Here is a 285,451-nt window from a genome sequence, read left to right as displayed (position 1 = left end):
AGGAGAACAGAATCTACCAAAGAAGAGGATGCTCTTGGACTTGTTGTGTCTGATGAAGAAGTAGAAAGGGTGGTCAACCCTAAATTCCAGAACATGGCTAACACGTACACTTGATAATTCTACAATGACAGCAGTAGCAGCAGCTGCCTCAGTGCCCTTCTCATCAACTGCAAGAAAAGACTTGTGAAAAACTTTGGAGATCATCACTTTATCCTTCTCGGTCATTCCACTGAAATCAGCATTGCTGCTGAAGGCACTGCGCATTCCCATCCTGATCAGATTACCACTGAGGTCATATCTCTCTTCCAGTTTGAATTTAGGTAGGTGCAGATCCACAAGAGTCTCAGTCATCTTCTTGGAATCAGTCCATTCAGACAGCTTCTCATACGTCAGTTCTCTTTCCAGCTATCGTTCAAGAAAGAGAAGGAATTTGGTGTTTTCAGGGAAAAGCAATTAATTGACTATAAATTAATCAATTTCATGGCAGTGTAATGAATTTAACATTTTAAATAGCAAATTTGACATTTAGCTGAAAGCACGAAATAGAAATTGGTTTTACTGATGATCAGAGACAAGGTGCACAACAAGTATTTGAGTCTTAATGCTGCAAAGTTTTGAACAGCGCCCTTTCCAAATTCATTGCAGAAGAGAAATGGGTATTCAAAAGCTGGCACCTCCCCCCCCCATGGTAGTTCCTTCCTCTCTTTTAGTTCAGTCCTGATGTGAACAAAATTGCTGTGTGACACATGATTTGGTCCAGTTCTATAAAAGCAGGTGTTAATATCATTGCATATATTTCCTTGACACCTTTGAAACCAAATGCTTCTGGCAAAGTCCTTCACTGCTACTCTGTGTCCTGGGCACTATGCCACCAGGGTTCAGCTCATATCAAATGGAGGGAAGCAATGAATGGTATAGATTTCAAGAATTTAACAATCTTGGAATTATAGTAACTACAGCAGCAGATCATATTATTGTAGCAAACACAGTCTCACCAAAATCCTAGTTTTTCATAGAGCAGACAAATGGTGAGAGGGGAGACAGGGGAAAAGAGTGAGAACAATATGGAAATAAACTTCCAGGCCATGGAGAAAAGGTGTCATCTCAGGAAGAACCTGTGACTTCTTGTGTGATGGTGTCTCTCTTGAACGTGCAAGTAAGGCAGATTTAACCTTTACAGATCATGTAAAATTGGGTGTCTGTCAAGGGGGCTGTTGAAGAGCTGAGCATCTGATTATGCACAGTGTTGCCTGTCTTCAGTTCCTACCTAACTAAGGATGCTCAGCGTGGAAGAACTTTTTTGGCATTAGAGAAGTATTAAAGAAAATTAATTCAGCTAGTGGAGGAAGTCAAACAGCATGATGGCATGTCCTCAGAAAGGGAGATATTATTGTCAGCCTGCCCTTCTTTTTTTTAATGACTGAGCAGTAATACAGAATGGTTTTAGCATGCTTGCTTACCTGCTCAAGACCCGTAGTGTTGTCTTTGATGTCATCAGGAAGGAGGATGAACATACTGAGTTCACGTTTCACATATGGCAACTCAATCATTTTGAAGTTCATTGTTTCCATGATGAGAACTGGAAATGTTTTTCTCATGTACATCATCTTTACAGGCTTGGTCTTGTTCTGGAAAGTATTTATAGGTCAGAAATCATTCCTTGAATGGAAGGGTGAAGATGTCTCAGTGCAGTGCAGGGAGAGGAAATTTTATAAGAAGCTTCTAAAACAGTTATTTACCATCCATTTTCCAAAGCTTTTAGTGACTGGACAACTTTGCTTATCTTGGTGTCTGTCCCAAAGCTTTTGTTGGGGGCTGAACTGAGACATTTTTCTCTTCTCCCCAAAACATGCCCAAGGAGGAAGAAGGAAGAGAGTTAGAAATATCTGCAAGGATTAGAGGTATGGAGCAGGCATGGGATTTGGCCTTACAACACTGCAGAAAAACAGCTGTGGTTTAAGAGGATGAGTGTTGTGCAGCTTATCAGTGGTCTCCTCTCTCTGGCGATAAAAAGTTTAACCAGCTGATTGCTTGACAAAAGATAACACTAGTGTCAGAGCAAAAGGACTCATGATGAGAGGAGTTTCTGGGAAGCAGTCCCATTGTCAGGAGTATGTAACTTCTATTAACATCTATATCCCTTCATTCAAGGAAGCAGACCATATGTATGTGCTAATCAGATGGTAGAAGGTATACTTTGTGGAAGTTGAGTTCTTGTCTTTGACTGTGAATTCATGAACATCTCTTCAAGATCCAGGCCATTAACATTGCTTCTAGCCTCACATACCAGTTCAGGGCACCCTGTTGCAGCTGTGTTTGAGCAGGAATGATCGTGCCCAGCCTGGCTGCACAACACAGAGGCCTGGGATTGTACTCATCCATGACACGCCATGTAGTTCCCATCCATGAAGCCTGGACTCTCAAAATCGTGTTTTTACAATTTAGTCAATTTTGGCACTGTTTAACAGAAAGGTTTTAAATTACTGTAGTGATTTTGGAAACAGCAGCTGTTACCTGGAGCTCACTAACAATTACCGGAGTACATCCTAATATTTCAGTGATCTGAGAACTGACAGATTTTGCTGTAAACAGTCTAGTTACCATAGGGCTACCTAAATGAGTTATGAAATGGAAAGATTTCAGCAAAAGCTGTTAAGACCTGGTTGTTTACAGTAAGAGGAGGAGGAACTTACCTTGCTCAGTCGGAAGGATTGCAGCTCTGTATCTTCTGCCTTAAATTTCACTTCCCATTCTGCCTTGAAGTAAATGGCATTTACAAGGATCAGCCTGGTGGAGTTTGTCACATCTTGTGGACCCAGCAAATTCTTGATTTTGCCTGTTGAAAACACATTCAAGCATAGCACAGTGAGGACATTTTGATCAGTTTTTCTCTCAGTTCAGCTTCTTAGTAAAAAGTCCATACCTCAGTGCCCTGCTCCATAAAATGCTCCCCTGACATAAATTAATGCATTTCTTTACAATCTCCAAAGCTGTTTGCTGACCTGTCCTCCTGACCTGGCTAACTGACAGGTATTTATTCCTTCTTCTAAAAATGTCTGTTTCATGGCAAGCCCCTAGAAGCAGAAAGCCTCACTGTCTGGTTACACCAGATAGAAGGAGGAGCCCCTCTGCTCAGTACTGGGTGGCAAAGCAAGGCAGGCATCCCCCCTGCCCTGGAGCAGAGGTGTCTCACCCCTGCCAGTGGTGCCAGCGTGCACCAGGGCACAGTTGTGCCTGAGGACCAGCTGCTGCAGAGCACACAGCTCTAGGAGTCAATGGGAATCTCCTCAGGAAGCTCACTGAGGTCCAGATCAGGTGTATGAAGCTGCTTGAGTGTGCTGTTCTTTCTCTGTCCTCCCACCACATCTCTGCTCACTGCCCACATCCACATTGGAAGGCATGACCTGGCTGCTGCAGCAGCACCTGGGGAAGCAAGGGCACCTGCCCAAAGGAGACTGACTGTGGGAGAGCAAAGACGTTGGGGTTGAGCCCAGCTTACCCTCAGTTTGTTTTTCAATCCAAGTGTTGATTTCCTTTCCTGACTGTTCTGGTGCTGTCTTAAAGTTAACCTTCTGTGGCTCTGCTTTGTAGTAGTTCTTACTGAGCTGTATGTATGTCTGAAAAATAACAAAAAAAAAAAGAGCAAAAAACTTAAGTACTAGAGAAATATACTACTTTTTAGTCCCAAAAGGAAGTTGTTAGCTCTTATACTTGATAGATTCTTCAGCCTAGAGGACTGCAGGATCTTGCTTGTTACTTTCTGCTGGACTGTGGGTTAGAAATAACTAAAGAACAGAAATTTCACACCTTTTGTTCCAAGATTTATCTGGAGAAGTGAGGAAGGCTGCATGCATCCTATAGATGTGCTTATTTTAATTTCTCATTTAAAATTGTATCCATTGGGAGTTCCAATATTAAAGGCACATTGCATGTAAAGGAATCCCTTCAATACAGTCAAAGGCAATGCATCCTTAAATTCTGTGAGCAGACTGACTGCTATTTTCCAGTTAAGGTTATCACTGGAGTCCAGAGCTCCTATTTGCACTATTCAAGGTCAACATCCAACCTGTTGTATTAATGGCAAGTAATTAAAAAGAGAAATATTTTTGCACCTTTTCTTACTCTTCTCTGAGATTTAACTTACAGGCAATAATAGGAAGGTTTTTTCTATGTAAATGCGGTTGGCACTTTTCAGGGAGTAAGTGCTTCTGGGTTTGTTGATGGCAGTCAGGAGCTTCTTGAAGCCAGAATGGATGTCTGCATCTTGCTTGTTTTCAGGATCCTTGGAAAAAGAAACCAAACATTAAGCAACTTCATTTTTGCATGAAGCTTTCAAAACATGCTAAGCAATGTACATAGAAGAGGGATTTGGGTTCCTCTTCCTTACTTTTTATTTTCCCTAGTTTAACATCACTGAAATTTGCAGGGTTCTGTTCATGGCTGGATTAACTGAATTGCCATATAACAAACCTTCCAGACTATCCAGTGACTCATCTTTTCATGCTTTTGAGAGTCTGAGTGAGTGAAAGAAACTGAACTTCAACCTGTTGCAAAGTATGGTTGGGGTTTGTACTTTAAAGAGGGATGCAGAGAATAAATACTGGACTCCTAAAGCTGTATCTGGACATTTTGATTCTGGAGGTTCTTTAAAATGGAATTTCAGTTCTAATAGATACCAATTTTCTTCTCTTTGGTCTCCCCCGAGAAGGTCTGGCCGCAGAAGAAGAAGCTTCAGATCCTGCTCCCAGGGTGAAATGAAGGACCTGCAAGCAGAGTTTCCAAGATAAGAAATAGGACCTTGTGAGGCTAAAGTCAAATGGGGATCAAATGGTTGTCATGTTTCATTCCTTGTGATAACTCACTGTGCTATCTTCTGCTTAGGTGACTAATCAAAGAGATGCTGAAGCTGTAGTGACAATAAATCCCGTGGAATAACAATGAGTAGTGCTGTCCCCCTCCCAGACCACCAATACAGTGCTCCTGTCTGCATGCTGCAAGGCAGAAATCCCTTCCACAGCTGTTTCTCCCAACAATAGGAGTGTGTTTGTGCAAATCCAAAGGGTTGTCCCCATGATAATAGTGCAAAAGCAACCTACCTCTGCCATCTCAGTTGCTGTAGTTCCTTTTGCTCCCAGGTATGTCAGAGCCAGAGCAGCTGATATGCTCCAAGGGGAGAAGAAGATGTTTTTTCCCTTGTTGGTCTCATTCAGCTTGTTGAAAAGATCAACAGTAAACTTGCCAACTGATGTGGATACCACTTCCATTTTTACAGCCTGCAAAGAGGCAACAGACAGAATTGTACTGTTTGAATGTTTAAATTTCTGTACACAATACGCATTAGTGAGAAATGTTGCCTGTGCAAGACAATCCATTTAAAACACTAAAACTAATAGCGTAGTTGTATGTTTATCTTCCACACAGATACTGTTTGCCATCTGTTAAGAGCACCAATTTCTTTCAGGTTTTTTTCATATTTCATGCAGCTGCAGTTTTCTTTGTGATTCTCTCTGCCTCTGATTTTCAAAGATGTGCTGATTTGTTACCTCTGTATTTTTTTTTCCTTTTTGTCCTTAACTAATGATTTATCAAAGCAACGTTCCCAGGGGAATTTATATACATTTTTAGTACATAGGTTCACAATATGTTTAAGTTTCCCACTACTACATTTTGGATCTGTATAGAATTAACAGTTGATACTGCAAAAGGATTTAGGCATAGTTTTTAGGCTCATTTGTGTTTCCTGGCCAGCGATATATTCTGAGTAGTTTCATGAACAGCAAAGCTGTTGTTTCCATTTAGACTTATGCAGTTTATTCATTGTATGTACCTACCACCCCTTCTGTATGTTCCACCCATTTTATTTCCCCCAGAAACTGCCAGATGTCTTGAGGTTATGAGTGTCCAGGCTTTAAGATAGCTACCCAGTAACACCTGCCTCATGTAATTTACCACTCAAGAGACCAGAAATACTTATGTTATCGTTGTTGTTGGTATCAATATTTGTATCTATGGAATGGAGCAACAAAAATTGTGGGCCAGTCTCTGAAGTCTGCAGGTATTTATCGAATGTTTGGTTTCCAAACAATCACATTCTTTCTGGCACTCAGTATGCCCTCAGGACCCAGTCTGTACCACAGAGTGATTTTCTTTCCTTTGAGAACACAACCAAGAGAGCATCAAGATGGGAATTTCTGTTTTCAGCAATGAATACTCCTCTGAGTCTCTGGCCTGATAATGTGCAGTGCTGTGCCTTCACCTCAAGTAGAGAATTCTTTTATGAAAATGAAGATTTTACTTGTAATGTAGTTTACTCGCTGCCCTAATTAAACTTTCCTGCTTGTGAATAATTCTGCCCCAAATCAGCAGTTTTCCTTAGGCTTACAGAATTGTTTTCTCTAATAGTTGAAATATAGAAAAACACAAGGCAAGAATAATGCATTGTAACACAGGTATATTATCATTTATCCATACAGTCACACATGGCACAGATTGCTTTTTAAAAACATCATTAAATTTACTTAAATTGATTTAAGTATTTACCTTCAATCCCGTGAAAGAGAAGACTTAGATCTTGTCCTCAATCAGGTTCTGCATTTCTATGTTAAGCAATTTTTAAATTAAGGAGCATAGTACTGCTTGTCCCTCCCTTTCCTTTTTTTCTACTTCCAGGTTGCTTCCACCTACCCAAAGTTCCTTTCTCCCACATCCCCAAAAGATCTTATGCAATTTTGGCCTTTCTGTTGGCCTGGTCACTTTTCAGGTTTAGACATTTCAAAAGGACTTGAACTAAAATCTCAAGTCTGTTGTTGCACCACAGTAGCCTACTGACAGGATAGCAAAGCAAACTGCTGATTCCAAAGGTTTTCTGGTGTTGTGGAGATAACTGCTCTGTTGTTTAAAATAAGTGACTTTTTAAAAGGTTACACAATACTTGGTTTTGTCTTCTGGATTTAAGCAGACATTGAGGGTCTGATTCTCCTCTCTGTGTCTCCTGGGTTTCAAATGCAGTACCTCAGCATAAAGCACCAAGCTTAGTGATTAAATTGGACACTAGGAGTCCAGCTCCAGACTGAAGATCATTAGCAACACAGACAGAGGCAAAGCTGTGAAGGTGGGCAAGAGATGGACACCCCAGTGGTTGTGTTGGTGAAGAAATCTCATTGCAGTCATAGCTGGGAATCATTTGAGACAAACACTGCAAAACCCTGAGTAACTGCTCAGTAAGGAGGAGGGCAAGAATTGAAACAACTCTACTGGGAGGGCTTAAGCAAAGACAGAGAGAAGCAAGAGAGGTAAACATGGCACAAGAGCTGTCACTTTGAAGTCCCAGAAGAGAGACAGTGATGGAAGAAGAACGTGATGGCAACAACTCTAAGACCCTAGAGGGCAGGGGAAAGTACATGAAAGGAAGGAAATTGTACTGTGTGCTAAGCATTTTACTGCAAGCCTGATTACATGAATACAGTTGGTCAAGAATTCTAAAAAATGTTAAAAATCAGTGTTGTGCAAGGCAGTGGAGAAATGCCAGAAACAAGTGTTAATTTTAGTATGGTGAGTCCTCCAGAAATCTGGATAGGTGAAAAGTCAGCTGAATGGTTAGGTGGTGAGAAAGTCCAAGTCAGGAGACTCCCAAGTGACAAAGATATATACTGTGAGCAAGGTAGTTGCCTTTGCTAGTCAAGATGCAAGGATGCCATGCAGGATGGGAAAGCGAGATGGCAAGGCAAAGTTGCTTTTGGCAAGAGAGAGAAAAAAATCACAGATATTAATTGAAAGGGGAATCCAGAGATCAACCTCTTCCTTGGAGCAGGGCCATGAGTAGATAAGGTTAGCCATAGCCTTCATCCAAGGATGAAGATTCCAGAACATTTCTAGCGCTGCTATTCACCCTGGGGAAAGGTTGTTCCCTAATGTGCAACTCACTTTACATGTGCTGTGGCCACTGCCACTCAGTAATGATATGGCACTGCCAAAAGACATCAACGTGTAACTTTTGCAACCATGCTTAAAAGGAGACAGAAAAGTGACCCACACTTGCCATGACTTTACAGGCCTGACTGAGTCTGTGTTGTCATGGTTTTGGTTCTCCTTGGCCTTCCAGGTGTGGCTTTTCTGTCTTTATTCCCAAGGTATATCAGGAAGTGCTTAAGAGGCTTATCCATGGGGACATGCTGCTCTTCCATGAGGAGAAGGAGGGCATGGCAGAATTGGATCTGAATGCACAGGGATCTAGTGTCATTTTTCATGACTGAGACAGGCAGAAGGCATTTCTCTTGGGGCTCTCTAGGAATAGTGTAAAGGACGTACTTCATAACACTTTTCCTATGTTCCTTCCCATTTGGGAAGCAGGGCCAGAAGGACCCTGGGAGCAGCTGACCACTTGATAGTAAAGAGAAAGGACTCAGGGACAGTCTGTAGTCACTTCTCTGCCCGGAAAAGGGAGTCCTGCTGTTTCAAGAAGATGTGTTTGTAGTAAGATGCTGGTGGTGGTGTGTAAGTCCATTAAGAAACCTGGTCCTTTGCTCTCTGTTGTGAATTCAGATAGTCAGGAGCATTCTCTGCAAATATGCATGACTGATCAGGACACTCTCTTAGGAGAAAGAGCAGTGACATGAGTAAATATGACCTGGGAGATTCACATTTGTCTTCCAGAAAGTACTTATGGCCATTAGTGTTACTTAGTATTAGACTTGATTCTCCCATTTGCTCTTGCCTCATACCAGTGAATAAGTGGCAAAGTAAAATGAGAGCAAAGCAGTACAGTGCTAGCCTGGAAATAGTGTTGGAAGGGTGAAAGTTTACCAAGGAGAAAGTTGTGAGGCACATGTGTTTTATTTTCCTAGTTCTATAGTGTTGTTAAATATTTTCCAACTGCTGTGGGACAGAGATTAGAAAGTACACGTGTTAGACCCTTTTCAAGCAAAAAAAGAAGCACCAGTATCAGGAACAAAGGCAATTTTGCCTTATTGGTTTATTTCATAGACAGTTCTGCCAGGCTGCAAAGTTGCTAAAAAACTGACAAGAATGTGGGTGAGTAGCCTGCCTTGGGGATCAGCATGAGCTGAAACCAATGGAGATGCAGAAGCATTCTGCAAGAAGATTTTCCTGCGGTTTTTTCTACTTAGGTTTCAAAACTTTAAAATTACTGGTTGAACTCAACTCAGTCTGTACTGAATTGTGGAAGTTCTGGTTCAGAAAGTGCTGAAAAGACAAAGTAATGTTCTTCATTGCACTTAAGTTCTTCTTTGCAACTTAATGTTCATCTTTGCTAAGTATGGTACTTAGCGTGTAAAGCTAGCATTTTGGGCTTCTTTGGCCAGGAAAATGAGCCAGAGGCATAAATTTGAGGTTATTTTTCATAAATACTCTCTTCTAACATTGAGAGATTTGTCAACAGTACAGGAAAATTAAGAAGTGCACAGGTTATTGAGATGTTCCTTGTGGTGTGTATTTAGTTCATTTTTGTTGTTGCAATAACCTGTTTAGTAATCGAGTTTCTAGGGGGAAGAAAACCTTCCCAAGAAGAGGATAGTCTTGGTCTTGTTGTGCCTGATAAAGAAGAGGAAAGGGTGATCTGCCAAAAAGATAACAGTAGCACCAAGACTTCGTGAGGCCAGTGTTGCTGAACTGGCAGCTGCTGCCTCTGTGCCTTCTTCATTGACTTCCAGGTAACACTTGTGAAAAACTTGGGACAAAAACAGATCACCAGTCTTGGACATTGCTGTGAAATCAGCTTGACCTTTTGTGAAGGCATCTTGTATCCCCATCCTGCTCAAAGTAGATTTGAGGTCATATTTCTCTTCTAACGTGAACCTGGGCAGATAAACTTCCGTGTTAATTTCCTCCATTAGTTCTGGGTTGGTCCATGCAGCCAAGTTTTCAAAGGTCAATTCTCTTTCTAGCTGCAGTTAGTAAAAGAGAATTAGAAAATTAAGGAATGTTCAAAAACCTGTGCCCTATTTCTTCTCTTTTCTTAAATGCAGAACTTTTCAAGACATTGTAAGAGCACAAGAAGAACAGCAAGGGAACAGCAGTTTGGAAAACTTTTTAACTAAAGGAGAATGTTTTTCTGTAGTATATTAATGCAGTATTTGAACTGTTCTCAGTAATTGTCAGATAATATAGCAGAGCTACAATAGTCTGGTTGAATTTTTGTTTCCAGTGCTGTCTTCTCCACATTTTAGAATTTACAGTAAAGAGCTTCCCTCCCTGCCTCCCTCCCCCCCAACACCTTAGCAATGAAAATTTCTGCCAGAGGCAGAATCAGGCTTTTTACAGAAGGTGGCAGTATCCATACGTATTAGTTCTGGATATCCTGGAACATACCAGAGGCTGCCAAATTTTTGGTGGTTTTTTTTTTTTTGTGAATGAAATCATATCTGTCTGAATTTATGTGGACGATGGATCTCAGCAGGGCTAGTTTTGTGTCCTCATTTTTTGTTCGGCTGGAAAAGGGGCAATCTTATGGGGTCTGGGTTACCTGTTTCCAGGACTGATCAATTTTAGCAACCACAAACATGCTGGCTTCCAAGACTGAGAAATCTAGTCTGAGTTTCAAGAGCTTCAAGCTCACAGTACGAGATCAGATTTGGGATTTGCTTTACCTTGAGCCTGATCAGTACCCTCCTTGCTAGCCTTGCAGTCTGGTCTTTTACCATGCACATTCATAACGTAAATAAATAATGACACTCTTACTTTTTCACATTATTTATGTTCTCAGATTTTTTACCTTTTGTAAGCCGGAGATGTCACTCGGTAGCAGGATAAACATGCTGAGGTCATTATTGACGTATGGAAGCTCAAGAACATCAGCCTGAACTGATTCTATGTAGTTCAAGTTAAATTTATCCCTCAGGTACATCATGGGCACTGGTTTAGTTGTATGCTGCAACAAATCAAATGGAATATTTTACATTTGTACTCTGAACAAAAAGTAAAAAGACCAAGTTAAAGTGGCACAGTGGATGTTTATTATATTTACTCTACAAGCTGTCCAGTGTGTCTGAGACATCCTTTATGGTTAAGACACAGAACACAGGATCTTCAGAGTAACCCTGCAAAGCACTGGAAAAGCACTGGAAAGGCACTGGGAGGCGTGGCATGCTCTCTGAGCTGTCTCAGATGACACCAATTGTAGGAAACTGCATGCCACTATGATTTGTTGCATGGTTAAAAGTGAAAATGTAAAGAACTAAGCCATACTGTTTTGTTCACCTCTTTTGTTTTCCCTGCCTTTGGAGAATGGAAGCTTTTTTGAAGTCAGCTTCTGACAATTTACTTGTGCCTCAGGGCCTGGTATGTGTGTGCAGTTTAAGTGCTAAAGATGTGGTGAAATAAATATACTGAATATACTGAATGCTTTAAATGAAGTAACTATCCCACCACATGGATTTAAAGGGTGAGAGAATTTCTCCCTCCCCCTCCTCTTCTCCCATCTTTTTCAGGTTTTTCCACCTGCAGTATATTGCATTACCATGTTTATTCTGAAAGGCCTTTGCCTGGTAGCTTCAGCTTCAAACTTGGTTGCCCAGTTTCCTTTGAAGTAGAGTGCATTTATCAGGACTAGCCTGGTGAGTGAATCCACAGATCCAGAAGGCAGCAGATTTTGGATTTTACCTAGAGAAAACATAGGGACATTCACACATCTGCACATTTTCTCTGTTTCAATCTAAGTGCTGGTACAGTTTCTGGGGATATAAACCAGGGAAATTGTAAATGCTGACAGCAGCCATCTGGCTTGAGATTATTTGCAAATATGTAATTACTGAGGTAATTTTGTTTTACAAAGAAGAATCAACCATATTCCTCACACACCAAGATGGAGGACACTAATTTTAGTAAGAGCTTGTCAGTAGATGAGTAATATAGGAACAGTCTGATTTACCTTTCTGAGGTGAATTGTTTACCTGCCATGGGCCCCTTGGGCACAGAGAAGCCAAAATTACTCCTTTTTGATGTGGAGAGTGGAGGCTGGAACTTACCTTCAGTCTGTTGTTCAACACTGGAATTGATCTCTCTCCTAATTGCATCTGCTGCTCCCACAAAGTCAACTGATTGTGGCTCTGCATTGTAATATCTCTTGGCCAACAATAAGTATTCCTGCAGTGCAATAAAGACATCTGATTTAGGTTTGCTGCCTGCCAACATGAGTACTACTACAGCCAGAGATAAAAATTACATGGACACTAGCACAGTGTTTTCTCAAAGGAACAAAGTATTTTTTTGGTGGAAACACTCAATTTAAACATACTCATCTAACTGCATCTACAAATCACTCTGAGATTAGATACACATCCCAAAAAACTAAAATTTTAGTGTCCAAAGTCTTAGGAAAAATATCACAGAAAATATTAATGTTAAGGATAATAACATACGTTGCAAATCTAGTGAAAATATTTAGAAGTATATGGCTTATGTTGCCATAGGTAGATCATGAAGATTAAATGACACTGCATAATCTGAGTAAAAGTCTTACCTTATTGAAAGGAAATGTTTTTTCTCCATATAACTGATTGACACTTTTAAGTAGGTAGTTTTTAGTGGGTTGGTTGATTTCAAAGCTGAGTGCTTTAAATCCAGTATGGATGTTATCTGATTTGCCAATCTCTGTCTTGGAAAAAGAGAATTAAAAAGGACATTATTCATCTGTTGTGTAAAAACCCTGTTTTTTTCCTTCATGCAGATCCAAGTAAAGTATTTGTCTTCAGGTGGTCTGTTACCTATAGTACAAAAGAAGAGGTGCTCTAAACTGGACAGCTATTAAAAGAATCATTTTTAAGTATTAGAAGTTGCAGATGTGGCATAGACACTGTGGGTCTCTTGGAATGCAAGTGTTCAGAGCCTGAACTATATAAAATATTTAAGGGTTTATAAGTGGATATTGTGACATTTTGGATATCCAGAAAAGAAGTGTCAGAGAGTAATTCTTAAGCAATGCATGAGATATGGCTCTATCACTCCCTTAATTTATGAAAATAGGGTTACAATGAAGATTTGCCCCTGCATTTCTTAATCTCTCTCCTAATATTTTGTGGTTTGTTGGTTTTGGTTTTTTTTAAATGTTTCAGTAATTGTAGTAAATTCTCTATATTGAAGTGACAGGATTAAATGAATGTGAGTTCAGAGTCTCCACTGAGTTCAAGGAAGAAGCTGCGACTTAGTAAATTAAAAATCTGCACCTGTGCTGTATTTGTCTCATTATTATATCAGAATCAGAGGCACGAACAGACCCTTAATTCTCCACAGTGTTAGAACCCATAGCACTACCCACAGTGCTACCCACAGCACTCTGTAATTCTTACAATTAGGGCAAGTGTTGCTCATGAGAAACAATCCCTCTCCTGTTCATGCACTGCAAATGAGATGTTGGTATAACCCCTAAAATAAATCTTCCCACCATGGAATTTGGCTGTGGGATTCAGATCCATTCATCAAAACTAGTGACAGTCAGGGTTTTGTGGGCAGACTGCAGGGAAACATCTCACCTCCCTAAAGAGTAAGGATGACGGGAAAGAGCAGGGAGAATAGTTTGATATCACCATCTTTGAATTTTCGACTAGAAAAAAGCCTTTACTGACTCAGAGGGATTTCATTTGCTCTTCTGCATCATTCTGCTGTGTTAAATTACATACCAGTTGGGACCAGATGCCTGCCAGTATGGCAAAGACTTATCTCAAGAATAAAATTATTCCCATTTCTTTTAGCTTTATTGCAGGTAACTGGTCTACTTTAGAAGATCTCAACATGTAAATTTATATTGTTAACTTCTCAATTGAAAGACTAATTTCTGAAACATATCAAGAATAGGTAGCCTGTAAAAGTTAATGTTCTGATTTTCTTCATCTTGTTGCTGCAATCAAATGTTTGGAATAACATCTCTTTTCTTGGGATTAGCTCTCTGAGGTAAGAACTGCTAGCTTTTGAATAGTAATCATTTGAGGAAGAAATCTGTCCTCAGAGCTAAGGGAAAAAGATCAAAAGATCTATTGATCATCAAATGTTAAATTTTGCAAATTTGGGGTTAGATTATGCAATTCTATGTAAAAGGGGGAAGCATGTAATAAGTGTTGCATTAGGTGAAGGTATCAATGCTGCACCAATTAATTTTGTATACTAAGTCTGAGGAAGGCAGACATAAGCAAATGCAAATGTGGAAGGAAAGTAAAAGCAGGAGAAGATGTGGCCATGCCCATAGCTTGATCACCAGCTTGGGTAAGATACCTTCTGGAAACATGCACGTCGATTTGATAGACTCTCTTCTGTTCTGGAGTAGACATGCATTCTTATGGTTGTGGTGACATTTTTGGCTCCTTCAGCTTTATTAAAGTGAAGTACCTGTAGTGGAAAAAAAAATAATAAATGCAATAGAAAATTTGCTGTTTCAGTAAAATTTTTCAGTGACATCAGGAGGACTGGTAATGAGGACAGTCAAGCTCAGATTTTTTTCTTGTGTCCCATTCTTACTGAATACAAAATCTTTGTCTAGGTCTCCATGCCCATGTGTACAAAATAGCTTGTGCAAACTAAGCTGAGGGCTGCAGGGTGAAACTCTTATGTACCTGGCCTTTCTTGAGGAATCTGCCTGCTTTGAGCTCTGCCCTGGAACGACTAGTTAACACGTGGAAAGAGCTAATTATACCCCCAGATGGAGTCTACTAAAGGAGAAGTCTTAATGAAGCTCTGCTATGTGTCAAAAAGCCTGAAAATTGTGTGGGCAGTTCCATGCCTTAAATCCCGTTCTCTGGACTTGTTCACCTTACCCAGGCTACAAAGGGGTGAGAACAATCTTGGAACAGTTTTCACAAGAGCTGTGCCTTTTGTTTTGTTTTGTTTTCCCTTCATCCTAACAGATCACTCCTTTTTTACCCTGCCAGGTCACTCTTGTCTTGTGTATTAGGAGTTAGATTGCTTCCTTAGCAGGTGGGACAACTTCTGCCTTATCAGATGAAAACTCACAAGCCACCCCTCCTACAACAGGAGCTATGTACCTAAATTAAGTGTTTGGTAACCATGCATTGTGACTGTTCTCACTGCCCCCTGATGACACTACAAACTTTGAACAAGTGTGACTTGGCAATTTCAGTAAGTAATTTTGCCTGTAAAATACATAACCCAAAGAAAGAGTTGTAGTCTCATCATGGTCTTTCTCTAATCTTGTAGATGTGGATTTATGTTTAGCAAAGAGTAAAACTTGAAATAACTATAGGGGAGAGCCCTCAAAACTCTACACATTATATGGCTTTCCTCTGTTTCATCACAGCAAATTTTGGCATGGAGGACATTACTCAAAGAGTTCAGCTCTTTCAGACTTTTAGAACCCAGACTCACCTTTGCCATCTGATCTGCAGTATTGCCTTTGGCTCCCAAATAAACAGTAGCCAGGGCAGATGAAATACTCCAAGGAGAGAACAAAATATTCTTGTCACCATCTTCCTGACACTGCTGTTTGAAAAAGTCAAGAGCAAAGCTTGTGTTTGCTTTATTCAGGGTATCCATTGTCCTGAAGCTGCACAGAAAGATAGAAAAGATGCTGTTAATGAACCACCAAATATGATTGCTATTTATTTAGAAGTTTCTCTTCACTGTTTGAGCTTTTTTTGTGATTAAACGGCTTTCTAAAATTGACTATATAGAGAATGAGGAGCATTAACTATTATAGAGTTACATGAAGTTAAATGTGTCCTATTTTACTGATGGCAACAGCTATCATTTTTAGGGATGAACCAGCCTCTACCTGTGTTTCATGTATTGTTCACCAGGAAATTTATTGCACTGCCCTTTACAGTATCTTGGAGTGGCAGTTGATAGCATTACTCAGCAAAGCCTGGGCTAGAGACCACCAGCAAACTGTCTCTTATGACAAATGTTATGCTTCAATTTATTCAAGAGCCTTTTGACACTAATCTCTGTAGTGAACAAATACTCTGGTAACAGGAGGAGTCAAACTATTCATTTAGGTCAAGACAAAACACTCCTTCCTATAGCTGAGCAGGCACTGTCCCAACTATTGCATACTAAGTATCTTGAATTGCCTTTCTGACTTTTAAAAATGTCCTGAAACCCTGTCTTGTAGCACTAGCCCAGATCTGAGCTTCCTAGTTCTTCTGCAATGCAAGCTTTCTATATTCTGCAGACCACAAAGGCTGCTATTTGTCATTTGCCTTGCAGGTTTAGCTGAGGGTTCTAGTCAGGGACTAAGAGCTATTTTGGTTGGTATAGGATGGCCTTAGAATAAAATATAGTTTGTGACCCCAGTAGCTTGCAAACCAGGAGCTAAACTGATCATTCTAAACACTAAAGAGTACAAGAAAAAATTACCTGACTTAGGCAAAGACAATGGTTCTTAGTGTGCTGTGATATATATGCTAGTCAGTGAGCTCTAGAAATTATAGAACTCTGAACAATAAGTTGCTCTTCCTGTATATTTTTAAGACTTTCATCTTCTATGCTATGCCTGTGTAATCTTAGTTAATTATTTTCCCAAGCATTAATTATTTCCAGTTCAGATACCTGCTTGCTTTTTTCCTATGCATTTGTCAACAAAGCAACATCAGCCAAGAATAAGTGAAATAAATAGTATCTAGAAATCATTACAGTACCTTGTTTTGTGCAGGGAGAAACACTGCTGCTGTGGGTGTCTCCAAGGTTTCTGCAGTTCACATGAAGGGTAGGATGAATTTATAGTGTGCCTGGCCAGTTCTGCAGAGGTTCTTATGACTCATGACTCTGCAATGTAATATGCCCTATAGGCCACATCCCTGTGGAAGAACTGAATCACCTCAGAGTAGGATGTGAAGTGCTGGTAAGAATGATACCATACAAGAATTTTACAAAAGTGACTGCCTGAGTATTTCTATAAACACTTTTGTGGCAACAGGCTAGTAACAACTTGAACCCACACTACTTTGAACAATCTTTCCTTTATGGTTTGGAAAGTATAAAAAAAGGCAGTCACTGACCTATTTCTATGGTTTGTCTTACAGAATTTATCTCTGAGAAACAGACAGACAGAAAAAAAAGAAAGTGTCTTCTTATGTGTTTTTCTATTGTCTGCTTCCTTCTGAGAAAGTATTTGTCATTCTTGGTGGGTTTCTGTTTTGGAAAGATGGGTTTTGTTAATCTTGAAAGATTCTAAGACTGTACAGCCAGGGAAACTGTAAATGTGAGATAGGGAAGGTTAAGAGACAGGCACCAGCCCTTGCTCATATTAGCAGTGGGCAACATCCTTGAACTTAGTGTGGGTCTTAGACATTTCTATTTCCCCACCCAGTCTGGAAGCTGTTTGACCCATGTAGCACATCAGAGATCTATTCCTTGTTTTCCATTGCAGAGATGAATATTCTGTCAAATCCTCTTTTTCTTCTTTCCTGGGCTACTAAAATACCTCCTTGCAATCATACTGTCCCTTCTGTAGTCTTTCCAGTATCTGTCTGTCCCCACACTGACTCCTAACTGAAACACCCTTTAAAATCCACTTTGCCCTTTTTTTTTTTTTCTCTCTGCATTGTTAATACCTCCACCTTGAAAACCTGAGCAGGATTCCCAAGCTCTGTTTCCTCAGCATAAATTGCCTTTGGAGAGATTTCTTCTGACCTGCTGTCCTGTCTGTGAGCATACATTTAACATGGATTAACATTTATGTTGTAGGACAGAGGTTTGCAAGAAGGATCTTATAATGAGGAATGAACCATGGAAATACCTGCAAAGTTTGGTGCAGGGCATAGGAGGGTACAGCTGCAAAGGATCCCTTGACAATAGTGAAACTTCTGTGTCAATGTAACTTGGGAATTGAAAGCTTTGCTAAAGTTGCTTTTCTACCTGTGAGGAGCCACATTACTTCAATTGGATGGTGTTCTCCTGCCCCTCAGGTATTTTGAAATGCTATCTATGCAAAAGGGGCATGTGTGATTTGTAATTAGATGGATCTGTTATGTTTTTCAGAGAGCAGTGTAGTGTAAGAGAGGTATTCACTGCAGAACTAATTGTTCCCATAGCGCCTGGGAAAGTTGTAATCTGTTTACATTGGCTTTAAATGGTTTCCAAAGCATAAATGATTTGAGTAATCTTTGCAAATTTAGCCCTGTTGTTGAAGAGTGATAGATACTGTGAAAAGACTTCATCCCTTAGAGCAATTGGTGTGGATTTTCTGGTTATAAAGCAGGGGTGAACCTAATTTGCTAACTAGTGCTACTGCTTGCTCCCTTACAAGAAGTGACTGAGGTGTTCTGTTTACACAGGAATGCTGGGTTAGGCTGAATGAGAGGTCTGTGCTTTTGCAAAAGCTTTTACAGCTACCTTTTTAGAACACCTCTTGAATGGCATGGCTGGTAGTTAGGAAATAAAAATAAGAAAAACATACTGAGTAACTAAAATTATGCTCATCTCAGAGAACAAAATCTGCTTTATCAATGTGATGGGTTGATAATATTTTCTAATACCCTTTTAAATTAGCATCACTGGAGCATGGTGCTGCTGCTGACTCAGTAGCAGTGGTAATCCCACTCCTTACTAAGTCAACACAGCAGCACACTAGGAGACTTATATTTGTGTTAATAGTGTCCTTCCTGTGGGAAGTAAGCCTGTGGTCCCTTTCACTGCAGTCATTCATGTTTCCATTTTGTCAGGGCAAATATTGGCAGGATACCAGTGCCCTGGCCAGATATATAAAGGCATTTTGTTGTCCTCCAGTTTCAGTGTAACTTTGCACACGTCATTTTGACTACACAGTGTGTTGCTCTGTTCTTTAGTGCCTGGGTTCAGGAGTAGGTGATATGTTTGATGTCTGAACAGAACATTGTAAAGTGCCCTATAAGAGTTTTGAGAAAAAGACTTGCTGTCACAGAAAAGTGGTAGTACTTCTGCTCTCACACAGTATTTTTAGGATACAACTTTCCATGGCTGGTTCTCATGCCCATTGGTAGCTTATTTTTACTATCAGCTCTGTACAGCTCTTGGAAATCTGATTTAATTCACAACTAACATGATCTATATTTCAGGTAGATCAAAAGAAAAAGTAGTGTTTGAACAAAAGCTCTTCAGTTTCCCTGACATCCTGAAGTATTTTTGACAAGTACAGGCACTGTTTATTTACTTGGCAGGGAAGAATTTCTGATTCACCCAGCAGAGCACTCCGTTCAAGTTTTTGACGCAGCCAGAGCTGGCCAGTAGATTTTAAACATAAAAGGATTTTAAATACCCCCAAATCTTTAAAAGGACTTTAGGAGATACAAGAAGAATGTGAGAAGAAGAGTTTTGAAATCTGATATATTTTAATCCTTTTGTAGGTGTGATGTATTTTTTTTGTTTTAAATTTCTGTGTGATTTAAATTAGAAAATGGTAAGAAGGATAGGGGCACAGAAAATGAGAAAATAAGACTCTACTCTGCTTTTGTGTGGCCTCACCTTGGATACTGTGTGCAGTTTTGGGCACCACAGTATGAAAAAGACATTAAGTAATTAGAGAATGTCCGAAGGAGGGCCATGAGAATGATGAGGGGCCTAGAGAGGAAGCCATATGAGGAGCAGCTGAGGTCACTTGTTCTGTTCAGCCTGAAGAAGAGCAGACTCAGGGGAGACCTCATTGTGGTCTCAGCATCCTCACGAAGGGAAGTGGAGGTGCAAGTACTGATCTCTTCACCCTCATGACCAGTAACAGGATTTGAGGAAACAGCATGAAGCTGAGTCAGGGTAGTTTTAGGTTGGATATCAGGAAAAGGTTCTTCACTCAGAGAGTGGTTGGGCACTGAAACAGGATCCCCAGTGGAGTGAGCACTGCACCAAACCTGTCTGAGTTCAAAGGGCATTTGGACAACACTTGCAGGACACATTGTGTGCCTCTTGGGGTGTCCTGTGTAGGGCCAGTAGTTGGACTCAATGATCCTCATGGATCTCTTCTACTTCAGCATATGATTCTATGAATAGAAACATAACATTTTCTGTACTAAGGAGGGCTCTTTTCTGAGTGATAACTGTCATAGTGTAACTGAGAGCATGGCATGAGCTATACCTAACACTGTTGACAATAAAAAACTATATGTATCACCTAGACTGATTATAACAGATTTTGGGCTGTGCTGTAAAGGAATTTTGTGTAAGATGATATGTCTTTATCAACCTGAAATCTCAAATAGTTTTTAAGTTAAAGAGATACTCATTCTTTGACTATCCTTTTTCCCTTTAAAACTTTGGTCAATAATACACGTGTCTTTATTTTGAAACAGAGTAGATAGTGATCTGTTGTGCACCTCCTACAAGTAAATTTGCAAGCCTTCCCTTGCCAAGTAATCCTTGCTGACATAATCTAACACTATGTAAAACCTTATGAGTTCCCAAAGGGTGTGGTGAGGTTCCTGTATAAATATTATTGAGGCATTTTGTTCCACACCTGCAGAGGCAAAGGTGTGGTAAAGTTTGACAGTCCCAGCAGAATTCCTTGTACTTTAATATTACTTCTACATGCTTTAGCTTAGGCACTCTAATTAATGAAGGCAGTGTTTGTCCTGAGAAAATCTGCTCTGGTAAGAAGTGCAACACTTCTGATAAGGGACTGATCTCTATATCTGAAAAGGATCAGTTTATCTGTGAATGAATACGCATGCTGTTTCCACATGTGCAAGGGTGCAGTTTTTCTTTGAATGACTCAGGTGGTGAGCATTTTAAAAGTATCGTAGGTCACAGATGACATAAAAAATACGAAGAGTGGCCTGAATTTCTCAGCCATGATACACAGTTCTGTATTATGAGTAATGATATATGTGTGGCTTGTATCACTTTGGCTGAAACTTGTCATTTTTCCAAAGAAGTCTCTCAAAGGGTGGATCTGTAGGTCAGCTGCACAACTACTGAATCAGAAAGCTGATCCCATCTTCCCTTTCCAGTGCTATAGTGAAGGATGTGCCACATTATGGCATGAAGAATGTGAATATCAAGTCAGTGTATCTTCAACACACATTTCTAAACAAGTGCCCATCCTAAACAGGAGCCTTGTGCTGAGGTGGCAGAGCAGAATACAGAGGCAAGACTGTCTTTTAAGAAACTTTTTAGACATTTGCTCTGTTTTTCATACAGTTTGTTTGCAAATATTCTTGCTTGGTGGAATGACCAGGAGTTTCCCAAGGCAGTTGATGTTTTCAGGAGTTTCATCAGGATGATATTCCCAATACTCACTTGAGGAAGTATACAGAAAATCTTTGGTATTCACTGATCTGCTTGGCACTTGCTGCCCTTTCATAGTTTCATGCTTTTCAAGCTAACCATGGAACTGATCTGAACTACCTGGTTAAGTGCACATACAGCAGCAGTAATGTTTTGTCCTGGAAGACGGAAACCCCAAAAATGAGGGCTTGGAGTGGAATTTCGCCTTTGGATTGAAAAGGACCTTGGCTAGGCTGTAGTGTCATAAGCATCCCTTGAACATGTCTCATCAATGCCTTTGCCATTGCATCTTTCCATCTCTCACATTCCCTGCCTGTTGCACAAAGGATCTAAATCTCTTGAGACATGACATCCTTTGCGTGGTTCAAGTTAGCAAGCTTTTCACAACCAAGGAGATATTAATGACATGATACACAGCAAGTAATACAATATGATCTCATGTTCATTTCTGCTCTCAGGTAAAATAAGATGTAAGGTTTTCATTTTGTTCCTCAAACTTTTGTAAAAGTGGCAAAAGTGTGAACTTGCGGGGTATTGCACTGAGGACCTTCTTTTAAACTATTCTGATGACCATCTGCTCTTTATCAAAACATTTCCAAACTCTTTTGATTCAGCTGTAAGGAGATCTTCATGGCTCTATTATCTTTTGTACTGATATCTGTGGCTGATTTTGCTCTTTGAAAGCCAAAAGCAGAACTCTCTCTGTGTAGCTTAAAACTAGTGCAATAGCCCCTTTCAGCTGCTTTAGACTTTTATTCTTCTTGGTGCATCTCACTTCCTTTTCTTGACCTTTGGTTTTATCTTTCTTAATATCCTCTATCTTTTTTAATATCCCTTGCTTCTGTGGTTGCTTATTCATTGTCTGGGAACATAGACAGACCAACACATAGGTCAAGACCAATTTGAAATTCAGTGGAACAGAGGCAACATCAGGCTAAGGAAAGTTACCAGAAGACATGTAAGGAAAGGAGAGTAAAGGCTCTCTGTGGCTGCAGATGCACCTGAGATGCAGCTTGGCCTCTGTAGCTGACACAGCATAATCTCATAGCAGATGGTCCCTCCAGGCAACAGGAGGGGTAAACTGTCCTCCCACTTTGTTCCTCTCCCTGACATTTCTCTTCTTAGAATCAAGCCTTGACTCCAGCCCTGCCCTCTTCCCTCACTGCCCACAGAAGTAGAGATTGCTGAAGGGCAAGGAGGAAAAAGGAGGGCATGGTACGGGTGGGGACAGTCAGCACCTTGGGCAAAGATAGTTCATGAACAGCACCCAAGGGAAATGAGGCAGAATGAAATAGAAAAGAGGGAAGAGGCAAGAGGAACTGCTGCTGCACACAGCCCTATGAAGTTCAATGATTCCTCTTCTGCTCCCTTTGATCTGTAATTCCGTTCCGTACAAAAAACACATCTGGCACCTCACTCCCACTTTTATTGGCTTCTTATCAGAGCCACTAGAATGGAAATTTACCTGTGTGACTAAGAAGTCAGCCTTCCTCATAAGGATTTTTTCACCTCTAGGAATCTTTTCTTGTTCTCTGAAGGTGCCACTATAGAAATTCACTGTTTGCCTTCTGTGCGGTGCTATTGATAGCATTTAGAAAAGGTAGGAAAGTGATGAATGAGTTAAAGAAATAAGAGCACAAAATTAGTTTGGAATTCTTTTTGGTCTGGAGTAGAATGCAATTTGAGACTGTTTGTTCCTTTCACAAGACAGTTGGACCATATGGTATTAAATTATTTTTATTGTGATGTTCCACACTGTAGCAATGAGGAAATAGAGGCCAGGTGCAAACAATATCCCAGTGATACTCCCATATAATAAAATGTAGATAAATTATGCTTCTGGACTAAAAATGTGTAGCATGAAGCTATTATCTCACTTTTGTTCCTAAGCATTGTTAACCATCCTAGGAATTTCCTGTTCACATGGTTGACTAAACACTCTTTGGGATTTTCAGAGGTATTCTGGATATATTGGATCCAAGAGGTTTAAAAGTAAGGGAAAACAGTGAGAGCTTTGTGGGCTGGATATGGGAGAATCAAAATGAAGGAACTGATGGGGGCTCATTCACACGTGTGGCCAAGTCTCATTTGGTGAGAGAAACTAAGCTGGCTAGATAGTCTACACTACTTCTACATTAATAATATTTGGATTTATGCTTAAAGTGAAATTAGTCCTAGCATTGTGGATTCTCCAAATTTAAAGATATGCAACATTTGGCTGGGAGGAGCCCTGATGTGTTTCTGAAGTTAAGGCCAGATGACTGTCAGCTTCCTATTCCAATACAAGTTACTCTCTAACTCTGTGAACTTCAGGAGATCAATTTTTGCAAATAACTGACTTTGTTCAACCAAGCAACATTACTTGCATTTTTATGTATTAGAACAGTCAGTACTGGAATAAACAGTAAGGCCTCAGGGTCAAATTCTATCATCTCTATGGAATTACCTTCCCATTGTAAGACCACACGAAAGTGAGCAAGTGTGGTCTTGTATCGGCACAATTTACTAATCCTTTGAACTAATTTTGTCTCTTTGAATGCTTGAAATTACAAATATATGTGGGGTGTGGTGGTAGAGCAATAAAAGCCTCTAATGACAGATCCTAAAGCTGTGAGTATAAGACTTCTTCCATACTTGTCCTGAAAGACAGTCTGTGGACAAACAAGAACATAATCCAGCTGTCCTTCATGACACAGCAGAAAGTTAAAGTACTTCTTTGTGTCTTCTATTTGTGAAGAAATATGCTTTAATTGATAAAAACTAAAATAACCTGTAGATGTTGCAGTTTTAGAATAAATCTTCTGAAATTTATGTGTCCGTAGAAATTTAGGTGCGCTATTTTCATTACCAGATCAACAGAAACTCTAAGACCATAGTAAACACACTGTTAGCTCTCTTGCAATAAATTGCCCCATTTGTTATCTCTTGATCAGCAATCAGTTAAGATAAAAGAAAGTGAAGGAATGTATTTGACCTATCTACATACCAGTGAAGGTGGTGTCATGTTACCTTTGTTCTTTTGCAAGATCATGTTTGCTACCAGCAAGTCGTGTCCCTTAGGTCCTACCAAAGAATGTTTTATTTTGGAGGATGGAGCAAGGGAAGCCAAAACAAGTGGAACAAGCAAATATTGTGTGGGGGAACTGAAAAAAACATTCCACCACGGTCCTCCCAGCACTATGGTGTTGTGCTATGCATACAGAAATTGGGAAAGAGCAAAATCTTCTTGCAGTAACTGCATCCCCCAAAAAATCTGGTTTCACTTTCCTGGTGCTTCTTTGTGACAATTCCTCACAGTTCTGTTTTCTTTCTTGCTTCAGTGACAAAGAGATGAATAATTAATTCCAGAGAAAAACTATAACTCACCATAGACACCCCATCTCCTAGCATGATTATTCTCTTTAGCTTCTGAATAAAAGCCCATAAAGCTTTGTAAACACACCATAAAGATAAGTAAAAAACTTTCCCATTTCCCATTCCCATTGTTCTCTGAGGCAATGCTGTGTCACAGTTGCATGTAGATTCTGCACATATCCAGCTGCCTTCCAGACTCCTTATCAACTGTTGTTTCAGAGAAACTGGATGAATCATGTTTTGTGCAGAAATTGTTGTATCTGACTAGTTTGAGTTGCGTTCAGGAGGGAGTATGGGTCACACAGGGCCCTTCCTGAGAAAATTGGTCTCAATATTCTATCTTAGCCCAGAGTTATGAGAGACATATTCCTCACCTCTGAAATCAATGAACCAATGCAGACAGAAAAATCACAGAAATATAGATTATTTCAAGCTGTAAGGGACCCATAAGGATCCTTGAGTCCAACTCCCTACTCCTCACAGATCTATAAATAAGCTATATGACTAAGAGCATTGTCCTGATGTTCCTTGAATTCTAACAGGCATGGCACCGTGACCACATCCCTGGAAAAGCCTGTTCCAGTGACCAACCCTCTGGATGAAGAAACTTTTCCTAATGTCCAGTCCTGAGATAACCTAATTCTATTTTCTCATGCCCTTGCTGGTCACTAGACAGAGGAGAGCAGCAACTCCCCCACCCCTGCCCTCATTGAGGAAGCTGTGGGCTGAGATGAGGTCACCCTTAGCCTTCCCAAGCTGAAAAAGCCAAGTGACCTCAGACACTCCTTGTGAGTTTTGCCCTCAAGAGCTTTCACCATTTTGGTCCCCCTCCTCTGCACACACTCTTAGAGTATAATATTCTTATATTGCAGCTCCCAAATTCCCCCAGCACTGGAGGTGAGGCTGCCCCAGCTCAGAGCAGAGCAGGACAATCCCCTCCCTTGCCCAGCTGTGATACTGTGTCTGATCCCCCCAGGACAGTGTTGGCCCTCCTGGCTGCCAGGGCACTGCTGTCTCCTATACAACTTGCCATCCACACAAAGCCTCAGATTTGTACACATAACCAGGACTACTTTGTCCTGGGTGCATTTAAAATACTCCAAATGAAAAACATTTGCTTAAATAAGTTTTTATTATGATTAAAGGAACAAATGTGTACATTCACAAGACCCATTATGTACGGGGATAGGATACATGGAGAAAATTTGAATAGCAACCTGCCATGCTTGGTCATGATGATTGATCCAAAAATGCTTAAGAAGAAGTATGAATTATAAGATTCCTATGATGCATCTTTAGAAAGTGAGGAAGAGCCTTGCAGTATCAGGGGTAAAAATAAAAATCAATTGCTTTGTCAGAGTAGGTATGGTTGGTAGTAGTTTAGAGTTTAATCTAGGAGATTTTGAGTGACTTACTCCAGAGTATGGAGACAAAAATTTGTCCATAGAGAAATTGGCTCAGTTAGAAGGCTGCATTTTTTCCTGAAACAGGTGATGTGTTTTTTCACACTATTATTGTTAAATTACACCAAGAACATCTCTGCTAGTGCTCATGCTTTATTTGGGTCAAATTTTCTTCCCCTTAATTCTTCATCTATGAGGAAATAATAATAACACTCAGCAGAAAGGAAAGGTAAAGGGCCTCTGTTTTCCTGGCAAAATTTCTCTGCCTTAACTTCTTTTATTACTTTCTTTTTTTTTTTTTCCCCTTTTCTTTTTTTTTTTTTTTTTTCTTTTTTTTTTTTTTTTTTAAATTTAAATAAAGCCTTCTGGTTTTAGAAAATATGGATAAAATAGAAAGTTTGTGTTTCTTTTTACCCTTGATACTGCAGCACTTTGGGTCTTGCTGTGAGGGACAGAAGTTGTTTCAGCTTTCCTCTCTTTACGGGAAAAAGCATCTGCCAAAGAACAAGATGCTGTCACTTGGGTTGTGCTTGATCAAGAAGAGGAAAGGGTGGTCAGCCCTAATCTCTTCAGAGACACTTGTGTCATCCACCCCAGCTTCTGATGAGCCTGCTGCCTTACTGCCCGCTTCATAGATCTCCACAAATGCCTCATGGAATGCTGCAGACACCTTCAGGCTCTCTGCTGAGGAGATGCCAGAGAGATTGGCTGATGAGCTGAACAGGTCGGTGATACCCAAGGATTTTAAGACAGATGTGAGGTTATATTTCTCCTCAATCTTCATGCGGGGGAGATAAACTTTAATTTTCCTCTCTTCCATCTTACGAGAACTGGTCCACTCCTTGAGATTTTCAGAGGTGATTGCAGTCTCAAGCTGCCAGGAAACAAACAAATTAGATCTCTGGGAAGAGAGCACAACTTCTTTTGTAGGAATGCAGTACCATTTGTGTTTTTTTTCTCTTAAACTGACTGCTCTTGTTACAGTGTATTTTCTGGGTATAGATGGATTAATGTGTCTAGAAGAGGAAAGCAAACCATGACTCCCTCTTCTCTGTCCTGCTTCCTATTTCATTAATAGGCTCACTGCCAATTAATAGTCTTAATTAGATGGCTAGTCAGCAAATTTCATAAAGTTCTTGCCTATTTATCTTCTTTTCTTCAGAAATATATTCCAAAATTCATTCTGCCCTTGTAAGTTGTAAGCTCTATGTACATTTAAGACCTCCAAGTAAGGAAGTGTTAATGGTTTTACTAATACCTAATAAGTATCTAGAGGCATTTGAACACAGCTAAATTTCTTCAGTAATAAATGAGCTATCAGTTATTACTGAAGAAATTTAGCTGTGTTCAAATGACTCTTTATTTTTATAATTTAAGTTCTTTGAGTTAGTGCGCAGTCATTTCAATGAACTTGAAATTATTGCATAACTTTTCCAATTCAAACTGCATTCCTGCTAATGACTATATTCTGTTCATATCAACAGTAATATGGATGTATGTTTTACTTCCTGAAATTACTTTAACTATTGCAGTACTCATATTTCAATTTTTGGATGGTTTAATTTTTGGAGGTAGGAAGGAAGCATGTTGAAGGCTGTCAAACCATTCAATAATTCCAAATACTAAAGCTGACATGAACTTCCCAGTAAATTCCTCAGTATGCAGAAATTGAGATATAAAAGCTTTGGAGCTCCAGCTGCTGGAGTAATAGCTGCTTATCTGAGAAGAATCTGTTCTACAATGACAAAAATTTAACCCACTAAAGCAGCTGCTTAGCAATCCATCCTCAGCCCAAACTTTTGCAGGACCACTGAGACAACTACATGCCTCTATGCAACAAGCCCAGGTTGCCAATACTCAGATCTGGGCTGGGGAATTGCTTGAAGAGGACTTCATTGTGAAGAGCTTTTCAGAACCTAAATTTCACCATGTTTGTAGTCTTCTGAAACCCAGCTGCTAGGGCCATACCTGCTCCAGGCCAGAGATGTCATCAGGCAACAGCACCCACAGGCTCAGCCGCCCACTGGCGTATGGAAGCTCCAGGATCCTACATTTCTCAGAAGGGATCTCTGCCACTTTAAATGTACCAATCTGAGACATCATCTGCACAGGTTTGCTTTCTTGCTGCAAAATCAAAGAAAAGAATATAGTTTTCACTAAGACTATTCCTAGAGTATAGAAATGCCTTGTCAGAGGTGATAATTGCTCTTTTCAGGAATATTGTACAATAACTGGTCTACTCCCTTCATAAATTCTAGAAGATGACACCTTTAAAGTGATGTATGGCCACATACCTCAGTAATTCTGAAAGGAACTGTCTGGGTGTCTTCTTCCCTGAATGCTTTCTCCCACAGTCCTTTGAAGTAGATGGCGCTGACCAGGACCATGTCAGTTTGTGAACTGATAGAGCTTGGTCGAAGGATATTTTTGATCGTCCCTTCAAGAATGCATAGGAAGAGAGAACAAGTATAATACATCTCTGTATAACATATCTTACATGGCAATTACAACATTAAATGGAGGGTAAAGAATTTGTGGAAAGGAGGGTGTAGGGCAGGGATATTATTTTGGTTTTGTAGCAGTTTTCTTGTAGTTCCAAGGTTGATTTGCTTACTGCTGTTGGCAATGGCTGTTGTTTCTCTCCCTATAAAGAATTATAGTAAGAGTTATGAGATCCAGAGTTTTACTTGGTACAAAATTAGTATATTTTGTGACAACAGGAAGAGCCATTGGAACCTTTTACCCCAGGATGGGCTCCCAACCAAACACTTAATATGTTTTGCTTCAAACAAAAGTTGAAATATTGGTGTCAAACAATTTGTCAATGTGTACGAAGCTATTTTAGTGCCATTTCTTTTATCAGGACTGGAAATATTACATGTCCACAAAGCTTCTACAGATAGAGAGACTCTTTTAACAGGGGTGTGTCTGAGGAACAAAAAAAGTTGTTAGATGGTAGTTCTGTGTCTGGGAACTGATCTATTTTCAAGGAGAAGGAGCAGAGGGAGAGGTTTTGGTTTTTCATCACCTGACTTAAATGTTCTCACATGTTGTTCAAACATGGTGGTAGAAAGGAAAATACCTCTGCTGATAGTTGGCTTCCTCTTACCATTTGTCTGACTTTCAACCCAGGAATTTATGAGTTCTCTGGATTTTTCTGCAGCACTTTGAAAGCTGATAGATTCCAAACCTCCCTTGTACAGTTCCTTTACACATTGTATGTATTCCTGCAAAAAAAAGAGTATGCCATTTTCAGATCTGAATGTCAGAGAATTTTACAGATGTAAAAGGCAAGAATACATTAACAGATATGAGCAATCTGCTTATTAAGGCTAATCAGTAAACTGTGAGCTAGTTCATAAGCTTCTTAAGATCTGACATGCATTGTTTCAAGCAAGAGTATATGCCCACATTTTTAAAAAATATTTTCCAGAACTGAATTTAATCTAAAACTGACATTAATTTCAGTTAAATAGGATGGGTCTTTGCCCACTTTTAAATTTTTTTTGTCATGGTATTCTCCTTAAATTTCAAATTAAATGTTCCGTTTAATGGAAAACCTTGGAATATTTTTGAGAACCTGAAGTTATTTTTCAGGTTTGTTTCGTAAGTTGAGAGAAGGAGTTATCTCTTGCCAACAAAAATTGCCTTTATTAATTATACTTTGACTTGATTGGATCTTTATTGTACTTTGCACAAATATCTTTCTGGCTAGTCACATTTTTTCTCAAGACTTTCAAGGGTTGGGATTGTGATACAGAGAATCTTTCTGTATGGAAGAAAATTTCTTTAACAGAGCCTAGACTTCTGACAGCACTTTTTATATTACAGAAAGTTACAGCTATGACATTCAGATCTATCTTAGAGCAACTCACTGGCAGAATTGGGTATTTCTCTTCAGCATAAAGTCTTCTGGCAATGCTGATTGAATAATTGTCACTTGGTTTGGTGATTTGGGTGAAGATGTCCTTAAGTGAAGCGTGGATGCTCACAGATGTGCCGCACTGATTGACATGAATACAAATAAAAATACAGATGATGTTATCCTAGTTTTAATGATGAGTAGGTATTACATACTATCTGAAAGGAGAAGAGTAGTTCAGGTGCTTCTGCTTATAAAACTGTTCATCCTATGCTGATGTAGTAATTTTGTAATATATACAGCTTGGTTCTGGTTTTCTACTGTAATTTTCTTATAGCATTCTTGGAGGGGCTTTTGATTACCTGCTACAGTAATCTAGCTCCAGCAGATCAGTTCCCAACCAATCCTGTTTAACAACTAGCACCCAGCTGCTTTGCCTAATCATACAAATATCTATAATTTCCCCCTATTGGCCCAAGGTTATGGTGATGGGTTTCATTTTATGCTAGGTCTGAATTCTCTGTTACCCGCCTTCTGCATTCATTCCTATGAATTAAGTGTTACCCCAAATGAGGGATGAGGAGCACTAGCTGCACATTGGGGCAGGGTTGGAACTGCTATGAGACTGCTTTATCTGATAGATTTTGTTCCCAGGAGAAACTGACATAGAGAAGGGATTGAATTGTTTCTCTACCTGAGTTTCAGCACTCTCTCCAAATCCTGGGATTTTATCAAAGTGGATAGCCTGTAATTAAGAACAACAGAAGTTGAAATAACTGGTATGACAAGAAAAAGGTTATGCAACTGAGATTAACACATAATGTTTGAAGCAAACCTACTGACTATGAATGACTCAAAAAGTGCAAACTATCTGTACCATCTCTGAATAGCCATGCCTACTGTTGCCTGCTTAGATGATCCTTTATTCTATTGAACATCTAGGATTCAGCTCCAATAATACCAACCTTCTTATGAGTAACAAGCCAGCCACTCTCTATGAAGATATTGAGAGCTGTAGGAAACACATGAAATACTTTGCAATCTGGGGATATGTTTTGGCCCTTTCCCTATAGATTTTGTCCTCTTTTCCATATTCCAAAAAAAATGGGTCACTGGAATGTATTTTTGTCTTTGAGAATTCTGTTGCTAAACTATGGTGAAATTTAAATCCAGTCTCAAGATTTCGGGCTGATGCATTTGTTTAGCACTGCAGGAGTTTCAGGTGGCCACTGCTTTTGGTAACTCTGAATCTACCTTTTGGTAACTCTGGATCCACATTTTTTAGCCTCTGAGGGGCTAAATTAAGGGCTGTGGCTCTGTTGACCAGCAGGAGGGTTTAAATCCTAAAGGTAGTCTCACCTTTTCTATCTGAGCCTTGGTGTTATCTTTTGCACCTATATAGACCATGGAGAGGGTTGAAATGATGAGCAGAGGGGAGTAGCAGACATTCTCCTGGACACCCTGGCTTCTCAGCTCCCTGAATATGTCACAGCAAACTTCTGTGCTCACTGGACCAATGGAGCCCATTGTGCAACAGTATTGCCTAGAGCAAAGAGCAGAAGTACAATAACAATGTAATGATGGGAACAGCATACACACACTGCACATGCACTCTAATAGGAGTTTTCAAGCTATAAAATATCAGCAAATAATTTGGAAATCATTCCATGTTAATGTGTCTATTGCTATACTCAATTCTCATGCATGTTAGAAACTTTTCACAAATCTGTTTCCTTCTGCATTTCTATACATTTACCTTTTTGTAAGCTCTGGAATCTGTGATTTCTGTTTACCTTTTCAAAGCAGTCAAACAATAATTGCCTGTATTTATTTTCATTCAAAGAAGATTATAATTCCTTAGTACTTTGTAGTAGCTTGATGAAAACAAGAAAATATTGTCTCTTTCTTATACTTGCAAAGCTGGAAATTGAAGCACAAATTAAATTTCCATTTGGTCTAGGTCTAGACAGATATAGGTAAAAGCAGAGGCTATTTTTATTTTCTAAAAATAAGTAGGTGTAGTAAAGTATCTATTTGTTGCACAGTACTTACTGTCAGTAGATCTTCAAAGGCCTGTAGCTTACCCTTGTTTAAGTAATGGAAGCATGGACAATAGAATTAAATTCTAATATATAAGGCAATATAATTTCTCTAAGATCACATAATCTAGAAGCAAGACAGATGCACAAAATTCATGTTTCATTGTATTGTGCTTTCAGATATAGCTTGCTTTGCTTAAATATGCTATGTTTTCTCAGAATATAACCTATCTGAGAAATTAAATTGTTGTTTTTTTCAAAATCCAGCCTCTTAAGTAGGAGCTAAATACTAGGATCTTAAGTTTCTCTTTGTAGTGTTAAACTCTACCAAAGTGTTTTGTGACTGGCCTGGATATACACATGCAGACACACACATATTTCTGACACTTTCTGTATGCATGTTCCCGTTTATAAGTTATTTAAAAATTGTACATCTGTCCACCCACGTACCTTTTTATTTTGTCTTGTGTCCACCAACTGTATTTTTCAGGAATGCAACTCTTAAAGAAATTTCACACTAAAATAAACTTAGCAAATTCAATGAATGCCACAGTTCTGCTCTCCATGGACTCTTTTGAACCAGAGGTCAAACAAGCAAACTCATTACTTGTCTGTCAAAATCAATCTTAAAAGATACTGAATAGGAAGATAAGATGCTGTGGAAAAAATCATGGTTTGAGCACAAAATAATATTTTAAGCACAGAGAGCAACTTTAAAAATCTCCCCAAAACCACAAATATTCAGATTTTACACATAATAAAATAGTGTAGAATGCATATACACTGGTGAGATTTGTAGAGAATATAATATAAATACTGAAATATATTGCGCACAAGAAAATAATTTATCTCTTTTTAAGTTTAGTCAGAAACAAGAAATAAGGCAGTGAGAAGGTAAATTTTTCTAGAGAAATGCTTACCTTCAAGTTTCAGCACCAAAGACAATACAGCTTTCCAGCTGTATGTGGGTATACTGGCTGAGCCCTTGGGAATTTATACAGTCTCAGTTGTGACCCACCCATTGCTGTCCTTCAGAAGTTTGACTTTTGACACCATAAAAATAAATTAATGGTATTAGGTCAGTTTTTTGTTTCAATAGGTTTGGGTTTGATTGAAGGGAGGACAAATATTAGTATTTTATTCTGTATAACAGTGCTTTCCATCAGTACATCAGGACCATTAGGCTGGAGAAAAGGCTGGGAAATGAAGCCTAATTTGCAATGAGATACTGCGATGGCAGTAAAAACAAAAAATATGAAAATCTTACTGATGTCACACATAATTAGCAGTTATTAGTCAATATGTCAATAATTAGCCAGTTTGCTATTATGGTTATAGTAATAAACCATAACTCTCTTTCAATTAGTCCTTTCTGAATGTACAAAATGCAGCCATGCTAGATGGAAGAGAAGGAAGGACAGGACTTAGTCTTTTATTCTTCTAAAAAAATTGGAGAAATAAAGTAGGGTGCATGTGATGAAACCAATTGAGATGAAAGTGAAAAACAGGAACATCTTTGAGAGGCTGGAATATTTATAAAAGATCTTTCTATGAATGTGGTTTTAGAGCAAGGTATTTTTTTCTCAGGGGTTAGCAACAAAACATAACTCTAGACAAAGTAAAAAATAGTCAGTTCCAAACGTATTTGTGTATGCATTTGCCTAGTATCACTCAGATCTTCCATGAGTAACTTAATGGCCTGACAGATGATGGAGGAACTGTGAAATCCAGCTAGAGGAGCATTCATGGTCTGTGGGGCAATCATAATGTACAATAGCAAATACATTTCAGTTATGAAAGCATTTCACTTATACAGAGTATTGTTCTGTATTGAAATATTAGAATGGACAAACAGTTAAGAAACCATTCTGACCTCTGCAAAGCACTGTGTGATTTCTAAAAGCGAGGGAGAAATGGGGGAAGGCAGAAGGGGGATCCCAAAGTCTGTATGATATAATTCTTTAGAACATATGGGACATATTGTGATCTCTATTAAAAAGAGTAGCTCTACTGCTGTCAGAAGTTTAGGCAGTGCAGTGTTCATTGCCTCAGTCTGCTTTGTCTTGTGAAAACAAATGTGCCATATAAATCTACTTGTTGTCTGTCAGCATGTAGCTCAGGAGGTCAGGTGAGGTGGTAACGTGGACATCAGGAGAAGCAGAACTGCTTTCTGGTGCCAGATAGCCAGAAGAGAATCTGGCATATGATTACGTGTGCCTGGACTCCAAGTCACAGGGCATGTATCACACGTTGCTTTCCTTTTAAGCTTTGTGCCCACAAAATAATGATTATCAGTCATTCTTCTAAGATGATGATGAAACAGCTGAAGTGAACATGCCAAAGTGGGCAAGTGCCAGCTATGCTGAGTTAGGAGGAGCTGTGGACTCCCTCGAGGGTCTTAGAGATGAGATCTGGAAAGACCAGAGAGCTCAGCAATCACCAAATGTATGAAATTTGACAAGAGCAAGTGCAAGATTCTCCATCTGTGATGGGGTGATCCCCATTGCAAGTACAGATTGGGGAATGAGAGGTTAAAAACAGCCCTGCATAAATAGATCAATGGAAAGTTGTGTCCTGGTAGCCAAAATGACCTACCACCTACTGTGGTGCATCAGGTTCAGCACCACCAGCTGGCTGAGGGAGATGATTGACCCTGCAAAGGCAGGGGGCATCTCTAATGTCCCTTGAAACCCAAACTATTCTATGATTCTATGATTTTCCCATCTACTCTGCACTGAAGTGGCCTCACCTCGGGTCCTGTGTGCAGCTTTGGGCATCGCAGTGTAAGAAGGACATCACACTGTAAGAGTGTGTACAGAGGAGAGTGACAAAGATGGTGAAAGGCCTCAAGGACATGAAGAGAAGGCTGAGAGGTGACCTCATCTCAGCCTACAACTTCCTCAGTGGGTGCAGTGTATGGGGAGGTATTGCTCTCCTCTCCCTGGTGACCTGTGATGTGCCACAAAGAAGTGGAATGAAGCTGCTTCAAGGGGAGCTCAGATTGGACACTGGGAAGAGGTTCTTCGTTCAGAGGGTGGTCAGTCACACTCTAAAACAGACCCCCCAGGGAAGTGGTTGCAGAACCCACTGTGTCAGAGTTTAGTAAGTGTCTGGACAATGCTCTTAGTCATATTATTTATTTGTAGGTAGTCTTTCAAGAATCAGAGCTGAACTCAATGATCCTCATAGTTCCCTTCCAACTTGAGATATTCTATTATTCTTCGAACCTATGTGTCTTCACTTAATAAGCTGTTTTCTCACATTGTTTATAGTGCATCTCAGATTTATGCACTATTTTCACTCTTTATCCATTTTTTATTCAGGGCCACTTTGTGTCCACAAGGGTTTAGTTCTACTTCCATCACACTGGTCTTCCATTGCTGCTTGTAAGATTTGGTCAGTGTGTTTAACTCAGTAAAATCTGCCTTTCAAATGTCCTTCAAGGCTCTGCTAAACAACCATGATTCCCGTTCCCTTAGTCTGGTTGATCATACATGAATTACAGAGGTGTCCAGACATATTACAAGTCCAGCTCATCACGTATGGCCTGAATTTTAGGACCTACAAACATATTCAGGAAGCAGCTGCACTTTTGCTAGTGATCTTTTCTTTTTTTTTTTTTTTTTTTCACACCATCACACTGCAAGAATAGAATAAAAATTACCCCAGTGGTTTTTTATATCTGATGAGTTTGACTCTTGTGTAGTGTCCTAGTTCCAGATCTTCAGAACAGCTTTGTATGCATTTGGTGCAGAGTTTTGTTCCATGAGTTACACAAAAATCATGTTTTCTCTCCAAGAGTTGGAGTTTCTGGTTCTGAACACAGCCACAATAAGCAAATACAGGAGGATAATAAGTTCTTCTGTGATAATGTTTGATAAGGACAGACTGGGAGTTAATTCAAGGCCAGTTTTAAGCAAGAGAATATACCCATGAGCAGATGAAGAACTGGATCAGAGCAGACCATCAGCATAGCATCAACACTAAAAGGTCTTGTACAGCCTGCTTGACATGAGGTCTAGAGTAATCAAACCTTCCTGCACTTGGAAGACTACTTGGGACAAGTGACAATGGATTGCCCTGCCCAGCACAGCTGTGCAAAGCTGTACAAACAGTTCAGTCACACATTCTTTCTTTGACAATGCTTGTCCCAAGAAAGAGGTCAGCTAAGGCTCTGATTGCCCTTTCCTCTGCCAGGCATTTCATTGTGGAGCTGTTCCTAAACCAACAGACTCTTGGGTACCTGAGCTTTGGACATCTGACAGTGTAAAAGGTACTTCTTATCCAAGAGGATATGAAGTCCTGGTCAGCTCACAGAGCAAAGCCTATCATCCAATCACGAAAACCTACTCAGAACTTGGGATTGTGTTCTGTCCTTGTTCCTGCTCTTTTGCTAATAGAAAGGAGCATATTAATTGTTTTGTGTTTGTCTTCATTCCACATTGTGACTCTAGAAGTTGGACTTCAGTCAACGACAGAAGCAATCAGTCACAGAGAGATTTACTGACTGCAGCTGATTAACTTGTTACCATTGCAGACCTAGGTGCTGCACCTGTCGATGATGGTTTCTCTCTTCATTGTTCTGTGGTTCTGTTTTTTCCCCAGTACAAAACAGATGAAGTATCTGGTCCTGTTCCTTCAGACAGGTGCCCATAGCCCACCTGGCACCTTTCTGCTACAGCTCTATGCCATTGGAGATGTGCTCTGTTGTCTGCAGTGCTCTCTTGATCTCTGCCAGACTGTGATGGGGCATTAGTCATTGCTCTTCATTATCATTACGATATCCCATATGACATCTTACATCCCTTTATTCATTTAAACTGACACAGGCTTAGACTTCATTGTACAGATGATGGTTTCGTACTGCTCCTCCTGACATGTTGATTTGACCTTCATGGCATAATTTTCAATTATTACATCCCACAGGCCAGCAATGGGTTGGATGAGAGTCTTTGACTCAGAACTCGAAAAACATTCTCACTGCGATTGAATGAGTTTTAGCCTCACATACATGTAAAACCTTTGCCTTACTTCCATACATGCCACATATATCTTTCTGTGAAAGCAACGTGTCTCTGATGATAAAGGTGCCCTCATCTTGTCCAAGCTCAAATGCAAAAAGCAAGTGTACAAGAGTTGAAAGCAAGGAGATTCTACCAAGCAGGAGTATAGAAGCTTTCACCACACATGCAGGGATGGAATCTGAAAAATAAAAATTGTGCTGGAGGGAAAACTGGCAAGGGATATGAAGGACAGTAAGAAAAGTTTCTTTAGGTACAACAGCAGAATGAAGACTAAAGAAAAGTCAGGATGACTGGAGAAAGTTCCTGATAATTTGAAGAAGTGATTAATTTTCAGGAAGGAAAAGGAGGAGAACTGAGGAGACTACAGGTCTCTGCAGTCACTGAAAAGGTGCAGTGCACTGCTGCAGGGCACTAAGGGTTAGTACTCATGATCTGCATCAAGACACACACAGTCTCTAAGATACTGCTAAAAATACCATTTATTGTGGCTAACATTGAAAGGAAAAAGAGGATCATATAGATAATTTTTGTTGTCATTCACTCCAACTATGTGAAAGGAGATGAGGGTTGGCCTCTTCTCTCAGGTAACTAGCAGTAGGACAAGAGGACATACTCTTAAGCTTCAGCAGGGGAGATTTAGATTGGACATTAGGAAGAAATTCTTCACAGAAAAGCTGACTGGGCATTGGAATGGGCTGCCCAGGGAGGTGGTGGAGCCACTGTTCCTGGAGGTGTTTAAGAAAAGACTCAGTGCCATGGTCTAGTAGACATGGTGGTCTTAGGTCATAGGTTGGACTTGATAATCTCAAAGGTCTTTTCCAGCCTAGTTGATTCTGTGATTCTGTGATATTCCCTTAGCTGCAAGGAACCCCAAGCTGTGTAGCATTGGAAAGATCACCAGTCAAGGAATGGCATGCAGTGAAAGTCCAATCCACAGAGATAGGTATTCACTGACACTTTGGTCTTTAGAGCTCATGCAGGAATTTTGAAAGAAGAAAACTATTAACTTCTTCTGAGAAACAAAAGAATGTTCACATGAAAGCTTGCTACTTCACTTTATGATAAATGCATGGATGCAGGGGATGCAGTCACTCATGCCAGGTGGGAGCTACCTACAGATTCCTCCCTTCTGACTCGCACGCAGAGTTCATGCTGCAGCCCAGGGCGATGTGCAGGCCAGCACAGGATGGGGACCCAACCTCCACTGGCAAGCCCAGGCCCGTGCCCTCTCCTGTCAAGTACTATTGGATCACTAATGCCCTGGTTTACAATTGTACTCAAGCTCAAATCCCTGCAGAAGGCTTCCAAGCAAAGCCTCCTGGGAACATTTTGAGACACATGAAGGAATAAAAGATGGTGGCAAAAACCAACACAGATTTACCAAGGACAAATCTCTCCTGACAAACATCATTGGCATCTAGGATGATACAGCTTGTTGTATAAACAAAGGGAGACCAGATGGTATTGTACACCTGACTTTAGTAAGGGTTTCAGGATGCTATCTCACAATATACTTGCAGTCACACTGGAGAGCTGAGTAAACAAGCAATATTTCGAGTGGAAAGTTATCTGTACTGAGAGAAGCAGCAAGAGCAGGGCTGCTCCATGAGGACAGTGAGCTGGGCTGAATCAGCCCCCAGGGAGGGCAGTGCCCCTACCAGTGGGTACCACACCACAATATCTGACCACAGGGAAGCAGAGCCAAATGTCAGTAACAGGGTCCATCAACATCCATGGACACAGCAAGAGGAGAGCCACGGCCAGAGCCTAGAGTTAGGGAACATTGAGAGCTGGTTGCTGCCTGTGGAATGGGAGCCTCACTGAACAGGGCACCTGAGCAAGGGAAACAGAACAGACCCTGAAAAGGTAACAGGTCCAACCAAGCCTTCAGAGTATGAGGCAATATAAGTGACAAGGCATGTCCAAAACCAAACTGAGAAGTCTCTCCACGAGTGAGGGCTGCAATCAGATCCAGTGACCACCAGGCACGTCAGTAGTGACAGAATAGGCTCAGGTTCAAGCCAGGAAATGAGTGCATAAGTTGGTCTCAAGAGGGCCCATGGCCAGGCAGGGCAGGACTGAGGTGAACAGGAGAACAGCCCCTGGGCTTTGGGTGGGTGGGAGGGGTCCCATGGAAGATCAAGGCCACTAAGGGTTTCTAGTGCCTTCAGGGCTTGGACCAGCAGCCTCCCCTCTGAGGCCAGCATGCCCTTGCTCCTTGGGAGACCTGTGCTTGGGAGGGACTCAGTGCCTGTGGGGTGTTAGGGGGATGTTTCAGGGGACACAGAGCTGGGACAGGAGCATTAGATAGGAAATGAACATGGCACAAGAGGCTGGGAACTGAGTGAGATGGTCAGGCCACCACAACAGGCCCCGGAGGCTGGTCAGGAACAAGCCAGGAAGGATGGTCTGGCTGGGTGGAAGGGGGTTCACTCAGGAGCCTGGCTCTGAGTAATGAATGAGTGCTTCAGGGAGATCAGGAGCTCTGTGGCCGGAGACCCAGGCTCCCAGCAGGGCCTCGGAGAGGACTGAGCTCACTATCAGGGATCAGCAAGGGCCAGCTATTCCCAAAGAGGAACAAACCAGGGGGCAGGGGGGATGCCACAGCTGGAGCTCACCATCCAGGGCTCAGCAGCTGAGCAGAGCAGGCCTGGAGCTCTGGGCAGTCCAGATCTCAGGCAATGTCATGGCTATGAGGCAGGTGCAAAGACATTGACCACGAAGCCAATTCACACAGCAGAGGTAGGCCCAGGTCCAGTGATCACAAGGCAGGGCCAAGGTCACCGTAGGAATCCTTGGCCAGGAATGGGCACAGCTGTGTTTGGACTGGAGACTGACACATCACTGATGTAATACAGACGGGAACTGAAAGTCCAGCACATAGCTTACAGCTCTGGGGTCACAGGTGTGGGAGGCTCCAGGTATGGCTGAGCAGGACTATTACAAATTCATTAGGGCACTCAGAGCTCTGTCATTTGCCTATGAGCAAAAGAGATGGGCATGAAGACAAGGCTGCAAGGTTATTGGGGTCTGTCAGGAGGCAGAACTGGAGACAGGAATCTGCAGTGTACTTCAGTGCTATGTCTAGGCTGGAACAGGCTTCTGTTGTGGGCAACAGCTTTGACTTGGAGAGTTTCACTTAATATCTTGCTGATTAACATTAAATTTTTGTTGTTTATTTGGGAGCTGACAAAATCAATGTAACAAACTCTGACACAAACAGACCCTTTATCCTGCTTCCCTACATTTCATTTCAATACAAAGTCTCCTCCTCTTAAGCTTACTAGTTTCAGCTTTCTTGTTACACTCAGTGCTCACCAGTCCCTTTGGTGAAGCAGCAGGCAATGGAAGAGGTTATGACTGGTGCATAACTGTTCATGTCTGCCAGATGTTGCTGCTCACTTTTATCCTGTGCTCTAGTCTGCTTCAGGAGCTGCAGTTCCACAGGGATGTCCTTGCTTTAGCATCAGTGACCATAGGCTGCAGTCCCTCTGGAAAGTCACTGCCCTGGTATGAGCTGCCTGTGGCTCCAATGCCCCAGAAGTGACTCCCAAAGTGTTCCTTCAGCTGTGCTCTTAATAACATCCCCATGTCTTCTCTCTTTTGTTTCTCCAAACACATCTCTCACGTGTCTCTCTCCACTCTTTCTAAATTACACTTGAGCAGAGGTCCTGTATGCTCCTCTGACTGGACATTTGGCATACAATGAATTCTTTCATTGTAGGGTCTGCTGCAACTGGCCAGGGACAGTTTGTGTCCTTCTCTCACAAATGGTGCCAGTGCCCAATACAGGCTCCATGTGCAGAGAGTATTGGGGAAACCTCCTGCTGAAGCTGTTTGTGCTCTCAGAGTCCTAACACTGGCTGTTGTCAGTCCTGGAACTTAAATAGCTGGTAGTGTTTTCTATATATTTATTACTTCTCAATTGATTTCTGTTCCATGGTTTTGTCCAGTTATCCTTTAAAATCATGTGAAATTTTATTATCTTCCACATTCTTTGACTATTAATTCCATCATTCAACTGGGTTTTTTTCAGCTATGTGCTAGGTTTTTTTTTTAACTGCTTCCTACCAACCTCTTTTAATGTCATTAAGTTCCTATGTCAGAAGATGTACCAACCGAGTAGCCAGCCTCTGTCACTGCCTCCACAAAACTCAGGACTTCAGAAACCTCTGCTCTTGAGATCATCCCTCTCCTAAGAGTTTGACTGTGTGGGCTCAGGGACATGGCAAGCAGCTTCCAAGCCTTGAATCAGGACACTGTTCATGGCAGGGCTGTGAGATGCCTCCATGGGGGTCTACACCTCCTCTCACTAGGGAGAGGAATTTAAGTGGAGTGTCTTGACTGGCCCTTGCTAGTTTTCATGCCTTTGCCTGGCCATGAAACTCAGCAAGACGAACACTGAAAGTGTTCATTTTGGACACTAGTAAGAAAATTATAAAAGTCTTTTTATTGGAAATGACATGAGAGGGGGAAAAGGAGAGAGCATAGACAATTTCATGTCCCTTCCAGTGGATGGATTCTGAAGCAGTGCAGCATTGGATGGATCTTTATTCAGGGAACAGCACACTGTGCATGTCCCATGCATGCAGAGGCTTACTAGTGGTGTGATCTTTACATTTTTATAGTTATGTTCTATTTATAATTTCTACTGATGAATGAAAGTATGCAGAAAAATGCTGCTTCACTTCAAAATAAAGACAAGGATACACTGGCAGCATCATCACAGGGTGCCAGTTTGGGACCATCTGTGAGGTTCTCCATTATGATTAGCAGATGAAGTTTAGCCCACAGTCACATCATATGTTCAGCACTGTATAGTCCTAGACACCAAGCAGTACATGCAGCATAACAGTCCAAAACTGCACATGCTGATCATCCTGATCTGATCCATTTTTATGTGGTCACTAACTCCTCAATGTACAATTGTGTTCTGGTTAGAAGCACTACAGACCCTGATTTGTGGATTTAACCTGCAAGCTTAATATTTGACCTACCTCATCACCACAGGTTTGTTTGGCAATCACTGGACTGTAACAGTAGGGTAGGGAACTGCAGCATTTAATATCTTATGGGAAGACCCCTGCCTTTCTGGTCCTTTTGTCACCTCCTGCTCTGGATCCCCTTTCCTTGCCAAGCAGGCCCATCCTTGCTGCTTTTTTGACAGCCCTCTCTTTGCTGTCTCTTTTCCTTATTGGTAAATCTTAGCTCACTAGCCACAAGAAACAGAAAGCCCTGCTCTGTGCCAAAGCCTTTCTAGCAGACTTCTAGAAAGCTTTCAGTTTGATTCAGCATGCTGTGCTTTCTCAAATACCATTTGGGAGCCCGGGACAGCTCTGCCCTGGAGTCCAGGGGGGATTCTGCACTTCCTCTAGTGACTATGCTTACAGCATAATGCCTGCTAAATCTTGTGCCATCAGCCATAGATTTGGTTTGCTTAGGAGATGGTAGGCCTCTCTCACAATTCCTATATACAGAGGGATGTGGAATGGTCTCAGAAATTGATAGTCCTCAAAGGGCAGGGAAGATATGCCATCTCAAACCCTTCCCTAAATGGCATGAGAAGGAAAGACACGCTTAGTACACACAGCATTTCAAATGCTATCCTATTTGTGTATCTGGTTTTGATCCATAGCCCCCTGGTAAATCTAGGTAAATCCAGAACAACATGACACACAGTGAAAATTAAGTGTAGTGAATGGACAGATGGCAGTTTATTAACATACCAGATTCAGTGATGCTGTCAGGGAGCAGCAAGGACTGCAGGACAATACCCAGACTTTGTAGGAGCTGAGATTCTTGTTATTAAACTCTTGCCAGGCCTCAGAACCAGGAAACAGCAGGCTTTCCTCATGGCTGCTCTTCCCTCATAGTTTTGTAACATCCTCCACACTGGTCTTTTCAGAGCTGCTTCCCATGGGAGCTGCAGCAGCCCCACTGCCCATGGCAGTGCCTTTGCAGCAGGCCCTGCAGCCCAGACCAGCAATGCACAGGTGCAGTACTGGGCACAGCCATTGATACAGGGGTGTGGATCTTATTCAGCCTCACTGAATCTGCACTTTAACCTCTTGTTTTAGCCTCTTTGGAGGATGGCTTCTCTTCCATAAATGAAACAGCTCTGTCCATTCTACAGTGTTTGAACATGATATTTTTTCCATGACACAAACATCTTGAAATGCCTGTGATATTTCATGAAATAATATTTCTGTCTTTTTGTTAAAAAATTACTGGGGTTCAAGCCCAGTGTCACTGGTTTACCTTTTCAGTATATTGATCATAATCATCTGCTTGCACAAAAATTAAGAACAGAATTGTAACCTACGTTAAGCTCCCAGACCTAGTTTTCAACAGATGTCTCTCAAAAGAATTGAGACATCAATTTGTATCACTAGTGACACCTAATGGCCCAGTGTAAAATGAGTCAAATAGTTCTGTTTCACAGTGAGGACATTAGATGGACCTCTCTTATGTGTTTTAGGAAACCATTTACCATTTCATTAATTTTCATTTCATTCCATTGATTTTCTCAATTTCTTTTTTATAAAATTATCATCAAGCAAAGGAACAATTAAATAAAATAATAGTTATTTTTATATCAATGTTATATAATACAATAAACATTGATTTTATTTTCATTGTACCCAGAAGTGCAGCGCGACAAATGTGCTTGTTTCAGTTTAATAACAGATCTGTAACCCTCTGCTTCTTAGAAATTATTTTATAAATCCTGCCTTTTTCTTTTTTGTTTTAGTTGTAGCAAAACTCTCTTTACTGCCTTAGATTTTAAGGGAAGGAGAACATGATAAGCATAGTAAACTTTGAAATTGCATAAATAAGAATACATTTTTACTTGAATACTTCTGTTAACCGTATCTAATCTCTTGATAGCTGTCTTGGGAAGACCAGTATTTGCAGTTCTTCCATAGGCTTCATAGCAGCCAAGATATATTTTCCTGTAGACAGCATCATAATTTCAAGATTTTTTGATACTTACTTTTAAAATGTTGAGACAGCTCCCTTTTTAAGTACTGTGGTTTGCAGTTCTGCACTTGTATGCCAGCAGAAGGAAGATTGCTTAAGCCAGTGATTAACACTAATAAGTCTTTCAACTGGATAAACTGCAATCTAAAGAACCTTCCCCCTAAAGACTCTGAAATAGAAAATAATATCTGTAGGGGATTATGTTATCAAAAGGTAGTAACAAAGATTTCCTAGCACGGTTCTTGTGGGTGTTAGACAGCTGAAGCCATCCACCTTTCAAGAAGAATACTTTTCTTTTGAAGAAGTTTTTGAAGTTGCATCTCTTAAGCATCACCTCAATGTATTTATTGAGGGCAACTAGAGGAAATCTTTTAAAATTATCTGGAAATACGATAGCAGAATAAAAAACCTGAGTTGTTTGATATATCATGTGGAGATGAGTGTAAGGTAAAAATAGGAACTGTAGGGCTCACTTTGCTTAAACTCAGAATTTTAGAAAAATAATGTTAAGCTTTTTAATGACTTCATATATGGGTGCATTCTGGTTTTGAAAATAGTATCTAAATCCTAGCGTAAAGGCATTCTGCCAATAAGCATGACCCACTATATCATATATTTTGATTGTGTGGTGCAGTAATGCAGAACAGGTAGAGACATATTTAGTTTGCAATGCTTTTATTAGAATAAATAGAATGACCAACAATTGACATTCACAAAATCAATGACATGTCACGGGAATGAAGATGGGAAATTGTATCAGTCAGGAAGGTGTTGTGTTTGGAGATGATGATTGAAGAAGACATGGTAAACTTTCTGTATGCCCCCTCAGAACAAGAGACCTTAGCCTTACAATATGTGGAGCACAAGGAAGCACAAATGCATTACTCAAAGAAGAATTATTTGCTGAAATAATTAATTTTGTCTGCAAGTTGTCGATTCAAGGATGGTTGCCCAACGAGTTCAACAGAAAGAAACAGGATTATTTTAAAAGCTGTGTTTATTTCAGAGAACATCTATAGAAAGACAGACTTTCAATATCAGTGTCGGAATTTTTCACAGGAATCAAAACACTGGTCCTGAATCTTAAGTTATTCAATCATGATGGAAAATACTTCTGAGCTACCTCTTGAAGTTCTCATTTATTGCTGGATATAAGTCCTAAGTACAACTTAAGCAGAAATACCTACAACCCAAAGATCTGAAAAGTCACACACTTCTTCTGGAATTTCTTCCTAGATATTGAAGGCTTTCCACTTAGAGATAGTGAAGGGATGAGATTATACTACAATACTAGAGTAAAGGGGATCTGTTTCTTAGGGGTAGGCAAGCATTATTTCCAGCCCTTTTTCTCCTTAGGGAGAACGATATCTACCAAAGATGAGGATCATGTCACTTGGATTGTGTTTAACCAAGAAAAGGAATGGGTGGTTAGCCCTGAACTCTTCATACTCAGAGGAATGTTGGATGTCTCCAGTCACAACCTCTGTGCCACCTGCCTCAGTGCCCTCTTCAGTGACTTCCATGTATGCCTCGTGGATGGCCTCAGATATCCTCAGGCCCTCTGCTGAGGAGATGCCAGAGAGGTTGGCCCTGGGGCTGAACAGGTCAGTCATACCCAGGGATGTCAAGACAGATGTGAGGTTGTATTTCTCCTCAATCTTCATGCGTGGGAGGTACACTCTCACCCTCTTCTTTTCCATCACCTTGGGACTGGTCCACTCCAAGAGTTTTTCATAGCTGATTTTGTTCTCAAGCTGCAAAGAGAGGCAGGGAATGAAATGTCTGAGACAGAAGTTCAATGGCCTTAAGAGCTGTGCTTTTACCACCTGTTACTGGCTCTTCCTATTTACTTTATGCACACAATAGAACTGATACTTGTTCTTAAATGCACTTGTTTATCTTGTATGCTTCCTCCTGACTATGGAGCCTATATCATCTGTCTGTCATGAGGAAGTTTCTCAAAACTTTTTCATCTGAAAATTTCTTCATTAGATTCTCTCCTTTTTTTTTTTGTAAAAATAGTTTTTTGAAAACATCAAATCAAATTGGCCCTAAAACTGTTCCTCGTGGAGGATATTTTATTGATGCCTTTCTGCAACTTTATTCCTTTCTAATGTTACTTTTCTCATTTTCCTTTTAATCATCTCTTGGAATGCTTTCTTCATCACTTTTATACTTTATCTCCCCTAGATAAACTTTTCTTCTTTAGCAAACATTTGAAATCACTCACAGTGAGAAAAATCCTGCTACCTTGCCTGCTTCTGATACCTAATGGAGATGATTGGTTCATATAGCAACATCCTCATCTGCAGGGCTGCAGTGGCACTACATTGCTTTGCCTTCATTTTAAAAAACTGAGCTCAGGACTCTCCTAAGAGGCTCTGCCTCAGCACCTGGGCAGATTTGGTACTCTCCTGCCTGCCTAGGATGTCTGTGGAGTGGGCAGCAGGAATGTCAATGGACAGCAAAAGGTCTGACAGCAGCCAAGCCCCACTGAAGTCATAACTCTTCTGTTTGCCCTGCCAGGACCGTACCTGTGCCAGGCCAGAGATGTCATCAGGCAGCAGCACCAACAGGCTCAGCTCTCCACTGGCATATGGAAGCTCCAGAATCTTAAGTTTGTCTTCAGCCACTCTTGCCACTTTGAAGGTGTTGTTCTGACGCATCATTTGCACGGGTCTGCTCTCTTGCTGCAAAAACAAAAATGTGAAAATGTGATGCAGAAGCAATTTTTTCTTTGGTCACACAAATGTGCAAGGCCTCTGAAAGGACAAAACTCAATGTTCAATCATGCTGCCTTTGGAGAAGAGCTGTGTCTCCATTTTCCACTCTTGCCTCCTTTTGTGTCCTGGAAACCTGATCAGACACAGATCTTGCAAACACTAATTGGCCTTAGGTGCAGGCACTGATGATGAGGGACTCAGGCTGGGTATCACTCAACCTGTGATAGGTATTTGTAACACCCAGATTGCTGGCTGTGTGAGCCAACAGCTGCCCTGGCCAGAAGGGTGTCCATGCCCTCTTACCTCAGTCACATTGAAAGGCTCTTCCCGAGTGTATTCTTCTTTAAATGCAGTTTTCCAAATCCCTTTGAAGTAAATGACATTCACAAAGACCAGTGCAGTATTGAGATCAACAGAGTCTGACACAAGGAAGTCTTGGATCCGTCCTTTAAGAAAGAGACAGGGCAGAGAGGGGTAAGATACAGCTCCTCTGGTGTGCTCAAATCTCTGTGATTTTGGGGTGAGGGTGGGGGTTCCTGCTTTGTGGAGTTTAATTTTCAAAGCAATGAGCTTGCTTGACCCACCTTTTCTTGAGATTATGAGGGAAGACAAGGATATAGCTTATGGTAGGTGGGGGGAAATAACTGCTGCCCATTTTTCAGTCCTTACCATTTGTCTCTTTCTCCACCCAGGAATTGATGAGCTGTCTTGCTTCCTCTGCAGCTGTTTTGAAGTCAACTTCTTCCAGCTCTGCTCTATAGAATTTCTTTGCACACTTTATGTATTCCTATAAGCAAAGGGTTACAGTTGTCAGATTGATGAGAACTTGGAATTATATGGATGTGTAAAGCAAGATTGTGAAATAAAGCACAGTGGTTTAAGGAACAGTGAATGTTTATTTGAACATGTCAGATCTTGGACAATCAGTCACATCTATCTTCTGTAACTGAATCTTAAAGCTGTACAAGAAAGACTACTTCACATATATAGGTCTGACACTTTTTGATGAGACAGGGCTCTAAGTTAAAATTTTGATATGTTTCCTTTGTTCTACTAAAACAGTTTCAGTTTAACCAGCATTTCTAAGTAAATATTTGTCTCCTTTGTGTTACTCTTTATTTTGAATATTGTGTTTTCACATTCTTAGATTTCAAAAGCAAAGCCTCTTTTCACTAGGAAAACTGAAAATTTTAGTTTTCATTATTTCAAGGAATAAAGTTTATTTAATTTCCCTTAAAAGGTACATTTTTCATTAAAAGTAATTTTTCTAGTAAATTAACAGCAATCTTGATTACTTCCTGTGACTTGTCACATCAACATATTTTGTGCCATTATACCTTTTGTCTTCATCTAGCAGGCACAGGAAGGTCCAAACTCATTCTGTACCAGTTCCCCTTATGGCTCACAAGCACCTCTTCATCAACAGAGAGTGGGCTGCTGTTAGTGGTGCATCTCTAGGGCAGAGTCACAGGGGACTTGAAGAAAATCTCATGGAAGTCACTTCACAATATAACTCACCTCAAGAATAGGGTATGTTTTTTCAATATAGAGTCTGTCACCAATCCTGAGTGAGTAAGTAGCATTTTGCCTGCTGATGTCTGAGAGAAGATCCTTGAATGATTTGTGGATGTATTCAGGAGTGCCACACTGAGGTGATGACATGAAAAAAGAAGATAGATTGCATAAGGAAATAATATCCTAAAGTATTGTCCCTTTTAGTTAAGAGTGATGCTGCAGGGCAGTCTTCCCCCACAGGCTGTCACTTTTGGGACAGCTGGTGCTGTGCTGGTGCTGCATTGAACTGGGAAGTCCACCCTTGTCAAGACAAGTCCCCTGAAATGTGCTTTTTAAAAGATGCAGTTGTGTTCCTGCCACTGAGGCTTCTGGGCTCTTCTCTGCTCATCATCTTCCTGCCCAGCTGCAATCAAGCTCATCCCCCAGCAGGACCTGCCTGGGAAGACACTCTGGTGCCCAAAGCTTTCTCCCCCCCCACTCCCATTACTTGTTCTGGTGCAAGACAAGCAACCTGCTGTCTTTCTATGTTTGTTAAAAAACAGGTGAATCATGCCCTCCTTCCCTCCTCCACAGATCCCCTTGGTTTGAGGCCATCACCATAGTTTTTTGTCAGGGTCTGAAACTACCAGGAGGAGAGCAGAAAAGTTCTACTTTTGTTCTGAGTAGAAAATAAGACAGAAAAGAAGATTAAGTTATTTCTCTACCTGGGAATCAGAAATTTCTCCATCTCCTGTAACATTGTCAAAGTGAAGAACCTGCAAGAGAAAATACCAGTGGTAGAAATGAGAAGCATGACCAAAAATAATGTGAATTCAAGATTTGCACATGTTGTTTGTGTATAAAACCTGTTGTCTCAGAAAAAAGAGATACTGAGGAAATAGACTACCTAATAATTTACAGGTGAGCTTGCAACTAATCTACATCCTCTGTGATCTTCCTGGAAACTGTAAATATTACTCTTTGTTTAGATTATATTTTTTTCTAGTGAATGTCTAGAAATTAATTGAGTTACATATTATGTACTGCTAAAAATACTCTGTCTTCCTGTCTTTCTGGGATTTTCTTTTATATATATTAAAAAAGAAAATCTGATTACATTATTTGGAACTTGTCAGAATTTAAAAATCATAAAATTACCTGACTGGTAATCTATTTTGCATCACCCCTCAGATGTTTTTTTTATGTTAGGTTCACTGCCTGTTCTATTGAAAACATACACCTTTTTTATTAGTATTTTCTATATATAACTCTTGATTCAGTTCTCCATTTTGTGACTTTGGCTTAGTTCTTGTGCAGTGAAACAGGTGAGAACCTCGTCAGTGGATAATATTTTTCATTGAAGTTACTTAGAAGGAGCAAGTAGCACAAGCATGGGTAACTTACCTTCTCCATCTGGGATTGAGTCTTACCCCTTGCTCCCATATAGACCAGGGCCAGGGTTGAAAGCATGCTCAGGGAGGAAAAGAGCACGTTGTCATTGCTGCGGTGAAATTTCACCTCTTTGAATACATCAAAGCAAAATTCTGCATTTGCTGCACTGATGGAGCCCATTGTGAAATCCCTGTTGTCTGAAGGAAACAGAATCTGACTTACTGTGGTGAAACAGGCAAATTGTAATGCAAAAATTCAGTACACGTGAACCCCAAACTTAGTGCACAGGGTTTTTTCAGCAAACAGAATCCAGTGGTGTGGATTTAAAAGGCAGACATGCTTTTGGATTCATGAGCAACCAGCTGCTGGACATCTGCCAGCTGTGCATAGGCTGGTGAAAGAAGAGAACACAGACTAGAAAATACAGTACTTTGAAGTCTAATGCAACAGTATAGTGTTTATGTCACTTATAACTTAAGGTCTCGAGGCACTTCAAGCAATTTCTTTCCCTGCGCAGCTGCTAGAGAACAAAATCCAGGGTACTCTGCCATATGTCACAGTCCCTATGGAATCAACCTCTTCATGGGACAGTCATCTCTTAATACAAGATAATTTGAACAACAATGCATGTAACTTTTCCCCTGATAGAATGGATGCTCATTCTCTCTCTAAATTCAACTGATTGTATAGATGATATAAGGTAGAATTTTTTATTATTTACCTATTCTTCTTACTATATTTTAGGCTTTAAGCTCCATTTATGTTCTTGGTGAAGAAACAGATTCATGAAGCAAATGCTTGGGTGGATTTTTGTTGTCATTTATCTTTGAAAATGTAACTATTAAAGATAACACAGAGCTGTAGAATGATGGGATCATTTGAACATTCTGCATTCCTTGATTTCATTCAGAGGATATCTTACATAACCCCTGGAATTTAAACAAATTCAATTTTGTCTTTTAATACTAAATGGAAAGTTGAAGTGATAGAGGAAGAAGGAAGAAAATCTGTTGTAACATATCACCAGATTTTCCATGTGGAAGAGTTAGTAAACAAAACTATAATTCATAAATGCAAATACTTTGACTTTATGCATGGCAGACTGTGAAACAGCAAAATAATACAGAAGATACATCTGCAGGTAGGTAAGGTTTCTGAGAAGGCATGCTGTGATAATTAGTTTCTTCTGCTAATACTGAAGGCCACAAACATGAGGTTACATCAATACAATTATAAGTATTTTTTAAAAATGATTTTTATCTTGCAGATTAGAGCTTAAACAATAATTGAAAGAAATGCTTACCTGATCAGATTCACCAGGGAAAGGTATAGCACAGCTTCTCAGCTGTACTTGGGGCAGACTTGACGAAGCCCTTGGTATATATTTTGTGCTATTTTGTGACACACCCCCTACTGCTTGTTCTGTGTTTACCCAATAAAATGATGGATAGAGCCCCATGTCAGACATGCACTTTTACTTGGAAGAAGTCCATTTTCGAAACAAAAAAAAAAAAAAAAAAAAAAAAAAAAAAGAAGCCTGAATGAAAGGATTATAACTTAAAATTTCCAAAAAAGAAAATTTATTCACCATAGCACATGAAACCTTACAGAAAATACAGGGGAACATTAAAATGGCTGAAGAAAAAATAATGATAAAAGCTTTTAATTTGAACTTGAATAGTAAGTGTGATTTGGTTATGGCAACAAGTAGTGTAACATAACTTGTGAAAATAGAACAAAAAAGAATGGTGAAGAATTCAGTCTTGCAGAATGTCTGTAAGGAATTTTGTCTTATTTTCCTTAATATTCCTCTTTCTTGGATAGTGATGGTCCAGATCCATCTCAAAGTCACAAATTTTGGTAAGATCAGCATATGCAGGGATGAGTTTATTGCAACTTTTCTCCAATTGCTGGCTGGACTACCAGTATCACCAGTCTTTCTTCCCACCAGAATCCATAACTCTTCCTGAGGAATGGAGAAAATTTGTCACCAAGGAATGTAAGAAAGAGCATATCCTTTCAATGTTGATTGCCAAATTTAACAAAATTGAAGTAGATTTTTCTGCAAGAAGTTATACGTATTTGCCTGGTGTCCCTTCCTGCATTGTAAAAGACCACTGACATAGTGTTTCACAGAACACACTTTTTCATTGCAGAGTGATCTAGCTCAAGGAGCTCAGACATAGTCAGTGTCAGTGCAGCACATCAGTGGAACAAAACCCTCAGTGAGAGTATTTTGGGAATATAAATTAATCTCAAAAGCAATTTCAGTGCATCTATACAGGGAAAAATTACAGAAAAAATGGGTTGAGGAAAGAGAAGTTGAGAAAATAAGAAAGACGAGATTTCTGTAACTTTTTAAGTTCAGGCATCAGGATATTTAGATCCAAGTCAGATGCTACCAGAAAAAGATTTGAAGCCGCTATAATTTTGAAGGGTAGTTAGTTTAAGGTGTGCTGTTCTTTTCCACAGGTCACAGCACCAGATACTGAGTTCAAAATGTGCTGTTTGTACATACAGAGACCATTCTTACAAGACCATTCTTACTTTCTTCCACAAGCAACTTCATGGCACCTCAGCTGAATAAACCAGCTGAAGAAATATTCATGGTCTGCAAGACAGTCATAATATACAATAGCAAGCAGAAAGCAGTTGCATAATTCCTTTGAAATAAAAGAATGGACAGACAATAAAAGAAACTGCTTTGACCTCTTAAATGCTACATAATTTTAAAACAGAAATCCAAAGTCAATACACAAAATGGCTCTGAAATTGTCTAGAACAAATTATGCCTCAGGAGAGTAGAGGTGGACTTTTTAACCCTTTTAGTTATCTGTGCAAGGGGAAGGCCTTGGAATCATCCCTACCTTTCTCTCTAGTACAGTTCTTCATAGTCCCATTCACCTGAAGTTGCTCATGCAATAGGAGCCATGAAGGGCTCGGTCTGGACTGGTGCATTTACATCACACTGGTACTTTACATGGTACAGTATGTGATCCAGGCCAGACTACTACAACCCTTGTTATGGAGGAAAGGGTTTTTGAGGAAAGATCTTTTGACCTTGACCTGCTTGGGTGGCTCATCACTGCAGATCTACTGTAAAGAGAATGAGATATTCTCTCACAGGAGCAGTGTTTTAACGGGTCACCACTGTTGTGAGTTCCATTTAGCTGGAAAGGGTCCTACCTTGCTGGAGGGCAACAGGTCAAATGAGTGCATGTGCCTGTGTAGGGTGAACCTTTAACCACACAGCTGGGAGTGCTCCCCAGACTGCAAGCTGTTCCTGCAGCTGCTACTCCTTCTGCCTTTCCATCTTGAGACTGCCTTGTTTCTGTTCAAGCTACACTCATGGCCATGGTCCATTGCAATACACTTGACAGCTCAGAAGGCAAAGGATTAACCAGTATGTTTGTCCCTGTCACTTCTAATATTTGAATATGCCTAGAGTCTTTTTCCTTGACAATCAAATAGTCTAATGGTGAGCTTCAACTCACTGTATGTGAGCCACCTTGGCACTTGTGCACCATCTACCTGAATCACATTTGTATCATCATAGACAGCCTAAAACTTGGTAGCTACAAAGATGTCCCATGAGTTGGCGCAGATGTTTTGTAACAGCCAACTCATAGCATTTGTGTTGTTACCAAATATTTCTGAGTTGAATATATTCATTAATGAAAAACATTTCTTGGTCTATAGTAGAGAAGAGGCAATTCGCTGCTTGAGAAGCATGTTAATGCACAACCCATGTTACTGATTTTGTTAGCATTTCTGTTTTTTATTGGTCAAATGAATGATTAATGTAAAGCAAGTTGCAGAGGCAACTAAATCGTTCCACAAGTAGAAATCTTGATTATGATCAGCTATCAGCACAGAATTGTAAGAATATGAGTAGTGCTTAGTTAACTGGGCAACTTTAGATCTGTCATGGAATCCAGTGAGGTCAAGCAAACCTTCCTGCAGTTGGAATTCTTCCTTGGAGAAAAGATAATGTATTGCTCTGTCCAGCACAGCTGTGTAATGCAGCACAAACACAAAAGGATGTATTTATCCACATATCCTTGTTTGACAATGCTTGTCCCAAGAAAGAGGTCAGCTAAGGCTCGGTTGCCCTTTCCTCTGCCAGGCATTTCATTGTGGTGCTGTCCCTAAACCAACAGACTCTTGGACATTTGGACCTTTACAAAAGGATATGAAGTCCAGGTCAGCTCACAGACCAAATCTTCTCATCCAATCACAACATCCCACGCAGAGCTCAAGATTTAGTTCGCATCCATGCTGCTGTTCTTTTGTCAGTGGGAAGGAGCATTTTGTTTGTTTCATGTTTGTCTTGCTCAGAGTGAGTGCCAGTGATTGTTCAGTTAGGTGCCACTGCAGATCTTGGTGCTGTAGCTAATCAATGATTGTTTCTCTCCCAGTTGTCCTGTAGGACAACTTCCCCCAGTCTGAAGAAGCTTTAGGTGTCTGGTCAAGCTTCTTCAGACAGGAGCTCTTAGCTCACCTGGTATCTTTCACTGGCAGCCCTGTGCCATCCTGAAGTGTTGGGCACCTTTGCTTGCAGAGCTGCCTTGGTCACTCACAGGCTGTGTCAGGGCTATGCCTACCTCAGTGCTGGCTGACTGAATTTCTCCAGTGAAGGCATCTTCAGAGGGATGCCATAAAGGATTTAGTCACAAGTCACCTTTACTGCACCTGCTTAGCAGTGCACACAACATCCAGGGTATGCATCTGGACAGGTTCTGGACCAGCACACACAGCTGTCCCTTTATCAGTCAGTACAGCACATGTGAAGTCCCTTATTCATCCCTCAAGTCATGGGATCAGCCAGCAGCCAGGGTGATGCTCTTTATGGACTTACTCACTGGCTCCTAAGGAGGCAGCAGGTGACAGGGGCCTTACACCTGGCATACACACAGGGCAGGAAAGATGGGTGCTTAGTTACAGCATCCCTCCCACAGAGAAACCTGTTTGTGGCAGCCTGTCACCATGTCAGTTATGTTATCTCCCATCACTCACTGGAAGTCTACCCAGCGTGTTCTTTACTCCCAGGAAAAATAGCATTTTTCTTTTGCACAAAATAGGATAAACCAATCTCTTGATTTGTTTCAACACAGACATCCTCCCACAAAGCCTTCCTCTCCTCTGAATAGCAGCCTACTGAGATTCTTGACAATATTCTTGGCATGTCTCCTACAGAAAAAGACTGCTGCAGAAAAGGAGAAATGTCACCACACAAGGGTCCATGCCATCTTGTGGACTTTGCAAAAAAGAACTGGGAAGCCTGGCAGACATCAAGTTGAACGTGAGTCAGTAATGTGTCCTTGTGGCAAAGAAAGTCAACAACAAGGGGATGCCTTAGAAAAAGCACTTCCAGCTGGTAAAGGGAGCCTTTCCTGCCCCTCTACTCAGCAGTGGTGGGACCACAGATGGAATGCTCTCTCTGACTCTGGGCTTTCCATTACAAAAGAGATGGGGATGTACTGTAGCAGGACCAGAGAATATGATTAAGTGATTAAAGTGTCTATCATGAGAGGAGAGGCTCAGAGACATGGCACTTATTACCCTGGAGAGGAGAAAGTGCAGGGGGATCTTAACCATGTGCATAGCCTTCTTGATGGGAGGGTAAAAAGATGGAGCTAGACTTTCTCCTGTGAACAGGCAAGAGAGAAGCACACAACCTGAAATAGCAGAAATTACATTTAAACATGAGAAAATAATTTTTTTTTTTATAGGGAGGTAAATCCAGGTTGCCCAAAGAGGCTGCGGAGTCTCCATCCTTGGAAATATTCAAAACCCAGAAGGACATGATCCCAAGCAACCTGCTGTAGCTGACCCTGATTGAAAGGGGGAGCTTGGAATAGAAAAACAGCAGAGGTCACTTGCAGTCTCAGCTGTTCTCTGCTTGCATATTATATATATCTAGAGGAAGATGGAGAAAGCAGGGTTATTGCACATTAATGTGCAAAGAAAGTACAGTGATGTGGATGAGGCACTTGAATGGGAGTGTATGGCAGGTTTCATAGACAAGTGTTATTTCCATGCTCTAGGGAGAGAAATGTTGCCTCATAGTGGCAGAACCTTGGATGTCTTTGTGCTTTCTGGAGGGATGCAATTTGTACCACTAGATGCAGAAGGTTTCAGATTTCCTCTTGTTACCTGCTAAACCTTATTTTTGGTACTGCACAGCAGTCTGTAAGAGAAAAAGGGTCTCAGTTCTTCAGAAAACCTTTGGAAGGCTGTGACAAAAATGCCAGAAGAACAAGGATGTTTTCAAGGTGTATTTATTTTTACCTTTTTGCATGAAAAACTTTTGGAGCGTTTTAATACTGTTAAAAGCAAATATTAAAGCAAGTTGCAGGTTTAGTACAATATTTCTGAATTTGCAGTTTTTACTGTCTTCTCTCTTTTCTTTTTGGAAAGGGGAAGCTTTGCAATTGCCTCTAAGTCTCATGATCCCTTTGCTTTTTTCCCATTCCTTCATTTTGACCATTACTATTGTTCAGGAAATAGCATTGGTCACTGAGGCATACCTCTGTACTTTAAGCACTTTCCAGTTTAATAACCATAGGAAGGAAAGTTTTCAAATGCAACCCTTTTGAAGTCTTCTTATTGTTTAAGTGTACAGGCTTCTAAATTTAACAGACGGGATCAAGTGCTTCTGGCTACAGGAGATGCAGAAAGTGATTAAACTGCTTATGGCAAGCCTTGAGAGGTTGAAATTCTGCACCTTTTGGAACAGTTTAGACCACTGGTTTAATTCCTAAAGAAAAATAATTTAAATTTGCTTGGTGAAATAGCTGTCTTTATCACTGAAAAGCAACTGAGTCGGTATTGCAAACATCCTGATGTTATTCAAATAATGTGGGTGTCAGGCAGGTAGCACCACCTTCTTTCCTTTCCTGATTTTATCATGCCACACTATATGTTAATGTGGAAATAGAATCATAGACTCATAGGATGTACTGTGTTGGAAGGGACCCACCAGGATCATGAAGTCCAGCTTCTGGCCCTGCATATAACAACCCAAAGAATCACAGTATGTACCCAAAATCGTTGTCCAAACATTTATTGAACTCTGTCAGGCTGGTGCTATGACCATTTCCCTAGGGAGCTTGTTCCAGTGCCCAAATACCCTCTAGGTGAAAAACCTTTTCTTAGTATCTAATCTAAGCCTACCCTGACACAAATTCCTGATACTCCTGACACTCCCTCAGGGCCTGTTATGAGTCACCAGAGAGGAGACAAGTTTCTGGTCCTCTGCTTCCCCACCTGAGGAAGCTATAACTGCAATGAGGTCTCCCCTCGATCTCTTCTTCTCCAGGCTGAACAAACCAAGATCTCTGCTGCTCCTTCTATTGCCTCTCCTTAAGGCTCTTTACCATCCTCATGGCCCTCCTTTGGATGCTCCTCAATAGTTTATTGTCTTTTTTATATTGTGGCTCCCAAAACAGCCCCCACCACTGGAGGTGAGGCTGCCTCAGTGCAGAGCAGAGAAGGACAATCCCTTCCCTTGCCCAGCTGTGATGCTGTGCCTGGTGCACACCAGGACAGGGTTGGCCCTCCTGGCTGACTCAGGTTCAACTTGCCATGGACCAGGACCCCCAGGTCCCTTTCTGTGGGACTTCTCTCCAGCAGCTTATTGCCCAGTCTGTCTGTACATTCAGGGTTTCACTGTCCCTTGTTATTGGAATAGCTGGTATTAACAACAGAGTACCTCCTCTCAAAACTCAGTGGGGAAATGCTTGCCTAAGAGTTGTCCATCTACTTATTCTTTCTTATGCCCTTTGAGTTATATGATTTTTCAAATTATTTCATCATCTCAAATGGCAGAGTTGCTAGAATAGTTTTCTTTGAAATATTTATCCGACTTACAGTGATTCTTTAATATCCATTAGAATTGTATTGAAAAATACAGAAGAATAAGTAAATATTTCACTGGGCTATTTCTTGGTAATCAGTACTACAGAGAGGAATCAAACTTTAGATGTGTGCATTCATTTATTTTATAAATGGGTAGGAAACTTCATATCTACATACTTTATTCATTCTAAAAACTGGAGGATGTTGTACTAAATCCCATTTTGCTCACAACAATTACCAATGTAAGGTAATTTAAAGGGTTTTATTTTGAGGGTTAATCATCCAAAAAATTAAGAAAATTCACATAATTTCATGACAAGCATTTGTGACTTTCTTTTATTGTGTTAATAAAGAAAAAATCAATTATGTTCATCAAAATCAGTAATATATGATTAGAATGAAAACAGGCCACAGTATTGTGATAATAGATCCATATTTGGAGATGCTAGTGGACACACAGGAAAAAAAAAGAGAAAATTTGAATTCTCATGTATTTCTTGAAAACAAGAGATGTAGTCTTGAACTACCATAGGAACAAAGAAACCCAGTTACAATCATGGAACAATAATATTCTTGGTTTTGAACAACAGAGCACTCTCCAGCACTCTCTTACTAAGCAAGATCAAAAGAGACAGGAATTGTTTTAAAAGCTGTGTTTTTTCACAAAACTCCCACAGAGAAATCAGATTCTTTAATATCACTTACAGGATTTTGCACAAAAATCAAAATGTTCTCAAACTTGAAGTGACTTCCAATGTTTTAAGCAATAATTCAGGCAATTATTTTGCTTGGCAAAAGAGTCCTGGATCACCCAGATCATCCAGATATCCAGATGTTTCAGGCTTTGAATCTATATTCTGTGTCAAGACATAACTGCACCTAGATAAAGTTAGATCTCCTTGACATTCTGAAGCGGAAGGGAAATTCTCCATGGCTTTGGAGAACCTCTGAAAGAACTTCAGTATTGCATGAGGTACTCATGGTGAGAGGACAGCTGTGGTCATAGTGGTTATGTGCACCAAGTAAAAATAAAAAAAAATATTACAAAGGCACCAATTAATACCCTGAATAGCAGAATCTTGTCCACAAGCATCTTCTCCAGATTGGGAATCTCAAAACCAGTGTTTTGGAAACTGCATGGGTTTGTTAGCAGAATACCAGGGAATGGGATGAGCATAGCCCATGGCTTTCCATGTAAAGGAATACCAAAGACTTGGAGCCTTGTCTGCAACAACTTCTTCAAGTGAAAATCATTTGACCCTTTCCTGGCCTATGAGGGCCTCTATTTTCTGTGGGCTTTGTCATTGCTTGGTTCAATCAATACTGGAACCAGTCTGAGAAGGGAAAGGAGTAAACACACTTGCTGTTTCCTCACCTGCAGGTGCCTTTGAACTGGAAGCTTCAGGAAAGGGAACGACTTAGAGTAGCCCTTCCACTTGCAGAAAATATAGAAGAGATGAAATTATACTACAATACTAGAGTAAAGGGGTTCTGTTTCTTAGGGGTAAGCAAGCATTATTTCCAGCCCTTTTCCTCCTTAGGGAGAACAATATCTACCAAAGAAGAGGATCAGGTTGCTTGGATTGTGTTTGATCAAGAAAAGGAATGGATGGTCAGCCCTGAACTCTTCATACTCAGAGGAATGTTGGATCTCTTCTGTGTCTTCTGCTGACCCAGCCTCCTCAGTGCCCTCTTCAGTGACTTCCATGTATGCCTCGTGGATGGCCTCAGATATCCTCAGGCCCTCTGCTGAGGAGATGCCAGAGAGGTTGGCCCTGGGGCTGAACAGGTCAGTCATACCCAGGGATGTCAAGACAGATGTGAGGTTGTATTTCTCCTCAATCTTCATGCGTGGGAGGTACACTCTCACCCTCTTCTTTTCCATCACCTTGGAACTGGTCCACTCTGCAAGTTTTTCAAAGCTGATTTTGCTCTCAAGCTGCAAAGAGAGGCACAGAATGAAATGCCTGGGATGGAAATCCAACTTCTTCCTACCATTCATTTCTGTCAAGGTTATCATAAAAGTTAAACCTCAACCAGAATGGTTCCTGAAGCTCATCCTATTGGCATCCTTCTGGTATTTTATTAATTGCTTCTCCAGTACTACCTGAGTCACTCTCCGTTTATTCAGTTCTTTATCAATTTGACCCATCCTCTTTTGTCCAAGTAATCTTGTGTCTCATGAGCCACAACCCAACAGTTTCACAGCCTAGCAAATTTCAAGCCTAGCAGCTTGTGAAAGATTGCAAAAACAAGGCCATGAAAATTTACCTACAGTTGGTAGCACCTAAAAATGCAAACTCTTCTACATCTGAAATAACTCTAGTTTATAATTAAAAAATATTACTGAAGAATGAGTAATTGTTCATATATTTTAGACTGCATTGATTTTTTTCCTTTCTTGAGTATAGACAGGTAATTTTATACCACTGCCCATATCTACATCTTCTTCTGCAGGCTGCAAAAACACTGCTTTACCTTCATTGTATAAAACTGAGCTCAGGACTCTCCTAAGAGGCTCTGCCTCAGCACCTGGGCAGATTTGGTACTCTCCTGCCTGCCTAGGATGTCTGTGGAGTGGGCAGCAGGGATGTCAATGGGCAGCAAAAGGCCTGACAGCAGCCAAGCCCCACTGAAGTCATAACTCTTCTGTTTGCCCTGCCAGGACCATACCTGTGCCAGGCCAGAGATGTCATCAGGCAGCAGCACCAACAGGCTCAGCTCTCCACTGGCATATGGAAGCTCCAGAATCTTAAGTTTGTCTTCAGCCACTCTTGCCACTTTGAAGGTGTTGTTCTGATACATCATTTGCACGGGTCTGCTCTCTTGCTGCAAAAACAAAAATTTGAGATGATATGATGTGGGAGCAATTTTTTCTGTGGTCAGACAAATTTTCTAGCCCTTTGAAAGGACAGAACTCAATGTTCAATCATGCTGCCTTTGGAGAAGAGCTGTGTCTCCATTTTTGTCTCATCTGCTGGATTGCTGTGTCAGACACAGCAGTTGTAATCTGACAGTGAGGCACCCAGGTAAATCACCCAGCCATTGAAAACAGAACTGTAAACACAAAAAATACACGTGTCCAGAAACTGTGTCTGTGGCCCCCACCTCTGTCACATTGAAGGGCACTTTTTGAGTGTATTCTTCTTTAAATGCAGTCTTCCATTTTCCTTTGAAGTAAATGGCATTCACAAGGAGCAGGACAGTCTGAGGATTAACAGAGCTTGGTTCAAGGAAATCCCGGATGTGTCCTTTAAGAAAGAAGTAGGGCACAGAGTGATAAGTTACCCAGCAGTTGTCTTGCATTTGAGAAGTCAATCAATATACTGCTCTTTCACTTGACTTTTCCTTCTCCAAAAGTCTGCACATTTTAGGTTCATCAGGATGATTTATTAATACATTGAAAGACTGGCATCTGGCCAGACGTTTCTGCAAGGACACAGGTAGGTTCAAGAGTGTTATAGATTCCCAGGAACATTTCTAACCAGCCCTTGGAAAAAAAGAAATACTTATATAGAGAAGAAGGGGAGAGGGAAGAACCAACACAGATTTTCTCTTTCTCATTATGTTTCTTTCTCACAATTCACTCTAGGTTTTTTCTCCCACCTCAACACAATAAATACACACAGGATTCTGAATCATTTATTTCTACCATCAGCTTAGTGTGCATTACTTTCTCCCCTAAAAGTCCACTTCTCACCTATCCAGCACATCCTTGTAAAAATATGCCAATATTCTAGAGAAGCTGGGACTAACCTTGCATGAGTTAATCTCTCCAAATACAAAAAGTGTGCATATAAAATGTGCATATTAAGTGTGCATATCATGGCATCTCTTCCTTTGCCAGTATTTAAAACTCTGTCACTGTCACACAGGTGCAATAGAGTCATCCCTTTCCACACGAAATACCCACTAGTGTGGACAGAAGGAGGAAATTTCTCCTCTAATGTCTAGTCTTTTCAGAAATCTCTAGAATACAGTTGTCAGAGAGAAGTATCTTTCATAACATTTTCTGACTTACCATTTGTCTGATTTTTCACCCAGGAATTAATGCGCTGTCTGGCTTGGTTTGATGCTGTTTTGAAGTTGACTGTTTCTAGACCAGATCTGTACAGTTTCTTCACACATTTTAAGTAGATCTGTAAAGACACCAATTAACTGTAGCCAGTGAACTAGGAAATTTTTTAAAACAATATGAAAGTGGAATAAAATATGGCTAATAGGATTTTTATAGTGATGTCAAGGTTAAGGTATTATCGTTGATTACTTCCTGGAAGAATTTGCTAAAACTGAACCAGAAAAATTATTTTTCTTAATGACAATTTCAGATATGACATCTTTACTATGTGCCCAGTTAAAAGCATGTATTAAAAACGTTTAAGAACTTCTGGAAGAAAGCCTGATCCAAAGCCTGTGTTTTCAGGTTTACTTTACAGTGTTTTATTATCTTTAAGTCCACTTCCTTTTTTAAAAGCATTTTCTCTTATTTTTAAAGATAAGAAGTTCCTTTGATTTAGAATATTTGTATCTTTTGTTTTGAAAATATGAAAGAAAGATTTTGACTCTTTCAACATTTGGTTTCGAGGTGAGTTTTCAAATGAAGAAATATGCCAAAGTCAAAATGTTTTATAACCCAAACAACCAATTAAAATGAAATTATTTGGGGGAGCAACTGGGGAGTGCGAATTACATTACTGATAATTTTGTTTATTACTCCATTCATTTTTTTAATAGGGCCATATTTTGGCCTCAATTTGCTTTTCATTTAGATTGTTGCCAGGGCCATTTCAAAGGGAAAATCCATGTAAATCCACACCAGTAGGGAATATTGAATTAACTGGTCATCTACTCTGGCCAATCCTCCTAGATTGCAGAATTTTACAGGGTTTAACAAGAGATCACTTACCGGTAGGATGTGACTTGTCTTTTCAGCATAGAGTCTGTTGGCAATGTGCAGTGAATAATTGGCTTCTGGTGCAGTAATATCAGAGAGAATTTCTTTAAACAGTAGGTGGATATTCACAGACTTGCCACACTGAGTTGTTGATGAGAAGACAAAAAGGTATAGCTGTTAGATTATTTTATGAGAAAGAGGATTATTTATAAGGCACAAATAATGTGGGAAAACACACAGTATTGGGACATTTGCAAATGAACACATAATAGAGTCTAAGAGTTCCATGGGAGGGATGTTCAGTATGAGCAGCTAATGATGTATAATTCATTCACAGCCTATGATGCCACTCATTCTAGTGGTTAATTGTTGAAATTGGTGACTTGTCATAGGTACAAAGCCTCTAATTCCCAGGTGCTGCTTGCATTTTCATGGTATACTTTTGCAGAAACTACAGATGGAAGACGAGAGTTAGACGGCAAGGGAGTGGGGAAGTGTATTGTAATACAGCAAAAAAATGGATCTCTTGTCTCAAGTCCCAAGAATGATGACACAGGCTAAATGCATGTAAGAAAACTACAGACTGGTAAAAAGTAGGTGGGGCGTTACTTTTTGAGAATAATTTTGTTGAACAGTTCATTTCCAAGTGCTTAATGAGTCCCTAAATGATCTAACTTTAGATACTACCCTTATTTTTAAAAAAAAAAAGTGTCATCTTTTTTTAAGTCTCACCTTGTGTTTTGGATCCCAAGTGAATTGGGACAGACCAGGCTCCATGGCTTTTGTTATCTTTACAGAGGCAGCAGAATAACATGGACAGAAGCATACAGGTGGTGTCAAGGTACTGGACCCCTCATGGTTCTCTTGGGGCCGCAGTGGGAATTGGAGGCTGGAAAGGTCCCTGTAGCTTTGTAAGAGTGTGGTTACTTTCCATCCTTTGAGGATTCTGGGCTCATCTTCCTGTCCCACTTTGGAGTCTCAGCCCCAAGTCTGCCTGCTGTACCCTGGCTTCAGGTACTGAGACCTTTTCAAGTGCTGTACCCCAGCAGCACTTGCAGGTGTGGAGTTCATTTACACCAAAGTGTGTCCTGGTGCCCAAAGCACCCTATCCTGTCCTGTCACCTGCAATATGTGCAGCCTTTCTTCTTTTTCTGGTGGTGTTTTGGGGGTTTTTTGTTTGCTTGTTTTTGTTGGTGGTCATTTGCTTGGCATTTGTTTTGTTGCTGTTGTTCTTTGGGCTTTGGTCATTTTTTATATTTTTGTTAACTTACATCTCTTAAATTAAGAGTTTTAGCAAAGGTTTGCCAAGGTGTTGAAACTACTAAAAGCATAATCAGAACAGTCTATTCTCAGGAAAAGGATGTGAAAGAGAAATCAATATACCTTAGGTTTCTGTACCTTGGTCTGGATACTTCCAAGTCCTGCAATTTTGTCAAAATGAAGAGCCTGTAATTGAATGTAGAAATTAGGTATATGAAGTCCACTGACAGTCATTATGTTTGTGCTAAAACTGTAGGTTTTCACTAACCAAGTTTGATTAGCACATAGATAAAATGAGAAATTTCATGTGAGCCTTGAACCAGGCACCACACTGAAAATTTGTGATTGTGATCTTCAGCTTAGACCCCTTCTTTTCCGGTTAATGGCATTGTCCATAAATCAGTTACAGCCTTACATTGTATTTAAAGCTATGACTCTTGTTTTCTGAACTTTTAATCTTTTGTGTATTTCAAGTTGTCTTTTCCATCTGGAAACAATCAGGTCTCTGAGATAATATAAGCTGAAGCAAGAGACCTGCCCTAACCATCCTCCAAAACTGTTCTTTCTTGATGAAAACCAAAGGCTGTTTTTGCCCTTCGTGGGGAAATGCAGTAAGTGAAAAGTGGCTCCAGAATTTGGAAAGTCATTCTTTTTCTAGGAGGTTTGGAAGATACAAATGGATAATCTGCTGCCTCTTTGAATGGGATCAAAGAGAGTTTGTACTCATTTATGTAACTTACCTTCTCCATTTGATACTCAGTGTTATTTCTTGCTCCCAGATAGACCATGGCCAAGGCTGCAATCATGCTCAGGGGGCAGTAAAAGATGTTGTCATTGGAATGGTGAATTTTCACCTCTTTGAATACATCAAAACAAAATTCTGCATTTGCTGCACTGATGGAGCCCATTGTGAAATCAATGTTACCTAAAGCAAACAGAAATATGACTTTTGGTCATGATTTGTTGTGATTGTTTTAAAAGTACTGCCAATAGGCCAGAAACTGCCACTTCATTGATGATTTTGTGATGCTGAGCCAGTAAATTATATGAAGCCTACCAATTCTGTGATCATTAGAAATATTTTAACTCCTGATCCATTTACATATGTGTGTTTGTTTTCTTTCAAAAAGATACTATCAGCAAGAGAGAACCTTGTACTTGCCTTTTAGGGAATAGAAAGTTTCATCCACCCTTTTGTAGGACAAGTATAACATTGAATTAATGTTATATGACCATACAGAAGGCTCTGAATGATGTTTGAGGCAATGCAAACTTAATATTTCATTTCTTCTGTGGCTGCTTTCAGTCTTTAAATCAAACGTAGTCAACTCACTATACTCTTTGTGTACTTCTTACTGTTGCTTAGTACAACCAGCCACAAATTTGGAGGTTGCTTTTCTGTTGTTTATAGCAATAATAAGAGTAAGTTGTTCTGTATGACAGCTGCTTAAATGTTGACATATTAATTTAGGGTTTTCCTGTGGTCCTATTTCAGACATTTAATCTCTGCTGATGCTTTTTAGCACAATCATGCATATATATAAATAAATTATAAATTTTTAAAATTATTTATTTATTTATTTATGGGCTTTGTCAGGGAGTGAGATTGAGAAAAGAGAAATGCCGTTATTCCAAATTATTTAAACTATAAAAGGATAGTTTTAATGTGACAACAGGTTTTAAATAAAAAGGAGCTATTTTTACTCAATGCTGTGGTTCACAAGCCACATATTTTGCACACCTAAAATTATTTGACAATCAAACAGTATAAGATATATTGAGAAGGCAAGGCAAAATTACTATATATGCTGTCTTTTTACATACCTATCTTATACTTACCTTAAGGTTCTTAAACATAGTATATTTTTGTTTTCCATCTCAAAGAATACAAATTAGAAATTACATTTTCTTGGAGAAATACTTACCTACAAACTTCAAAGAGGCATGTAATAATCCAGCTTGCCAGCTGAAGCCAAACAGCTCCCTGAGCTGTTGGTGATATATATTGCATGATTTGAGACACTCCCACTGTTGCCTTCAAGGAGTCATCTTTTCAGTCACTGCCTTTTGTCACGACCTCTTGATTCATTGCACCTTGAAACGTTGAGCAGACCAATGTTAAGCTGATATTCTATCTGCAGCAAGTCAACCTTTATTTATTGAAGCAAAATCTGATTTTAAAATGAATTATTTAAGCTTTTGCTGTAACCATCTCTTCTCCTCAACAGTGAGGCGCTATCAGTGATTAAATCACTCCAACAGAGTGTTCCCACCAACCATGAAGGGAAAGGTGGATGCTGGGGTAACTGCTTAAGGTCTGGTAGATATACAGCAACCAACTCACTTCAGCATCTGTGCAGTAGAACAGAAGGAAGTTCCTTAAGAGTGGTGACCATCTGACCTTGCCAAAATAATGTCATTCCAAGCAAAGCCAGCTGCAGGGTGGTCATTCTATTGAGAGGGGCTTGAAATGGTTTTTTTTCCATGTTAGGACAAACTCAAAAGGTTCTGCTTAGTTTTCAAGACTGAAAGGTGTTTTGGTTTGACAAAATGCAGAGATATATTCCTGGACTGCAGAGGCTGGTGTGGTATATGGCTTGTACTTGTTAAAAGCACAGCCACATCCATGTCTCTGCCTAGGTGAGAGTACAGTATTTTACCTGAGGCCAAACTACAAGGGTCTACAGCACAGGTGTGCAGGAGGAGGGGAGAGGGGCTCTGAGGAGAAAGCACATTTTTATAAAACCTCATTTTGATGAAAACATTTAGAGCAACAATGTTGAGATGACTGAGAGGCCTGAAGATGGGCATGGAAGAGGAAGAGACTTGAGGAATGGTCAGGAATTCCATATTTCCTGAGCTGCAAGCCTGACCCCAGAGTATTCAGGTATTCAGAAATTTATTTAAGCTAGTCAGTGGTGTTTGAGGAATGACTAAGAGTCAGCTTTTAATTTTCATTCTGTGCAGGTCATGGCAAAAAGGCCCATGGTACTTGTACAGGCCATTCCCATAGATCTTCCATACCTTGTAACTATGGCAGGTGAATAAACTAGAGAATCTGTCTGCAGGAACATTCATGGTCTGTTAGGCAACTATAATGCACAATATAAAATATAATTCACTTGTAAAAAGCTATTACTCTTTATTAAATAATAGACTTGATGAGCAGTAAAGAAACAAATCTGGCATCTGCAAAGGCCATAGTGGTGGATAATAGAAATCCAAATTTGTACCTATTAAGTCATAGAGCATACAGCAATAAGAGCACCCTCTGTGAAAAGGAAGAGTAGCTACTTTACCCTTAACAGTGCTGTTTGCCTTGCTGAAATGCAGGGATGTCTGAGCAGAGCCTGGCAAATTGGAGTGGCTTTTAGTTTCCCAATTCAGAATGAGGATATTATAGCAGCAATGAGGTGGGGAAAATCTGAAGATAAGGAGCTTTCCTCTCACCTTGTTCCATGCTCCCTATTCTTTGAGCTGGAATGTTGTAGCTTTTTCTTTATCCATACTTATCAAACCATTACTGCCTGAGGGCACAGGTTTTATGTGCAAAGAGCTGTCATTTATATGACTTTTCTTATTCTGTCATTTTCACATTAGAGTTCCAGCTACTGCTCAGCAATTCCTCAAGCACATCTTTGGGGCTTCCATGAAGAGTTTTCCTAGGCAGCCACAGTCCTTTGTATGCTATGGTTCAATTTGATTGTGTGGACCCTTGTGGAAATCGTCCAGGAAGGACAGAAGCAACCCTGCTAAAAAAGGTAATTTCTTTGCATAATACCCAAGATTTTCTCAAAAAAACATTCTGTTACACCAAATCTTCTGGAAAAGGGCATGCAGATGTTTTGTTTTTTTCTCCCATGCACTGTATTTGCCTTCTTTGTACACTCTACATTTCATATGTCTACATGTGCAACCCGCTCACCACAACAGTTTCTATGCATGGGTACAGTGATTGAGCATCTGAAACTGCTCAGTTTCCACATTATGTAAGCTACCCTAACAAAAAACTACTTTGCCAAGATAAGCAAGATGGTTTAGAACATCCAAAGTAGAGAAGCTCATGGAAGAAAGAAAGTAAGTTTGGTTCTGACAGTAATCATAGATGGGGCAGTACAACTTCTCCAGAGACTAATCTGTAGCTGCAAACCCTTGGGTTAATTTGGGGGGTTTTTAATACATCAATTCTTAGTGCAAAAGTGATTGCAGAATCAGCCTTGGAATAGCTGCAAATTTTGATCAGCATGGGCAGTCACCAACAGACATCTGGTCTTTTGAAACTTTGCCTCCTTAGCGACCTGGGAAAAACAGACCCTTCCCCTGGAATTCAAAAGCTACAAGTGTAGTACTGCAAATAAGCAAGACAAACAAGTTAAAATCTGTTTCATATCCATGTTTGTCCCAAAAAAGAGGTGAGCAGGGATTCTGCTGCTGTTTGTGCCTAGACCAGTACATGGTGTTTGCCCCTCTTCCCTGATGCTGGCATAAACAAGGAGATCAAGGAGCTGGGAAAGCAACTCTTTCCAACATTTCTCTGTTCTTATTTTCACATTTAATTTCTTCTCAGGTTGCTCAGGAACTACTGGGCAGTGTTTGAGAGTAATGTTTGTTTGTTCTTTAGATGGCCTGTTCATCTGCATCACACAGACTGGGCACTTTACTGTGCCTGTGTGCCTTTCTTACTGGGATCATAAGGAACCAGGACTTCTTACTATAAAACCTTACTTCTTACTATAAAATCTTCTACCAGTTATATTTTGAGGGAAATAAACATTAATCTTCTTTGTAAGTGGCAGGGGGGAGGTGGTGACTCAAAGCTGCCCTCTTTGGCTTTTATCAGTGATAATCCAAAAATTTCATTTGCCCTTCTTACTTATCCATTGCGAAGGTTTTGAAGATATAATAAAAGTTGTGTTATACATATGTACTAAGAAACTGTTTAAAAGAAAGCACAGTTTCAGAGAAAACTGAGGAGAACTGCAACCATAGGAGAGAATGGAATTCAGTGTAAATGTGAATATGTAAAGAGTTACTCAGTAATCAGGCTGTGGAGAGACACAGATCTTTCTGTTGTGGGACAAATGTGTGTTAGCTTTCCATGGATCCTCATACAAATGCTATTTGACATGGTTTGCTTTGTTTTTTGCCAGTCTACACTTTTGTAGGCTGTCATGTGTGCTTGTGTAGTTCAACACTTGGCATTGAGCCTGTCCCTGGGGGGAGGCAGTGGAATGCTCTTCAGGGATGTGTGCTCCAGACACCACTTGGAGTTTCCAACTTTTCTCTGCTCTGCAAGCTCTATTGCTTGGCATCGAACTTTTACAAACTACAGTTTCCCACAGGAGAAGCATTTGCTGCCAGAGTGGAGGGCTTACCTTCTGTTTTTAAGTAAGCATCCCTGATTTTGTGAGAGCACTGCCCTCCAGAGTAGGAGCTGCTGCCACTACAACTAGCAGCAGGAGGCTACTTTCCAGCTTTTGATGTTTTTCACCACATTGTTTGATGTAGATTTAAATGGCAATAAGGAAAAAAGATTGCATAAGAAGATAGGGCTTTTTTGTTATAATTTATGCTGTATTTTTTGCTGGCTCTGAATTATCTAGATATCCCTGAAGTAAGATTTATTTTTTTTTTAAATTATAATATGAAATCACTTTTGCTGTAGTAAAGTAAGTGACATCCTTGTTTCAGCCACACCTTCTCCTTTGTTCATATACAGAATTCCCGTTGTGAGGCTTGTGCTTTTTGGGATAATATGTTAAAGCACTTGCCTTTATCACATTGGTTCTTTTTCTTTTACAGTTTATCTGAAAATATATAAGCCTGATTGTTCAAGCTAATAAATTCTAATACTGTTCATTTTACTCCTTTTTTCTTTTAACCTAAGAAATTTGGAGACAAACCAGATATACACAAAATTCCGATGGCAGTTGTTGAAAAACGTGCAGCTCTTTTTGGCATACTTTATTTATCAAAGAGCTAACAGCCTGTGTTTTGTGTTCTCTTACCAGCTAATTGGTATGAAAACTGTGTCTCTACAGGTAATTTTACTATTTCAGGCTGTATTTCATACTGCAATTGCAGCCATATGAGGCATCTCCAGACTATAATGGGTCTGCTTTATTTAGAAGTTCAATTTGTGTTGAGTACTGTAATTTACTGCGATTTTTCCTGGATATCATAGCATTTGGAAGAGCCCTTTGAATCATGTTCTACAATGGCAACAGTATGCTCACAGTGTTTACCTCCTTCCCATCAGTGAGTAACATGGAAAGGGGAAGTGATTCATCAAAGAGTAGAATATTTTTCCCATAAAAGCAAGTATTCTTCATGTGTCTGTGTGTTTTGGATGTTACCTACTGCCAGACTAGGCAGGCTGCTCCCTTCTTGTGACCCTATGCTATTCCTTCCCACCATCTACTCCACAACATCCAGGAGGTGGTTTAGAGAGCTAGATCATAAGGAAGAAAATTAGCTTCACCAAAAAATTTTCCTTTTGATTTTCTTACCAGAGAACTGCTCATCCCCAAGTCAGGCAACTAATAGTGGTCATGTAAAAGAGGGAGAAGGTTCAGAGTTTATGTACCCTAATGTTGAATTGTTCAGTGCCTAAACTCAGCATGGTGAATATTTAAAAGTGGGAGTTAGACTTCAGTGTCATTTACATTTTTGGAAAGGGTTACCATTATCCTTACTTACTGTATTAGACTATTCCTCTGTTCACTTAATTCTACAGACTACTACATTTAATATTTAGCTTGCAGTGGGTTTATAATGATAAATAGTAATAATAAAAAAACAATAAACACAGACTACCAATCTAAAAACCACAACTATAGATTTTTTTTTTTTTATGTTAATGATGAATTAAATAGCTGGAAAAAGAAACTCATGCTACCTGAGGCCCAAACAGAACTGGCTCTTAGAAGCAAGAATTGCTGATCACTACTCAAAGTTTAATGTGGGAATTATGCGTCTCATTCCCAGACATCACAGAGCAGGCCTTGTCAGAAAATTATTCCATTATTCTGAAACCCTGTTTTTCTTACACGGAAGATGGAGAACTTGCTCACACATACAGGGTTTTTCACAGAAAAGAGCAATAAGCAATGGGTCTGCCCTTCTTGAGAACAAGCAAAATTACACCAGAAAATCTTCTGTCTTCTCTGCTTTCTGAAAATAAACTCTGAGAGCTCCAGTTTGAAACACAGTCCCCCAAGCAATGCTTAATAGGATGCCCCAGGAGAATGTTTTTCTGCCCCCTGTAAAGTGGTATTTTCCTTCAGACCTTAGGTAGGTAAGGCTAAAAGAGATCAAGTACCCGAGGTTGTGCTTTTGATGCAGATCCCTATCCTCCTGTCTACTTCGTGTTACAGAATGTATCACTTATCTTCAGGGCACTAAAGTCATGGGTTTATTGGATCCATAACACATTAGGAAAGGCTCAAAGTAAAATTTTCTTTGCAGATGTCCCTAGAGGACTACAGCTTTTTAGCAAATACCTCATAGTGTATTTTAAGGTAGGTGTCAATTTCATGAGGCCTCCTAGAAGAAAAATATGCCTAAGATTCATGGGGTTTAGGGTTTTATCTTTTATTTGGGTCTTCTCAGACAGTCTTTTTATTTACAGCAAACTAGACTTTAGGATAAAATCTAGAGAAATGTATTTTGTTTTTTCTTTTATCCTTATTGTTTGCCAGTTGGGATGTTAGTGAGGAGAAAGATCTAATTTCCAATATAACCTCCACTTAAGGAGAGGAATATCTTCCAAAGAAGAGAATGGTGTTGGTTTGGTTGTGTCTGATGAAGAAGAGGAATGGATGGTCAGCTTTGAACTCATAAGTTACTGGGCAACACAGAGGCATTGCAAGGAGCCCCATGGAACTACCTGCTTCAGTGCCCTCTTCATTGACTTCCACGATTGTCTTCTGGATTGCCTTGGACACAACCAAGCCATCTTTCATAGAGATTCCTGACAAATCAGCTTTTCCCCAGGCAAAAACATTCATTACTCCCATCTCCTGGAGAGTGTTGTTGAGAACATAACTTTCCTCCATCTTGAACTGGGGCAGGTACAGCTTCACTCTCAGTGGTTGCATCATAGCCAAGCTGGTCCATTCTGTGAGTTTTTCGTAGGTGAGGGCACATTCAAGCTGTAAGGTGGTATTGGAAGTAATGATTGGCACCATCATGAATGTAAGGAAAGGAAGTTCAGTTTTTCCCACTTGTCTTCTGACCACACTGGAGCAATGCTAAAGTATTGCTCTGTTATGTATGTTACTAGAGAGAAAATGAAGTATTACCTGTTCTAGGCCAGTAAAGTCCTCACAGTCATCTTCAGGAAGAAGAATGAACATGCTCAGTTCATTATCATAGTATTGGAGCTCTATGACTTTTGTTTTCAGTTCCTCTATGATGGCCATGTTAAAATATCCTTCTTGAAACATCATCTGCACTTTTCTTCTCTCATTCTGGAACACATGAAACATATTAAATGGAAAACACAGAAATTATCACCCTGATTTTAATTGTTTCAGCACTGAGGTTATAGCTGAGCTCAAAAACATTATTTAAACTGGTCATGGGTTTAATGTACTTGTAGCATTGATATGTTCCTCCCAACTGTAGTCCCAATGAAGTTATCCATTTATGAAGCATAAAAACTGCATTTCCCTTTCTAATGGTGTCAAATTACTTTACCCACAACTTCCTCATTACATCTTTCTTTTTTCTGGTGTGTCAGATGAGGAAACGTAAACATCTTATGCAACCATAAATTAAATTCTTCATGAATAATGTATACATTCCCCTGAGACAATTTGTCTTTAGTACATTTTTTCCCATAAGCACTTGCTGTTCTGTTCATAAATAGCAGCAGAGAAACAGAATCCTCAGTTTCAATCTCAAGAGCAGACTATTTTTGAAACAGCACTCTTGGTTGCAAAATCCCCAACAAAATTAGTGCATGTGCTCAGTGGATTTGGTCCAACAAGGATCTCAGCTGCTCAAGAACCACTTCAGATGTGCATTGGTACAAATATTTTCATATTTGATTAGGGTAACAGAGAGAAATACAGCCTTCTATTGTTCTCACTTAAGACCACTGTTTTGTCTTGGGACAACAGAGAGGAGAAAAGCCCCCGTCTGTTATCACAGAAGACAGACATCTGACCTCCATCACCCAGCTGCTTCAGTTCCATACTGTACCTTGTTCAGGTGGAAATACATTTCCTTAGTGTCTTCTTTCTTAAATTCTACTGCCCACTTTCCTTTAAAATATATAGCATTGACCAGGACAAGTACAGTGGAGGGATCAATAAAACCAGCAGCAAATAGGTCTTTGATTTTACCTTTAGAAATAATGAATTAAGAAGAATTATTACTTTGTTCTGGCAATCAGCTGACTTTGACTATTAATAGTTATTTCTTTTAAATTGACAAGTGGTATAATGCTGTCAGACAAATGACAAATATTTATGTACAGGTTTAGAACCAAGGAACTCAAGGCATTTTTGTTCCCCTTACTACATTTATTTCCTATTGAAAAAGTTAGTGCAGGTGTTTAATATATAAAAATCTTGCTATCTTTGGAAAAAATGTAGATAGTGATTTGGTTCAATTGCAAACCAAAAGGCCTGCACTTTTTTTTTTCTTTACCTTTTGTCTCATTTTCAACCCAGAAGTTAATTTTTTCTCTGACTTCTTCTTCAGTGTATTTAAAGTTTACTGGTTCCAGTTCTGCTCGATAGAATTTCTTCATGGAATCCAAGTATTGCTGGAAAGTACAAATTTCAAAAGTTTATTGCAACGTGATGAGTTTTATAAGATAGATAATTTCATGGCTTCAGGATAGTTCCATGTAGTAGATCAGCAAGAAAGAAATTAGTAAAAAGTTCATATGTGCCTTTGAGCTTTATGATGGAAAACATTCCGCTGAACTCCCCATTCCTAGGAGCTGTTACAAGGGAGACCACAGTCACTTACCTGGAAGAATGGATAAGAAATTTCTCCAAAGAGCCTGTTGGCAATGGTGAGACAACAGCCTGGTCCAGGTTCACTGACTTCAGCCAACAGAGCCTGGAACTGGGAATGGACTCCTTCATCTTCTTCACACTTCAAACAGGAAAACAGATGTTTCGTGGTAGGCTTGAGCTTTCCTATGCAAATTGGACCCAAGGGTGAATTGCAGCCTCTCTCTGCATGAGAAGCCCTACTCCACCCAGCTGATACAGGCACTGGAATAAATGCACCAGGACACCACCTGCTATTCCCCCTGTGCACACGTGCAGAATGACAAGACAGTTCCCCTTCAGGCTGGCACCAGTTCACCACCAAACCACACCATATCATACAGAGATGTCTCTGTGCACACTAAGCAAAAGGCTGCTGCCTTAGAGACTGGGAGAGGCAAGCTCCAAGGTGCCTTTGGCATGCTCTGTAGTCAGGTCTTTGCAGGTGGCATTTGAAGAACTTACCACATTTTAGGCAGTACTGTTTTGGTTAGAAACCCATAATGAGAAGACTCAGCTGTTGAAATGTGTGATCTCACAAGGCCCCTTAAATAGCTAATAAAGGAACAGTAATGAGCAGGTCAGCAAATCTAGATGGAGAGGTTGATCAGTCCTGCTGTGCTTTCTGATTAAGAGATTGCCTTCAAAGAAAAAGACAAACTGACAAACTGGCTCTTCTCGTTTCAGCCCAGGGGTGCAATTGTGTCTTACCTTCTCAGAAGGGTATCTGTTTTCCTGTCTCGTACTGCTCAAAACTTCTCTGAAATGAAAGACCTGCAATGTAAATGTAGGGTGAATGCAGCTGAGTAAAGGTACTTCAAAGCTGAAGCAGTGTTGCAAGCCTGTCCCAAAACACAGCCAGACACAGTCCCTGCAGAAAGGCCCCTTTGTTCTTTACCATTAAATCCTCGCAAGTGAACAAGTACAAGAGAGTCCACGAAACCATTGAAATCTTTCTATAGCAGAGAGAGAAAGGAGGCTTTGGGTGCCCAGAGAAGGCAAAAAAATACATTAAAGGTAAGGAACTCTTCTGAGCTCTGAGAGGGCAGAAGCCAGCAAAACACTTTCTTTAGCACTGATGTATTCATTGAACAATCAATTCAATCATAACACTTAGTCTGAAGCAGTTTGGTATTAGGAAGAACATAATGTATTTTTAAAAGGGCTTTCTGTGCCCTGTGGATGTTTAGGAACTGTATCAGATGGTACAATCAGCCTCTTGGCCCATATCTTGCCACTGTCCCATTTTCAGAGCAAAGACCTACCTTCTCAATCTGCTCGAGTGTACTGCCCCTGGCCCCAAGGACAACCATTCCAAAGGCAGCTGACAGACTTAGTGGGGAGAAGAAGATGTTTTCATTTCTTTTTCTTTTGTTTAGTTCTCTGAAAAAGTCAAGGCAGAACCTGGCGTTGGCTGCACTGAGAGAGCACATTGTGGCACTGCAATCACCTGAAACAAAGGTAAAAATAATTTATGCTTCTCATCCTTACACCTGGTGTGTTAAATGCCTTGGAAATTCCCTGTTCATTACTTTTTGGATTTCACAGTGAATCTGAAAACCAGCACCCTGAATAGCAGAAGAAACACATTTGCAGAAACAGTATTCTCAGTTGAGCTGCTTTTCCAGCTCGCACAATAGCGATGGCTTTGCCACTTAGCCCTAACTTTGTCCTAACCAAACTTCCAGCTTAATTTATATCCTGATCTTTTTGCCTTGAGTCCTCCAGGCATAGAACTTATTAATTGTACCCTTGATCATATCTTACTCTTTGTTTCTCTCTAAAAACTTTGTGTGTATTACTCAGCTCTAACTCATATACTGTGTCTTTCTAAGGCTGGTTGCTTAACAAACATTTGGCAGAATATAGAACTACAGATAGGCTCACTTAGTAAGATTTTGAACAGAAACACTTTGTGCATTAGTAGAAAATTCCAGACATATTTTTTATCTGAAGTTTAAACTCTTTTTCCTGCACCTTAAACTCTTTTTCCCAAATACCCTTCTGCTACAACCACAATTATTAGAAACAGATCACCTTGAACATTCTGCAAAACTCTTCATATCTTAGACCTAGAGCAGAGTTATTTTCTCATGAAAGACTTTTCCCAGTGTCTGCATCCAGCAAAGTGTTGTAGAAGCATCTGATCATAAGTTCAGTATTTTTGAATTTCCACCATTCTAATTCACATTTGGTTTTGTTCTTACTGAGTCGGAATAATTTCCTCCACACATGTAGTAAACATATTTCCCCTATTACACAAGAAGAATTCAATTGTCCATATAAAGGTTTGGAATACAGCACTTTATAGAAAGACTATGCTCTTATAAATTACCAGTTTGGTTCATACAGAAGTGGCAAATGGTTTTAATCTTCTTTAGAAGCACACTTGGAAAGTAGAAGTTTAGAAGTATGATTGTACAAGTTAAGCACAGATTCATTACACAGCCCATACATTTTAATGTAATCCAAAACTTTGCACAGCAGCTGGGAAATATTGTCATTTCCTCAAAATATGACACATGTAATATATATGTGCAAAGGAGGTATGTATATTACTAATGGAGATATTGATTCTTAGATCCTAGTTCTGTCATTTAGAATTAAAGATCATGGAGATATTTACCTTCTCCTCAGGACTGGCAGTGTCAGCTTGACAGTCGAGCTTCTTGATGGAGCTTCTGGAGCAATGGGATATAAAACCATTGCCACTCCCAGTGGCAGCGTAAATTTCACTCACGATGAATCACATTCCTGTCTGTTGCAACCAGTTAGCATAATTAGGGGACCTGCTGTGGAATCTTGAATTTTTCCATATCCCTAGGAGTTCAGAAAAAAGTCACAATTTTAAATGCATACTAAGATATAAAAAAAACAATCTTAGTTTTAAAAAAAGGAAAACAAACTCCTAGAAACAAAGGCAATTTCAGAGAGGTTTTTCATGTGTAAAGAAATAAATTCAAATAATTTTGTTGTGTTTTGACGTTAGAAGTGGGACCAATTATACTGCTATAACCAGCCCACTGATTTAGTCCTGGGCTAAACTATAGCCTAAGTTTAGCCCAGAACTTCTTATTACTCCTCATTTTTGTCAGTGTCTCTGAGGACACCTGATCGTTGTCTTATATGGCTTTAGCAAGGCATAGGCAGAAGGGGCAGAGCAGACTTATCAGAAGTAGTATATCTCTGGTGTTATTTTCCTGAGAAATGATCCTTCTTCACATTCAGGTTGGTGTGGTGTGTGGGTGGGCAAGTATTCACATGAGAGTATGCAAGCACTAACAACACTGTTTTGTAACAAGTACTTAGTTATCACTACTAGGATATATTTACACATCTACCCAACCGGATAATAGGCTTCTCTGGTATTTAGGAAACTCTGAAGGCAGTTTCCTATCAGTCATAAGGTAGTCATGGGTTTAATTCTCTTTCAGTTTGAATTTTCCCATAGCTGTTTCTTGGGAGGAAATAGAAATTAAAAGTGCATTGTTCATTCAAGCCCTAAGAACAAGAGAGTCAGACCTGCATAGATTTTCCCTGAAGCAACAAAAGCCATGGAGTCTGGTTTAACTTGCTTAACACAGGGACAAGAAAATTTCCCAAAGAAGCATCTGGCTTGCTTTCCTGGCTTGTGGCTGGCCTCCACACTGTCACCTAAAAACCTACCTGCTGAGCCTGTTCCTCGTGCTGAGGAAACCTCCCTGTCTGACCATCCAGGAGCCACTCCAGCAGTTACATTTGCACCAACCAAGCCAGGATCAAGGCCACTTCACAGCTGCATCCCCCACACCCACAGTCCAGATTTCCTTACCATCACAGAGCTTCAGACATCTCAATCCTTAAAATCATTTAATCATGGTGCAATAACAAAATATCAGCTCGAGCTGGTGCTTCCAAGGAGGGACCCCAAAGAAAGGACACCTTGGGCTTTTATACCCTCACAACCTAAGCATGGGAAAGGCTCCTGCTGTGTCTCTGAGTGTCCTGGCCAGGCCACAGCTTGCTGGGCCCTTTGTTCTGCACTGGGTGGGCACTTCACAGCGCCTTGCCTGGGGCTCCCACCCAGAGCTCAGCCTGCAGCTGCACCTCGAGCTACCTGCACTGAATGGATTCCCCAACACTCACTTTGTCACTGACAGCGAACTGCAGACCAGAGCTGGGCAGATGCTGTTCCCTTTCTTCTGGTTTCTTGCATTCTTATTTTGGGTACTAGGCATAGCACAGTTGGAGGAAAAATGTCTTGGAATATAAGAGGGAGGAAGTATACAGCTAGGAACTACAAGATGTAACAGTTTTAAGTCAGGGTAGCATCCAGGTGTCTCCCAGTATAGAAAGTATTTGTCTTTCAGGAATACTGGCAATTTTTAATCCATATTAACATATGGTGAATGGAAAATTGCAATGCTGAAGCACAATAATTCATGGCCTTTGGGCACAGGGGTATGTGCTAAAAGCCACAAGTACCTTAAAATGCATTCTTCTGTGTAGGAATCTGTTAAAGCAAAGTTCAAGTTATCTATTATGCTAGTGTTTCACTCTCTATTAGCATAATACTCTCTTAGCCCCTGCTTAGTTTTCTAATTATTTTGGAGCTCTTGTCTTAACTGTTTTAAGTGAAGAGGTTTCTCCAGGTTTCTTCATCATTGTTTGTTATTTCTCTGGTTTTGTAGGTTCTTAATTCATTTTGAGTTAATCTATGGCTCCATTTTTCCATTTGGTGGATATTTTTTTCACATGAATCATTTTCTGTCAGTGGTCAAATACAGACAATGGAGCTGGACAGGCATTCATTCCCAGAAAGGAACATTTTCTGCTGTTCTTCTAGTCTCCTGCTTTGTTATTTTGTTCTTTTCTAGGTTAATTTAGTGTAGGTTAGAATGTGGCTTAGACAGAGATAGTTTTTCAATGGGTATGTTTGGGAAATCCAGGAGGTTTTGTTCAAGCAGATTGAAGGGTCTCCTGGATTGTAGGTTTTGAGGATACTCACTATGAAAATGCTTGCTGGGAAAGGCAAAGCTACAGCTCATCCTGCTTTTGAGCAGAGGGCTGGACTAGGACTTGCACTGCATTTTCCAGATCTGTCACTCCCTTCTTGCTCTTTGAATAATGCAGATGGTCATTGCAGGCCAGAGAAAAACTAAGGGGATTGAAGATGATCACAGTAGTCTCAGAATCAGGAGACTCTCTTTATTCCTTTCCACTGATAACTTGCTAAAAGGAAAGGATAAATAGCAGGAGGACTTTTTCTAAAGGTTACGGAGAAGTGGTTGCTGAGATACTGCAGTGTGGAAAGGAAAATGAAGATTTAAAAGCACTGAAAATACAAAGGCAGTGACAGATTTTGTTTCAGATAGACTACTCTGTCAAGAATGAAGATTTCAAAGACAACCCTTTTAGCTAGTGGTCAGATGCTTGCCATAGTAAAGCTGCTTTAAGGCACAGAGGAATGGATTGCAGGCTGACCTGCTTTCTACACCTAGAATTCCACACATTTAGTTGACTATAAATAACACTACATCCTTAGGGATAAGTTTTGCCCAGCACTGTTTATCTATTTGCAGTTATTTTGACTGAAAGTCTCAAAATTCTACTTCATTTTCCAGCAGCATTTTTTAACATTTCTGATGGCCTTGGAGCCAGGACCAAGCCAGGACACAGCCCCACAGCAAGAAGCAATGACTCACTCTGTAGCAGAAGAGACCACCAGCATATTCCTTGTGATTATTATTTGCTTCAAGAGCATGCAAGAAATTTGGATGTCTACAGTTCTCCCTTGGCTTTTTCCTCACTGTTTGCAGCCATATGCTTCCCTTGCTGTCAGTGCTGCAGGACGTAGCAGGGAAGCAGATTCTTGTTGAGGAACCAGAGGCTGATCTCAAGTTTGACAGCAAAGGCTTTTCTTGTCCCTTTCATCTTATAAAATGCTCTGCTACCACCCTGCTCAGGTGGTAATTACAGAGTACCTGATTTGTCTGAGGTTGCCTGTGAGCAAAAGTACCATTAGATAAGTGAAGTTGCTGAATAGCAAGAATAAAACAAGGACTCCTTTGATTTTCACTGGCCAAGAGGGCTCCCCTCCCTGCTTGTCAGACATCTGCTACAACAAATAACAAGTCTTATACAATATATCAGAGTAATTAGGGTGATAAATTATTTGTGGTTATCCACAGAAAATTTTACATGACAGAAAACATACCTCTTGAAGTTGAGGAAGCTGGAGATACTTCAGATGTTGCTGATGGTCTCAGCTCATTCAGGAAGCACCACATGAGCAGATTCTGATATTCATTTCTGTGATCTTCAGGTTGTATGAGTCAAGAACCTATTGAAAACCAAGTGTCAGCTTATAAATAGCACTGCTGTCTGCTGACTCTCCAATGCTGAATTTACTGGCAACCAGGTGCAGGAATTGATGAGTGTGAACTTTGCAGAGACCTGAGCCACCCCATGCTGGTCATTCAACTTGCCAGGGAAAAGGTGAGACCAGCACTGCTGTTTTCCCAGCTGAACTTCTTTGTGCACCAGAAGCTTTCCCACAATTGCAATAAACCCCATTTACAATAAACCCCATGTACTCCCCAGGGAAATTTAGACATGACACAAAATAACAGCAAAATAGTCTTCATCTTCATCTTTAATTTGCTTATCAGCATCCAAAAATAGCTCTAGCAATACAGCCAGTTCTGCTTGTACCTTCTCTGCTCACGCCCTTTCTCACTTGTTCATGAGCTTTGACTAACAGGAAATTACAGTTGTAGGCAGGGATGTCTGCATGTGTCTTCTTAACAGACTTCCATAGTGTAAGATGGTATGACTACCCAGTTAAATATTTCTGCATGATGACTCTGTTTTATAAGCTGATTCAGGCTTTTTGAGTGATCTCATTTATAATATTTCTGGATATCTTTTCTTTGTGGCAATTTAAGCCATTTTATAAGCCAGGTTGCCTTACCTTAACAGCAAGTGCAGAGATTTTTAAAGCTGTGTAGTACAGAATGTCCATAAGTATTCCTCTCTTGGCTCTGCCTCAGTGCATACTTGTCATTCATCATTGAGGGATGCAACAGAAAATAGCAAATTTCCTTTGCATTTTAAAAATCAGCCTGTTTTCCTATATTGCTTAGCCAGTGAAAAAGATAGCAGATATTTTCATGCAATGGAGCTTTGTTGTTAAGTTTGGTTAGAAGTGACATTACTGTGGCTGGGAGGATTTTTGAGATTCCTAGTGCATCTGCTGCCTAAAGGTGGGATGAAAGATCTAGATTACAGTTGGTAGGTGTTTGTTGAACTTGTTTTTTGAAGCTTCTGGAAAAAGAGTTTCCAAACATCTGTTATATTTCTGTTCTTCCTTATTCCTGAAGTTTTAACTCAACTTTGTCGTAAGTTGTCCTGACTAAAAATTAAAACAGTTACATTCCATTATCTTTAAACTTTGATAAGAGCTACTGGCTAAATTGTTCAAATACTTATTAGTCAATTTATCCTTTGTACAAGGTGTAGTATTTGGGAGTGTCTCCCTGGTCATAAAATGTAATTATGGTAGCTGTACTCATAACCACTAGTCACACTACCCAAAACCTGTGGGTACTGTTAGCTACTGAGCTATTTCATCAAACTATGGACTTAGAACCCTGAAACACCCTTCAGAGCTGTTCAGCCCTGTAGCACATTGTACAGTTTTCACCATTCTGAGGAGAAAGGAATTGCTTTTGGCCATCAGTCTGGATGTTAAAAATAATTGTTCTTCCTCATTCTTGTGACAATCCTTGTGGGATGATTTGCATAGCTAGTAAAATTATACAGTTGCTCAGTAGTCCTGTATGTTATTTGCATAAATGTTAGTGTGGGTAATTTTGCCAGTCCTTACAGCTAGTGTAGTCAGATGTATCATAGGTCCAGAAATGGAGCTTGTTTGCCAATATTGTGCACATATTTTTAGTGACTGAGTTTTGAAAAAAAAAGAGATTTGAAAATACCCTTCCTAGTCTGCCAAGCACTGTGAGGAAGAGGCAGGTGGACAATTTGAAAACACAGGGTCAAATTTTCAGGCAATGTAAACTGATTCAGCTTCAATTGAGGTGTGAAAAGAGAATTTGTTCCCATGGAACAAGGTTCTTCTTCAGGCCACAGAATAACACAGATGTGTAAATGTTATGTTTGCTGCATACTGCCATGGAATTTGTACACTATATAATTTCTTCATTCTGCAATTCGATTTCCTAAATGCCTGGGCTAATCAAGGATTACTGAACTGTCCTGAAAATAAGTTTTCTCTATCTCTTGACATTTCTGCTTTCCCTCAGTTCCACTGATTTTTACCATTGATAAAGCTTTTGCTCTCATATTATCCTGGATTAAATTTGACAACCTTTTTCTCTTCTGGCCTTTCTGTAACCCAGACACATGACCTTGTCAATCACAGATACTTGTATTCTGGCTGCTTGTAAACACTTGTGTATAATCTAATGGGGAACCTGAGACCAGCCAGCATCACTTACCAATATCCCTCATAAAACAAAATACTTTTTCTGTACAGAATAAGATATTCAAGAAAACTTGACTTAAATGCATTATGTTTCCAAGAACCACTACTTCATGCAGAACATGAAACGTAGCCCCTGCTATTGTGTTCTTGAGTAACCACTGGATGCAAAAAAGAATGTGTTGACAGAACAAGATGTTCAATAGCTTTGGCATTTGGCCTGGAAGTGAAATTCACACACAGAAGAGCCTCACATTGCTCCAGATGAAGGCAGGTATCTAACTACAACATGCTGATGAAGGGACATTGAGGATGTGTGGGAAATCATGACACAACACTTCCCTTGCAACCTTCTGTGTGCCAGTGGAACAGAGATCCTTTGGTACAGCAGCACACACAGCCAGTGTTATACTGCTGGGGGAAAGTGACATTTGGCCCTTGTCCCTAAATCTTTTTTTTTTTTGTATAAAGCAAACATTACCAGTAAGCCACAGGAGGTAAACAGGATCTGGAACACCATCAAATGCCTGTGGGGTGACTTCAAAGCTCTGACCCTGCCAGCAAACCCTCTCAATTGAGATTTGGCCTCTCACATCTTCCCTTGCAAAAGCTGAAGTTTACTGTATATTTAAGATATGGCTAATTTTTTTCCTGCTGTATTTGTTAACTAGAAAAGGACAGATGTACCCCTAAATATATTCTCCCTCTGACTGCTTTTGTGCTACATGGAGAAACAAAACTCTCTGTATTCATTTCTAAACTGAGACTTCAAGATGGTCCTTTTTTCTTCCTGCTCAGCTAGAGAGTTGGGACTGAATTCTGTTCTCAGACATGAGTGTAAATCTATCAGAACTCCACCAATACCTGTTCACTGATGTTTTAATAGCTTGTAAACACATTTTGTATAATTGCAAAAAATGTGTAGGCAGAATTAGACCAGGATTAAACCATAATTGCTTTTGCAGTACAGTTCAGCAGCGGCCAAAATATATCAACACTGGTTTAGGCAGAAATCCCAAAAGACCACCATACAGGCTGCTGTAAACACAGTCAGCCCCATCTCAGTCACACTCTGCACCCCAATGCAGACAAGAGACAATTGCTTTAATATATTCTGAAAATAATATGGTAATTTGGAAGGGCTTTCATCCATCATGGAATTCTGAATCAAGAAATACTTTCCCCTCAGTGGCTGTGTCTGTATTGAACAGAAAGATAATTTGCCACTCATCAGGCAGAGGGTCATAGAACTGGCAAGATGGGAAATTATAGACTTAGAACAATCTTCCTCCAAGGCCAAGCGCCTCATGGTCTCCAAGGATCACGTTTTTCCAGGTACATGTGAAACATCAGAGCACTAGAAAAGAATTTTCTTAGAAAGTGTCATAGTGATACTAAAAAAAAACCCCTACCTTTTGCATTCATTATTATTTTCATAATGACAGGTCAGAGAAATGAAGGTGAAAGACACTCAAGTTCTTGGTGGTGGTAAATTACACTTTGCTGTGGTTGTAGTTCATGGATGAAAAAAATAACAGGTGAGAGACATGGCAGATGTTCAAAAGCATTGAGTGCCTAAGGCAACAAGGATCAAAAAGCCATACCAATTAAATGCTTGGAATAATTTTATTGCTGCCACACTTTGCTACTTCCAAAGGGAGGGCCTGTAGAGAGTATCTGAGAAGAGTGTGACAAATCTCTACATATCTCCTTGCCCAACATCTGTATGGAGACTCGCTCAGGACATGAACATGAGCTGTGGGTTTCACTGAAATAAGAATTAAATAAGAGTTAAATAAGCTCTACTAAGTTCATTTGTTTGAGAAGAGCTCTAAACAGAAAAGGCACATAATAATTTTTCCAGTTGTCTTACTGAAGCAATGTGGTATTTTTTTCTTGGGTTCAAGGATATAGATTTCAGGAAATGTCAGTGGAACTTGATAGCAACATCTTATTTATGCCTTACTCCTTTCTACCACATTTGCACATATTGTGCTCTCTTTGTGCAGAAAGAAGCACAACCTGCTCTACCCTTAGGGGGAACAACATCAGCCAAAGTAGAGAACATTCTTGCTTGGATGGTCAACAAGAGGAACAAGTGGTCAGCTCTGAATTCATAAGGAATTATGGAGACAAAGCATTTTTTTGGTCACCCCTCTAGCAGCAACTGCCTCAGTTCCCTCTTCATTAATTTCCACAAAGAAAACTCTTCCCCTATCTGCTCCAGCTAGCTTTGCAGTGACTTTCATCTCCTCTTTTTTTCTCCTAAAAGCTATACTCTGTGTAAACACAGCCACATTGTCAAAATCCTGGTTTTTTTGCAAGAGCTGCTACATGGTTTAGAAGCACTGACCAAGCTTCAGACACTGTGGTTCACTGAAGTACATCATACTGGATGTGGATTTTTCCCCACAACACCATAGGAAGTTAGTTGGTATAGGAGCATAGCTGAGGTTGTCAGCTCTGGATTATTGCTGCTGTATTCTAGCTATGGATCTGATTTCCTGTACCCTAGGCCTAGCCCACATGTTTCAGCAGAACAGCATGGGGAGCTTGAGGCATCAATGATTATGGCTTGAAATATGGTAGGTCTTCTGAGGCTTTTGTTGAGCTCCACAGCCATTGCCAGTCTGCACCTCTGGAAGGTTTGCACCAGGCAACAAGTAAATAAGGCAGGAAGGTGGAGTTGTTCCTGTCTGGGGTACAAAACATACCAAAGGCCCCTGGGCATGTCTTCCAGGATCCTTCATATTCATCACCATTCATGAGCAAGAAAACGGCTCCACACTCCCAAAGCACCCATCCTGCAGTCCTGGAGGCTGCTCTGCATCACAAGCAGCAGTCAGTTTTTTCACAGTGTTTCCTCCTGGTGTCTGGAGGGTGGCTGTAATACAATAATGTATTTTAGGCCAACAGGCTCTGTGCTCAGCACTGCTCTGGGCAGAATATCACATTTCTCACAGAAGACCAGCAGCTGAACCCATCTAGAAAAATGCAGCTAAGTCTCCACTAGATAACATGCAACAATTGCATAAGTATAATTTGAAAATATGACTGAGGGGACTTTTCCTGTATTGAAACTCTAGTTTGAGAATGCCTTTCCCCACAGTGGTTGTCCCATCACAATTTAGTAAGGTGATTACTCAGTGGGCAAGCTGAGGGCTGTGGAAAAGGAATTGCACAAGAAAATAAGGCATCCATCAGGATTTGTGAGAGAGGTCCTTCAGGAGTGCTTTTCCAGCATGTTTAAAACTGCCAGCAAGTGTGTGGAAGAGCTGGACTCTGTTTCCAAGCTGTAGCTCTCAAGTGAGGGAGGATTGCAAAATAATCTTGGAGATGTGTAGGTGGCAGTGCTCTTACACAAAAGCTGTGACTCGCATCCCATAACTGAGAATATCTAATTTCATGCATGAGGATTCAGATAAAAAAGCTGCACAGGAGCACTCTGAAGAACTGAGATGAAGCTCACAGCTGACCTACTTCATTCAATATGTTCTTTTCTAGGTAGATATTAAGAAAGAGAAGGAAAATTCATGCTCTCAGAAAAATATAGGCAAAAATTCTTTCATAGCATTCTAGTTAGGATAGACATCCACGTGCAGGTAATTTTTTCCCTCTGTTACTGGACTAAAACAGGAATGGCACCAGAGCCTGGAAATCAGAATTCATCTATAATGCAGTTATTGAACTGCAAAGTTATCTGTCTTGGAGCTCTGTTCTTGTGCCTTTAAGCTGCACTTCTTCATGTAAGGGCTTCAAAAGAAATTGGGCAGTTTTGCCCTGCAGCCTGTGCTAAAACCTGGTGCCTGAGAGCACTTGGTGCATTCTCCTGAGAGCTGAAGGCTTGAATTCCAGCAAGGATGTGGGATACAGGCCTTCACCTCCTGAGCCACATGAAATTCTCCACTGAAGAAGTTAAGTACTGTTTTGAATTTTACAAAACAGGGGAAAAAAGGGAGTAATTGTAATGGCCTTTTTCAGAAGCCCTATTTGAACAACTTTTTTTTTCACAAGGTCTGCTTTGAATCCATTCACTAGATGTTCTCTAGGAATTTGCATCTCATCCTACCTTGCTCCTGAATTTCAACATGGGCAAAATATCTAATTGCTCACATCAAGATAGTTCAAAGCAAGCAAGTTTCTAGCTAGCTGCTAGAAAATTTAAACAAAAGGAGAAAATAAAATGCCTACAAATTTTGGATGAGGAAATTTTTCTTTCAGATGGCTTTTTGGATGTACAAGTTTAACGCCAGCCTATGTTCTATTTAGTAGAGACATATTATTTTAATGTGTCTTCTCCTTTCTGATGCCATATATAATTCTGTGCATTAAACATGTTATTCACTGATTCTTCATTATATATATAAATTTTAAAAGCACACTACAAATGTCAATTTGTTAAACCTCATCCCTCTGAGGAAGACATCACTTATGTTAAACCAGCAAATTATCAGTAATGTCTCCCTATCAGCTGGAAAGAAGTTTAATTTTTTCCCCCAAACATTCCCACTTAATGTTTAACTGTGATTTCCATGATTTATACCGCACTTTAAAAAACCTTTCCTCATTTTTCAAAGCATGGAGAGAGTTTTTTCTCCCAGATTTGCATCTCAGAAATTTTAAATTCACCACATAGCAACATGGGAAAAGGAAAACACATTTCTAGGAAGTTCATTGCTATGGTGTTCCTCACGGGTAGCTTCAGTGGCATGTATAGACCATTTTCTTCCTGTTCTTTGAAATCTTGAGATAAATAATTTTATTTATCCCCATATAAAAGACAACTTTCTATACCATGTAAATAATTAACCATCTTTAGGAATACATGGTTTTGTATCCTGTTCCTGCAGACACCATGCATACAAAATTCTCTTTGGAGTTATTTGAGAACTTAACATAGACTTAGGAGAGGTTGGTGGAGTCTCTATCTTTGGAGATATCCAAAAGGCTTTGGGCAACCAGCTGCAGATGGTCCTGCTCGTACAGGGGAGGTGGATCAGATGATCTCCAGAGGTCACTACCCACCTCAAACCTACTGTCACCATGAGCACATCAAGGAAACAAAATGTTATTCATATCCAGTGGGCTTAAGGTACAGTTTACTTGTATTCTGGATTTAGATCAATAATTTCAGATCAATATTTACAATTCAAGGAGCCTAGTGGCAGAGCATCCAATTCATAGGTTCTAAACAAAACTGGCTGCAGTGATTATTTTGAAGTACAAACTAGCTGTCAAAGGATTAAGAAAGCATTGGGGAGGAAAAATACAATTCCTGCTTTTCATGCAGGTATTCCTCACAGTTAGAAAATGGCCCTGGTTTTAAGGTGAACAGAGTTTGCCAAAGAAAACAATAGCACTGGTAGGATTGTGTCTAATGAAGAATAAGAAAGGGTGATTAGCCATGAAGACCTCAGTGAGAGGCAGAGACCTCCTGACAATGGAAGCTCCCGTGCCAGCCGCCGCCACAGTGCCCTCCTCATTGACTTCCACATATGCCTTGTGGACCACGTTTGACAGCACCAGGGATTTTGCAAAGGTCATTGCAGAAAGGTCAACTTTGGATTCAGTGAAGATGTCGGTCATCCCCATCTCTTGTAAAACCTGGTTGAGGTTAAAGGCACCTTCCAGCTTGAATCGGGGCAGGTAAACTTCCACTGTTGTCTCAAACATGTTCTCTGAGGAGGCCCACAGCATCAAATTTTCATAGGTGATTGTGCTTTCAATCTATAAGTTGGGGGGAAGAGGAGATTAAGATAGGTGGGAAGCTTTGAAAAACTGAGATCTTTACCCAGTGTTAATTCAGACAGCTGGGTCCCAGCCCTAGTCCGTGCCATGCACTGCTTTACCTGCTCCAGCCCACTGACAGATCCATCAGCCCCATGTCCTGGCAGCAGGATGATCATGCTCAGTGACTTCTGAGCATAAGGGAGTTCAAGGATCTGAGCAGACACCTCCTCAATGTAGCCCAGTTTAAATTTGCCTTTCTGGTACATCATCTGCACAGGTTTCTTTCTGTTCTATTGAAGAGAAAATTACTCAGTCAGTTAGGCAATACACTCTCACCAACACCTCTACCCAACAAGGAGGCAAGTTAAGTTCCCAACACACCCACACCTTACTCACAGGCAGCTCAGCCCTGGACATTGTTATGCTTGCTGAAATGCTCACAGTATCTAAGGTGAATAATGTAAAGGTATACGTAATGCAGATGTACCTGATTCAGTTTAAAGTCTCTCTGAACTGTTTTTTCTTCCTCAAACTTGCGTTCCCAGGATGCTTTGAAGTAGATTACATTCACAAGCACCAGCAATGCATGTCCATCAATCACACCAGGTGCAAAGAGTTCCTTGATTTTACCTAAAGAGAATTTTGAAACACAGAAGTATTTATTAGCTGTCATTAAGGCTCTGGACTGAGACTCTTATTGGTTTGTGAACTTAGTTTTGGGAAAACTTAGAAAAACAGTTCTCAGTTTATTCAAAGGACGAAAACAATACAGGTAAACAAATGGTAGGTTTCTCTGCCCTGTTACCAGCCAGGGAGGATGGGGGAACTGGGGGTCACAAACTTATCCCCTGGTGGTCTGAATCTGCATTATGGCTATTTGCAGGAGTAGTTTGTCTGGTCAAGACTTACAGGTATTACTGAAATTATCAGGCCTAAAGGTGGGAATAAAAATATTTTGCAGCAAACCTATCTTTAACTCATAAATAATTTAGCTGGTAACTTACTCTAATATTTCAAAGCAGATGGGAAGACAATCTACCCTTAAACAGCATAAGACTGAGCACACAGAAATATGAACAGGCCTTTGCTTTTCCTACCCTGAAATTTAATTTGTTGAATCCATGTAGGAAGGCAGTGATAGAATGGCTATGGTTTTGCTTTGGTTTACCTTGTGTCTCACTTTCAACCCAAGCATTAATTTTTCTTCTGGCAGCTTCAACAGCACCATGAAAGTCCACTGTTTGCAGCATTGCTCCATACAGTTCCTTGCTACACATTAGAAATTGCTGCAAAGCAAGATAAAGATTATTAATTGGTCAAATCTATTAAGTACTTACTGCCTTTTGAAAGAAATTGATCACTCAATAGTATTTTAGAAATGGTGAGGACTCATTTTAGAAATGAGTCCATAAGGCAAAATTTCATTTTGGAAATGTCAAGTATCTGAAGTTTGTTCAGAGGATCTTTGAAGAAGAGATAATTATTCTAAAGCACAGGTCAAAAATGTAAATAAGCAAAAAGAAAACCAGAAGAAAGAGTCTTGTCATAAAGAACTGCATAACTGAGATTCAGATAAAAAAAATCAAAGAAGCAGAAAAAATGCAAGAGGAGTTGTTTGATGCTTAAGTAGCAAAATAATTGACAGAAAAGCAAAGATGTGACTAAAAAGTTAGCCATTCCAAGTAGTCTCAAGGCCACTCAGTCATTCTGTAGGAAAGGAGCAAGAAGTTCAGCAGAGCAGTTCTGTACATGAGCCTGTGCAACCCTCCTGGAGATAAAGCTCTCCAAGCTTACTGCAACCCCAGTTGTCCCACTTGCAAGACCTGAAGTAGGTAGTTACAGACAGCTTGAATAGGCCATTTTTGGCTGTAGGTTCTCCTCTGGCTGAGTGCACACATATGCCAAAAATGAACAGATCCCTGCTTTATTTTTGCTCTGTAGCCTTTGATATCCACAGAGTGATTTGATTGTGGGTTTTTTTTTTTTTTTTATAAAAGCATGGAAAATTGACAGTCCTGTCTCTTTCTCACAAGCCTCAACAGCTCCATGTAGCACATCACATGCTCCAAAACACACACAAGAGGGGAAAATGTGAGGCTCACAGGCACAGGGAGGCTTGAGGTCATGGCCACAGCAGTTAGCAGGTGACTTACCTGCTGGAGCTCAAATCCTTGTTGTATAAAGAGATTGTTGGCCAAGGTTAAAACATATTTTTCACCAAGGCTTTGTAGTTGTAAAAGCAGCTCCTGGAACACTTTATGGTTAAGGTCTCCCTCCTTGTTACACTGGGAGTAACACAAACACAACAATTAAAATTATTCCTCTGTACAGCTTTGGTTGCTAATTCACATCTTAATTAGATAACACTATAAGGCTAACTCCTGCTGTACTGATTTTTAAATCGAGCTAGTCCAGGCTTTGTAGCCTGATCCTCCTTCAGATGAGATCACTGAAGGCTTTGGTATTGACTTACTGGCCCTTAATAAAATAAAACCTTGTATCAGTCATTTCCTAGAGGATCAGGCAGACTCTGAGCATGTGATCGTGACTCCCTCCAGTGGTAAACCCTAGTGTTCTACCCACACTAACCTACCACACAGTGAAGGCAGGGCTCCCCACCCAAGGACACACCTCTGAGAAGGAAGGCTGACTCTCCAGGCTTCCTTCTGGCTCCATTTCTGGGACTGCACTCTCGTGATCATATCCAAGACTTGATCTTCCTGCGGCTTTCCTGACATGGAGCACCTGCAGGTGAAGATGTCAAGTCATGTCAATTGTAACTGGGATAAAACCACATTCCTTCTTTAAAAGCTTTGCTGTGCTGTATTGGATAAGTCGTGTAGATTCATGAAAGATGTTTTATCAGCCTCACTCATCAGCTGAAATGACAGACTTGAACTTGTTCATATATTCATGTTCAGACTCACTTTTCTATATTAACAAACCAAGAAGAACTTGCACTTAATCCCTCAAAAAGTTACTCTTCACTACCTCAAAATGCTTATATTTGATTTGTGTTTTCATTGCTATATTTGATTCGTGTTTTCATTGCTACAGTTATCTTAAATTTCAAAACAAAAAGCAGCCCCAAGCAAAGAGACGAAAATTAATTTTCTTTAGAAACATCAAAACTGGCTTCTTGCACTCATTCTTAACATTTGCATCAGATCAAAACCACAGTGCTCTTAATGGAAACCAGTCCTTTTTTTCTACTGTGCAAATACATCACTGAAAAATTTTCAGCAGCTTTTCTATTATAATGATATTGCATCATACATAGACTTACTCTTTCATTATAGAGGATACTGATATTGAGTAATTCCCATTGTTTTCCTAAAATAAGCAGGAGTCCCTGTCTAAAGTATTGGTGTGGCAGGGTTAGAGTAGCCAGGGGGCTGCAGGGGTGATCTCTGTGCAAAGAGAATAGACTCTGAGAGACTGACTGGGTGAGCAGCTGGCAGCCACAGCAAAGGTCAACCCACCAAACCCTGGTGAGAATTTCTGCCTTGGGTTATTGGTCTTTTACCACTCATGGTAGGGAGAAGAAAGAAAAAAAAGAGAAGAGAGGTTGTAGAAAGCAGAACTTGCACTGCAGGAAGTAAAGGCACAGTGACTGCAGGGGTGGCCTTCTTCACCTCCTTCTTGCTCACCTGGGTCTCTTTGACATTTTGAGTCAGTCAGCCCTTGCTCTGTGCTCTTGCATGGGGACTCACACCAGCAGATGGCAGGGATCACAGTGCTCCAAGCAGCTCTGTGAAGGCAGCACCTGTGCCTGCCCTTGTGCAGTTTCCTGTGAGACACTCACACATGTGCCATGCTGGGATGCCCAACGTTTCCATGAAGGGAACAGCAAGCAATGTGGAAGCCATGGTTCATTCATACTTACCTTTTCTATCTGAGCAGCAGTGTTGTTTTTTGCACCAAGATGGAGCAGGGCCAGGGCAACGGAGATGCTCATTGGAGAAAAGACAATATTTGTGTCCTCTGCACTTCTGTTGAGCTTTTTGTAGAGATCAAGGCAAAACTCAGTAACTGGTCTAGAAATGGAGTCCATCATGAAGTGGCTGCTGAATGGGAGCACAAAAGAATTAAGAAATTTAGTGCAGCTGGCCTAGCTAAACCACACTGTGAAGCACCTCTCTGCCCTGAGACAGTCCCATCGCTGACTGTTGAATATAATAGACATTTTCTAAATCCTGCACAGATCAGTCTATGGTGCACAGCAGGAGCAAAGACATAGAGGGTTTGCAAAAGGGACCCATGCTCACAACATATGTGCATTCCTCAGAAAGGACCCTTTTTCTGCTTTATCCCATGCTGTGTCTTATTTCAACTTATGGTATTGAAATTAGACAGATACGGATTAACATTTTTCTTCTCCAAACTGGTTTGATGCATACACTTTCCTCTTAACAGTCTACATTAGTGATAGAGACTTGGTGACAGAAATTAAGCCTGAGTATAACCACCTGTGGTAACCAGAGCTGTGCCAAGGGGATTTCAAACAACAGGTTTCTAAAAATGAAATCACTATTAATTAAATGTCTTCATAGATTAAAAAGGGTCATTAGCAGCTATGGAGACACTAACAGTTTGAAATACACTTTTAACTCGTCATAAGTTTTCCAGGAGTCAGAGGCTGAGGCAGGATGCACAATTAAAAATCCCAAACAAAGGAATAGCCCAAGAGCCCTGAAGTCTGTAAATTCCTGCTCAGTGATATGACAAGATATGTGTCACTCTCTGCTTTTGTACTAGAAACATTACAGTCTGATACCTCTCCCATGGGTCATTTATGGTCAATCCACTCCTCTGAGAACAAGTTAGGACCGAGTTCAGCTTGGTCCTTGCAAGGAGGAGGCTATTAGGCAACTAGAAACTCCTAGAATTAGCAATTACTCCTAGAATTAGAAAAACGGGCAATTAAAAACTTCTTGCCTGAGTCTTAGGAGAATTGTAAAGGTGTGTAGATACCAGTGGAATCATGCAAAATTTTCTGGAATCATTATATATTTTAAAAAAAGACAAAACAAAACCAAAAAACTGCAAACAAAAACAAAAACAAAAAACAAAAAGCCATCACTTTCAAGCAAATATTTTGGATATATAGCACTGGTCTGTGCTCCAGAATGATTATTTATTTAGCCACAGTGTGGAGACAAACACTTCATGTGTCTGTCTCTCTCTACCTTTCAGCCTGCACTGTGACCAGCATGGGTCAGATCCAGAGAAAGTTGCCAGAGTCCCTCTCTTTTGGAAGAAGGAGTGAGTGCACAGCCAAGGGGTTCTCCCCAGTGCCCACAGATGGCCAGAGCAAGCAGGCACTCTTCCTCAGCCCTGTGTGCCCTAAAGCTGCAGCCTGCAAGGTGAGGTTTGATTGGGAGCTCCAGTCTGTGTCACCAGAGGTTAAAGGTGGGAAGAGGCTGGTGCAAAGCTGAACGTCAGGATTTTTATCAGCAGGGCACTTGTACAGCCTGTCCTGTGCTGTTGGTGCCCCTTTGAGAGTTGTTTCTGAGCCCTCTGGGGAAGGGGTTGCCTGCTGCTGGGCACCTGAAACCCATTCCAGCCTGAACTCTCCTGTCAGCCTCGCACTGAGGCTCCATTCCTCTAGCACAGCCACAGCTCACTCCCTTCACAGACAGCCTGACCTTCACAGAGTTATCTGTATGCAGAGAGCTACTCAAAATGCCTTGCGCTGTTCTCAAGATGCAGCATGCACACTACCTCCAGTTCAGCCATGAGCCAGGCATGACTCTGCATGGAAAGCTGGGAATCAGGTGCCAGAAGTTACCAGAGCACTGGGAGTTGGTGTGGCTCAGCCAAGGTGCAGCATTTGTCTGTGAAACCATCTTCATCTGAAAGTGCCAGACAATGGGAATGAACTCAGCCCACAGGAAAACAGACTGAGCCTAAAACAAACTGCTGCAGAGGTTTGGAAGAGAAGAAAAAGAAAAATTTCTGAATATATGAAGGTATAACGTGGCAAATGCAGACATTTCTTGCCACTTGTCTAACTTGAAAAGCACAGCAACAATCAATGCTTCATCCTGTTTCTGAGTGATGCTCTGGGAAAAGAACCTGTGATGCTGGAAGAAAAATTCATAGATGTCCCATACTGAGACTTTTGTTTTACCCTGAAGCCCAGAAGTACTTCACATAATGACACAATGCAAATGGACAAACAGATGAGAAATATCCAAAGGGTTCTTTGCACAGACAAATTAAAGATGAGTTTTATATCATTAGTTCTGAACACAGCTGTGTTTAGCTGTGTTCTAACTCTGCTATTAGTGTCTTTTAATATAATTTTATTTTCCTTTTAAGGAAAAGAACCTTCCTAAATTTATTTTCCTTTAAATAATGCAATCATCTTACCACAAGACATTGCACTAAATAATTTCTCTCTTCTTCCACCTTCATATCCTACTATCAGCAACCTTCTGAAAACTAAACTCATTGCACCTTCAGTGCTGAAGCTATACTTCCACATCTCTTGAAAGATCTGAAATGGAGCTGTGAAATCGGACACAGTGGATGTAGGGCATGAGGCACTTTGTAGGTGTGTCCCAGCTTTAGAAGGAGCCAAGGAGAAAAAAAAGGAGTTAATAATCTTACTCAGTAGAGAGATGGCAGCTCCACCCCACCCTGCAGGGAAAGAGCTGAGTGCCAAGAAGGGAAGTGGAGCCCAGGATCTGGAACAGGTTTTAAAGTGAGTGTCTGGCACACTGATGTGACCACTCCTTCAGCAAAAGCAGCAGGCTGTCAGCAGGGAGACATCCAGGTGCAAACACTACAGCCAACTCCATGGTTTTGTGAGTGGGAACGACTTAGAGAGCTGCCCTAGAAATCCAGAGGAAGGGAGGGCAGGTAGAGGAACATTCTTACTGCACAATGAAAGGATTTAATGAACCTTCTTAATCTCAAATGGGGTGAGAACATGAATATGTTTATGAATGATTCCACACCACAAAGCCTTCTGTGTAATCTGTGTAATAATTCAGTCAGACTCTTGGAGCTACTGCAAGGACCACAGCCTTTGGAGAAAATCTACATGGTGGACAGCAAATGGTAATGTCACTTTTAAATAATCTTGGAGTGGTAAGGAGGGATGATACAGGATCAAAAGAAGTGTTCCAGGAAGTTCCTAGCTGATGTTCCACACTAGCCAAAGCACCTGCACTGAGGATTATTAGTAGTGCAGAGCCCCTGATGACGGGACACCCTTTGCATGATGGTTCAGCAGTTTTAACATAGTCTGGCAAATGAAATTACTGGCACTGCAGTATGTGAGCAAGAAGCTACCCAGGAAAATAGCTTCCTTCAGAAACCACTGCATACCACTTGTAAAAATTTCAAACTTCCTCCATGGCTATGTGAAATGATGAGCACTCCTTTTCTATAACTATTCATGATCTGTTCTCTCTTTATAGTTTGTTTTTTGCTAAGGCTAGATGAAATCAAAACAAAAACTATCAAAGGATAAAGAAACCTATGCTGAAAGCTGTCATAATTAATGGTTGTAGTAGATTATATTATTCAGTCAACAGGAGGAGGCAGTAAATAGGGTGGAGAAGGTAAGAGACCTATAGCCTTCTGTTAAGGTAATTCTGTATTTTAGACAAGTTAAGTAAGAAGGAACCTGTTTTGCCTGACGCCACATAATTCCCATTGCATGTTTTACTTATTCAATCTGCATCTCATTAAGGTGCCTTAATACACACTCATTTCTTATACACAGAGGAAAATAGAATTGGCAGAAATTACATGGTGTCTCCTAGAAAAAGACAACATGACAGATGTCATGTCACATCTCCTCACATGAAAATTGGTAGAATGACTTCCTTATTTTTCATTACCATTCATACAAAAATACATTTCTAAGTGTTTCTGTGCTGATTTGGAGTGAAAGGGACAAACAGCACATAAGAAAAATTTAATTTCCTACAACACAGCAATTCTGATCATCCTTGAGTGGCACAACACATGCTTTAAATTAAAAACCAATACATTTCAGTACAAAGCAGGTCTTCAAGCAAATTGGTGCCAAGTTCATTTTCCAAGCAACCTAGCCTCTCAGGATGCTACTTTTATGCCAGGAAGCTTTTCCCTGGTTGCTTTTTTGAGTTTTCATCAGCCCCTCTGGTGTCTTCTATACTTCTTTCTAGGCCTGTTATTTCTGCATAAACAGACATGGATGTGCATTGGCCTGTTACAGGCTGTACAGGGGCAAGTTATTTGCTGTGCCTGAGTGCACATCAGATTTCCATGGCACAGGCTCCTCTGCAAGCTTCTAACCAGCATTGCCAAACCCAGGAGCTCATATTTTAATAGCAAAGACTAGCACCCCCACTAACAAAACAAAATCTGAATACAACTCCACCCTTTCTCTTTTATAGTGTCATTGTTTAAGAACATAAACAACTGCCCTGGTAGTGGGCATTAGTGTAAAGGGGAAATGCCTTAGAAACCAGTCAAAGAGCTGCATGCCCTCTCTCTCATCTAATGAACATTTCAAGGCTTTTTCTTGTGCCATGGAAATGTGAGTAAAGAAGGGAAAATTAACCTGTATTTCTCCATGCTGCATGTCAGGTTGTCCAGGTCACCAGCACCATCCCTCTATATGAAGACTGTTTCTACCAGAGTGAGTAGAGGTGCTCTGAAAAAGCCTATCCTTCAGCCCTTCTGGAGATACAGGCAGAAAAGCATCTACTTTCTCCTACAAGCCACTGAGCTCATTAGTATTGCGGCAATTAGACTTTACTGGGTGGACAGAAAGGTTTTGGGGGAATTTCAGATTCAGAAGCCTGTGAAATTAAGGCAAGAATCTTTACATGTGTCCCAAAAATCCTCATTCATGTCCCACTGAAAGCAGCTCTTTAGATGTGTCCCTAAAATCCTCATTCATGTTCCACTGAAACCAGCTCCCTTTGTGTGAGCTCTTGAGACACCTGAATTTTAGCAGTGTGTTGTTTTGCTGCCTGCAGCCTGTAAAGGTATCTCTCTCTCTCTCATCATATGTAAAAATTATATTTACTTTATCAGCCTATAGAGTATTTTAGATCAGAAAAAAAAAAATCACAGTAACTTTAGGGAAAAAAAAAGAAAACTACAAAACAGCATAGAATTTTTACCTTCTTCCCTGAAGAGGTTAAATGAAGAAGACAACAGCTGAGTTCTGGAGCACGTTTCCTGTGAATACTGTATTAAAATAATCTCCCACTCTCTTGTGGGAAAGTTCAGCCTCTAACCAATGATTGCTGATAGCAGCATCTTGCTGTTTAGTGCAAATGCCATCACCATGAAGTTTCCCCAGAGAAGAATAGGAAACCTATATCTAGCAATATGCTATTAGCATTTCTCTCAAGCTGCCCAACAGGTCTGGCAGGCAATATCTGCTGGCAATATCTCCTGATTGCAGTGCCAAGTCACTCTCAGCTGGAAAACTGATCATTAACCCTAAGAAGACCCATGACTGCACTGCTGTGCAGAGTCCCTTTCAAGTTTTGATGGGGTCTGGCCTGGACAAAGGTGTGTGCAGGGTTCATGCCAAGTCTGTTTGGAGCTGAGCTTGTTTGCAGAGATAGAGCAAATGAATGGGAAATGCATTATGTTGCCTACAGCCATCTCTCCCTCTCAGGTAAGGAGTTGGCTTTATGTGCATGGAAGGAGCTTAATTAGAGAAGGGAAGAAATATTTCCTGAACTGTAACAGGAATCCTCAGCCAGGGGGTATTCTTTTAAATTGCTGAAGTTAAGAATAATAGAAGGCCAGGAGTGGTTGATCACTGAGGTTAAGTCTCCAGCATAAAGTGAGAAGGAAGTAAAGAGATGGGATAGTGTTTGATCTCTAATCAGTATCACTGAACTCAGCAGCAACACTGGGTTATGGCAGCACGACTCAGAGATCAGAGCTAAACTAGGGTTGTACATGGCTTTGCAACAGTGAAAGTTTTATGCCTATTCTATCTCATCTTTTCTTTCTTCCTACAAAGCATAAAAATGGCTTTGGATTTATAGGATACTTATGGGATCAAACATGGTAAGCAGGAAAGAGGAAGAAGGGCCCTCAGCACAATCTTTCCCTTCCTTTGCTTTCCTTCTAGTGCTGAAGCTGGATCACCCTCTTCATTAGGCACAGAACATCCAGCTTTGCTGTTCCCCACTCCTCTGCCAAACTGGCTGAGCTCCAGTGCTCCAGTACCCGCCTGAAAACAGGAATCCATAAGCAATGCAAGGATGAAATGACCCTTCCCATTACATCTGTTCTTTTCCTTACTTTTTTGCTTCCATTTGCCAATCACTTTCTTTTCTGTTTTTTCTTCTTGCATGTTCCTATAATGCTGCTTATTCTTCTTCCTCCTCAGTTCTTTTTTTCTTTCAATATTTTTAAAATTTATTTATTTGTGAAAGTTGCCTTACCACATATCTTCTGATGCTTTTCTAGTCCAAACTTCTTTTCAGTGACAAACTTAGTATTTTTGAGTACCTTGCAAGACTTGCCTTCTTCCAGTTTCTGTGCTTTCTTCCTTCTTCCTATATTGACATAATTCCTCCACTGATTTATTTTGCTAACTTTGTCATATATTCCCTCAGAGCTTCCCTGACATCTGCTTAACTCTTTTGCCTCAGGAAATGTCAATGTAGGTGCAAATTCTGTCTTTTCTAAGCCCTTAAGACAGTATATTCACAAAAATGTACTGCTTTTCCAATTTGCTCTGAGTTGCATTTTTCAAGTTTCAGAACTTCTCCACAAACTACTTTTGCTACCACAAGACATGAAGATGTGTCCCTTCCCAACCAAATGCTGGGAGTAAGGTGCAGGTGAGCAAGTGATGAGGTGAGCAGGCACAAAGCCCTTGAAGCTGCCTGCCAAAGCCAGCCACAGCTTGCTGGTTTCCATCAGGGGCACCATCCATCACTGCATAGCAATGCCCTGTTGAAAGGCAAGGTGGAGCACCTTGTCAGCCTGAGCAAGCTCTCAGCTATGCTCATTGTAACCAACACCTTCCAGCACGTAAGAGTTCCTGCACACAAACTCCCACACACCTTTTCCCATGTCCTCCCCAGCAGTTTCTTGCCCAAGGCCCAGAGGCCAGCAATGGGTGGAATGAAAATAGTCTGTAGACTGTAACATGGTTTCTCACAGCACCAGGCTTGTGGATGCTTCTCCCTCACATGCTGCGAGGTGAAAAGCTTCACAGTGGGACTGGCAGGGAGAAGAGGCAGAAGTGAAACATGAGTCTGAGGTTTTCATGGGCAAGCCACCATAAATGACCACTGAGTGGGTTTGCTTTATGTGGGCCAAGACAGCTTTGTATCTCTAACATCTGCTTGCCTTGCACAGGCTGGGATACCTTGGAATTAGTCAGAGGTGGAGAAAGATGGGCTCCACCCTGAAGCAGTGTTTCTCTCTGCTTTCATGGGATAACCCTTCCTGGCCAAGCTATCATGAGGAGAAGAATGCTGTCATAAATTTGTGGGGATATGCCAAATGCTCTGATCAGCATTTAAACAGACTACAGCCTCCATTAAATGAAGACTGGCTCCTGAACTGGAATGCTTTCAGAACCTGAAAAAGTTGAGAAAGCAATGTCTGAGCTTTTCTCCTTTAGGAAATTTCATCCAGGAAGGAAAAAAGGGTTGGGACAATCTGCCAGAGGTTTTCCTCAGTCTAGCAGACCAGCAGAGCTGTAGCAGTAAGCATGAAATGGCCCACTGGACAGCTGGAACCACCTGACAAAGGGTCAGTGCCCAAACACAAACTGTACAGACCAGAGGCAGCCAGTCCCTCTTCTCTGTGCATGGACTGCCCATGCAGCTGCTTTGTCACCAGCCCCATGCACAGTGTCCTGACCCACCTTCTACAGGAGAACCAGCAGAAGCCACAGTGACAACAGCCCTGGATACATCTGACCCCAGCCTACAGAGCAGATGAGACAATGATGGGGTGCATCAATCATTACCAGTCATTCAGGTATCACTGAAATTGAGACAGTAAAGATCTTTGTGGCTAAGTCCTTGTCAGACAGGATGGCTTCACATTAATTGTTGTATTTTTAATTTTTCTGACCATTGTCCTTGTGTCAAAACATCTGATGTATATCAGCAAAGACCCCCAGAGATCTGCAGGGTGCCACCTCCCATTGTTTTTGATCCAAGTTAGTCTCCTCAGTACCCTCAAAGATATAGGCAAAGACCCCAGTTAACCCTCTGGCATTAAAATCTGGCACTAGAGATCATTAAAGGTTCTCCAAGGGATCTACTGAATTATTGTGACTAAAGGCACAGGAAAGGAATCAAAACAGAACTTCCATCCCCAAATCCACAATAACCAGTGCTCTGATGTTGAAAGAATGCATATTAGGGGTTGTTGCGTGTTCTCATTTAGAGATCTCTCTCCAGTTTCTTTCAGACCTGAGGCACCAAGAGGATTTTTCAAGTAAAACACTTCCATCTTTTGAGGATACATAATTGAATTCTGCATCCTGACCACCTAGTAACATAGTCTTTATTGGGAGTTGTCATCATGTAGCTCTGAAGGGCAATCCAGACATTCACTTTGTTGCTTTTTTTTCTTGTTTATTGTGACTTATTTGACTTTGTTGCCTAAGTGAATCTGCTTATCTCCATTCCTATAAATTATTGGAAAAATTCCTAAAATTTATTGGAAGTCGGGCGTGAACATTGATACTGTCAATGAACACACAGACTGACACTAGAGGTGTTGTACATTTGACACAGGTTTTATAGTGCTTTATTCTGAACAGTAATTAGGTAAACAAGTACTGAACATATGCAGCAGGCAGTCTTTAGTCAGAAATGAAATCTGATTACCATAATCTCATGTGGAATTTGAAGACTAGTAATTATAATGTTAATTTCACTCAAGTTGAAGTCCTTATTTCTTTCTCATGCTTTAGACATTAAGTAACTGTAGTTTCCTTAATGCTGAATCCAGAGCTAGAAATGGCAGATAATCTGTGCATGAATAGTGTGGCACTTCCAGTATTAATCCAACTGTGTCCTATCCTTGATTTGCATAATGTTCTTTTCCTTGGGATATATATAACAAGGCTCCTCATAGCTGCAGTGAACTTGTCCCATCTTCCATGTCTGAAGGGAATGAGTCAAAAAAGCCCACACAGCAGAGTTCAACCTCCCCAGTCTGGGAACTTAATGCTGAAGAGTCTTCTGGGGACACACACTGTCCCCATGATTTTAGCCTCTGGTGTCCATAGCCCTTAGTGTGGCTGTTGTTTACAGATGCAAATTCTGATGCCAGCCTGAACTGTTGTAGCTGTGCTGCAGAACTCATGCACTGCTTCACTGGGTGCTGGCAGGGTGTGGTAGGGCACCCTGGACCACCAGAGTGTGGCCAGGTTCCAGGGGAGAGCTATCATACCACATGTCCACATTTCCCCTTTTAGGCACTAGGAATCCAAAGAGGGAAAGAGGTTTCACTAGAGAGCAGGAATGCAGCTCTTCCTCCTAGACCCCTTTCCAGCTCCTGGGCTATCTTAAAGCAGGCTCTCAGTTCACTTCATCTGGGGAAAAAAGTGTCACAGAGAAACAAAATGTTCCTGTTGCTGAAGCTGGGATACTTCTCAATAAAATATGGTGTGTTCTTCACAGTGGAAATTATTCCGCTAAAGGGGAGGAAACAAAAGGAGAGAAACTAGTTCTGCTGCATATGTAGAGTACATTGTATTACTCAGCCAATATATGAACCTCTTAGATTTCCTTTCAAAGATGATTAGTCAGGAAGAAAAGCTTGGCAGGACAAATGTAATTGTGCTTTTTTTGTAATGAACATGCTCTGCTTAAGGAGAACACAATCGGCCTGAAAGAATCACGTTGCGAGTTTTGTTGTGTCTAAACAAAAAGATAAATGGATGGTCAGCTTTAAATTCATCTTTGTGTTGCAGAATCCGATATCCTGGTACCTCTCGGGAGTCGCCACCTTGTTCATTTACTTCCAAGGAGACTTTATGGATGATCTTTGACACAACCACACCTTTTGTCTCACACATCTCCGAGAAATCCGATGTGCTTTCGTTGAAGATATTTGTCATTCCCAGGCTCTCCAGAAGTGGCTTCAGGTCATAGTCACCTTCCACACTGAACTTTGGAAGAAATACATTCACTTTGGTGTTGGCCATCATGCTGGGATTCGTCCACTGTAATAATGTCTCAGGGGTCAGTGCCTTTTCCAGCTGAAAACATAAAGGAACAAAGGAAATTAGTGAGCCCTCTGAGAAAAGTGAAAGGAGAAAAAAAAAACAAACACAATTCCTGAACTTCTCACTCCCATCAAGCCTCCAAATAATAAAGTCCAAAGGCAATTTTTGTTTTTGAATTCACAACCATAGCATTCAGGCTTAACATACTCTCAGTTATATTGATTCAAGTATCTTTTAATCCATAGGACAGGCCTCTGGAGCAACTCTTTTGGATGTGCATGCTCTGGCAAGCTTTTGAAAGCAATCACCTCAACATTCCATATGAAGGAACCTGTGGAAGACAGTCCCTACCCAGGTTACCCTGGCCAGCTGGCAGAGATCCAAATGTATTTATTCCTGACTCTACAGAATAATGAAATTGCTGGTATTTGAGACAAAAAATCCAAATCCAGAGCCTGATCTCAATCAAACATGCAGCTGTTCAAGCAATTTTTTTTTTTAAACTGGAAAGGGAGGAGGCAGAATGTGAGGCCACGACAAATTGGTGAGGAAAGGCCTCACTTGCATTTTATGATAGGTGTGTTCTGTAATTTACTGCAACATATAAAAGTTGTAATCTTACAGCTCCAAAGAAAAATTCTTCCTGCCCTTAAAATTTGTGGCCAATTGAAGCAAATTACAAAGGAGACTTAAGTGATCATCAGTCTCTTAATCCTTAAATAACTTTACTATCAATTAATATTATTAATTACTTAGTCGCTAATAAACTTTGAAGAGGGGTGAAAATGTGTCATAAAATTTTCATAGAGAAATTACATAAGAAATTGTTGATCATTAGGAAACACCTTATTAATTTTCACATTTATGTGCAATTGTAATAAAAAATAGCTCATTTTTGCAGGCACCTCTGCTCAAAATTAAAACTTGGGGAAGTATAAGACCTTAGTAAAATAAATCATGGACATGTGTCAATTGAAAAAAAATAAGGCTACCAGAAATAAGGGCACCTTCTGCACTTTACACTGTCTTCTGTGCACTCTCTATCTAGAACAAAGCCTCAATTACAACCTCACACTGGACACAGTGAAAACAATAATGCCACAAATATTACAGAAGGAACAGAAAAGCAAGATGAGACGGTAAATTCACAGGAAAGTTACTTTTTTTTTCCTTATGCATTGCTTCTAAATAACAAAAACCTTCCATAAACATATGGCATTTTATGGGCTGTGTTCAAGGGAGGTATCATAGCAGTTCTACTTTTTTCTCTCACCTTCTCCAAGCCAGTGGTCTCATCTTCAATCTCTTTGGGCAGGAGAATGAGCATGCTTATATGCTTGTTAAGGCATGGGAGCTCAAGGATGGAAACATTTAAATCTTTTACATAGCCCAGGCAAAAAGTAGCTTCCAGATTCATCATCTGCACTGGTTTAGTTTCAGTCTGCAAAACATAGAAGAAACAATCTATTATTCCTTTTAGTTCACAGATAAGATGGTGACAGAGGAAAGTTTGTAAGCTTGCATGGAAGGGATACCTTGAGTTACTAGCAGAGAATTTGTTGGCTTTCACAGGTAATGAAAGCAATCAGTGAGGGGTTCTTTTTACTGTAGGCAGCTTTCCAAAGAAAAGTGGAACAGAATTCTACTTAATACAATAGCAAGATATGAGAGATGTGCCTTAAAAAAGCAATTTATCTAATATTAGAGGCTCTTCACACCTTTTCACTGAGTGCTACCAACTACACTCTCTACAGGGCTTTGTAATGCTAGCAAGTGTCAAGCACTGAGCACAACTCAACAGTGAAGGTCAAGCTGTTCATACCAATAATTGGTATTTTGGTTCAGGAGTGGAAACAGAAGAAATTTCAGGATAACCTAAACCTCTATGTCTTTGCTTTTGAATGAAATGAAACAGAACAGAACAGAACAAAACAAAACACTTTATTTCATAGGGAAGACTTTAAAATTGTTCTATCCATATAAAAATGTTCAAAATTCAAACTCAGCAGAAAAATATTACTTTAGGGGGAAAAAAAATCTTGAGATGTTTCGCTTAATAATTTTAGTGTTGATTGTGTGATTTTAAAAACTTTTTTAGCTGGAACTATTGGCTGATGAGGTAATTTATGAATATTTTCAGTGAACTTGAAACTCCAACTTTGCTTATGCATCCCTATATTTGGAATTTAATCTCTTTATCTCACAAATTGTGGGCAGCTTTGTATCTTGGCTGTAAGTTGTCTGATTACAATATCCATCACTGGTCACAGACTCCTGAATGCACCAGCCACAGGTGCTGCTCCCAGCTGGACCTCCTGGCTAAGCAGGGCTGACATGCAGAGGGCTGCAGTCCTGAGCCTGATTGGAAAGAGAGAGACTGATGGAATGACATCTCTGAAGAGGAAAATACAGGGCCAGGCACCTAAGGGATGTACTCAAAGAGGTGACACAACTGCACACATTTCACCAGCTCAGGAAATATATGTGCTTCACCTCTTCTGGTTTTTGGATGCAGCCTCTGGTACCTGCAACCTTCCAGTCTCCTGGAAAAAGCTACCCATGAAAATGGGTTCTGCATCTCCTTGCAGAAAATGGCTGCTTCTCACCACTTGTACTCAGCTTATGTTGTCTAAACATTCTCCCAGGACAGCCTGGGACCCTTGCAACTATTAGATAGAGTCTAAGAACACCATAGTAATTAATATTTCTCATTTTCTTTTGTTGGGATTTCCTCAGCTCAAAGTTTGCATTTTCATGAGAGGAAACAGTACCCTTTTTTTTTCCAGAACATACCTTGTTGATTTTGAAAGGACATTCTTTGATCTCTGCCTCTGGGAATTTCTTCATCCAGTTTGTGACAAAATAAGCTGCATTAACTAGAAGGATCTGAGTCTGGTCACTTACACTATCCTCACTCAAAACATTCTCCATTTTTCCTGTGAACAAGTTTAAGATGGTTGTTAATGCAACAGTACATTAGCAGTATATCAATTGCTTTAAGTGAATATGGTAACATTTCACTAAATAAAACACATTTGTGTCCTGCATCTCACCTATAAAAGATTTTCTTTCTAATGGAAAGTTTCAAAAAGGAGCACTTATTTAAAACTACAGCTTAATTTTTGATGTGGGGTTTAGAGCCAGGCAGATCTTCCATATGACATGTTCTGTTGGTTTATATCACACATAATCAAAACTACATCTCCTGCTTCTGTTCAGAACATTTAAGAAGGTGATGAGTTTTCAGTGAAATTCAATAGGTTTAAGTGAAAAAACACTTTGTCATTTGGAGAGCAAGACTTGAAGGGAAGTTTTCAATTAGCAGCTATTCTTTTCTAGACTGATATATGAGAATAAAACAATCAGGGTAACAAAAAATGATGCTCTGATTACAGTTAATATCCAAACACCGCTACAGACTTCAAAAGAGGATGCAAATGTCATGGGCCACTCTGTTTTAGCCCTGTTCAAGCACTGAATTCAGAGCACTGGGAAGGCAAGTCCTGTCTTGGAGCTGCACAGGCAGGGTGAGGTGCCCCCTTGGGCACCTGTGCCAGCCTGGGAAGGACCAGACTCGTGCATGGTGTTTCCATGTCTGCACCACACGAGGGCAACCAACCCCAGGGCCACCTCTGCAGGGCTTCCACAAGGTGGCAAATGAGAGACCCACATCTGCTTTGTGGCAAAAGCAGCTGGGGTATTAATTAACAGCCTGAAACTCAGAGTCCAACGAGTACTTCCCATTACAATGAAGCTTTTAAAGGAATTAGAGGGTTCGATGTTTTGGTTTTACAGGATGTGATGCTCCACAACCTGGACCTGTCATTCTCCCAAACCATCCTGCTGCAGCCAAATGTGAGCAGCTTTCCCCAAGGCTAATGCAAGGTCAGTCTCACATTTCCACCTTCAGAAGTGCTACAGCAGTGAAGTCAGTGCTGCTAATCCTTATGAATCCAAACAGTAAGCCTATCTTCTTTCACAAAGTATTTGCTTCTAAAGTGGTGTCACAAGGATAAAGATCTTTCTCCAGAGAGGCAAACAGAACGCCCAAGGTTAAGCTGTACCCACCATCAGTCAGCTCTGAAAGGGATTTGTTGATCTTTTCTCGGGTTTCCTCAGTTTTTTCTTTGAACTCCACTAATTCCAGTTCAGATGGAAAAGGTCTCTTTGTGGAGTTGACAAAGTCCTGAAAGACACAAGTAACCAAAGTCATGCTTGGTTAAGAGCCATTGGTAGTTGAGGAGTTCGTTATCATTTGAGGAAAGCTTTTAAATAAGTGCAGGAGACAAGAAGGATGTACACCTGCATCCAGCACATCACGCCCAAGGTTGTCTTCAGACTAGCAGTGTTACATCAGCAGTTAAGTAACTCTGATATTGCAGGAGTGACCACCTTGCCAGAGTTTACAGGATAAAACAACCCTCAGCCCGGGTCTGAGCAAGACAGAGACACAGGCCACAGTCTGCTCACAACGTCTCTCCTCTCCAGGGAAGAAACTTCTTGCTCTGGGTCCTGGCTTTTGCTGTAGCAAAGGATGAACAGCAGGTGATCTGATCACAGCATCACTGCAGCATGTTGACTTTTCTGAAACACTCTTTTAGACTGATGTTAGCTTTGCTTGGGACCCTCTCAAAGAGAATTTTGGGGGAAAAAACCCAACAGACACAGCATTCTTCATAGTTTTTTGCAAATTTAAAAAGCCAAACACCACCATCTTCACTTGTGTTGCTTCAATAGTCAGGCTTCTGCCTTCTCAGGCAGATTCAGAAAACTGAAGCTTATGCAGTAATTACTTGGGTGTATGAACTGGACATACACTTGCACCACCAATTTTTTGATACTCATTTTTACTCATACTTGCAAATGCAAAGACTTTGATGTGGCATAGAAGTTACGTTGCAATGCAAAACCAAACTTGCTACTGACCTGAAGCATATTAATGAAAGAATTAAAAGTGTTGTAAGAGTTGCACAGCTTGGGGTCAAGCAGCAGACTCAGCCATCCTTCTACAAACCTTTATGGCAGCAGACAATATTATGCTGTTTATCATTTGCATCCAGTCAACCAACAGCCAAAAGTACATGAATTAATTTTAAATATTGCAGTCTGACACCATAGTCTGTCAACATGATGACCAAGCAATTCATAGCACTGGGGGTTTCCTGCAATACTTACTGTGGTAGGATTGAGAGACTTGTCTACAAAAAGCCTTTTGACCATTTTCAGAGCAAAGAAAGAGCTGAGTTTGGAAACATCTGAAGTTATTGTTTGAAACCCGAAAGAAACATCTTTGACGTCTTGTAAATGGAGAACCTGTTAAATGAACATGATAAAACACTAAGCATCTTTTTTTTCTTATTATTGTCTAAACATTCCTAACAGGTAAGCAAAAAACAATGTTAGTTTGTGACCAGAACTTTTGCTTTTTGTGTTTCAGCTAATGTCAGTGCCTCTCACTGTTGTTACTCAAAAAACATTTATGTATTTGACATGCTCACAAAAATCTGAAAACCTGATCCTACCAGAACTTTCACCAAACACATTTCTTTCCTATAAGCAATCCAAAGAAACCAATAGAACTGTTCATGCTGCTGATGTGACTTAGCCAACTAAAACTCCATAGTACAGAGTATGTTTTTGTCAAACTTACGTCCTCACCCAAAACCCTGAAGCTTTTAAAACAGATATATGAGGGTCTCAGATCATCTCCTTTCTAGAACTGGGCTACACCTTTAAAAATGCTTGACAGATCATCAAGTTTTCTGATTGCTGTGACTAATACATGACATCACATAACATTTCAGCAAAAAAACTGATCAGATAAAGATAACAGTGTTAGGTTTTGTAGGCAGAGTATAACAGTGGGTAGAGCTGCTGACCCACACATGGCCACCTTCCAGCTCCTGGGAATGACAAGTCCAGTTGCAGGAAATATAGGGGTAATTATGCCTTTGTTTGAAAATAACCCTATAAATATGAATTAAACTTTTAATGCCTACTTTTTACAGGATCTTTGATGGTGGCAGTTTCATTACAGGAAGCCTGTCCAACCCTCCTCACATTCCCTTATGAGGCACAGCAAGCACTTATGACCTTCTTTTCCTTTTGTACATCACTACTGCTCTTTCTCCCAGAACACATCATGCCTTCACAGACAAAATTGCTGCTCTGCCTTAGTCACCCTTCCACATCCTCCACTACCCTTGCTAAGTGGCAGCAGAAGGCAATGAACTCCCAACACAGCAGCAGCACAGCTGTCATAGCCAAACTTCAAGTCCATTTTATTAGAAGCAGCTATCTCAACTTTTTTCCTTTTCTTCCAACAGTTTTATTTCTTTGCATGTTAAGTGCAGAAATCTTCTCTGCTTGGGAACCAGGTTGGAGGAGAAAGCTACTGCAGCTTCTCTACCTGGGAGAACTTTTGGCACCAGTTTGTTAACTGATGTTCCAGAGTACAGGTGCCAATCTGGCTCCTTTTATATCTAGTATTTAAAAGCCAAGCACAAACTCAAAGGCAGGCAGAAGCTAGAATAGAAATGGAAAATAGGAAATATTACACTTAAAAGCATACCAAGCTCTCCTTAGCATCTGTAGTCAGCACTTTTTAAATACCCCTAGAGAAATATGAAACACAAGTGCGCTTGTGTAACAGAGCTCCACTTGTGGATATGCAAGTTAACTTGCTATTATGGAATGGTTCAAAGCAAATTGCAGACACAAGTGAAAACAAAATAAAGGCAGGGTAACATTTTTAACTTTCCCTTTAGAAAGACAACACTTGAATTTTGAAATGGTGAGGGAGCTTCAGTGTACCATTTAAATTTAATTATTTTTTTTTTAAATACTCTTTGGAAAAATGTGCAGTGCTTACAAGATCCATCCCTGAAAGTCTTCAAAGCCAGTTTAGGGAGGGTCTGGATCAACCTGGTCTAGTGGAAGGTGTCCCTGCCTGTGGTAAGGGGATTTAAGGTTCTTTTCCACAGAAACCATTTTATGATTCTATGATTGTCATGGACCTATTGCTGTGCAGCTCTGTGAACAGCACAAGACTCCCTGTAATCTGTGGCATACGTAGGGGCACAGAAGGCTGTGCTCAGGGGTACTTTCAGTGAATGAGAAACTACATGGACAAATTTCCAAAGGAGGGAAAATACATTCAAATATGTAAGAGTCTTCCAGAGCCAGGTGATAATCAGCATACAAATGCATACTTAATTTTGCATTTCGTGCACCTTTAGGAAACTGCAGAAACTGTGGGGACCCTTACTGGGATAAAAAGGATCCAGCTTAATCTCTGGTTACACAGAGGCAGGAGACAAAGCTGGAGGGCTGACTCTCTGCACCACAGGATGAGCTCCAAAAACTGATTGAATCATGACTGCTATGCTGGGGCTTGATGCTGGAAAGTCCTTGAACATCATGAGCTGCTTGTAAGGAGAAACATGGACAAAATTGTGCCCCTTCTACTGCATCCACCTCCCCTTCACAGCGTTGTGGGAGAAAGGGGAGAAAGCCAGTGACAGGGCTGCTACACATACTTGCTGCTGGCAGCAATGGCAAAATCATTTTCAGTTCTATAAATCTTAAGCATTCTTGAATAATGAAAAAACAGTTATCTAGAAAATGCAGGTATCTGGGCAGTGACTCGTAGCCACAAACACTATGCTAAAAGGAGACAAGGCTTTAGTGCATCTGTAAGGACTCTGCTATGTCCACTTCTACCTTATACATGCCCAAAAACATTTTTCTTTAAGACAGAGTTTCAGCCTCCTGTTGTGCAGAGCCAGGCAGTGTGAAACCATTCAAGAAATTCGGATGGATGGTTTGTAGCCTGTCTTACAAGGCAACCAGACACCCAGGAGAACGTTAGCAAGAGTTAATAAGAAAGGCACCTACAACAGCCATATCATTTGCAGCCACAGAACAGGTTGCTGACAGCTTACCTGTTTCATCTGGTCTGCAGTATCACCTTTCGTAGCTTTATATGCCAGAGCCAGAGAAGTTGAGGTACACAGTGGGGAAAAAATAATGTTGGCTGTTTTGTCCTTCTCACAGAGCTTTTTGAACATATCAACTGCAAAGGCAGTGTTTGCTAGTTGCAGAGCATCCATTGTCATCCTGAAATGGAAAAGAGAAAAAAGAGATGACTCAGATTGTAATTCTAGTTCCTGCTGTGGTGGGGCTGGGTCAGAGCACTGGAAGAGGCTGGCACCTGGACTGGATATCTTGGACTTTCAGGATGAGGAGAGGAGAGGAGAGGAGAGGAGAGGAGAGGAGAGGAGAGGAGAGGAGAGGAGAGGAGAGGAGAGGAGAGGAGAGGAGAGGAGAGGAGAGGAGAGGAGAGGAGAGGAGAGGAGAGGAGAGGAGAGGAGAGGAGAGGAGAGGAGAGGAGAGGAGAGGAGAGGAGAGGAGAGGAGAGGAGAGGAGAGGAGAGGAGAGGAGAGGAGAGGAGAGGAGAGGAGAGGAGAGGAGAGGAGAGGAGAGGAGAGGAGAGGAGAGGAGAGGAGAGGAGAGGAGAGGAGAGGAGAGGAGAGGAGAGGAGAGGAGTTCAGTAATAGCCATCATCTTCAAGTGACAATGGGCAATGCTATGTGTTATGTAGAGCCAGTATTAGGAGAAGCACTTGAGGAAATCTGTGTGGGTCAGGGTGACCTGCACACATTGAGTCAAATTGGATCACATATGAATATAATCTGTTTTTAATTGATACTCTTAAAATGTGCCAACTCAGAAGGTTGCTCTGGGCTCTCCTGGCTCCCAGACAGGTCATTAATGGTTTCAGGACTTCATTATCTCTTGCTTCATGGCTAATCATCTATTAGACCTTTGGCTTTGGTACATGTCCGTCCTCTCAGAGTTGGGTCCCCATTATCCCTGGCCTTGCTAGAAGTCTCCAGAAAGCTATCTGGTCCTGTACATTGAGATTATTTTAGAAAATTAATGGAGGCATTCTAAAAAATACCTCTGTGTGCCCACCCACTACTTACACTGTTTTAACTCAAAGGTTTTCCTAGTCATTCTCAGTAACTGCAGTTGCCACCGGGCTGCTACATGACCTGTGCAGTCAGGAAAAGCAAGGCACAGTTGCTGCTGTCCATGCTCAGGGAAAGCCAGAGACTATTCCCATCTTCCAGGCTGCTTTCACATACCCAAAGTTGCACTTTAGTATCAGCACATTTGTGTAGATTCAAGCCAAGACGGGTGAACCCCTGAATTTCAGTCAATAGCACAAGTCTGGCTTTAGACCAGCAATCACACGGAACACGATCCCTTTGGATAGTGAATTCGACATTTACTATGCCCCTGATACCATGTATCCCTGAAAAAAAGGGAAACTGTTAAAACTTGTGCTAAACAGCTCTATCAACGCTATTGACAGAGACAGAAAGAAAATGGAAATTTTTGCATGCATTATGCTGCCCAAATGTAGCTGAACATCTGACACCATTGTACAGAGACACTTCAGAGCAGCTGTGGTATTTGACAGTAGTAATGACTTCCAAATAATTTGTGATAGTTGTAAATTTTTATGACTATTTTTTGTGGGTGTGACAGAATGGGCATGTAATTTGCCTGCGACACTTTGTAGAGAAAACACTTTGATTTACTCGTAAGACCTGTCCGACTACAGAAGGCCTTTTACAAAATAAATGTCTTTATTTTTCTTTTAATTAACTTGTACATGTTCTTAGATCTATTAGGTAAGGCTATTGTTTTACTTGACAACTAGTTTCTTTTGGGCTAAAAGATGCCATATTAAAGGTTAGTGAAATGCATTGCATTGCATTGCATTAATCAAGTTAGAAGAAATATATACTGGCATTAAACCAGCATTTGAAAAGCACACCTAAGCAGCCTTGCACTCTTGCAAAACGTTCTGACTGTTGGTAATAGCAGCAAACTGTTTGCTAACAAATCCCCTCCCACTGGGGGAAGAAAAAAAAAGAAAAAGAAAAAGAATTTGTCTTGAAGATGGCAAACATTGAATATATTTCACTGGAGAAACTTATCCCCACAAGAAAATACAGAGGAGTATGCTTTGCAACATCCAGAGGTTTTGTCAGACTCAGAATTCAGAACGGGCTGGACTTTTCTCTCTTCCAGTGCTCTGGCAGTCTCTGGCAGCTGCCTGGTAAAGAGAAATTTTCCATGAGAGATTCCATTTTACAGCATCAGCAGGCATCGAGCTGATGTCACAACGAGGTTCAGGAAACATCTCAGAGATCTTAGGGGTGTAAAGAGAGCACCAAGTGCCAGCCTAGCCCTGCAACCATCCACCTCATTTACGCAGACACGATTTCTCAGGCACGAAAGCAGCTCATTACCAGAAAAGCCGAGCTTGCCAGCAGCCATGGGCTCAGCACACAGCTTAAGGGAGGAGAGCTTTAGGCAGGACAGTGGCAAAAGACAGAACAAGTCTGAAGGACTGAGACTGCTGATGAGGGAGTAACTTGGAACAACGGGGCAAAGAAGCAAACATAAAAACATTCCTTCAAATGCCTGCCTGCAATTGCTCATCACAAATGTGCTCTTTTGTGCCTGAGCATGTCTTAAATAAACTCCTCTGCATAGGCTGCCTGCCTTATCTTTTCCATTAACTCAACCATTCTCAACAAACACACAATACACTCCTATATAGTGTCTGCTTCTCAATCTCTCTCTCTCTCTCTGCCCCACCCCACACCACCCCCCAAAACTGAAGATTTGGGACAAGTACTAACTACACAGGTATTTCTTACTGAGGAACTGGTGGAAAAGTACCCAGGGAACCAAGAATGCGTCATTCAGTAAACATCTACCACCCTCAAAAAGACAAATAATACAAAAAATCTCATGAGTCATGCAGTACACCTGAAAAAAACACTAATTTATTAATGGAGTATATTATCTAGTATTAGCTGGCATGATATCATTCTCTTCAGGCCTCTGGATCTTAAAAACTCTGACCTCATGAGTAACTCTGACACCATTCATGTTGGATCAGTTTTTATGAAGTTCCAATGTTTCTTTTCAGTGAGAAAAAACAGGAGGTATTTCATAGTGAACCTTTTATGTACCTTTGTTCATCCAATAACCACTGATACTCTCAAAGCATCTTTGGAGGAGAGTGAAACTGTTCTGGTAGTGGTAAAGCTCTCCATTCTAATTTCTTCATTTCAATGCTACTATTGAAGTAAGGATCATTTTGTTGAGGAAAAAAGCTTATTTGCACCCTTGACCTTGAATTATTGGCTGGATAGCAAAGAATAATCTCTATTCCATCATCTTTTTTTACTGCTCAGTCAGTTTTTTATTCTCCATTTATTAATGACATATTATATTGTATTATATTACTTACAGCATTCACATTACTGAAAATAATTTACAGTATTAAATATTAAAAAATTTTAAATCTCTTTAAAGCCTTGAGCACCTCAAGCCTTGCAAGTCCAGTAAAGCCAGTTCCAGACCAGTGAGAAGGGTTGAGGCTCCCAGTGAGAGGAAAGCCCATTAGCTGCCCATTAACAGTCTCAGAAATCAGACCTAGCTCCTGAGTCAGTAATCACAGGGAACCCTCAAACAGGGAGGAGTCAAAAAACTGAAAATGAAATTTTAGAAAGGCCTGCTGCATGGATTCTTATTGGGCCCCTCCTTTCCCAGGAAAGCAGACTGTCAGCATTTCCAGAAAGGCCTGCAGCACTGGGGCATCTTCTCAGAACTTGGAGTTTGCAATGCACCCAACATTATTTAAAACTGAGACTGTCACAGAGTGAAAGAAACATTTTCAGACACTGAAGGGAGCTGAAAGGCTATGGAACCAGTTTAGAAAAACCTGATTTTAACTTGCTTATTGATGTAAGACACCATTTTTGCTTAGCCACTCTTGGATTCAACAACAACAGCACCAACTCCCTCCTCTAAAAAACACACACACAAAAAAAAAACAAAACCAAAAAAACCCAGGGAGGTTTTGTTTACTATCTGCTTACTGAGGAAAAATAGAAATGTAATTTATATTTAAAAATATAATCACAAGAATAGCAACATCTGTGTGCAAATGTCTGACGAGTCAAGTTAGTTGTATGGTAGGGATAGTCCCATAAAGCAGAACCAAGTATTTATTTTATTCTTGTCTCAGCTAAGCAGTCTTTCCAGAAGAAGACATCTGTGGCAGATAAAGAATAGACAATGCTGGCCATCCAGTCCTGGGGGGTATATTGGGTTTATATCTCAGGAGCTGTGAGTGCCAGTGCTATAGTCTCTCCAGTCCAAACAAAATTCCAAGAGGATGAATTATAGAAAACAACCAACATGCAAATTTCACAAGTGAGGCATTAATATTGAAACTAGATCAAGAGTTTAACATGACTCCACTTCAGCTCTTACTCAGCATACATGATACAAAGGAAATAAAATATTTCTGTGAGCTTTTACTTCTACGAAAATGATAATTCTCCACCTGGCAAACTACCTGAATAAAAAAACAAGGACACAGTCTCATCTGAACAGACATGCAAGACATCAGACTGATGTGGAACCAGAGCATCTCATATGGTTGAGGAAAAAGCAGTGTCAGCAACAGAGGAGGGAAAGTCACTCCAGGAAAGAAAAGGAAACAAGCCACTGCAATATGCTTTGTTGCACTTCAATAGCCAATGAACTCTTCAAAACAAAATGGTCACACCGAAAATAAATTTGTATTTGTAATTACTAGGCCTAAGCTCCTGACCTTAAACAAGTGTGGATTAGTCACTCTGTTAATAACTCAGAGCAAATAGAGCAGAGCGCACACACCTCTGCAGAAAACGAGAGGAATATTCCTCTCTAACAGAGGCTTGCAAACCAACCTAAATCCTACTTTGGTACATGAAGGATTTTCATGGCATCATACACAACCTGCTTTTTCTGATACGGGAATAGGCACCATATGCAATAAACCACCATATTTTAATAATTCCTAATACCATTCCTGTCTCACCTGCCAGATCTTATTCACTGCTTTCAGTGAATCTAAAAGGATTCTTTTGGGGAAAAAAAAAAAAAAAAAGAAAAGAAAATCTAGCATAGTAATTGCAGCAGTTTTGAAATTAAACAAAAACACTGTTGTTTGGGAAGGCAAAAAAGCGTCTTTAATTCCACATGTACATTTTTTGTACAAATTTCCTTATCCCGCTCCCTCCGTGCAATTATGTTTCACAGCCGAGATTTGTTAACTATTAGCTCGGCATAAATTAAATATATCAGAGAAAGAAAAAAAGCTGTACTTACTTTGCAGGGTTACAATCCTGGTAAACGAATCAATGAAGTGAGCACAGCACGAAGAACCAGCTGCCCGTGCTGAGACTTTGCTGAGCAGAAGACTCTGTTACTTGCCTACTCATTGACACCACTCCCACTTTCCCAACCTCAATTTGTGCACACACACACACTCCCTCTCACTCTCGCTTTTTTTTTCCCCTCCCTTAATCATTCATCGTGGCAACTCCTACATTGGAGGAACAAAATGATTCACACCAGAGTTGTCTTTGCCTGCCCAGCCACTGAAGACAACAACAAGCTCTGGCAGGAAAGAGCAGCCCTGTGTGTTGCCTTCAGCTAGCACAGTACAAAAGGCACCAGACAAGAACCAACTAAGGAAGGAATGAATGCAGGCGCTGATGAGCATCTAAAAGACCTTCTCAGCAAAACCAGCACTCCAAGAAACTCCAATTGGGATAAGCACTATTTGCAGAAAAATCGTAACCATGGAAAGCGACCCAGAAGAAAACCAAAACAAGTAGAAGTATGTGGCTGGGCACTTTGCATCTGTATATGCATAGACAGTATCTTAACTCTGCCTACGAGGCATATGTGTGTGTTTGGCTGCCTAAAAAGCCCAAGGTCAAACTGGAGTTAATGCTCAAAGGAAAACATCCTGTCGCTGTAAAGCAAAGCTCCCTCCCATAAGCAGCCAGGTCCTCTGCAGAGGAGCAGCCTTCCCTGCTGCCAGCTGTCCCCAGATGTGGCAGAGGAACAGAAAGTCCCACCCCTTCACTTCCAGAATGGGCACCATTGAGCTCATGTAAACACAGGCCATGTTAGTACTGATGAACATGGCAGAGTGGGAAAAGAAAGGGACAGGGAGAGATGCTGGTGCAGCCCACCAGGTCTATTTTCTATAACTTGAAAGACATATGCTGCCCTTACCATGCAAGAGGTGTCCTACCCCTGCTCCACACAATCCCCTGTCTGCACAGCCGAGCTGCCCACAGCAGACAACACCAGCAAGAACCCCCCGGGAGGCCACGGCTGCCCCCAGCCCCCACGAGGAAATGGCCCCACGCCACAGGCACAGCTCCAGTTCACATCTCAGTAACCCCAGCTGCCCTGCATATTTTTAGACTACAAAAAGCATAAGCAAGATAATTGAATTTGCTTTCAGGTTTGAAGTGCTGGTGTGACCAGCTGCCCAAATGAAAGGGGTAGGACACCAAAGGATGCATTTTCACCAGCACAGTACTTCCTTGGTGACAGTGGGAATTGGGGAGATGATATCTCCTTCTGGAACTACATGTTTCTGTGTTCCTTTGAGCATAAATCAGGCCACACCACAGCATCCTGATCGGGTCCTACCCATGTTTCCTTCCAAAAGGCTCCTAAGCTCTTATTACCCAAATGAATTTTTTTTTTTTTTTTTTGGTGTGATGCAGATGGAGTTCACCTTCCATCACTGCCAGACAGCAAATGTAAAATTCATATCCTCTTCCATAACTGAATTCATAACAAAGACAGGGTGTGGATATGTTTAGGCAATTAAAATAAGATACAGGCCAGCTGACTAAACTGTGCCATCTGGGACATCATTGTTGTGTATCTAATTAATCCTTCTGTAAGAGAAATGTTTATGAAAATACACAATAATTTTGGCTGCCAGACTCTTCTCAGATGTCTGCAGGTACATCTAAACCAAGTGTTGCCACCTCTGCAGAAGCAAACCTTTTTTCAGACCCACGTCTAACAAGTATGCTCATTCTAAAGTGGCTCAGGAGCTTCTGGATAAGCTGCAGGGAAGTGGGAAAAAGGCAGACTGCGTTCGCAGAGGCAGCACAACTCACCAGATCCATTTCCTTCTTACTGATAGGCAGGAAATACAGAGATAAGTATGTGCCTCCAAGGGCTGGACAGTGGAAAAGGGAAAGGGCTCTGCATTGCCAAGATGCAGGTGTGTAAACATCACTTACGCTTCACTGGGTAACTCCCTTGCAATGGTTGAGATCTGGCACCACATAGCAGTACAGAATCCTTCAGTCTGACCTAGTTAGTGCTGAGAAATTAATTAATCCTGATCATGGTGCCATGAAACTGGTAATTACTGCTGCAATTGTTATGCTTCAAGTGAAGAAGTACACTGGCTGTGGTAACTGAGTGACTCATGGGGCAGTTTTGCTTCCCCCAAGAACGGGCAGTTTGGGCTCACTTGCTCTTGGAGGCAGTGCTAAAATAACCATGACTTCCTGCTAGCTGCTTATTCAGATTGATGGGAATTGCTGGTATATAACTGGGTGTCACTTACAGCCCCACAAGGAAGATGTGTAAAAGCAGAAGATGCTAACTTGAAAAGTAAGAAGATGCTGAATCTCAGGTAGCTGAAGTTTGCACAGGACAAGAAGTGATGCAGTTGTCCCTGTGTGCACAAACACTCCTCCTCAGTCTGACTGAATAACAACTTATTGTACCAGCATCCCCATGTCCTTCATCTACTTTTCACTAAATTAGGTCTGTTCAGTTTAATCTCAAAGTATTTTCAACTCACACCTATTGTGACCTGTTTTTCTACCACCACAATAAATAAAAAAACAAAAAACAAAAGAACAAATAACAGGATTTTTCCTTACGAAAAAATAAGAACTATTTTAAAGCCCTCTCTGAATTGAACACCTCCTATGAAAAAATAGGTAAAAAGAATAAGGTAAAAGAATAAGGTAGAAACAATGGGGTGATGTGACATGGAACAGTTTGAATCTTAGAGTGTGAAGCCTTTAGCACAAACAAGTTACAGCCTACTGGCAAAGTAAAAAATAAGCTACTGTCCTCACTCTTCCAGGTCTCAAGGAAAAATCCAAAGATGTTGCTGGATGACAGGATCCAGCAGTTACATTTCTTTGCCTGCATCTCTGAACTGGCATGCCAGACACATGAAGGGATGCAACCCACCAGGTGACTCTCCTGTTACTCAGCCTTTCCTCAGCCCTCACTCCCCTGGCTCTCCCTGCCACTCCCTCCTAGGAAAGCTGTTCCTACATGCTGCTGGAAAGGAAAAAACACCAGCTGCCTTCTCCCCACTCTTCAAGCAGGCTCATTTGGAGGGAGGGAATACTCTTGCTGCTCAATACAGCATGAAGAACTATTTCAGTTATTTCAGAGGCTCAAAGCATCCACTGTAGTCCTTATTTTTCCTTCCCCCTAATCACTAACTCTTAGTGCATGTCTGATTGCAATTAATGCTGGCATATTTAGAAGACAACACAGGAAATCACCTACAAGTAGGACTCAATAATGAATAGAACAAAACTGGTGCACTCTTTCTATGCCTTCAGTCATGAAAAATCTTCTAATCGAGTTACAGCTTTCACAATAAGCTTTGGATCTTGCAAGTAGACCAGCAGTAGGAGGTTATTTGTACACTTTTGTTTTGATTTAGTGGCATACAGCTTTAACACAATTAGAAATATTCAGAGGGTAAGAAAGACTGCAGTGTTTGTAAACAAGTGTAAACAAGTATATATAGAGCTTTTCACAGTTTGCATATAGCATGGGTCTATATTACTATTTAATAACAGGAAAAAGCTATAGCCAAAATATTTTTCATTTCACAAGAAATGCTAGTAAAAGATCACATCGCCCACAAGTTAATTTGAAATTAAAATCACACTTACAATAACAAAGCATTACTCTATGGTTCCATTGAGAGAAACATAAACTGAACAGAAACAAACAGCCTATTTTTTTCTTTCCCTCCCAAGACATCTTCACAATACATGTAAAGGATGGTGTCACATAGCAACACACTGAACTAACACTTATGGTAGCAAAATAGTTTTCTTCAGACGTCTCTGCTGACTTAGAAGTATTACTCACCAGTGGTTACTCCTAATAACAGCCAGGAAATTAATTTCTCATACTTTAATGCCCTTGCTTTTGTGTTGGGTTTTTTGGTTTGGTTTCTTTTTTCTTTGTTTGTTTTTTGTTTTTGTTTTTGTTTTTGTTTTGGCAAGGCTCTTCTGAACTCAGGTATATGTTTCATTGGGGGGAAAAAAATGAAATAGACAACCAAACAACTGACAAATTTCAGTGAAAACAAACCCTTTAATTTGGTGAATAGGAAATGAATGATTCTATGTGCTGAGATAAGGTTGTTGAAGATTTTACTACTTTCACTAAAGGTGTTCCTCCCAACATTTAGTATGAGGCATAATGCTTAGTGTAAATCGACTTAATAAAGACACAGATTTGACTGACTACTTGGAATAACCTCACAATATAACTAGGAATATAACATACAAGGGGAAATTAATATATGTAAACCAGACTAAATACTCTGACACATTACTCTGAAACTACAGAGATCAACTTCTGTGAAACAAAAGCAGAGGGACAATGCTTTTCACCAAAACACCTGTGATCCATTCCTTACATGAAAAAACCCCAACTTTGAGCCCATCCCTGTGTGCACTGCTGGTTCAGGGTGCCATCTCATGGGGACAAAGATAATAGTCTTTTTTCTTTGTCACTGGTGCCCACTGTTACTTCATAAGCTTCCTTTGCCAGGCTGAAACTATGATTCAAAACCACCTGCCCTATGTTTGTCCCAGAAAAAATGCACTCACATTTTTCATGTTTTCTCAATTTAGTGATATTTTCAAATGTTTGAAGTGTTACTCTCCAGTATTTTTTAGTCAAAATCACTTTACTGCAGGAGTGCTGTTATTAGGAATGTTTTCCCTACATATCCACAATTTCTTGTGTTTGATTATAGATTTGTGGAAGACCTTACTGGCGAATTATTGGCAGCATAATAATCCATCCATAAATTCCAAACTGAGCATAGGAGCAATTTTAGAATTATATGCCTTCAAGTAACAAAATAAAATCTGTATGTGGATAAGATTGCTCTTGTCAATGTGGAAACTCTAAAGAGGGAGGAGATCACATTGACATAAGGCTAATTAGCAGAAGTTCTTTCCCAAAAAAAATAAAACTAACAAGCAGCTGTCTCTCTCAGACACCAAACTAGTTTTAACTCAAGATTCAGCAGATTCTGGAAGAGATTACATGAACTTCATTGCTCACCATAGCAGACCTGACACGCAGTTTCTCTTCCAGCTCTGTTTTTTTTTGTACTATTCCCTTAAGTGCCTCCTTATCAGTATAGAGAAGGGAATAAGACTTAGGGAATTTCCCCCCACTTTTTTAATCCAGTGTCATCTGTAGATGAGTCACTTTCTTCTGTAACACAAGTAGTTAGCTCTGTGTGATTAATCTGGTGAAGGCATATATTTTCCCAGTCTTGCTTAGTGCAGGTTCACAGCCTGAATTTATGCACATTCAAAGAAAAGTTTAGAATTAATATTTGCTGAATATTTCACTAGAAATGGGCGTGACTTCACAGGCTGAATTTACCCTTCCTGTGTGTTTTACGGGTAGGATGAAGGTCTTTGTTTATCCCTGCATGCAGCTAAGATGAGGGGTGAACATGTTAATTCTTGCCTCTCCAGGTGAAAGGCAACCTAAGCACTGTGTGGATTCTTACACACAACTTGGAGAAACACACCCTGCTGTCTGTGTGATCAGTAAATTACAGAAGTTATAACTGCAAACCTATCTTGACTTCTGGCTTTAAAATGTACAAGTAATGGTCCAAAACTCCAGCTAATACAAAATGCAAACCTAGTGCCCATGAAAGTGAGGCAGCTATTCCCATAGTTAGTTGATTCAGCTCCTATGGCTACTGACACAGGACTGCAAGACTTGCATCACAAAACACGGAGAAAAGAATATTGTATTAGCCCATGATAGGAAAAGTATAAAAATGCTGTAAATGTTGGAACTTAGTTATATACTTTACAAAAGAAAGTTCTAGGACTTGATAATAGAATTCTTCCTTCTTACTTTCCCACTGACATTTACCCAGGCAATAGGTAGTTCACCGAAAACTAGTTTTCCTCAGTCCTTCAGAGATCTAATGGTCCCATTCAGCTCCATGGAAAAACTTCAGAGGATATTGCATGTATATTACAATCTAATAAACCTACTTGCACAATAACATTCATAGAACAGGAGTAGGGCATTAAATTTAATAATACAAAAATGCAATAAGGTAAGATGGTATTACTTGTAATGCAAATTCTTCCCTATTTGTATATCTAAGGCCAACATTCAAAGTCTACTGCAAATGTGACTACTGACTTCAGTGGGTTTTGGGCAAAAAAGAGCAACAGACTTCCTAGAGACAATTGTATTGAAAGGTGTGGAGAATGCCTTGTACATGTGGAAGCACTACAGACAGGTTATGGTAGAATAATAGCCTGGTTCCAAGAGCTTCCTGCTTAAAATGAAAATTATTCTGCTAAGAGTGGCTCGGATCAAGAGAAAGTTAAATGACCTATCTAACCTCTCTATCCAGTTTTTGCTCCTTTCCATACAAGGCCTAATTAAAAGGCTTAGGGATTAATAAACAGGGATCCAGCAGGGAAATTCTACCCTAGAAATCTCGTGCAGACTACACTGCAGTAGCTCACAGCTAGTTTAGTCCCAGACCAGCTCTCTTTCCCTTTATCACCTTAATCATTCAGACCACAAGCCATTCAGTTATGTTGGAAACACTGCTCTCTACAGTCACACAGGCAAAAGCCACTTTGAGTTTAGCATGATAATAAAGTCTGGAAGCACCAGAGGCAGCCCATCAGTTTTAAAACTTACTCATGCAGATGAACCTCTGTTTTGCAACAGCCAAGTTCAGTTATTCTGCTGTATATTGGAATGGCAAAAGTTATTCCCCTGTCATCTGTTTAGAGGAGTCTGGTAATACTTTAAAAAGCACCTACTGGAGCAGAACTATGTTTATGCTTCTCACTGCCTAACACAATTCAGATTTCTGGTACTCTGGCAACAGTAAACACTACAGACTTTCTATTGCCCAGGAGATTCATGGAAAGAAAATCTGGGTCAACTCACAGATTTGTGTCTTTTTTAAGACAGTGAGACACATGCTGTGACAACCAGCTGGCTTGAACTCTTTCATAACACAGGTTGTAGAACCTGATCTACCAATTTTATGAGACTCATGATTTCTCTTTGGGTTACAGCATATATTTTTGAAAAATCTGGCAGTGATTAAAACAGACCCCCAGGTGATGAGAGCATCCACAATATCCTTAGGAATTGTTCCAATGATTCTACAGGTCATCAAAATTTTAAATGAAGGCAGTATGAAACAATCTTAAGTGCACAGTCCAAACTTGAACATTTCTAAACTCAAAGAAACATTGGCTGGGGAGCACTTTTTAAACTTTTAACAATAAAATCTCTGAGGTGAATAGGGCTATATAAGGCTGTTAAGTCCTGTGACTATGAAAATGTTTCAAGAAGAAATGCTGCTGCACCAAACTTAACAATGCATAGCACAAAATCCCTGAACTCATATATGTGTAAAAGGGCTGGCAGTTTCCAGCTGGCAAAATTGTGTATTTTAAATGAAAATGATTCAAGCAATACAGCCCTGAGGCTCCACTGTACAAAAAGTCATCATTGAAGAGATTTTATCCCATTCAATCCCAACGAGTTATCAAGACCTAACAAATGAAATGCTATGCAGAAAAGACCTAGGTGAAATGTTTGTCCTTGGTCTCTATATAAAATGCCCATGAGTGTCCCCATCTGCTCAGTTCAGGATGAGAAAAGCCTCAGAAATTTGTAGACTTGTGTTCGTAGAGGGCAAATACTGCCTTTGAAGAAAACACATGCAATGTTTAAAAAATATTGCTTCAGATTTCATTTTTATTCAATTTCTGCTGGTACTCATGTAACAGTAGGAAAAAAAAGTCCTGAAATTCACTATGCTAAATGTCATTCAAAAAACATAGTAGAAGCAGTGGACTGCATATTTCACAACTTAAGAAAATAAGCTATATTTTTATTTCTGTGCTCTGTCAAAAGATCAAATGAGCCGTTTCAAAATGTGCCCTGAGCTTCATTTTCTTAGTCTGTTTTCATTTTGTGCTGGATTAATCTTACTATGAACTACAGGAATATATATCCTAAGTCATTCCATTGCCTGGAATAAACTAGCTTAGTGCAAAAGACAACACATTTTGTATTTATGCACACCTGATTTGAAATCACCATGCATTCAAGCATTTTCACATTTTGAATTTCCAAGTTTAAAAACTAAACCAAAAGTAGAGTGAAAGTTAACATAAGTAAGAAATATGAAGGGTTTAGGTCTAAAGTGTCAAATTTAAGTTTTCTTTTCCAGGTAGGCACAACCAGACCCATTACTGTATTGTGGCAGGAAATATTGTCACTATCCACCTCAGACCCTCAGAGATGGGGTAGAGTTTGGGGATTACGAACTCCACAAAACCCAGTGCTTCAAGTCTCACTCCAAACCTCATTTTTGTCTCTAATGCCATAAATAAAACTTTATTTTGTTGTCAGTCTGTCTGGCCCTCAATACAGCTTTAATTCATTCCTTCCTAGGATCCAAAGCTACACAATACTCTCTCTGCACCCAGAGCACCGAGTGCTTTAGGAATAAGAGCTCTTAGGACACAGCTCTCCTCCATAAGGCTGCTGTGGTTTCAGTGCTGTTGAAAGTGGTTATGGGTGGCAGCCATCCACCTGGGAATACCACTGCAGTAGGACTCCCACAGGCACTATGTACCAGGCAGAAAGGTTCCCACAGACAGCTGGTGGCTTGAAGTGCTCCTGCTTTTCGGCCCAGCACATTTCCCAGAGTAGAGAAGGGACGCAGCTGCACCATGAGTCCATTGCAGGTCCTGTCCCAAGTGCACAAGCTCATTGTGTATACACCAAACTGGATCGAGGTGCCACAGTGGAATTTGGACAATCTGAATTTTACTTGCTAGTGTTGCTACTGGCAGCCTTTGTTACCTAGGTCAGATTGATCTGACCAGATTTAACACAATTTCATCAGACAGAGAAATACAAGAAAACAGAGGCTATATTTTCCTGCCTTCTGTGCCTTGTCTGTCTGTACTGTTAAGGTCTCTAAGGCAGTGACTTCCCTTACCTGCAAGGCTCTCATGTCATTTAGCTGATGCCAATCTCACTCTGATGCAACATTAGTCATCCCCAGCTACCCCTCAGCTGCCACAGCGGAGGAAAATCATAGATATGACATATCTGGTTGTGCTGTAGGCATGACTTGTTTCATTTACTCTGGGCCCAAGGTGTCCAGGCAACATGTAGTATGGGCTCTTCCCTCCAAACCAGGCATGGCAGCAGGAAGCATTCTCCACAACAGCTTACTCAGCCTTAGGAAACACAGATCATCAGTGCCCGTGCCATATAATGCCACAGCAATGTGTGCAATAATGCCCCAGGCAGTTATGGGATGGACTTAGTTGAGGCCAGCAGATACCCATATTAACATCTTTAATATGTTTTATTTTCATTACACTTGGTTGTACACAATCATTCTTAGAATATGGTAACACAGGAACTTCAGCACTGGGAAGTATTAGATAATGCAACTGTACTTGTCCCTCAAATTGAAGTAATGCCCTTAACATGACACTTCATTAGCTTCTCAAGAAATAATCTTGATGTCATTACTCAGCATTCATCTAGTCTTTCCTCAGGCAAAACTAGCTGCAAAGTCAAATTATAACAGGAATATTATATGAGTAAGACTTAAGTAAGGAGTGCAAGATTTAGCCTGTTATCTGTAAATGACAGAGGTGCTTTTTCTGATTTACTTTCTTTAATCACATTTGCAGAAATCAGTCGTTTGTCCTGGAGCTTCAGAAGCCAGTTCAGTGTGACTGGAGAGGCACTCTTGTGAGGTACTTATTGTTTTAGACTTTGGTCTAAAACCTAAATATAACATTAAAGAATTCAAAATCATAGGTACAGATGACATCAAATTACTAGCATCAGGAACATATCTGAGAATACTCTGTTACAATAATCAGAATGAGACGACAAAGCCAAAAAGGAAATGATATTCCAAGGAAGTAGCCTGTTTTAAATAAAAAGGAGGTTAAAAGTAGCCCAAAGGCTTCACAATGGCATAATCAACCATGAAAGAGTGAAAGGGGTGGTTTTGCCTCATCCTTTGAAGATGGAATGAGAAAGAAATGGATATGTAATATTTAACCCAGTTTTCTTGAGCCCCACCCACCACTGATGCTATGCTTGAATCCTGATGACCACACAGCTATAAGGTTCATTTAGAAATCATCTCTCCTTTCACTTTGGCCAATTTTAGTTGTCTTGAGTGGCACTCTCCTTACATCTCATTTCCCAAAGCCTGATTACCTGACTTAATCTTTCCTACATCACATCTTTACACATTTGCAGTCAATCCAAGGAGAACAGCTGTTATGGACCATGACTAAAACTCAACCAAAGCATCCTCAACCCGAGAGACACCGACCAAAATAACTTAATGAAGAGATTCACCACAACCTTCCCTGGTACACGGGGAACTGTGGATGTCTTTTCCCCTTGTGCCCAGAGTACAAAGCCCACTGACCATACCAAAAAGGTTCAGCGGACTTTTATTAGAAAATAAAATCAAAAAATTACACCAGAATTATGAAGTCAAAGCTGCACTGTGGTAACTTGGAAGTACTTGGAAGAATGAGGTTTATTACAATTAAGTTTGTTGGAATTTTTTTTGCCCTAAAGGAATCAATGTACCAGATGGGAAGATACAGCACTTATTTAGCAGACATCCCTACATCCATCAATCAAGCTGGCTTTCAGAACCGGTTTGGAATCGGTTGTGTGTTGAGTCACTTCCCTCCTCCCCATTCTGTAAGCATCGCGCGTCACCTGATGGTCACTTGTAACCCACGGGTGAGTGGCACTTGCTCATGACTCTGTCACGACTGATTACACAGATTGGGCCTGCTTAATCCGGAGAGAACAGGACTGAGAGAGGATCCTATTTAATGCATATAAATATCTCCAAGAGGATGGTGCCAGACTCTCTGGTGGTGCCCAGCGACAGGAGGGGGAGCAGCGGCCATGAACTGAAACACAAGCAGCCATAAACTAAAACACAGCATGAGGAGGAACTCCTTTACACTGAGGGCGGCAGAGCACTGGGACGGGCTGGACTCTCCTGGGGCATTCCAAACCCCACCTAGGTGCGTTCCTGTGTCACCTGCCGCAGTGACTCTGCCTCGGCAGGGGCCGGGCCGGCGGCTCCCAGAGCGCCCTTCACGGCGCGGCTCCGGCCGGTGAGCGCGGCCCCGGGGGCGGGCCGGCGCTCGGGGCGGGCCCGGAAGCGGAGGCGGAAGCGGCGCTCGGTGCGGAAGCGGCGGCGGAGCCGCGGTTCGGGTTCGGCGGGCGGCGGGGCAGGGGCGCTGCGCCACCGGCACCGGGCCCGCTCGCCGCGCCACTCTCCTGCCGCTCCCTCCCTCCCTCCCCTCGCCGCTGCGCCATGGCGGCCAACGGCGGCAACCTGCAGGTAGAGTAGAGCCAGCGGCGCCGGCCCTGCCCTGCCCGGCGCGGGGCGGGCCCGGCAGCGGCGGCGGGCGGGGGGCGGCGCCAGGAAGGAGCGGGGCCGGGGGTGTCCCGGGCCGGGGCTGCGGGCGGAGCCGGGCGCGGGGAGCGCCAACGCGCCGAGCTCAGCGGGCCGGCAGCACCGCCGTGAGGGCACCGCCGCCGGGGGGGGGCACTCGGCTTGGGCTCGGGGCGGCAGGGCCCGCGGGGTCAGCCCTCATCGGGCCGGGCCGTGAGACCCGGGAGGGTCCCGGGAAGGGGGTCCCGGGAAGGGGAGAGGGTCCGTGGGATGCGGGCAGCAGGGCCTAGTGCCCGCCGGGAAGCGCTGTTGCTCTCGTGGTCTGGACGCTTGCGTTGCCGTAAGGCTGCTGGTGGCTGTAGGGAGCCCTCGCCTGCTCTGCTGTTCCGCTTGTGTTGGCCCTTGGCTGGGGGCTGTCATCGGTTCTGTGGCTGGCCGGCAAAACTGACCCCGAAGTGAAAAAAGTGCGTTCCAAACAGTCTTTTTTTCTCTTCGGCTGTTTGAGCCGTGATCATTTTTATATGCAGTGTTTACGCTGGCAGTGTGATGTTTGCATTGGCAAAGCTAGAGGAGATATTATTGCGTCTATACTAAGCAGTAGAAGAATGACACTTCTTTAGGCTGGCATTCTTTCCTTGGGTGATGTTCATCAAGCTGTAAACCCATGGCCTCATAAAACATAGTTTGTGCGTTAGGGATAGTTAGAGCTGGTCATCTATGCCCTACTTCATACAACGTTCTGATAATGATTTTTTGTTTGATAGCAGTGGTGTTCTTCACAGTAACAGGCTAAGATGCAGCTGATGTAATGAAATATTAGAGCTGAGAGTCTTATAGCCAGGTAATAGTCTTTGGCTGTTTACAAAAAGAGTGTAGGAAAAACCAGGCAATACTTGATGCAGACTTTTGCGTATTTCAGAGGAGCAGGTCTGTGATGTGCTGTGTTTTCTCACAGTTCTGTTTTAGCAGATGAACTTGGCCATTTATTCTATGGAATTATTGTCACTTGTATCACTGTCTCTGTTGTACTGGATCCAGGAATTATTGGGCTGCCCCATGGTAATTAAAGTCACTGACAGGACTTAAGAACTTTAATATGAAAATGACTTTGGGGGGGTTAATTTTATCTCTGTTGCTATATGTGAGTGGTGCACAGAGGTGTGTAAGGGGGTCAGCATAAAATGGGCAGCAAGGAGACAGCTGTCCATTCATACCTGAGAAACTGCTCATCAGCTCCTGGCCTCTCCAAAAAGGAAAAACTTCGGTGCTGTTCCAGAGAAAAAGATGCTTACAGTGCTCCAGCACAACAGAGCCACAGAGTCTGCTTAGTTGGTTCATTGTTTTTAAATACCTTTGATTTCAGGTAGATCTGTTGAGATGATCTTTGCTTCCAAGACAGCAACACAAAGCAAAGAATGCAGTATTTTGCTGTTTCTTTCATGGCTGTTATTTGCTGGCTTTGTTCTGCCTGAAACACAGCAGAGTGTACATATGGCAAGAGTATCTGTATTGGAATGTCTAATGGAAACTCCTTGCTGCAATTCACACTCTCAGCCTTGCTCCCTGACATTACATAACCATCCCGAGCATACTAGCAATACTTAGGAAAGGGAACCACGTGGGAAAAAATAGACTATAGAATATTTGGTTGGTGTAGGGTAACTCTGGCTGACTGCTTATTTTCAACTTACATGAACCAGTGGTCAAAACGACAGTTTTAATTGTCTTGAAGTGGTATGGGCATTCCAAGGAGGAAAGTGTAATAAAAAGTAATAAGCACTTAAGGCCAACAGAACAGTTGCAATACAATAAATCCACAGGGCAGTGTGTGCAATACGGTGGCTTAGATCTCAGTCAGATTTATTTGAAACTAGCTGAACAAATAAAGTGAAAATCCATTCATAGCTTCTCATAGAACTCTGATGCTCAAGATTTGGCTATATTTTCTCTCTGCTTTGGGGGTTTTTTCCTCCTCTCCCACCACAGTGATAATTAGAATTTCTTGATAGGATATCAAGAATCTAAATCCTCCTGGAGAAGCCAAGCAGCTGGTGTCTCCAAGCATAATGTTTGAAGAGCAGTGGTGCTGGTTTCAGTGATTGTAATCAAGTACTTCCTGTATTGACTTTCCTGTTTACTGCGTTTGCTGATGTCATCAGTCATGGAATCATAGAACTGTTTAGGTTGAAAAAGATTGAGTCCAGCCATTAGCCCAGCACTGTCAAGTGCACCCCTAAACCACACCCTAAGCAGCACATCTATATCATAGTTCAAAGTGTCTAGGTCTGTGATAAAAAAACCCCAAGCCTTATAATGGATTTCCAAATCTTTCCATAATAAATGTAAGAGATTGGTAAGACCGACTGCATAGACAAAATACTAGTAGTTCCAGCTTAGTACACAGAAATGTGTTCTTCCCACTTTCACTTTTTTCTGTGCTAGTAAATTTCAGCAGTTTGTAAATCCTGCTGTTGCTAAAAGGATGGAAATATTGTGTCTTGTGCAAAACACCTAAGACAATCAATTGCCTCCAGCTTTGAGGGGGTAAATGTTGAAGAGCAGAAAAATGGGCTATCAAAGAACAGTAGCAGCTTAAATGGTCTCTGATCATGGAAAATGCTCTTGTACAGCAATTAATTATTTGTTTGTGTTGCAGAAAGCAATAGACCTTGCTAGCAAGGCAGCACAAGAAGATAAAGCAGGAAACTATGAGGAAGCCTTCCGCTTGTACCAACATGCTGTGCAGTATTTTCTCCATGTTGTTAAATGTAAGTGTGATGTGTTGGATGATTAAGTAGAGTTTAGTCGCCAGGTTGCACAAGAGTAATCTCTTCTGTTGACATCATTATTTAAATTTTTGCTCTCATCAACAGTTGATACTTGCTCATTGTAGTTTGACTGAGGTCGTATATTTTGCAGCTTTTACCTTTACTGTGTTGTGTGCTTGCTCCATTCTTGTGAGAAATTAGATTACTTTTTACTTGTGTTTTGTTTTAGGTTTTTTTAAGACAGGAGGCAGGTGTTTGCTGTCTCTCCTCTGGACTTTTGTAGCAGTGTTTCAAGCTGGCCACTGCACGAGGAAATATGACAATAAGTACAGGGATCCCTGTATTTCTGTTGTGCTGAAAACCGTGTTACACATGAAGTCTTTACTGTATCTGCAGAGTGTTTTTTGCTCCTTTAATTCATGCTGCTTGCCCTTCTAAAGCCTCTCTGCTGACATTTTTTGCTTCTTAATATCATAGTCTTGCTGTTTATTTTGGCCGAGAAAATGTATGCGATGGACTTGTACGTAACAATTTTTCTTCAGTTTCTACATTCTCACTGTTTTATGCCTTTTCATACTTCTATGTACCTTTTTGTGCCATATTCAGTGTTTGTATGCAAGGAGTGGGCTTTCTTAATGTGGGTACAGCCCTAATGTAAGTGAGCTAGGGTTGCTTGCCTGACAAAAGTCACTTACAGATCTTCATCATTTGAAAAAAATAATTTTCTTTATAGTCCTTTATTATTAGGATAATCTTTGTTCACCACTTCCTGTCCATTTAAATCTTACAGATGTTCTCAGAATATCACTTTCTCTGCTTTTAACAATACTGATGCACTTTTGAAAACTTAGCTCATAAACCTGACGTTAAATTTTGATTGTTGGTTTGAAATACTGTAATAGTGATTATGAGAACAGTGTTGCTGTTGAAATACACCTAGTTCTTTCAGATGTTTTATGTAATATTTCTTTATCTTTTAAAATTAGCAGGCTATGGAAGAATCAAGTATGGTTCTAAATAAAAATTGCCTAGCACAAGCAACTTCTTGATTAGCTATTTTAGAAAAGCAGTTATTAAAGCAATGTCTAGCAGCTTGAAAGGCTGACAGAAAAGCTTCCAGTGCTGTTGTCCTTAGAGCCATATTTTAAGCCAAGGCAATGTGCAGGTGAATATTTGATTTCTGTTACATGATGACATCTTTCTGGTCAGTTCTTTCCAAGGTATAGAGAAAAACTAAGTAGTTCAGTTGTTTGGTTGTGTGGTGAGCCCTGAGAGAGGTATATTGATAAGAGATAAAGAAGACAGATTTTTTGTCTTGTTTTTTGATTGATGCATATGTGTTTTGCTGTTTACAAACAATTGTTTCTCTTCAAACTCTTAGATGAAGCACAGGGTGATAAAGCAAAACAAAGCATTAGAGCAAAATGTACAGAATACTTGGACCGAGCAGAAAAGCTGAAAGAATATCTGAAAAAAAGAGAAAAAACTGCACCAAAACCAGTTAAAGAATCTGGTCCTGCTGAAGGAAAAGGGTATGTTTTTGGAGAAGGTAAAGCAAAATACTTCCTGAACTCAGCTTATTCTAAACTTCAACTATTCAAAGATCATTTTTACTTGTGTTTCTGAAATGCTTCAGATGACTGCTAATGTTGAAATACAGTGGGCTAATAAAAATAACTTGAATTACCATCACAAGCATTTCTTTGCTTGTTTACTAAAATGTGAACATTTGCATAGGAAATTCACTGAAGAATGAAAGCTGTTTCAGACTAACAGCTGAATACAATGATTATTGGATTTAATGGCAAGGAGCCTGATAACCTTTAAAGGTTTTCTGCATTTAAATACTTAGTAACTAGAAAATAATTTCAGACTGGTGATTACTGGGGTTACTGAGTTTGATCTGTCTCACACTTGCTAAGAGACAAAAAGCCCTATGTAGGGTAAGGTCCTGTAAGGTGAACTAAATCTCTCTAATGGATTGTTTATGCCTGGTCTCTCCACTGCTTCCCTTCTCTTAGATTAGTTTCTCACTTTGCATATCAGAGAGTTAAACAAGCAGAGCCACCCAAACAAGCCCAGCCTCTTTTGCATTTGCTACTGTCTTTATGGGGATAGGAGAGAGGAAGGATTCAGGACTATACCTTCTGGTGGGACTGCCGTTTCTGGGAGTCCTGGACAGCTAAAGTTGTTCAATTGTCTCTTAAAACTTCACCCGATTTTCAGTCTATTTCAGTGTGTGCTCATCTCATCAGCCTTACTTTTTGAGCTGTACCATCTTGTGCTTATTTATAAAAGAAGAAAATGATAATACCACAAAGGCTACATGTATTTTCATGAAATTCACTCCAATTGTTCACTATCTAGTCTCTTTTCCTTCTTTAACTTTCAGTTTCCTTTGCTCTGATAAGACAAGAGTTTCATAGTACTAGATGGAATTGGCCAAGTCCTGTTGAATGTGCAGATGGAGGAGAAATGCCAATGTCTACAAACAAACCATTCCAGCATCTCTGTGTTCCTGGGTATAAGGGCTATGTTTCCTAAAAGCTGGCTCAAAGCACATAGAAGTGTGTTAAGAGGGCTCAGACACATAAGAGGAAGTTGAAGTGGCAAAGGAGGATGAATTGGAAAGAAATCATAGAAAAGTGTACTTCTACTTTTCTACAATCATGTAAACCTGTAGAGGTCTGAAAGCATCTCAGTGTTTCTTTCATTCCTGTTGGGTTTTCTGCTTTTTGCATTTTGATTTTTATCCTAAGACAGCAGTTTCTCTTATTGTATTTCAACATTTTGTTTCCAAATCAGGAATGACAGTGATGGGGAAGGCGAATCAGAGGACCCTGAAAAAAAGAAGCTACAGAATCAACTTCAAGGTAATTTGAAGCATCCTTTTCTTTAAACGAGGATCGCTTCAGTCAAGCAAGTTCTTGTATTTTTGCCATCTCAATTTTATGGATTAATTTAATGTCTGTAAGTGACTCAGCTAGTATGTAATCTTCATCTGCAAAAGTCTAGTCTTTATTGGAAGTTAAAGGACTTGTGTGCTATGAACTTACACAGTGGCTATATTGAAATGTGTCTCCTGTACCCTGTGCTTCATATTAAAATTGTATCACAAATCAAGCTAGCATTTTCCAACAGAAGTTGCAAAGTATCAGGTAGATATTGACTAAACTGATTTAGTATTTTTTACTCTGAAGTGCACTAGGCTAAGGAAATGGTGGTACAAATACTTAGTGTAAGCAGAACTGTTTTCACAAGACTGGAATTCATGTTTAGGAGTAAGAAAAATAAATTCTTGTCCATTTGTAATAACAGGCAGTGTTTTCTTACATGCAGTGATGATGCTGAGACAATTCAGTAGCATACTCTGGGCTTTTGAACTCAAATACAGAACAGTCAGTGAAGCAACCTATAGCAGCTACCAGCAGTTTGGTGTGCAGTAAAAAGGAGGTTTTTTGATACTTATTTCCTTTAATAATTAAGAACTGTTCAGAACTTCCCTTCCAGAAGGTGCTTATGGATCTGAAGAAATCTCATTATTCTCCTTTTTTTGACTGTAACAGAGATCAAATGCATTTACCAGATCTTGTGCCTGTGTAATTTCAGGAGCTGTATCTCCACTGGAAACTGTGCTGTGCTTTTTCTACTTCTCTGCACATTATTTAATCCTGTGCACAGTTATAAGGGGCAATTTCCTGTTTTTTTTTTTTTTTTTTTTAAGAGACAGAAAAATTTATGAGCACTAAACTGCTGTCCTGTCTCTCACCATATAAGCTTTGTTTCTTCCCATATGAATCTGACCTCAAGATAGTAGAAGTAGTGGCTAGGATTACAAGATTTAATATTATAGATCTAATAATCTATTACTACCTGAGTTCCATATTTTCCCATCTAGAAGTAGTTGAGACAAAATTTTTGGTGTGTCATAATAACCAGTTTGAAGAGAAAGATAAATTGCAGCTCAGTTGGCTGAACTCATTTATTGAGGAAGATGAGACTCAGTGCAAAACTTTGAATGTGCCTTGACTAAGAAAATACTTCTCCAGCTAAGCAGGATCCATATAACCTTTCTGATGATTTCAGCCCCAGCTCTCAAATCTCATTTCCCTTAGATGATCAATCTGTTTGCTGCATGTTTGGAGATACCAACAAGTTACTTCATCTGCTGGAGAATCTTAAAAAATCCTGGGCTAATGCAGCTACATTGTTTAAAATGAAATTTCAATTTTTTTGGGAAGTACAGTGGTGGTTTAGTCATGAGATGGTGCCAGGACTTGTCCTAACTCACAAATATTCTGATTATCCATGGTTTATTGTGGTAAAAAAATGTGACAGATTTCTGTAAAAATAACATCCATTTGAGTAATGGAATTAATTGTTTCTGTCATCTTAGAAATGCCTTGTTTTTATTCAGTATAGACATGGGCATAGAATTCTTTTTTTTTTTTTTTTTTGCCAAATGGAATTTATTTTAATTGTGAAAAGTACATCACTAACTTTCTTTACTTACAGGAGCAATTGTTATGGAGCGACCAAATGTCAAATGGAGTGATGTTGCTGGCCTTGAGGGTGCCAAAGAGGCACTTAAAGAAGCAGTCATCCTTCCCATCAAATTTCCACACCTGTTTACAGGTCAGGATTACAGCATTTATTTACTATTGGCCAATCTGGACTGGCACTGGGTGAAGTGTGTTGTGCCAATGTATCACAGACTCAAGCTGGTCTCTTAATGAAGAGGTTTTGATCTATCTGACAAAAGTTTCATGGTTAGATGTGGAAAACCTCCAAGCACCCTAGAGGAGTATAATGAGAAAATAGTATTTTGAAAACTGCTGGTTTCTCTCTTGCAGGCAAGAGAACACCCTGGAGAGGCATTCTCCTATTTGGACCACCAGGAACAGGAAAGTCTTACTTAGCAAAAGCTGTGGCAACAGAAGCAAACAACTCTACCTTCTTCTCAGTATCTTCATCTGACCTTGTCTCAAAATGGTTAGGTGAAAGTGAAAAGTAAGTTGGAGTTGCCAGAGGTCCAGGAAAACATTGTCAAGAAGAAATTATTGTAGAATGAGATAAGTTGCTGAAAAGAATTTGAGGGAATGGTCTTGTCTTTTTAAAAACAAACTACAGGTGTTTCTATGCTTCATCCTGCAGTGCCATGTAAAGTTACCATTATGTACTGCATTTTGAGAAACTCTTCAGTGCTCAAAAAGATTTTTGGGAGCACCACAGAGCTCATTTCCCTTCTGAATTTAGCTGTGATTGTACACTGTATCAGTCTGAAGTGCTGAGTTACTTTACTTCTTGGCATCTCCCCTCTCATCTGTCCCGGCATCTGTGTGGCATTTCTTTGTCAATGCAGACGTGGGGTTTTTGTTCATCTCAATTTCAAACAAAATCTGAAAGAAATAAGAGACTTGCAAAGATAAGTTGAAGGAGAGGAGCGGCCATGAAAGGAAATTTTGTGAGTTCCTATGGTAACTCTGTTATGTGTGGTGTATGAAGAAGATGAGGAAGCCTGAAGACCAGGAATGACATGTTTGCTGCAGTCTAGAAGTCCAGGAATTTGCCCATCTAGTCTTCCAGAAGAGATTTCCTGAATTAATAAAAAGCTTTGGGTTTATAGGGAAAGGATTTTTATATAGTAAACATATAGTGTCACAACCATGATTTAATAGTTTGAAGTGTGGAACAACTGAGCAACATTATTTAAAGTTGATAGAATGAGAAAGAAAGGGTATTAGATAAAGTGTTTGAACTGAGTTATTTTTTTCCCCAGAAAGCTGGAAACCTTAAGCTGCTTTTCTTCTGTTGCAAAAGGAATACAGAACTGGAGAGTAGCTTGGCATTAGATTTTATGCTCGACTTCATTTGAGACTATTGCCTGACACTTAGTGCTGTAATATGAAGAATTTCCCAGCATGTTCCTATTTATTTTTCTTTTTTAAACTAGTAAAATGTGCTCATGAGAGATGGCTAGGAGTATATGGGCAGTTGTTTTAGGTTGTTTTGTTTATTTGATTTGAAACCAATATTTCTTGTAATACAAAAATTATTTAGTATGTAAAGTTGTATAAAGGTACATATTATTTCTTACAAAATATCTAGAATTAATTTAAATTAAAAATGTTAAGAGAAAGCATTTTTTTCTTATTAATCTTTCTAAATTGGTGGTTTTGTATAGTCCAGGCTGTCACGTAGAACTGTAAACTGAAAAAGGACTTTAAATTGCAAAATCATGCCTGAAGCACTCTAATTTTTTTTCATTATGCTGGCCTCTCATTCAGTATAATTCTGGAGCTGGAAGAATGTTGTGTTTTTGAGTAGCTTTATGTTAATGCCTTTTTTTCTTTGCTTTCTCTTAAAGGAAATTATTGTATCACAATCTAAAGTTATGTGTTTCTGCTGTTGTAATTATTAATATAGCTGAAGCTGTTTCCTTCTTTAAGATTAGTGAAAAACTTGTTCCAGCTTGCCAGAGAAAACAAACCTTCTATCATCTTCATTGATGAGATAGATTCCCTCTGCGGGTCAAGAAGTGAGAATGAAAGCGAGGCTGCTAGACGGATAAAAACAGAATTTCTAGTCCAGATGCAAGGTAAGTTTATTTGGTTTTCAAAATCAGACAGAGAAATTAAGACATGTATTTTTAAGTGTAGCTTGCATCAGAGCACTAAAAATATCTGCAGTTCCACCCCATTAAATGTTTATGGCTTTTTAAAACAATGTTTGTTTATCATCTAAACTTTGAAATTATTTCTGCCGTTATTATAGGGGTTGGTGTTGACAATGAAGGGATCTTGGTCTTAGGAGCAACAAACATACCCTGGGTTTTGGATTCTGCCATCAGGAGAAGGTAAGATGGCATTTTTTTCATGGTGTGCAATCCACAACTGGTGTGAGCCTTCAGCCAGAGAGTGCTTAAGGTGTTCATCCAGCTTTTGCAGACATAGTTAATGTTATGCAACTCAATTCCATGAAGTGGACTTAGCTAAACTGATGGTCACTTGCCCCTTTAGAGAGAGGTAGGTCATTCACTCTTGTATTGGCCCTGTAGTTTTTCTGATTTCTTGGTTAGATGATTATGCTTAAAGAAACATGAGTTTTCTGCTTGCTTTTTGGTTTTCTGGAGGACTTAGGGGACAAGTTAGAAAATACACACCTCAGAAGGGGTAGAGCTTTCCTTTTCAGCTGTTAACAAATCAGTGAATAGCTTGAGCTCTTTCATAGAAACACCATGGAGAAACACCATGTTTTTCTGCTGGTCAGGCATAACTTCTGATTTTTAACTGCTGTGTTACAGAAAGGACTTCTGCAGATACAAGACTGCCTGTACCTGATTATCTGGATGTTTCTCTGAGCTGCAGAGCAAGCAGAGGACAGATGCAGCTATGTGACAAATAGGATTATGTTGTGATGAGGACACAGCTTGGATAATGGCTGTTTTTGCTGGCTAAAGAATCATTGTTTTTTTCTTTTTTTTTTTTTTTTTTTTTTTGTGACTGACAGTGACTTTTGTTTATATACTGAATTCAAGCTGGTCATATTTCAGTTTTATTTGGGGTTGGACCAGGTCACCTCCATATGTCACTTCTCATCTGCATGACTCTAGTATTGTATGGGCAAGATTTAGAAGTGAAGGTGTTGCTGGAAACCTCAAGTCATTCTTGAAATTTCAGCTTTGGTTGACATTCACAGTAAAAGACACACATGGACCTGATAGAGTGTGTCCAGAAGGGGGCCATGAAAATGATCAGAGTACCTTTCATCTGCAGGCAGGCTATAAGAGTGGGGCTGTTCAGCCTGGAGAAGAGAAGGGTCCAGAGGAACCTTATTGTGGCCTTTCAGTATATAAAGGGAACTTATTAGAAAGGTGGAGAGATGTTCCTTGGTTTTTTTTCCAGGCTTATAATGCCAGGATAAGGGGCAGTTGTTCAAACTCAAAGAAGATGGGTTTAGATTGGGCATAAGAAAGACATTTTTTATTATGAGGGTGGTGAGACACTGACACGGGTTGCCCAGAGAAGTTGTGGGTGTCCTGTCATTGAAAGTGTTGAAGGCCAGATTGGATGGGGCTTTGAGTAAGCTGGTCTAGGGGAAGATGTCCCTGCTTGTGGCAGGGGGATTGGAACTAGATGATCTTCAAGGTCCTTCTCAACCCAAACCATTTTCTCACTCAGCAGCATGAAAGAGAAATTCCCTAGCTCTTGCCCGCAAGACTTAAAGGAACTTGTACAACAATGGCTGTAATAAAATTAATTTTCATGGATTTGGACCGCTTTGTCATGTATATCTGGTTAATTGTGTTCAGCAGAATTTGGAGTTGCTTAGTTGGTGGGAGGTAATCTCCACGCTGAGGACAGATGCTCCTTCAAAGGAGGAGCTGCAGTTACCAGTGTTGTCTTGAGAATGACTTCAAATTTACTTCCATCTATGGTGTTTTCTTAATTTAGTTGGAGACTGTAGAAAGTTGTTGCATGAACTTGTTATCAGGCAGTTCTTTCTTTGAGTGTGAAATCTGTTCAAATACACTTTAACACTTAAAGACTTCTTCCTCTCTGATTTTTTTTTTTTTTAAGACTCAAACTCTGCTGGAAAGACACCAGTCTGAAGAGGTGGTTTTTGTAATGTGAAGGAAGCAGTTGCTATATTCTGGATGTTAGCATATACTAACTAAAGTATTATTTATGAGAACAGGTTGCTGAATATTTGCCTCAGATTTTCTTTAAACATTTGTTGTACTGAAACTGCTTCTTTCTAATATTGCTAGGAGCAAACTCATTTGCATGAGGTCTTTCCACTGTGCACCTGCATGAGCTGGCATCTTGGGAACACTTTTGTTTTTTGTCTTTTTTAAACCAGGTTTGAGAAGCGTATTTATATTCCTTTACCTGAAGACCATGCCAGGGCTGCAATGTTCAAACTTCACCTTGGGTCAACTCCAAATGAGCTAAAAGACTCAGATTATCGAGAGCTTGGGAAAAGAACTGAGGGCTATTCTGGTGCAGATATAAGCATCATTGTCCGTGATGCACTGATGCAGCCCGTTAGAAAAGTGCAATCAGCAACTCACTTTAAAAAAGTAAGTAGGAGTCAAATTTTTTCAAGTTATTTCATCTATGAGAACAGTCTTGATTTGAAAATTCTTGCAAATAAACTGAATTTGGTTTTGGGTAATACTGCATGCTTTTGAATGTCCTTTTTATTGACTGGGGAGAGCTGTTCTTCCTTTCCCTGTGCCCTCCTAGTCCTGCCATAAGTCTGGTGGAGCTAATTTTTGAATATTCATGTTCTGACTCTTAATGTCTCTAGAGAGTGTTAAAAGCATTCAGTTTTCTTTTTAAATGGCAATATTACAGAAGTACTCTTTTCCTATTTAAAGTTAAGTGGTTCTTAACATGTTGGGAAAAAAATAAATGTAGCTCTCATCCACTTGAGAACAGATGGATTATACATAAGCACATTCTGTTTACTTGGCATATTTTTCAAACTGAAAAATTAAGGTTCTTGTAGAGTTCTGGTAGAAACATTGAATCAATTACAATAGTAAAGATGCAACACAACTGAGCAAGGTCAGTGTTTCATTTATACTGCTGTAATGTAGAAAACAGTTTACTTTTAGATAGGTACACACCAAAGAGCCTATTAAAATTATATTGTTTGGCTTATCTTCCAGTTACCTCTATATGCTGTGTATTGACTTAAGTAACATTTCTTCACAGTATTTGGATCTCAGAAACTTTATCTGAAGGGGAACCAATTGGCATTCTTTACCACCAGTCTACATCCATTACATCTGGGAATGTCTTTCCCCTGGAGAATTTGCACAGATGGGCCTTGTTCAGTCAAATGTATTGTTCCCTGTATACTATTAAACTCTTAAATAGAGAAAAAAAAAAAAAGAATGATAATATCAATGGTTATAAACAGAGGTTAAAATACATACAATGTGTATCAGTTGAATAAAATTTTATTTTGCTATGGAGCATATAAAGTAGACCTAGACTAAAGGTACTTTTTGTTAATATTTTTAGTACAAAGTTAGATTTTTACATAAATTCATGTTTCTTGGATGAAGGTGGGTCAGGATATTCTGCAGGAGTGCTAATTGCTGTAAAAGGAAGCTTTAATTTGTTGCTTCATAAAAGAGCAGGTGTGGTAGGAAAAACTTTAGGTCCTAAGGTGTCAAGTAAAATGTATGTTGTATTGGCAGAAGTTCTTTGTCATCTCAATTACTATTACAGTTTTTTCACCAGTAATTCAACCTGACATAAAAGGGTTAAGGGCCCTGAACCAAGCAGCTACACTCACTTTGAAGATAGGTTCCTTTATTTCAATGTGTTTTTTTCCAATGAACTCATTCAGCTTAAGATTCAAAGAGAAAGACACGCTTAAATCCAGTATGGTCCAGAATATGAGAGGGCAGGAAGTTTAACTTCTGAGAACAGCTCACAGTAACAGCATGATGTAAGCTTTATTTGTTGATAAATAAACAATGACATTGATACATCAAAGATTTTCTAGATGCTTCCTTCCCTTAAGCAGTGATGTCTAGAGTATTTATCTCTTGTTAACTTTACATGAAAATGGCATTTCTGGCTAAAGGCTTTTAGCTTTTAGCATTTTGTTCAAATTTGGAACAATCTGAGGCATGTTTGAGCTTGCCATGGAGCAATGAAATAACCTCAGTTGTCAGAGTTTGCAGAACAACTTCAAAGGCACTTCTTGCATCTTAACTATTTTTGCTCAAGAAAAAAAAAAGGAAGGAAAAAAACCCACAACTGCAGTACTTTGAATGCTCTGACATGAGCCAAGTTCATTCTGCTTGTTAATGATTTAATTGGATGTGATTTTGTGTTTTTATAAGCAAACATTTATTTACGTTGTAGCAGATGACTTGCCTCAGTTCAGCAGAGCTTTCCTCAGTTGTCAGTAATTAACTGTAAACCTTTCCTTGCCATGTGTGATAATGCAGGCTTATCAGAGTGCATTTTGAATGTTTCAGTCTGCTGCCCAGCATCTTGCTCTAAATACATGGAATGGCAAATCCAGTTGTGTCCGTAGTCACTTAGCGTGTTGTGCTTTAACCTCTGCGTGTGCTCCTCGTTCCCATGGGTGCGTGGTGCTGCAGGGCACAGTGTACTGCAGAAAGGAGCAGACACTCACGCGGCTTTTTTGGGTCTGTCCGTCTGTCCTGGGGAGGGGAAAAGGCTGTTTTGTTCTCCCACTAGGTGGCGCTGCTCGTGTGGTGACGGGAAAGGCGCTGGGAGCTTGGGAGTGTGGGATGTCAGAGCGAAGAGCACTGGGAAGCTTCTAGGGAGCTGTTAACTAGAGATGAACGAACTCCTAAAGTGACCAGGGACCAGGAAGGGTGGTCTTCACCAAACAGATTTCCTGGCCTGTCAGTTTTCCACAGAAATCCTCAGCCTTAAGAGGTTGTGGCTTCTGGGATTTGACCTGATGTGAATTTAAGCATCTGGCTTCAGCTGCGTGTTTTCAAGGTGAATAATACCAGTACACTTGTACAATTTCTTTTTCACTGGACATGTGTTCCCAATGGGTAGGGCAGCTGCATAAAATCAAGGAATGGTTTTTGCTTTTGGTGCTGTTCAGCTTCTGGTTTCTGTCTTCAAAATAATAACTCATATAAACTGAGTATTTTCTTGTTTTTAGGTAAAAGGACCATCAGTGTCTAATCCAAACACAATGGTAGATTTATTCACCCCCTGCTCTCCAGGTGATGCTGATGCCATAGAAATGACGTGGATGGAGGTCCCAGGTGATAAATTACTGGAGCCTAAAGTTTCCATGGTAGGTATTCTTTGTATTTCTTTGTATTTCTTTCTCATTTGGCAGAACTCTGAAAATGCTTTAAGGTAAAAAGTCTTTTTTAGGACAATTGGATGAGATGTTTGTTTTCAGAAATGCTGGGCATACCAGATAACATTTGAATTCTCAGCATAAATTACTACAGTATGGCATGCTTATGAAAAAGACAGCTGTCTATCCCTGATAAGCATTTCTTATTCTTGTCTGTTCGCATGCAGCTGCCATCCTTTCATCCAGAGACAGTATCTGGCTCTTGCACTGTTCTTTCACTTGGCTTATTAATTCAAATCTGTAGGGTTCCTACACCATGATACACTTTCTTCTCACCACTGTGGCATATACCAGGAATTGGAAAATTACATTCACTGTAAATTGGGAAGTAATATGCTATAGTTAAATACTGCCCATAAAATAGATACAAGTATAAAAACCAAAATATACGAAGATTTTGGATGTAATGGTAGTTTAGGTTAAAATTCATCCTAGATGATACAGCTCTTTCTGCTGTTTTCTTTGTGCATATGAAAATACTTGCTTTGGCCTAGGGAATAAAATGTGTAACAGTTTTCAATTTTAGTTCACTCTTTAAGAAAAAAATAATTACTGGACTCTCATTCTGTATTTTTTCTCAAGAGCAGCAGAAGAAAATTTTGAATTTAAGTACGGAGTTTGTGGGAAGCACTTAATAAAAAAATCTGTGTTGCTGTAGTTTCCTGTGTGCAAACAGTCCTGTAAGGAATGAAAGAAATCAATACATTTCATGGGGATCACAGGCATTGCTTTGTAAATAGAACCATGACTGTATTTCAGAAAAGCATTTCCTGTATGTGTTTGCATATTGAGGAAGCAGAAAAGGATTTATGCAGGTACAGGCCTGCCCTAAAACTTCTCCCTTCATGGTCTAATTGGATATTTAATCAGTCTTTCCTGGAATTAAAATCAGCAGGTCCTTGTGTGCGCCTAATGGTACCTGGGCTCTGATGCACTACAGGCAGATGTTTCCATGTCCAAAATCAGTTCTTGTCCTTAAAAGATAAGGCTTTAATTCTTTTTGAGCAGGGTGCCTCTGGTCTGATGAGACAAATAACATGTGTGGAAAATCATTATACTATTTCTTTTATTTTATCCATAATTTTATAGTAATATGAGGTGTTTGGCTTCTACATTTTTTCAGTTGCCCTTGGCTGGGAATTATTAGTTTTCTTTACCCTTTTTATTCATAGTGTATTTTAACTGCTGCTTTCAACTTCATAGACCTGTGGGTTTTTTTCTGAACTCCATTTCCTAGCATCTAAATATTTATATAGGAAATTGACTGAATTGAAGAGACGAAATTACCACTCATGAGCAGTAGAACTCAGCTAGAGATGAATCACAAGATGCTGTTCTGCATTGCTGGACTGTGAAAAGTACATGGGAACGTCTGATTATTTTCCATTTAGTCTGTGGTAGTTAATCAGTAAAAAATAGTAACCGACTAAATAAAAAGGAAGTTCAGCTCTTTTAAAAAAAGAGATGAATAAAACTTGAATGGATGAGTGGCTTAAACCTGAACCTGAGGTTGTGGTTTTGTTACTGGAAAACTCACTGACAGTTGTCTATATTCAAAGGATCAAAAGGCTGCCTCTGTGCAGAACTGTTCAGGCTTACTTAAAGTTTTGTGTTAATAGGAACTTTTTAATGGTTTTTGGTTTTTATTTCATATTTGTCCTGGCAGCAAAATTGCTAGCAGTGGTACTATACTTGTTTCTGAAAACATGTTTGTTTGTTTTTTTTCTGACAGACTGATATGCTCAGGTCGCTTGCTAGCACAAAACCAACAGTTAATGAACAGGACCTGGAGAAGCTGAAGAAGTTTACAGAAGACTTTGGTCAGGAAGGCTAAACCAAAGATATGTGTGAAGCATTAGAACTTTCTTTTTCTTTTCCTTTTTAAAGTATTCTTGTGTCTTTATTGATGGCACTTCAAATAAATGCCAATAAAATTTACCTTTCCTACTTTGCAGAAGGAATAGAAGATACCTTTGCAAAGACCCTTAAGTTTTTGTATTGTTCTCCTCAAATGTCTATTAAATGTCTTCTATTGAAAAATAATGCAAAAATGCAATTTTAGGGTGAGACAGCAAAGTGATGTGGTCATGTCTAATAAATACTAGAAAGCTTTAAATTACTAGTTCCATTTTAGGTAGTAAATTAGACCTGGATACCAGTGAGTTTTAAACTCCCAGTAAGGTCAAAGATCTTTTAAAGGGGTGGGAGAGAACATATTTGTCAGGTGATTTCAGTATCAGTCAATCAGCATATGTATTAATTACTTTCATTTCATTTAGGAAAATGCAACAAAATTTTCTAATCAAGCATATTGCAAGTGTGGGTTTGCTGTTAAAAGTAAGAAAGAAGACACTGTAAGGATAAGACTACATGGGCCAGTACTTTGATTAAATATTGATAGAACTGTTATTTGGCTTTTTTTCTGCTATGCTGTGTTAAAATTTTGCCTTAAACAGCAAGATTTTGTTTTTAACTCTTAGCTAGCTGGTACTCACTATCACTATGCAATTTAACACAAATTTGTTAAATGCAAGTAACTCAGAAGGTATTTTGCTGGCTGTTCTTGGGGGGTTTGCTTTATTTGATGTTTTGGTTTTTAAAATCTGGACTCTCTTCCTGGTGAAGTTTTGACTAAAGTTAGAAAAAAGCATTAGCAATGTCCTCTAAGATCCCACATGTTGAGGCTGGCAAGGTATATGTAGTCTTTGGAAAATGTCTGGGAGGTATTTTGGGAAATAGCATACTTTCACATGCAAGGAGATTAGAACAGATGTTTTAGCCACAGCCTTTCCAGTGATGAATTAACTCAGAACCCCACTGGTAACTGTAGCATATAGGTTACATCAATTTAGTGCTTTAACTGGAGAGAAAGCTGGCAGTTTAGTATAAAAGTAGCACTTCCATTGCTCTTTTTCTGCAGAACTGCAAATGGAGATGTGCCTGAATGTAACTTACAACACTACAGCATCAGCATTGAGTTTGTGCCTTGTAAGTTTGCACTGGCTGTAGATAAGAAACACCATTAGGATATCTAGAAAACTCTGTTGTCCATTATCATTGTACAACTCTATCCTGCAAATGTTTTGTTTAACTTGCATTAAAAGAAATTTGCACATTTTAGGTGTGTATGTTCTATGTACATATGCACAAATATCATCTTTGATGGGGTTTGGTTTCTTTTATGTACATATTTTGCATACTTTATAAATCATAGGATGGGTGACATTTTCTGTACTTAAATGAAGTAAAATGTTGTAGTATGACATCAGCTATGTTATTTGAGTATTTCTTCAATGTTATGTTCAAGTTTTTACTGCTTTATTGTTTTCTTAGACTTTTGTTTCTGTGTTTAATAGCCAAACAAAATAGTTAAATATTCTTTGATCTTCAAGGTGCTGAGCTTTTTTTTACTAACATGATGAAGCATTTTTTCCAAAATCCTTCAGTTACACAGCTTTGTCTTGTATCAGAATGTATAGATATGAATCAGGGGGCTGCAAATTTTTCTGTCAGGTTTTGAGGGGATGGCAGGAGAGGGAGCGGGTGAGGGCAGGAATTCCAGCGTAGGTACAGGCAACTATTGTTAGTAAAGGTAATCCTCATTGCAACAAAATCTCATTTGTAGTTTTCTCTTGTGAACATTTCAGAAGTGAGCCACATAGTAGCAGAGATTTGAAGCCACTTTCTGAAGTGTTTATCTCTTGTCCTTTTGAAAAATGAGAGTCCTTACTGCAATCCTGCAATCTTAAAATTCTCAGGAACGTTTTGTTTTTTGGTTTATTTTTTTCCTTTTTGTGGTAAGCTGATTTTTCCTATGGGCTTCCATATGCTTAACCATGTAATCTCATATCTTTAATGAAAAAAAAATATATACTGTATGTTTTAAATTTACATCTTGCTGCTTGCTCAGATGACATCTGTAACAGAACCTTTACTATTTGATGTTGAAAGTTGTTTTTAGAAATATATTCAAATAAAGTTTGCTGCTTAGAATTGCAGCTGCAAGGGCAACTTTTTGGTTTACTGTCTTTGTAAAATTATGATAGATTTATATATATATATGTCACCGAGCTTCTTAGCCAAGGTATCCACAGCAGATGATAGCCGAATGAGGGAGAAAAATCACTTTTTAATTTTCAGTGTTAATTGAGAATACTCCAAATCAAAGAATTCATGAAAGGCTGTATTTGCTTTGAATAATCAAAACCTCTGTAAATACTGCACAAATTAGTTGTACATTATTAACAAGGTCTGATCTTTGGCTGGTTAGCTTAAAAATTTTTCTCATACCTTCTGGTGTTAATGCTTACTCTGACTGCAATATGAAAAAATGTCATTTTCCTTCCTGTGTGTAAAATAATTTTTCAATTAAATCACTTCTGTATGTGCTTGTGTCCTTCACAGATGGTTTCTTCACACTGACATTAAGTTTTTGATTCCCTACCATTTGTGGTCTGTCTCTTGATGCACATACTTACAGGGTTAGAATAGCTCAGTAAATCAACTTCTTACATTTTTTTCCTGCATTCCCTGACTGATGTCAAGTTCCAGAGTCGTTTGATTTAGGTGTTGCCTTTTTGTCCTTGTCTGTCATAACAAAAACATGCAAATCTTTTCAGTTTTCTATAAATCTCTTAAGGTTTTAATTTGGTTTGGTTTATAAGTCTGCTGGTCTTTGAATATACTCATATGCTTTTGTTTTAATTAATGGAGTAGAACAAATGTAGCTGAGGGAGATACTCTGGAATCTGCTTTTTTCATGTTCCTGCCTATCAGAATTTGCTCTTTTTGTCAACTGAAGCAGGGAGGCTGCTGAATATTTTCTGGTCTGGTGTTTTGATCTACTTTTGGTGTTTTAGTGTTCTTAATAAGAATATTCCACATTTTTTGTTGTTTTTCTGAGGATTATCTTGACAGGAAGCTATTTAATAGTTCTGAATTTGTTGAAATATGCAGAAACATCTTCATTTTGCTGTTTACTCTTTCCTTCCTCCAGAATGACAAGCTTGTTTCAAGATTGGCTTCCATACATGTTTTTGGTCTTAACCAGATTCACCTTAGTAATCATGGTTGACTTAAAACCATTCCTGTAACTTACGTAAACTATTGCAAGAACTCAGTGGACTGTTTGTTTGATGGCGTGCTGCTATTCCATCAGATAATTAATTCTTATCAAAACATTGTTTCTTTTATTCTTGAGCTGGCAGCTTTTGTTGTAGCTTTTGTGGCGTAGCTTCAGTGCTTACCCCTTCAATTTTTCTTTAGCTTTTTATTAACGTACTAATCTAGGGATTTTATTCCACAAATCCTCTGTCATCATAATTAGCTGCATAAAAACTCTTTTAATTGGTCGTTCATCCTCTTCATCCTCTGTCCTGGCATCTGTGTAGTGACAGGCCAGGTATTAGATAAGATTGTCCTGTTTTTATCTTTTGGTCCCTGTGACCTAATTAGAATTCATCCTCTCCCTCCCTACTTCTACTTGCGCACACACCCTTCTGATGGGAGCTTTTCGATTAGGTTGGTGGTTTGTGACATTTTCTGTTTACTCACCTTTGCAGCCTTCCTACCTGAGCGGCTCCAACTTGATGAATAAATACTCAAGGATACTTCTTCCCTTTGTCATGTCCCCAGTTTAGGGATGCTAGATTTCCGTCCACTCATGCCACCTGTTCATGGTACCTGCCATGTGTACAATCTGCTAGTCTTTTGCAGAAATACTTGACATTTTGGAGCTCATTTAGCTGAACTTCTCAACCATTAGTCATATGGAAACACAATAGAATGTCCTATCTGCATCATGGCAGGAGCTTGGTCTAAATAGGTTTTGGTTGTGTTTTGAGACATCTCCAGGAAATAAGTCACTGACACCTGACACAGGCCTGATGTTGATAGTGCAGCCAGAGTTTTCTTTCCTGCCTGGTGACCTATTATCAGGCACTGTAACATGAGTTGGCAGGACTTGCTTTTGCTTGCCCTCACTCCTCCTCTGCTGCCTCAACTCATTTAAATCCAAGCTATTCAAGGCAGGGACCTTGCTTTCAAACATGCTCAGTGTCACATGCATTCTGTCAACTATAAACAGTAATTTCCTCTGACTCACTGTTGTTGGCCCGATGACCGTCCACAGGTAATTTGTTACAAAAGTCAGCTGGAGTAGCTCCCTTCTGCTGCTTCTCTGTCCATGTCTCAGCAGTAGCGAGTCAGCTAGGCAAGAGGCTGGGAAAATGACTATAAATAACCAACTCATTCAGGAAATACAGTGGCAAATGGGGACTGTTACTTGTAGCTGTGACTTTGGCTCTAGCAGATCCAGGTGAATTGTTTGCCCAATAGAAAGTTAAGAAAAAATTAAAACTACAGGAATTCAAAGTATAATTTCTTCTCTCTCTCCTCCTTGAAGGCTAGAGCATGGGCTGTAGCAGGGAGACTCTGACCTATCAAGACTTTTGCTTTATGTAAGATTTTAGAAAATCTGGAAAAATTAGCTGATCACTGTTTTCAAATGTCTCATTTAAGCTGACAGTTGAAATGCTCATGCTCTTGCCTGACTGAGCATGACCTCACTTGAAGTTTCAATGATGTTTTAATTAATTAATCACAGCTATTAGTTGCTCCACAGACGACTGAACAGCAAAGGAATTGTTATTGTTTTAATCTTTATACCTGCTATTGTTTTGCTGTGGACCACTATGTTTGTGTCTTGCCTTGCTCTGTCACTATAATTCTAAAATGTTTTATACTCCTGTGTGTAGGAACTCAAACACCTCACAAAAACAGGCAGGGTCCTGTGAGACCACCCACCCAAAGCACAGCAGGGAGGCACTGCAAAGTTACCTCCATCCAGCACCTGGAGCACAGCAAAGTTCCTGCCCATTGCAGGTTTGGATGGGCTCAGTCCAGCTGGGAACAAATGTGCTGGAGCATTTATGGGGTTTCTGTGGGGCAGTGGGATATAGTGGTGTAGTTCATCCTAGACAGTCTGAGGCTCTACATGGGGTAAATGAATCCACAGAAACGTGTAGGGTCTGTGCTTCAGATCCCCTGGAGCTGGCACAGACTGGAAGTTGACTGGTGAACAAGGGCAGTGATGCTGACACTCAGGGCTCCTATGGGGTTTTGTCCTAGTTGTGTAAAATGTGTAAAATGGTTTCCAGAAGCTTTGAGGCTGTTTGGATTATTCTCTTGGGCCTTCTTTTGTGTAAAGAGTGCTCGCTTCACTGCAGTACATACTGGAAATGCATGATGTTTCTTACAAGAAGAAAAAGGTTTTGATGAGAATTTTCCTTTGATGTGAATGTTAATTGGCAATTTTTGCCTGCCTCTTTCCTGTTGCTCTTGACTAATTTTCTGGGGTTTTCACTTTTTTTAAATTTTTATTTCTTTCTTTTTTTGTCGAACTTACCCTCTGTCCTTCACACCATTTTTTTTTTCCTTTCTCAAACAGAAGATAAAGCACAGATTTCTTTTTAAATCCTGTTTCAAAGCTCTTTATGTTCCAATATTTCTCCAGTGTTTATAGCAAAGCAAGTTTATATCCAACAAATCAGAAGCTGACAGAGTGTCTCTGATTGCTGTTTTTCCCTTCAAAGCAACAGGCTCATCTGTACACACTGTCCTTTCCCAGGCTGACAGCAGGAAGGCAATGGGCTGTGCTGTTGTTAGAGGATGGAGACAGACTTGGAGGAGCACAAGCAACTCTGATGTACGTGGTAGCAGTGCAAGGGGGAGGAATGGTTGAATTGCTTGTGCTCAGCAACCTGTTCTGTACCTGTTTCTTGGGTTAGAGGGGGAAAACAGAGCTATGTACAAGACATCTTCTAAATTCCTACTGCGCAGCAGCAGCTTCTCTGCAGTGCGTGCCAAAGATAAATTAGCAGGGACTGATGGCAAGGGCAGAGGTTGTGTAATTTCATTCAAGAGATAAACACCAGCCTCTTGCCAGTGCTGTCAATATCCTGTGTGTTACCTGGAACTGGAAACAGACTTAATTCATGTTTAAAGATTGAGCAAACGAAGTTGTCTGAATGACTTTGACAGAGAACCTGGCATGAACCTGGAGGTGGCAATTTCAGTTCTTCTGGTATTTTTAAGAGAGCAGCTGTAAAGCAAAGAGCAATGGGAGAGTACAATGCTATCCCACGCAGCAACGTGGGGTAGGGCAAGCAGCTCTAGAAACAAGAGCTGTCAGTGAGAGGCACAAAGAAGATCTGGGGAGCAATGTGGTGATTTGCAAGCACAGCAACTACCTAAGATCAGCTACAAAAGGTAAGTTTTTGTGAAAATGAGAGGCCTACCAAGACTGCAAATCATTAATTTGGTCTTTTGTAACACGATCGAGTCATATCAACATGAGTGTAATAGCCATGGCTTAGCTCAAGTAGTACAACTGGTAGCTTAGTTTTGAAGCAGAGAGGACTCACAAAAGTTTAGGACGTGTCAGTCTTTAAAGATTACATGGAGGTGTTTCCAAAGGCACAATACAAAGCAGAAAATTATTGCTATTTTTGAAAAACACATTAGCAGTTTGGGTGGAGCAACTTAATCACCAAGTTGCTGAGTAGACATAGGCCAGAAGTTGCTGCAAGTTTAACTACAAAAATGTTCCCTATCTGGTTAAAAAGTGAAAGCATTCATGAAAATACATATCCAGGAAGGCAATGATGACAGTAATAGGTAAAGACTGTCTCTGAGGGAATGCAAAACATTATACAGACATTGAGCAAGCTTCAATGGTAATTCCTAAGGGACCTAGTTGAAAACAGCCAGAAAAGGCTCCATCTTTTAGCTGTCTGGCTAGAGTTTCTACCTGTAAACCTAGAAAGGTACAGTGACCAAGGAACTAATTTCCCCATGGATGAAATTCTATATTAGAGCTCTCTCTGTCACAGTGTCATAATAGGAGCTTAGAAACCATAACTGCAGCAGCTGTGGATTTTCCAGATAAGTAGAGGCCAAGGGAAGGTGAGGCCATGGCAATCTTCACATTACTCTTATCTGAGTTTGTTAAACAAAGGAGGGGGGCTCTCAAGCCTGTGAATTTCTTCCCTTTCTCTCATCATCCAGTTTTCAGCAGGAGGTGTTGTGTATCACCTCACAGTAAGCACAGCACTGGCATCTTCTCCCCTCCCTCTGAAGCACAGATTCCCAGGCAATGCATATTTTTGATCCCTCTGGTCTGCAGATCCTTGGTTTATGCACTTCAGCTCTTCTTTAGGACACTGGGAAAAGCAGGCAGCTGCAACCACGTGGAAAACTGTGAGGCAGGATAGGAGTTGCAACTGATTTTGCTGGAAAAGAAAGAAAGGCTGTATGGCAGTGCTGACAAGTGGAAGGCTGCAGGGGGAAGGTGTGGAAAGCCAGAGCAAGTCCAGAAAAGGCTGACACGTGCCACATCTTGAAATGCTGTTGATTGTAAGAATGGTTCTACAGACCAATTTCATGACGAAGATCTTCAAAACACAAGCACTAAGATTTCTCCAGTAAAGACTACGGCATGTCTGTATATTAGAAAAAGGGTTGCTCTTCATTGGGAATAAAAGAATCCCCTTCCCCAGAACTCAAGGTACAATAAGTAGTGGAGAAAATCATACTACACCTGAAAAGAAGGTGATTTTGATGGAACTGCCCAGTGTATTCTAATCCTATAGTGCATTTTCCTGCACATGTTCAATGATTGTGGCCCAGTAGAGTGCTCCCAGGGGATGAGTGCAATAAGGTGGGAGGGGCAGTGAGGCACTGGGGGTATCGTTACAGTGTCAGGTGAACTCTCAGTTGGTGTCTCTGGAGCTTCGTCTAATCAGACAACTGTTGTTACCTGTAATATCAGCTGTGCTATCTTGTAACATGAACTTGCAATGCAATCATCTGCTTAAATATAATTTTTGAGGTGATAAGACCAGTTGGGAGTGGGTGCTCGTGTCAAGAGACAAAGTGGATGTCCCTATGTAAAAGGCCTGCATTCACTTCTTACAGATTCTTTGTCTTAGCTCTGAACCTTTCAGTGCAGGGACCAGCCACAGCCTCTTCCCTCCTATGCCTGTGCCTGCTCACTTTCAGCAGTACTTTTCCATACCACCTGAGGAGAAGGTAGGCTGCTTAGCCTTATTTTCCAACCCACAATCCACAGCATCCCTAGGAATATTTAGCAAGCTAAAGGAGTCTCATGCCCAAGTGTGAACAGCAAATTGTTCCTGTGTGAAGTCTGATATAAGTAGGAGTACCAAGCTAAAAGAAACACATACTAAATGAAGTTCAAGACCATCTTGGTCCCAAGTTTAGTTTATGTCTTCTCAAATTAGAGAGTAAAGATTTTCTTTTACTACTGGGTTGTCATTAATTTTATTACAATAGATCTAGTGGTTAACATGCAAAATATCAGTACAGTTACTTCTTCAGCATAAAATAAAAATTATATGATGGTTCATCATCTACAACTAGTTAATTCTGAATATTGTTTTCCTCTTTTTTCCTTTCTAGTACCTATGCCAAACATGCTAAGCAGTCAAATAAGTTTTGAAGTACAGTGTGAAGACCAAATTCTGTTTGAAACAGTGATTTGATCACTTTTGTTTCCAGAGTGCTCTTCCCAAAGCAGCTGCAGCAGCCCTGGGGAAGCAGGCTGGTGACTGGGCTATATCTGTGTGTGTCACCTGCTTTTACAGCACATGATCAGGCACCCACACCTCTTCTGCTGCCAGCAGGCAGCCCCACTTTGACCTGAGTCCCAGCTGCCTACAAGCACCACCTGCCTGTGTGCACACAGCCCTGGGGAGTGATTCTGCAGCAGCCCCTGGGCCATCAGCCCTGCCCGTGTTCATTGTGGCAAGGGCTGGAGGCTGTGAGAGCACTGGGATCCAGCCCTGCTGCAAGCAAGCGCCTCCTGGGAGATACACAGAGTGCAGCAGCACAGGAAATTTCCTTCCAGGGAGACCCACAGCATTAGGCTGACATTTTTCCATCAGAGAGGGTACCTGGACAGGGTGCTGTGGTGTGAGCACTGCTTTGGGAGCCCCTGCAAGACAAAGACAATTCTGTGATCTCTGCCAGTAGGAGCACCAGCACACGAGTTGTTGTACAGCTACAGCGGGGCTGGTTTTTTGTTTGGGAAGGTGCAGCCAAGTAGACAACTGGGTGTGATACACATTTCAGTCGCCCTACATTTGTCATTACCATATACTGGCCATCCTTTCATTCCTCTTTCCCAAGTATCCTCTACAGACAATGGACAGGGACAGACAGTATGTTATACAGATCCTTTTCTGATGGAGTACAGCAGCTCTTGTGTTCCTAATAACTATTCTACTTCAAGAAATAAGGGATCATGAAAGCTGGTTGACAGTATCCACCTACTTACACTGCCATTATTCTAAAACCTTGAGTTTCCCAGGAATCCCAGAATTACTAACATGGCTCTTATCTCTTGTAATCATTAATGCTAATTTCTTAAGAGGGCTGTTAGATGCCACATCTATGCTTGTTATAAGGGAAAAAAAAAAAAAAAAAAAAAAAAAAAAAAAAAAAAAAAAAAAAAGGGAAGGCTAGAAAAGAAAGCAAGCTCTATTTTGGAAAGAGAAAATAAAAAAGGTCTTTTGCCTGGCCATGGAAATTACTCTGTCACTGCTATTTCTTTTTCTAAGTGCAGTAGGAGAGTTTGGATGGAAATCACACCAAGACATCTCCAGCTTTATCACAGTGTAGCCTATGGGATCCTGGTCTTCTCCTGCCCTTCCCAATAGGCAGAAAACACAACCAGAAAATTCAGTAGATGAATAGTCAGGCATAAGTAACTCCAGAGGCTGGAGGCTATAACGATGCAACCTGCTTTTTCAAAACTTCATCCCTTCTCCCAAAGGCCCCTGGAAGTGTGACAGGTTTCTTTTACATGCTTATGTGTTTTGGGAGCATGTGTCTTTTAAGATCAAAAGGACATTTCTAACATCAGCCATTTGTCCTGCAGTATACCAATTCACAAACCTGTCTCCATGTTTAAATGATACCTTTGATTCTACAGTTGCCACACTTTAGTTCATATTGCATATCTCAACCCAAAAATTGTCACTGCAAAACTCTGTTGAAAGATTTAAATTAACAAATCTGAGGAAGCAGAAATCCACAGCTGCAACAGCTGTTATACTTTGCTTTCATCTACTTGCATTGCATTCCCTGTCCTTCTCTAAACACATCACTGTTGTATTGAAGCTCCTTCTGCAGATTAATTAGCAAAGTAATGAGTATGTTTTATCCATTCTTTCTCCCTCCCCATCCTCAGGGTATATACAGACATCGGCCGGCTCACTCTTGAAAATTATACACTTTGTGATGTTATTTATGAAGGTCAGATTAATTAAGTATTGCTTTATGTATAGCTGCATTTTGGAGTGGTGTTATGATGTTTATGTTAGCATTCAATTTCCAGCTCCACAGTCACTGAGAAAACAGTTCTATTGTAAACAATTCCCTTGTGCCAGGAATGCATTTCCTCTGTGAATGAGGTCATGTGAGACGAATACAAACCAGGTAACTTGGGGAGGGCAGACTTCAGTTTCCATTGGCATTATTTTAAAGAATCAAAAAGGTTTGCTGGGGAAATAATTGGTAACTTGTATGGAGTTCATAAGGTCTTCCCCTTTGAATGCTTTCCTCACAAAGAAGTCAACAGCACTTTAAAATGCAGAGAGCAAAACAAGAGCAAATGTTATTACAGCTGCACTGTCAATCCCAAGGCTGCTAAAGTGGCCTCAGCCAGAAGAGAAAAGCAGCATGGATTTTTCCACAAAATCTACAAGAAAGCTACAGGGAAGCTACAAGGAAGCTCCCTACTACAAGGGAGCTTCCCCACTAGTCTAGTAAGCTGTGAACATTTAACTGTGACTGAACAAGGCAATATCACAAGTTCAAGGTAACCTTCATTTTACTGGGAGTTTAGTGCAGATGATTTTTTGTACTCACATCCTCACCTCACCTTGATCTTGAGAGTTGTATGGTGAAAGACAGATTTACTTCTGTCTGTTTTGCTCTATACTGCTGACATTTGAGCTTTAAAAGCCTCAATGTCTTTTGTGGTGGAGGTCTAGAAATAGCCTATAGTTATTATCTGATTATTCTCCTCTTTTGTATCAATTTGATGTTTTTGAAAAGACAGCACATATAGATTGTCCCATATGTAAAAGAGGAAATGAACATATTTGGTTGCTGCTTTTTCCTGTCCACATCCTATTTTGACTTCTGCTAGCAACATAATTGACATACTTTCCTTAGATGGATCGCAAACCCACTTCCATTGATGTCACCCTAGCAGCTAGCATTTTATAATGCACAATATCTTCCTCTCACTTCCTTGTGCCTCCACCTCTGAGGCACTGGACTCAAAATGGCACCAAAAACATATTCCGGGTCAATCCCATTTCCAGAATAATCCTTGATTTTCTCATCCTTTTACTGCATCGAATCCAGGTCCTTTGTTCTCACCCTGAAAACTGTATAATCCCTGCCCACAACTCTGTTTCCATTTCCACCTACTCACCACTTCTAATCTCCTCCTCAACAATATTACTTCCAACGCCCTTCTGCACACCCTCTTGCCTACGGGATTTTAGTTTTTCCTCTGTTTTGCTGGAGGTTTTTTTTTTTGGGGGGGGGTTGTTATTTTGTACAAGCTAATGACTGCATATTAACTAGAGAAAAAGTAATCTGAGTGAGTTTTTAAGCTATAAATAATTATAATTTAAATGAAAATTTGCTGAATAAATATCTAAATCAAATATACATAATATATTTATTTAAACTGCTTGGGTTTGTTTGTTTTAATATTTGTTCTAATATTCTGCCTCAAAGCTGAAAACTGTGCTTTTATCTTCTTTTAATGTGAGTAACATGAAAAACCTGTAGTTTCACTCAGCAGAGAACGCCATGCTGAAAAAGATTTTGGATTTAGAAGAGAGCAGCATGAAAATCAGTTGCAGCCAGCAGAATCCAGTGGAGCTCAACCATTGTGCAAATCAAGTCCTACAGAACCTGCATCTGTTTTTACGGGAATGAGGATGTCAAATAGGCTTTAAAACACGCCGTGATAAAGTCTGTTCATTATCTTGCGTAAAGGGTTTATGCTTTCTACCTCACTGACACACGATATTTCCCACCCAAGGGAGAGCTCTCTGCTCTCAAACCATTCCGAGAGAACATTGCAGGAACGTTCCTTCGTCATGTCAATAGGTACCTTACCAATTGACACATTACCAATCTGCACCTATTGACCAATTGGTACATTACCTCAGGCGATGTATTGACAAGTTTGTGTACAAACAGGTGCTTCGTACTGTGTACGAGAAGGTTGTGTAAAGACCTCGGGGCAACCTCCCAGTATCCGAAGAGAACACTCAGGGACCCACAGGGAAGACAGAGAGGGATTCTTTGTCAAGGACTGTAGTGACAGGACAAAGGGGACTGGGTACGAACTAAAAGAGGGGACATTTAGGTTGGGTGTGCAGACGAACTGCTGTGTTTCTGTGAGGGCGATGAGGCGCTGGAACACGCTGCCCACAGAGGCCGCGCATGACCCGTGCCTGGCAGCGCTCAGGCCGGATTTCGAGCCTGGTCTGGTGAACGGTGTTCCTGCCCACGGCAGGAGATTGCATCGAGGTGATCCTTAAGGTCCCTTGGAACCCAAACCATTCTCCGATTTTATGATAACCACCGTCAGTGGATTTTCCCTCCGAGGCCGGCAGCTCCCGCCTCGCTGACGGGGCATTCAGGGCGAACTCCCAGCCCACGCCACCGCGCCGAGCCGGCGCGCACCGCCCCTCTGGGGCCGGGCCCGCCCTCACGCTGCCCTGCCGCCGGTTCCGCGGCCAAGGCCGGGCTCTCCGGACCAGGACCATTCCCCGCTGCCCTCCGTGAGCGGCCGCCATGAGCTGGCACCCGAGGGGCGCCGCTCAGCACCGCCACCGCCCGCAGGGGGCGCCCGCCGGGCCCGGAGCCGCTCCCGCTGCCCGCCGCCCTTTGCCTCCGTCCATGACCCCGGCCCCGCCGCGCGCTCCAATCCGCGGGCCCGGCCCCGCCGCGCGCTCCAATCCGCGGGCTCGGCCCCGCCCGCCGGCCAATGGCGGCGCCCCGCCCCGGCAGCCAATGGGGCGGCGGAGCGGCGGCCGGGCCCGGCCCCTCCTCCCGCGGCCGCCTCCTCCGCGCCGTGCCGCGCTCGCTCCCGCTCCCGCCGCGGCAGCGCCGTCCCCGCCGGTCCCGCCGCGGCACGGGCAGCGGACGGGCGGCCCCGCTATCCCCGTGCCGCAGCACCCGCCTGAGCCTGAGGGGCTCGGCCCCCCGCCCGCCCGCCGGCCCTCCTCCGCCGCCGCAGCCCAAGCCATGCTGCTCCTGGCCGCCGCCTTCATCGTGGCCTTCGTCCTCCTGCTGTACATGGTGTCGCCGCTTATCAGCCCCAAGTCTCTGAAGCTGCCCGGCGCGCACGTCGTGGTGAGTGCGGCTTCCCTGGGGAAGGGCGCGGGGCGGGTTCCCGGTGGCCGTGCCGCTCCGCGGCGGGAGGAGGCAGCGGGCGGGCGCTGCCGCTCGGCCTCGGCGCCGGGGGGTGGCTCCCGAGCCGCCCGGCCTGCGCCGGGAAAGCGAAGCGAGGAAGGAAGGAGGGGAGGAAGCCGCTTTCTCTGCTTTCTCCGAGCGGGGCTGCCGGGGGCACGGCTGCGGGAAGCCCGCTGCAGGCGCGGGGAGAGCGGGAAGGCTCTCGGCGGGGAAGGGGAAGGGGAAGGGAGGGTCGGGGCACCCGGAGCGGGGTCAGCGCCAGCCCCGGGGTGCCCGCGGCTCCGAGGGGAGGCGTGGGAAGCCGGCGGTGGCACCCCGAGCTACCAAAACACCGGGAGCCACAAGTGCCGGGTGATAAGGAAATGACCTGTCCCGATGGCTCTGACAGCCGCTGTGTGTCCCGGTTGGCTTAAGGCGATGGTCTGAGTCACCATCTTCCAGTCTCAGCGCTGGCTTTTTGAGACATTCCTTTTGTGCTCTCCAAGCCACCGGTTACCTCGAGTTTTCTTTTGGCATCTCCCAGGGTAGTGACGTGGTGTTTGTACACACGCATAAACCAAAGGCCAAATCTATGATCTCTTTGGTCTAAAAAACCAACTCGGGTATGAGGAAGTGGAAAAACCAATACAAAGGAAGTGGTCAGATGGCACTTGGCTGCTCTTTTATCCTTAAGCACATAGATAGGGATGTCTTTGAGCAATATTTTGACAAGATGGTAGAAGGAAATCTTTGGAAGAGCACACTGTTGAAAGAGTCCATGAATAGTGTTTCACTGGAAGTTATATGAGTATGTGGCTTGGGAAGAGTGGCACAGAAGAAGGGGGAATACTACCCAGGTGCTTTCAGAGGGATCACAAATAGTGAATTTGGGCAGATGATAACAAATGAGTTAAGTGGTTCAAAATATTTAGGGTCCTAGAATCAGTTTTCTTAGTTTATCTCCAAACTTCCAGGGTGTGTTTTGTACAGAGAAGCCGCAGTTTACTATTTGTTTAAGTTTACTGTAGTAGTTTTGGTTTGGTTTTTTCCTTATTATATTTTGGAGTTCCTCTTTGGGGGATGGAGCTTTCCCCAGAATGATTAAGAGGTTTCCAGGTTGCAACAGTGCTCCCAAGTTGCTTTATGCAGTAGGTGTGAACTTGGGTGCTGTAACTGGCTTTACAGCATCATATTCTGTGTGAAGTGTGTTCAAGGTTGCATTAAGGTTCTTGGGTTATGGCTCTTTCCCTGAAGGAGTAATGATTATTGAGGCAAAGGTGAAGGAAACTTACAGGCTTTCTGTGACTTTTATGAAGAAATAGAATAGCAAACGTTAAAAATACATGGATTTTGGTTGGTTGGTTTTATTTATTTACATATGTAGTGATCACATGGAATTTTGTTCATTCTGTGTAGTGATTAAACTCTTTAAAAGCTATTGTGCTGGCTCTTCTAATCAGAAGGGTTCATTTAAACAAGTTCATATTGAAAATGATGAGACTGTTCCTGTTGGAGAAGCCTCCCTGTAACCATTGCTTCTAATTAGCAGTTTAAGCTCAATTTGATACTAGTGGAAGTCTGAACAACAGTATTCCTGCAAGTCCTGTAAAATTAAGAGTTCAACTAGATAACTAACTATAATAACATAGTGATGAAGAAAAAGGCTGTAAGATATACAGCTTGATTATACAAATAAAAATTTGCAGGCAGTTTTATTATTGCCACCACTTGTAGAGCTGCTTGTTTTATTTTGACTTCAGTTATGCTCCTAAAGTTTTTATGCAAACTAATGAAATATGGAACAGTTGGTTTGGAGGTCAGTAGTTCTTATATGTGTAGGTGCTGTTAGTAATGCTGGACACTTGTACTTGTGGATTTCAGATTCCCTAGTGTCATGCATAAGGAAAAGTATTGGATGATGGTAATATGAATCAGAAATACTATTTAAGAAGACTTTCTATGCTGTGTGTGTAAAGTGAATTGTTTTCTCATATGCTGGGGGTGAACATTCTCTGCTACTGAAATGACTGAGAGACTTCATGAAAATATTTAAGGAACGTAACTATGTAAGGGCTTCTTTGAAGTATTCTCACAGAAAAAAATAGCAAAATCTGTTTAAGTATCAGGCCTCAGTTAAACCCACTATTGAAATAAGTAAAAGAATTGTGTATATAGCTGGTTGAGCCCTTTAAAGAGGGCAGGTGATTGTTATTGCACACTATGATTTTTTCAAAATATACCTGAATAAATTGCTTTACTGAAGCAGAAAAAGTCATTCTTCCCTAGACACATTTCTTTCTAGGGGTCTGTTGAAAGTATAATGAAAGTATATCTTACATTTCTGAAGGAAGGTCATTGGGCAATTTCAGAGGCTATTACATACCAGTTATTGAATTTTCAACTTAAGTCAGCGTTCTTTTCACTTTTAATCCTTCATAAAAATTATTTCTCTTTACTCCTAAAAGTTGTGGTTAGGAGATGTCTGAGTTATGGCTAAATGACTTATTCTGGCTGCCATTTGGGGTAGGAATTTGAAGCAGAAAACTTAGAAGGTTTTTTTTTTTTTTTTCTTTGTCCTCTCCCACTGTCATTTGTGTGATAGAAGCCCTTGCTGTGTTAGGCAAGACATGGTTTCTGGAGAAATCATAGAATTATAAGAGTCTCTTTTTCTTAGAAAAGAATAGGAGTGCTATTCAGAGTGAGAGTCTAGAGAACTCCAAATTACTCATCGTCTAATCTTGTGGGTTCCTCACCTCCCCCCCACCCCAGTCCTTATCTGCTACGTATTTTCTTTACCCCAGCTAGCACCATTAAATGGTGAGGGCTTTCTCTGCTCTTAAATTGGCTCAGGCATTAGATTCAGCTTATTTTAAACAAAATGCTTCTAAGATGCTTGATACATTTTTTACTTCTTGCATGCCTAGGAAAACATTTTCAAAGAAAGGGTGTAAAAGTTATTTTTGTGCTGTAGAGATGCTGCTTCATATGCTGATCTTCTTCATCCTTTGAGATTCAGAAGGCAGTTTTATACATTTCTTATTTTGCCATTGGCTTTATCTCACTCCTTTGGTCTCAAGCTACAGACATGTCACAGATTCTGTGAGAATAAGCTAGTATTTTGGTAGCTGGCTGTAACAGGAGACAGGAATATGAAAATAGGCTAAGGCAGTTACCACTGTTGCATTTGCATTGAGCTCACTCGGACCGCATTTAATTGCCCTTGCACCTGCTCTGTGCAAGTTCTCTCTTAAGTTTTCTCTACAAAAGTTCTTGAGTGATGCTTAAAAACTCCTTGCTGAAATAATAATGTTAATCCTGTCCCCTTGTTTCAGCCTTAATCTTTCTGAACCAGGTTGAATTTCTGAAAAAAACCCAAACCCCTGAGGTCTCAATGTTATGAATGCAGTTTATCAAAGTTTGGATTAGCAATGGCAGGAAATGGAAATATGTTATCTGCTTGGGACTGTCTCCCATTCAGTTTGAGGCCATTTTTCATATGGATGTAGCTCAGGATGATCGTGACGAACCCTCCTGCACGTGGGTCATCTCTAGTCCAGTAATTTCCCCACTCCTGTGCAGAGCCTGGCCTGATAGCTGTGGTTGGCTTTTTAAGGAAAGCCCATCTTGGTGTCTCAGCACCCTCACCTCGGTGTTGGGAGTGATAAGATCTGTGGTTTGGACACATCCAAGTGGTTCAACAAGAGGTCATTTTGAGACTAGTCAGGCATGCTAACCACTTAGAGTAGATTAAAGGCACATTCTGTTTCAGTAGAACTGTCTATCACAGCAATGACTAAAAGCATCCCATCCAGCTTGCATCCAATTCAAAGTGAAAGTTCTTAAGTTCTATTGGAGATGCCGTATCAAGTCTTGATTTTGATCATTTCTGATGACACTTCACTGAGTTTGGACTGTCTCATCAATTGAGGTGAATTTCCAGTATCTCAAATTCAAAGCTCTAATAGATCAATTCTCTGTACCTCACCCCACCGTTTCCACTTATAAGGGGGAATTAAATCCTATGATTCTTAAGGAAAATTCAGATTCTTAGAAGTTGAACTCTGTTAATTAAGGAACTTGGAGCCAGACACTTCTTGGAATTCCTAGTTTGGTACCTGTTCTTTTTAAGCATAGAAAAAGCTCAGTAACACTGCTCAAGGGCTGGTAGTACTGAATTCTGAACATCTGAATTAATACTAAGTTTTAATTGTGCCTTGTTGTCAAAATACTAATTACTAATTTAAGCTGCAATGGCCATATTTTTTATTTTTGATAACTCCTCTGAGGCTGAGTTACAGTAAAATTTAAAAATGGGGCCGGTGGCAATTCACATGTCTGGAATTAACAAAATGCAGTAGCAGTGTAGAACCATTGGTCACTAGAGTAAGTAATTGTAATACTGTTGTCTTTAACAGAGTAGGTATGTGCTCTTCTGTTAGTTCTGAGCATGTGTTAGGAACTTACATACCTAAAAGACCTCATAGATTTTCTTAGGTAAACTTCATTACAGCACAAGGCAAACTTTTCATTGATGTTGGATTCTGTTTTTTATTTTGCTATTACATTACCAGTCATGGTGAATGCTCCTGAAAGATGCATAATAACCTCCCACGTGCTTCTAGCAGCCTCCCACCTAAATACTAAAGTTCTCAGCTATTTGATATTGCACTTTATCATCAGCCAATCTGATATGAGCTCTATCCAGGTGTGGCTGTAAATAAAAACTTTCTTTTTCTGTTCCTTGCATGATTTCAAACATTGTCTTTCTGAAATGAAGTTAACGTTGTTTGACAAGCTGGAGTTTTGATGCCTGTAGCCTCACCTGCAGAGAATTCCTCAAGTGCTTGTGTAGTTGACCCATTTTTGATAGTCACCAGTTTGTGCTGGTAGTAATCAGCTGTCTCACCAAAAGTTGGAATTGGAGCAATCTTCCATGCCCATTGATTAGTGCTGGTATACCTGCTGCTGGCCTGCAGAAGAATCTCACACATTCTGTGGATCTAAGGTCTGCCTGAATATATCAAACTATTTTAATCTTTTCAGATATGTATTGAAATATTGCAATCTCTTTTAAGAATTTCAGTGTATTTGTTACTTCTTTCCATCATGAAACACTGAAATAGTTCTGTGGTTCTGCTGAAGTCCCAAATCAATAACTAACACTGGCACTCTTATGGACTTACTCTGAAAGCCGTCATTGTTGGTTCATGATACTACAGACAGGGTTTTGCATTTCTAGAACAAGACATACGTCTTGGAGTTATCCTCAGAGGTTTGGGTAGTGTGAAGCTGATCTTGCAGAGTCAGTTAGAAGTTAATCTGAAGCAGTTCTCTCTAATAACAGAGGAAGCCTAAAGAGCTGAAATTAGTCTTTGTGAGTGCTACACCCATTCTTGGCCCATTTGCAGCTCAAGGTGAACCAGTCAGAAACTGTGGATTGTGTTGTAAACCTTTGCTGGGATTATTTTATTTGCACTAAGCTGTTTTTGAGGGCTAGTGGTAAAATACTCAAATGAAAGAAGAGTTTAGTGACTCATGGGAATGTACTTCTGACTCTTCTGACTTTACTGCCTCCGGGAGTGGAAAGAATTTTGAGGATAATACATCTCTGAAAAGAAAACTGAGACATTGCCTAATGAGGAGACAATGCAAGGCTTTTGATAGGATATGTAGTTAGAGATTGGGATCTTTGCTGTTGCACTAATTAGCTCAATGCCTTTTCTTAAAATGGAGGAGGTAACCTTTTGTTGGAGTTTTTGGAAAGGTTTTGATAAAGAGCAAAAGGTGATGATTTTTGAAGAAATCTGAATTTCATCTTCTTCCAATTCTTCTGAACTAATTTAATCAATGTGTTTTTCTTTAAAATAGTTGCTTCTAGGTATTTTGTTCCAATATTTTCTTAATATTACTTCTACTATGCTGTTTAAGGAAAATTCAGATAACTTTGGTATATAAGGAAGATACTAGCGTCCTATAGCTGAAGGTTCATGCAGTCTGAGACTGATCCAAGTCACCTAAAGATGTCAGGCAGACATTTTTATTTTAGTCAAAAAGAGAGGTCAGGATTGTCATCTACACCTCGTTCCACAGGCAGTTCATAAATAGGTTTATTGAAGGTAGTGAGAGAGTTGGTAAGGTGACCTTCACCTGTATGTTGGTATGATTTGTCAAGGGTACATTCCTGCAGCATATGATGCAGGACTTTAGCCATCAACTTGTATTTGTCTAATATTAAAGAAATATTAACTTCCTGTTTGTGTATAAGACTATCCAGGTGTTACAGCTTGGAGGAAGAAAAAAAGGTTATGGAAGTTTAGACGCTGGCATCCCCACTAAACTGGATGGAATGGGGGCATTCAAGGTTCTGACTGGGGGACTGAAAAAGACACTACAAAGTGCCAATTATTGAATTTATGGGGTTTTTTTCCTTTTAGTAAGAAAGAAGATGTTTTTTGTTTATGTTTACATGATGACATAATCAGAAAACAATCTGCAATAGCTGAGTTTACAAGTAATTTCTACTGTGGCCAGGTATGAGGGGGCAGTATGTAATGGCACTATCGTGGCATTAACAGCAATTTCAAACTTTTAACAACATGCTTTTAGAAATAGCCTGTGGAACATGTGGCAGCACCCACGTGGGAGTGCTCTAAGTGTGCCTGGCAACAGAAATAACCAAAAATTACCACTGAGATAGAACTGGTTTTAGGGTAGAAACAAAGGCTCATTGATCTATTCAGATCTTACATTTCATTCATGCTCCATAAGTAATCTAACTTTAGTGCACCTCCTGTGTTCGTATCTCATCGCGTGATATTTTAGCCTCAGTATGTTTTTAGAAATTTCTTGTGGTTTGACTCATACATGTGTGAGAAGGGATGAGAATAGTGGACTAACACTGATTTTTTCAAATAACTTTTAGGTAACTGGAGGCTCCAGTGGGATTGGAAAATGTATTGCTATTGAATGCTATAAGCAAGGTGCTTTCATAACACTGATTGCAAGGGATGAGGTAAGTGGGCTAAACTGTTCATAAAATCTGTATAGGTGGGAATAATTCTGGGATTGATGATTATTCATACTTCTTCAGTGTGTATTTTAAGGGGACCCTAAGCATTCCAAGTTAATGCATTTGAGTAGCAGAGGTGGCTGCCTTTTTAAGAAGCATAGCCCAACATGGAATTTTTGATTAGCTTGCCTTAAAACTACTGCCAGTGCTATTGCATTTGTTATTGGCATTTGTTATAGCATTGTCTAGATCTGTGCCAGAGCACAGAATCAGGAAAACCCCTATATTGGTTAAAACTGTAGAATTTCCCTACAGTAAGTGACACGTGGGAGTTTAATCATCTCTAAAATTCACAAACTATACTGGTGTCTAATCAGCATTGTATCATATTTTTTACTAGTGAAAAACTCTTCATCAAGACAGCTTTGGAAGAAAAAGCATTGCTTTGGGTTTTTTTTTTATTGTTGTTGCTGTTGTTGCTTTTTAACTAAGAGGTATTCAGAATTTCATTTGAATGACTCTGTTTTCATAATAGGCTGTTGTTTTATTTGTTGCAAAAAACCTAATTATTCTGGGAACAAAAGCACTTAATTTTGGAGGGCCTCAGTCCCAGCTGATTTGTTGATTTACATACACTTGAGAACATACTTTACATAACCTTGAATGTAGTCAGAATTTGGAGAATTTTTCTTGAAAGGATTTATTACACTTTGAATTTACCAAATTATGGGGATTTGATAATTTCATTCCAGTGATCATTCTGCAGGAAGGTTTATGTAATATCACATAAATATAAAATAGAACCAAAATAAAGGAGAAGAATCAATACCTACAGTCTTAGGTGCTCTCTGTAGCATGAAACAAAAGCATTAAATCTATAGAAGTCGTTACTGACTTTAGAACACAAATTGAAAAACAGAGAAGTGAATTCTTGATAAATTTAATGTTTTCATATCTTTGTAAGTCTTCAAAATGATGGTAAAATGCTGTAACTAGTTGAGGATGACTTGGGGGGCGTGGTTAGGGGGATGTTTTTCAGCCTTGTTGAAGTACTGAGGGTTAACAGTGCTCTCAGAAGTTTCAGTTGTCTTTGTGTCCATTTCAGAACAAGCTGTTGCAGACGAAGAAGGAAATAGAAAAGTACTCTGTTAATGACAAGCAGGTAAGGTTACTGCTAAGAGGGCCTGTTGTGTGTTTTGTTTAAGACAGTGACTAAATGTAGTTCACTGGTCCTGTCTCTAAAACAAAGCTGTTTGACAAAACTGAGTGAGGACTCAGTATTTGGATTCAGGAATACCAGTCTGTTTACATGAGGTTTCTGAGCTCTTGCTATATTTGATGTTGGCTAGCTAGTGCATTAGCCTGCTTTTCTTAGAAAAGGATGTCTTCATCTGTAGGTGTGGAATGCTTTTTTGGATAGCTGCAATTTACTGTCACTTGATAAGCATTTTATTTTTTCAAATGAAGTGGAAGAACCAATTTTTTTTTCCTCAAATACTGTTTTTTTTGCAATTCGTAAATACAGCATCTGTCTTGGGAAAGAAGTTTAGCTACTTGTTCCCAGGTTTATTTCACTACTTCATACTTTTGTTCGTTTTCCTGAATAAGTACTGTCCCAGTTACACAAGTTAAATTTGTGAAGTTCTGAGACTTCTAAACAGAGGAGCTGCTTTGCTAAATAGATAATGCACTAGTGCATGAAGGCAATGGTTTAGAGCTTGCAGAAGTACTAGCTTAGAATAGCTAAGCTTGCTGTATTCAAAACATGCAACCTTGAGTGATAAGGGGAGAGGGTAAATAGTACTGAAACTGTTAACATATTTGACTTCCTTGTGTTCCAGAACTTTGTTGATCATGAAAGTACCTTAGTAACTAAGTTACTTTTATGATCACAAATAGAAGCAATTTATTTGTCCATAATTTTTGGGGTGCTCTCAATCCCAGCTGGTTTGATAATTTATTTACACTTGAGAACTTATTTTAAAGCTCTCAAGAACTTCAGAGATTTGAATTGATAAATTAGATATTCTGTTGAAAAGAAGCAATGAAAAAAGCTGAATATTTGCAGGCAAAAATTTTAGTATAGTAGCTGATAGAAATTTTTTAATACCTCCATTTGAAAGATAAGATTCTGTCTTTGCTTCCTTATACTTTTGTCAAGTGGCTCAAGCTGGGTTGTATTTTTTTTTTTCTGTGCATGCTGCCTTACTCAGATCAACTTTGTTTGAAAACCTAAGCCATTTGAGGTGAGGAAAAGCTGCATTTTGCCCATTAAAAAAAAAAAAAATCCTGATAACCATTTTCTTTTAGCTGCTCTAGCAGTTTTCCAAGCTTAGCATTACAGTTAATCCCTTGTCAAACAGTGTGTCAGGATGTTCTTGTTAAAATCTGTCCTAGCTTGATAGATGCTGACTTTTAAAAAGACTATTATTCGGTGCATGTACCTAGGAGTTTCAGTAAAAATCTCCAAAAGCACCTTCAAGGCTGAGCAAGCTCCATTGTGGAGTGACTAGGACTTTTTCTGCAGAAGCAGTTTCAGTCTTGCAGCCAGGTTAAGCAGTTGGCAGCTGAGGTGATGGGCAGGCTGGCTCCTCTGTAGCTGTTGTTGGGTTGTGGACGTGATCTCAGGGAAGCCTGACTGATCTGAATGGAAAGAACAGAACTGGAGAAGGCAGTCAGTCTGGGGCACAGCTGGCTCTGGAACAACAGATCAAAAGCTGTTAAGTGACAGAAGATGAATGGAGAAGCTGTACAAAAGGATTACTGCAAGGTTGTAGAGAAAGGTGATGTCTACTATAGATAACATACACAGACTGTTACCTTTACTAGATCACAGAATCATGGTTTGGTTTGGGCTGGAAGCCACCCTAGAGATTGTCTAGTTCCAATTCCCGTGCTCTTGACAGGGACACTTTCCATTAGACCAAACTGCTCAGAGCCCCATCAAACCTGGGCTTGAACACTTCCAGGGGTGAGGCATCCACAGCTTCTCTCAGCAACCTGTGCCAGTGCCTCCCAGTAAATAATTTCTACCTAATATCTGATCTAAACCTACTTTCAGTTTAAAGCCATTTTCCCTTGTCTTATCATTGCATGCCCCTCTTCTGCTCTCTTATAGGCCCCCTTTAGGTACCAAAAGGCAGCTGTAAGGTTTGCCTGAAATCTTTTCCATGCTGCACAGCCCCTCTCTCAGCCTGTCTTCATAGGAGGGGCACTTGAACCCTCTGGTCATTTCTGTGGCCTCCTCTGGATGTGCTCCAGCAGGTGCATGTCCCTCCTGTGCTGGGGCCCCAGAGCTGGATGCAGTGCTCCAGGTGGGTCTCACCAGGGCAGAGGGACAGGATCCCCATCCCAGCCCTGCTGCCCACACTGCTCTGGATGCAGCCCAGAGCACGTTTGGGTCTCTGGGCTGTGAGTGCACATGGCTGGGTCACATCCAGCCCCTCATCCACCAGCAACCCCAAGCCCTTCTCAGCAGGGCTGCTCTCAATCAGTTCATCTCTCAGCCTGCATCAATGGGGGGATTGTCCCAATCCAGGTGCAGTACCCTGCCCCTGGTCTTGTTGAACTTCATGAGATTCCCACTTCTGAAGCTTGTCCAGGTTCCTCTGGATGGCAGCCTGTCCTTGGTGTGTGTCAGCTAAACCACTAGGTTGGTGTCATCTGCAAGCTGCCTGCAGATCTCGTTGTGTGTGTCATTGAAGGCACTGAATGGTCCTGTGTCTAGCCAGGAGGCAGAGATCCTCAGGGAAGATTGCTTTTTTATTGGGTATGTGCTGTCACTGTTCAGCTCTTGGATACATACTTGAAACCAAGTAGCGTTGACAAACCCGAGTTTCACCTTTGCCTGTGATTTGAAGTGGTGATGGTGCAGCCTCAAATGAGGTTGGTGTGCTCTGGAGAAATATCCTTACCCTTAGAGGTTTTTTTTTTTTTCCAATATTTTAAAAATCCTTTTTCTAATCTAGAATATTCTCAGTTACTTTACTGGGGGTGAGTTGATCTTTTATTGGGGAAAACTTTATTAATGCTTTATTAATGCTTGTGGTAGCATATTCTGTATCCTAGATGTGAATCTGTGGTCCATATTTTGGAGTAAAGGTAATTAGTATACGGTAGCAGGAAGAATGAATGATAATAGAAGCAAAGAGGTGAATTGTAAAATGCTGTAGTAGTCAGTAAAAGCTGTAGGAGTTCCTGAGTGTGTTGCTCACAGTGTAACTAATCTATGCAATCTGTTAAATTAAAAAATTGCTCCAGTTTTTATAGCGAACTGTGGTTTACTTCATCTCCTCAATGATCTTGGCAAAGACATCCAAATGATAATTCAATGTTTGCATTCAGTTGCTGTTTTGTTCTTAAACTTTTTCAAAAGATAAATGTTTCCAAAATGTAATAAATGCCTTAAGGGGATTCCTGCCAATAACTTGTGCCACAAGTTTACTCTGCTGTCCAACTACACACAATGCTGGGAGGCAGGAATAGCCAACCTGCTGTGCAGGAATGGCAGGCAGATTCTGTTTATGCAGCTAAGAAGTGTCACAGTCTGACCAGGGGCAGGAGTGACAAATCACTGACTGCCAAAGCAGTTAGTTACACTGTGGTGAGCCTTTTTTATGTGTGTGTGTTTGCCCACGTGCTCCATGATCAGTGGTCATGAGCATACTTGTTACAAACTACTGATAACTTTGTTTTATTTCATCTCTGACTTTTAAATTAATTGACCAAAGTACCAGAAAGGGTAGAAGTTGGAACAGGAATGCAGGAATCCCTCCTATTATTGCAAAGGAGATGGCTTTTCTGTTCAAGATGAGGAATTACCCCAGAGCTCTGTTGATGGCTTAGCAGAGAGAGTAGCTTATTTGTCAGTACCTGGTGTTTGCAGCAGTCTTACAGTTTGGAAGTGTAACCCAAAAGCTGTGCTTTTGGCCAGAAGTTGATTTGAAGCAGTTTAAAAACCTAGATTCTGAGACCATCGTGCTGAAAGGAGTCAGTAACTTTCAAGGAAAACACGGCAACTTTTAGCTTCAAGAAAACCATATAATTATCTCTTTTCCTTCATCCTGCCTGCCCACTCATCCCCTCTGCTTCTTTCTTTCCTGGTTATTTTAATTTTTCTGTATCTTTCAAATGAAACCCCTTAATGTCTGATTTCCAGACAAAGAGTAAATACGTATGCATGCCTTCACTTTTTTAGATATTTGTGACACTGTGCAATGAGTTAGTTACTCATAGAAATTTTATTTTCACTTTGTGCTTGAGGTGTCCCAATTAAATATTATGCAACTAAGTTTTTTTTTATGCAACTACTATTCTTAAAAAAAAATCATTAAATAAGGAGGTAGTGTGCATTGCACTAAAATTAGTGGGGTTATTACACTTGCTTTCTAAATTTTGGAACACTTTTTTTGCAGTGCTGGTTCTGCTGCTTCAGGGTAACGCTGCAACCATGCCTTGCTGTGAGGTGGAAAAAAACATTTTTTCTTTAAAGATGAGCTTAAGCCATACAAATGGTCTGACTTATGTTTAGCTGATGAAAGTTAAATATATCACTGGGGAATTTTGATTATCTTAGTTAAAATAGCTTTTACTAAACTTCATGTAAATAACTTGGTCAATAGAGTGTCTTAGTACAGTAAATTGTACTTTTTGTACAATTGTACATAAGTTACTGCTTTGAAGATCATGAGGTGCATATTTGTTCTTAATGTAATCTTTATTATACTAGAACCTGTGTGTGAAGAGGAGGAGCTTGAAGGTAGCAGAAATTGCTTTCTCAAGTGTGGAAGAAGTCCAGAATATCTTGTGGAAAAGATGGCATTGGGCTTGTTTTATTTTGAAAGGCTCTAAGACAACAATTATTGGACTTGGTGTGTTGTGAAAATGTGCTTTCGCTTTTCTTTTCTAGGTTGTGCTTTGTATTTCTGTTGATGTGTCCAAAGACTATGAACAGGTGGAGAATGTTCTAAAACAGGTAAGAAAATAGCTGATTCACCTACATATCTTAAGAAACTTCTGTCTGTGTGTTGCATTCCTGTTGGAAATAGTTTATTTGGTACGGTGATCTAGGAAAGTTTTTTCTTCATAATGAATATCTTAACCTGTGTCCCCTCTTCCAGGCTCAGGAGAAGTTGGGGCCAGTTGACATGCTTGTAAACTGTGCAGGAACATCAGTTACAGGAAAATTTGAGGATATTGAAGTGAATTCTTTTGAAGTGAGTGAACATACTTCTTTATTTCATCATATGATAATTTCGTATTTAACCATTTTAGCAATTAGATTGCATTTCTGTGTCTGCAGACTTGACTTGTGCTAGCTGTCAGAATCTCTTCAGATTTGCAAAGGTTGCCTCTAACTTTTCCTCTAACGATTTCACACAGGTTAATTTTTTTCTGTTGAAGGTTTTTCAAAAGTATTTTTAACCTGCTTAAGAAAAATGCAGTTTTTATCAGTGTTCAGTTCTGACATGCACGAATTGTTTCAGCTTGAGAAGCTGCTGCTCTGATGAAAAGACAAAAAAGCAACCCCAAAACGCCTGTATTTTGGTTACTAATTGCCCACAGCCCTGAGGCCTCCATTCATGTACAGATAATGCTGAATCATCTGAAAATACTAAATGGACATAATTTTATATCATAAATTTGAATCATCCATTTTATTGCTTGTATAGGCTATCAGTTGTGTTTTAGGTTTTGTAGAGAATTAAATTAAAGACTTCCCTTTATCCTGGCAAAGAAGAAAATCTCTGAAACGTGTAAATACATAGCATTTTTCCTGTTTCCTGTTTTAGAAAGCTCTTTAAACTTTCAGTATGTTTTCATGCATCATGCATAAATGGATTGCTTCCTGGAGGCTGTTCAGGTTAGATTTTCCCTGAAATATTTTTCTTTTTCCCTTCAAGGCCATATGGTTCACAGTATTAGCAGTATCCTGGATGCTATTAAGACTTGCAGGATTTCTTTTGGCTTGGAGTAAGATTTTTAGCTATAAAACAGTTTATGAAGCTGTAGAATAGAAAACAGTTGTTTCTTTTGCCAGAACAGATCTGGTGAACTTGATTGTTAAAACAGACTGAAATAGGGTTTTTTTTGATAAATAAGACCAAACAGCTGAAGAATTCTGGATCTGTGGCTCAAATACTCAAATATTAATGTTGTTTGTGCAGAGATTAATGGCAGTCAATTACCTGGGTAGTGTCTACCCGAGCCGAGCAGTGATTGCTACCATGAAGGAACGCAGGATGGGAAGGATTGTATTTGTATCATCTCAGGCTGGGCAATTAGGCCTCTTTGGATATACAGCTTATTCTCCAACGAAATTTGCTCTTCGAGGGTTGGCTGAAGCCCTGCAAATGGAGGTATGTGTGCAATAGTTTTAAGTCATTTTGGTTATAAATAATTTCGGTTTAGCTGTCAGCACAGGACATTTTCATTTAAATAGGTGGAGGGGGTTTTGTATTGTGCAGCATTGCACATTGCAGCATTGCATCTGTGTGTTATTTGCCCTCATTTGGCAGCAGTACAATCCTATTCCTCTGCATGGGTTGCAGAAACTAACCTGATTTCAGTTGCATAAGAGGGAATAGATTGAATCTGTTCCTAAAACTGAGTATGACCATATGTGCAGACATTTTTTTAATCTTTTATTTTAATTAAAAGGACTAGATTTTTAAGACTTTTGATTAAAAGCCTTCTTCAAGGTTCTAAGTGCAAAATTATATTGAAGATATCATATGCATGCATGAGAGACAGGCCAATGATTGCCGGTTTGAGAGTCCATGGTAAGTGGTATGTGAACTGTATGAAACTGTAAAACTCCTAAGCTAGAATTTGATGATTGTCCAGCAAAGAAAAATTTGATTTGCAGTGACTCACTCCTGTGTATTTTGATATATATGGGCTTTTTATCCTGCAGTGATCTAAGCTTATGTTTAAGATCAAAACCAAACAAACATTATTTTCATTATTCAGTGGAACAAGGTGGGTAAGTACATTGTAGTAAGACAGATAAAACTGATTTGAAAATTACTTTTGTAGTTTTGTCATTTTCCTTTCAAGAATGGATATTTGAGTAATTAAGTCTTTATATATATAATGTCTGTGTTTGGTTCTAGACCCTTGCATAGTCACTATTGTATGCCTCGATCAGGATAAGAATGTGGGGTAAAACTGCCTCTAATCACTTCTGGTCTGCCAATTAGAACAGTGTGAGCGCAGGGTTTTTCTTCAGACTGGTGACTGATACTTTTGTGGAGACAGGATTATTCAAGACTAAAAATAGGGTGTTTATGGGCGTGTAATGTGGTATATCAGTAAGTGTTTTCAATACAGAAGGTTTCATAATATAAATAAAAATGCTTAGTGTTTTACAACACTTTGCTTTATTGTAGCCCTCTGAATATTTTCATTAAAAGCTTTTTTTTCATTTGTATTGGAGTACAGATTTGTATTGCAGCAGTTTCTGAATAGTATTGCACTAAGTGATATAATTCTATGACACATCCATACAAATATATAGCTAAATACAATCCTGGATGTAAGACCTTCCATTTTTCCTCATATTTTCCCATTATTTTTTTGTCTCCTTAGACTTTGACCTCTTGCAAGTTTATACCATGGGTTGAAAAGCCTTGAGACTTGAGTATACCTCTTTAAGATAACAAATTTGAATTTTACATTTTTGTTGTTTTTATTTTTTCCTCAGTGAAAGCCTTTTTAGCCTTGTGTTTATAGATGTTGGGTACTGGTATTTGACAGAGGTTTAGTCTTCTTTTAGAAATTGAAATTGGTAAAAGGATAGACTTAAACTACTTTAATATTATTCCTGAGATTCAACAATTAATTTGCAAAGTTTTTAGGGACTTTTATTAGAAAAAACACCACAACCACCTTTTTAAAATCTTTGCTGTTTTGTTTCTCAGTTGACAAAGCTGCAAGTCTTGAAATTGCTGAGTACTTAACCTTAGAAGCAATTTAAATTCATGCTTGCTGAACTTCTTAATTACAAGACAAATTGATGAAATTATAAGGGACACATTAAAGCTGTCAGTATTAAGATAACACTTAATGCTTTTGTAAAACACAGGTAAAACCTTATAATGTCTACGTAACAGTGGCCTATCCTCCAGATACTGATACTCCTGGCTTTGCAGAAGAAAGTAAAACAAAGGTAAATTGTCCTTCAATTTTTAAATAGGTATTTTTAAAGCATATTAAGGTTTTAAGAAGTATTCTTAAACACTTAAATGTTACCATTTTTGAACTACTCAAGAGTTATATAGCTTGTAGGATAATTTTGAGTAATTTCTTGTTCTGAGATTAAATACTTGCTTTAAGATTTGAAACATTGCAGAGTATTCCTGCATGCAATCAGAATACTGGTGTGGGATGGTAAACTGTAAAATTACTGTTTTGTTATTAAAGCTTAATTAACCAAAAATAATATTCCTATTTTGCATCTTTGATAATATGTGGCTGTTGTGATAGATGTGACAGATCAAAGTAAACCTCAGTTCCTTCAGTAGAGGAAGGAACTAAATCATATTGTATGAAAGCATGTAATGACCCAGTTCAGTAATGGCTGTTCTCTGGTATTGCAGTAGAAAAGAGACTCTCTTCACACAGTGTTCATAGTGGAAATGACAGCATACTTTTCAGAAGGATGTGCCAGCAGCAGGAGGCCTTTTTCATTTGGATTACCTTAAAGTGAAAGTTTTGACCTTTAGTCACCTCTTGTCATTTGCCGTGTCCACACATGTGAAGTATAATTCTAAAAATCACATTCAAGCCCCCTGTTCAGACTATAGCATCAGGTAGCCAGGAAAAAAAAATATCTTATTTTTTATTTGCATACTGTGAACTAGAAATCTGGTATCTAAGGCTGTCATCTTTACAACATGCATCATCACATATAATTGGAAATTGAGTTTGAATTCCATTTTGTCTTTCACCCTTTGAATAGGAATCAGTAGGGATTGTATAACACAATTCTTACTTCATCATTTCTTGGTACAGATATTCTGTATTAAATGTATACTCCCACACATCCGCATAAAGTGCCAGAATTAGACATCTGCAGATACTTGTATAGCTTGCATATTCTCTAGGATTTTTTTCTTCATAATAGCCTATTTCAGGACACCAGCAGGCACCAGGAGAATGTACTGTTCATCTAAGATTTCTCTTTGAAAGAGATTCAGAGAGATTTATCTCATTTGTCAAAAAAGTCTTGTCTTTCAGGAGAGAATTATGCTTTGTTTTAGCCCACATGACCTCTTTGGATGACTTGCTCCTGGTGTGATACTTTACCTGAAATCTCTGCAATATTGTATTGCTCTGACATTTCAGATACTCATTTATTGTTGCATTTATTTGAATTAATATTTAGAACATATGCTTCTATCTTGCATCTCATTTTTCTATGTAATCATTGAATATAGTAAAAGAAAATATCAGGAGCTAGGTTGCAGCTTTCCTGTGTTTAATCAGTAAGTTTTTTTTGTTTGTTTTTTTTTTGTTGTTTTTTTGTTTTTTTTGGGTTTTTTTTTGTTTTTTGTTTTTTTTTTTTTTTTTTTTTTTTTTTGTTTTTTGTTTTTTTGTTTTTTGTTTTTTGTTTTTTGTTTTTTTTTTGTGGTAGCTGCCTCACTAATGACTACCATGCCTTGGCCAGCTGAGTATCCAGATCAAGCATTTAATGGCTGCTTTCTGTCTGCCTTATTTCCAACTTTACCTGTTGCTCCTGAACACCTGTTTTTTCCCAGATTTAGAGTATTTGAATTACTGTGATATCCCTATATCTCATTTGGATTTGTTTGATACTCAAACTTTACTTTTGAGTTAGCTCAAAAGTAAATGAGGAGCTGTGAAATGGAGATCTGATTATATGAGCCATATCACTGTAGGAATGCATGTAAAAGGGTTTTGTATGTGATTTCTGCTGGCAAAGACCCTGATGTGACCCTGGACACCTTTAAAATACACATACTAAAAAAATAAAATTCAGTGAGCTTGTTTGATGAAATCGGAACTCATAATTCTACAAATATTGGGAAATAGGCCCTTTTCTGTGGAATTTAATTACTGCAGTACTTTGAACTGATGATGAGAGACCTGTAGTTGCTCAACTTTTCCCTAGAAGTGCTCTTTTTAAAAATAATAATTCCAGAATTAAACTAGTCCCAGTATTAGAGTAGACCTGAAAAAAAAAAAAAAAAAAAGCAAGCTGTTTTATAACATATTTCAGACCCATTTTATGCTTCATTTCTGGCAAAAAGACATAAATGAACAAGTGTAAGTATTGAGGAAAAATAGTTGAAGTGTTTTGCTTCTACTGAAAATAAAATACTTGGGGGAAAAAACCCCACTTTCATAGTAGCAATAAACTATGTACAAAAAAGTACTACTGAAGGAAAAGTTGTCATTTCCCTTTGTAAAATTAGACTATTATTTATGAACGTGCTTATACCTTTGTTTAAATGGGTGTTTTAGGTGACACTTGCTAGCAGTGATGTAATCTGTGACAAAAGACCTAAACCTTGATTTGACCTTCATGTTTTTCTCTCCTGTGTGTTGTTAGTCAAACTTAAACTGGTGTTTTTCTATTCAAGCCCTTAGAGACAAAGCTGATTTCTGAAACCTCGTCTGTTTGCCAAGCAGAGCAAGTCGCCAGAGTTATAGTGAAAGATGCCATAGTAAGTAAATTGTGGTTTTTGAGCATGTTCTGTGTTGAAGAGACTAGGATCACATCATGCTTGCCTGAGACTGTAAGATAATGGCTAAGCTAAATGCAAAACCAATTAACACAAAACCGTTCTCTTAGGTTAGTTTGAACAAGAGCTGTTTGCTTTATTCTTCCTTTGCCACTGTGCCCACAAACAATTTTATACAGTCTCTCAGAAGTAAAAGGTATCTGAAGTTGTACATGGACAGAATAAAATGATGCATCAGTATGATGCAATGTCTCAAAGACAGATTATGACTGACTTGAAAGCACTAAACTATTGACTTTTTATGTATTAAATACCATTTGTCTAACCTCAAAAGCTTGTTGTACTCTCTTATTTTTCTTGAAGATGAGTTCATATAAAAATAATTTTACAGTATAGGAAGGCAATTGACTTTTTTTGGCTTTTAATATCTGAAGTATGTGATTTATGAGGGATTAAAATATATAAAATGCTGTTCTTAGTGTACTGTCTTTCTGAGGATTTTTATGTTTTGTGCTAGGGAATGTCTGCATGCTTAATAAAGCACCTCAGAATTGAAACAAACATGAAATTTCATGATTATAAAACACATCCATTGAATCCTAAAATCTGCAATTACTTTGCAGTTCCAAATACTCTTGATCTTCAACATAGTTTACATCTACAGCAGGTGTTCAATTATGAAATTTTTACAGTGTTTTCTCAAATACAGCACATAAACACAAAATTGTCTGATTTTGTTTTAAAACCAAGTACTACTTCAATACAGTATTCTTCTCTTGTGATTAAGGAAAACTAATCTCCTTTCTCATCTTAAGCATCTGGTATACTTATACCATACTTTTTACACTTTGGATCATATATTTAGTTCACACTAATGATGCACTCTGGCCATCAGCAGAGAGTTTGAAATAGAAACGAGAAGGTTTTTGTGTACTCTCAGGTGTATTGGGAAATAATCAAATCTAATAACCTCTACTACTTTGCATAGATTCACCCCTAACCCTCCTTCAGGAGCTCCACCTTTTCCTTTCATTTCACATTCCATAGCTTTAGTCCCACAGTGTTTCAGAAAGTCTGTTTTCTGGCATAAAGTCAAATGGAAACAAATTAGAGAAGCCTGGGAGTAAGATCTGTAGAACTGCAATTTTACTGTTAAGTAATTAAAGTTGTTTGGTTGGTTAGGGTTTCTTCATGGTGTCTTTTCCCCCCTTTTCTCCCCTCTGAATTGCTTAGCAAGCTGTGTCTTGCAGTTAAAAATCTTTGAGGTAGGTGAAGGAGAAGCTGCTACCTAGCATTTGAAATACATCCCCTTACCAAATCTAATGTGATAAGCAAGCTAATTTTAACAAAAGGCAAGCTCTATTTGTCATACAATTCCAGTAGTGGTTGGTGATCTGGTGGAGTTGGGGTATAATTCTGTTTCTGAAATATGCTTATAGCTGAGAAGACTGTCCTGCATTTTCTATGCAAACAAACATGCCTCAAGAAGAAATTTACAGCCTTTAAATCTTGTAAAAATCTGCAGTAATTTAGCACACCTCTCTCTAAAGAGAAGTTGACTTCCTTTTCCATTTTTAAGTGAGTGCCTTTTGGAATGTTGCTATATAGCCCAAAATATTTTTGAATATTTTGTTTCTTAATTGTGGCAATATTTTTTTACAATGAAATATTTGTTGTTAGTGATGCCAGTTATCTGTGTCCATCAGGAGTAGTTGTTGAAATAAGACACATCGTGATTTGTCACAACTGAGTAAATGATTTTTTGTTTTTTTAATCCTTCCATCCAGCAAGGGAACTTCAACAGCTCAGTTGGATCAGATGGTTACATGCTGTCAATACTGACAAGTGGAATGTCACCAGTCACTTCTATTACTGAAGGTCTTCAGCAGGTAGGATTTGTAAAGTACCTCTTGTTATAATTTTTAGAATGTAGAACATTATGCAAACATGAATTATCTTTTCATCAAATGGCTGTTAATACCGTGGCACTTAGTTTTAGGAAACTGCAGTAGTAGTTTCATGCTGAAGCAGCAAGTTGGTGAGTGAGCTATGAGTGTTTTCTGCTACTCAGTCCTGAACTGTTACATAATTAGCTTCATTTGGTGAATTTCTTTTCTGAAGATGAACATGTCTGCCTAGAACTAGTTTTTTTAATTTTATTTTAATATTATGATTCAATAATATGGTGCAATCCAGGGTCCAAAATGAATTGAAAGCTGTTTCTCTCTGTTTCCAGGTTGTTTGCATGGGCATTTTTCGCATCATTGGCCTATTTTACCTAGGAAGTTTTGACAGCATAGTTCGTCGCTGCATGATGCAAAGGGAAAAATCTGAAAGTGCAGATAAAACTGAGTAATCTTTACTTTGAGTGGAAAGAAGAATGTCAAGCGGTCCTGGACAGCTTGCTGCTTAAGTGGGACTCAGTTTTGCTCCTGAAGGATTTAGGCTGGAAGTACTTGCATGTGTGACAGAGGAGTCCCCTCAAAAGCTATGAAAGAAAAAACAAAAGTACAAATCCAGAAAATGCCAAACTATGCAAAAGTGTGAATGAGGATTAGATACCTTTTTTTTTTGGTAATTTGAGTTGGAAAGAATTTGGAGAGCTTGTAAGTGATCTGCAGAGTAGAATTTGAGAATGGATAATGTGTGGTAATTCTGGACAAATACTTAAGTTTTCTCACTTTGGTGCTTATGGATGAAATAAGTACCGTGACAGACCGGGCTGAAGTAGATTGAAGTCCCCTGAACAAGTTGGTACCTTTTGCTAACGTTTTGGGACTGCTTTTGATTTAGAATGTTAACTTTTCCTTTGGCCAATCTACAGATCCTTCTGTGAATGACAGCTTTCCTTATTCTGTCCAACATACAACTGTGGAAACCTGAAGATGGCAAATATGTTTGCATGATCCAAGCTTTCTCAGTGTGGGAGTAATTAAAAAGTATGGTTTAATATATGCATACTTTCTAAAGGGAGATGAAGAACCCGTTCCCACAGAGAAATGCTAGGAGATGTGATTGGGTCTGTAGCTCTTCTGGCCTTTGAAGTATGTTGTGAACAAAAAAAAAAAAAAAATCAAATCAGTATCAAGTGTGTCATTTATGACTCAGCATTTTAAGCCATTAAAACAATGTACAATTTTTACAGATACTTAATCTGCCAGTTTTTGCTCTGGAAAGGAAAGTGGCTTAATGCCACTGTTATGCACATTAATTTCAAAGCTGCAAATGATGAGCCAAACCAGTAGTTGATGGTGGAATCAATTGTAATTAAGATACCGGGCTCTTCCAGTAGCAGGAATGTAGCTTTTTAGGGCAGAGGGGTCAGGAGGGGGAGAGGTGTGTGTCAGAACGGCCTTCCACACTGCATTTTATCACTGCACAGAAAAGCTTTCACATGAGAAATTACATAAAATACTCTCCTTATATGACCCACTTCTAATTTGTTTCATTTACATGATATGAAACAAGGCTGCTCGATTACTGCTTCAGAATACACAGAACCCAGTGGTTGTTTCTAATAAATCTCATTTAACACTGAAAAAGCTTGATGCATAACAATGATGTTTTAAGGGTGCACTATGTATACAGTTTATTTAATGGACCACTATAGTAAGTGCCTTGTGAGCTGCTTTTTTTTTCAAAAGCTGCGTATTTTGTATTTGGTAGCACTGCTGTGTTTTCAATGTCTTATTTCCATTTTCATTCAATACTCTGAATCTAAAATTATGTGTAAAACTGGTCACTTTCACTTCTTTGAAAGTAATATTTAACAACCAAAATAGGCAAAATAGATTGCTTTTGTAAAGAGATTCTCTATATCTATTAACGAAGAGGTATTTAATTAAACTGAGATTAAAAAAATAATAGGTGGTTAACTGGAAAATCTTAGAATGTAATTTATTGAGGCTATTTTTTCCCTCTCTGAATTAGGTTGATCATTTTTCAAATTTTCTTCACATAGACTAAACTTGCTTTAATATACCTGGTTATAAACAAATTTTTTGGAGATGATGACATTGGCACTCTTCATTTTAAGTGGTGAAAATTTGTTAGATTGCAAATGTTGAGGCACTGTTGAATTCTTCACAAAGCCTATGTTTTGGGTCCTGCCTCCTGATTTTGCTTAGATAGGTGAAGTTGTGCATGCCTATAATATAATGCTAATTTTGAGAATATAGTGTATTCCTGCATTTTTAATCAGCTTGGCTTCAGTGCAGAGAAATCTAGTGTGCATTTGTATTTCCTGTGCTGCTTAATGTGAATGACATAACGGAACATTTATTATACATCCATTGTCAACATTGGTTAATTGTTCCTTAAAGCAACATAACAATGCTATTCCTAGAATCATGGAATGGTCTGGGTTGGAAGAGACCTTAAAGATCATCTCGTTCCAGCCCCCAGCCATTGGCAGGGGCACCTTTTACTAGACCAGATTGCTCAAAGCTCCATCCAACCTGGCCTTGGAACACTGCTTCAGACCCTGTGGTCTAAGTTATTCTTGTTTTGATGCAAATCAAATACTCTTTTGACCACCTGGAAAAGATACCAAAATGGGTGAATTGGTTGTGTTGTAGTTTGAAAGAAACAATTATGTAAATGACTTGATACCAGCCCAAGCTTGAAGGTCAGGACTTCAAACCAGTAAGCTTTTGGATACTTGAGCTTTTGGATCCTCAGCTTGAAATGTTAAAGGGTTTGCGTTAAAGAAACGTGACCCAGAAGGTCAGAGCACACACAACACTATGGCAGCTGGGCCTCTAAAGCTTTCAGGTTGGACATCTTGAATCACCACTCACCTCCTAGTATTGACTGATAGAATTCAGTGCAAGTGTCTGGATAAGTAAGACTGCCAGGTGAAAGTTATGGTCCTGATCTACAGGCACTTCAGTTTTCCAGACCTGATTTTGCATAGTGTAAGTGAGTGCTTTGGCAGTGAAACTGTAGGTTGAGCCCCTCAGCAGTCCTGGAGATTGAAACAAGGTATGTTTTTTAAAGCAAGAAAAAAATACTTTTCATTGTTCTAGCTTCTGCTGTTGCAAGTTAATGATGTTTGTTTTAGCTGATAAATTTCTCAACTGTTTTACCGTCAAAACAACGTAAATTGTCAACTACAGCAACCTTTGGTGTAAATTTTGTTTTCTTATGCACATTCTCTATCTACCAATGTATCTTTTTAAGGTCCAATATAAAGTGAAGGAGATGCCTTGTAATCTTGTGAAAAAATGTTTAGCAATTGAAAAACTCTTGCCAGTTTAAATGTTACAGAACCTCTGCATCAAAATGTTTTAGCAATGTATTAGATCCGTGAAGATCTTCAAATAGGCTTTACTTTCTACTTATTGTCTAGTTGTCAATAATTTAATCACTTGTGCCATATCAGTTGGTATCTTGTCTCTTATTTTCTTGGTCAGCCTTGTAAGGTTCAATTTAGGCTTTGCTAGTCTTTTCCATTCCATGTAGTTTCTAATGACTGTTTGCTTTATATACAGATTTGTCATAATTTTACTTCTAGTTTACTTCACCAAGGTGTTCACGTGCAATTTAAATAGATTTAATATTTTAATAAGGAAGAAATATATAGGTGAATAAAGTTTATTTGCTGTGAAAAACTCTAGACACTTTTAAATGGTAAAGATACATAGCGTTATTTGTAAAAAGAAATTTTGTGCTTATTGCGTCATCATTTTTTGTGCCAGAACTGTAAACTAGTTTTCATATTTTATACTTCTCAAAATAAATGGAGAATCAATAAAGCCTGTAATTTCTAACTTCTTTGAGAGGATAAAGGGCAGTGAATAAATTCATTTGCAGGGCTTTGGTGTGGTGGGATTTTCTGGTTTGGGTTTTTCTTTTTCTTTAATCTGAGATTAGCTCAGCAGGAGTCTTAATTTTTAGGACAGCGGAGGGGGCAACATGTCCTTCCATTTTTGCAGCTTAGGGCAGAGGTAAAAAAAGGATGTTAAAAATTACTCTGCTGAGTATTCAGTGGACCCAGTATCCTCAGACTATAATGAAAGTGAGATTAAATTGACAAAACCTGCCTTTGTTGCTGGAGGTACTGCTAGTATGCAACCAGTGCTTGTGCTCTCTGGAAGTGCTTGAGAATCCTGAGGAGCCAAGCAATGCTCATTCTTCCTAGTGAAAAACAATAGGAGTAATAGTTAGGGCAGATGTCTTTTCTGTACCAGCACTGAGCACACAGCTGTGTAGAAAATCACTGTATTATGCTGGAGCTCTGTGATAGGAAGGGCTTGAGTGTGTAGCTTGCCCCCAGCATAATAGTGAGGGAAAAATAGTGCCAAGATACTTATTCTCAAAGTAAATTCAAAATCTCAACTGCTCAATCTTTTAAAAAGACATTTGTATTAAACTATCAGAGGGACAAAATCAAAGATGGATTGAGGAAAGCATATGCTGTCTACAACGTGTTGTTGATGATAATCTTTTAATTCTGCAACATTCTGAGTTTGAAATGGGAGAAGGCCATTTTGCAACTGGAGCTCCTGCTTTTTCCACTTCAGTACAAGTAGCAGGCCAAACTAGATTTCTCCTCAATCTTTTTCATAATTTAGCCTTGTAAGTGAAATAAAATTCTCTTGTTGTTCCATTTAATTGAGTTTTTTCCTGCCCAGCCAGTACCAGGCATGCTGTAGAGTAGGTGTGTGCGTGATTGTCTGTCAAAAGCTAGTAGTAAAAACCTCATGAAGTAATTTCCTTTCCTCTGTCACTGGAGGGGGACTTCAAATGAGGTGTCTGTCTTGCCATGCCTCTCATCCTCTCTTTTACTACTTTCAACTTAAGTTGCTCTAAATTGGTGGGAAAGGTCGACCGTGGGTTATAGTCTGCGGTGGGGGGAAATAATGTTGGTAAGCTTTTGGATGAAACTTGCACTGAAGGAAGTGGAAAGTGCAAATACTTTTTTTTTTTTAAACCCAAAAGATGCATATCTAATTTTTGGAGGGGGGGACGGAGCAGAATCTAATTTGATGTGGAAGATTCATTTCATAGGTTTGGGAAGGTTTGCTGCTTGGGAAAACCTTGATGAATATAATATTAAGTTTCCTTTGTGGTAGAAGAATGCCAATCCAGTCTGAAATTTCTTTTTTTAAGTTGAAAACAAGTTTGTTTTCAGCTTGGAGGGGAATCCCCATGTAAATTTTAAACCTTTCCAGTTCTAATTCTGAAGTTGATTCTGTAGTCATGCTGCTAGAGCAATGTAAATAAACGTAAGGGGTGAGAGCAAAACATACATGATTAACGCAATCATGCTACCAAGCACCAAGAATCAACTCCCTTGACCAAAAAAAGATGCTAAATCTATAAAGATATCAGCTGTAAATAATGTATATAAAATTAAGTCTAAAATGGAATTTTTAATGTCAGAAGTTACTTGCAGCTGAGGGGAGCAGCCTTTTCAAAGCTAACAGGTGCTTCAAAGAAAGTTGTTAAAACAGCATTTACTCAAAAATGTGCTTTCCCCCTTTTTACTTTAAGAAATTTGAGCAGGCGTAATAAAAGTTGATGAATCAGAGATGGATGTTCCTGTTTGCCTAGAAGACTGTTTCAATTTCCTATTCCTTCATGCAGAAGCTGCCTGCTTTGCTCCTCTGCAGTTTCCTCTGGGAAGTTGGTGTCCAACCCTTTTCCACACAGCAGAAGGACGGGGCATGGGCGGCACTGCCTCAGTCACAAGCACAGGTTGGTGTCTTGCGAAAGGTGGCGAGACAGCTCAGCTCTTGTGAAGGCAAGACCCTATTGCCACACAGACAAGCAGAGATGTCAAACAAAGAGATATCCAGGGCTGGATGCAGCTGTTTGCCTCCTTCCAATCCAAACCAGGGGACCTATGGATCCTCACAAGAAGTGAAGATGGTTGAGGGATGAGTACAGTAAAAGACATCTGAAAGCCAGGAGCTGTTTGTTATGTTGGACCCTAAGGATATTATCCAAGCATCTCATCCAGCTGCCTTTCCTGATGAGTGCAATTAAACCCCATGAAATAAACCATAATTGCAGGTTGGGCATGCTTTAAGTGTTTTACAGTAGCATTATCTGCTCTGTAAGCGCTTCCAGCCAAAAAGGATCCACTCCACACCTGTAGCATTTGCAACACTGGCAGGATGAAAGGCAATCTCCTATATTAGGAATGCACTCTGAAGAAGTGAGGAAGTTTGTTCAGGTTAGCCTGCCACCATCCTGGCTAAGAATGAGGAAAATGTGCATCCAGGCTTCATGGGTAGTACCTTTTCCCATACTTTATACATGCAGAAAACTGTTTTTTAAAGCATTCTATACAACAGACAGCTGCTTCCTAGGCAGCAATGTTGGGCCACATGTTGAGCAAACCAGATGAAAGAGCTTGAGCAATAAATGGTGGCATGCACCTGATAGCAGAGAATTATGTGCATCTGTGCAAGTCTCTACAAGAATATCGCTTTCAAGGCATTTCATCCAGCTTGGCAGAGATACCATAGATCCGTGGGTATTGTGGTCTCATGGACAGAAACAAACATGAAAGGTCATGTGGTTGGCGGTTAGTTTTACTCAGGGCAAGTTAGAAAGCTCTTGCAGGAACAAAGGCATGCAGAGTGAATGAATGCTGGCATGGGAGGGAGCAGCACTGAATGCCTGGAACTGAGGGAAGCACAGCCATAGTGGGTGGCACAGACAGATGCCTCACTGGACACGGCACAAAAAGCATTTACAGAGCCATTGGCTGTGTGAGGAGTGGCTTGCTAATTTGCATACGTGCAAATTCCCTACCTGTGGACACAGTCTTAGTGGACTCTTTCAGTAAAGCCAGTATTTAAACTGTGCTCCAACTCTATAAGGCAATGGACCTCTTCAGATGTCATAATTGTATTTGCCTATGTCATATTGTATTTGCCTCTAAATGCTTCTTTCAGGTTACTCAAATTTAGTTTACTGTTGTTGGGTTTTTTGGTTGGTGGCGATGGTGGTTTTAATTTTTTTCCAGAATAGAAAACTTCTGCAGATTTTTAGAAAAAAAAGTGGCAACGTCCTTGCTCACTGTGAGTGCAAATACACATCCTGCTTGTTTTGTGCCTGTTCAGGCAGGGCTTTAAACAATCATGTGCTTCTTTCCAACTTCCCTGCAGGTAAGCCAAGGAAATAAAAGGGTGGGCAGGTCACCAGGAACCAGGATTGCTGCTGAAAGTCTACTGATGTTAACACAAAGGTACAGGGAAAAGGTGTCTGCTTTCAGGTTGTTGGGAAGTTTAGAGTTGCCAGGCATTACAAACTTTTCTACATCACTTGTTAATAGATCTGCTGTGCAGTGGGCATCTGGGAAGCCACTGAACAAGGAGCAGGCTTTCCAGGATCCTGTCTGGTCAGTTGCCTGAGCATGGATAAAAAAGCCATCTCAAGAAAATAATCTGTCCTTCATGCTACCAGACCTGACTGATGCCTGATGGCAATGCTTTCTTTCACCTCTCTTAAGTGTCAAAAGAGCTTTCTGCAGGTGAGCTGCTGCTTGTATTCCTAATGAAGCTCCAATTCTTCGTACAGCTAATTCTTCTTTTAAGTCTCATTAACTTTGGTGGGCTGACTCACATAAAGGTAAATGTGTGTGGAAGGACTTGCAGCATCAGATCTGGAGTAGTCAGCATCTTACTCTGCTACCTAAAAGCCCCATAATGATTTCTTAGCTGACTTTATGCACTGATTGCATGTTCCTTAATAAACCCTGAGCTTCTCTTGCCATTTCTTCCATCTGCCTCCAGAACCATATTGCCTTTGTTTTGGATGTCTTTTTAACTGTTGTTTTATCCTGCTGAGCTCAGACAAACAAGTCAGAAGCAGTGCTGTGATGCAAACTCGTGACACTGTAATAGATGTTTATCACCCATTCAGGTAGCATGATAATTGCTTTTAAGATGCCGCTCCCTTCAATTAGAGCCGTACAGGTCAGATGCAATGCTTTTGACGTTTAATGTTAAGAACAAAGCTTTAAATGTGCATAATTTTGTTTTGCTTTTTTACAGAGTCCCAATTTGTCATTCTTCAAGGCACAGTTTTTGTTTCCCATGACTCAACACGAATACCCTTGCTTAAAGCAAACACTTACCAGGATTTTCCCTTGTGTTTTTCGTATTTTTGGTACAGTCTCAGCTGTGCTGAGTGTTAGCAAGCCTTCTGGTAAACCATGACCACTATTTTTCTATTAAATTTTAAAAAATGCTGGGAGCTATTATTCCTATAGCAAAGTGCTGAATGTGGAGCTGGTGAGGAAAAAGCAACATCACTAAATCCCTTTCAAACAGAATATCTCATAAAATTTTGCTGTACCTGTTTCCATCAGGAATCAGTTACAAATTATGAAACTCTTCTTTTACTGATTGTGTCCTCATTGCATTCTGATAATTTAGCTGGCCTCACTTGCATTTCTACATGAAAAATATCTTTAAATACTGTAAGTGAAAAGAGTGATATTTTCAATTCCTCCTTACAAAAGCCCATTGATTTTATATGCATCTTTTGCATCCGTCCCACACTGATTAACTCTTTGCGCTTTAAAACTGATCTTGCTAGACTGTAATTGTGCAGCATACCCAGACATCTCTAATATAACATACTCAACATCTCTAATGTATTTTCAGTTGCAATACCAACTGCATTAGATTCAATCACCAGCACAGATTGAATGAGCTCCAGGTTGGTTATGGCCGTTCTGATTTCCTGTATCACTTAATTCCATTTAAACCATGGAAATGGTCACATGGAAATGTCAGGCTGCTTTCAGTATTGAAAGACCTCATTTTCTTTGTTCCCTTTCGGTGCAAGAATATAAAGGTTATGATGTTACTTTGTTGATAGATCTCTTGTCTGTATTTGTGCCATCAGAAGCCATCCCTCAGCTCATCGCAAGCACCTTACTTTTGGGAGTTTTTCATATGGATGTGGATGAGATGAGCTTGTGGTCCAGCATTAAACCATGCTGTGAGTTACACACACGCCCCGGAGAGGCACAGCCCTTAGTCCCCGATTGCGCAGGGTATCACCAGTCTTACCTGAACTCGTTTCACTTGCTGTCCTGCAGTCCCCGTCCGTCCTAACCCTAGAACTCAGCCACCCACAGCCAGCCCCGTTTCACCACCGGCAGTGCACACAAGACAGGCAGAGGGCACCTCTCGCTCGCTCCGTTTCCCGGGCGGTACGAGGCGAGCTGGCTCCTCGCTCCCGCAGGGACGGAGCGCGGTCCGAGCCCCGAGCCCGGGCGAGCGGTGGCCGCTGGGTGGCAACAGCCGCCCGCCGGAGAGGAGAGGAGGGACAGGGAAATGGAGAGGAGACAGGGAGAGAGGGGAGGATGCTGGCACTAGGTATGGTGCCGACTGCCTCCCCGTGCCCCCCTAAAAAACAGACGCCAGCACAATTAAACACCCTGAACGCCTCCTCCGGCACCTGGAACGGGGCTGTTCCGTACATGTCAGAAACCAATTCCTCGGTGCTGCCTCGAAACAAATCCCTGGATCAGCGAGGCACAGGTGAGCTCCGTTTAGGGGAATCTTTCTCGTTTCTGCCGGAGGGAAAGCTGCTCACCCTTCTCACACCAGTGCCATTTCCTCAAGGAGCAGCTACACTTGAACTATGCACACATACACAGACACACACTTATGTATATACACACATACACATATACAGGTCTGTGCCTGAAGGAACCATCTCTAAAAGCAGACTTGGAGGGCAGGGTGCAAACATGCCCAGTGCCCCCTGTCCAAGCGAACTCATGGCCACAGCTTTGTTTATGCATTTTATTCCTTTTAGGTTGGGGTAGTTTACAGATGAAATTATCATCCCAATCACCCTTATATCGACAAGAAATGGCAGAATTTATCAAACGTCTCTTTTCCCCCTGTATTGAGCAGAGAAAGGTGCCGGGAATGTCCTGCTCCCGTTCGGCTTGTAGTGCCCCATTTCACCTGGGGCAGCCCCAGCATCACACATCCCTGGCTCCCAGTGTCACCGAGGATGGCAGGGGGGCTGAGCCATCGCTATTTCTCAGCTCTGTGGGTTTAACCAGCTTTAAAGGTTAATTCTGCTTCTTTGGTCAACTCCAGATTGACCTCATCTTCACGCAGCTTCAGAAGCCCCTCTTCAGTGTAAAACAATTCCTCAGGCCGGGCGCAGGGACAAACCAGAGCTCCGTTTGTACAAAAAAGTCTTAAAACCCAAGCCACCCCCTGAGCACCGGGCGGGCGGGCGGAGCAGGTGTGCGGGACCCCGCACGGCCGGGATGCGGGATCGGCTCCGCTCCGCGGCCGCGCAGGGGCTGCGGCCAGCGCACAGCCCCGAGCCGGGATGCACGGAGCCCTGCAGCGGGCCACTCTGCTTTTTAAAAAGATGCATCCGGACTTCTATTTCTTTTTCCTCCCCGTTTCATTTATTAAAGAAATAATTATTTAAATGCATCCGCGCGGGGCTGGACGCGCTCGGCCGCGGAGGGCCGGCAGCCCCCGGCCCCGCCGCCGCTTCCTCCGCACGGGCCCGGGGCCGCCCTCCGCCCGCCGCTCCGCCGCGCTCCGCGCCTCCCCCGCCGCCCCTCCGCCGGCCCCAGCGCCGCGCCGCGGTGCAGGGCGGGCCCGGACCGCGGGGGGCTCATCGCCTCCCCCTCCGCCGCCGCCTAGGTTTTTTTTTCTGTCTTTTTTTTTTTTTTTTAAGCACCCCCCTCCTCCATTTCCCCCTTTTCTTGAATGAAGCGTGAGGCGGAGCTCTAGGAAACCACCGCGCCCGGCTACGCCGCGCGGGGCCGGAGCCTCCCCCTCGGGCTCCGCTCCTCCCCGCCTCTCCCCGCCCCCGCCGCTCCGCTCCGCTCCGCTCCGCTCCCCCCGCCGCCGCCGCCGCCGCCGCCGCCGGGAGAGCTCCCCGCCCGCGCCCGCCGCCGCTCGGAGCCGCCGCCGTCCGGAGCCGCCGCCGCCGCCGGCGGCAGCAGCAGCGCGGAGCGCCCGGAGGAGCCGCCCGCAGCCGGCGGGGTGCGCGGGGCTGCGCGGGCGGGCGGGCGGGCGGGAGCGGCGCCGCGGCCGCGGTCCCCATCGGCACCAGTCACACCGCACACACGCCCCGTCCGCGCCCCTCTTCGGCAGCGCCGGGGGCTCTTCCTCCGCCGATACAAAGCTGCTCGGGAAATGGCAGCAGTCAAAAGCAATTTTCCTTCTTTATTTTTATTTTCGTTTTTTTAATTAATTTTTTGTCGCTTTTTCTTGTGAAAAAGAATTAATTTCCTAAATACATACAATTTTTTTTTTTTTAATTTTGAATTTTTTTGGTGTGTGCGTGCGTGTGTGTGGAAGCACCGGGTTTCTGCGATCGGTGTCTGAATGAAACTACGTAAATGCATATGTCTGTACGTTGCACTGGAGGGAAAAACAGAGCACTTCTGCGAGAGCTTGGATTCAAATGTGGTTCATCTGGTCTCCAGGATTTTCCGTCTCTTTGGGGTTGTTCGCCTTCCCGGGCTGCGAGGCGGGATTTTCTGAGCTTTGACACATCTTTGGAGATGTCTGTTAAACAGGAGTCTGGGAAAAGACATTTGAAATCGTAGAAATTTTTTTTTTGCCCCTTTCCCATCCCCTTGGTGACTTGAAGCATCAAAGCGACCAGAACTTAACGCTTCTGAAGACTTGTGATGTTTGGATTTTATTGTTGCTATTTTTCTTTTAGAGGAAACTTGACAGAGGAACATATTTATAGTCCAAGTAAGTACTTTACAGAGGAAATTTAGTTTGTGTAACTTAACAAAAAAACCCAAAACCTAGTGTTGAGATTTCTAGCATAAAGTGCATTGGATTAACGTCCATCCAAGGCTGCTTAGCAAATCGTGTTGAATTGCAGTTTTTACAGTGTGTGTTCGTCCGCTCCTTCGTGTCCGTGGTAGTCCAGCACCTAGGGGAAAATGCACCTGATTTTGAGTCGGTATAATATTTTTTAAGATGTGTTTCAACACCGAGGAGGAAATGGTCCTAAAGTAAATTTATAATAAGTAATAAATGTGCACCTGGAAGTAAAGTATTTACAGCATTTTAATCCCTATTTATGCCGTGCATCTCAAACCGAGGAGGAAACACTGAGAAGACAAAAGTACCTCCGAGACCCCGAGAACACCCCCACACCAGCATGAATGAAACCGTGTCCAATACAATAACTGGATTATAATTTTTGGTGTTATTAATTTTATTACTATTGGCTGCTTTACTTTTTTGGGTTCATCCTGCTCCTCTTCTTCCTCTCTCCCTTCCTCTTGCTGCTTCCTCTTGGGAATTATGGCTCATCCGGGGAGAAGAGGCTACGATAACCGGGAGATAGTGCTGAAGTACATCCACTATAAACTCTCGCAGAGGGGATACGACTGGGCTGCCGGCGAGGACAGGGCACCCCTGCCTCCAGGTCTCTCTGCTCCTGCTGCTGCTGCGGTTGCTGCTGCTGCTGGGACTCCCTCCGACCACACTGGGCCGGTGTCTCCGCACCCCGAGCCCCCCGGCTCGGCTGCTGCTAGCCACGGGCCCCCGGCCGAGGGGCTGAGCCCCGCACCCCAGGTCGTGCACCTGGTCCTGCGCCAGGCGGGCGACGAGTTCTCCCGGCGCTACCAGAGGGACTTTGCCCAAATGTCTGGCCAGCTGCACCTGACGCCCTTCACGGCCAGGAGCCGCTTCGTGGCCGTGGTGGAGGAGCTCTTCCGAGACGGGGTTAACTGGGGCAGAATCGTGGCCTTCTTCGAGTTTGGCGGTGTGATGTGCGTGGAGAGCGTCAACCGGGAGATGTCTCCGCTGGTGGACAGCATCGCCGCCTGGATGACCGAGTACCTGAACCGGCACCTGCACAACTGGATCCAGGACAACGGAGGCTGGGTGAGTGCCCCGATTGCTCGCTTCCTCCCCCGGATCCAGCCCGTGGCTGGTGGGACCCTGGGATGGGCAGTGCCCCGGAGATTGCGCTAGTGGGAGCGGAAGGTTTGCCAGGGGATTCTCTGCTGGGATGTGCCAAAGCAGCACAGGCCTTTTGCCAGTTGTCAAGTTTCACCTCATGCAGGGTATGGTGGAGTGGTTTGAGGTGGGGGAACAGCTACAGCTCGTGAGTGAAAGAGATGAGCGAGACACTGTCTTCATCTGCAGTCTCCACTTTCCGTGGTCTCCACTTCTCCTGTCCACCCTTGCCTGTGGGCAGAAGCAAGGCAGGTTCCTGGCCAAGGCAGTGCAGTCGGGTGGGAGGAGGTGGCAGAGATGCTCATCCAGCTGCCAGGGAGAAGAGGCACATGGCAGCAGGTCCCAGGCAGTGTCGGGACAGCAGGGACCACCTGTGTGTGTGTGTGTGTGCATGTGTGCAGTGTCCCTGCCTGAGAGGGTGATGCACCAGACTGCTGTGCAACAAACACGGGATCCCAGTGTTACCAGCAAGCAGGTGGCCATCAATGACAGTGTCTGCAGCTGTGCTTGTCACTGCAGTGGGGTTTTATGGTATAAAATGTGTCTAGAGTGAAAAATCTTCATCTCGAGATGAAACAAAGGTGCTGGGAGCCGTGTCTGTGTGATTGTTCTGGAAAATGAGTGTTTGTTGTGATCTGAGGGGTGGCTGTGTTTCTGGGGTAGAGATCACCTCTGTCTGGGGCAGGCTTCAGCATCAACTAGAGAGGGAAGATTTCCAGTTGTGGAAAGTGGACAGCTTTTTCACTTGTAGTCAGTCAAAAGCCTTTCCTTTTTCTGTCCCTCTCTCTTTCCAGAATAAGTAACTGCATTGAATTAGAAGGGTATTTCTTTCCTTTTTTTCCTTTATTAGTTGATATACTGGAACAAAATGTGGTCCCAGTCGCTCTCCCACAAACCAAACCTGTTGTATGTGTAAAGCTTATGATATTACCGGTATGGTGGGAGAATTGGCAAAAGTTATACTGAAGAAGAAACCTAGGTTGAGAGCTGGCATAACTCACCTAGAAATGGAGGTCAGCTAGGTAGGACACTGGCAGTTTCAGGTTTGGTCCCCTGTGAAATACAGAAAGCTGACTCAAATGCACAGCACACCTGTGTGTAAAAAAACATAAATTACATGTATGTTTCCCAGTTAACATGTTTTTCAAACCTGGTGTTTGTTATCACTGGGTCTCTTGGTAAATCAGTGTTAGGCTGAATAATGTGTTGCCTGCATTGACCATCTCTGTTAAAAAATGAAGGTGTTGCCTTCCCTGCTGCTGAACCCACCCGAATAAAGGGGATTCGTGTCCAGGGATGCAGAGGACATCTCCTGATGCTACAACAGAGGGAGCAAGGCTTTGGGGCCCTTTTCTCAGCAGGAATCCACATTATGTACCTCCCAAAGGAGTGATGCTGATCCCTGGATACAAGTCACACTGGAGGCAGGATTGTTCTCTTCTGCTTCCATCAAGAAGACAAAAAAAAAAAAAAAAATCAAGATTCATGGGGCCAGAAGGGGGAGCAAAAATGTGTGTGTGTGTGCGTGTGTGTCTGTGTATTATATACAAATACACACACATACACAGACACACACTTATGTATATACACACATACACACAGAATGACTCCAGCACTTGGTTGTTGGGACCACATTTGGGAGAGGGAGGTCTATCCCTTGACCCCCAGGTTCATGGACCACTACAGAGGGTTTGTTAGTGTTGTGGCGGTCTTTTTTCACAAAACAGATAACTGGAGGGAAAAAAACCAAACCTGTGAATGGCTCAGGCTTTTGGAAACCTTGGCTGGTTCAGAGACGAGCAGCTAAAGGGTTAGGGATTTTGTGAGTGCACTTCTGGGCTGGGATGCCTAACTTGTGCGTAAGTCCCTCCTCAGGCTGGAAGCCCGTCTGCGGAGCTGGGGCCCTCGGTTCGCTCCAGAGCCAGTGAAGTCATCCTGTTGACTCCAGTGAGCTTTGGATCAAATTGTAAGCATGCTGGAGATGTATTGTCCTGTGGGTGTATTGTGTAAAGAGAAACATAAATAATGAATAAAACCGAGAATGTGAAAGGACAGGTGTTACCAGGCGTGATTGGCCAGAGGAGGTGAGTGCTGGAGCTGTTGCTCGACAGTTAGAGGTACAAGAAACTCAGACTGGAAACAATGACTGACTTTAAAAGGGAAGGATACCTCTTATCAATAGCCATTTAACTGTTTATTGGGGTTTCCTATCAACAAAAGCTCCAGAATTTGGATGCTTTTGTTTACTGTTGCTTGTTATTTGTAATGTACACGTGGAAGATGTGCAGAATACTACCTGAAGGTGGCTTTTGCCTGTCTCTCTGGTAAATGGCTGGTACCTCTGAGCCCTAGCATTAAACACAGGCAAACCCTTCTAGCTGGTTACAAAGAACAAAAGAGTAACACGGAGTTGCAAACACAGCTTTGGGGATCCTCTCTTCAGGCAGAAGAAATCAAGGAGGGCTTGGGGCAGTGGATTTTTCTTTTGTTTTTCCTTTCTTTTTCTAGATTTCAAGATCTGTCAGGATGCTTTAATATATGCACTCGGTCTTCAACTTGCCTCTTGCACTATACCCCACGTATGAGCCTTATTCATAAAGGATTCTTCCAAAGTAGCCTTGTATGTGGTCTTGCTTGTAGGACTTCAGCACAAACACTTGAAAAGATCTCCCTGTCATGCAGGGTGCTACAACAGGCAGGAGCCCTTCTCCTCCTTTATATTTTGGCTCCCTGGTACTTTGTGGAGTGGTAAGTTTATTGTAGGCTGCACAGTGCCAGAGAAGAGAGCATCACAGTCAGTCATGAGAGTATGTTTTACACAGCAGGTAAATTGGGCAGCATGGACCTTGTGTCTCATGAGTGGGTGGGCCTGTGTCTTACACTCAGGCCTGAAATTTGGTTTTTCTTGTCTGTCTGTTTGGTCTGAATCCATTCTATAAGTTGGCAGCATGTTTTCAGGATGTGAATTCTTTATATTGCAAGGGGAACAAAGAAGGAAAGCGCATCGAAGGGCAGGGTGGGAGGGGGATATAGCTGGTGGAGTATAAATTTTAGGCACTAGACATTGCTGATAATGGTGTCTGGGGTTGTTAATGCCCTTACAATACACGGCCTCATGGGTTTGTTCAAAACTTAGAAAAAGCAACAGATGGGCACTGCACGTAATCTGCATTATTAGCTTGTGGTTCTGGTGGCAAATAAATGCCACTTTCAAAGATTTTCACTTTGGCCAGGATACCGCAATATTGTACTTTGGCCTGATAGCATCTTAATTGAATTTAAAAAGAAAAAAGAGGAGAACTAGCTCATCTCTGCAATTTTGTGGTACTTGGTATAATGTATGCTTTCTGATTAAAAACTTAATGGCTTCATTTTGATTTCCAGAGCTGCAGAAGGACTGGCTTGGCAGTGGCCGGTCACACTTGGCAACTTTTTTGACATTGACATGGGGAACACTGAAGGGATGCAGTCGGTGTGGGGAAACAACTGTGTTTGTCTTGCAGTGAGGGGTTCCCTCTTTGGGCACAAAACCTAACAGACGTGGGAGCCATGCTTAGCTCTGGGCACTTCTCGTCCAACATATGGCTTTCTCCCCAAGCTGTTCAAGAAAAAAACAAGAGCATGAGCACTACAGAAGGAGACACATGCACTGTCACATTTACATAGACATGATGTAAAATATGAAAAGGAGCCCAGGTGAGAGAAGTAGAGAAAATTTAGCCAGGAACAGTTAATTTTGAGTTACTATATTGACATTCTAACCAGGAATGCAATGGCCATGTGTTTTCATTTGATTCTATTCCTTTATATTCTGCTTGAGAGTTAAGGGGAAGGATTTAGATGTCTGAGGTGGACCTTAGGTGGAACACAAGCACTTGCATCCCCTGAGAACCTGCCTAGCCAGGGTGGTGATGGAAGTCCCTGACTTCTCACTGTTCCTCACCCAGGCTGGTCAGGAGCTGCTTCTGCCATGGGAGAAGGGAGGCACTTCAGGGCTGTGTGGGACACCATTCCCAAGAACCTCCCTGTCCCAAAGCTGGCAGGCACCCTCTGGCCCAGCTGCTGTCACTTAGGTGCCATCCTTGCCTGCAAACACATCTGAGGAGAAGCCCCCAGTTTTCCTGGCTGCTCCTTAGTTTTGGCCTCTCCTGAGCTTTGGCAATGAGACTCTCTCCAGCCTGGCAGTGGCACATCAAATCTCCAGCATCTCAGGAGGTTTCACCTTCCAGATGGCTGCTGAATTTGCTGAAGTGTCTCCCCCTCTGGCAACAGGGCTCCTAATTCTACAGGGGAGAGATTTCATTTGGTGGAGGAGGAAGAGCTAGGGTGTCTAATTCCTGCAGTCTGATGTGTTTTCTCAGGTGGCTGTCCACAGCCAAATGAATCAATGCTTCCTAGAGAAGCAACGAGACCCCAGGTTTCCTTTCTCCTGAGCTGACTGTCCTAATCACTGAGCTTCCTCTTTTATTTTGTGCCTAGTAAATCATTAATTTTCTTTGCTTGGTGGCACACTTTGGAAAGGAAGCTTGGATTGCTGTGCCCTGCAGTGGTCCGTGGCTGTGTCATGAAGGTGAGGCATGGCAGATGCATCTGCCTCCAGGACAGAGCTGGAGATCATGGATCAGGGTGGCACAGGGCCCTTCCAGAGCTTGTGTGTGGGGCACTGACCAAAATCCCATTCCCTTTGGACTCTGGATTTGGGCTGCTCTGCCAGGCTCCCACTGCACAACATGCTGCTTCTTGTGCTAGTCCCAAGCAAAAGCCTCTTGCTCTTTCAGCACAGGACTTCACCTAGCTTTGGGATGCCACGAGCTTTGCCAAGGAGAGCCTGGAGCAGAGGAGCTTTGACTTTCTTTAGCAGCCTTCTAACAACTCAATCCCCAGTGGGGCTAACCCCAAGTCACTGTTTGACTGGTAAAAGGAAACTATCTGAAATCCACTCAGTTAAATAAGTGAATTGGCAGTTTCAAGTGTTGCACCTTCTAGGTCCTTTGCCAGTTTTTGTGGCTTTGTGGGTTTATAATCGTATTCTCAAAATATTATCAAAATATTTTTCTTTTTGCTGTTGCTGAAGAGCAAGAAATGCATTCTGTGGAGGATCTGTGCCGAAGCAAGGAGGAGAAGAGCTAGGGCAGAAGGAGAAAATGATTGTGGTTCTCTATTCCCTTTCATTTATAATAGCTTTCTCTGTAACTTGCAAAAACAGTAGGCTGCATATTTTCTCAGAAGTCTGTTTTATTTCTAAAAAAACAAAAATACTGTATTGACTGTGACCTTTAAAATTTCAGAACCAGGGGTCTCACTTGTGGAGATGATGTCATTTGCCTTGATCTTGCAAAGAACTGTAAACTTCAAACAGCAATCCTATTAAAAAGTTTTATTTTACTTTCAGTATTGAGAAAGAAGTTTGTTCTGTGCCTGCACTAACATAGGCATCTCCTGAGCTGCTGTGTTAGCTCTGCTGGACAGTAAGGAGCTTAGTTTTGTAAGTATGTAGCTTGAAATTCGGAGTCAGTAATCCATGAAGAAAACCCAGTTGAATTTTTCTGCCCAGGCACAAGCGTTCCTCCGATGGCAGAGCACGGCTCCAGCAGGAGAATCACAAGACCTATGCAATGATGTGTGAAATTGCATGTGGAGCAGAAGCATTTTCCCAGCGGCCAGATCCCAGGGCCTGGGCTTCCTAAGGCAGCCCTTGGAACTTTGTACTGCAAACATTAAACCCTTGTGCTCAGTACAGGTGTCCTTGATGAGAGGGCCATCTGTCTCAGCAGGTTGGACCTGGCACGGTGGAGGGAGGTGGATGTAGAAACGGGAGTGGCGCTCAGGTACCGCTCTGAAACCTCTGCTGTGGTTTTGGTCTCGTCTGGTGGTTTGTGCCTGGTGCTCACAAAGCCAGCCTCGTGCTCTGCCATCGCCACCCAGGGATGCTGGCTGGTGGCTGGAGTGGTGGCTCTCTGCTTGCTGGTGCCAGATGCCAGCAGTCCTGTGCGTCCTGGTCTCCCCTCTTGCCCTGCAGCCCCCTCGCCCAACCAGCCCAAAGTCTTTGAGCACCACAGTCCTGCCCCAGGGCTCTGGTAAGGCAGTGGCCACTGGCTTCTGACCTGAGGTAGCCCCAGACTGGGTCAGCAGCCTGGGCAGTCATGGAGCTACAAAACAGTGTGAAAGATCTGACTGAATAATGACTATCCTTTCATCCTTCTTGCCTGATTCGTTTCCATCCCATGGTGAGACATTCTGGTTCTTGCTTTCTGCTCCAAGGTGGACCAGCAGTCCTCAGCTTCCTGACTGTCCCTTCCATCCCAGCTGCTGGCACTGGGTGCTGGGCAGGGTGCTGGGTGCTGCCATCAGGAACTGTGTGTGCCAGGTCTGGCCTTGCCCTGCCCACCTCCATCCCTGTTTTATTTTCCTTCACACCCTTGGGAGGGTGGAGCCCAGCCCTGTTTGGCTTGTTGGTTTTTTAAAAATAATTTATTTATGAGCACCTCGTGGCTGCCCTCCTGCTGATTTAGTAATAGTAATAACAACATTTGTTACTCTGTGGCGGCAAAATACTGATTATTTCTAAGGGCAGTACCAGCCTGTTTTATTTTCCATTTCATACATAATAATAGGATGGATGAAGGTGTGCAATGCCATAAATCTTCTCTTCCCCAGCAGGATAACATCCAGGCCTTCTTGGCAAACATGAATGCTGTTGACAGATTTGACGGATTTTTATTTTACTCTGGCTTTCAGTCTCATTAACAATCTGATGGCTTTTTTTTCTTTTTTCTTTTCCTTTTGGTTCCCAAAAGACTATGAAACCAGACAACTTTTCCAAATGCATCTGAAAGTCTGAAATTTATTTTCTGTTATTTTATCTTAATGTTAGTTGGCTGTCATAATTATTGTATATTGATAGATTTTGCAAAATTCCCCCTTGCTGGAAAGTTCCTTGCCAGTTTCTGGATTTTACAGTTAATGAGTAAGAAAACAAATCTGATGTTAGAAAGTGTTGCCACTGAGTTCAATAGGAACAGGAAGAGGCACTTAATTGGACAATTGTAGCTGTGTTTACTTTGTATATGTGGCAAGAAAAATAAGATCAAATGAAAAAGCCACAGGTTTTCAGCTAATAGAGAAAACCAGTCTTTTCTGCAACACATGATTAACTTTTGGAAGTTGTTTTCGTGGGAAAGCTGTGAGTGGAAGTACTGAGTTGCATTCAGGAAAGGTTTGGATATTTATGTATAATAGTAAGGAAAACATCTATGCTTCTGTTTGAGTCAAATTGCCTGAAAGGGCAGTCATACACATTGGGGTAAATTTAGCATCAGCTGCTGAAATCAATCACCAGGTGCTGAGGGTGGAGCTTTCTCCAGGTAGTGCTATTTCAAAATTATCAATTCCATGGCTTTTCCCCAGAGCACCTGGTGTTGGTCGGTGACTGGGGATACTGGGATAGATGTGCTGCTGGTCTCATCCATCCAGGGAAAACTTTCTCCTGCATGTGTTTTGCTAAGGTAATTATAAATGCACTTGATGTGTTTCTAAGAGCACCCACATTACAGAATTTACTCCTATGCTGGCTGGAGCTCTGTTACACATTGCCACTTCTCACTTAAAGTTGCAAGTCCACCCTCCTTGTACTTGTCATCGAAGTTCTGTGAAAAGAACCAGGTGCTGGGTTGGTGGTTTGACTCAATGATCTTAGAGGTCTTTTCCACCCTAATGATTCTGTGATTCTATGATTTTCAGTTAGTTGAAAGAAATAGTCTCTGTCCTTCAGTACATGCATTGTTTTATTGCTATTTAATGTAGGAAGCATTAAAAGAATGATTCTGTTTTGTTTGATGAAAAGGCAGCTTGGTGGGTTTCGGTGTACTTCAGTGAGTAATTTAAGAATGTGGGCCAGGTACAATCAAAAAGAAAAGGCCTCATTTTACCCTGTGTAGTGACTGAAAGAAGCCATCATACAGTTGTTTGAGAAAGTAACTAAGAGTCAAAACTTAACTTCCTCTTCTTGTCTGAGTACAAGATATTAGTGATTTGCCCCATTTCCTATCTCTCTTTTTCAGTTAACCCATATGTGAAATAGATATTCTTGCTATACAGCACACAAGATATGGGAAATTTGTTGTTGCTCATCGGGCTATCATGAATTGGGCTGATGGTCTATCATTTAAAAAAAAAGCAGAGATACAAAGTACAGTTTTGAATAAAATGTCCACTTTAGTAATTTGGAGCTTAGAATAAAGCTCAAATCTGTAGCATTTTGTCATTGCTGGAGCTTGCTAGCCTGGGAAAGAGCAAAGTGAGTCAGATTGTGAAACTATCTTGGGTGAGATTTGAGTGGAGAGAAGATAAAACAAAGAGAAAAAAAGTTAAATGGAAATTAGGCTTAAAGTTTTCCAGCTCCACTGTTTGGATGTTTAGCAATGCTTGTGATGGAAGCAGATTAAAAAGATTGGTTTCAGGTGTTGATTTCTAGTTTTTATGTAGGGGAAGGGTGAGCAGTGAGAAATGGCAAGTGATGGTATCTGTGTTTTCCTTTAAGTATCAGCACAGTTCTTTGGGTGTTTCAAGAAGGAATTTGTCTTTCCTTTTCTATTCCCACTGTATGTTAAAGCTGTCTGTGGTACTTCAGGGAAGGAGTAGTGTAGGTATATCATATGCATCTGTAGGAAGTATCTTTATACACTTGTATTCTTGTGTTTCCATCCATAAGCTTCATTAAATGCTCAGATGCAAGCAGAAAAAGATATTTTAAACTCTTTCTTTTTTGTTTCAAAAAGTGAGTAGTAATCAAACCTTTTGGCTTAACCATGAGCTTGAAGTTACTCTTAACTGTCTTGCTGGACTGAGGCTTAGGAGACAAAATTCTTGTTGTGTGCCTTGGAGAGACTTGCACAAATCACTAGAAATATAGGATAAGAACACAGACAGCAGGACAGTGAAATCTGTGGGACAGTCCTGTAGCCTGATTTTTGTGATGGAATAACTATTGCAGGTTTTGTCTTTAAAGGAATGAGCTCCTTTCTTAAGAATATTCTTCACATGTTCAGACTGCGTATTATAAAACATAGTAGAGGATCCTATTTCTAATCCCTTTACTTTTAATAGAGAAAAAAGAGTTAGAAATAAATTGAAGATAAGTACACTAGATATACTAGAAAAGATAAATGAGTTGGCATTTCCATAGCAGAATAAGGTGGTCAGTGCTGTAGATAGATAAAACCTGTTGGCATTCTCAAGAATGAACTCACAGCTTAAAAAAACTGGAGTAGTGACTCCCTCGTTCATAACTGAAGCAGATTCTACATTGTGCTCCAAGTGTCTGCAAATTTTTGTTCAAGTCAGACATAACCAAAGCCCCTCTCCTGAAGTGATCTGGCACATCACATTAAGGCACACTCTCCAAATATCTAATCCTCAGTCTGCTGCTGGATGTGCAAGGTCCCGAATAACCGAGAAGGAATCCTAGTGCCTGTGTTATTTCCAGGCTCCAGCTTGACCCGTTCCTTTCTGTGTTTTCCAGACCTGCAGTAATTAGCAGCACTGCTGTGGAGCTGGGCTGGGGGAAAGGCTTTGCTCCTCACAGGGCTGGAGTGCCGCAGCAGGGTGCCCTGACAAGGGAGAAAATAAACCAATCTCTTGAAATGTCAGGTGGCAATCAAGGCTGCAAGTCAATGAGCCGGCCTGGGGTCTGTTCAGGCTTCTGCAGTAGCTCACGGCTGTCTGCAAAAAATCCCTGCAGCAGAAAACCTGCGTAGCTGGCTCTGGGCTGAGTGTGTGGAATCCTTGCCTGTTTGGAGGCAATAGCTATTTTTTTTTCAGTGTGGGTGCTGGAATGGTGGTGTCTCGCCTCCCACAGCAGTGAGCATGGGGACAGACCCAGGGAGGGATCAGTGGAGTGCTGTTCAGAGCCTTGGTTACAGCAGGTGGCTGGGCACGGCTGTGGGGTGCTGGAAAACTGGAGCCAGGCTGCCTCGGGCTTTCCCTGCAAGTGCTTTCAGTCTCCCCAGCCATCCTCACTGCAAGAGGAGCCCAGGATGCCACACACATCCTTCTGACTGTGCCTGTGTGGGACAGGGGTGGCAGTGTCCCACCAGACCTCAGCAGTCTTCTAGAAATTGGTCCTGCTCAGCTTTGCCAGCAAAGCTGCTCCTGGAGCTCTGGGATCATGAGAGGGGGGCCTTTCCACCCTGCTCTCAGTCTGGGTGGGCAGGTAGGGAAACCTGCCAAGGCATACCTTTGTACCTTTTTTCATGCTTATTGAAGTGCATTGTTTCACAAAGGAATAGTGTATTTATTTTACAAGCAACTAGGTTTTCCCTGCCTTTTTAAAAAAAAATATATTTTACTTTCCCCAACAGAGTGAGAAGGATGCTTGTGACATTGTAGTGCATCCTACAGGCTGGGACTTCTGTGGGGGTTCAATACACCAAAGGAAGAGGCAGCACTGGCTCTTAGTTAGGCTCTGTATACTGGCCTAGGGTTTGTTTCAGAAAACTTGCTAGTATTTTTTTCCCTCTCTCTACTCCCTTCTCTTCCCCCCTGCAGACACAATACATCATTCTTGCAAATGCAACTGTTTAACTTTAATAACTGGCCTAGAGCAAAAACTGACAGTGGGAGAGGAGCTGTTTGGTTTGCAGTTGCTGACAGATGGAATAAACTACCTGTTCTTTTGGAAGGGATGGACAGGCAGCTTGTTTGGTTTTCAGGAGACTTTGATCCCTGAAGAAACTCCTCTCAACAAAAGAAATACTGACTGGAACTGTGGCAGCTCAGTGTTACTGACTGCTCTTCACATGTAAGGCTCCAGATTTGATGGGGAAGCACTGTGTGCAGATGTCCCTTGTCTCTGTACTTCAGAGCTTTCTGCTGAGAGCAACTCCTCATCCTGGAAGGTCACTGTCACAGTGCCTGCTCAAGTCAGTTCCCTATGATCAAGGTCCCCATCAGGCTGGTTTGACAGGAGCTCTTCAGAATAGTTAAATGGCTTCGGTTCTCAAAATCCTGCCTTGAAGCAATGAAGGCTGGGTGATTAAGTTAGAGATTAAATAATTTTGCAATGAATGGTTTTACCTCTGGCTCCTTGAGAAAGTCAGCCTTCTTACTTTGCCAGCTCTCAGAAGAAAATGGCAGCAGTCCCATTTCCTCTTCTCTTCCCTCAGGGCCTGCCACCCTTTTTATTTTTATTTTTTTCCTCCCAGGGCCATTAGACAACATGCAAATTATTGTTAATAGTGCCAGAACAATCCTGCATTCCCAGTGGGATCGTTAGGGTCAAAGCCACTGTGTGCCAGCCCTCAGTGTGATGCTGATTTTGGCTGTGTCTGCCCCAGGGCAGAGGTCAAGCAGAAGGGGGCTGGTGAGCACGCACCCAGCAGGACCTGTCCCTGCTCTCCTTGCCCACAGTGGGCTCTGGCCAGCCTGTCCCTGGGGCTTCTTCTGCCCCCTGGCAAGGCTGGTGTGCTGCAAGGCACTGGCCCCTTCCTTCACCTCTCCTGCAGCCTCACTGGAGGTTCCTCAGTGGGGACAAGTCCTCCCCTGCACAGGGACCTTGCCACCCTGAGCTTTGGTGCAGTCTCCAGAGGACAGGGACAGGTGGGGAAGCTGAGGAGAGGATGCTCTACCCCCACATTTCCTTCCTCTGCCAGTCCCTTCCTCCCAGGAACCCTGAGAGTCCTCCCATGGAGGAAAACGTTGGTAATGAATCTTTCAACATTGGCTCTGGAAACTACATGGACTGTGTACCAAGCTCAGAGGGAAAGGAACCAAGGCCTTCAGACCTTAGTCTTGGGCTGGGTTCTGTCTCTTGCCTTTGATTTAAAGTCATGGGATTTTGGCATTGAAACTGCTGGCAGGGGGATTAGGGCATTTGCAAGACCCCCTTTGTAACACGTTTTACAGGGAATTGGTTGTAACTATATTTGAAAGTGAATGTAGGGGACAAAACAAAGTATGTCTGACAGCACTGACTGAAGTAAAAGTAGAGGGAATTGGCTGTCTCTGTCAAGACTGGGATTGCAAATTCCTTTTCTCTACAAGACTTGCTGAGGGATGGTTATGCCTGCTGCAGGGCAGAGGCTGAAATCCCCACCTTAAAGTTGCACTTTGACAAATGGCAAGACCTTGACATCATGTTTTCTACCTAGGTTTTGGTGAGTGAAAAAAATTTAAAAGAAATGCATTGGATTTTATGAAATATTTCAAAATAGTAGTTTGGCTGGGCTTTTTTTTTCACCCCCTCTCTCTTTTTTGACCTTGGCAAAGATTCTGTGCACTCCATGATGCTGTGAATTCAGGTGTGCTTACCTTTAAAAGGTAGCAATAGACTCACTGAAGTCTCTCACTTCCAAGGAAGCAGAATGAGAGGGTTCAAGCAGAAAGTGAAACTCTTTAAAAGCACAAATAAAACAGAGCAGCCTTCTTTCATTTTCCCAACTGAGCATAATGCAAAAAGTAAACAGTTGGCACAAATTACTAATACAGGTTTGCCAGGAGGCTGATCAAAACCACACTGAATTCAGCAGTATGTTTTGCACTAAGTTCAACAGGTTTTTTGCATCAGACCCGTTGCAAGGTAGAGAAGGATATTTTTTGAAAGAAAAATGCCATTTGAAAAAATGTGGAAAATTCTCCTGCTCTACCTCCTACATGTTTCTATTGTCAAACAGTCACTGATCTTATTTTAGACTTGACCTTCGTGTTCTTTCCACAGCACACAGGCTGAATGACATGTTATTCAAGTTCTCAGACAATATTATGATATATCTGCTTTTATATTTAGCTGTAACTTTTATTCTCCGTATAAACAAACCCACCTAATGCAACCACCACCTATCCAGGGAAAGTATTTCCATTCCCCTCAGCTTAATTTGGACAAATTTGGCATGAAAACATTCAATAGTTCCATAATAACCTTTGCAACAGGATGCCTGCTGTGCTGACATGCAGGTCTAGAGCGACTTGTACCATGTGCCAGGAAATTGCATTCTTAAGAAAAATCTAGACATAAATTCTGAACAATCAACACTTAAATTTTGAGAAGTCTGGCAGCAAGCTGTTATCTGCCTCCTGGGTTTTCACTTTTATGACTTTTTACTTTCTGAGCACTGCCTCTCTGTCCTTTATGCAGACTGTATGCCCCTGGCCCAAGTAAGCTGAGCTTTGGGAGAGGGGGGCAATTCCCTCTTGTCGCTGTTGTGCTTTCCAGCACTGCACCTTGACATGGCAGGATGGCTTTTCTTACCAAAAGAAAGCAGAGCTTAGCTGGAAGTTACATAAATGGGCTTTTAGCTCTCAGTGGGCATTCACACAGCTGCTGGGCTGCAGTGCAGTTCAGCCTTGCCTTCCCACCCAGCGAGCTGGAAAGAGGATGGGAAGGGATGGAAGTACCATTGGATCCATCTATCCTAAATCAGCTAGTGGCATCCTTGCCTTGGGCCAGGAAGGTTTCTTGAAGTATGAGGGGACTGAAGACAGGAAGAAAAGGTTCTCCCTGTCTTCAGGTCTCTGAACACTTCATTCTTTTTTGCTCATCTCACTGAAAGTGGAGCAGCATCATATGGATGCTCATCTTCCAGAACTACTGCCCTGCTGCCAGCTTGGACAAAGGTTCTAAGATTTTCAAACATTGCCCAAACCTCCATTGTTCCTACTTAAGGGAGCAACAGCGTGGCTGGAAGACCTTTATGTGCCTCTCTGCCAAGACCTCCTAGGTGTGCATTCCATGTTACATCAGCAAGAAAAGGGTGATTGTAGACAGAAACAACTGGATCCCTGAGCTTTGCTGCTAGGAGGTTGTAAGAAAAATTGTCAAGACACACACAGCTCCTTAGGAAAGAAAAAACCTGCTGTGTTTTGTGATGAGTTCAGTAAAGCAAAGGGCTGGTTTAATTAGCAAAACATTAAATGGGGTTCTAGGAGGAGGCAGGGTCAGGGAGGGCGTTTCATGGATATGAACTTGAAGCAAAATGAAGGGCTGCAAAACCGTGTGAACCGAACCCCATCAGGGAAGGCTTACTAAAACTTGAGCCAGGAAAAATTATTGAGTTCTATAAATAGCTAAATTGAAAATTGAATGCATTCGTGTGTGGGGATGCACACATCTATCTATGAGGTCATGTGTGCAACAGAAATACAGTAGTACTTCATGTGTCGAGGTTTTTTTTAAGTAGTGGAAAATGTTTTAATGAATTTTTCTTTTTTAAATTTTTTCCTAGAGACAGTACATTATGTTCTGTCCTTAGGGCCAAAAACACAAAGTGCCTATTTTCATGAGGAATCCTACAGAAGGAGGAAGGGAAAGTATTATGCAGTGAAGCAAGAGTATAGTAGCCATTCCACAGTGATTACACATCCAAGCAAAGCCTGCACTAGAAAACTCAAAAATATATTAGAAGCGGAAAACAAGATGTGTGAAGTGTTTCCTATTCCCTCCCCACACTTAATGACAACCAAGCAGCCAGGGAGGCGGTCATGTAGTTTAAATTTAACCCCTTGTATTTGATAATACTCTTTTCAGTGGCAGGCAGCAAGCATGTTATGTACACACTAGATTGAGGACTTCCTCTGCTTATTAATTTTGCTCCCTCAAAACTTTCAGTTATTTTCAGTATGTTAAAATAGTCCAGACACAAACCAGAAGTCACTGGAAGCACTAAATAATGCAGCAGACTTTGAAGAACTAAGGTAGTTTAAATGAATCCCAGCCCGAGCATCTCCTTAATTAAAGTGCAAAACTGTTTTTAGTTTTATACTAATAATTTGTGATTCCAAGTCTGACCCCCCACTTTTACCTTTTAGTACCTTTCATTCATCCTGTGATGGTCTAATGATGAATGAATTCAGTCTTCCTGAAAATAAAAGCACTTTTTTATACAGAATTCAAATTAATTAAAGAATCTGTGCAATGGTTCAGTTTAATTTAAGAGCAAGTCTGGAGTGGTAATGCCCTCATACCATGAGGGAATCAAGTTTATATTCGAGTCCCCTTTGCCGGCTTGTTTAATCGTTTATGATAACATCAGTAGCTTGGTAAATGATGTAATGGGAGTTAAATCAGGATGACCAACATAAACATCTGTCAGTGCATGTGAACATTTGATGTATGACCCCAGGGCCCAGTGCAGCAGTCAGTGTCTTGGCAAGCAGTCCTTGGACATCCGCGTCGGCGGCGGTTTCGGGATCGCGCGCCGCAGAGGATCCGTGTCCGTGTCCCCTGCTCCGTGCTGCTGGCAGGGGATGTGATCTGGCTGCTGGGTGTCGGGTGTAGCACTGGCAGCAGGTCCCCTCCTCGCTGGGGACACAGCTCACCCCGTGCCCAGGGTCAGGACAAGGCATCGGCGTTATGGTGCTTCTGCCTCAGCTGGCATTGGGTGCTGGGCAGGCTGGTGCTGGTCCTCTGAATGCAGGAGAGTAACCAAAGTTGCTCTGAGTTGCCATGTAGTTTGTGATTCACACTCCAATTTGCACCCAAAAAAACCCCAGCCTTAGTGTTTTGTGAACATAATGTCAGAGGAATGATTTCCCAGGCTTAGATTATGCTGGTGTTATTTTCATTCAAAATCATCTTGTCATCATGTTCTTGCATAGATTTGTAATTTTCTGAAAGCAAGCTGGCTGGTATGTTCATGCTGCTCATAAATCTTTTTTTAAATTTTTTTTTTCTTTTTAATGGAACTCATGTGGGAAGCTAAAAGACAAACATGTAAGTTGCTGGATGTTTGTGCCCTCTGCAGAAATTGACAGAAAGGATATGAAAATAAAATGTGTTAGAGAGGAAGCACAGAGCTAAGGGAACTCTGCCTGTTACATTTTAGATTAAATTGTTCTTGGAAGGCAAAGTCTTTGTTGCAAAGGTAACACAAGTGAGGAATGCCACAGTGAAGAGTAGGGGGGTGTATGGTTGTGGCTCCTGGGTCATCAATGAGCCCCAGTGCAAGCAGACATGAAACTGTGGTTGGTCCCAGGTGCCCACCCAGTCTGAGAGCAGCTTGGCTTTAACATGTGAAGATAGGGGAAAACTGCTCCCATTTATCCTTGCTGTTATGAAATTGGTTGCTTTCACACAAAAATTAGTCATATTTAGCTATTTTACTCCATTTTAGTCCCTTCAAGGTACTGCATGCTTATAATTGACTTCAAAAAGAGCCTTTCGTAAGTCAAGAGTAAGTACATGAGGTTGCAGAACATAGACTTCCTATTGCCATGAGTTTTCAAAAGAGGGCTGGCAGCATCTATTGGTTTTTATTATGGGTATAATATATAGAATCTGTTTGCAAAGAGAAGGAATAAGTTATATATTCTGTAGTTACTAGTGTTTTTTAGAAGAAATGCAAGCCATTCAGGAGTGCAACTTAAGCTCTATTACTTCAAAATAAAGCTATAGAAATAAATACAATTGTAAGCTAAAATATTTTATCTCTTTAAAGAGGCACTGCCAGCTTTAAAAATGATCATAATTAGCTGGATATGTTAAAATTAAAAGTGCCAGAACAGCACACAGTTATTCTAAATGAGAAAGAAGATTGGAAAAAGAAACCATCCCTCCTTGCCAGCAGTTGAGCGCACATGCACCGCACATGCCCAATTTGGTTTTTACAAAGTATGCTGTCAAGTGAATACTGTCATGTTCCCCGTTTAATCAGTTTCCTCTTTTATTTGTGCGCTGTTGTATATAAAAGGAAATCTGCTTGTAAAGTCAGGCTGTTTAATAATTCATTCAAAAATGATTAGAGTTCAAGGGGAAAGTTGTTCCTTTAAATGACTGAACCAAACAGGAAAAAATGTGGGTAACAGAGGTTGAAATTCACTTCTCCCAGGATTATGTATGGTATATTTAAATTCCATGTTCAGATCTAAAAATCTGGCTTGAAGTAGAATGTCAGTAGTTATCATCTTTATTTGTGTCCTCCTTTATTCCCCTTTTGGGTAAATTTTGTTTGTTCTGGTTCTTCAAAGGTGCTTTTTTATGGAGTGAGATAAGAAAGTTGATTTTTTTTCTTTTGGTCTTTACATGTACTGCGTCTTCCCAAAACAGGCTGAAAAATCCCAGTTGGAATTCCTTTTGCCAGCAGTAGTTTTCATATTCTCTTCAGACTGTGCTCTACAAAATAACCCAGCACCATCCCTGGGAAATGTCCCCTCTTTGGAGCTGGGTGCTGGGCTGGCAGGGGTGCAGTAGGAGCAGTGGGGTGGTGTGGAGGAGTTGGTGGGTGGAGTGGCAGGGCACAGGACTGGCCGGGCTTCAGCCCTTGGGTGATTGCGCCTGTGCCCTGGGAAAAGTGCTCACAGTGGGTTTTTTATTCAATGTTTTCCCTCCTTTCTCTTGTGCAACAAAACAACTACCAAGGGCCTGGATTCAACAATGTGTTTAGACCAGAAACTTCCCTTTGAAATCTCTGTCAGCACTTTCTCAACATTAGCTAAAGCAATGAAACAACAGAACATGGGGATGCTGAAGCAGAGATGAGAGCCTGTGCATTGTCCTGACTCTGGTCTCCACAACTGTCCACGTGGCCCCAGAAAGCCTCTTTCTATTAATGGGAATATTTCCTTCAACTGCTTTGCTTTCCAGAAGCAGCCTAACCAGCTGTGACCCTCACTTGCAGTATTTGCTGGGGGCTGTTTTCCTGAGTGCTGCCCAGAGCTTCCATGGTGAGACACAAACCTTTCCATCAGGGAAGGCTCAGCTGGGCTGGGCTGCACTTCCCCTGTGCAAGTCCAGTCTGTTTGCATGTGATTAGCATGGGCACCATCCGTGGGGATGCTGCTGTGCCTTGCACTTGGACTCTTGTCCTCCTGAAGCCACCCTCGAATGAATGGAGCACTGGCATCCAAGGCACTTGAGTGTGATGATGCCACTTAGATGTGCCTGAAGGCTGAAAGGTGATAAAGGTGTGAAGAGGAAGAGAAATAGCACTTGTCAGATAGCACTCTGGGCAGCAGAGCCAAGGGTATTTATAGGTCAATGTCACAGGTATGGTTAGGAACACCATGGTCGTGGGAATACATCATCTCATTTCTTGAGCCAGAACAGCTTTTTTCCGGGTCCCTGGTATCACATAAAATGGTTCAAGTCTAAGCTTTGGATGTCTCAACGTAGGAAAGAGTTTGGTAAGTTCCTGCAGTGTCATTGAGATGTATCCACCTTCTTGTTAGTGCCAGAGGGACCCTGGACCTGGTGGGGTCCCTGTTTGTCTTGGAGGAATGGGCAAGTGGCAGCTGGCCATGGCCTGCCTGCTGATAACCAGTTTGATGCTAGCTAGGGTACCAGGAGATGGTGCTGAAGAATGGATAGCACAGTTCCCAGGTTTTCAAGGACCCATTAAGACTTCTTGTCTTGTAGCATTTTGGGAGCTCCTTGCACACTGGAGGAGGAGGAGGTCATATCATCAGCTGGGCACAACCTGTGCCCTGAGCTCTGAGCCAAACAGGTTATTGAATATATCACAATTCTGGTTTCTCCTGCTGCATCAAAGATGTTGCACATTTCAAAATTGTGCATGTTGCTGTTATGATGCTTCCCCTACCAAGCATGCCCTGAAACTGCTTACTCACTGGTGGTAAACAGCATTATTTAGCAGCTTACCCTAACACCCAACAGCTGCTCATTTTCATCAAAAAGCCAGTGGTTATTGTCCTCCTGCTATTGCCTCTGCGCTCTTCTGCACCCGTGCTCTTGTCTCAGAAGATCTGCAGTCCCTGTGGGCATCATCCCAGTCCCAGCAGGCTCTCAAATTGACCTTGGTACTATTTGAGTCAGATTCAAAGCCATCTTTTTTTCACCCCCGGGTGGTGTCCTACTTGCTACAGATCAGAAATGCTGGAGTTCGTAACGGAGTAGGTCACTGCTATAATGTTTTCCATTTGAAGTAGGAAACTTCAATGAATGAGGGGGAAAAAAGTAGAATTTGAGATTGTTTAATGAAAAATAGATTCTATACTTTACAAGTTTAATTATGACTGATTTTCCAGTTTTAGCTTTATATGCTTTTAATGTTGAGTCTAAATTAGGCCACAGGAAAAGGATGGTCTATCTTCAAAGAAACATTTAAGCTGATTGTGTTCTTCAGATTCACGGAAAACAGCTGGGGGTGTAGCAATAGCTCTCAAGCTCTCCTCCATGCTAACATACAAGATGCAGATGCAAGCTGGATACTTCTGCTGTGTGGGAGTTTGGAGAAAATTACCACCAGAGCTGTAGAGCTGTAGGACCTTTTAGAGCATGGGAGACAAGGGAAGTGGACAAGAGGGAAGGCATCCCACATCCTCCTCATGCTACTATGAAGCCTCTGATTTTCATGGGCAGAGACCACATTGCATAGATGGGTGAATACATTATTTTCATTGCTGCCTGCCCATTAAGAAAAGCTTCTTTAAGTACATAATTATCACTGCTTTGATTTAAATGCAACCCTGTACATATAGATATATATATACACACCACCACAGATAGAAGGTGATACCACAGGAAGATCTCCTTTGGAAAACACGTCTCTGCCAGCAGAGACTCTGATCTTTAAGGTTTTGTTGTAACTGTTCAAATTTCTTTTTATGCAATTCATCCAGGAGTTAGTTAACTCCACTGTTCATATTTGTAGTGCATAGGTGACTAACATATCTCTCTAGTCTATAGCTTGACATTTTTGATGACACAGATGTCCCATGATTTCTCTACTCATGTGTAATTCAGAAATAGGTATGGAAGAGCAGTTGCTCCAGAACAAGTCCACGAACCAGTAGTCTTCTTTTTGAAAGAAGCCACATTTTCCTCAAGAGTTTTTTGGGTATTGCAGCACTGGTTTTGCCTGAAAAGAAACAGAGCACTCTTATTGCAGAGCAAAGAGTGGCAACTCATGGAAGAATTCACAAATACTGTTCTTCAGTAATCTCACGTGAAGCTGAGCTCTGTTCTTCCAGTGGACTCTGTGCTGCAGGACCTGTCATCACAGTTTGTGTTACGTAGTGCTTGTCTGAATGGTGACTTCAGAAGCACTTAGCTTGGCAGGCAAACTGAACAAGCTCTGTTTAAATAAACACAAAGGTACAGAAGGGTAGGTAATGTTTGGAATTGTCAGCAAATGATGCTGAATAGATATTTTCAGCAAAATCATTGTATGTTTCCTACTGCTTCAAAGTACAAATTCAGAGATCAGAATGGTTTGAGAATTTTAAAAGTGCAGGGGTACAAGTGCTCATTTGTGCTGCAATTTTGTTTGGGCAGGCAGCTATTTGCTGCTTTGCCAGTGGTAGCAGAAGGAATAGCTGGGCCTTGTGAAAACATGTGTTTCTCTGCTTTTGATATGCTCCAGCTCTTTTGGCAAATATAAAAAAAATTAGAAAACATCTTCATTGTTTTGGTGTTATGGGTTTCATCAGCACCTGGAAGAGGAATGCAGTTCATAGTTTAAAACCTTTCCAGTGTCCCTTCCAGCACAGGATGGTTGGTGTTTCAGAGAGGCTTTCTTCATGTGGATGTCTGGACAGGTCCTGGAGCCCATTTGCTTGTTTTAAAACTGGAAAATATAAGAAGTCATTTTGGGTGGTATTCATTCTACCTAATTTTCACAATACCTTGCCTTTGGGCAGGCTGCAATGCCTTTGCATGGAGGACTGAGGTTATGGGAGAGTAACTGCTGAGCCTCCCCAAAGCTGCTTGCCCTGGCCCTGAGCTGCAGCCATAGTCAGGCCTTGTGGGCTGCAGTTCTGCCCCAAAACCCGAGAGTTTTTATGTGACTTTTTCTGCAGCAAATGACAGTATTTCAGGACTTTGAATCACTCTTTGTCTCTTTGGCCTTGCAAGTTACTGAGACGTAGGAAGCTTTCTTGTTTATTGTTCCCTCTCTCACTTTCACATGACTTTTTACTGAAGACTCAAGCACTTCTTCAGCAGAGTGTTAGATTCAACATTCTTTTTTAATTAAATATGCTGAGGTGACCTAATCAGATGGTAGCTGGTTGACCACAGGAATGGGAACTACGATACTGTGTAATCTAGTTTAACGTTAATTCACTCTGTGACCTTAGGCAAACAGCTTAGTTGCTGCAAAATGGGAATGATAATTCCTTTTAAATGTTGACAGAAAGTTGAATAAATAAGCAAGTTCTACTCTCTGTGGGTCAGGCAGTCTTATTCTCAGAGGGACTTCAGAGCTTCCATTATTTCAAACTACTCTGGAGTAAAGGGATGCAACTCAAGGTCTCCCTATGTTTTCCAATACTGATCCCCATACCTCAGCTTTCTGTAGTCTCTGTGTGGCTGTGTTTCAGGATGGAGTGAGGGATTCATGGTGGTTTGGGCTGGGTGTGATTCCATAACTCCTGGCCTTATCCCCAACAGCAGTGTCATTCACCATCTTATACCTTGTGGCATGTAAACACAAGAGGGATGGATGTCTTGCTTCCCCTTCAGGCAGGAACGTGGCACTCAGTTCCTGGTGGTTTTAGTTTCGAAGTAGTGCATCTCTATACTGAATAATGACATAAATGAACTCAGCTGTGTAGGGCTAAGAGCAGCAGTGACTTCATTTGCCACCAGTGAGTTTGTCCGAAATGTCCCAAGAAGTCTCAAACAGACTACTTGCTTTTTAACATCCTGGTGACAAAACACCTCATGACAGCAGAGCCACCTTTACAGTGTTTCGTTTCTCAATTGCGTTTCTTAAACTTTGAAGTGCCATTTATTTTGGTACCTGGTATTTTTCAGGCCACGCTTTTCTTTGGTGGGAATAGCATTAACGTGTATTAAAGGCAAAAAAGCCTGTGGAAATGGTTAGAAGTTTTTCCCAGAATGTAAATAATTTCCTAAATTTTGAGCTCTACAAGTCTGATGTGTTTTAAATGGCCTTTTAGAGAGCAAAATGAAACTCAGTGTGGCATTTAACCAACAGTTTACAGAGGTGCTAGTTATTCCACTTGGCTATATTTAGGAGTCCAGGAAACAACAATGACAAAAAAAATAGTGAAACACTCTTGCAAAAAAATTAAAGGAACAGTTTCAGCTATAAAACTGATGTCTGCAGCAAAAAAACACAGCTGCTAAATGTTACCAAATCATAATAATTGTGACAGAGTTACATCCCGATCTTTCTTTAAGACATCTTCACCCATGTGAAGGCCTCTTGATTTAAACAGGGCTCAGCAGCAGCAGGGAGGTTTGTGTTAGAGTATCCCGGTAAAATTGGACTGCTCATGTAAATCAAGGCTTATTTTTGCATTCCAAAGGGTGAAAAAGTCACACAAGGGGAGTGAGATGCAAGACGTGTGAAGAAACCTTTATACAGTGACTTCACGCTGGGGAAGTCTCAGTTGGATGCTGTGCCCTGCTTCGATCAGAAAAGCAAGTTGGCCACTGTGAGAGGGAATTTTGGGGACTCCCCCGTGGCTTGGGGAGCATAATCTGCAAGGAAAATCAGAGCAAACCTGCTTGTTTGCTCTGTGAAAAAGTGCAGAAGGCTAAAGATGGAAGGATAAGTCTTCAAATGAGTGAGAAGCAGACAGAGAGCAAAGGGACAAGAACAGAAGTGACAAAAAACATGTAGGTGAGGGATCACTGCTAGCTTAATGAAACCCTACTTAGTAAAGATGAAACAGTACAATTAATGTGTTTTCAGTGGGCATAATTAGTCCTTCTCCAGAAAATAAAGTAGGTGAAGTACTCAGGCTGATATTTTGCACTCTGCCTTATGAAATGATGTAACTTTTACAATCTTTGAAATACTGATTGTGAATGAGTCAGTGTTTCTCAAGGGCTTTGGTCAGCTGTTCCCATTTACTGGTCTGGAATCTCACTTTTATCATCCAGTCTGAGTTTCCCCTCATGTGTTCAAAACCAAGTTAATGTCAGTATACAGAGATACTGTCATAGTATCATCAAGGTTGGAAATGCACTGTGACAGATGCTGCTTAAATATATGGGGAGACAGTTACCTGCTTTTGCAGGTCTGTGGTTGAATTGTTTTCCTGCTGCAATAGGGTTCATTAGGGCTGTGATTTCTTGTCACAGCACTTTTACTACCTTAGTATAAATGTAGGTTTATCATCAAAACGGTTAGAGTTAGGGGTTTTTGTTCAAAAAAGGGAGCATATTGATGCAGGCTTCCTTCCTTAATCTGCACTGTTCCCCAGGATAAGTGGTGTTTGCATCACCTGAGCTCACCTGTGCAATGAAGTTGCCTGTTAACCTGGTCAGCTCTTCCTCCTGCTGACCCAACCTCAGCACAGCTTTGTGAACCCAAGAGCTGCTGCAGTCTAGAGAGCAGCTGCTTGAAAAGGAGCATCACAGGCACAGACACCGTGCTGTTAGGTAGGGAGGGAACTCATCTCACGGGGCTGGTCTCAGCATCCTCCAGCTGTGCCTGAGGGAGAGCCTGGGAACGACTGTGTTAAAGAGTGGGTTGGCATTTAGCTCTCCTGTTTCTCCTCTGTGAGTTTCACTGCTGTTCAGTAGTGATTATTCGATGGGCAGAGCACCCTCTTTACTCTGCTCTTGGGCAGGTAGCAAGTTATTCCATAAGCAAGCCCCCTCTTTTTCCTGTCCTCCCTCCCACCCCCGGCCCCTTGCCACGAGCAGGTCGGCAGCAGTGGTCAGAGGCATCCTTAATGAGGTCCCTAGCTGCTCACTGGGCTGATTTGGTTGTAGTTTTTAATAATGCGAGGTTATTTTGTTAGCAGCTTTACTTTCCAAGTCTTTTCCCCCTTCCAGCACCCCTAGGTACAGCTCTACTGGATCAGTTACCATCTGCTCCAGTGTTTGCATTTAGCCTGCAGGGCCTGTGATCTCAGAAATATTTCCTGTAAATGGGATCTCTCATGCCAGGCCTGTCACACAATAGATATATAATTGGATAAAACCTAAACTGAAAACAACAAACAAAAAGAAGAAAACTACATGTTGTGCCATACACAGCACGTGAGCCGCTCCAGAATGGGATACGCTCCTTGTTTATGTCTGAAGCTGCTCTTGTATGTCTTTTTTATTCCCTTTTGCTGTTCAACAAAATCAAATTAATGTAATAATTAAATTCCATGCTGCATTTTTTCCCTACTTACTCTGGAGCAACTTGCGGTGTGCATGCAGAACAGCAGCAGTCCAACAGCAAATGCAGTTGCTGGGTTTTAAGTCTTGATCCTGGTGTTGGATACCAGGTAGAGTCCATGTTGAAGTCACAAATCCTTCTCCTCCATGGCTGCGTGCAGCATTTCTTGTTGGTTGGGAGGCAGGATGATGCACAGCCTGGGAACAAGGCTGGGCTCTTGGGGGAACAGTGGGCAAACTACAGGCAGCCAGTCCCCTGGCCACTGAGAGCAAGGGTAAAGATGGCATCAGTGATCCTTGCAAAGGGGAAAGAAATGCAAAATTTATTTCCATTCTTTAAACCCATTTTGAAGTCCTCCTGAGCAGGGGTACAGGTTCTTTTAAGATGCATGCTGCCCTCTGGGACAGCACGACTTTTGGATTTGCCATCCTTTCTGCAAGAAGGTGGAGATGATGAAAAACATCTGATGCAATGAATCTACACCTAAACTAAAAAAAAAAACCCCTAACTGATTGTATACATCCGAAATTGTTCACTGTGATTTTCCCCTTGCTCATACTGTGAATTTTCTTCATCGCTGCTGCAAGAACAAACTGTGCAAGTCGTATTCGTGCTGTTATTCTGGTAGTAATGAGCTTACAAATACTTTTTCTGTTTTGTTGGAGGGACTGCAAATGCTCTACTCTAGTCATAGCTTGCAAAAGCTGCTCAGAAGTGCACTGCAGAACATCAAAAAAAAGAATTGAATTCAGCTTCAGTCAAGACCAGTAATTGGTTTTCATACAAAAAAAAAAAAATCCCCAACCAAAAGCTGTTCATCTGTCTCTGGAAGATAAAAAAAGCCCAGAGTTTGGATTTGATTGCCCTCCCCCTAAAGTAATAACAGTAATCCTAATAAACGGGCAGATTTATAAATTTTCACCAACAGACAGTGCCACAATATTATACTAACTTTGGTTTATTTATGACAAATGCAGTCTAAAGCATCAGAAATATAAACCTTGAATCCTTTTTAATTCCGACATAAAAGGATTACTTTTTATCAATATATCTTATCTCCTAGCAATCTGCCTTTTTTATGAACCCACAAAACATTCATTTTTCCTTCTTTTCTGCTTTTTTTTTTTTTTTTTTTAACATAGCCAGCAATTTCTAAATCAAGAATACAATCCTAGTGCTAGTGCCATTTTGGCAATAGGCTGTTTTATTGATTTCCACAATGCTGGCATTTCATCAATAACAGTAGAATACAGGCTCATAAATTCACCCTTCCCAAAAGTGGCCTGATCTTTCATAGCAGCTTCCATTTGCCTTTGAGTTGAACTGTAGTTTTTGTGGTTCAGGAAAAAAAAATCAGGTTTGATGAGCCTTAAAGAAACAAATAAACCAAGCCAGAAGCAATCAAAAGTACATGCTAGTTCATAAAAAGTGAGCCTTGGTTTCTTTGTCTAGAAGATTAACACTTCCTCAGGAGGGCTGTAATAGGATTGAGCCTTCCCCATGGTACTTCAAAGACGTGCTCCTGAAGACTTTTACTGAGTAACTTACAGGATTGTTGGAAGCTTTGCCTCTGCTTTCCTTCTGGTTTCTTTCAATACTTCGAGGAAGATCTGAACTGAGGATCATGTTACTCCTCCTTATTTTTATCCCCCAAATGTTTTCCTTCTTCTGTATGCAAATTTTGTATCCTTAAAGAAAAAAAAAATAGTGTAAGTTGCATAACAGTTGGAGATTTTAAAACATAAATATCCATCTCTTTCATGTTACTACTTCAGTACTTTGACGTGTCATATTTTTGCATTTAATGCTTTATAGTGAAATACTTTCTTTTAATTCAAAGAGACCAGAGCATGTATTTTTGTTACATTTGCAGCACTGTTCTTTCTCCAGGAGAACACGCTGTAAGCTTTGATTTCCCAGGCACTTTGTACAGAGCACTGAGTTCAGCTCTTGGTGTTCATGGGTGGTTGTAATATGCTATCCCCTTTTTTCCAAACTTGAACTCTTTTCCCCACCCTAGTTCAGTTGGTTAGGCTGTTTTCCATAGTAGTGGAAACCTTGAATTCCATCAGACTGGAGGCAGAAAACAACACTCCCTAGGTAAAGGTTAACTGCTGGCCTGGAGACGGCCCCTTCTGTGTGCTTGGAGAAAAGAAAGGAGCTCTGTTAGGTGGGAGAAGCTGGTCTTGTGCATGGGTAGGGATGCTCTCCTGGTTTGGCTCCATAGGTAATAGGTCCTGCCTTCTTGGATTGGGCTGCTTTGGTTGTGGTGACCCAGCAAGTTCCCTAGCTCCAGGGCTATGTGGTGCCCAGCTGGGCTCTCTGGTTCTCCCTGTGGGTCTTATAGAGACATGAAGAGCCCATGTCCTGCTTAAACACTTGCAATTGCTGTTTCTGGACCAGACCATGAGTTGATGTGCCTGAAGTCAGGCAGGGAGCAGAGAATCAGGTCCAGGTATCTGCAGTCTTTGGCCAGTTGGCTGAATCACAGGGTGAAACTTCCTCTTGATGCCTCTAGGAGATATCAAGGAGAGAAGCTCCCAAGCATCATGATAGTTTAGTTCCTTTTCTTTCTATGACAAGTTTTGCTCTTGTACTGATTGAAATGAATGGGATTAGACAGGGAACACCATTTATGATTTAATTTCTCACTTCGAATGTGCTGTCAACCTCAGTAATTCTATTGCCAGGATTTTTCATACAGCACCGTGGTATGCTAGTTAATACATTTAAATCTACTTTAAAAGCCTCTCTCTCTCAAGAGCAAATGGAGCCCTGCTTAGCATCCCTTATCAGCTTGCTTAGGAGGGAGAAAAAACAGTTGTCCTTGCTGTATTGGCTGCCAAAGGGAGTTGCATTCTTACTCCATGTACTTTACTAATTTGTAATCTTTCACTCTAACTAGCTTGTTTCCATGTTCTAGAGGTTCAGTTGTTTTAGTATCAGCCTTGACTAATAATGTGGTGCAGCAGCTCAATTTCGGTGACCACAAATAAGCAAGCAAAAGTTGTAGACTAATTCTGGTAGTCAGATGTACCCAAACAGAAGTTTTCTGCCCACATTTGTGTAAGCCCCAGTGAAGCAGTCCCCTCTGCCCAGCCTCTGAGCCTGCTTGTCACCTAAGCCATTACCAGGAAACATTAAACAAGCCATGGAAAGTCCCCTTTGCTGGCACTTCTCACATTACTAAGCAGCACACGGGGGCACCAGCTACAGGATGAATAATCCCAAGGTATCCCAGTATGGCTTCAGGGTGGTGGGACTTGTGGCTGGGAGGGCATTGAGGGCTTTTTGGAGCAGCTGGGTGGGGTGGAACACTCTTCTTGTCCTCTCCCAAGAGGGAAGGGGTGCTGGGTACCTGGGGTGGCCCAGTGCTGCAGCTGGTGACATTGTCCAGGTGTGACCCGGCGTGCAGCTCTGGCCCTTGTGATGGAGGGAGAACGGACGGTGTGTCACTGACTTCTTTCATGTCAGGAATGGGCTCCTGGTTTATTGCAGTCCTGTAAATTCTGCCTTTGCTTGCTATAAATTAACCGCCGTATTAAGTGCAAAGTCCAGAAATAAAAGGACATAAATAGTTGCATTTGAAAGCTGTATCATTGTCTGTAGATGTTTAAGTGGGGATTTTATCCGTTAGATTAGAAATACCACTTATCTCATCCTTCTGGATATTTTCACTACCCTTCTAACTTGGAGATAAATATCCCTTAATGGTTTTTTTATGTGTTTTATTTCTTTTTCCATGATGATCAGATCAGTTCTGACTGAAAATGAAGCCAATTATCAAGAACAATAAATAAAAAAGTGCGTGTTGCTCCTTCTGCACTGAAAGAAAGAACAGTAAGTTGAGACAAAACAAATTTGGTTGCCAAGTCCAAGTACCAAAGGCAGCAAGGAGAACTCAGGCCCCATCCTAATTAAAGAGATCTAAACACAATGAAAACATATTGTACTGATGTCATATGTTAAAATATTTATAATTGCACAAAAAGGAATTGCAGCCTATTGGAAACATTTACAGAGCTTGCCATTTCTGCAAGCTAAAGAGAAGAGGGACTAAAAGGGACTGGTTTTGCCCAGCTGTGAAAGTTTTGCTCTTCAGGTTTTTCCTGTGAGGTCCAACATTACCTTGCCACTTCCTCTATCAGTCACTGAGATAAGCGAAGAGCACTGGCTGACATTGTATCTGAAGGCAGGAGATGGTATCTGTCAGGAATTGCTGTTTCCCCTGGGCATTGCATTGCAGTTGTCTCTGCTGGAATAATTTTAGCTGCTGGGAAGCTGCTTGTAACACAGGGCCCTTCATATCCATCCAGAATGCCAGGTTGGGTGTGGGAGGGCCAGGGGGCTCCCAAAAGGAGAGGGTGTGGTAGAGAGAAGAGCAGACACCCTCCTTAGATACATTCAGCAGACTCAAGATTTGTAAAAAGACATACCTTTGCCTGCTTGCCACAGGGAAGTAGTAGGGGAAAGCTGCCGTGTAGGAAGTCACGCTCCCTTTCAGCAGAACCAGAGAGGCAATAGGAAAAGCCACAGCCGTATGTGTAGAGGTCTTGAAAATGCTGGGAAGCTGGGCTGAAGCAGTTTTCTGTAGCAGTGTGTGGCAGGGGTGGTGGGCAGATGCCACTTGCAGTGCTCTGGAATTCTGCTGTCTAAAGGTGAATCCACCTGAGTGCATCGTGTGAACAAGATTGCCCCGTATATGTTCCCACAGAAGCCTATTGCAGATGTGCTCACTTAAATACTTTCTGTAGTATAAAAATAGGCTTTTGGCTGCACACCATGTACTCATTGGAGAAGGAACTTTTCAACTGTGGCTTAATTTAATATCTTCCTTGTTTGTGTTTATGTTCCTTGATATTGATTTTGATGTTTTTCTTCCTCAAATGCTGGCGAGATCCTTTTATAAGTAAACAATGCAAGCATCTTGCTAAGTTTCTCTAGTATTAAAGAGCTTTATGGCAACATATGGACATATTGAGGCTTCTTACTAACATATCAAAGAGGAGCATTTATTAGTTAATGATTTTATTAGGCATTCATGGTGCACCAGAAAGGTGATTGGAACTTGAGATATTTAAAGCATCATTTTAGGGAAATAAGAGTATCTTTGTTTAGCTAGTTAATGTCTACCTATGGTATTTAATATGAAATGAAAAACCAGCTTGTCAGTCATACAAAAGAGGAAAAATGTTGCTACCTCTCTGGAATTATTAATAAGCCAAGAAATGCTATTGCATTTCTGTATGACTTTGCTGTAGTTGGAAAAATTGACACTCTTTGTCAGAGAGAGATTGATAGCTCTGCAGGAGTTCAGGAAAGAACAAAAGCAGGTTAGTGGGGGAGTGCTAAAAAGGATGTGTATGAGGAAAGATGCCTGTTGTTTTTCTAAGTGGCTGTGGGTCACAGCGAGGGGATGCAGACAGCCCTGCACTTGGCCAGGGTTACCCACTAAGGGTGGCTTGAAGGTTAAGTCAATTCCAGGCCAAAATCCATGTCTGTGGGTGACTGTGGGGCTGTCCCCAAGGTAGCACACTTGCTGGGGAGTGGAGCATGGTGCCCCACAAAGGTGGCTGCGTGGCTTTCCAGCAGTGTGGAGGCAGCTCAGCCGTGGGTGGCTGGAGCCACTGGCTCTTGGTTAGCAGAACTCATGTAATGAGGGCTGACAGAGCACAGCAGGGGCAGAAATGACATTGAAAAAGCCAAAATTTAGCTAAAGTATCAAGGAAATCTTGCTTGCTACATTAAGGGCTTTGAGTGTTTAGTATTGCCTCCTCAGGGAAGTAAAGGTGGCGAACAGTTTGCATACATTAATGTAGCTTGCTCTCTTAAAGCCAGGCCAAGAAGTGATGACCCCAAAAAGGGATGGATGATGGCTTAAGCCTCTGAAGTGTACTTTCCCTACCCCTCACAGCAGTGGTTCTGTGTCTGTGGCACAGACATGGCCCTGTTACCCAGTCTAAATAGCACCTGACCCTTTCTTGGTCAGAAGATTTGGTGATTACTTGATGGCTTTTGTCTTTTTCTCTCGGCACAGTGCACAGCCAAGGCCATGTGATGGCTTGTTTCTCAGAGCTTCCTGCCCCAGGTTTTCTGTCTGTGCTGCTGACAGGGTGGTGCTGGTGCCTGCTTTCCAGGAGGCCAGCCCAGGGCCCCAGCACAGCTCTTGGCTGGAGCAGCGTGGCTGCTTGCCCTGCCCATTGAAGCAGACCTTAGCTTGCCCTTCTGCTGCAGAAGTCCCGGGTTCTGTTCTCTATTTACTCCTACAACAACTCAATTAGTTTGATGGAAATGAGATGTCAAACTGCCCCAGGCTTCAGCGACTTACCCAATGTCACTCAGAAAGCTTTGGCAGGGAGGCTGCCTCCTGAAATCTATGTGCCCTCCAGCAATGGACCATTTCTCCTCCTCACCTTCAGAGACAGCTCTGGAGAGTGGAAGTCTGAGGCATTCAAAGGACAATTACAAAAAATCGCTTGTTTATTTAACTTTCTAACAATTTAATCAACATCCTATTATTCTAAGGAAGTTTAGATATGGCTCTATTTTTTTTCTCTTCCTTAATTCAGCTTGACATATGCACTCCTGGGGTCAGTCCTTTTACACAAAGCTTCAGCCTTGGCAAGATAGATCTAGACTAACAGAGAATAAACATATTTATATGATTTGTTTAATAGTGTATGGACATATTCCTACAATTCAGTGTTTGGCAATTAAGACTTACTATAAACGTAATTTGACTATAGGGCAAAAACCCCTCACTTTCTTTCAAATACTGCATGTGAGACCTGCCTAGCTGACAGATTACAGAGCAGGTTTTAAAGTGGACATTAAAAAAATGCCAAATTCAGCTTCCCTGGCAATAATTGCCATGGAAAGAAGCTGGATTAGAGCAGCTGGAATAAAAAGTCAAGCACTAAAAGAAAAATGCTAATTACCGGTTTCTCTAATCATGTAAAATGAATGTTTTATGACATTTTAATATGATGCTTTTAGCCTTTCCTACTTTGTCAGTGCCAGCATCCTCTGAGCAGCTCATGGATGCTATAATTATGTGCTCTAAGCGATCAGCTGCATTGTGCCTTACCTGGCTGATTCAAACTGAGCTGGAGACATCATATTCTGACTCAATACTGTACCAACCACCACTCACTGGGAGGCAGAAATGAGGACACCAAAACAGAACCTCCTAACATGTACTGTAAGCTTCTGGAAGGGGAATTTTTATGGCAATCAAGCCTTGGGATCCATAGATGAGCTTTGCATCTGAAGTGCTTCAACTTGATAAGGTATCTGAATGCAGGCTCTTGATATAGCTTATTAAGGACATATGGGCTAGTCATAATATCTGCATGAATCTGGACTTCCACAAAGTTTAGGGGCTATAGGATCCCAACTTTAGGGCCAACTCTGCCCCTTTAGTAAGATGAAAACTCTTTAGATACTTCTAAAATGAAATTTGCCTGCCACCAGCCCCTATCTGGTTTTGAGAGGGTTCATTATAGATTTGTATTTGAAAAAGGTGCAGTCATCTATCCTTTCCTTTCCTTAAGGCTTAACATTTTCCTAAGGTCGGCATTAATTCTCTATTGATGCCTAATTTAGAGGGTGAGATTGGCTTATTTACAGGCTGACTTGGGTGCACTACTATTGAAATTAAATCTGCACTTTAATTTCCCTCTTAATCTGTTTCTTCATCAGAGGGAATCATTATTTCTTGATAATACTCTGTAGGAAGAGAAGGCTGCCATTTCTAATTTAGCATTGCACTTCAGAGGTACAGGGTTTGGACTTGATGCATCTTGGTGAATTGCTAGTTTCCTGTATTTATTCAGGTATATGATTTTTAATAGTATGGGTAAGTAAGGGGTAAATATTCTAATTTTAAGTGGATGGTGCAGGCTGTATACAACTGTTTTCTACCCTACCCCCATCAGGACGTGAAACAGCTGGTATGTCTCTCCAGAGACTAATGTGCTGTCTCTAGCTCCATTTTGCCTTCATAAGCCTCAGGCATTACTCTATAAGTGCACTCCAGGAATTAAATTAATTTACAAGCTGAGGAATACGCTGTTTCTCCTTACTTACAGGTCTCAGATAGGGCTGCTTCTGTATGGTTGGGAGGATAATGTGCACATTGCTGTTGAGACTAGCTAGCATCTTCCCAGGGCAGTCATCATGTTGGGCAGGGCAAAGGCAGTCCTGCAGCCTGCACCCCATCTGCCCACATCATTTCTGCTCCCAGTAATGTCAGGTCACTAGTGAGGTTTTAAGGAGATAGTTCAGATAAGCTGTGCCTCCCCTGGTCTTAGTCTTTATCCCTGCCATGCACAAGTTTCTTGATATATCAGTCTGGTTCTTCTAAATCATGTCCATCCATACTTAAAACCAAGTATTCTGAGCTGTGTCCCTGGCAGATGATTACTTTCTGGGACCTAGCTGGTGTTTTCCTGGATAGAAAATGCAGTCAGTGTCTGTCTTTGAACCAGTTCAAGTTCCAGCCCCAAATATGCACTAGCTGGCCATAACCAGCTAATGAGAGCAATCTATGCGGTTTTGTTCATGTCAGTAATAGGCTTGTCATTTGTAATTGCTGCAGTGGAGCAGTGATTTCTCCCCCTTTGCCCAAGCCCCCACTGCCAGGGTGTATGCAGGGCTTCATTCCTGATGTCCCTGGCATCCTTGTCTGCCTTCCTGCACTGAGGTCCATCAATATATGCATTCAGTGCCCACCCTCATTAGCACTGAAATAAACCAGGGCTTTTCTCCCGCCTTCAGCTGGGATGGGATTTGACTTTGCAGCGAGACCAAGATAAAATCTGGTCTTCAAAGCTCTCCTGAGGGTCTGCACAATAGAGTCATTGGAAAGTAGGGAAGTATCTTGCTTCATACTGTATTATTCTATTAAAATAAGATTTTTGACACAATTGGGCCCTTATGTTTCTGAGTGCTGGGTACCTTTAATCTGGCTGGCACCCCCTCTTGGCGGGCTCAGCTGTCCTCCGATTGCTTTCCACCACGCAGCCAGCCCAGCAACTTGTGAAATCAATCGAATGTTGTGCATCCAAAGTTTATTTTTCTGTTTGTGTGTTTGTTGCTAGGGAGATTTGCTATACCTTGCCTCCCGCCCCTCCCAGTGAAAGGCCAGTCCCAGATGTGCTGTGGGTTACAAAGCAAAGCTGCACACCTACACGGACAGCGAGGGCACCGGCCCTGCTGCGCGCCGCTGCTGGAAACCCGGCGGTCAAGCGGCAGCGTTCGAATTAGAAAAGCAATTCTTAAACTGCTGCAGAGCATAATTCATGTCATGGTGCAGGAATGCTGAAGGCTTTTTGATCTTTGTCATCATGGACCTAAAGGTGAAGGGCTTTTTTTCAGGGGGGTTGTTTCTTAAATCCCCTGAGTAAAGGTAACTATAACAATAAGGGAGCAGATGTGTGGGAGTAAATGCAGCTGTAACTCAATCCAGACGCTCTTCTGTATGTAGGGACATGAAGGGAATGTTCCAATAAAATTCACGTAATAAAAATCTGAGCCCCCTTTTTTTTTTCCTTCTTGCTTAAACTTGGATTCACATGTGTAGAATTCCTGTGGACTTTGATGTGGATTGACATTAGCACCATACAAAACCGGGCTGGGAGAAAGATTTTTAACAGGCATGGGGTACTGGAAGGTAAATGATCTAGGGAGACCTGCAAATTTTAATAGAAAAACACTTTCCCAATTAAAAAGAGTTTAGCAAACCAGATATTTAAGTGATGCAATCACCCGAGTAGAATGAACTAGCTGGTCTAGTAAAGAGTTTCTCAAACTTTCTGAAAGCAGGACTACCTTTTGTCTCACCTGTTTTTGTGCCACCCTGAAAGGCATGCAGAAGCAGTTCAGCTCCTGGGGGAAAGGAGAGCAGAAGGAAGGGGAGCTGTAGTCTGTAGCTGGAGTTGCCTCCCCCTAGCCCAGGGAGAAGAGCTGCTGCCAGCAACTACAGGAGGGGAGCGGTGCTCTGCCGAAGGTAAAGGCTCCTGCTTGTGGCTGCTCCTAGCTCACTCTGCTCTGCTCTCCAACTCCAAGTTTAAACTCAGCCAAATGAAGTTTCTCCTGGTTGTTGCTGCTCTCTGACCCTTGCAGCCCCCTCACCTTTCTTTGAGGTGCCCAGGTTCACGGCCAGCAGAGTGAGCAGCTCTCTTTCTCCTAAGAGAAAGGAACGGGCAGAGCGGCAGGGTGAGCCACCCACTCCTCCTTGTTTTCCTGTAGTTCAGATAGCTCTGTGCTGAATTAATTTTTTACCAGACAACTCCCATTGCACAGTAGTGTATTTTGTTCTTGCCCCGTGCATGCTTCCGAACGCAGGCAGTACCAGACATTTCAGCGCGGCCAAAAGCGCCTTCCATCTGCCTCACAGCAGCTGAAATCCTCTTTGTATACAAAAACAATTTCATTGAATGCGCACAAGCCACGTTTGCGCTCGGGATGCAGCAGAACACTGTGCCCTTGTCCCGGCGGGACATCTGTAGTGCCTCTCTCCTTCCTTCACGTGATGTTGTTCCCCATGGCCCTGCACCCATCTCCCTCCTTGGCTGGGGAGGGCAGCAGCCTCGCACCACGAAACTCCTGCTCTGCTGCTCCTGATTAGCCTGCTCGCCATTGCTGGCCACATGTGGGCTTGTGAGGGTGCCAGCGGCCACGGGCTGCCTGCAGGGCACAGCACCGGTCGAGCAGGCAGGACTGGGAACATTTGCTGAGATGCTGGGTACCCATATAAGGCTCTTCTATGAGTCTGACTCTAACACAAGACTATTTAGTTAGTCCAAACTCCATCAAGCATCAGTTTGCATAACAATTTATCAAAGAAGTGTTTAATGATTGCTACATGAAAAAAATTGTGAGCTCTCTGAGGATAACTGGCTTTTTTTTTTTTTCCTTTCTGAGAGAGGTATACATATTTCTGCTCCATATAGCTGTTGGTTGGTTTAACACTTATTATTGTTGTTATTATTATTATTAGGAGGAAGAGGAGGAGGAGGGGGAGGATGTTCAGTTTAAGGGAATAACTTGGGGCTTACTCAGGTCCTATCTTACAGCTGTCTTTAGTGGGCGATGCAAGGAACTGAGAGAAATATTGTTGTTACTGACTTGTTTGCAATTGTTTGGCCTTCTAACCATTTAAATATTTAGTTGTTAGTCTACTTGCAGAGGAAAATTCCAGTTCTTGTCCAAAACTACTTTGGAAGTGTATGTACATAGATTATCTCCCTGGTGTCTTAACCGTAAATATGTAGCTATATGTATCTCTCTGTAGCTGGAAAAAATTTGCTGAAAGACTCTTTCATGTAGCAGACTACAAGTTATTCTTTCTTATTACTTTGGAAGATGTAATGTGGAATTGCTGATGTGTCATAATGCTCCTCTGCTTCTGTTCTGCTGTGTCAAGAGCTTGGTGCCCCTCACTACTCTGTGATAGGGAGATGCATCTGTCCAGGGGTAACAGGATACAGCAAAGGCTGTTTTGCATAGAATTGCTTTGTTCAAAACTGTCCTGCCAGGCACATCCCCCTTGAGCACCCATAGATGATGCTCTGCAGTGCTGAGCATCCTTTTGCCCCCTTTTCTTAGGCACTGGATGCTGCAGCTGAGGATGGTCTAAAACTCAGCATTCAAGGATGCTCCATATGTCCTGTATGCACCAGGCTAGGAAGCCCAGTTCTTTCTGTGATGCGTTTTGATCACGGACTTTCCCACTTTGAGGAAATTTTTTACTATGTATAGCTTGATTCTACCACTGAAAATGTGGTCAGTGGAAATGTGGAGGCTTTGCTGGGCAGCCAGTGCCAGCTCTTACCCGGCAGGGGCTGGCACATGCCCGCGGTTGGGCTGCGTTTCCCCTGTGCCCAGCGCACAAAGGCTGGATTCAGCCGCCTCCCGAGGCGCAGACGCGGCTTTTATGTACCTAAGGAGGCCCAGGAACCCAGCACGATTCAAATCCCACAGTTCAATGTCTAGCTGGCAAGGGGTGAAGTTGTTTTACATGCACTTTGCACAGATGGAAATGAGTATGGAGTCGGTAGGAGGGTGCCAAAGGGGAAGCAGTAGACACAGTGTGTTACTCTCTCCTTTTATCTCGCCAGCCTTAGCGTGGTTACAGCTTTACACTGGAGACAAGTGAAGAGGAGATATTAGGGCTTGCTTTTTCAATCCTCAGACTGAGTTTCAAAATCCTCTCCACCTATGACTCCTTCTAAGTTCTGGGTCATTTGCCAGATACCTCAGGGAAACGTGGTGACCCCACCTCTGTCTGCGTCCCGGGGTGGGGACATCACTGCCCTCCTGTTGAGCATGGCAGCACAGTGCTGGCAGCAAAGCTGTGCTTCCCACTCTCCCCATAGATACAGGCAATAGAGGGATGCAGTCCATTATCTCAGGAACCTTCAGGAAGCAGCTGCCTACCTCAGTGGCCAGTGTTTCATCAGAGGGGACAATGCCAGTGGCTCAAAGGGAGGGTGGACTGCCCCAAGAGCACCCTGTGCCACTAAGGTGGCCTTGTGGGCTGGCAGCCTGAACAGAGAGGGAAAAAAAAAAAAAGAAAAGAGGATGTTCAGAGATAATCTGTAGATGGTCTTTTGCCCTCCGTGGACTGTACTGAAAAAAGGAGATGTTATTCTTATAGAATGAAACAAAAGGGGAAGGTTGGGCTATAGAAATCTAATCTGTGCAGAATTTATTTAATAATAACAATATCCTTCATTATGATTTTATAACCGTAATGACTAATGAAGGGTGACAGGAAAGCATCACAATTGCATCAGGGTTTCCTTGCTAACCGACCTTGCTGTACCTGAGACACAAAGAAACTGAATGCTGGGTGGGGAGAGAAGGGTGGGAGAAAATGAAAAGGGAGAAAGAAGAAAGTAAAGGGAAGATAAAGCATGAGAGAAATACACTGAGAAAGAGACAAGATTAGTTCCATGGTCTGTACCAACAAAACTTTAGCAATGTTTCCACAATTCTGTGTTTTAGCAATATAAAGCCAGACAGTTTAGTTTTTTGGTTTAGTGTTTGTAGCCACAAGAATGTGTATTATTTCCTTCTTACCCACAGTGTACTCAGAGTCATCCATCCAATACAGAAGTTAATCTCAAATAATCTTGTCACCCAGAATAGGGAAAGTGCCTTCAGTTTTACCACCCTTTATTCACTTTTTGCTTACATATATACTTCAGTAAAACTTGTGTTACAATGTTTGGGGTTTATCACCCTCTTCTTGCTGCATTTTTAGAGAAATATCTTTCTTAGCAGTAAATTATGCTTACTGACAGTTTTTCTGTCATGGCATAGCTCACAAACCCAGCATTGGAATGGACATGCTGAGGAGTTAATTAATTGTAAGGTAAAATGTAAAATAATCTCTTTTCTAGACTTCAGAACTTAAGCAGAGGAAGGTTCAAGGGCCTTTGTATTTTTTGTCAGCTGTTTATATAGAGAAGATATTGTAAGGTTAGGAGTTGGTGGAAAGATGCATAGCTATATTCAGGCTCACCCATAAATACTGGCCCTGCCCGTACACCTGGCAAGGGAGTTGTTCCATTTGTATTATCAGCAATGCAGTAATTTGATGCTGTTATCAATAAAGTTGTCCATATAACTCAACAGGAGCAGTTCCCAGAGCTTTGATCTTTTTCAGACTGTATGTGTCATATGAGGTCACATCCAGAAGCTTTGCTTTGCAACTGAACAATGTAAGACCTGACAGCTTAAAGCAAGGAAACTGCACCTTGGGGCAAAGGGGAGAAGTCTACCTGTGACCTCTGCACATCCACTAAGGCCATTTTTGCTCAGAGGTTTTAAAATATGTTTCTCAGAGAAACAGATTTAACAAAGAAAACCGCCTCTGTTCCTTCTGCCTGTGAAATCAAAGAACAAACGGTGCAGTTGTGCAAGTGCATTAATTACTTGCAACTTCACAGGCAGGAGGTCATCATTTCCCAGTTGCCAACCGTAAAACCCTGAAGTTTTCTATGGCAAAGCAGTAACATATGGTGCAGAATGCCCAGGCTTTCAGTTTTAGTCACTGTGTTTTTCATCATGTAGGCTTTAAAGCACTTGAATAAAAATCCCCAAGCTGTGCAGAACCTCCCTAAAACCTGTTGGTAGCAGTTTGGCATAAAACAGGGAGAATTTTTTACCCTGGGGATTGCCCATAAGAGTGAAATCAGTCATGAAATAGAAACTCACTAGTTTGAATTTGAGGCAGTCTATCTGTTGGCTTGCCTGAGGCACTTGTCACTGTGGGAGCAAAGATGCTTTTTATCTGTCTGTGGGCCTGCTCAGAGATGTCTCTTGGGTTTTGGAGGCCTTTTGGGCTGCCACGTACGTTGGCAGCATTGCCAAGTCTTCCTTACAAGGGCTGAGTCTCATCCTGACCAATGTCCTCAAGACCTTTGTTTCTGGAGCCGGCTGCCGAGAAGTTTCTCGGTTGTGGAGGAGTCTTCTGAAAGCTCAACACCAATGCAGCCTAAAAGAGTCAAAACCAGAGGCTCCACAAACCCCCTGGAATTACATTTTTTCCAAAACCCAACATGTTATTTTTAAGTTGATGGCTTGGAATGGCTTTGGTCACACGGGAATTCACTGGGGAGTTCTCCCCGAGAGGGGAAACTCTCTGTCATCTCTGGAAATAATTCCTGCAGCTAGATCTGTACTGAGCTCCACCATCTTCTCTGGAATTGGACATTAAAAGTAAAGTGAGCAACAGGCACAGAAGCAGCAGAGATTTGTGTCCAGCTGTAACATCAAAGTGGGATTGACCCAGGAGCTATATGTTGTTTCAGGCAAGATTGAGTCTTAAAACAGCACACATTTGAGAAGGAACCCATCTGGCACATGACTGGCATGAAAACACAAATGTAACTTCAGCCCTTCCTAAAACATATATACAAAGCTAGAACTACAGAAAAAGGTGTGCTAGCTGCAGAGTTTGGTTATGTATTTGCATTGTCTTCCTCACCATCTCAACTGAGAGACTTTATTTCAATTGTGTGGTGTGCCTGACAAAGTAGTAGTTTCTTTTGAAACATAGTGTCTGTTGTGTTTGTTTTCTGTCAGGAGAAGCTGTTGAGATTATGAAAATTAGGCATTTGGTATTTTTGTAATTTCCATCAAAGAATACTAGATAAAATGTTTCTGTTACTAGCCTTAGAGAGATGCATTATAGGATTTATTAAGTGTTCAGTAGAGATGATGATGCTTTTCTGTATAGGATGGATTTGAGGTATCTGAAAGTTAGGCATCCAACAGACAGACACTTTCAAAAGGTGATTCATCTGGTCCTGAGATAGGTGGTGCAAAACGAGATGAATCATCCCGGGGGCAAATCTACATGAACACTTTGTTTAGGTCTGCAGTTTTAAGGCAGCTCAAGCTAGGTAAAATACATCCCAGCTCCTTTTCTTGACTTCTCTGAGTGGCTTCATGGTCACAGCAGAGACCTGGCTGCTCGGGCTCAGCCAGTGTCACACTTTGTCACTGACAGAGCTGTGTTTATCCCTGCCTGCAAAATGGGCCCAATTCTGTTTCCATAACCAGCAGATGATCTTTGAGTGACAGAATCCACAAACACTTAAAAACACTTTGGATCCTCAGGCTAAATAGATAATATAAAAAGCCAAGGAGGATTACCATGACCTGGAAGATTACCCGTTTATCTAATGGCAACAAAAATTATAATGATGGCAATTTTCATCTCTTTCTCCATTATGGGAGAAAAGGGCTGTAAGATTTTCCTATTTCTCATTCCACTGCTATATTTAAGAATAATTAAAGCCATTCTGGCTAAGGGTGATATAATGCATATATTCAGAAGCAGGCTTTCAGTTTAATTTTTCCAGCTGGTGGGCCTGTTAGCCCATTTATTTGACTATTCTTCACACGTTGACTGAAATAGGTAATTGCTCTGTTCCCCCTGAGATTTCACGTCCATTTTTTTCAGGCATGAAAGATATTAGGCTGTGTGTATTTTAAATTCAAATACACTGTAGGATAGATTTATGTCCTTAAACGCTATGCAGATCTAGCTATAATTCATTTCATATAGTACTGGAAAATGGATTAAAACAAGAGTGCTAGACAAGAAAATCCAGAGTCTTATCTGATGAGGCTGGAGTCCTTTAATCCTCACTCCTTGAAATGACAGCAGTATCTCCCTTCATTTTATGTTCATTTCACATTTTTATCTTAATGGGAATGCAGGGTTGATTTGTTTGTTTGTTCTTAGATTTTTCAGTGTTTCTTTAATGGATTGCTGTGGATAAGATACTGAAGGGGTGTAAATCAGGATGTCTCTGCTGAACGTGCTGGGGTTGTATGTTGTTGTGAGTGTTGTGAGTCCAGCAGGCAGCCTTGCAGGGTGGGTTGTGCAGACCCTCACCTCAACACGAACAGACACCAAATATTTTTGATAGTCAAAGGCTGTGGACTGGCTGTATTCAGAGCTGGACCTGTGCCAGTGAAAGGTTGCTAAAGGAAAGAAGCAGCATGAGTTTTAAGGTCCAATAGCTCATAAATCACCAGGGATAGAAACACATGCTGTATCCCATGGGAACGCTGGGATTACATTGTTATACCACTATCCAAACAATGTTCTAGCTCCATACTATCTGAGGATACTGACCTTATATAAATAAAAGTCTTTATTCATGTATATATAGATAATACTTGTCATCTTTATTCAAATTTTAGCATGCTTTGCTGTCGATTTTGTCAGGAACTATCAGACCCCCTTCTTCATACAGTTCAGAAACTCAGCAGTCAGAGTCTGCAAAGCAGGGGTGGCTGGTCCAAGGAAATTTTAGCTGCTGAACTAAAATCATAAAATCATTTTGGATTTAAACAGCAGGAAGGAGGTAGAAGGAGAGGATTCAAGGTGCTATTTAGTATCAAACGTGACTGAAGTACCTGATTTGCTCAGATAAAACTCCTGCCTGTAGGATGTATTAGGTTTCCTGAAATGAAACTGAAGAAAGGGAGTGATGTGGCAAGAATTTCTGAATTGATATGCAGACGGTTTCCTAGGTTTGTTTGGTTTTCACCAGCTGTTCTTGGATTGCTAGTGTTGTATTTTTCATTTCCTAACAAGAGAGAATGGCATTTTCAGGTAAGAGGAAATCTTAATGGCCAAGCATTGCACACTGTATAATATATAAGTGTGTGTATTTCCCCTAAGGCAAGTTTAATGTCTTCTCCATTTTTGACAAGCTGCAAACTCCATGACTTCTCTTCAGTTTATTCTGGTGGAGTGTAGTTTTCTGGGTAATAAAATAGGGTTGCAATTACATTAAGTCCTTTGTTCCAGATTATTTATCTTGAACTTTGGAAATGATTGAACTAAACCCAAGACTTTGCATTACTTTTAAATGTGTGGGTGTTGCTCAGAAGCCTATTTCTTATTATTACTACTTAGGTAGTTTGCTCTGCTCTTAGTAAAAGTATAATCCAGAAGAATGGTATGTCACTGTGTATCGTAGTTGAATTTCACAGGCACCTTAAAATTGTTTGATATTTTGCAGCTTTTTGAGGAACTGGGTTAAAGTTTTCTTACCTATTTGCAGCTGCAAAAACCCAGTTTGGCTTCTTGCTGTTTGGGAAAACATTCCAATATGTCACCATCTGGGAAAAGCATGAAATGCTGGCTGAGGCCTGGAACCCATTGATTTCATAGATATCTTGTCCTCCAAATATTTTTCCCATAAACATGAAGTTGCATCACACTTTCTGTGTTTTCCTTTTCCACCCCTCTCCCCTCCCATCCAAACACTTGCAATGGGGCAGTGGAAAGAAAAACTTAAGTAAACTCCCTTCTCCCACAGACATTTGTTTGGGTTACAGAGCTTGACTGGAGCATTTTCTTATCTTTTAAGGCCACTATTGTCATTGATAATGGGCAGATAAAATAGATATGAGAAATTATGAACTACATCTTTTCCAGTGCACTCAATAGTAGAGGTTGTCTTAATCCCATACCCTTCTGGGGAAAGACTTTAGAATTTAATACCAGGAGAAATCATAATCCACAATTTAATATGGCTATTATCTGGTTTTAGCTGTCTGTGAAGAAGATTAAATTCCAGATGGTAGAAGTTATAATCCAAGCCTGTTATGATCACCAAAATGAACCAAATAACCAAATGCAAAGTGGTCTCACCAGAATTATTTGCTCAGGAGCTTATCTGCTGTAGCTGCCATAAGATGTGCAAAATATCCGAAGTAATATGGGAAAGGATTTGGCCAATGGTGCCCCCAGCAAAGAGACAGCTACTGCTAGGCAGCATACTGTATAAGATGAAAGTGTGATCATCACTGCAGACCAGCTTTTCAATCCCCTTCCTACTGTCTGTGAGCCATACGTTCCTCATCGTGTACATCAGCCTTTGGGATGGAGGAGGGAAGGAATGGTGAGAGCAGTACTTGAGGGGATGTGAAATAAATGCAATGAAGAAGCACCCTGCAGTGATGTTTGCCTGGTCACACTTAAGGAAATTGTTACTTAACAGTCAGGTGCTGCTGGAGGCTCCCAAGAAAACACCAGAAGCAGGGGAGAGCTCAATTCCCAGCCCTGGTGAGGTATGGAGCTCATCTGGCTTCATCACCCTGAGATGAAAGATGGTAAAAATGCCATCCGTGCCCATAGGTACCTTTGGTTTCCATCCCAAAGGCCTTCCACTTGGACAGAGATTTGGCAGATGTGCTTTTAAGTTGTGCTAAGATTTAAGGGTTAACAAAAGCTGCCATCTAATCAGTGGCTCTTGCACTGCTTCCCTGGAAAATTGGACTGTGACATCCCTCTGAAATCACATAGGTCAATTGTGAGAAGTAGGTAAGAGGAGCAGTTTACATTTTAATGGGCACTACCAGCAGAATTCATGCTGAATTATTCATTTAGAAACGATGTATGAAATGAGAAACACAACACACTTCTTTGGGGTCATTGAGGGAAGGATTTCTTAAAACATAGCTCAGAAGCTGCATTTCAGAGAGATGTCAAAAATGATGCAGGGTGCTCACATATGTCTGATAATACCTCCTATTAACAGTGGCTTCCCTGCACAGAAAAAAAGCATAGCGTGTCTTCATGTAGATAAGCAGACCTATTTCCATTTTTATTGAGGAAGAAATTAGTTGCACAGAGGCAAAACTACTTATCTGCAGTTGCCCTTAATGGGAACTGGACAGGGCACAAAAGCAGGTTCCCCATTTCCCAGCTTATCTCCTGCATGCCCCAGTTTCCCCAGTCATTCCAAAACATTGCCTCCCAGTCAGCTGCAGAGATTTCCCAGTAAACAAAGTTACTTCATGTAGTCACATGCAGGATCCCTAAAGGATTTTTTTTAAAAAAGGCTATGATTTATAATAGCCCCTTTTCAAGGACTAGCTGTGCTTAGGTGAGGTTAAATCAGCGATTATTCTGAAGTCCTGTTTTCAGTGCAGGCTCTCCGGATGGTTGCTGATTTTGTTCCATTTAAAGCATTTTGTGGCATGAACTCACTTTGTTTCTGCCCACATCACTGCATTCCTGGGATGTTTTTCACAGGCCTTAGCAAGATCATCTGACAGCAACTAGTGAGGTCAATGAACTTTATACACAATTAAACACTTGAAGCTAGGAGAATTAATTGTTATTTTTTTCCCCTGCAAAGTTTGGGAAGGATACACGGTACGTTATAGTCTGTAACAGAGTCAATGTTATGTGTGGTAATCAAGCTAGTTTCACATGATTTAATGCTGAACAGAGTCAGAAAATGATTGCATCCTTTACATGGGCCTCACAGAGCAGTCACCACCCACACTGTTTATTCAGACTCGGAGCTCTGCCATTCACTGTTTAAGCCAGAGGAGGAAAAAAATCCCTTCGTGAATGCTCTTGAAGCCATGTATTCTCAGCGCAAAGTGGAGCTGGGGGGAGGAATCCAAATAAGGTCCTTCCAATTGCCGCAGTTGTACAGAGGTGAGATTTTCTTCGATCCTCCAGTGCCACAGTAAAGGAAGGATTATTTGGAGCTGGTGATATGGGGGCGAATCAAACTAAGAATTTGTTGATGCCACTAAAATTTCCAGAGACAGCTGGGTAGCTTTTCTGCCTCCCAGCTTTCCCATCTGTTACTACCTGAACAAAGAGGTAAAGTTACCTCTTCTGCTCTGTGCAAAATTGGTAGGGTTTGCTGAAAAGTCATATGGTGGTGTGGATTTTGTTCAGCTTGGTTCTTTCAAGAGTGAGAAATTTTTCTGCTGTCTTATGCCTTAACTTTTTTGGTAAGAGAGTATTTGGGAAAGACTTTGCTCCTTCATCCCTACCCATCTGTTACAAAGGAAGCTCTAACCAGAAAAGATTGTGAGTGAGTATGCAAGACATCTATGACAGCCTAGTAAAATTTTATATGCATCCAGTGATAGTGTTTTTACTCCTTCTATAGCTAAACTTACCTCATCAAGAAGGCTTTTGCTACTCTTCCATTGATATTTTCCCTTTTACAGTTCTTCACATTTCTTCTGTGTAATCCTGTTCCTTTTAAAAAGGGATTCCTCACTTCCCCAGGCACTTATATTTTTAAGTTTCTGCAGATATAAGATACTCTTTAAATTTATATCTGCAAGTTTTTGAGGTTATAGAAATGCCAAGAGCATATCATCAGTTAGTCTAGAGACATAAACTAGACCACCACCAACACTACCACCCCCATCAATTTTATGCAGCATTTAAACTTTTCATGTTAAGTGCTGGCTAATCTGAGTGGCAAGTCTGAATTGTTTGGTTCCTCATCTTAAACTGGTTCTGTGGTATGCTCTATCCAGCTCATACTTTTGGGTCCATGAGCAGGAGATTTTGTTAGTCTTCTCCCCATTCTTTAGCTGCTCATCTCTTAGGTGGCTTTTTATTCCACTCTGGTTTGTTTTGAATAAAAGAAACAAGTATTTCCTTGCTTAGTAAACTCCACTTATGATACTAATTGTGTGAGATATAGTGATGTAGTGTTAGACTGGTATCTGCATGTTTTCCTAATGCTTGCAATTTTTCAGGACCCACTCGGTTTGTGTATTCCTTTGGCTGGAATAATTTTATTCCAAGCTCAGGTATCTCATCCATTTTTCCATTTAAGAACTGATCATGAGATGTGCAATAGCTGTGTCCATGTGCTTTTGTTCTTCCTGCCAAACTCTTGCTTCATAAATTAGAGCTTAGCCACGGTAAACCCGGGGATCTGGAGTGTCCTCCAGGTTGGCGTCTAAAAATACCTAGGGCATTTTCCCAGTTCACCAATATCTAATAAGATGGATTTGCTCATTGTAGTTAAACATTATGGGTGAAATTCTTCTTGGAGGAGCATAAATGGAGCACTCACTGACTTTAGGTGGTGCAGATGGGGGAATAAAACTTGCCCAAAGTGTCTCCCATTGGGAGCTTATGGAGCACTGTCAGCTTACAGAGAGCAAGTGACTATTTTAGTCATTGTTTTCCTTGTTACTCAAAGCACTTACTTAAGGCAGTGCCTGGAGGGAGGGAAAGATAATTATCCTCAAACAGAAACCCCTTTAGATATAGTAAGGGTTATTGAAGCAGTATTTATATTTCCAGCATAAGGCTGCTTTCCCATTTGCCTTTGAGATGTGACAGAAATGTTCCTCTCCTCTCGCCAGTGAATACATTGCTAGTACAGAATTCATTGGTACCAGAATTATGCTTCTATTTCCATACTGGGTCAGTTGAATACTTTTAACCCATGTTGCCTTATTCCTCAGCAGCCTGAAAATCGCAGTATGTAATATTTTGGCTTGTTCAGCCTAGGTCAAACAGCCAATTGCACCTTCATTCCAGCCCTACGTTCTTTGGTAACAGGTGCCCCTCCAAATCAGCTGGCTTGAGAGGAGGAAAATTATTATTTGCTTTGTGAAGTGACTGAACTTGATATAGGAGTCTCTGCAGGATTAAATATCTTTATAGATACAAAATAATCATGTTTGATATGGAAAAGTGAGTCACCCAATGGTTTTGGTTTTTTCCTAGTCATTGCTGGAGTCTTTCCACTTTCTTCCCAGAGCTGTCAGCATTATGGGGTCAGAGAGGAGTGCATGAAATTTTTGTCCAGCTCAAGCTGATGAGGGTAGTTACTAATTACTATGCAGTTCAGTGGAGCCTATTTAGATCATGGCACAAACTACTGAATAGCTCCTCAGGGCTGTTCCTTGAGCCAGCTCTGCCCCTTGGCCATGGGCAGGCACTGCCAGGCTGAGCTTGCACATCCTGCTTTTACACAGCCCCTGTCCTGCCTATAGCTGTGTTTTAGATTCTGTCCTCTGTGATCACAGCTCTGCTAACCCTCTTGAGGGTTCAGGGTGCTGGGAAATTGATTTTTCTGTTACCCACTGCTTATCACGGGCCCTGCCCCGCTGGTATTTGCATGCCCTGCACTACTGTGTACCAGTAAGATGTAGGCAGTTGTAATTTTTACAGCCAATACTGCCCAGAGTTGCAAATAAATTCAAGGAAAAAATTTCAGCAATTGCTCTGAGGCTTTGGTAAAACCAGTGGCCACCTTACTCTGCACAGAGTATCTTACTTATTACTTCTGAAGTATTGAGACAGTTTTCAATTCTGATGGATTTACTGCTGAATACTGGCACTCACCTAACAATGGAGGTCAGAAACTGTCCAGCTGTGGTCACCTGAAGCCTCTTCTGACAGATAGGGTTTATTTGACTTCCATTTGCCAGCTGGAGAACAAAGTCCTTGCAAGCTGGGATTGCGAGTGGGGCTTGTTCATGGTAACACACAGCCTCTAAGTGCTTCAGTGAAGCTGCTCTTTGCCTTCAGCTACATGACAGCAGGATTAAACCTAGACTGAACACAAGTCTTTCAGATCATCTAGAAAGCTCTGTGTTGCTCATAAAATGCTAATAGAGCCGCAGCTGAGTCTCTTTACCTTCTGATTCCCACCTTCAAGCAGGTGCCTTCAAGAAGACTGTGCTGGGACAAGACTTGTGTGCCCTTTGTCTCCTCCCCCTGGTTTCATTAGAAAGGGTCAGGCACATGTTAGCCTGGAGAAATGCAGGATGTGCCCCACAAGTCTCCCCTGAGGACAGTCTGTGTTTTTGGAACCTGGATTTGGGTTGCATTGTGCAGGTGCAGCACTATTAACTCCTAATTCTTCTTGACTATCTGAAATTGTGAAAAAAAAAAAATTCCTCAGAAGTAATGTTGCTGTCAGTTTATCACGTGGAATAATAGAATCATTATAATGTTAACGGGTTGGAATGAACCTTAAAAATCATCTAGTCCCAGCCCTGCTGCCATGGGCAGGGACATTTCCCACCAGACCAGGTTGCTCAAGGCCTTGTCCAGTCTGGCTTTTAACACTGCCAGGAATGGACATCCACAACCTCCTGGGCATCCTATTCCAGTGTCTTGCCACTCTCACAGCCTAGAATTTCTTCCTAATATTGAATTTCAATTTCCCCTCCTTCAATTTGTGTCCATTACTTGTCCTATCACTACAGTTCCTGATGAAGGGTCTCTCCCTGCCTTCCCTGTAGGCTCCCTTCAGATACTGGAAGTTTGCTATGAGGTCTCCATGCAACCTTCTCTTCTCCAGGCTGAACAGCCCCAACTCTGACTGCTTTCATAGGGGAGGTGCTCCAGTCCTCTCATCAGTGTCCCTCCCGGAGTTCCATGTCCTTCTATGCTGGGCACCCCAGAGATGCAGCACTCCAGGTGCAGAGCAGAGGGGGACAGTCACATCCTTTGACCTGCTGGCCGTGCCCCTTTGGATGCAGCCCAGGGTTCCATTCCTTTCTGGGCTGGGAGCGCACACTGCCAGCTCATGCAGAGTTTTTCATCAGCCATCACCCCCAGGTCCTTCTCAGGGCTGCTCTCCACCCAGGTGTAGGACCTTGTTTTGTTGAGCCTCATGAGGCTGGCACAGGCCCAGCTCTTCAGCCTGTCCAGTCCCTCTGGATGCCATCCCTTCCCTCCAGCATGTTGAGCTCAGTGTCATTGGCAAATACTGAGGGTGCCCTCGATCCCACTGCCCATGTCACAGTATGTTGAACAGTATCAGCCCCAGGACTGACCCCTGAGGGACACCACAGGTCACTGGTCCCTGTGGACAATGAGTCAATGACCACAACTCTTTGTGTGCAGCCATCCAGACAGTTCTTCATCCCCGGTTGGTCCATCCATCAAATCCATGCCTCCAATTTGGAGACAGGGATAACATGCAGGACAGTGTCAAACAGTTTTCATAAGTCCAGGTAGACAATATCAGTTCCTCTGCACCATCCAACAACTGTAGCCCTGTAACAGAAGGTCACCAGATTTGTCATGCATGATTTTGATTTCCCTTTGTGAAGCCATGTTGGCTGTTACCAACCACCTCTTTATTTTCCATGTACCTCAGTCTAGTTTCCAGGAATCTGCTCTATGATCAGGCATAGGAAAATATCTCCATGGTCTGTTTTGTTGTCCCATTCCATAAGCCTTGCCTTTTTCTCCCTCAGGACAGAAGCTGCTTCGCCAAGTACTTTTCTGTAGCTGCACAGCTATGGATACCAGCTTTGGATACCAACACAAGGGCTATTCATGCTTCTCCACTGGAAAAATGAAGTGAGCCTGAAGTGTCCCTGCCAACCTGGCAGTGCTGGTGGTAGCACTGGTTGAACCTGGGACATATCTTGAAGCCCAGACAAGCAGTAGCTTGTGGAGTTCACTGCTCCCTGCCAAGGGTTAAGAGTGGGCATTTTTAAAGTGTGTTTCTGAATCGGGATGCTTGCTTGTTTTGGAGACTGATTTATTTCCTCCTGTACGTGTTTGGGATCAGAGCACTTGTTTCCTCTGACTTCTGATGCCTCTGTGGTCTCTCTGGACTGCAGCTCTGTGAGGAAGGGACTCTTAATTTGCTGAGAAGCTGGCAGAGTAAGGTTTCTTGGCATCACCATAGCCCTAAAGATCAATAATAATAAATAGTGGAGACATTTAGTGGAGATGCCTTAAATCAAACAGTCATATGGAAAAAGAGTTTGTGTTCCCCATGGCTATAACGTGTATGCCTTATAGGTGGGTCAGGAGATTGTGTTAGGAGTCCAGATGCTAGATGTACATCTCAAAATCCTTGCTTTGGGATGGCAGAAGCTGGGAAGTGGAGGTGGAGGTGGGATTTAAGCCCCTTAATTCTATATAAATATAGCTCTGTGGTTTAATGTGCACTGCAGTAGCTCTGTGGTTTATCATTTACTGAGAACTATGCTTTTCTAAGAAAATGCTCTCTTCCTGGTGCATATCTAAGCCAAGGCCTCTGCTGTAATTTCGTAAGCTGTAAGGATTACTCTTTAAAATAGCTGTTTGGTAGCAATAAGGGCAAACAATTGCCCGATTCACGCTGCAGGTGAGCTTAACAGAAATCATATTGACTAAAGCTAGTCTGAGCAAGACAGCAGTGTTGCATTTGAGTATTTGCCAAGAAAAACCTGTAAGTTCCTAAAACTGGCTACAAGGACAAGGGATTAGCCTGTCCTTCCAAGTCTGTAAATAAGGTCCTCAGACACTTTTTCCACATGGGAACATGAACACTGACTGTTTATGTTTTTCAAAGAAAAAAATTGAAAAGTCCTATGATTTTGTAGATAGCAAAAAGTCAGCTTTGCAGTTGCTACCAGCATGTGGGTAATTTGATGTTCTTTTCTAATCAGGAATGCATTATGATACTGCTGTTCCTTGCAGTGAAAGGTCACTGCATTTTTAATTTCTATTCACTGTTTGTATTTTTCTAATAAATCATCCCCTCTGATAAACCAAATGACTGGAACTGTGGAGCAAATGAAACTTTGAAACAAATCCTTTCCTGTGACACATGTACGGATCCTGAATTTCTAAAATAAAGGTGCCTTTTCAGTGAAGTAGACAGCTATTGGGAGGCAGGCTAGATTAGGAAAATAAAGGGTGCACTCTGTATAGCTGTGTGACTTTGAGCTGCCAGAATATTTTGTTGCTTGTTTGTAAGCACGGATATTTAGTTTCAGAATTAGTGCAGCACCTGAGTAGCTGACAACCCAAGCTGTTATGACTACATCCACAGTGCAGAAATATATCCAAGTGCAAGGTGCAAAAAGTATAACTTGATATTTATGATGCTGATAAAAAGCATAATCTGCTCTATCTGTTCAGGAAAGACCAAAACCACTGCTTTGTTGCTGGGTTTTGTGCAATGCAACTCCCATGAAATGGATTATTGGTAGAGGGTCTTTATTCTCTTTTCTTTCCTCTGTCCCTTCCTTAAAAAGAAAAGCAATCTGACTTTCATAGCTAAGGGCTTGCTTGTTTTCAAGTAATGGGTGTTGAACTGGTGGAAAACTGGAACGAGGTGGGATTGAATCAGACTCAGAACTTCGTTTGGTCTCTGCTGGATTGCGCAGCAGGACAGAGCTTGGGTGCAGGAGGGATTGCATCCAGGCTGGATCTCCCTGGCTCTGAGCTGCTTGGCTTCACCCCTCCCTGTCATTCCCCTGCTGCTTAGGGAAATATTTCCATTTGTTCTCTCCAGGTACTTTATGGCAGTGCGACGTGGCCAGAGAATTCACTTCTCCCTCTGCGAGAGAGGCAGGACGTGTGTCCTTTATTTCAATCGCTCGCTGCTTCTGGTGTTGAGCAGACAGTCTCAGTTCTGGCATCTCTGAACTCTGCAGTACTTGCCTTTGCAAGTTTAGGGCTCATTTGGTTGGAGAGGGCTTTTTTGGATGTCCTGTTGCTGTAACTTACGGATAATTTTTTCCCTTAATGAAAAGAAGAGGAAAAGAGAAGACATACGCTTTGTTTTGCAGATTCATCTGAGGCACAAAGAGTGCGTTGTTCTGACTTTCCCAGCATGCTGGTAAATTTTTTATATTGGCAAAAAGAGCCTGGATCTCAGAAGTCCTGAACACTTCTGGTTTCCCATACAAGAGCTGGGGCCTGCGGTGTGAGCCAGAGCAAAGTCTGGGAGCTGTGCTTGGCAGAGTGAGCGTGCACGGGCAGCCTGCGGGACAGAGAGCTTTTTGGGGTGGCACAGGAGCTTCCCAGCATCGCTTCCCCTCTCTCTTGAGCGTTGCTGCCCACTAGGCAATTGGATAAAGCCTTGTAGGAAATACTTGAGGCTCTGCAAGTGCCATTTGCCAGCATCTGACTTTCTCTACGTGTCTCCAGCAAGCTGCCTCACCTCACGTGCAGCAGCACTAGGCATGGTGCTGCTAAGCCTGGCTCTAAAGCTGGCAGGAAGGTCCCTGGCTCTGATTTAGTGTCCCAGACCCATGCATATGTCATGAGCAAGTTTGGTTCAGCAGAGAGCTGCCTCCATTAGTTGGTGGGAAACCTGCCTTACAGCCAGAAATCCTGGTAACTTTGGGGGGGTCCCAGGAGATCTGGAAGGATCCAAGCAACTGAGCACAGCTGTGCTCAGGCTAGTGGGGGTTGAGCTCCTTTGCAGCACTGACCCTCAGCTAATAAGGCCTAAGATGGGAGGATCAGACAAAGGTGGCCCAAATATTATGCTAATTTTCTCCTTGCAGTTTTGTTTTTTTTTTTATCTGGCATCTAAAATGATTCCCTGAAGCAAGAGGTGTCATTTAAAACAGAGCAATTGTGAGTTCACAGATGCATCACTGGAGTTCAGAGGCAGCCTCCTACATCTTTTGCCCTACAGCTGGGCAAAAGACTGTAAGAAAGAAAAAGATTGTAACTGCGATTCACTTACGGGAGGGAAGGGCCCCATCCTCACTTATGGGGTTTGTTTCCTTGATCAGAAGCATCTGGTTAAACTCCTGCTTTGCACTTTGCCTATTGCTCAAAGTTTCAGAGGGAAGAAAACCTTTCAGCAGAAGATGCACAGCAGAGGGTTTAACCCTGTGTGTCAGTCAGGTATTGCAAGACAAGAGCAAAGGAATATACTTTACTTCCTCTGGTGGGGTGTTTTCATACACTTTGTGCTCATTCAGAGGAACAACTAGCTTTTTAGTTTTATGTGGAACCAACTTTACCATGAAATGTTTCCCCTACATCCTTCCTCTCTCCCTCTGGGGTACACCCCTGCAGACTCAGGATTAGGGCTTTGGCTGCAGCAGCAGGAATGCTGCAGGCTTTCCCTGGGACCTGTCCTGTCTCTGCTTTCTGCAGGAGCCCCTGTGAGCAGAGCCCCACTTTTGCCTCCCACGGGAAATGCTGACAGGGCCATTGGAGCTAGCAAGGCCTGGGATGCCTCTGCCTGCCCCCTCATTTCCCCAGGACCACTGTGACTCCTGGTCCCTACCCACTGCCCCAGCAGGGATGACACAGGTGCTCCTGGCCCCCTCCTGCCCCACCTCAGCAGTGGGCAGAGCAGGAACCCAAATAGAGGAGTCTCCATCAAGGCACAGGGACCGCCGAGAGCCGGGTACGGGCTGGGGCGGAGGTAACCATCGATGGCTCTGATTCATTTGGCTTCCTGTCTCTCTCTAAGAAAAGGATGTAAATAGCCAAAAGCAGGGGATTCCAGTGAAAAGAGCAGGCGGGTGCCGTGCTGTGCCAGCTGTGGCCCTCACCTCACGGAAAGCCGGTAGTGGTGAAAGCCGGGGTTCTCAGAAGTGGGGGAGGCGCGGGCGGCTGCTGCGCCGCATCGCCCATCACATCGCAGAGGCTTCCTGCAGATGGGGGAGATCGTGGAAGGAAGAACCTCTGCAGCGCCCTGAGCTCGCCCCTGGCTGCAGGAGGGGTCGCCCTGTCAGCCCTGTGTTTTGGCCAGCCCTCGGCACAGGGGACATCCCAGAGGATTGGTGGCTGTAACTGCGGAGACATTTTCTCATGGGAACTTCATGTCTTGGGGCCAGTGGCAGGGTAGTGTGGGTAAGCTTTGTGTCCATACTTGGTGCTCACCCATGCCCATGAGTGTTGAATGACTGCCTCCTTATAGAAACACAGACTGTCATCACTGTTTTCTGTTCCAGTGCAATCACAAATTGCAGTGATCCTGCAGAGAGAGGCTCACACAACAGCATTCTGCTGCCATAGGAAGGCTGGTATCCCTCTGGTGTTGAGGGCATTGTCTGGGGGGTATCCTGAGCCCAGCTGTGCTCGAGACACTTGGCAGCAAGGTGGTGAGCTCCATATCCCCAGCTCATGTCACACACCAACCTCACAGTCTCAGCTGGCTAAAGACACACCACCCATAATGCCTTCATCTATCAGGCTCCATAGCCCTTCCTCCCACTGCTGTTTCCTTGCTCTCAGAAGGAGAATGCTGAGGAGGAAATCCAAGTCAAGATGGCACAGAAGGCTTTCAGTTTTGTAGCAGATGGAACAGGGTTTTTAATACAGCTTTTCTTATTTAGAAATATCTGTGTATATAAGTGGAACTCAACTCATTTATCTTCTATTTTCTGTACCATAACCCTAAAAGTTGTCTTTGGTGAAGTTGCAGGCAGGAGAAGGTAGGAAACACGGTGCTTTTTATAGGGAGCAGTAACCTAATGCAAAATACATTCAAGGCACAGGAAAAAGAACAGGGGCAGGTAAGGATGAACTAGTTACATCTTCTAAGTGAGTGCTATGGGGATGCTTCAAGGTTACAGATAAACCTGTTCACCTATAATGAAATAATCAATGCAACAGATACTAGCAAATTCCCTCCAAAATTTCACATACAGATTGGTTATTTAGGAATACATTTGCTAGTAGCAGATAAAGTTAATCGAGGTTATCTCTTTTTCTCACCATCTTATCTTCACTTCCCTGCAAGTGAAGTCCTTTCCCTTTCAGACTGCTCAAAATGGATTCTGCTGCCTTCCTGTAAGAAATTCAAGCTCCACCTGTGTTTAATTAGATATTGGATAACCTGGCTTGTTGTGTTACGAATATCTAGGCCAAAAGTCTAGAAAAGCTAAACAGTCCTAGGTCAAAGAGCAGTAGTTTCAATTTTAAGCCAAGTGAAGTGATAAAAGGTATAGAGAAAAGCACCTGAAAAATCTAGGAAAATTGTTTTAAAACCCCTAAATTAAGTAAACCCTGTTGCTTGTGTCTACTGGCTTGTAATATATTTGTGATTACATAAGGTAGCAAACATGTAAAATTGTCTTTCTCAAAGACACATGAAAATGAATAATTTTTACAAGAGGTTCTTTTCCTTCTTGCTGTTCTACAGGACATTTTAGATACAAAAGGTAAATCCTACTTGCAAAAGCAAAGGATAAAGAAATTATTTTCCTTTAGATGCTCTGACTGGTTTTTGAAGAAAGGAAAGAAAGCACAGTGTGCACACCTGTGAAGGAACGGCTCCAGTGATAATGCAGCATTTCTGTGGGCTCAGGTACCACACAAGGGAGTGTGGGGATCTGCAGTTTGCTGCTCCCCCAGTGATGGGTAGTGGGACAGTCAGGGTTTGTAAGCAGCAGTGGTATCTTTATAACATTCCTACCCCAGTGGATGGTGGTGGGGAACAGATGCACTTTTGGGCAGCCGTTCTCTGTTGCCATTCATGCTGGATCTCACAGTGGTTCCTGGGTGAGGGCATCTGCTGCTCCTTCATAGGGATTGTTCCTCCCTCTATTTTAACAAATTAGCTGTGAGATGTGAAAACACTACAGCAGGAGGGGCTTGCTGCATTCTTTCCTCAGGATATTCAAACCCACAGTGTTAAGTTTGAAATGAAGTGAAATAGTGGGCTGCAATCCCTTTGGGATGGGAGAGGAATGATCCCCGGTCTGCCCATATCCCTGCAGAGTGGGGTGAGCCCAGACCCCCTGGCTTAGATCAGAGAAGTAGTTTTGGAAGGAAGAGGAAAGCACAGACCTCTGGGTTATATTTTTTTTTCTTTGAAAGAAAGTAAGTGCTTCCAAATGTAAGTGTCTGAATTCCCTGAGGACAGAGGCATTGCTCTGCAATCCTGAGTTAACCCCACACTTTGGCCTTGGGGTGAGGGCATGGTTTGTCTCCCACATTTTCTCTGGTTTAGCTCATTGCTTAGCCAGCTGATTTCCACTAAGTCTTTTCCTAAATGTTTAAAACTCCCTCTGCTCGAAGCAGAGAAACCCTAGCCCCACACAAGGGTTTGGCCAGACTCAAAGGCCATCAGCTTGCAAGGCTTGAGGCTGTCACGAATAAGGTTCTCCCAAGGCAAGGTGGATAGTCATGTGTAGTAACAGGGGCTGATTAGAAAGCCTGTGGCTTTCTAATTTTTATCTTCTGCTTGGATATGTGAAGATGTCCTTAGCTGAAGTAAATCTTACTCAGGATATCCATTCTACAGGATTTTGTTTTACTAGCTGCAGGCCCAGAGTAACCCATGCTTTGTCTACAGCTGATGAGCGTTGAAGTTCATTGCAAAACCTTCCAACATTCAGATGCTAAAACACCTGACTCTTTCCCCCTGCCCACCCTAAGATTACAGCAGCCCAGTGGCAGTACCCTTCCTCCTGTAACACCTACCACGCTCTCCCTCCTTGCAGAGCTGTCACTGTTGACAGTCTATGGCTGATATCTCTTGCCTTTGATTTTTTCCTTTGGGAAGGGGTTCAGCTCTAATGACAGACACTCTGGTGGCCATAAACATCTTTATTTGCTGACCCAAGAGCTCTCCTGCCATGTGTGCGCCGCTCCTTAAGAACTTGTGGTTTCCTCTCAATGCAAAGGTTCAGTGAGTCAGCAAAGTTCCTTGGAGTGCTCATGTGCCTTCACAAAGAGCTTTGTAAATACTGGACTTTGTTTTTGCAAAACAGCCAAGTAAAAGTTATCTGTTTATGATGTGATACCTGCAGTTGTATCTAAATACTTCGCAGCTTGCATTTGTTAGGGCTGGCACAGTTCCTCAGCCACCAGACCAACCCCAGTGCAGCTTTGTGTAACTTTCTACCTTGAGATGAAGAATAGATCTTACATTGCCACCTGCAACCTGGCTGGGAAATGAGCTTTCTAGAGGGTAGTTAAACTTTTTTCTGATCTGTGGGAAAGAGTAAGAGTCTCCTGAGGTATGCAAAGGTTAGGGACACAGTGGCTGTTAACTCACCTGGCCTACTTGCCTGTGTGTCATGCATAAGTTTCACCCACACTTTCATTTGCTAAGCCTGAAAGATTTTATATTACAGTATTTGGAGCCACAAAGGGAGGGAGAAATGAAGCATACCCAGATGGGCCCAGAAATATATTCCAGATGATCAGTGCAGGTGATGGATCACAATGACAGGCTTGTCTCCTGGACCATTTTTGTCATTCTCTCTTGAACTTTCCCATGTGTCTCCAAGCTGTGGAACCTTTCCAAACCATGCTGTGCCATTCCTAGGTGGGGCTGTGATGTGCAGGATCCAAGCTGTCTATGGGCCTGAAAATAAAGAGCCAGTCAGGATAGACAAACACATCATGGCACCATGCTGTGTTACTCCAAGAATCTCTTGCATGGCTCCCAAATGTGGTGCTTCCCCATGGATAAGCCTTTCAGGCACCTTTCACTGGCTTGGGACCATGGGAAAAGGCATTCATCTTTTCACACCAGGCTCCAGTGGTGATTTCTATATCCCTTAGTAACCAGATATGTATTTTTGGTTTTCCCCCATGTTTTACACTTGTGTTAACATTGCTTCTGTAGGTTCTTTAGTATAAATGCCCTTCTATCTAGACTAGTAGTTCTAGGTTTTTTTTTGTCATGAACATGACTGTGGCCTTGTGTATGTCTTTTTTATAAAACCATCTTTTTGCCAAGAATTTCTGTTGTTAATTTTTGTTGCCCCTCAGTTATGCTAATACATCAAGTTCGGGGATACTGACGCATTTATATCCATGGTTGATGTTTGAGTCTATTTGATCCTAATATGGTCATCATTATGCACAGCCACCTGCTAATTCTTCAATCTGTAAACTTTTTTTCACTTTTTGTCTATCTGAATGAGGTCAGTACTCATCTCAAGTCTGCCGGGTGCTTGACCGTCTAAGGTATTTTTTGAATGACCACATGAGATCTCCAGCAAATATCTCTGAGGCTGAAGTCACCAATGATGGTAATTCCTCTCTCTACACATTACAAACAGATGGTTGAGGAGATGTTCCATTCACTGGTAAAATTTGTTCTGTAACAGATGCCTGCCAGCTGCCATTCCCTGCCCTGCTGCATGATTTTATAGAGCTAACGAGATTAAGAAACTGTTGAAATTGATTTTTGCTTCTAAATACAGCAGATCTGATTCTGAAAATGCAGGGAGGGCTCTGTCTCAGGTGGTGCAAGCTGGCACAACTCCAGTGAAAAGTCAGTGGAGCTGAACCACTCCGCATCAGCCACAGTGCTGCCTGGAAGAGCAGCTCTCTTAAACGAAAGCGTCGGCATTCAGAAACCAGCAACAGAAAGACATTTCCCAAGTAGAACAACAGCACAAAAGTGGGACAGAAGGAGAGTTTGGGGCAGTTTAAAAAACTACCCTTTGCTCATACCAGCAGTTCAAGACTGCTGATATATTTTGAAAAATGCCTTTCACTGGAAACTCCAGTACATCAGATAGCTGATTGCTCACCCTCAGTGTCATGGAGGAGGTTGTTTTGCAGCCTTCGAGCTTGCTTGCTCGTGAATCAACACTTCCCACCTGTAGCCACTGGGGCTGAAGCCATAAAACCTCCCAGGCTGAAATCCTTCTGCTGATAAAAATCTAGATTGAACTCAGCATGAAGCTGTGGAAAAATGCAGATGTGTATTTTGAGAGTCCATGGTCAGGCTTTGAACAATCAGATGAGTATTAAGAGAAAAAAATGCAGTAGTTTAAAAATAACAGATCTACTGCATGGCAGCCATAAAAGGAGATTTTTAAGGAAAGGAACAGAAAATCATGCCAGACAAACACATTAGGAACAGCAGTTGATATGGTATGTACTAATAACAACATATATATCCCCTTTCTCTCCAAAATAGATGTGAGAACCTTATGGGATCAGCCAGAGCACACTGTTCAAACTCTGCTAGCACAACATTCACCATATCTTCTTACCACTGCAGGCTTTTGCTGAACACTGCTGCTGTTGCTTATGCCTCTAGACAAAATTTAAACTCAGGTCAAAGCTGTAAGCAGTTCTTAATTGATTGATCCAACTTAAAGCATTACAGGCTGTTTGAAAATCTCTGTGACCCGACAGATTTGAATACTGAAAAACATGACATCAGAATGACCTTTCTTTCTGCACTGTTCCCACAGCCCCTTTCTTCTCAGTAGATACTGGAATCTTCCTACTGCTGTCTTCCTAGTCTTAGTGCCTGGTACGGTGAGTTTCATCCAGCCATCCATCCATCCATCCATCCATCCATCCATCCATCCATCCATCCATCCATCCATCCATCCACTAGGACCTCTAGTTGCAGGGTCATTTATGTATTTATTCCCTCTCCTTGTAAAGGGATGATAAGATAGTGCTGAGTCTCGGCAGCATCCCCCAGCTATCCAGACACTGCCATGGCTTCCCAAACACCCTCATTCCCAGAGAACAGAACTCTGAGGTCTGTTGTGTGGTTTGAGATAACTGCCATCACCACCCTGCAAACCCAGCCCCTCTTAAATCATGGCCTGCTTCCTACATCAAAAGCCCTTTGTGAAGAGCACAGTTGCTCCTCTGTAACTGTTCTGCATGGAGCAGGTCATCAGCTGCTTATGAGCTTTCCTTCTGTTTGTTTGGGTTTGTTTTTTTTTCTCAAAAAAACCTCACAGTATGAAGTAATGTTAGAAATAAATAATCTCTCATCCTTCTCCCCTAATTATAGAAAGAAGAGCCTTGTTAGGCTACATGTGATTTTGTGTGTCAGCTCCTCACCTGGGAGTTCAAGTGGGTTTCCTACGAGTTACAGCAATTTCATTCAGCAAAATCTGAAATTAAATGCTTTATTTTCTGTGAATCCACAGGATGATCGTTGAATTGAACTGAGCTTTTCTCAAGGTGACTTTGAAAGCCGTCTCCCTTGCCCCAGCAATGAGATCTCTGTGCACGCTGTACAGCTGTGATAATCCCTGGAGAGTTTTGTCCAAGCCAAGAAATTAAGAGCCCTGTCTAATGGGGTCACTGGCTGCTAATGAAGTTGCACGTTCATAAACTACAGCTACAGCTCTCAAGGGAAGCTCCCTGTCATCCCTGCTTTGGGAGATGCAGTTTGTCTGTGTCACAGGAGCTCGCAGGACCTGTGAGAGCTGCTGGAGGCAATCTGCTGTGTGGACTTTATTTTTAACCCCACCTCCCCAACCCCCATGCAAGTTCTTCTTTCATTCCCAAATTGAATTGAGCAGAGTTTTAATTTTGGTGCCTGTGTCAATTTGTCAGCAGTAGTCAAACAAGAGAGGAGTTATTCAGGTTTTTTCCTCCTGTGGAGGATCAAACAACAGATCTGTATAAGGAATTCCTGATGGAGAAGCCTAAAAGGAAAATTACAAATTTTCAGCTGTGGCCTTGTAAACTAAGTGTCTCTGCAGACATCATGGAACAAGGGCTTATTAGGAGTAATCATCTAAAGCCTGAGTGAAATCTCTGTAGCTTTTCTGACTTACACCAGATGAAGACCTGATCCATTCACTAGTTTTAAGTCCAGACACACGTTCTTGTGGTGGAGACATAATTCCCTCTGCATGCTGTAACCACTGCTCTGCACTGTGACAAGCAAATGTTTATTGGGCTTTGCAGGCCTCAGCAAGAGCTTATAGCACTTTTCTTCATGGCATTTGTTTTGCTATACATGATGTATATTTTGGTGGGTTTGCTGGTGCTTTATTTGATGTTTGAGATCAATCATTTCTAAAACACAAGTGTGACATCTTGGGAAAAATAACTTCCACTCTCTCAGTACTAATCTATCATGTTGACTTTATTTCCGTCACAGCATACCAAAAGCAAACAACTTCCTACTACTTTGTGCTTTTCAGCTAAATGCCTTTTCTAAAAGGTTAGGGAAACGCTTGTGTCATGGAAAAAACAGAATCCAGCTACGCAGAAAATAAAGAGGTGCAGTGGATCAGGCTTAATTGAGCACTTAACAGGCTCAGACTAGCCTGAGCTTACATTAACTGAACTACTGAGCCCATCCAAGCTGAACAGATGCAGAGCATTTGGGCTGTGCAGTTAAGATACACTTTAGCATGGGGTTCTTTGTCTGCAGGTAGTAGCACATAACCAGCTGGGCAGCCCCCTGGAAATGACTCCCAGCATGGGCAGGGGAGAGGGGCATTTTGCACCTGCACAGCTCTCAGGGTCTTTGTGTATGATGTCCCCCTCTGCTTCTCTCAAGATGCAGCTAAGGTTGTTCCTTGTGCATTTGTTTGTTTGTTTGTTTGTTTTTCTCAAATCTTTGTCCTATGAAAGAGGTTTTGGGTGATGTTGCCAGGATTGCAGGTGGCTTGGAGGCAGAAGGGCAAGAGGATGACTTTGTCCTTTCTACAAGACCTTCTCTCTTGCACCCTCTGATGTCTCACTAGTTTGATGCTACTTCTCCCTTTCTAAGGAGCCGGTGTCTCAGTCAGTGTGGGAATTGCCCCATGAGTCCCCACCTGACTGGAAACAGTGCATCTCAAGCTGAAAATAGTGCTTCTCAAGCTGAGAGTTAGTTTTTGCTAACTAGACACTGTCACAGCTGTTGGTCATTCTGCTGTACTTTCTGCTAGACTTTATTTTTGAGCTGGGGAAAAAACCCCAGCCCTGTGCACACTGTTAGCTCAGACAGGTGACAATGTGCCTGTCTTAGGTGATCGAAAAGACAATTGGTATCATTACTATGCCTGCAGATAATTTAGGATTCATTAAAGCAAATGTTCAGAGGGGAAAAGTGCATGATTGCAGTTTAACATCGTGGTATTACGGCATCCCTGGCTCTAGCAGGCACATCAGGAACATTGTAGCTCAGCATTTTCTGGATTGTAGGGATCTATCTGTTGGCTTAGGCTTTGCAAAAATGTAAGTGGTATTTACAATTGCACTTGGCAACGAGCTGCTTTTTTCTGATACAAATCCAAATGCTAGGGTTATAATTATGCTGAATGTTGCATCCTGCAATCTGGATGCATAAGCAACATGCATTGGTCTGGTCTTCACAAAGAAATTGTTGAGGGCTGCAGTGGCCATCCCTGAGGAATCTTCCCATGGCCCTGAATTATGTAGTAAACCCACATCTGTGTAATCTGTAATCTCCTCTCGATACTGTTTCATTTTGCTTGCAATAACTGTATTAGACACCACTGCAGATTGACTCTGCATGCTGGTCCAGACATAAGATGTGGGATTCATCATCTTCCAGGGACTAATTTTAAGTGCTTAAAACAAAATGGAAAACCTTCAATAGGAAAGAGATGCACTTGAAAATAGATGCTCTTTTATAGAGTAGTCTTGCAGGTCATGTCATACTCCTTGTAGTGATCAAGGGAGAGAACTGACCTTGATTCTTGGGAGTTGTAGCATAAGGATTATGCATGTCCTTTTTTTTGTATGTCTTGATCTTGGCAGTGATCTATGTAGATGCATACCAGATCAAGCCAGAGCAAAGTCACATAGGCAGCCAACACCTAGAGACCTAAAAAAATATTGCATCAATGCTCATGGTGACTGAGAGGGGTTGCCTAAATTTGGGGCTGGCATGGCTAAGATGACAGCTAAGGTATGAATCACTCTGTGGGCCTGCTGTATGCTGCAGGGTTGAAGGGTTCCTTGTTGCCAGCTGCCAAGAGGTAAATTGCATAAGGAATGGACGATGGACACCTCACAGGTGAAAACAGCAAATTTACTGGACTCAGTGGATGAAAACTGAAGCTAAAACCGCAACTGAAAGTTTAGGCCAGGCTATAAATAAAGTACCTGAGTAAACTGAGGAGAAATTGTTTTTAAAGGAACAGAGCAGAGGGAGAGACCCCTGTACACACTTTGCACTTCAGTGTTGGGATGTAATTTGGTTGAGTTTTTTTTTGTGGTGGGTAATAGAGTGTGTGCTTACAAAAAAACACGTATGAACAAACATGGATGCTGCACAGTGTTAATGGGAGGGCATTTTTTTCCATAAGGAGTTTTATAAGTTTTTCTGTAAAATTTGATTAACAACAGTCTGTGTAATTGGTGAATTTCGTGTGCCAAACACTTTGTCTTACAGACATATAGTCACAGAAAAGTAAGAGATTCTTACACAAGACAAAGGTAAGCTCACAGTCTTTATTTTATCCATAAGGAGAAAGTCCCCTTAAAACTAAACAGATCTCAAAGTACTCTTTTCTAGATTTTGGTTTTGCACTGTATTATGAATTTGACACAGCAGAAAATTTTTCAGCTAGAGGGGATTTATATGGACAGACTTACTTTTTCTGTCCTGTGTGTCCCTACATGTGTCTTTATATATATGTCATTTAGAGTAGAAAAAGATGAACTGTACCCTTTTTGCTGAACTATACTCTAGTTAGCAAAGACTAACTCTCAGCTTGAGAAACATTATTTTTAGCTTGAGAATTTAGCTTTGTAATAAACTCAAACTAAAGTGAACCCAGCGGAAGACTGGCTGTGTGCTCAGCCTCTGCAGGTAGAGTCTCATTTCCAGCTTATTCTATAAACAGACTCTTTTCTTCCATTATTTAAAGCTGCTCAGCTGCTTCTCTGCAAGAAAACAGCAAAGGCAATTGAGCACAGTCTTGGTCACGTAAGTGGCTCTTGTCTCAAAAGCTAGTTCGTATTCAGTGCTGTCCTAGTTTTTCTTTTCTCAGTCCCATAAAGGTCCTTTTCAGAGTTGAAGAAATTCCATTTAATGAGCACTGGAATCAGTGTGTAAGCAGAAAAAGTACAGTATTTAGTATACTGCTATAAAATTACGGATAAATATTTACATACCTTTTAATGTCCTTTCACATTCTCTTGAGCTGTTGGGTTTTTCTCTAATCTTCATTTGACCATTTCAAGCATGACTAACATATTTTGAATTATTTTTAAACTTCCAATATCTACTCTGTAAAAACAGTGAACATGAAGGTGCAGGTGGCTGAGCTGAGTTCAAAAGAGGAGAATTAGGACTTTCCAACTGTATTTCTGTGCTTGAGTTTCCTAATAAAGCCACTGTGTTATCCTGAACTTAGGCTAACTCCATGGTTACGGTGGTGTCGATTAACCACAGTGTCAAAGAATCACTCAGCCTGAAGCAGCCAATACAGGGATTTTTATTTTCCTCTCCTCTTTATCCAAGCATGGAAAAGGGGGCAGGTTGCTACGTATTCTTGTTACACCTTATCTAAATATATTGATCACTTCCTCTGGGCTCTTATCTGTTTGCTCTGCAGTGGCCGTGGTTCATTCACGCTGGGATTTGCAGGGAAGCTGAATGGATAGAGCCACGTGAGAGGTACCGGTGGGCTGGCTCAAGCCGGGTGACACTGTGCCTGGCTTCTCTTTTGTTTCTTCTGGCTGGTTGTTTGACATCCGCCAGCCTCCCTGTTCATTAAGGCGGCGTGGTGAATGGAAGGCAGAGAGTGTAATTGGGGCAGTTAGGGCCACCTGGTTCATAAATATAGCAAACATCTACTAGTGCATCTCTTTCAGCACCACATGCATCAGTGAAGTGCAAACTGGCTGATAGTGAATGGAAATCATAAACGGATGTGAAAATTCCAGCCGTTCCCAGAGTCACGCTGGCTCTTCCTGCCCCAGCCTTTTTAAGGCCTATAAAGGAGCATTTTCAAAGGTGGGGCTCCCCCAGTAACAGAGACTGCATTCATGTAGCATTATTGTTGGTGGAGTTTTTATGCTGGGATAGCTTCATTAGAGTATATCCTGCCGTGCCCCAAGGGTGGGTGTACCCAGCCATACGGAATGGAGCTGGTGGTTGGCACACTGGGTTTTGTGCCATTTGTGCAATGTGTGTGTGGTGCAGGTAATATGCTGGGGAAGGCAGGAGAAGGGTTTTGTGCATCACTGGCAGTCCTTGTGCAGAGAGGGGAGGAAGTGCAGCCCACAAGAGACTAAACACCAGCTGATTGAAACACCAACTTTGCACTTAATGCTCCCAGACTATGCCTTCTCCTGAGCTGAGCTCTTCAGACCTGACTTGAGCAGGGCTACAGCAGGAAGAGATGTGGAACCATCTTGAGTTGGAAGCATGGACATCCCATTGGTGACCAGGACTGGGTGACACTGACTCGTAGATGTGACCTTGGACTCAGCAGTGATCAGTGAAAGCAGCGCTCACAGTGTAAGGGAACAGCAGTGCTGGCCAGTGAGGATAATGTCTTTAGCAGACTTTGCATCATGAAGCGGTTAATGAATTCTTTTGTAGTGAAAGGCTGGATTCAATAAAAAGTTTCTGGGGCAAGTTACCATAGCCTGCCATACTACAGTGCGTCAGGCAGACCCTTGGTTTTTTTCCCTTTTCATTTATTTTTTCTTCCCCTTTTAATTTTAAATTGGGTGCAGCTGACTGCCTCCAATGCTGTTAACAATGACACTTCTTTCCCTGAGACAATGTAACATTTAAAACAGATAAAAGCTCATGTGGGGCTAATAAAAGTTTGCCCCCATCCTGATTTCTGTAGGGCAAGTTGCCTCGTTGTTAACATTTTAAGTAGCAGCTCTATGAATATGAATGTAATTGGCTTTTACACGCTATTACTCATCAGCGGCAACTCCGAACAGGCGTCACTGGAGGGGTGTGCTGGATCTCAAAGAAACTTTGTGGCCCAGCAGCAGGGGAGCAATGCTGTGTGAGATGAATCCTCAGCTGGGACTGGGATGTCAGTGGGTGAATAACTGGGGGGACCAGAGTGCTGGGCATGGCAGCCCAGTGGCCCCAGTCCAGAAAGAGTGGCAAAATGGGAGGAGACACACGGGTGACCCTTGGCAGCCTGTGTGCTCCTTCTGGTGGTTGATGGAGAGAGGGAGCAAGTCAGTGGGTTCCCAGTCCAGATTTTCCATCAGAATTGCTTGTACAGGTTGTGTTAGGGGTCCAAATGAAATCCTCTGAGCCTTGGTCTTCTGCCCATATCAGGGACAAGGAAAGGCATATGACTTGCATACCTTCTTGAATGGAGAGTATATACTGAATACTAACAAAAAATCATTATTAGCAACATTATGATTTTGAAGCCACTATAAAAGTATTGGGTTTTATAAATGCACTTTAAGGGGACTTCTTTCCTGATGAGTTTCTGCATGATATATATGTGCTTTTACACAATTAGTCTAAATTTTCCTTCAGTCACCAAACAGCTAGTTTCTAGTTTTAAACTAGTCTCTGTGTTGCATGTGTTTCGACCATCCTCCCTGCAGAACTCAATTCAGAACCCATGACTTTTCCATCCTGAATCTTCCTTTGCCTGTGGTGGTCTTTGGACTAGGCTCCATGTTGCTTTGCGTATCCATGATGGGAAAGTGCCTCTGCTCCTTTCCTCCACCTCCTCCCAGTCTCCTTGTTGCTGGACAGCTCTTGGTTCCCCTCCTTCAGCTGCTGTTGGCTCTAACTAGAAACCTGCCCAGCTGTGAGGCTGAGCCCCTGCTCTGCCTTTCCCATAAAAGACACACATCAATAACAAGACCAAAGAGTTGATGCATTATGCACTCTTCATGTTTACAAATTTAGAAATATGATTGTTCCCCACCAATGTTTACCAATTATATATTCCAGCCAAAGCAGGAATGAGTCATTTTTACATTGCTCATAGAAAATTTTAAAAAGGCTTAAACACCCACAAAATTTGCTTACTCTTCAGGTGTAGCCCCCGGAAGGGTGAGGACAGCTTCCGCCGTATTCTGGTTGGAAACATCACTGACATGACTATTGGGAAGTTGAACAGTCCCAAACCAGTGATGGGTGATGTGCAAAAAAATATGGAAAAGGCCATGAGGTCAGATCCTGAGGACAATTTTTACAAAAAGGCTGCAAAAAGTGTGCTTGGTTTCAGTAAGGTCTTTTCATGACATGTTGTCGGATGACTCTGCATGGTGTTAGTAGAATTAAGCCAATCTTTATCCACAAAGATAGGAAGTCAGATCTTTTGATGCACTAGTGGCTGTCAGCAAACTGATACAGATGGTCGTTTTGTTCAGAACAACATGCACAAAAGTATCCCAGAGGTGCAGCTCAAAATATCCACATTGCTCTCGTGTGTCACTCCCTCTCTTTCCATTAATGCAAAATGACTCACAGGCTTGAAAAGGCAAGCATTGATCAAAAGACCGAAGAGTGATTTACTGGTGCAGGATGGGACATGGTGTTGTTTTAGCCCAACAAACAGTAACATTTAGAGGTATTGCCAAGGGAGTCCGAGGCGGTGCTTGCTTACTAAATCGGGTAAAATGCAGGGATTTCACCAAATGCAAATGACAATGAACAATATGTATGACTCAATATATCCGCTATGCTTTCAATGTGCAAAGGGTGGTATAGCTGACCTTTTAAAGTGATGCTTTGCAAACCACATTGTTGTGATTATCAAAGTGTTCATTTTAGAGTACAATATTTGGACCCGCTCCTGGTAATTTCTCATGTATCATTTGAAGGCTGTTTTCCCCTCCGTTTATAAGAAAAGCATTTCCAGGCAACCCCTAGAGTGTCACACATTTATTTCTATGTCTAACCAGGGAGTGAAACTTGCCATCAGCTCTCCGAGGCTTGACACGTACCTCTGGAGTACTTCAAGTCACGTATGGAATTAGCTAAAATAAGTTTGATGGTAATTTTGTGAGACCTTCCTGTGTGCCAGAAATAGTCTTCAAGAACAATGTAGGGCGAGAAATATTCTCTGCTCTTTAGCCTCAGCTTCCTCCTATCTAAAAGCTGTCAGTGGCATCTCTGGCCATGCAGAGCAGATCCCAGAATGGCTGCCGGGTGATTCCAATTTTGCAGTACTGTAAGGGAAAGAAAAGAATCTGGCATCAGATTTGTAAATTTGAGTGTACAAAAGGCTGAAAAAATGAAACAATCGCAGTTCATAGTCAGCCCAAGGCCAGCAAGCAGACTGGAACAAGGCCCCCGCAAATCCAAGAGAGGCAGTTTTGCTGGGATGCATTTCCTCTCCGTCCTCCATCAGCCAAGCCAAAAACTTAACAGGAAAAAAATAAAAAGGAAGCCGTACAGAGCAATCTGGCTGCACTTATCACAGATAAATAGCCTGGGCCCGGCTTCTCCGTGGTCTGGGGATCAGTGTGGTGCTCGGGCTGGGCGAGACGCTGCTGCTGTGACCAGCAATGGCCACGCTGCTCCTCCCTGAGCAGTCCCCCTCTGGCCTGAGGGGTCTGGCACGGGCTGGAGCCACCCCAGCTAAAGCACAGCTTTCCTGGAGCGTGAGCTGCGATGCTCAGATACCCCATCAGGTGAAGAGTTAAGTACTAAAAAATAGCAGAATTTTCTATCGGCTTGAGGATGCCTTATTTTGATCATGGAGGTCTGACACAGACATGGGAATTCCCCCAAGCTGGTTTATTTGCAGATTTGTTCAGACAGTTTCTTTTTTTTTTTTTTTTTTTTTTTTTTTTTTTTTTTTTTTTTTGTGACAAATCAGCCTGTTTGTATAATAATCTCATCTTGAAACTTGAGAGGAAGGGAATGTATGGGTGAGCAGCTAATATCAGTGAGTTCTGGAAACTCCCTTTTTATGGTCTCTCTCATTTAGCAGCTGTTATGATACTTTCCTTGCATTAAAAACTTATTTTACAAGACTGACAATAAATTAACTTTGTCTCTTCCAGTAAAATTAGCTTCAGATCACAGTAAGTTTGAGAAAAAACCTACTAAATAATATTAATATACTGACAACAGGGCTTTGATCTAATATATCATGAAGAAATAAAGTATTGGAGTGTTACTATCAGAGAAGGCAAAGCTATTTTCCTTCTTCTTTACTGGTTATTCCCCTGGCTGAAATATTATTATAAGAGTGTATATGTAGGATCTAGTGACTCATAGATACAAACATAGGTTTAAAATTAATTTCAAAATATCTCTTTATACGAAGCAATATATTTACTGATTTAAATCATACCCATCTGGACATGTTTATCAAAATCAATCCTTTTCTACTATAAGCCATTTGCTGCCATTGCCACCCACTGGCCAGGGACAAACAACTGTCCTGTTACTGACCCAGATCAACAAATATCCTGATTAAACAGACACATCTTGCCGTACATCCAACTGCTTCCTATTCAACATATTGCCTTTTACATAAAATCTGGCCAGCTTTGTACAAAATTTATTTACTGTTTTTATCTTTGAAACATAAGTAATAGTCTGGGAAGGAGGGGGCAGGGGGAGCCTGTTCTGCAGACCGTGAACTCTGATCTGATAGTTTCATCCTTCTGTCATCTCTTTAAATGTAGTATCTAAAAACTGAAGGATCTCATCCTTGTATGTTTCTGTAAGATGAGATAGAGTTTTGGCAATACATAGTAAAATAATGAAACAGAATTACAGACTGTAGGGAGCCATTTTTTTCACATAGGGGTCAGCATACTGACGGTAATACTTTGGATTTAGGATGAAATTATTACAGGACCATAATAACTAACCTTGTTAATCTCTTCTCATTTTCTTAAGAGTAGCTCAAAAAGAAATATTTCAGCAATCACAGCTTAATATTGGAATCCTTCTCTGCTTTAATCAGAATCCTTTATATACTGTGATTTCATGTGTTATTTTGTCCTAATATTACTAACGATTTTATTAATCATGTCTGTTTTTGGTTAGTTGACTACTTTCCTTCACAAATAATTTAAGGACCCAATATTTATACCTTTTTTTAAAAACTGACAAAAATTATTCTTCTTAGAGGAGCTGCTGTTCACTCAGGTAACCATGAACAAAAGGTAAACCGGGCCCTTAGACTTCTCTTCCCTGTGCCTTTTGGTACCATACCAGGTTCATACCACCAGTGCTGAGACAGCCTTTCCTACAAATGAAAGGCAAAGAAAGGCGATAATGTTTTGTTCTCTGCATCATTAGTAAGGGGGAAGGAGGAGAAGAACTTAGCAGAACAACTGCATCTTTTGTTTTTAAGTTCTTCGGAACAATTCTGCCAGGCAGCGCGTTTTCCCTCTGTTTCATTTGTCTTTGTTATTTTCCCTATCTAATTAAAATTCTGCAGTGCCGTCATGAAATTGTTGTCCGTTTAAGGTCACAAACAGCTTCTGTCCTAATGAAATATGAATTGCATTAGTTAATTGAATTGTGCACTTATTGTGTGCTGTGAATGGACTGAGCACGCTTATATTCCTAACATATACTGAGTATTTTATCAGTTTAGGCAGTGTGTGGACATGGAAAATGCTGCTATCATTCTTTGCATCACAATAGGGAGATTTAATTGGCAATAGGCAGGACTGAGAAATGTTTGTGAAGGACAAGAACTCTAAGATCTCACACAGGCATCTGGTAGCTGGGATGAGATCGGCTCTTCAGTGGTCTGGGGTCAGGGCACAGTCCCGAGCGGAAAACTCGAATAAACCCTTATTATGCACGGTGTCTCTGTGATGTCTGTCAAGATAGGAAGAACCAAGGGAGAGTAACGAAACATCTGTGGCCTTCTGCAGCAGGAGGCTTTCTGGGTTAAATGAACCTCGTAATTGAAACCCTCCGTGCACGGTCCAGACCGTTCTCTTCCAGGGTCTGTGCAGATACTACCCCCACACCCCTGGTAACACAACAAGCTGAGCTCTGGGGTCCTTTTCACAGCTGGGACATCCTTTCTTTAAACGGTGGGAAGGTTGTCGAGGACCTGGTCAAAGTCAAATGAAAACATGGGAACTCTTTCTGTTGACCTCAGGGCTGTGGATGAAGCAGGTGCTCACAGGAAGTGCAGGCTGTGGCACTGAGCCTTTACAACATGTAAGATGCATGTTTTGCATGGGTAACCACTCAGTGGTGGGCTCTACTAATGAACCAGACTATTTTAGAGGATGGTTGTTAGCTGGGAAAACAGTAACAGAATACTAGATTTAATTTCCTTGCAAGGGTTTTGATTTTTCACTTAGCTCTTCAGACTGTTCAGCACCATACATTCACACACATGTATTGTACATATGTATAACATGCATATGTATATATATATATATATATATATATATATATATATATATATAAACATACACACACAAATATGTATATCTCCAGTGTTTAAGCATTAGATTTATTTACAGGGAAAGTTATCTTTGGATTCTGCGTAATATTTCTGTAAGGTAGTAAATCTGAATATAGTACCTTCCAGATATTCTTGAACTTGACAAGCATGGAGAGGTATCTTTTGTTCTGTCAAATAGTGCCTCCCTTAGCTTGAAATGGTACTTCATTCAACAGTAGTTTGAAAGAAAAGATAAACAGTGTTCAGGTTGAAGAGTTGTTGATAAATTTCTTCTTGTTGTTGTCATTTTCCACTCAAAAACTGAGGAGATGTGCAAATGGAAGTTTCTTTTACTATAACGAACTAATGCGGGAATATAAAACCACTTAAGATAAACACAGCTAAAACTGACTTGCCACAATACACAATTCCCAAAGGGAAATACCATGACCCTTTTCACAGGAAAAACAGAGAGAAGAGTGTCTGTGCTTGATCTCAGCAGGCGTGGACACCCCCTTTGTGGGGACTTCCCAGCTCTGCAGAGGCACTTGTCATTTCCCACTGTGGGTGATCCTCCACAGCTGCTGTAGCACTCACCTTCCAGGAACACTTTTCCATGAGCGCCAGACACACACTTTGTTGCCACCACCCACAGATGATGCACTGAGATACAGAGACTAAGTGAGGGATTTTGGTTCAGGTAGGTAGGCAAGGACTTTCCCTGTATGCTCAACAGACGGGAAGAGAGGTTTCATCAGAGGGCAGTGTGGGGATAGCCACATTAGGTGGCTGCTTCTCTGAGTCACCTGGAAGAGTTTCTTTCTCAATCATTGTAATTACTGAACCTAAGGGGACCTGCCTCTGGGTGTAGTTGTTGCATTACAGAAGTGCTTCAAGCAGATGAGTTTCCTGCACTCCCCAGCTGTCCCGAGACTCTCATACCTGCTGAAACTTCTGACTGAGGAGTTTCCCACCTAGTGCCCATATCACTTGATTCTTTCCTCGCTCTCTCTCTGAATTTTTTGCATTGGCACAGTACTGAGAGCTGCAGCTCAGCACCTGAAGAATATCCCTGCCCGCATGAAAAGGTTCAGGAGGTGACTATGAAGGGGTGGGTGTCTGTAATGGTTTGGTGAAGTCAGTCATGACAGATTCACAGGCAGTGGGCAAATGACTGAGAGTGAAAGTGGTGGGATGGGGCGTGAAGGGTGATTGGCAGTGGTTGCTTAGTGGTCTGAAAAAGGGTGAGTGAAAGTACTTGGGGGAGAGGGGAGGGGAGTTTGGGAAGCAGGCTGGTGGTGAGTAAGACACTGCTGCATTACCCTGTGACACACTACGGTGTATAAGCTGTATTCTCTTCTGTGAAGCAGTTTTAAAAGACTTGATGTCATTAAAAATGCTCACGTACTTCTGTCTAAATTATATAATGTAGTGCTGCATAATTAAGCAGGGGAGGAAATGAAAGAGATTCAAGGAAGGCTGAAAAATAAAAATAAATTGAGGAGTCCTCTAGGGAGACTAGAGAAGAAGCAAAGACTGATAAAGTCCTGCAGACTGATGTGATTTTGCTGTCTACTGTAGCACCACCATGTGAAAGGAGACAGTCTGTGTCCCTGCTCCTATGGATAGCCTTCCATGAGGATACCTGTGCTCAGCCTGCCCCTCTGGCTCCAGCCACAGGATCCAGTTGTCTGTCTGTGGCATGGTGAATCTTTTTCCACCCCAGACCATCAGCCATACCTCAGTAGCCTCCTCCAGCATTCACTCTGGCCTCAAACAGAGCGGGAATGCAGGGGTGGTCCTCAGAGCAGCTGGGAAGAGCGTCCTCCCCTGCTGTGATTAATTCAGTTAAAAACCCATGACTGACCCGTCACCGTGTCTGTGGCTGGACAAAGGAGTGAAGGCTGCCCTATGTAAACAGTAGCATTTTATACCCTGGCACATGGTTAAATTCCATATTGTTACCAGGTTTTTTAGCTTTATTTTCAGTTAAGTAAGGAACAGAGCTATCTTTTTTTTTTTTTTAATTTTAAATACAGCCTCTTCCCTTTATGTTACTGTCATTATGTATTGAATTATGATTCCTTTCATTTTGATAAAGAACAAAAACAAAACCTAATTTTTGTTCTGTTTACTTTTTAGTTTTCATTAAATAGTTTATGAAAAATGTTCCTTTCAAGATTAAATAACTTGCGCATTCTAAAAATCCGGTTTGAACTTCTTTTTTCAACCTTTCATTATGCCTTGCATTTAACTTACAGCATTTTTTAAATATTAAATAATCCCATTAGTTTTGCAGACAAAAGGACATACTGGAATTTTCTTAGGTTAAAGGTACTATGTAGCTTGTAGAGAATTTTTTCAAATTTCTATACAATTCTTACTTTAGGAATCCATGGATTTTGTCTCAATCAAAGACTTTTTGTTAGCTGAATATGGAAAAAATCAGAAAGAAATCTTTATAAACATTGAAGGACACAAAAATTCCCTGCTCAGCTAATGCAAAATTATTTTAAATTGTCCATCTTTATTGAAATCATGATCAATTTAGCACAAACTGTGTCTGTGCCTGTGCTGAGCACGACCTGCTTCAAATGAAGGCAAAGAAATGCCCCAGAGGTGGATTTAGGAAAATGTCATCTCCCACCCGTCTCCCTGTCTTGTATAGTCCTTTTGAAGATCTCACACTAATCCCAAAAATCAGAGATTTATTTAATCCTTCAAACAAAAGCCTTTCATTATAATTATTATAATAATAACAACTATTATTACTATTATTGTTATTGCCACATTATTATTACTACTACTATTCCTATTATCTTGGACTGTTAAGGGCTTTTGTTTACTGTAGAAATATTTACTTATTCTTTGAAGCTCACTAAACTCTCGTCTCAGCATTCTGTGGCAATTATCTAATTTAAATACTTTATATAATATGATGGTCTAATTGAGGATGGCATGCAAAAGTATGCTGTCTTACCAGCTTTGAATTTCCTGTCCTTCCTTATGTTATGGAAATGTTTCTTGCATGATGAGGACTGGGAGTGCTGAATCTCCATCTGCACGTTCTCTCCCCTTTGTCACTCCTTGACTCCTTGTTCAGGTAGATGGCTACATTCCCAAATAACTTGTTCCAGTGCTCTCCCTATTGAAAAGTTTTCTGTGTTCTTGCAGTCTTATTGCTCCACTCTGATCCCTGTCAAATAAAGAGTGCAGAAAATTCAAACACGATTTTCAGAAAACATTTCTTAAATCCTAACAGCTTTAATTAAATTATTATCAGTGCAATGATTATTAATGCATAATATTAACATTTTAGAAATGGGATCAGGGATTTAACTGATTTCCTCTAACCCCATCCAAACTGTAGCTTTGTAGTGTATTTCTCGGGCCAACACTTCCAATACTTGGCACCTGCCTAACTTCAGACCCCCAAGGCAGGAGGTCCCTACTGCAAAACTCAGTCTACTCACATGTTTAGGAATCTAACTTGAAAGCATTTTTTTGAAGGTTTTTATGAGTAGGGTACATTACAGTGACAATGAGAAGGAAGCTCACATGGGCTGTACAGTACTGACAGTTTGCCCAGCCAAAAGCCAAACATTTTATTAACACAAGCAAGCAGATAAAAAGACAGTTACTCTTATTTTGGCTATGGAACTGGTTAAAATGTCTTACTTTAAGGACCCTTGATCTAACACAGCTTCTGCTTCGTTACTTTCAAATGTTCTGAAGTCCCACAAATGGCTGTGACAAATTGAGGAAGCTCAGAAGCTGAAAGGTCATCTGAGAGGGGAAGGGTGGCTCTCAGGCACAAGCTGGCCAAGGCTTTGCTTTAAGAAGCCAGAGTCAGATCATCCTTCTCTGGCAGACAATGCAACTCTTTGCAAGTGAAGCTGGCTTTTGCCACCGGTCAGAATGAGACTGGTGAGGCAAACACCTCCAGTTATCCCCAGGAACACAGTCGTGACGAACATGAGCTCAGCAAGCTTCTCAATTTCAGCCAAAACAATGGATATCATGAGGCACTGGATGAGCTTTTCTTACCAGTAAGTAAGGAAAATTGTCTGGGAAGTAACGTGATTTGGCTTGACAGAAAACTCTGGTCCAAGACAGGGCAAACGGCTTTGACTCAGCTGTTCCCAGTTTCATATGCAAGTCTGATGAAGCAGTGAGATCTGTGCCAGTTCTCAGTGTGGCCAGAACTGGCTGTGTAAGAAGGTGTTTTAGTTTGTTAGATGGAGAGTACAGTAACTGAGTGAAGGAGAGCCTAGAAAATGGAGAGGACCAGAACAGAAGTAGATCCTGCAAATAAGCCAGAAGTTATGAGTGTCTGGGGAACATATTAGTCAGATATGTCTATTAAAGACATCTGTATATATGGCAGCATCTTGTGAATTCAGAGAGCATGATGCCAATTACAACCATTGGAGAGTCATAATTTTGGTAAATGTATAAAAGGGAATTCAGGAAAACTGGGAAGGTATGAAAAAAACGGAGTTGAATAGCGTAACTATTTAGACAAATGTAACAAGCTTAGAAGCAAAAAAACAATCAAGAGTATTTTGCCATGGAGGATGATTTTAATAGCAATGGGTGGTAGGGAAATGTAGTGGAACAACATACTTACCTACAAACTGTTCAGGAAAGAAAGACTAGCCTCGAAGGCAGAGGAAACACTCCTGTATAGAAGGATAACATGAACATTATTTAGCTGAACTGTAAGTGGGAAGGGCTGTGCAACTGAATCTCTGAAGACAAATAAATAAATGCTAAAGTAGAAATCCCATAGCATTTTTACAACTTTTGAAAAGTAAAGACATTAGCAGGTCTTTGTTGCTAATATCCAGCTTAAGAAAAGGAAACAGAATGAGCATTGTTGAACTCAAAAGAATTGTTAACAGATTTGTGGTAATGGGGACTTGGGCTACTCCCCTAAGCCTAGCCAAATAGATCAGGAGGCACACAAATTAGAAGAGCAATTTTCTTAACACTTGATGCAATGCTATCTTGGAAAAGCGAGAGAGAGAAAGAAGAAACTACTCTTAACTCGGGTATTAACCACAAACTGACTGTAGCTAGCTCACTGAGTACTAGTGCTTGGGTGTACCAGAAACCTAATTCAGTATGGCCATTCAGGGATCAAACTTTCACCTCTTCGAAGTGATGCTCCTTTTGTTTCCTTTAACCTCTGTGACATAAGTATGTATTTTAACATGTAAAAATTCAACAAAGAGTAACTTCATCTTCCTCTTCCTAAATCTGCCCTTAAAAATTGGCCAGCAGTGAAGCAATAAACACAGCTTTACGAGCTGCTCCTCCTCCTGGGAGTGTGAAAGCCTTCAGAGAACTTCTCCTATGGCTCAACTGCTACCAGCTCCTTGATAAATCATACAGGTGTGCTGTGCCTTCCACGGCATAGGAGGTTTTTGCCTGCAGGTCTCCAACTGTACAGTGCCCAGGTATCCCTGCTTTCTGAGCATGGTTTTGTGTTGGCTTCACAGCAAACCTGACACAACTGGTGTTGGGCTAAGCCTTGTTTTAAACATTCCTACCCAATCCCTGCTTGCTTCTAGAGGAACGCCACCTCGACTTGGGTTTATTCGAGACACAAACTTGAGCTGTTGTCAAGTACTAGCCAGGGCTGGCCTCACTGCAGGCTACCACTGTGTCACAGCACAACCTTGAAGAGTCCCATTGGCACAGTGCCTGCGGTGACTTGGCAATTACATCCACCTAGGCTACGCTCAGCGTTGTGGCAGCCAGCTGCAGTTAAAACCTGCTGGGACCACGGCTCAAGCATGATTAGCTGGCACGATGACAATCATGTGTTTGTCTCCACTAACTTCTGCTCCGCAGAGAGGAATAAGCAATATACCATCAAGGAAAGGCATAACTTGGGTATGGACAAATGCTTTGTGGAAACTCTGCAAGGCAGCACTGAATGCCTGAAAGTGAATAGTGAAAAGAGAAGTAATGAAGGAAGTAAGATTAAACAGCCAGAAGAGGATGGAATCACACAAGAAATGGCAGAAGAAACATGCACCAGAATGAAAGCGACTACTTGAACAAAGTGTATAAAAAGTCCCCAATGTGTGAAAGAAGTGCAAATTCAGAGGCACAATTTTGGAGTGAACACAGATGGCAAAACTAGACTGAAACCCACAAACAGGGTCAGGTTGGCATGACAAGAGACTAACTGACCCTTTCATGGTTCTTGCGTGTGTAGAAGGGCCATTTGGATGGGACAGAAAACATTGGGCAAGAAGATGCAAAGCAGCAGTGTATTTTTTCCACTCAAAAACCATGTCTTTTTTCTTCAAGCATATTAACAGTTTAATATGTGATAGTATCACTGGCGACACTGAGAACACTGGCCTTTAACAAATCAATAGATTTGTTTCATCTTTAACTAATTTGAACCTTTAATCTTCTTGCTTGTAGGAGTTCTTCTTCCTTCAGGTCAAAGTATTAAATAGGCTCAAGAAGTAAGTAAGGAAATAAATGCCAGAAACCCCACGGGGAACATTGAAATTAAAGTTCTCTAATAGTCAAATCAACTTAATGCTGTGATTACCAGCTCAATTCAGCTTCTTTTCCTCATGCCCCTCCCCCCAGCTCTATGGTTAAAGCTGTGGGAGTAAATGGCCTAAAAAAGAAAGGTGTTTTGGTTTTCTTTTAGTTTCTTGATGCTTGTGTTGCTCTAGATGGAGGTTGAGGGTCTTTGTATTTTAACTGCTCACACTATGGACATACAGATACAACACAGATATATAAAATAGCCCAAAACTTTGGTCTGCAAATTCTTTGCAATGTTTCAGACTGGTTTACACTCAACTGTGTACCCGTGTTGCTGATGCATCTGACTTTTTTTATGGATATAGTTATACTGGTGTGAACCCTTCTGTAGACAAAATCTTGCTGATATAACTGTCTCCCACCAGCACAACGTATTTCAGTTAATGAGTCAGAATTCACTTTGATATCAGTATAAATGGTTCCTCCTGGGGGGAGGATTGCTTCTTTACTGTTAAAAGTGCAGATAAGTTTTGAACTTTTCTATTCTCTTAATTATTCTTAAGTCAATCTGTCCCATATCTATTATTTCTCATCCAGAGAAACTTTCTTTTCATCACCTTTTTGACTGCTGGTCCCTGTCTGTGTTCTTGCTTCAATTGTATGGTCATCAGAAAAGGGTATATCTAAAATCATCTTGAAAGCAGAAGTTCTGTTTCAGGTGACAGTAACCGCAGGATCAAACACCTCCAATCATAAAAGAAAAAGAAACAAAACTGACTCAAAAGTTTGAAGCTAACAAATGGTTTGTAGCTGGCTGAGATACTTAGATCTTGGGGAAGCAATGACTTTCTGGTCTCCAGTGGAGCATCTCCTAACTAGACAGACAGGCACATAACAAAATGAAGTCTTAATGCTGAGAACTTCTTGAGAACACTACAATGAAATTCTGGCAGGCTGGGCTCCTTTGGCTCATGCACTCACTGCAATTTGAATGTCTCTTTCAGTTTAGCATGATGCTTGGCAAATTTCCCAACCTTACATTATCTGGGAAAGGAAGACAGGAGAAGCTGGTACATTCAGCAAATCTTTGAAGAAGCTTCTTTGCAGTTTGCTCATAGCAAAGTAGCAAAACTGTTGGCTGCAAAAGAATGTAGAAGTGTCAGGACTGCAGCTTAGCTTGCTTGAAAAGGGTTTATCTGACTTGCATCCAGGCACCAAGATGCTCAGATACCACAGCAATGTGTGTGGTATAAGAACCTAGATAGAAGATGATTAGATAGCAAATCAGACAGAATTTTGCATGTGATTTCCTGGGTTTGTCTAAACTTATAGCAGCAACATTAATTATAATTACAGGAGGTTCTGAAGGCAGCTCCTGGGTGGGTTTATGGCACTCTCACATTGGATTCCAGCTATAAAGTGCCAGCTGAGAGTTACCACTGTGGCAGGAAGCCCCTATTGATGTAAAGCTGATAGAAACCATCTTTGGGCCTTCCCAGTTTGGGGTAGGAGCAGCAGATGATGGTGATGGAAGATGTAGGGGGAGAAGAAGCCTTTTGGCAGCAATGGCAGAACTCCAGGGAAAAGAGCATCGAGACATCACCCGAAGAGAGGAGGGGTGAAGTGGGAGGTGGTTGCACACAGGAGTTACTTGTGGTCATCCTCTAGATGATTGCTGTACCTGCTTCCAGATCCAGTGCCTCTCCTTCCGCCACACATGAATTCCTCAGCCCTTGTAATCACTTCCTCTGGCTCTTAAGCAAGGGCAGCTCTTTAATTGCAGATTAATGCGTCAATGAAATCCTTGAGGCTACGTTGAAGTGACTGGGCAGGAGAGGCCAGGCTTTCAGCAGCAGCTGCTGGCACAGGAGTCGCAGCTCACGCTGCTCTACGGGGAAGGCAATGCCGTAAGCAGGAGCAGGATCCTTCGTTTTTTCTCCAGTAGTGCCTCAGGGCACATCTACATGGCAGAGCGCAGCGCTGCACAGGGATCCTGGGGCCGCCCCTTAGCAGTGGTTGTGCTACTTTCACAGCAGGAACATTCAGTCTGCCTGGAGTGCTATTCTAATGTACCCACAGTGCTTGCACCCCTATCCCTGACCCTGAGGTGGTTTGATGAGTGCAAGGTGAGCTGTCTCTTCCCCTCTGTAGAGCTGCGCTCTACGGTGTGCTCCCACCTGCTCTTAGAAGTATTAAAAAAAAATAAATTATTACATTTATGAAGAATTTTATATCAGTTTTGGTCTGCAGTTTCTGATCTGTGGGGTCTTATTTATTTTCAAAACTGGGGAAGCTTTCAGGGCTGATTTCATAGGTGATGCTTTTTTGTTTTCTTGGATGACAGTCTTGATTTTGTTTTGTAGTCTTTCCTTTGAGTATCTGAAATTTTACATGAAATTTCTACTGACTTGGAAACACCAACACATGAAGTAATTACCAATGTTTCCTGCCTAAGTTAACAGCATTCTCCTTCCTTGTGCTCTTAGTTCAAGGTCACAATGATAGAATTTAATCCTTCGTGAATTTTCATCCGACTTGCTGTCCACAAAAATTGTTGATTAAAAGATCCAATTTCCATTGGCATTCTCCCTTTCAGAGGATGTCAACAGGAAATATAAATGTGCAGCCCTTTGTGAATGATCTGCAAGGACATGCAGGCTTATGAAAAAAAAAAAAGCAGCAGTTAGCTAAATCCTTTAGTTTCTGTTTTGAATGACTGGCCATAGGAATGCAGGCTAAGCTGTATTTCAGCTGTTCCCAAGGATGCGTATGTGTTACTTGTTGATAGTGGTTGGTACATCAGGCTCCAGTGACAGCTACGTGACCACTCTGATGATCACTGTCCTGTAGCAGAACCAGCCCCTGCCTCCCCTCAAGAAAAGCAGGCATGAAAGAAAACAAAGAGGGATCTGTTTGTTCAGAGGGCTGGCTCTCGTACCTCCTGCTTTTTACTGAGAAAAGAGAGATCCTAGGTCATTTCAGCTCTCACTCTATTCTCCCAGCAGCAATTAGGTTGTAAGGAACTGCATGACTTGCTCCAGCAATTGATGTGAATTTCTGATACCTGGGAGAGCTGAGACTTTAGCCATACAGGGGCTGTGGGGAATCTGATTGATAGGAGCAAAACTCAACACCCAGAACACCAGCTTACTTCATTGGGAGCTACCCATTACCAATAAAAAGAAAGGAAAGCCCACCACAGTCTTAAAGTTTCAGCATTATGTTTTTAAAATCTTACCAGTGTCCAAGGTATGTGTCTTTCACAGTAAAAATTACTTGGAGTGTGCTGTGAATGCACAGACACTGTGCACAGTGCTGAACATCTGGTTAAAATAAATTACAGTCTTATTTTGCAAATAAAAATTCCTAGGGTCTACATGACAAAGTCTGGCCAGCACAACTATCTCATGGGGAAAAAATCACATCCCTAGCCTGCAAAGATAACTATTTTGGCATCATTCCCTTCCCCACTATGTAGACTTACGTAGACTTAGACCAGAGAGGAGTCCTTTTGCCAGTATAGCTCACATTGTTTGGGAGGTACCTCAACCATGCTGGCAGACTCCTGCAGCTGGTATAAGCCATGTTTCCATCAAGGAATATGGCCATAACAGTGACACCAGCAGAGCCCCTGAAGTACTTAAAGAATAGTACTTTTTCTCCTGCTTCCAGTGTCTAATATTTTTGTTTTAGAGCTTCCTGATAAAAGGAAACACACAGAATTTGTGCCCTTCCTTACATCATCAAGGCATTACTTCTTGTTACAGAAGAATCAAAGGATAAGTATGGATAGGAGGTGTGTTGTTTTCCAGCATCCTGGTGGTACTTCCTTTTAATGGGAGAAGAACCCAGTTCTCCTGCAGGATGCCTGTTATATGTTTTGGCATTGGTTTTGGAGATCAAGAGGCAGAGATGATTTGGCTTTTATTAGATCTTCATATTTTGGTTTTGCTGGGTGGCATTTAAATAAATCTAATGGTCATAGTTAATGAATTACAACTGTGTATGCAAATTAATTTGAGCTGTTTTGAATAACAAAACAAAGTCCTTTACTCAGTGACTTGGCTTGTGTTCTCACACTCTTACTGGTCCTTTTTATCTCTTCCCTAATATTTACCAAAGGGCTTTCTGGATGAACCCAAAAATTGAAGATTTACCAGCCCACCTTAATCTATGAGCCCCCCATCCACAAGGCAAGGCAACACATAAAGCTGTCTTGGCTTGAAAGATCAGCTTTTTTGACAACAGTTTTCACCTGTCCCACTAAGTTCATTTTGTCCAATTTTTTACTTGCTTCAGTCTACACAGATTATGCTCATTCCTTTCCCTGCTCCTTTACCCTCCATTTCTCTACCAGGTCTCACATCTTTGCACAAGGGGTGAATGGGACAGAAAGGACAAAGAGTGGGGTGGAGGGAGGCACTCAATTAAAAACAATCTCTTCTGAGCAGATGCAGACCTGGAATTTCCCCTTATTTTAATTTCCCATTATCACTTAGCTGTGAATTGATGAGATGGAGCAAGATGCCAAGAGGCCTCATTCTCATGTGCACCACATTGCAAGGGGAGAATTTTCAGCGTTCCATCAGACTGCCAGGACCTGTCTGCCTCCCACAGCTCCTGGTGGGAGGGCTGACTTAGGAAATGGCAAAAGACAGCAATGACCAAAAAATACTGCCTCTTCTCTGCCTCAAATAAGGCTTTTCCAGGTGAGCAGAAATGGTCTGAGCCACTAATGAGATGTAGGCTGCCAAAGAAAACACATGGGCAAATTCGTATTTTCCAGGCAGCTGGTGGTAGAAATGTAACTGTCCATTGAAGGCTACAGCATAGCCTTTTTTAGCACTTACTCATTAAATTGCAAAGATAGATTTCTTGTGAGGTTACTTTAGCGTAATGTTAGCTGTTTGTCTCACTGGCCCTGTAAATCAGTTGCTTGTCACAAGATTTAGAAAAAAAACAAGTGTCTGCATCAAGTCACACGAGGATTGGGTGGCACTTCCACATGGCCCCTTGCTACTGGAGTACCATGGAGCACCTTGGAGCAGCCAGGCCACCACTCCAGCTCTGTGCTACTCTTGCTCAATGCTGAGCACGAGTTTGTCAAGCCGAAGGGGTTTGGATCCGAACTGAGTGTTGAAACAACAAACATGAGATGGAGCATATCCCTCAGGGATGTTAAAACAAGCAGCAGGAAAACGCATGACTGGTCCCTCGTGGTGCAGCCGATGGGACAACCTGCTCAGACCAGTTGGATTTCACCCATCTGTTTCACACGTGCACTCAGCCTTATGTGTGCATGGCCACCCTGAGCCAGGTCCTGAGCCAAGCTGAAGCTCTGCCACCTTGCTGTTCTCTCCCTCTCTCTGCTTCCTCTCATACCTGTGCCTTGAGCCTGGCACCACTGGATCACTTGGTAGATGACAGCCTCTGTGGGCTGGAGGACAGACACTGTGCCACAGCACCCAGAACACTTGTACAAGCAGCTACTTTCATTTCCCATTTCCCAGGCAGTTACATGGTTTAACTCTTCTGTGGCAGCCCAGAGCAGCCCAGGCAGATGGAGCAGACAGGGGATATAATGGGGAATGAGTTCGCATTTCCCTCTTGTGTCAGTGCAGCACCCACTGTAGACAAATCTTCAGAGTGGTGCTTTTAAATTAGCTGGGCTATTTGCAGTATAAGGGCACTCATGTTGAAAGCCAATTACAAACAAGACAGAGAATTTAAGAAAGATTTTGAGAAAAACAGGCCTGCATTGACATTCAAGCCCATTTTGTCATTACTTTTTTTAAAGCCATTCTGAAGATTTGGCAGGGGCCTTAATGCATCCAGCCTCTTTTCGGAGGATGAAGATATAAGAGCGAGGTTACAGGGTGAGATGAGTCTCCCCAGCAGCTCTGTGACACTTGTTCTCTCCTTCAAAGTGATTCACAAATCCACAAATGGGTGTCACTAAATTTACTGCTGCATGTGAATGTAAACTCTTTAGAATGGGTTTGATAATTTTGGGAAGAATATGGCCCACTAATGACTTGGTTTTAGGGCAAGTGAGATTCATGTGTATGGACACATTTGTTTTCTAGGTAGTACAGTTTCTAGCACTCTATTTAAGTAAGATGCTTCAGAAAATTAAATAAGACAGCAAATTATTTGAGTAGGACTATCAACCTACAAAAGATGTGAAAATTGTGAAGGATCAAATAGAGCAGCTTTGACCGTGTTGCTTGAACACAGTATTTTGTCCAGAAGGCCTTCTTGCTTTCTTTTTCTCATAATTGCTAAGTGCTCCCTCAGAAGTGGCACTCATCAAATACCACCAGCTAGCTGCTGCAGTGACATTACAGCTGTTATCCTGATGCCAGAAATACTTCATTTTATAGTGTGGGCCTTTCCAGGAATAAGAGAACGAGACAGCCTCCATTAGGTCTGGGCTTTTGCATATTGCAGAACCACGTCTAAATGAATTAAATAGAGATGCCAAGACTAAATTACTGAAACAGTTCTCATGCTGACTTGGTTTGACAAAAATGTGGCCTAGTCTGAACACCAGATGGATTTCCATCCAAGCTGAGTGATCAACACCTTACAAATACTGCATTTAAAGATGTGGCTTGACTATTCCTCAGAGCCTGGATTTACCCTTCATCTTGCAGGGGTCTGGAGAAAACCTGCTTGCCAGCAGGGTCACTCTTCAGGAGCACGGACAGGAGGACTAGTCATCACCATTACTGCAACAACTCACATTTATGTATTTCTAAGCATATGCATCACTTTTCATGAGCAAACCTAACCACAGTCAGTCCTTGCTCCTTAGATGTCTCTATCTGAGTGACACTTTTTAGTCAGTCATGCAAATATTATTTCCACTAATGTCAGTTCACACAGCCTTACAGTGAGAGCCCCAAAATCAGAGGCTCACTGTGATGCAGGATGCAAGAATTTGTACAAACAGATAGTACAAGGAAAAAAAGAAGTTAGGCAAGACTACTGTGAGGAAAACCAGTTTTGTTCAAAGTCAAAAACCTCAGACAGCACTGAAGAAACAAAATAAAAAAGCTTATGCAGCCAGGATCTAACACATCAGCTGCAGACCTAAGAGTGTGTCAAAACAGAATCATAGAATCATAGCAGGTTGGACAAGACCTCTGACATCATCAAGCCCAACCATTAACCTGGCACTGTTATGTTCACCACTGAACCATGGCTCCAAAATACACCCAATTTCTACCACGAGCAAAGGTGAAGGGGGAAAGAAAAAAACCTGGATGGGAATCTATTCAGGGGTTCACATGCCAAAGCCACTCCCCAGGCAGGTACTTTTTCCACGATCAGCAGGGCTTGTGTGGTGACACCTTCTTTTCCTTCCCATTATAATTTGCTAATGTGCACCTGGCAGGACTGCCTGCATGTCAGCACTCCCAGGTGTAAAAAGATATCGGCCTCTCTAAAGATACGGACCTTGTGAAACGTCACGCCTCGGCACAGCACAGCCAAGCTGCCCTTATTTGCATGTACTGACGACTTAGGCTTGCATAAAAGACTCATAAACTCTTTGGGAAAAGAACAGCTACACATTTGTCTACTCTTTGTGTTCCAAGAACTTTTCTCGTTAGCTGCAAGATGACATTTTAATGAGGTTTCACTGCATAGAAAACATAGGACGATTTAAACAGCTCTGTCCACCCCTTCCTTCCCTCCCTCCCTCCCTCCCTCTCTCCCTTCCCAAACTCCTTCTGAAATGAGTTACCATGCGGGAACAAAAGCTTTTATGAGAATTTATGTCATTCGTGTGGAGGCAGGGGTGAGGGAAAAGTCATTCAGCTGCCAAACCTTGGCATCAGAGTGTGTGCCATTCCCTCTCCTGCCCCGTACTGGGTGGCAAAGTGGCTTTGTTCAGACCTGTGCAAGTTTCTTCAAAAGCCGGGGGCTAGCATGTGTTTGTTTGTGTGTTTGTTTGTTTTGGAGTCACCGAGAGGGCAGCGTAAAATAGCTGCGAGGCAATTCCCGTACAGTAAAATGGAAGTCTCTCTGGCTCTTCATTCAATACAATGTGGCTCAAGAGGATATCCTGCCAACCCAATGATAACGAGGGAAATAAAGTCACTTCCTCACCAGCTGTTTGATTCAGGTAGAAAAAGGAAGCGTTTACTTCCTCATGTTTTCTCTCTCCACCGCCCCCTCAGTCAGAAATGCCAGGCAGAAATTGCCTTCTCCCTCCACATTTTTGGTAAGGAGCTGTCAGATCCATAATGTTTCTCTGGGCTCAGCCTGTGGGCAGTGCATCTCCTCTGTGCCTTGCCTCTCGGGCCGGTGTGCAAGCTGAGCTGCAAGAGGACAGAGGCTGAACAACCTTGGCTCATTCCACGAGCAAAGAATGCCCGTGTAATTAAAGATGACATTTGTGTCTTGGATCAGGGCTGCCGAACTTGGGCCAGCGGAAGAGCGGGATAGTGCGATCTCTTTGTTTTGAGACTGCCCTGACTCAGTGCACTATTACACCTCCTAATCCTCCCACAGTGACAAACTCCACTTCTGTCCTGGGCTCCCTGCAAATCCCTGGGACTCTGGCCAGGAGCATGCTCTGTCCTCCCTATACGTAGCCCAGTGGGCAAGAAGGCAGTAGGGGGTGCCCTTGGGGCAATCTCGTGGCTTCCAGTCAAAGCAGGCAAGGTGAAGCAGGCACCTCAGGTGCTTTGGTGCCCAAAAGGAGCTCAGGCACAGCATCTTTCCCTTCTCCACTGCCACCTTTCTTGCTTCATGGAAATGGTCAACATGAAGTTGCACAGTAAACCAGCAATGGACTGATTTGACTTAATAAAAGCTTCTTCAGAAATGGCTTTTTAAAAACTTACAGAGCTGAATGAAGAGTTCTTTTCCATATAATTTTTAACAGCCCTGATATAATTTTACATCCAGGATATAACTTCCCATTAAATTTTGAAGGTCTTAAAAGCAAGGTCTGCAGCAATTTTCTTTCCAATTGTATAAAACTTCCAGAAAGGTTGACCAAGCCAGAACTTGCCTCGGTCTATTTGCCAAGGGGACCCTTGCTTTCATTATAAAGAGTGCTTTTCAAAGGACATCAAGTGTTTCAAACAATTTTCCTAATCTTATTTATTTTAGCTGAGATTCTCTTATTTTAAACAGAGCAGTTTAGGTGACAAAAATCCAGTGACAAATATATGGGTTTACAGAAGACAAAACCTTATGAAATGTTAAGATTCTGTTTAGGGTTCTCTTTGTGCTAAAATAGTTTTCAGCAATGGGTCATACTTCCCTCCTCCCACCCCCCTTGTTTTAGTACATAAAATGGACATGTGTTTATTTAAAACAGGTTTGAAACTTAAACAAATAGTGACAGGCTGTTCAAACAAGCTTCGGAAATAGGTCTAATCAGGATGTTTGAGAAGGGGAGGGGGAACGATCATAAAGAGCTACTTGTAATATATAGTGCAGACACCATTAGGTTGGGTTCATGTTATTGTTATAATAATCTCAGACAAAAAGAGTACTGCATGCTGCACATTTTTTGTCAACATTCCTCTTTTGAGCCATAGGTTATGCCATATTTTTGTCTTGTATCCAAGTTTTACTGTTCCCCTCTGTCCATCTCCATGCCCAGTACCAGAAGCTCTATGGAATCATTGGATATGGTCTCACAGAAAAACTGGGAGGCATGTTTCTGAACTGGGATAGAAAGGGAGGCACAATATATGCTCATTTTGATATTGATACTGTGTGCGCTTCAACTATCATAAATATACAGAAGTGGGACCTTCCCCATAGAAAGAAACCATGAAAACCTTAATGTTTAAATGTTTTCACATGACTTGCGTTTCCATGAGGGGTTTTTTTTCATTTCCTCTCTTTTCCACCCATAATAATATCACCAAGTGTTGAACTTTACCCTTGTTGTATTTTTATAATACGATCTTGAACTCCCTATACCGACAAGACTCCCGTGGAAGTCAGTGAGTCTGTACTGGCGACAACAGGATTTAGCCCAGTCTGTAACATTTTAGGATATTGTGTTACTTCATAGCCTTAAGGAGAAATAAAAGCAGCTTTCCAAAGAGCTGCACAGCAAACCAAGTGTGCTTTTTTCAGCTCTGCAACAGCACAGCAGAATATTAAGGCCAGAATTTGCAAATGTCTATGTCAAAAAACAGGCAGCTAAGCAAAAGTTGCCTGTTTCTGGAATGAAGAGTTTGCATTAAAATATTCCATCCTCCCCACAAAAGGTTATGCTGCTTTCACTTAAGAATATACCTTTGGAAACCCAAGTTGGAAAATGATTGCCTAGAGGAACAAGCATTGAGAAATAGCAAGAGGCAGACGTGTTTTCACGTCACTCGCTTGGCCAGAGCCTGTGGCTGTTCTGTTACCAAGTCTTACCTACTTACATCCACTCTGACCTGCAACATGCACTATTACTTAATGCAATTACACATTTTGGAAGCAAATATCTATTATTTATTTGAATCTCACTCTAGCGAATGGAAGTCAAAATATTAAAAAACCTTACACGCCCTCTCGTGGTAAAACCACAAATGCCTCTTCTGACAATCACTAGAGATGCCTGATGAGGGAAGCTAATTTAACTACAGAACTTGATTATCATTAACTCAGTTGGAAGGTTTACATCAATAATGGACACCTTTGTCTCCTCAGTTCCTGCTGTAAACCATAACAATGTATGCATTATTAGAAGACAGGTTACCTCCTAGCATAAGAGCACTGCAAAACAGCTAAAGGCACTATAATTTATTAGAGAATGTTAACTTCTACCAAAAATGGGAAGTCTAGCGTAGTAAAAGTAGAGACAGAAACTATCATGTAAGATAGCTGTTTGATGGGCTTATTTCAACAGCTTGGGAGCAGACCTTAATTGGCCGCACAGTAAGAGTTGCCATAAATGATGCTATCAGTTTTGTCACATTTTAAAAGTCATTCAGCTTGGCTATTTACTGCTTTTGTGCCATACAGTATGATTTATCTGTCTCTCAGGAATGCTCTGAAGCGTCATGCTCGTTAGGAATTGCAGCCTGAAAGAAAAGCATTACGTGCAGAGTATCACCAATCCAATCATTTGCCCAGTCAAATCCCACTGTATTTATGAGTCACAAAAACTTTATCTTTGCTACTTAAACAGCCATTTGGTGCCTACGTGCATGACCAGATTTTTCTGGAGCACTGGACCACGACATCACTCTTTTTTGTAACAGTTGTAAGAGATTATCATAGTTGTAACACAGCCCTAACACCTTCAGCTCATACGGAAGAAACATCTGTAGCTACTACATAAAGTCTTCTGAGCCCATCCCAAGGGAACCAAACAAATACTACTTCATTTTCAATGAAGCTGCAATTTATATGCTACTTATCCAGTGGAAATGAAAGATTCTTCTACTTCCTTTGTATATGTTTGTATAGACAACATTTAGGACCCAAAATAATGGTAACTTTTATTTTAAAAGGTCATTTTTGTCTTTTCTGTTAGACTGGGCATGCCTAAAGTAGAAGTCACAATCATAAGTAATTTCAGCAGTATTTATAAAGAAATAGGCAGGAGAACTTTTTTTTAAGAACAAAAACCAGAATTCCCAAAGCACTATTTTAATAAGTTTGTGTGGTCTTCTTGTGCCAGCGGGATTGTTCGGTGACCCCTGAGGGTGAAGAAGTTGCCTCCGTTTCCCCATTCCCTCCATCCCCAAAAAAACAGTAACTGCAATTCTGATATTCCTTTTCTCATTATCTCCCTTTCTAGGATGCCTTTGTGGAGTTGTATGGCAACAGTATGAGGCCTTTGTTCGATTTCTCCTGGATCTCTCTGAAGACTATCCTGAGTCTGGTTCTGGTGGGAGCTTGCATCACTCTTGGCGCTTATCTCGGACATAAGTAGAGTCACCAAGTTTATTGTGGATTACAAAAGTCTTTCAAAACAACAAAATAATATTTTTTTTTCTGTAGCACAATAATATTTTATGAGCAAAGCAACTTCCCAGCAAAAGATTAAATCAGCTATTACTGCCAAAGGAAATATCATTTATTTTTACATCGCCGGAAAATTATTTATTAAAAGATATTTACATTTTAACCTGCTATTTTCGGAACCTCAGCAAGTTGTATCTGTCATCACATCGTGTTGTTATTCTTAACTTTAATGAGCCCCAGAGTGTTTTACGTTCTTTTTTTTTTTTTAATTAATGCCGCTGGCTGGATTATTTTATCTCTGAAGAGCGAATATACTGACAAAGACCTACCTGCTTACACTTACAAGGGCAGTTACTTGAGCTGCTAAAAACTGCCAAATTTTGTTGAATTTCCTAGCATTTTCCAGGAGGGATCTGAAAGACAAGGTCAGCATGAACAAAGTTCTCACCCTGTCCTGCTGGCAAGAACTGACATAGCAAACAATTCAACATGGTACATATGTAGAGTCAAGACAGAAACTTCTTGAAGGACACTGCTATCCCTACAGGAGAACAGTTGGAAATATGATTGCCTATGCCTTTTAAACATGTGTTTTCAAGTTACCAGCTGTGCCATCACATCATAATCACAATACCCACATAAGCCATGTCAACTTTTTTTTTAATAGAAGTGTGAAGTTAAATCTTTGGGGCTCGCAGGAAATTGCTGTTCCAATGATTTTCTCAGCAGCAAAGTGTTTTTTGTGGCTACTGACACAGAAACATCAGGAGACCTTAAGTGCCTGCTTCAACAGAGCAGAGCTGGAGTCTGAAGACCTGACCTGTGTCCCACTTTAGTGGGCTCATATCTGCAACTAATCCTGCTTACTTACAGAGTTCCTCTGGGGGTTTGAAACCAATTAGATGTGGTCTCTAAATCCCTGAAAGTTGAAAAAGATCTTAATTTTATTTGGCAAAAAGCAGACCTCAGCTAAGTTACAGATTAGCTCTGACTATCCTTGTTTATCAAACTGGACACCAAAATCAAGTTCATTTTCATAACAGGAAAGGAAAGTGAGATTTATCATCCTGCCCCTCGCCCTCAAAGTATTTTCATGCTAATAATCTCCTAAGACTGTCTACAGAAGAAAACCTGATGAAAAAACTAAAAATCCTCTCTCTGGACAGAGACTCTCTGACACCTCTCTTGTGCAGGTGCCTACTGTCATCTCAAGTGAAAATAGAGTGAAGGAAAAGGGGGAGTGGGAGGTGTGAAGTCATCTGCTCCTGTTACAAAATGCAACACAAGAAAAATCATGCTGAGTACATCATACAGTTTTATAAGCAGACCTGTGTTCAAAGTGGGGCTTTCTGTGAGCTCAACGGGGGCCAGGAGTCCCCTGGAAACCGAAGACTCTGAAGCGTCGAGTCCCAGGGGCTGCTCTGAGGCGTGGAAATGTCCAGCTTCAAATGTTTTAAATCCTGCGCTTCTATTTTTTCTATGAAACTTTTGAAATCTGGGATTTGTGGGTAAATGGATGTCCAGATACAAAAGGAAAGTTCGCAAAGCTCTGGATAAAATGTACCATACAATACATAAGTGCTCAAAGGGTGAAAAACATGCAGTGAATAAACTGTAGCTCCAACCTCAAGATTTCAGCTGAATAACTTTGTGGCATTATATGCAAAATATCTCCAGTAACTCGGGAATGTAATATGTTCAATGTTAAGGCTGTAGTTGATGTTGTGTCTTCAAAGCTGCTTTTATGTTTGGTTGGTTTTTTTAAGAGTTGTACATCTCAGCATTTTTACTGCTATTTAGTCGTGGCACCTACACTTTGTATGAGCAAAGATGGAGCAAGCTTACATTTCAGATTTGAAATTACTTAATTTTATAGAAACGTAGAAAGGAAATATTTCTAAGAACACAAAAATGTGAACTATGCTTGATTAAAGGAAAAGGAAAAATCCCACCATCAAACAAACAGTACCTGCAGTGCTTTCAGAGTGCTTCTGTAAGAAGTGGGCATGGTCATGTAGGGTTTTTATGAAAAATATTTCAAATCAGAGGAACTGAGGAGTATTGTGGATTGAGTGTGGGCTTTGTTTTTTATCTCAGCTTACGAATTAAATTTGTTTGCAGCCAATTGCACAACTGGAATTGGCTGCTATTGAGCTTATGTTTCATTTCACAATCTAGTCTTCGTTTTGATTTGTGCCCGTATGCCCATTAAAGTTTATGAACTATTAGACCTCAAATTGTTTCAACATTGTTTATTTTATTAAAGGTTTACATTGTCAAAAGTAGTAAAAAATATCAATTCCAGTGCTGCTATAATACCAGGATAATTTGAATGGGGTTTTGGTTTTTAATACCTTCCAATGGCTAAAGTTTTTTAAAGCTGCTTTAGAAATAATATGAAGACGACACATGATACACAATTAAATGAATACTGAGGATTTTGTGTTCCATTGTGTCTACTCACTGGACTTCCCAGTGTATTTGTTAGTACCAGGCAAAGAGAAGAGTCATGATGACTGTTGATGATTTTATTTTATTAAAGAGCTAATGGAGTTTTCCCATCCTGACTGCAGAATAGTACAGTATTGTGGCTGCATTAGGTATAATGATAGTTGATAATACATTTATTAAGAAAACATTTTAGAAACGTTGAATGTATATAAAAGCTTGAACTTCTTAAATAAAATCCTCTCTTCTCACTCCTGCATTTCTTTTGCAATAATTCCTGTCTTTCCTTACACTTCCATGTAAGATTTTTTCTCCACAAAATGCCTTACAGACTTCCATGCTCAAAGACTATGCTTCAATGAAAACCCATCCTCTGTCACTGTGTGTGCACAGAGATCTGATCACTCCTACCATATCCAAATTGTAAAAGCAAAACAAAAAAAATATTAAAAAGAGGCACACTTCTGAAGTGTTTAGTTGTAGAGAATCAGAGGTCAAAAAGGAAGGAAGAGGTCAAGAAGTCAAGGGATACAGAGAGATCACTGAAATATCTCCCTGGTTAAAGATGAATGTTACCTGGAATTTGTTTATCTTTCATCCTTTCCATTGAAAAAGGGTGATATAAGGGAAGAGAAAAAGCTTGCAGAGACCCCATAATTATTTTTCACTGTAGAACTTTGTTAATGCTGAAGGCAGTCTTTTTAAAAACAGCAAATGCATACACATCGAAGAGAAGTACTGGATTTTGCTATATGCAGCTTAGGTGTCCTCAATTCTTTTTCACTCAATTTTAAAAGAAAATAATGAAGAAAAGTATTTTGCTTCTGATAAAATAATCTGAAGGATCACCTGAGATCTGTCATAAATCAGTAACTTAGGAACAGATGAAAAAATTGTGCAAAAATATTCTGAAATTAGAGGTGATAGAGAGAATGTTTCTTAATAGAACGAGCACTGGATCCACCAAAGGACTAATGGGGCTGTCAAAGTAACAGAGAACATACAGATGAGAAAGGGAGCTGGAAGATATGGAGAATGACATTGGTATGTAAGAAAATCTTCAGTTTCACATGTTGCAGGAGATCACCCAAGATGGTCTGAAAACAACTGTTAACTAACAGCAGCTACAAATGCGTGCATTACATGGCTACAATTGCTGAAAATTTGCAATTGCAGAATTACATGTAAATGATTATAAAATTATCTAGTCCATAAAATTTATCAGTTTGCTGTTATGATTGGGGATTATATAGCTGGAGTAGTTTTGCACTAAGAAGGAGCAATTATGAGAGCAGAAGTCTGAAAGCAGATGTGTGAAGGCGACACGAAGGTGATGCAGTTCAAAGAGCATGGTCCCAGTCCCCCCAGCCCACGCAGCCTCCCAGCTGAGGCAGCCAGGGTCTGGACTGCATGCTGCGACCCTGAGGCATGACACTGCTTAGCTGTGCACCTGCACTCCACTCCACAAACATCTTGATTAAAAGTATCCTGAAGTAGCATGTTTAAAACCTTTCTTCTTTTTCCTCTCTCCATCTCCGAACAAACTAGCAAAATTATTCATTTCTATTATGAGTTTATGGCTCAGTACTATATGAAAAATTATACATATTTTAATTTATGGGTATAAAAATTCTTTCTCATTGCAAAAGCCCAGCTTTATTTTTCATTCCTATCTCTCTTTCCAACAAGGCTAAATACAAGGAAGACAAAAGACCTAATTTAATCTGTATTTGGTTTAAATCACACTTCTATACTAAGTTAATGCAGCTTCATCACACAATGAAATTATCTTCAAAAAGTAATACAGCATTAAAAGTTCCACACAAAAACTATATATTTTTATAATTTAAATAGCGTTTTTTTTCTTCTTCTTCTGAATATTTGAATTTTAATTATCACCAGCATAAATGTACATAAGCAGATATTGTTTATCCAGTACCTTTGGATGATGTATGTATGGTAATGTAGTTTGTCAGTTTATCATCATTTAATATGATTATGTTGTTCTTTGTCTTTAAAACATTATAAGAACATGCTGCCATTAAACTTTCCATGTCTGTCTGGTTTATATTGTGAAAAAATAATAAAAGCACACTGTGAGATACTTGTTTTGCATTTGCATTGTTTAGGATTTGTCAGTGAAAAGCTACTCAAACATTTTGAGTGTAATCCCACAAATGACACGTAATGTTTCCTTCCTGATAGTTCTGTTCACTTGTTCTGCTCAGCACTGGCCAGTACTCACCAGCCTTGTCCATGAAGATGCAGTGACCCAGGTTTGAGTAGCTGCAGCTGTGTGAAATACAGCCCCCAGGTGTAGCCTGTGCTTTGGGACCCGAGGACAGTGTCACCCTTTCTGCCCTCCCATTCACTTGATGCCTTGCAGAAAGCACAGCAAGGCTCTTCTATTTATTTGCTAAAACTGGCTTTCATTCTTGCAAATAGGAGCTGGAAATGCACATGAGCAAGTTTCAACAGGAGCAAAAGAAATATTTTTGTTGCTGCTGAAGGTTTCCTATGGTTATGACTGGTTTCCAAAAAGTGTTTCAGTATTTTGCTTCTTACTCACGTTAACCGGCCCTTGATTCACAGTGGTTGCCTCTTACCTTGTGTGACTTTAACTCAGGTAAACATAGCTAAATGTGTTCAGGTAGTGAGTGTTTAACTGCTTTAAGAATTTACCCAGCTTCTTGAGTGGGTTTTGCACTTCTCTCTGCCATTATTTTGTGAAAAAAGAAGACAAGGACTTGGAGAGAGCAGTCACAGAGCTGCATTTTTTTCTAGCTAAAACCTAACAAAGGAAGATGGGATTAAGTTTTCACAGGGAGTTCAGCAAAACCAGGTAAATTAGTTCAGGGATTCTTCTTTTTCTGCCCAGTCAGGTAACTCCAATTTTTCTTAAAAGCTAAGAGATCAGCACCTGGGATTAAATGCTTACCTTACCACCAGGACCAGTCATCAGATGGGGAGAACAGAAGAGGTCTGGATAAAGACAAAACTAACATTAGAGCTGATAACTAAGGTGGGTTTTAGCTGTCTGAAAATTAGGTGGGAGCACCCTAAAAAAAAAAAATAGTTTTGCTGTACGAAAACCAGAAAGCTCCCTTCTCAAAGCATTCCAGAGTAGTTTCAAGCACTGCAAGTCTCCACTGAAGCTGCACGAGCAGCAGCATGCACTTGTCCCTCTGCAGCAGCAGGCTCTCCATCCCATACTCCTCAATAGGTAAATATTTAATGGGAGTCCACAAGTGGTAGAAAGTGATATTCATTCCACTATGAATGGCTGGGTACCAGCTGCATGGCATTTAAGTTTCATGTAACAACTGACCCTAGGAGGAGCTAGCCTTCTGCTTGGAACTAACTTTTTGGAATCCAGAACTGCAGGATGTGTTACTCTGGGCAAAAGACAGCGGAGTCAAGATTTGTGCACGGCAAGAAACAGATGGACAATCAACAATGCAGCTCTTGAAGCATCCCATTGTAGGCTGTAGTTCACTGCTCCCCACTACAATTGAACACAATTGAAAATTTAGATCTCTAAAACCTCATGGAGATAAATACATGCCAGTTAAAAACATGCATATCTAATTTTTTTAAGACTTCTAAAGGTGCAAACACACTCTTTGCTATCCTGCAATATACTGAAGAGTGTTTCTGGATTAGTTCACCTGGAAGATGTCTCTCTCCAGTGGGAATACCTATTCTGGTACTGACCTATGGAACTCAAATGTACTGAGTTGCCTCTTGAATATCCTAGAGAAACACATCATCCTGCCCTCTTTTGTGTGTGTCCTCCAGAACTGTTATTACTTGCAGAACCACAATAGTGGGAATGCAGTGCCTTGATTGTGGTGAAAATTTGGACTCAGGAGAGGTTCTGGTCATACAGCTGAAAGTGTCCATTTGGAGCAGACAGTACTGATGCAAACCTTTATAAAGCCACAGGTGACAGAGACAAAAGTCAGCCAATCTGTTTATTTTGGGATGAGATGGAAAAAGAGCCTCCTTCCCTTTCTTTGTCCACCTGATAAGCTACAGGCACTTCTCTGCCTATGTCTCTCTGTGGTCGGAGATGCTG

The 285,451-nt window shown here is 41.3% G+C and overlaps 11 protein-coding genes and 1 long non-coding RNA gene across 13 annotated transcripts in view; 4 read left to right on the top strand and 8 right to left on the bottom strand.

Moving 5' to 3' along the window:
• Nucleotides 1-6,583, bottom strand: part of LOC130249154 (heterochromatin-associated protein MENT-like) — a 7,024-nt gene extending 441 nt beyond the window's left edge. Inside the window, exons 1-8 of the mRNA XM_056483647.1 lie at nucleotides 6,541-6,583; nucleotides 5,097-5,273; nucleotides 4,677-4,763; nucleotides 4,145-4,282; nucleotides 3,500-3,617; nucleotides 2,694-2,836; nucleotides 1,461-1,628; nucleotides 1-405 (exon numbers count right to left, since the gene is read on the bottom strand). The exon at nucleotides 1-405 is cut by the window's left edge and continues 441 nt beyond it. Of these exons, the coding sequence (XP_056339622.1) occupies nucleotides 1-405; nucleotides 1,461-1,628; nucleotides 2,694-2,836; nucleotides 3,500-3,617; nucleotides 4,145-4,282; nucleotides 4,677-4,763; nucleotides 5,097-5,264 (1,227 nt within the window). The 5' untranslated portion in view covers nucleotides 5,265-5,273; nucleotides 6,541-6,583. The remainder of the gene's footprint in view (nucleotides 406-1,460; nucleotides 1,629-2,693; nucleotides 2,837-3,499; nucleotides 3,618-4,144; nucleotides 4,283-4,676; nucleotides 4,764-5,096; nucleotides 5,274-6,540) is intronic.
• A 2,357-nt stretch (nucleotides 6,584-8,940) lies between these two features.
• On the bottom strand, nucleotides 8,941-16,793 carry LOC130249153 (serpin B10-like). Its single transcript, XM_056483646.1, has 8 exons — nucleotides 16,599-16,793; nucleotides 15,328-15,505; nucleotides 14,221-14,334; nucleotides 12,476-12,610; nucleotides 11,982-12,099; nucleotides 11,474-11,616; nucleotides 10,730-10,885; nucleotides 8,941-9,902 (listed from the first exon to the last, which is right to left on the bottom strand). Exons 2-8 carry the CDS (start codon nucleotides 15,493-15,495, stop codon nucleotides 9,498-9,500), a joined length of 1,239 nt encoding a protein of 412 aa, XP_056339621.1. The 5' UTR covers nucleotides 15,496-15,505; nucleotides 16,599-16,793; the 3' UTR covers nucleotides 8,941-9,497.
• Nucleotides 16,794-26,388: 9,595 nt separating this feature from the next.
• Nucleotides 26,389-31,299, bottom strand: LOC130249151 (ovalbumin-like). The gene is made up of 7 exons (XM_056483644.1): nucleotides 31,132-31,299; nucleotides 30,467-30,517; nucleotides 29,786-29,914; nucleotides 29,020-29,137; nucleotides 28,205-28,347; nucleotides 27,879-28,034; nucleotides 26,389-26,784 (listed from the first exon to the last, which is right to left on the bottom strand). The coding sequence occupies exons 1-7, from the start codon at nucleotides 31,297-31,299 to the stop codon at nucleotides 26,389-26,391; spliced, it is 1,161 nt and encodes a 386-aa protein (XP_056339619.1).
• A 13,221-nt stretch (nucleotides 31,300-44,520) lies between these two features.
• Nucleotides 44,521-49,614, bottom strand: LOC130249152 (ovalbumin-related protein Y-like). The gene is made up of 7 exons (XM_056483645.1): nucleotides 49,438-49,614; nucleotides 48,759-48,809; nucleotides 48,058-48,186; nucleotides 47,209-47,326; nucleotides 46,843-46,985; nucleotides 46,351-46,506; nucleotides 44,521-45,570 (listed from the first exon to the last, which is right to left on the bottom strand). Exons 1-7 carry the CDS (start codon nucleotides 49,603-49,605, stop codon nucleotides 45,169-45,171), a joined length of 1,167 nt encoding a protein of 388 aa, XP_056339620.1. The 5' UTR covers nucleotides 49,606-49,614; the 3' UTR covers nucleotides 44,521-45,168.
• Nucleotides 49,615-58,822: 9,208 nt separating this feature from the next.
• LOC130249150 (ovalbumin-like) lies at nucleotides 58,823-64,347 on the bottom strand. The gene is made up of 7 exons (XM_056483643.1): nucleotides 64,180-64,347; nucleotides 63,578-63,625; nucleotides 62,192-62,320; nucleotides 61,307-61,424; nucleotides 60,394-60,536; nucleotides 59,959-60,114; nucleotides 58,823-59,224 (listed from the first exon to the last, which is right to left on the bottom strand). The coding sequence occupies exons 1-7, from the start codon at nucleotides 64,345-64,347 to the stop codon at nucleotides 58,823-58,825; spliced, it is 1,164 nt and encodes a 387-aa protein (XP_056339618.1).
• Nucleotides 64,348-71,073: 6,726 nt separating this feature from the next.
• Nucleotides 71,074-76,155, bottom strand: LOC130249149 (serpin B4-like). The gene is made up of 8 exons (XM_056483642.1): nucleotides 76,076-76,155; nucleotides 74,715-74,899; nucleotides 74,161-74,223; nucleotides 73,424-73,552; nucleotides 73,097-73,214; nucleotides 72,647-72,789; nucleotides 71,743-71,910; nucleotides 71,074-71,592 (listed from the first exon to the last, which is right to left on the bottom strand). Exons 2-8 carry the CDS (start codon nucleotides 74,880-74,882, stop codon nucleotides 71,188-71,190), a joined length of 1,194 nt encoding a protein of 397 aa, XP_056339617.1. The 5' UTR covers nucleotides 74,883-74,899; nucleotides 76,076-76,155; the 3' UTR covers nucleotides 71,074-71,187.
• A 10,871-nt stretch (nucleotides 76,156-87,026) lies between these two features.
• Nucleotides 87,027-95,863, bottom strand: LOC130249148 (serpin B12-like). Its single transcript, XM_056483640.1, has 8 exons — nucleotides 95,817-95,863; nucleotides 91,548-91,728; nucleotides 90,293-90,406; nucleotides 89,815-89,946; nucleotides 88,830-88,947; nucleotides 88,149-88,291; nucleotides 87,781-87,951; nucleotides 87,027-87,658 (listed from the first exon to the last, which is right to left on the bottom strand). The coding sequence occupies exons 1-8, from the start codon at nucleotides 95,861-95,863 to the stop codon at nucleotides 87,254-87,256; spliced, it is 1,311 nt and encodes a 436-aa protein (XP_056339615.1). The 3' UTR covers nucleotides 87,027-87,253.
• Nucleotides 95,864-100,401: 4,538 nt separating this feature from the next.
• On the bottom strand, nucleotides 100,402-115,206 carry SERPINB5 (serpin family B member 5). The gene is made up of 7 exons (XM_056483639.1): nucleotides 115,089-115,206; nucleotides 109,784-109,958; nucleotides 107,016-107,153; nucleotides 105,909-106,026; nucleotides 104,634-104,776; nucleotides 103,114-103,281; nucleotides 100,402-101,873 (listed from the first exon to the last, which is right to left on the bottom strand). Exons 2-7 carry the CDS (start codon nucleotides 109,955-109,957, stop codon nucleotides 101,481-101,483), a joined length of 1,134 nt encoding a protein of 377 aa, XP_056339614.1. The 5' UTR covers nucleotide 109,958; nucleotides 115,089-115,206; the 3' UTR covers nucleotides 100,402-101,480.
• Nucleotides 115,207-126,322: 11,116 nt separating this feature from the next.
• On the top strand, nucleotides 126,323-145,624 carry VPS4B (vacuolar protein sorting 4 homolog B). Of its 2 annotated transcripts, XM_056484086.1 has the most exons (11): nucleotides 126,323-126,519; nucleotides 129,230-129,341; nucleotides 130,723-130,873; nucleotides 132,147-132,214; nucleotides 133,857-133,976; nucleotides 134,195-134,351; nucleotides 135,791-135,939; nucleotides 136,116-136,197; nucleotides 138,204-138,423; nucleotides 141,015-141,152; nucleotides 142,954-145,624. In XM_056484086.1, the coding sequence occupies exons 1-11, from the start codon at nucleotides 126,493-126,495 to the stop codon at nucleotides 143,053-143,055; spliced, it is 1,326 nt and encodes a 441-aa protein (XP_056340061.1). In that variant the 5' UTR covers nucleotides 126,323-126,492; the 3' UTR covers nucleotides 143,056-145,624. The 2 variants fall into 2 exon arrangements, with proteins under 2 accessions (XP_056340061.1, XP_056340060.1); XM_056484085.1 differs by lacking the exon at nucleotides 126,323-126,519 and having other exon boundaries at nucleotides 129,155-129,341.
• Nucleotides 145,625-156,218: 10,594 nt separating this feature from the next.
• Nucleotides 156,219-181,225, top strand: KDSR (3-ketodihydrosphingosine reductase). The gene is made up of 10 exons (XM_056483622.1): nucleotides 156,219-156,689; nucleotides 163,651-163,740; nucleotides 164,843-164,899; nucleotides 169,646-169,711; nucleotides 169,857-169,952; nucleotides 170,904-171,095; nucleotides 172,823-172,906; nucleotides 175,344-175,427; nucleotides 177,233-177,334; nucleotides 177,682-181,225. The coding sequence occupies exons 1-10, from the start codon at nucleotides 156,234-156,236 to the stop codon at nucleotides 177,799-177,801; spliced, it is 1,347 nt and encodes a 448-aa protein (XP_056339597.1). The 5' UTR covers nucleotides 156,219-156,233; the 3' UTR covers nucleotides 177,802-181,225.
• Nucleotides 181,226-183,038: 1,813 nt separating this feature from the next.
• Nucleotides 183,039-185,584, top strand: LOC130249138 (uncharacterized). Its single transcript, XR_008839746.1, has 3 exons — nucleotides 183,039-183,146; nucleotides 184,568-184,647; nucleotides 184,735-185,584. It is a non-coding gene; the product is annotated as an uncharacterized LOC130249138 (long non-coding RNA).
• Nucleotides 185,585-188,368: 2,784 nt separating this feature from the next.
• Nucleotides 188,369-283,477, top strand: BCL2 (BCL2 apoptosis regulator). The gene is made up of 2 exons (XM_056483621.1): nucleotides 188,369-190,312; nucleotides 278,759-283,477. Exons 1-2 carry the CDS (start codon nucleotides 189,728-189,730, stop codon nucleotides 278,891-278,893), a joined length of 720 nt encoding a protein of 239 aa, XP_056339596.1. The 5' UTR covers nucleotides 188,369-189,727; the 3' UTR covers nucleotides 278,894-283,477.
• Nucleotides 283,478-285,451: the final 1,974 nt, after the last annotated feature.

The sequence above is a fragment of the Oenanthe melanoleuca genome, chromosome 2 (assembly GCF_029582105.1).
Source record: "Oenanthe melanoleuca isolate GR-GAL-2019-014 chromosome 2, OMel1.0, whole genome shotgun sequence".
Classification (NCBI taxonomy): Eukaryota; Metazoa; Chordata; class Aves; order Passeriformes; family Muscicapidae; genus Oenanthe; species Oenanthe melanoleuca.
This window is presented reverse-complemented; position numbering and strand designations above follow the sequence as displayed.

What these genes read in the sequence shown, in the direction of transcription:
- SERPINB5 (XM_056483639.1), bottom strand. Translation starts at nt 109,957, where the DNA reads ATGACAATGGATGCTCTGCAACTAGCAAACACTGCCTTTGCAGTTGAT. An exon ending in CTGCAGACCAGATGAAACAG is followed by an intron (nt 107,154 to 109,783) that starts GTAAGCTGTCAG and finishes TTCATTTAACAG; the next exon opens with GTTCTCCATTTACAAGACGT. An exon ending in GTCCTTTCAAAATCAACAAG is followed by an intron (nt 103,282 to 104,633) that starts GTATGTTCTGGA and finishes TATGTTTTGCAG; the next exon opens with ACTGAAACTAAACCAGTGCA.
- LOC130249151 (XM_056483644.1), bottom strand. Translation starts at nt 31,299, where the DNA reads ATGGGCTCCATTGGTCCAGTGAGCACAGAAGTTTGCTGTGACATATTC. An exon ending in AGAAATACCCAATTCTGCCA is followed by an intron (nt 29,138 to 29,785) that starts GTGAGTTGCTCT and finishes TTTTTTTTGCAG; the next exon opens with GAATACATACAATGTGTAAA. An exon ending in ACATCTCTGGCCTGGAGCAG is followed by an intron (nt 26,785 to 27,878) that starts GTATGGCCCTAG and finishes GTTTCCTGGCAG; the next exon opens with CTTGAGACTGCAATCACCTC.
- LOC130249149 (XM_056483642.1), bottom strand. Translation starts at nt 74,882, where the DNA reads ATGTGCTCTCTCAGTGCAGCCAACGCCAGGTTCTGCCTTGACTTTTTC. An exon ending in CACTCGAGCAGATTGAGAAG is followed by an intron (nt 74,224 to 74,714) that starts GTAGGTCTTTGC and finishes TTTACATTGCAG; the next exon opens with GTCTTTCATTTCAGAGAAGT. An exon ending in TTTCTTATCCATTCTTCCAG is followed by an intron (nt 73,215 to 73,423) that starts GTAAGTGACTGT and finishes TGTACTTTCCAG; the next exon opens with CAATACTTGGATTCCATGAA.
- VPS4B (XM_056484085.1), top strand. Translation starts at nt 129,170, where the DNA reads ATGGTCTCTGATCATGGAAAATGCTCTTGTACAGCAATTAATTATTTG. An exon ending in GGTCCTGCTGAAGGAAAAGG is followed by an intron (nt 130,874 to 132,146) that starts GTATGTTTTTGG and finishes TTTCCAAATCAG; the next exon opens with GAATGACAGTGATGGGGAAG. An exon ending in TGGTTAGGTGAAAGTGAAAA is followed by an intron (nt 134,352 to 135,790) that starts GTAAGTTGGAGT and finishes TCCTTCTTTAAG; the next exon opens with ATTAGTGAAAAACTTGTTCC.
- BCL2 (XM_056483621.1), top strand. Translation starts at nt 189,728, where the DNA reads ATGGCTCATCCGGGGAGAAGAGGCTACGATAACCGGGAGATAGTGCTG. An exon ending in TCCAGGACAACGGAGGCTGG is followed by an intron (nt 190,313 to 278,758) that starts GTGAGTGCCCCG and finishes CTCCCTTTCTAG; the next exon opens with GATGCCTTTGTGGAGTTGTA.
- KDSR (XM_056483622.1), top strand. Translation starts at nt 156,234, where the DNA reads ATGACCCCGGCCCCGCCGCGCGCTCCAATCCGCGGGCCCGGCCCCGCC. An exon ending in TGGAGAATGTTCTAAAACAG is followed by an intron (nt 169,712 to 169,856) that starts GTAAGAAAATAG and finishes CCCCTCTTCCAG; the next exon opens with GCTCAGGAGAAGTTGGGGCC. An exon ending in TTGAAGTGAATTCTTTTGAA is followed by an intron (nt 169,953 to 170,903) that starts GTGAGTGAACAT and finishes TTGTTTGTGCAG; the next exon opens with AGATTAATGGCAGTCAATTA.
- LOC130249153 (XM_056483646.1), bottom strand. Translation starts at nt 15,495, where the DNA reads ATGGATACCCTGAATAAAGCAAACACAAGCTTTGCTCTTGACTTTTTC. An exon ending in GACGTGCATGTTTCCAGAAG is followed by an intron (nt 12,611 to 14,220) that starts GTATCTTACCCA and finishes TCTTTTTCCAAG; the next exon opens with ACAGAGATTGGCAAATCAGA. An exon ending in TGTTGAACAACAGACTGAAG is followed by an intron (nt 11,617 to 11,981) that starts GTAAGTTCCAGC and finishes TGTTTTCTCTAG; the next exon opens with GTAAAATCCAAAATCTGCTG.
- LOC130249148 (XM_056483640.1), bottom strand. Translation starts at nt 95,863, where the DNA reads ATGCACATCCATGTCTGTTTATGCAGAAATAACAGGCCTAGAAAGAA. An exon ending in GAGACTTTAAACTGAATCAG is followed by an intron (nt 87,952 to 88,148) that starts GTACATCTGCAT and finishes TCTCTTCAATAG; the next exon opens with AACAGAAAGAAACCTGTGCA. An exon ending in CTGTCAGTGGGCTGGAGCAG is followed by an intron (nt 87,659 to 87,780) that starts GTAAAGCAGTGC and finishes CCCAACTTATAG; the next exon opens with ATTGAAAGCACAATCACCTA.
- LOC130249150 (XM_056483643.1), bottom strand. Translation starts at nt 64,347, where the DNA reads ATGGGCTCCATCAGTGCAGCAAATGCAGAATTTTGTTTTGATGTATTC. An exon ending in TTGGAAGTATCCAGACCAAG is followed by an intron (nt 62,321 to 63,577) that starts GTACAGAAACCT and finishes TCAACAACTCAG; the next exon opens with TGTGGCAAGTCTGTGAATAT. An exon ending in TGCCCTTCAATGTGACAGAG is followed by an intron (nt 60,115 to 60,393) that starts GTGGGGGCCACA and finishes TTGTTTTTGCAG; the next exon opens with CAAGAGAGCAGACCCGTGCA.
- LOC130249152 (XM_056483645.1), bottom strand. Translation starts at nt 49,605, where the DNA reads ATGGGCTCCATCAGTGCAGCAAATGCAGAATTTTGCTTTGATGTATTC. An exon ending in CTCAATCCCAGATGGAGAAG is followed by an intron (nt 48,810 to 49,437) that starts GTAAGTTACCCA and finishes TTTCTCTTGCAG; the next exon opens with GTTCTTCACTTTGACAATGT. An exon ending in AGCCTTTCAATGTGACTGAG is followed by an intron (nt 46,507 to 46,842) that starts GTAAGAGGGCAT and finishes TTGTTTTTGCAG; the next exon opens with CAAGAGAGCAGACCCGTGCA.